General features: G+C 31.9%; 19 protein-coding genes and 1 long non-coding RNA gene across 37 annotated transcripts; 8 read left to right on the top strand and 12 right to left on the bottom strand.

The window, feature by feature from the left end:
* Positions 1–12,750: 12,750 nt before the first annotated feature.
* LOC118074227 (uncharacterized) lies at positions 12,751–34,987 on the bottom strand. 2 transcript variants are annotated; one of them, XR_004691199.1, is made up of 6 exons: positions 34,810–34,987; positions 34,111–34,434; positions 33,906–34,026; positions 33,664–33,825; positions 32,954–33,238; positions 12,751–13,004 (listed from the first exon to the last, which is right to left on the bottom strand). It is a non-coding gene; the product is annotated as an uncharacterized lncRNA (long non-coding RNA). The 2 variants fall into 2 exon arrangements; XR_004691198.1 differs by having other exon boundaries at positions 33,664–34,026.
* Positions 34,988–35,278: 291 nt separating this feature from the next.
* On the top strand, positions 35,279–37,771 carry Galk (N-acetylgalactosamine kinase). The gene is made up of 8 exons (XM_035095304.1): positions 35,279–35,524; positions 35,630–35,786; positions 35,880–36,059; positions 36,139–36,343; positions 36,422–36,530; positions 36,615–36,935; positions 37,049–37,244; positions 37,356–37,771. The coding sequence occupies exons 2-8, from the start codon at positions 35,665–35,667 to the stop codon at positions 37,522–37,524; spliced, it is 1,302 nt and encodes a 433-aa protein (XP_034951195.1). The 5' UTR covers positions 35,279–35,524; positions 35,630–35,664; the 3' UTR covers positions 37,525–37,771.
* On the bottom strand, positions 37,762–72,615 carry Ets65A (DNA-binding protein D-ETS-3). Of its 2 annotated transcripts, XM_035095305.1 has the most exons (11): positions 72,492–72,615; positions 64,937–65,091; positions 64,311–64,414; positions 63,832–64,197; positions 63,618–63,726; positions 62,268–62,359; positions 61,847–62,148; positions 48,615–48,674; positions 43,694–43,753; positions 41,978–42,215; positions 37,762–41,178 (listed from the first exon to the last, which is right to left on the bottom strand). In XM_035095305.1, exons 6-11 carry the CDS (start codon positions 62,312–62,314, stop codon positions 40,845–40,847), a joined length of 1,041 nt encoding a protein of 346 aa, XP_034951196.1. In that variant the 5' UTR covers positions 62,315–62,359; positions 63,618–63,726; positions 63,832–64,197; positions 64,311–64,414; positions 64,937–65,091; positions 72,492–72,615; the 3' UTR covers positions 37,762–40,844. The 2 variants fall into 2 exon arrangements, with proteins under 2 accessions (XP_034951196.1, XP_034951197.1); XM_035095306.1 differs by lacking the exon at positions 62,268–62,359.
* LOC118074235 (protein SCAI) lies at positions 67,665–72,767 on the top strand. Its single transcript, XM_035095303.1, has 4 exons — positions 67,665–68,215; positions 69,331–70,178; positions 70,317–70,730; positions 71,407–72,767. Exons 1-4 carry the CDS (start codon positions 68,022–68,024, stop codon positions 71,646–71,648), a joined length of 1,698 nt encoding a protein of 565 aa, XP_034951194.1. The 5' UTR covers positions 67,665–68,021; the 3' UTR covers positions 71,649–72,767.
* Positions 72,660–78,979, top strand: LOC118074234 (titin). The gene is made up of 3 exons (XM_035095302.1): positions 72,660–72,985; positions 73,612–73,963; positions 74,574–78,979. Exons 1-3 carry the CDS (start codon positions 72,696–72,698, stop codon positions 78,711–78,713), a joined length of 4,782 nt encoding a protein of 1,593 aa, XP_034951193.1. The 5' UTR covers positions 72,660–72,695; the 3' UTR covers positions 78,714–78,979.
* On the bottom strand, positions 73,541–80,119 carry Nelf-E (negative elongation factor E). Its single transcript, XM_035095307.1, has 4 exons — positions 79,959–80,119; positions 79,338–79,837; positions 78,997–79,281; positions 73,541–73,981 (listed from the first exon to the last, which is right to left on the bottom strand). The coding sequence occupies exons 1-3, from the start codon at positions 80,037–80,039 to the stop codon at positions 79,038–79,040; spliced, it is 825 nt and encodes a 274-aa protein (XP_034951198.1). The 5' UTR covers positions 80,040–80,119; the 3' UTR covers positions 73,541–73,981; positions 78,997–79,037.
* Positions 80,120–80,559: 440 nt separating this feature from the next.
* Positions 80,560–92,980, bottom strand: LOC118074214 (mitogen-activated protein kinase kinase kinase 11-like). Of its 3 annotated transcripts, XM_035095265.1 has the most exons (14): positions 92,889–92,905; positions 91,853–92,118; positions 91,320–91,772; positions 90,637–90,977; positions 90,343–90,523; positions 90,131–90,279; positions 89,875–90,047; positions 89,381–89,627; positions 89,178–89,297; positions 88,220–88,420; positions 86,855–86,884; positions 84,335–84,743; positions 83,932–84,261; positions 80,560–83,873 (listed from the first exon to the last, which is right to left on the bottom strand). In XM_035095265.1, the coding sequence occupies exons 2-14, from the start codon at positions 92,038–92,040 to the stop codon at positions 83,153–83,155; spliced, it is 3,543 nt and encodes a 1,180-aa protein (XP_034951156.1). In that variant the 5' UTR covers positions 92,041–92,118; positions 92,889–92,905; the 3' UTR covers positions 80,560–83,152. The 3 variants fall into 3 exon arrangements, with proteins under 3 accessions (XP_034951156.1, XP_034951155.1, XP_034951157.1); XM_035095264.1 differs by having other exon boundaries at positions 91,853–92,980; XM_035095266.1 differs by lacking the exon at positions 86,855–86,884 and having other exon boundaries at positions 91,853–92,980.
* Positions 92,981–93,203: 223 nt separating this feature from the next.
* On the bottom strand, positions 93,204–94,454 carry Rpn12 (regulatory particle non-ATPase 12). Its single transcript, XM_035095268.1, has 3 exons — positions 94,263–94,454; positions 93,991–94,063; positions 93,204–93,913 (listed from the first exon to the last, which is right to left on the bottom strand). Exons 1-3 carry the CDS (start codon positions 94,368–94,370, stop codon positions 93,294–93,296), a joined length of 801 nt encoding a protein of 266 aa, XP_034951159.1. The 5' UTR covers positions 94,371–94,454; the 3' UTR covers positions 93,204–93,293.
* Positions 94,455–94,535: 81 nt separating this feature from the next.
* On the top strand, positions 94,536–97,249 carry eEF1gamma (elongation factor 1-gamma). Its single transcript, XM_035095267.1, has 7 exons — positions 94,536–94,814; positions 94,941–95,090; positions 95,326–95,389; positions 95,744–95,886; positions 96,104–96,409; positions 96,494–96,946; positions 97,026–97,249. Exons 1-7 carry the CDS (start codon positions 94,803–94,805, stop codon positions 97,179–97,181), a joined length of 1,284 nt encoding a protein of 427 aa, XP_034951158.1. The 5' UTR covers positions 94,536–94,802; the 3' UTR covers positions 97,182–97,249.
* A 104-nt stretch (positions 97,250–97,353) lies between these two features.
* Positions 97,354–98,653, bottom strand: mRpL49 (mitochondrial ribosomal protein L49). The gene is made up of 3 exons (XM_035095270.1): positions 98,448–98,653; positions 97,761–97,944; positions 97,354–97,682 (listed from the first exon to the last, which is right to left on the bottom strand). Exons 1-3 carry the CDS (start codon positions 98,619–98,621, stop codon positions 97,408–97,410), a joined length of 633 nt encoding a protein of 210 aa, XP_034951161.1. The 5' UTR covers positions 98,622–98,653; the 3' UTR covers positions 97,354–97,407.
* A 143-nt stretch (positions 98,654–98,796) lies between these two features.
* Positions 98,797–107,207, top strand: east (enhanced adult sensory threshold). Of its 3 annotated transcripts, XM_035095262.1 has the most exons (7): positions 98,797–98,932; positions 99,014–99,188; positions 99,906–103,304; positions 103,643–103,730; positions 104,086–104,345; positions 104,468–104,623; positions 104,735–107,207. In XM_035095262.1, exons 3-7 carry the CDS (start codon positions 99,930–99,932, stop codon positions 106,646–106,648), a joined length of 5,793 nt encoding a protein of 1,930 aa, XP_034951153.1. In that variant the 5' UTR covers positions 98,797–98,932; positions 99,014–99,188; positions 99,906–99,929; the 3' UTR covers positions 106,649–107,207. The 3 variants fall into 3 exon arrangements, with proteins under 3 accessions (XP_034951153.1, XP_034951154.1, XP_034951152.1); XM_035095263.1 differs by lacking the exon at positions 98,797–98,932 and having other exon boundaries at positions 98,942–99,188; positions 103,643–103,676; XM_035095261.1 differs by lacking the exon at positions 98,797–98,932 and having other exon boundaries at positions 98,942–99,188; positions 99,888–103,304.
* Positions 107,208–110,722: 3,515 nt separating this feature from the next.
* On the bottom strand, positions 110,723–148,324 carry LOC118074250 (uncharacterized). 2 transcript variants are annotated; one of them, XM_035095332.1, is made up of 3 exons: positions 147,477–148,324; positions 113,409–113,733; positions 110,723–113,321 (listed from the first exon to the last, which is right to left on the bottom strand). In XM_035095332.1, exons 1-3 carry the CDS (start codon positions 147,550–147,552, stop codon positions 112,805–112,807), a joined length of 918 nt encoding a protein of 305 aa, XP_034951223.1. In that variant the 5' UTR covers positions 147,553–148,324; the 3' UTR covers positions 110,723–112,804. The 2 variants fall into 2 exon arrangements, with proteins under 2 accessions (XP_034951223.1, XP_034951224.1); XM_035095333.1 differs by lacking the exon at positions 147,477–148,324 and adding an exon at positions 125,287–125,786.
* An 8,500-nt stretch (positions 148,325–156,824) lies between these two features.
* LOC118074233 (fatty acyl-CoA reductase wat-like) lies at positions 156,825–163,602 on the bottom strand. 2 transcript variants are annotated; one of them, XM_035095299.1, is made up of 6 exons: positions 163,509–163,602; positions 163,266–163,420; positions 159,902–160,218; positions 158,242–158,490; positions 158,001–158,146; positions 156,825–157,911 (listed from the first exon to the last, which is right to left on the bottom strand). In XM_035095299.1, exons 3-6 carry the CDS (start codon positions 160,205–160,207, stop codon positions 157,017–157,019), a joined length of 1,596 nt encoding a protein of 531 aa, XP_034951190.1. In that variant the 5' UTR covers positions 160,208–160,218; positions 163,266–163,420; positions 163,509–163,602; the 3' UTR covers positions 156,825–157,016. The 2 variants fall into 2 exon arrangements, with proteins under 2 accessions (XP_034951190.1, XP_034951192.1); XM_035095301.1 differs by lacking the exons at positions 163,266–163,420; positions 163,509–163,602 and adding an exon at positions 163,092–163,218.
* Positions 163,603–163,888: 286 nt separating this feature from the next.
* Snapin (SNAP associated protein) lies at positions 163,889–164,836 on the top strand. Its single transcript, XM_035095297.1, has 2 exons — positions 163,889–164,304; positions 164,452–164,836. The coding sequence occupies exons 1-2, from the start codon at positions 164,153–164,155 to the stop codon at positions 164,798–164,800; spliced, it is 501 nt and encodes a 166-aa protein (XP_034951188.1). The 5' UTR covers positions 163,889–164,152; the 3' UTR covers positions 164,801–164,836.
* Positions 164,832–165,543, top strand: HemK2 (HemK methyltransferase 2). The gene has a single exon (XM_035095296.1). It carries the CDS (start codon positions 164,863–164,865, stop codon positions 165,496–165,498), a length of 636 nt encoding a protein of 211 aa, XP_034951187.1. The 5' UTR covers positions 164,832–164,862; the 3' UTR covers positions 165,499–165,543.
* A 148-nt stretch (positions 165,544–165,691) lies between these two features.
* Positions 165,692–172,931, bottom strand: LOC118074229 (uncharacterized). Its single transcript, XM_035095295.1, has 8 exons — positions 172,810–172,931; positions 168,972–169,069; positions 168,565–168,666; positions 167,607–168,389; positions 167,358–167,542; positions 166,864–167,292; positions 166,524–166,775; positions 165,692–166,441 (listed from the first exon to the last, which is right to left on the bottom strand). The coding sequence occupies exons 2-8, from the start codon at positions 169,060–169,062 to the stop codon at positions 166,094–166,096; spliced, it is 2,190 nt and encodes a 729-aa protein (XP_034951186.1). The 5' UTR covers positions 169,063–169,069; positions 172,810–172,931; the 3' UTR covers positions 165,692–166,093.
* A 3,065-nt stretch (positions 172,932–175,996) lies between these two features.
* LOC118074232 (uncharacterized) lies at positions 175,997–186,512 on the top strand. Its single transcript, XM_035095298.1, has 8 exons — positions 175,997–176,552; positions 182,323–182,559; positions 182,672–182,784; positions 183,045–183,154; positions 183,384–183,602; positions 184,129–184,275; positions 184,962–185,184; positions 185,992–186,512. Exons 1-8 carry the CDS (start codon positions 176,457–176,459, stop codon positions 186,194–186,196), a joined length of 1,350 nt encoding a protein of 449 aa, XP_034951189.1. The 5' UTR covers positions 175,997–176,456; the 3' UTR covers positions 186,197–186,512.
* A 482-nt stretch (positions 186,513–186,994) lies between these two features.
* On the bottom strand, positions 186,995–193,603 carry ca (claret). The gene is made up of 4 exons (XM_035095271.1): positions 193,408–193,603; positions 193,014–193,086; positions 192,476–192,906; positions 186,995–192,414 (listed from the first exon to the last, which is right to left on the bottom strand). Exons 3-4 carry the CDS (start codon positions 192,895–192,897, stop codon positions 187,323–187,325), a joined length of 5,514 nt encoding a protein of 1,837 aa, XP_034951162.1. The 5' UTR covers positions 192,898–192,906; positions 193,014–193,086; positions 193,408–193,603; the 3' UTR covers positions 186,995–187,322.
* A 907-nt stretch (positions 193,604–194,510) lies between these two features.
* dia (diaphanous related formin 1) lies at positions 194,511–207,285 on the bottom strand. 8 transcript variants are annotated; one of them, XM_035095324.1, is made up of 10 exons: positions 206,931–207,285; positions 206,222–206,286; positions 200,190–200,372; positions 199,802–200,100; positions 199,642–199,662; positions 197,305–199,243; positions 196,757–197,176; positions 196,443–196,686; positions 194,955–195,036; positions 194,511–194,781 (listed from the first exon to the last, which is right to left on the bottom strand). In XM_035095324.1, exons 2-10 carry the CDS (start codon positions 206,240–206,242, stop codon positions 194,760–194,762), a joined length of 3,231 nt encoding a protein of 1,076 aa, XP_034951215.1. In that variant the 5' UTR covers positions 206,243–206,286; positions 206,931–207,285; the 3' UTR covers positions 194,511–194,759. The 8 variants fall into 8 exon arrangements, with proteins under 8 accessions (XP_034951215.1, XP_034951217.1, XP_034951218.1 ...); XM_035095326.1 differs by lacking the exon at positions 206,931–207,285 and adding an exon at positions 206,756–206,867; XM_035095327.1 differs by lacking the exon at positions 206,931–207,285 and adding an exon at positions 206,698–206,741.
* Positions 207,286–207,741: 456 nt separating this feature from the next.
* On the bottom strand, positions 207,742–212,504 carry rad50 (DNA repair protein rad50). 3 transcript variants are annotated; one of them, XM_035095320.1, is made up of 4 exons: positions 212,380–212,504; positions 211,825–212,052; positions 211,578–211,733; positions 207,742–211,515 (listed from the first exon to the last, which is right to left on the bottom strand). In XM_035095320.1, exons 2-4 carry the CDS (start codon positions 212,047–212,049, stop codon positions 207,775–207,777), a joined length of 4,122 nt encoding a protein of 1,373 aa, XP_034951211.1. In that variant the 5' UTR covers positions 212,050–212,052; positions 212,380–212,504; the 3' UTR covers positions 207,742–207,774. The 3 variants fall into 3 exon arrangements, with proteins under 3 accessions (XP_034951211.1, XP_034951212.1, XP_034951210.1); XM_035095321.1 differs by having other exon boundaries at positions 212,402–212,489; XM_035095319.1 differs by lacking the exon at positions 212,380–212,504 and adding an exon at positions 212,204–212,344.
* Positions 212,505–243,793: the final 31,289 nt, after the last annotated feature.

The following is a 243,793-nucleotide window of genomic DNA, read 5'->3' as shown; positions in this document are numbered from 1 at the left end:
TGCGTTAGATGGTCAGTAATAGAAGGGAAACGGAAGTGACCGCACAGTTGCCGAGGGAATGAGATCCCGTAGGGTGTTGTGTCTACAATGAATACACACCTCATAGCAATATGTATATTCGCCTGTCATCCGTCTTCTGTAGAGATGTATTTTCCTTTTTTGTTCCCACTGGAACATTATCATTATAAATTTATAGTCTATTTTATATAAATAACCTGAATAAATAAAACGCATTCTCCAGGAAAACACTTATGGAAATAGGAAAATATTTTCCAAAGGAATATTTAAAATTTATTTTTAAAAAACCGCCACCATTTCTTTTTTGCCTTCTAATAAATATTAATTGCTTTCTGTATAAATAGATAATATAAAAATAATGTTTTTATACCTCGGTAATTATTATTAATCATATTTAAATGAGATCATTTTAATAACATCTGACTCAAAGGAATAATTGATAAAAATAGATTGCTCTATTATTCTCTAAACTTATTATTACAGTATACAATGTTACCCTTAGGGGTGAAGTAAGCAAAACACTTGTCGCCAAAGATTCACGACTACTGGGTCCTGAGAGAGCATTAATTTCATTGCGAAAAGTTGTCGCTTGAATAATTAAAACACGTTGAATACATGGACGTTTTTTTATTCACCAAAAATTCCTAAAAAAAATATTGTTGAAAAGACTATCAAGTATTATTATTATTTCCACGACCGTTAAGAATTTTTTTTATTACGATAAATTTATTTTTATATGTGTAATACAACAGGAAGTGAGGTAATTAATTATTATCAAAGCCATAATCTTCGATCATTTATTTTCCTTTACTGTTGGATAAGTCCATATAAATTTCTCAAAATCTCTTTTTTTTTACTATTCATTCATTGGACGCGAGAATGCTAGAACGAGATTGGTGATGTGGTAGATGAGTTTTGACATTTTTATTTTATCCCTGCAGGCAGCATCACTAAGACTCAATCTTATTTATGGCTACATTAATCCTTAAATAGTATCTAATGTCACATCACAGCTTATATATATAGAAGGGGACCCCGAATGCGCTTCAGTGCATACAAACATTTCTATTGTCGTATGGGTTATTCATACTTGTGTTTTCGTGAACGGTTGACCTGGCCAACCATATCCACGTACAAACGACGGTGTCGAGTTACCGGATGGTACACCGCGGGGTGTCTCTGACTTATATCCTATATGCTCGCGTCGGCTGAATTGTATGTCCCTCGTGTGAGTCTTTTGCCGCGTGCGGGGAACCAAACACATTTTGCAACACATTTATATTTCTTTATACATCCACGTCCACTGTTATTCCTAATCGTTATTGTCTGTTCTCTTAAATTGTCATCCTACATCTTGGTAATAGGTCAGAAGTTTTTATCATTAGTCACTCATCAGCTGTTCATGTTTAATGTCAAACTTTTAGGAGCAGAGAATGCTAATAAAATTTATATTCGATTATATTCGGAGGGTGTACAATCCTGATATAGATCATCATGCGTTATATTTTTTTTTAAGCTAAGCTTTAGAAGAAAAAATAAAATGACAATATTTTTTCAGCATGCTTTGTACAAAAAAATTAATAAATAATTGTCTTTATTTTTTTAATTTAAAATTGATAAAAATAATAATAAAATTATGGCAGCTGTGAATTTGATATGACTGAATAAATTCATTCTGCTTAACCCTTTTCTTTCATTTATGTTTTAAATTTATTTGTTGTCTTAAATTTTATTTGCAATAATGAAAGATATTATTAAAATTTTAATTCTATAAAATGACTTTCTGCAAGTTCATCGAAAGTAACTAGACCCTATTCTTTCAGTTAAACTGATCCGGAAATTCAAAAGACCACACATAGAAGTCGAGGAAATTGCTAATATTGTGGTGTGACAAGCAAAGTATCAACAACGTGTGAACCAACCGAACCATACCTAATGAATAGCCTCTTCCCCTTTTATCTCTTGTCCATGAAAAATTATTGTGTTGTGCATTTAAGCCCTAACTAGTCGGTTGCAAAAGATCTCGAAGAGCGCAACCACCAGCACTCAGTGATGTCCCGCAGTGAAGCCAGCTGTTCTCACTGGATACTATGTTGCTATACAATATTGTCATATATATATACATCCACTTAGATACCGTTATTAACGAAAGAAAGCTGAATAATACACAGGTAAATTTGTTCTTAAATGTGTTAAGAAAGCTGCTATGATACCTTCCAATTTATATAAAGATGTAAGTAATGCTGCATTAATAAAAAAAATGACTATACAATCTTTACTGAATGCTGCTGCATGACACGTGTCTTTATCAAAATAAATCTTTGTAACGCAAATTGAAGACTGCCAGCACTTCCGGTGTATGTTTTAAGCAAAAAGATAATCAATTTTAAAGAATAAAGGATATGAGAAAATTAAAAATAATGATGCGTTGAATAATTTTTTATATTGAAGATATTCTGCTAGGAATGGTGGATTGATGGAACAGCTTGGAGACTATGAGAGTGGAAAAAAGTGTATAAATATATTGAATTGGAAGTAGAATAAAATAAAGCCCTGTATTCATTTTACTGGTAGGAAAACATATACGGAAAAAGGGTTTTGCGAGTAAATCATGTATTTGAATACTCTGTAATCAAATAAAGGGGGAACAATGTTAGCAAATGAAGCGAGTCAGCTAGAAATCCAGAATCCGCCCGTTTCTTGTCGTAGACACACCCCTACCGTAACCAGTGGAACACGGTTAGATATCTATACGTATTTTACTGCATCTTTATCTCTTTTATTCTCTCTGTTTCAATTGAATTCATATATTGATGCTATTGTTCAAGGTTAGACTTAGTCATGAGATATTTATCTTGAAGAGCAAAGACACACCTACTATACATCGTTGGTATAATATGTGGCTGAGACAAACACTATCAAGTCGAGTAGAAGAAGACTGAAAAGCATATGAAAGAGGAAGATAAAAAGACTGAAGAAGAGCTAAAAGACTAAATTGAAGGTCCAATTCACTGACCGCTCGTCTCGTTGACAAATGTCCAGCGCATCCCCTGGGCATCTACAGCACTCGTGAGTTCACCATCATCCCTCTAACTCTCTATGCCATAGTATCACCGTACTTTGCCCTTCAACGTAATCCCGAGATGCTGGCAAGTCTCTCTTCGACATAACACCATGAAGGTATTCAATTACGTCTTGACTGATGCCAGTAACCTCTTCTTTTGCCTTAGATACCTTCACTTTTCTCAACTTCCTTTATTTTTTGTCTCTTATCTGATTTCTCTGTTTCGACATTTCGTTATTTATTTAGTTCAAAAAATGTATATTTTATCGAAAATTCCTACGGCATAAAGTGATGGAAGATTTTTGTATTAGAGTTTAGAGGAAAAGAGAGAAATAATGAACGACCAAAGTAAAATTATGCCCAGAGTCAAGTGTTTGAGTTAAAGTTGGTAAACTCAGTGGAATCCACAAGGACTATTTCCATTTATGTAAATAAAAGCGGCACTGAGTCGGAGTAGTAACATCTTCGCAACTTTGACAACGAGAGCGAGCGTTCGCGACTACCTTTCTTGGAATTCATCTTGTCGTGCAGTTGTCGCGTATTTCTGCATCTACAACTGCCGTAGGGAACGATTTTCTCCCCTTCTTTTCCCTTTTGTCTCTATGTCTTTTCTTACTTGATCTTTCACCAACATCAAGTGTATATATTTTTGTCAACTACACCAAGTGAAACCATTTATTTATAGTTGACAAAGTTTATCGACTGATAATAAACGTTACCATTTAAATAGACTCAAATAATTTATTATCAATGTTTTATTAATCTCTTTATCGATGAAGTCAAGATAAATTTACCTCGAAGGAGATTAATTTTTGTCTTAATTAAAATATTGAAAATATTTAAAAGGATAAATATCGAATATTCATTTACGTTAATCAATTATTAGGTGTTTTTAAAATTTATTACTTTATGATATTGAATGGCTCATTAAGTTAAATTTTATTACTAATAATGGAAAATTTATAAATTAAAGTCGAGTTAATTCTACATAAATAACTTACTTCAAATAAAAATAAATTTTTTCTCGATATTCTGATTCAAAAAAAAGTAAAAAGTTTTTTTTATTATAATACCGTAATTGCATACTGTAAATGAATTCTTTGGCATAAAAATCAATTTTTAAAGACTGATGAGCGATGGAAATAATTTTCCACGCATACATTCATCTTTGAATATATCATCTTTTTTCTCCATTATATCGATAGACAAATCAGGCGTGGCCTCCATCTGGCGGCTACTATTAATTAATTGACGATAGAGATGAAACTAACTGCAAATTAATAAGCAAATTGCCACGCAATAAAGTTTGCGTCCGTTTGAAAGAGGGAGTAAAAGGGGTCTGACTATATACCCATATCAAGTTAACGCACCCTTATACACTCGCTCTTGCTTTCTAAAAGGCCACAGATGCAGTTTGGCATATTATTCTGACTCATTTCTTAATTCACTCAACATTCCATGTATATTCTTTGTTCCCTTATCTTATATTCATAAATATTTATACACTTGAAATATCTTTAATTTAATTTATTTAAGTGTCGTGATCATTAACCACCATTTTCAATTATTTCTAGAAGTTTTTATTCATCATCATATTGATTCCATAATCATTCCAAGTATGAAGGAAATTTTTAAATATAAATAATATGTCGTAAAAATGTCCACTAAACATTTTTTGTTATTCATAATATCCATGATTAATTATTTCCTCCATTTACCGATTTATTATTAAGAATACTAACGGTTTAGTCCAGGATATTTTAATCATCATTAAAAGAATATTTTTAGATACAATTCACTCTTATATCACTATCAAAATAGAGTCCAATTAATTCCATCGTTGATTCGGATAATTAAATTGAATAAAGAGAAAGTATTAAACGTCTAACAATTACTGGAATACTCGATTCAGAAATAAATCTGCTAAGGAAAAAAATAAAAAATCGAATGAATGTTGCAATATGAACGTATTCCATAGTCAATCGGATTTTGTGAACCCTCGAGAGGATCTCCACATCAAATATGTTATTGGATCTTTGTTTGATAAGTAAGGGTCGAATGAAAGAGGCCAGAGTTATTAAAATGGAGCAAACATATCTTTCTAACTTTGTTACGTTTCTAAAAGTAACAATAAGTTTGACTTGAGAAATTTTATGTATCTCTACTTGAGGATATCCAATCAGTGTAAACGAACTTTCTTGAGATAAGCCGGAAGACTATGGGAAAAGTATATTAAGAAAGGGATGACAGATATGAAAGAAAGGAGAAATAGAAAGCATGTCCTAGACACATAGTTTCAACACAGAGTTGTGTTGTCTTTTTACTCATACCAGGGACAGACTGCTACATTATTGAGCCCAAGGCGAAGTGGAGATCGCTGTAAGACGCTAAAATCACTGGACATCGTTGCCCTCAAAGATGACCTTTCCTTTGAATTTTCTTATATGTTTCGACGTGCAAGTAACTCATATGTATTTTCTCTATCTTAACACACCTGTTGAAGTATTATAGTTATAATGCTTTTAATCTCTTATTTATTTCACTTGTGGTGATTTTTTATGGCCTCTGAAACCGTATAATCTCTCATACAGATTAAGTATATATAAAAATAAACCACATCAAGAAATCAATTGTTTCATTTTAATTCTTCAAGGTATTTTTTGAATAATTCTTTGATTTTATGAGTAATTAATTTTTAATGAACTTTAAAATGTTTTTTCTCTTGTTAAAAAACACCACAAAGGTAACTAAAAAAGAGAATAAAACATATGTAAAGTAGGAAGATATTAAAAACATTTTATAATAACATTAATGTAAGTACAGTGCAGGAGCTAAGTGGATAAGTATCGTATTCAGTAGTCTTAGCACGTACGATGGTATATTTTTAAACGTGGACATATGGAATACACTCGCGTACTGGGATCGCGAGGTGACAAGCGGTTAATCTGACAGGACTAACAATGCATATGACAACCCTCTAGTAGCAGAGCCTAGTAAAGTGGGGTAGAAATGCTTGTGGACAGTGAGAGGAGCAACGAGGCTCACATGAACGACTTATTCTTTCTATGGCGAAGCTGTAAAGCAACTAAATCCGCGTCACCAGTCAGGAAAATGGGGAGAAGGGCAAGACCCCTTTCTGGATGAACTATAGTGGGCTCGACGTCGTCTAGTACAATGCACAAGCCTGGCCATTGTGATAATCTTTCGTCTTCTCTTTATTATTCTCTTTTTTTTCGAATCCGATTAGTGCATGCAGTAAAAAGAGCAAATGTCCAAATCGTATTTATATTGGCTATGTGAATGAGTTGCCAATATTTATGTTAGAAAAATGAGAAAGTATAGTTCACCAATCAATTCATTTGATGTTCGTATTTACAATCGGATTTTTCCAACTTCTACTAGGTCTCTTTCTCATTCTTTACAATCATCATCCTGTCACTCAATCACTTTATGTCAACTTTTACCAGAAATTCTAGGCTAAAACTTTTGTCATCTTCGTTGAGTATGTTTTTCAGGAAAAAATACTTTAGGTCATCACACTTGTCCAATATCCGGTGTTATAGAGTGTCAAAATGGTTGGAAAGTAAACCAAGTAAGCAAGTAGAACTCCCATTTTCATTTATGATTTTTCAAGATAGTTGGTATAGTACGGGTGCTATAGTGCAGGTAAAAGTCCAAAGTTTGTCGAGTGAATGATGAAAGAATCTGTGGAGAACTGTAAGAAATAAGCTGCAAATGAGTTTATAAAAGCGCAATATCTCATCACGTGAATGAGCTTTTGACTGTTCTACATAGAAGTAGTATATATACACAGATTATACTTTTATAACAGTACCGACGTTCCCTCTACTTGCTGTTACGTACTTTACACTTCCAACCGCCTTCGTTGAGTCGCTAATAATAAAGTTTTCTTCAGTGGTTCGACAACGGGTAGACAGATTTTAAAATTTCTCGTCACAAGCCGCGCCAACCCCTTTTTCCAAACTCTCACCCTTTCTTTCCATATTGCGTCCCCTTTCGGCAAGCTCATGCGCACTATTACTCTCTCTCTATCCTTTCACACCCCCGCGACAATATACTCTATACCTATAATAGCAAGACCGAGCTTCGTTCCCCCAAGACCGAGGGAAAAATTAATAAAGTTGAGGAACAAAGTAAGTTGGGTGGCGTAATGCTGTACAGTTATAAGAGCGAGAGAAGGGGGTCGCAGTAAGGGAGAGAAGATTTCCGTCAAGGGTGCGCAAGACTTTATTGTAACCAAGTGTAGAGTCACTTGTATGCTGTCTCCCGCTCTCTATCATACCCTTCAGTCATTACCATATCATAATATGTCGATACGTTATTTACACTAAATGCATGCAAAATAAGACTTCATTTTATCACTCGTTTTATTGTATACTAAGAGGGAATTTATTCCTACAGGAACACTATTTTGCAATAGAACTTTTTTTATTTGAGGTGATTTTTTCTTTTTTTTTTTATTACAAATTTTCATTTTAAAACATTTTTAAATATTAAAACTTTTAATTTCTATTTAAATTAAAATTTATTTTGGTAAAATTAATTTATCTCCAAAATATGTAACAATTTATTGTAATTCACAAATAGTTTGGTAAGTGTCATTAAATTTTTTTTCAGCCTTAGAATTATTAAAATAAATATTTAATTGTTATACTACCATAGTTTTATAACAATTATATAAAACTATATGCTTCAAAATTTTCGTAAATACAGTTTTATTAATAATAATCAAAGTTATTTAACAAAATTAATTTAAATAAAAAGGCCAAAAATATAAATAATAGACAAATGCAAGCGACGAATAGATAAAAAAAAAATATAAAAATGTTTTATTTATTATGCAATGTAATAATAAAACTAATTGAAATATTTATTTCTTACCACCATAAAGCCGTTAAAAGCAATTGGATGAAAAAGAATGGAATAATATATATGTACAAGTGTGGATGTATATGTATATAGTTTCACATTAGAGATCCAAATGAAATGGGTGAAAAGCAGAGAGCACGATGCGACGTCTCGTTATTGTTCTCTCTGCTCTCAACTGTTGGCATGGATTGGCGTTCATCACGTACATACGAATGCACCAGTCTGTGGGGCACACCGGTGATGGACAGCGGCGCCAATTTGACGGTCGGAGGCATTGGCCACGTGAGCTTTTTTGATTTTTTTTCATTCGCTTGCCTCTCCTCCTCCTACCTCACCCTCTTGACGCTCGCGTAGATCCTGACGATCTCTATATCGTTACGCTGAGAGGCGGTGAATATTGCACCGGCCGTTTGAAAGGTACGAGTAATAGAGGTAGAGAGTAGGCAAGGGGGTGTGGAGCATCAGCACACTGTGCAAAAGGTGAAAAAAGTATATATACTCTGTGGGTATGTGTGCGTGTGACACCATCAGCGAGTGCTTGCATTCTCCTCTGTCTCTGCTGCATATCACACGTCGGTCAAACGCCACTGCGTCTGCAATGAAATCGCTATACATATATACATATACACCAGCCAGATAGTCCAAGCAAAGTTGGCTGCAGCTTCAGTAAACCCGTCGCTTTTTCACCCTGATATCCCCTCATTTCCAATCCTGCAACCACTCACTTCGTCCATGCCACTTGCAAATTATTTATTCCAACGGACGTGCTCTTATTGTCCAGCCGATCAGTTCGTAGTCTGAGTGTATTAGTTTGCCGTTCGTTTTTGCAATTTTCACTTTTGATCACAGCCAACGTTACGTGTTCTCATCGCGTACATATACTTTGTCATGAAAAAAGAGTATTATCTTTTATTTACACGATACGCCAATTCAATGACCAAATGAAAGCCATCACTGTTTTACGTATAAGACTCTAATCAAGTTGGATTAAAATTGGTAATCATAGAAATACAAGTCACGTAGCAATATCTAATGAAGACATTAGGACAACACGTGTCTCTATACTACCTATTCGTAGAGTTATGATTAGACTAGTAGACATTTGACCTTTTGCACTCCTACGGGAGATATCTAATGTATATCCCCTGCGTCTTCTTGATTTAATTATACTTCCTGAATACACTCAACGTGACAATATCACTGACGACTAACAAGTCTCTACAAGAGCACATTAAACACTGGTAAATGTTCTCACGTACTATTTGAATTACTCGAGAACATAATCAATAAGTAGACAAGTACAAATCACCTTACATTTATACTCCCCATTGACTAATTATATTATATCAAATTATTTTTATATCTGATTGAGTCTTTTTTTTCTTTTTTTTTTTCTTAAAAAGTAAAAATTATTTAAAATATCTTGTGAATTTTTTATCTCACCTGAAGCAGTTATTGTGACTGATCATAGTCAAACAAATAAAAATAATGTAACTTAATCTTTGTACAATAATTAATCCATAGTAAACAGTAAGTAGCACGAAGATTCTTCCAAACATCAAACATATTAAATGCTCATACTCATCCACAAATATCCCTATGTTTAACTTTCATTAGCAGAATAAAAGTATAGCTCAATATCAATGTTTGAGGTTTGTATCAATGAGTTATAGAGCCATGGATGAAATATCCTAGTCACGATTGAGTTAAAAAAGTCTGTGATATTTCGTAAATGAAATTTTTTATTAGTTATTTGTTTCAATTAGTGACACTATACAGTTGGCCATTGAGTATTCTCTGATAATTACAAAAATAAAATGATTAATGAAGCTAGAGGAAAAAAGTATCGGTTACCAATTTAAAAATGAAAAATTGTCACTTGGTTGATGGTTTAGGTATATTCGAGAACGATTTGACAGTAGTCGTATTATGTAGATGTTCATAGAGAAGAAGTATAGATAAGTAAAGGAACGCCAAGGCTTAAAATAGTCGGGGCACTACTAATTCGGACTGACGTAATTGGGGGTGCTTGTTACCTGGATACTTTCGTACGAATGCGTACAAGATCGTATAACGAAGAAGAACATGAAAAACCTTTTCGGTTGATTCTAGAACTCGATAGTTGTGATGTTATCGCATCTAGACAGCGTATTGTACCCAGAAACGCGTCTTTCCACATTTTATCTTATTTTCAAAACCGTCTCATTTCATCACTGTTGGACACAGTGTTTTTTTCCAATTATCTGAAAATTTAAACTTCAAAAATCATGTCAGTTTCACTGGTTTAGACCCAAAGACTTACATCGTCAAACAAATTTGTCTGCACGTATTTCTCTTACACTGCAGCAATACTGTATGTTGTTGTTGGAATGTCTGAAAATAGTTTGACTGAAGTAGGGATCGTGTCTTGGTAAAATACTCAACGGTTGTGACGCTTTTTAAAGAGCTTAGTTTCCGGCAGAGTTCACGAGAACTTACATGGATCATCAGTTTAAAGATCAGATGTATTTTCTGCCATCTAGATCAAAGTGTATGACTCCAATTAACGTTGCTATATAGTTGCTCGTTATACATTCATTATACTTGGAAAATTTATTGTAAGGATTATTTCGTATTAACTCAACATCTAACTGTCGTACAAAGATGGTCACAATGATGATCATGATGGTGATGATGATGATGATGATGAAAAAGTCATTAAAAGATATAACCTAAACCTTTGTGCTGATATTCATCTTTTAATGCATCAGCTCAAGTTGAAGTTTATCAGTGTGACAAGGATTAAAGACCAGGTGACTGATACTTAATTTAATTCTAGATATCTACAGTACACTTATATTAGACAAAATATCTCTTTCTCCGTTACTCTTTCTCTGGTAGCTTGATAGGAAATCCCAAGAGATAAATTGACTACGAGATCACTCGGCGAATCATTCAAGACTATAATAGTCACTCTGATAGCAACATTCGAAACTCGTGTTTCTTTTTTTTATCGTACGATTATACCTTGATGAAATTCAAGAGTATAGACTAAGCATCGAGAATTTATTATCTAAAAGATAAAGTGTTGAGTTGTTCGTTGAGTTGAGATACAGTAACCAGATGCTGCAGCAATCATTTTAATACTCTGTGTGACATTATAGCCATTCAATTAAAAACAATGAAAAAATATTTTTAACCGACAAATTGATAAAAAATATCATACGAGAACTCTTTTATCTTTAACAGTAGTTATCATATCCGTATAAAGATAATTATTTTTTCGAGTAATCAATAATCGTATTCTTGTACCATCAACAATTGCATCAGTTATTTTAATCCCTCTACAAACATATCTATTTACGCACATGATGAAAATATCCTACATAGCTGTCATTATCAGTATTGCTCGTGGATAATTTATAATACGAGAATCAATAAGGCTTGTATGAAAATTTCCCTATTAATGCAAATACATGAAAGATGTAAAGGTGAATGTGCATTTGGTTGATATTCAATTATCAGTAAATTCAATTGTCGAATCGTTATTACCAATTGGTATGGTAAATTTATAAATTAAGTGCAGTTATATACGTGTCTTGTTCAGATTATAATGCACAAACCTGTTTTCGTTCCCGACCTTGTTCATATGTATACTGTAGTTTGAACGACGATATATGAATGAAATGTGCTTTGAATGAATGGACACTCTTCTGACTAAGCTTTTAATTTTATTATTATCATCGTTTGCTTCCAAAGGCTGGCTTGTTAAAGCTATACGACGAGAAAACACATGCATACTTGATAAGATGAGATGTCGACTCGAGTATAGAGCAATCATTTATGTGGTTTCTCAAGAAACCAGTGATAATATGAACAAGTATTTTGAAGAAATGATGCTGATATAAATAACAAGGTATTTATAATTGAATTACTCAGCAGAAAATTCATTATTTAGATGTGAAGAAAATGGAGTAATTCAGATTCATTTCTATTTTTTTTACTCCAAATATCTTTATAAATACCGAATTCTCCAAAATATTATACTTTTAATCAAAAACATTCTTTCAGTCATTTAGAAAGATGTTACAGCTCATAAAAGTATAATTACTACAATATGAATTGATACCCATTTATAAAATGACATAAAAGAAGAACAATAATTTTTCTGTTAGTATAAATGAATAATAAAAATAAAAAACAAACATACACAATTATTACGATAATATTTTAAGAGTAAATTTGTTATCTATTACAAGAAGGCACATAAAAAAATTTTATAGGTAAAAATTCCATCAAGTAAAAATGAAAAAATAATTCATAGAATACTTGAGGTTTACGCTTATAAAACATTTTATGGTTTTCTTTAAAGATAAAAAAAATGTTTTCCGTTGCTGTATGATTATCAGAGCCATGACATGTCTTGTTAGAGGCTTTAGAAGACCCGTGACTATTCCATGACGAATCAAATTATACCCATGCTAGTTTTTCTTTCAAATATTCGACCAACTTAATAGAGCCATTATTCTTCCTACTTGTCCTTTCCTTATAAGTGATATAATAATAGCAGAGTGTACTGGTTTGTCATCAACGCCACTACATTACAGGAATGACTAATTGAATTGGTCGACTCATCTAACAGGCGTTTCCTAAACCGCAATGAGCACGCACCCACAGAAACTCTGGCCGGCTGATGCTCGTGAAATCCACCACTCGAACAGTGGTAGACGTTAATTAAGTTCCATTAAGAGTTTTCTCAAAGCCATTGCTACGTTACGTACCTTTATCTCATTCCCTCGTGTACGTCTGTACGACTTTCTCGCCACTTTCCTCTCTCGATCTTCTTGATTCAGCCCACCGCTAACGTCGAGTACAGAAGGGCTACTGCTACTCGTTTCCACAGTTCAGTCTTTCCTCATTCCGTCCGTGGTCCCGAGAATTGTTACGAAAGGATTTTCACTAATCTCCAATCTAATTTGCATGCTGATGGTAATGGATGTGTATATCTTTCGCTTGCGTCCGTTTTCTATTCACTCATACGAATATCTATATTCTGAAAATTCATATATCTCGTTAGTACAATCATTTTCTCTCATTTTCATCAGATAATTAAAAAATTATAATTGAAAAATAAAATTATTTTAATTAAAATAGTGGATAAATATCGTGATTCGTAGTTAATTTAAAAATTAAAACAGAGTAAAACACCTTACTACACAGAAAAAATCTTCTCTTCATTTTCTAGTCATAATTAAATTTCTTCAAGAAAAAATTTCTCAAAAATATCTTCAAAGCATGCTCCACTAAGTTTAAAACAGAAATTGAAAAGACAAATTAATGTATAAAATATTTATTAACCAATGGAATAAGTCATGATTATGATTTGAAATCGGTAATTCGGAATGACCTTAATCAAATTCAAAACATCTGGAAAACTGGAACCACCATGAACATAATTATGCCATATAGGAATATGAGTTATCTTTGAACATGAAATCTGGCTTTCTAATAGGTATGAAAGCCAGGAGAGGAAGCAAGAGAGGGAGGACGGAAGGAGTACAGGAGAAGCTGGGTGGCGATCGAATTTAAAGAGGTCGGTGGAGCGTCATGATAGACCAACAAGTGGCGTCGGTCGCTTCAAAGAAGCATTCATTCCTTCCAGACTTCTTTGGTCTCCTCCTGCCTCTTCCACTCACTTCGATGTAGTCGTTGTTTTCGTGTGGCAATCGAAGTATCTTCTAAAATACCTTTTGCCTTCAACCATTGTCTCTTGCAGCAGATCAGATATGTTTCGTGTGGAATGGCGAAATATGTGATAAAAAAAAAACCTTAATCCTGACTCTTTATAGGCTGAAGAACATAGAAAGTGCGAGGAAGACGAAGAAAAAGAATAATAACGTCGGATCGAAACTTAAGAGATACAGACATTCGGTTTAATGATGTGTCACGGGCGGCAATTCGATTATAGTTTATGATCTCGTGAGACTTTTACTGGTGAGTGATAGAGCTTTAATTCTTTTTTTATTATCACTTAGAGCTATACCTTATATCTACAGGTTTGTATGCATAATAAACAAACATTTATGCCAACAAATAATTGATTCTTCCATTATTACCATCATTATTATATACAAACATCACATGAATATTCCATTTTGCTCCTAGGGTGATTCAGAATGTGGACTTTATATAAATTAATATTGATTAATAGCCAATTGATAAATAATCAAGCTGGCATTTGGACGTAATCGTAAATTGTTAGGTGCTATTAGTTAGTCGTATTTTGTGATAATATATCAAGTGTAAAAGATATTTACGAACGTATAATACGTCGGTACTGAGCATTCGTACGTCTACATCTGTTGGCCCCATATAAACGTTTATGCGGGCGTGTGCCAGCTGATGCTGCCATATACTCAACTTGTATGCAAATTATATTCATGCAATAGGATCTCTCGTACGATTACGTTTCAACGTACAGAGCCAAGTTTACAGCAGCAACACGCGTACGTACCAAATAGATAAGTGTACTAGTCATCAGGACAGTGTTTAACACTTTACATGCATCAACTGTACATCTCCAAATACACATTTTCTCTACTTCTATGTCAAACTAACGCCGTTTTACATTTCTAAGTTTTTAACCCGGTGTTAGAGTTTTTTTTAACACACTACAATAACTTAGTTATTAATTTCAATGACAAAGCAGTAACTTTGTGTAATGCTACCCTTGGATATTATTATTTTTACATAGGGTGAAGATAAAATAACCTCATGTGGGGAATTTTTTCGTTGAAACTGGATAAAACTATTCTCAATTTTTCTGATGAAATACTGGAGTTTGTTTTTTTTTTCTTAATAGATAAGTTTCTGTAGTGTTGAGAAAATTCTTCATGAAATATTACAAATGTTGATACTAATTTTAAATTGATTTTTGTCCAAGTAAAAAAGTAATCTAGAATAAAGTCGAGTAATCTTCTTATCGTGCTAATCATTTATTTTTTATCTTACTCTTCAGTCTTTTATTTCTCCGAAAATGAGATTTTTTAATGAATGAAATTATAAATTTACCACAGATGATATTTATTAATTGTAAATGTTCAATTCTTCAACTGAGATCATTTTTAAAACAATAGAAATTCACAGTCAAGTTGAATGAAAAAATTGATTATCATGATAAATTTAATAATTTTTATAAAAACAAAGGATGTTTTTGAATTAATTCATAAAGCACGTAAAGATAATTTCTTCATTTTCATAGAAAAAAATCTGAAACACGAGAACAAGAAAGGAAAAAGTAGCAAAATAATTCATAGATATATTGGTTGAGCATGTCTTTTTCCAGGAGATATCTTCACGAAGCTAATTACAGTTGCAGCCACGAAGGATAATGGATATTAATGAAGCTGGCGTTACTTTGCAAGGCAGTAAACATCTTCCCGGTCCAACCAATCCCTCTTTGTTAGTCCCTTGGAAAAAAGCTCTTCCCCTTACACTTATATAAGTATAATAAGTACCAGGAAGCTTTGGAGTTGCTGCACACCAACAGTAAAATGTCGCAAAAGAAAACTACGTTTTACCTTGAGACGTAGACGCCAGTTGTCGAGTCGCTTATTGCATCACCATCTCGACGGGACTGTGCTTGCTATTCGTCTCATAATCCATCTAAATTTTAAGAGCGGATCAGCAGATTCCGGAAAACTTTGCCATGGAGCTGCCGCAGTAATCCATTTAAATAATTCCCGTCGCGCCGGTAGAAGAAACTTGAAGCGAGGGTACTTATTTCACGTCAGGCTTCTACTCTTCCTGGGTTACATTGAAAAGTACCCGACTTTTCCTGTTTTCATCTTGACGATTATTTGTGTTGGAAAAACTCAAGTTTGATAGCAATAAGTATAATAAAAAATGAATAAACGTGTGTTGTATATAGAGAGTTAAAGATAAGTGTTAGAAACGAAAAGTCACGTCTCATTGCATTAATGTAAAAAAAGTTCCCCGCCGCTGCCAGTTGAACTCTTTCTATTCAGGGATACTATTCCAAGTGGAATTAACTCGGACGATCTTCAAGTAAGAATTGTATCGATGATTTGTTGGCTGGGCGTTCTCTACACGGCATACCTCACATGCTCAATCTACGTTCTACATACGTACATATATGCCTGTTTCTTATTCACGACTCAAAAAACTCACAAAGCCTCATGCTCTAAGCTTCATTTTATTTATTTTCAATGCTTTTAGTATACTACTGCAAGTGGAGACGGAAGCTTGACGTGCAGAAACATCGTCTGGGCGTGTCGAAAGTGCGAGAAAATAATCACCAAGAGAAACATTCTCCTCGTGTCGTTCACATTTTGTCAAAATCAACCCGACAAACTTCTGCAATTGTTCTTAACCCACATGAAACTACTGAATGTAGAGTTAAAAAAAATTTTTTGCATGCAATTTTATTTGAACAAAAAAAATTTTATACTGATCAAAAATTAAAATTATTACTGGACTGAAAAAATCTACAGACGTAGAAATAATACTGTATCTCTGAGGTTAACTAGCGAGATAGTTATAGTAGCTATCTAGATAATTATGATATGCTAGTCTAAATATAAGTATTTTTTAAAATCCTTTGAAATCATTTTTGACATTGTCAAAGTCCGTTTTAAGACACAAAATAATTAATCAATAATATTGAACAAGTATTAAATTGAAACCAAAAAAATTTACATTTTTTATAATTAAAACTATTCAAATAATTAGAGCAGGCATAAAAATTGCTGTAATAGCAGTCTACATTTTTAATATGATGGATATAATGGATGAATGAAATTGATATAAATTCATGTTAACGATTGGCAAAAATATTCTAAATAATAGTGTAATTAAAAGTCAATCAATTTATTAGGATTTGTTAACAATCCAGACTTATGGTTTTTTGATTAAAAAAAGGATGGAACATAAGATAAATTTCTGACAATAATATAACAATTAATCATACCTTAATTGCTGTGAAATTGACTTGCTTTTGTTAAGGAGAAGAAGAAAAAGAAAATAAGGGTGACGTTTTAAAGTCACATAGGCAGTAGTAGTCTATATAGTTATATTATAATTCACTCATTTTCCATTTCGCCCCAATGATTTTCAAGAGCGTATAGGAAAAGGTATGAGTAGGGCGACACCAAATTGTCCCCATTCGAAGATGAACCGCCGCGGCGGGTCTTTGAAAAGGATCACAGCTCGTGCTTATAAATCTCTCGCGGCGTGGATGGTGAGAGCGAAAGCGAGAACAGAAGAAGGAGAAAAAGAGAAAAAAAACAAAAAAAATATATATAGAATCAAGAGTACCGAAGAAGTGAGAAGATGAGGAGGAGGACGACTCTCACAAAATCTAACTTATTCCTTTTATTTCCATGCTTTGACTCCCCCTCGTTTTGGATCGTTGCAATTTTTTTTTTAATTTTACTCACTTTTTTGTTATTTAAAGCGAAAAAAAACTCGAAAACAACCTCGACCTTCTACAGCCTCACGATTTGTAATTCTACGAAACTGTCGGAGAATTCTCGAAAAATCCACTGAGATCAATGTGAACTCGGTTTTAGGGTCTATTCCCAGGTATATGAGGGAACTCCACGTGCGAGAAGCAGCCAGTAAAGAGAAAATGACTTCTTGAAAACAATTTTCTAATTTTTAGATTCGTGATACGATAATTGTGATGAACTGGAAATTAATGCTACATTGGAATGTAATTAAGTTACTTAATTAGACATCTACACAGATGAAATTTATCGAGATAATTGATGGTAATTATTGAACTAATTAAATGGATTTTATATTTTTTTGTTTTCACAAATAACTTTTTTAATTCCGATAAAAACACAAATAAAAAACTAAGTAGCAGTATTTATTATTCCAACATTATTTTATAAATTACAAAAAAACGTAACTCAATTGAATAATAAATATCGATATTTCTTATTATTATTATTCAATTAATATTCGTTTAGTAAAAAAAAAAGGTGCTCTTTAAAATTCCATTTCTTGGTAAATGAAGTTTTAGTCAAGTTAAACTAAATAGTTTGTAGAGGAAAATAAAATCGGGTAAGAATAACCAGTAATTTTTGTGAATGGACTATAAAATGGTGAAAGAGTGTGTGGGAATAAGAAAGAAATAAACTGAAGAAATATAATACTTATACGTGTTGGAAGTAGTGTAATAACCAACTGATGATTTAAATGGTGTGACGTCGTGAGACCTCGTTAACTACAATCTTGGCACGGCGACGAGATGCCCACTCTGATATCGTGACGCACTGCACCGTTGTTCCCTATCCGGTATTCCTTTCGGAACCTTCGACACAAGCATATCCTTAGGCAAGTTAAGATCCCTACTGGCAACCTCGTACCAAGCTTTTTACACCCTTGTTGTCGGATTGTCCAATTATCATACTTTTTCTTACTTATTATTATTCTCTGGTCCTATTGTCATGTTGTTTCTTCCAATATTTCTGACTGGTTGCAGCATATTCAATTAATATAATTTGCCGGGCTCAAAACGCGGAAAGTGGTGTACGGGTAAGATAACAGGAAAGTAGGCTGTGAGTAATAGGTGGTAGGTTCGCGTTGGCGCAGAGAACATACGCTTCATTAACGGATCATCTCGTGTTAATATCTACTTTATCCCAGGCTGACCGTATCAGCAGTGGCCAGACACGTTCCCGGATGGTCGAATATACAGGCCCTGCAGGCATTTCAGCTAACCTGCAATCTATTCTATCTCTATCTCCGTACCGCGGGTTTGCCGTACTACTGGTTTGTATGTACTCTTGTCATCTTCTACCCTTCTTCTGCCCTCGCGTCTTCCTCATCTATTTATACCCCCAATATTATTCAATTATGGATACTATGTACCACCTACTGACAAGTCGTTTTAAACCTTCATTTTATTTTTTACTAATTTTAACCATTTTTTTTCCTAGATTATTGCTTTTACTTTTTTTTTCATAATAAAAATTTTAAAAAAATAATTAAGTGTTGAAAATGAAATTTTTTAAAAAGCTCAAATTTAATATAATACTGTTGCAAATGTGTTTTTTTCATAAAAATGTGTGCATTAAAACTTTTATTTTAGATATCACTTTTTAAAATTAATTCCCAACATAATTAAAATTTACTTAAAACTGTATAAATATTCATTCATGCATAAAAATGCATTTTTAATAACTGCCTTAGAAAAAACTTATTCTCAATTCTAAAAAATGTTTTTCTGCAATCTAAAACTTGTCCATCATCTAGGTTGTAGCCATTCGCTATTGATCCACTCATACCCTCATTGATAATATATTTTCCGGAATATATGTAGATAAAAAATGTAAAATGAGTATAGCAAACAGTTAGAGCATATGTTGTGAAGTATGATTCGTCATTCTCGTATGTAGATCTGTATGTGTACCAATGTAGTAGGTATGTGAGATACGTCGAAGAACGAGACCTCAGGCCAGACCGATGCCTTTTGAGGCTAGGAGGGTTGACTACACGCTTTTCTACTTAGTGCCAGCGGCATCCCGAGGGGGTTGGAGCCAGATTCCCACACCCTAATTGCGTCCGAGAGACTGGACAAAGCAGAACCTGTGTATGTGTGTGCAGGGAGGTATGTCCGGCCCCAGCATTCAGTTCCGGTACTACCTCGATCCAACCCGCGTTAACCAGAGTATGAAGTCGAGTCTCTGTGCCTGAGACTCGATCCGCTCTCTTTGTGTATCTCGCTTTTATTTCCTTTTTACTCTGTTCTACCAAGGCTCTCGACATGCTGCACTACTGCGAGTTTGCTAGACTGAATAAACTTTGTGGCCACTCCATTACAACTTTACGAAATAAAAGAATCGTTAAAACAAGAAAAAATAGTTTCTCAAATCCTACTGTTTTTTCTGTCAATCACTCATCCACTCATTAAAATTTCATCAAAATTATTGTATCTCAAATGCCACCATAATTATCGAGCCACGTTATTTTTCGGCTCTTTGAATTTTCAATTTTTTGCTTTCATTTGTGTATCTTGGAACAATAATTAGAGATGATTGGCGAGGAATGAAGACTGATTGTGAGTAAGATTAACTGGTGAGTGATACACACGTATATCCATTGATGGAGAGTAGGGTGAGCGGTGTTGAGGGGCGGAGTTCGAGGTGCGGCTTCGCTTGCTCCTCCTTCTGTTATCGGTTAGGGAGCTTGAAACACGCGACTCCACCGACGGCGCCTATGGATCTTAAAAGCTTCATGACGTGCACCGTGGCGCGATCTTATGAGAAAACGTAAAATTGACCGGGCAAACATCCCGTTGTCATCTCGATTGTATTTCGTCTGATCAACATCTTTTTCTACTTGTTTTTTTTTCTCAACATCAAGTTTATTTTTTTCACCTTATTATATGCACCATAAATATCACTCTATAACAAAGACTTTCTCTCTATTTATAATGAAAATAAAAAACAAAATTAATAAAAAAAATGTAAAGTATTTTTTCGGTTTTTGTATCCACCAACTTTCTCTCTTCTGATGCTTTATACTCAGATCAATCATTTAAAAAAAACTAAGAGGTATACTCGTGTAATAAGACTAGAATATAATTAGCTCCAAGTATAATAAATGAATAAAAATGATGGTAAACTTTTGATGGATTGAAATAAAGAACATAGCCATAGTAGTATATGAGCAGTGAATGATCACGTGATTAGATTACATGAGCTCTTTACTGGTGATGGGCGTTTCTCTGACATGCCAACATCACGTTGACGAAAACTACGGGGCTTCCTAAATGGAAACGTCTTAGGGCTATGTAAGTGGCTTGTCTAACATTTTGATTAACACGTCTCGGCGGGATTCGAGCGGTTGGTGCATGCAGAGAGTGAGAGGATAAGAGAGAGAGTGAGAAGATAACGATGGGATATGGGCAGCCGTGCGTGCATATATTGCATATATATATACACAGTCTGTGCCGACGATGTAAGCATCGTAGCAGTTTGAGAAACTCGAAAGGTGCTTATCCATGCTGTTAGGTGATGGTCTGATGGGTATTAACGTGTCGGAGGCGCGTCCAGACCAACTTCAAGATTGTCCATCACTCACCCGTTCGACCGAGACTATAAAGGCCAAAAAAAATCAACTCAAAACCCCAAAAGATCCGAGAATCAGACCTACACACCACTAGTGTCTACATTCGTGAGAAATTCGTGTGGTTTTATCCAAGCACAATAATTAGTTTCTCTGTTAAATAACTTGGAAATTATTTTTTCCAAGACATTTATTCAAAATAGATATCCAATTTTAATGTTTGGTGGTCAAAAAATTGGTGAAAAAGTTTAATTAAAGTTTGAAACTCGTTTATTTCTCAGTATGAAATTCCCCTTTCACAGTTACCTTAATTAAGATAAAATAGTCAATAATACTCCAATCATCAAAAATAAACTTATGTTTGAGCAGTACTTGGTGTATTGCTGAGGGGAATGAAAATAAATATGTAATTTGAAGTTGAAATAAAATTGTCAAGTCCAAAAAATATATGCAAAGAAGGCAGTAGGTACTCGCTTTTGATTATGATGCGACAAATTGTTTGATATTTCACTATTCGTTGAGGCAAATAAGCGTAGGACTTTAGTGTCGAGGGTCGAGAGCCTGTGTTACTTATGCTCAACGTAGAGCACACAAGGGACGAAAATGCTGCTGGAGCAAAAGAGAGATGAGAGAAGGGGGTATATGCCAACCAAATTCATGCTCATGGAGTACACCCCTTGGAATAAGGGTCGCTAGCCCTATATTACTTTACGTATCTCCTCTTTCTTCCTTTCCTAGTTTACATTAAGCCGGCTTTAATACTCTTCTCGCGGAAAGGTCTTCTTGGATATGGGTGGGGTACGTATACACTCACTCTATTCGCTCTCCTCTCATACCATATATAGGGGTGAGCTCTTAAATTGCCCATCGTTTAGAACTCATTCTCGCCTGTAAGCTGGCTAGTCTACATAAATACATAAATTGTATATGTGTGTTCACCACATCAATATTCTTTAATAACATATATAATATTATTTAACTTGAAGTAAACAGTTTTTATTAGATCCACTAACATTGATGGAAAATATTATTTAATAAATTTATCATTTTATGACTTTCATTGCTGTATCTATGCTTGCTCTAATGCAATAAAACCAAACTTAAACAAGCAATATACCAATCATAAAATTATCTTGAAATACTTTATTACATTCCACTTGCTCTGGAAAGAAAGTTGCTGTATTGTTTGCTAATTTTACGTTCAGATATCATCTAATAAATGTCTCTAATATATATATATATATATATAAAAAGAAAAAAAAATTAATTAATATAGCAATTTAAAAATTCTTACAACATTTTCTATAATTTTTCTTATTAGCCTTTGTAATATCTTAAATTTCTACGCATAAAACTGTAAAATATATCTAAATTAATATTACTTAAATGCACTCAATTAATTTATTAGTCATAAGAAAATTGAATAGCATGTAAATATCAGTATCAGCTGAAACATTTGCCTAAAATAGCTGATGATCATGAATAATGGCTCCATGTCCACGAGTCTTATTTATAATAAGCTTTCACGTTCGGCAAGGCTATTTATGTCAAAATGTGTTAATGGTTGGTAGATTGTTACGGAACATCGATGCAAATAGTAAGTATTGCTGTGCGGAAATTGCGTGGGTGGAAAATTGGCCGCAGTTTATCAGAGTGCAAGCACTGCGGTAGTGGTCAGAGGATAGAAAATGCGCGTGCGCTTGAATCCAACGTTCTCCTTGTCTCTCTCATCGCATCCTATATATTGAATTCATCGTACAACGTTGCAAACAATAGTAATCATGACACGCTGGACTACCCGGCATTGACAATACAATTGACGTTATATCGATTGCGTTCAAATAACACCGTATAATTGTATTACAGCAACGCGAACTTGATGCAAAACACCACTGGATTTATCTGAGTGTATCCATTGCTTCTGAATATAAATATTTCATACGATGTTGATAGAGAATCATTCAAGATCTGCCAATAATAATTATCTTAAACAGGCAGAGATAAATTTGCCGAAATAATTTACTGTTTGTCTTGCATGGGCGGACGTATGTAAGTAGACATATATACAAGCGTGTTACAGACCAAGTGAGGATTAGACGTTGTATAGAGCGTGAGAACAGGTGGTGCCTATTATAGAGACCAAGAGATTTGTAGTTTCATTAGGCAACGGCTGCTGTTTATGGGGGCCAGCCGTGCATGTCTACAACCACTTACATTGATACTTATGTATATGTACTATGTACTTTATAATATTCAAGCAACGTCATCTTCTAATTTGCACTGTTCTCAATGTCTTCTAAATTAACCCAACATCTTCCCTGAATTTATCCAATACAGAAAAGTTCATCTATTAGGAAACGTGTTAAAATTAATTTATACTTTTTTTAAATTTATTACAAATAAATTTCTCTCTTCGTTCTGTTACACATCTTACATTTTAGAACATAGTCGATATGAATTTTCGAAATTCTCTAGAAATCTCTTAAAAAATTGTCTACTGAAAAGTCGTATTTTCCTGAAGGAATATTCTTAGAGCAGAGAACCATAAAAATTTTGATCTCACGTTTTGACTAAAAAGTTTTGATACTTCTGTTATTCAGAATACATTTGGCATTCATGCATTCACACGGTGATGCAGATGGTACGATGAGCTAGCAATGTATGGTTCTAAAGAGAGTAAGAGAAATTGTTTAGCATTATCTTGGCAGTTTTGCTCCTTGAGACGAGGAGAATTGAGGTTACTTACTCGCTCACATAACAGTACACTAGTGCTTGCTTATAGGTTCAACTATGACATGATTGTAGGTCGTAGCAGCTGCAAGCTCCAGCAGCTTTGCACTTGGTCGTTCGCATCATACATAATAATACATTATAATGCCTGTATTACAGATCATCTATGTTACGTCAACTAAGCTTTATTAGTTTCACATAATACGTGAGCAGTTGATGCAGTATGAGTTTAGGGAAAAATTGAATTAATGGATTTTTCTGATGTTTTATAGTGAAAAAACCTTCAAACTATGTTGACTCAATAAATATTAACGTGTGTATATTATTGATTTATTATTCGATTATACATAAGAGTGAATGTTTTTTCTACACATAATGTAACTATTAAGGAAGCCTATACAGCTGTGGAATATTTTTATTATATAACAATACATCCCTCAATGCTTTTCTTTGAACTCCGAAACCTCGTACGTGACGAGATAACTTACTTGCGGATTTGTCATATGACATAACCACAAAAGTCAGCACGTGCACAATATGTTTTTTCAAGTTTCAAGAGGATTAGATGAGTCTACATATTAAAAAAATAACACTTGGATCAGTAATTATTATTTGCTCGATATTATTTGAGAATATCAAGAAAAAAAATATTTATACAGTTATAGAAACTGCTTTCTTAGCATGAATCAGAAGAAAGTCTGTTAGCTAGAAATATTCGACATTTTAATATCAACTCAAGATCTGGTTTTAAAAAAATATTTATTTTCTAAAAATTAAATGAAACTTGTTTTAAAATAATTTGATATTGTAATAAAAAAATTCGCATTATTTTATAATATTTACTGGTATTCAGTTGAATTGCTGAATAAATTTTCATCAATAAATGAATCAATCGATTGAACTTGTGATAATTAATTATTTAAATGAGTAAATTTTAGTTAATTAATATTTTTATCAAGATAATCATTTTTTGTTATAGTAAATTCTTTTATAATCAGTGATAAAGAATAATTATTATCAAGACTAATGAATTTTTTTCTCAAGTAAAAAGATATTAGCCAAGTAAAACAGAAGAAAAAAATATTTATACAGTTACGTAGAGTAGGTTGAATAATGAGAAAAGTTGTCTCTTTTGTCTGTGGAATATCGACCACGATGAGTGTATACAGGAATGTGTGCGAGTGTCTTTGTGATCGTTCCTTATAATACTCCTGCAAAAGTAGATTATTCTCTTTCTCTTCAACAGATCCTCTTTATCATCTACAATGCAACGCCTCAAGGAGCAAACGATCACATTCACAAGGGATGAAGTAGAGGCATGTGCTATTTTTAGGTTGACTCGCAAGCCCAAGAAGAGAAGAGACGCCAAGAGATGAGCGCCGGTTAATTTCATAGCTGATCACCCCGAGTAATCCGGCCAGGAGTGATGGCGCTCATGCGGAAAACAAAGCTGCGCGGGGTAGCCAGGATTTAGCTTCGAAATCCAGCCCTACTAGCTACCTCTTACTTCACCATCCCCCTTCATCTCGTGGCCAACGACTGAGTCGTCGTACGTCATAAGTGCTTCCGCGCTAGATTCATCATCTTAGTTGGTCGGCTTTCACCCGAGTTATCTGCTTTTTCCGCTCGTGTCACCATCACACAATATGTGTATACACATGTAGAAATGATGATTTACTATTTAGTATCCATACGTTTTAAGTCCTTTCTTGTTAATACTAAGACTCCATTTTTTCTCTAATACCTTAGGGTAGAGATGGGCCAAAAGAAGATGGATGGAAATATCTTAGGAAATTAATAAACTCATTTCCTATCTTTCAACAATTGTAATTGTCTTTCATCGATGAATTCACAAGAAAACCATTTTTTTTTTATACTTCTAAATTTTTTGAAGATATAATAAAAATCGAGACTGATGCAAAGGGTAATTAAAAAGGTTGAAAGAATGGTTGAAGGTGATAGAGCAGGGTTGAGTTAAAAAATAGGAGTACAAGGGTACATGATTTATTCATATAATTAGAGACGATATGTAAATGTATTTTTGGACAATAATTCAAAAGTCTAGGTCATAAGCAGAATTCATGTAGGCAACTTGTATATCCCATTTGTGTTCGTTGCAGCTATTCACTGTCCATGTCATTTTTATCCATTGTTTTTTTATTGTTGTTTTTATTGTCTTTATTTTTGTTTTACTGCACTGGCACATGAAAAAGTGCGAAGCATCGCAGCGTGGTTTACCAGAAGCCAGAGACCATTGAGCAATACGCGTACAGCTCGTGCTAGCTCGTTTGTTAAAACTCTTTATTGCTGTCGTCGAGGACTATATTCATTGCAAAACTCGAATGTTTCGTGGCAAGTGTGAACGCTTCAGTTTTATGATGCATCTAACACTCTTCGTCATACTGCCCTTTTGTCTATTTTGTTATATTTTTTTTTTCCATATATTACACTAATAAAACTAGGAAATTGGAAAAAAAATATAATAAAGTCCATCGTATAGCAAAATGATAGCTACTTACGAGTTGATTTATTTTCTAGAGTGCTAGCGGACATCAAGACGAATGAATTCTCTCCCTTGAATCAACGATACGGCTGTGGATTAGTATTTGGGAAGGGAAAAAGAGATCCACCCCAGCACTTATTCGGTCTTTCTCATGTGTATACATATATTTCTTGCCAAACAAGACTAGGGCCGCGCAAATCTCAATTCGAGTGACAACCCCAATGGCTTTTCTTATGCGAATTACTATCAATAATCAGCAAATAAATACAAAAGGTATTCCATCATATTTAACTAAGGATTCTACATAATCACTTGCTCGACTGAATATTAATTTTGGTCATTATCGTGGGAAAATTAACTACAACTATTCTCATCAAGTTTATTATTTAACCATACTATTTATGAATATTTATTTCACTTGGGATATATTAATTATAATTTTATCCATTTCAAAATCTAATACTGTAATGATTTTTAATTTAAAACATCATTCCAAACATTTTTTATGCTGAAAATATTTTTTGTTTAAATTAAATTGAAGTAGTGACAAATACATTCTATAATGTATTGTCAAAACAAAACAGCAAATACTCGAGATACTTGGTTGATCATTGAGTTAATTCACATCGCCAAAATCATCAAGCATTGAAACAGTCGATTACTAGATTAACAATGGTATACCCGTTTGTAGCACAAATGCATACAATGCTCGCGCAACGCACACTTCTGTGTGCAAAGTACCGTGACGCAGCAATGTGATCGATGCAATTGCTAAACGGCAAAATGAACACAGTTAACAGCCAATTTGCTTCTCCAATTTGTTTGGCTGTTGAATGACGATCATTTTCACTTACTATTCGTAAAACGTTTTGAACAAAATTCATTTAATCGATATACATCATTGACTTTGTGTCTGTATATATTATAGATTACTGAATGTATTTTTTTTATTTGATAATCATGCACGGTAAGAGACTAAATAGAAGTGTACTTAAACGTATAGTCATTTTGAAGATTCAATCCCCTAGTTTTTTTGCTTTCTTGTTCCTTCTCTCTCTTACTACGACCCCTTGAAGCAATGAATACGAATAGGTTTCGAGATAAGATCATGATCCTGGGGTTAAATTAAATGATTTGCATAAGTAGGTGGGTGTCGACGCACTTGCAAACATTAACAAACGCGTAATGCCCCTACAGCATCCCAAGGATACACGTATATCAACCGTACACATTTAAAAAGTAAAATCAGTCGCTTTTATCAACGGTGTTGACGTCAACTGATTATTTTGATGACAAATTAAATAAACAATCACCAAGATTTTTATCTAAAAAATTGATAATCATATTAGAAAAAAAATTAAAGTTACTTAAATAGATAAAATTGTTCTTAACAATCAATATTAAAAGCTCAAAACATAATAATTGGCAATAATGTCTCAATTTATTGGGTGGTTTGGAATAAATTCTATTTGACAGGTCAATGATTAAACTCTTAAAATGTTTATCGTAGATTCTATAGTAAAACTAAAATTTGAAAAGTACCACGGATGATCTTAAGAGCATGACACGTGTCTGGAAGGCTGCAGAATGACTGATATCACCAATTGTACTATCTGTTTATATACAACTATAAAAAGCTATCCACAAGGAATAGTTGGATGCTGTCAAATTTTAAAGCACTTGCCACGTGCCAGTATGATTAGTTCGATCCCATTGTAAAAACATTATAATGTGATTTTGAATTAATTAAGAATAAAATAGCTGGATGAGTGACTGTGTGTGAGTGTTGTGGGGTTGATGATGTCTTGGAGATTTACTTTGAGGTGCTACTGACATTATTATAAGAGCAACCCTTATACGAATGTTTGTCGTTGTTGCGACAGTCCCCTCACGTGTCGATTGGCATTATTGCTATTTACAGAGACCCAGACGTCAATCGATAAGAAGGGATATTTGGTCGTGTGAAAATGAGAAAGAAAAAAAATAAGAAGGGATGAAAGATGACATTCTCTTCTTATATTATACTCTGCGTGGGAAAAGCTAACACAAACAAAATAAAATAGAGATAGATAAAGTGACGAGGATCGTTGGCTTGGGGGATTACTTGTCCACGCGTGACGCGAGAGTAACCCCAATACATGCGCCAGTTCTTAATCCCGGATTGACTCGTGTCACTTATTAATATTTTATGCAAACATGCTTCCAGTAGTGCGCACTTTGCAAGATAATGCAGTTATAAATCCGATTATCACTCGCTGTTGGTGAAACCCTTGCGTAATCATATTTTATATATCAATCCCAATTTGAAATTTTAACAACGCATTACAAAAATATATCTATTACTATTACGTAAATAAATTATTTCGTTCTCTTTCTCTCTCTACTCTCTGCCCTTTATCTTCAGATCCAATTTACAGTCATTGTCGTCGTGGTTTACCGATTGCGCGAGCGTGGAAAAACCCTTGATACCTCCACTAACTCCTCTATTCTTTTTCTTCGCTTGATCCAGCTGCTCCCCAGCATGCTTTGGTGCTTTGCAGAATCACTTTAAATTGCAAATAAACTGATGAGCATCTTTATATCAGTTACATTAAGTAGATTGAAATATCTCGTGTTAAAAAAAATTTTGCGTACCAAATTCGTGGAGCTACATGAAGAAAAAAATCAAATAAATTCTATTGAGAGAAAGTCATACCAAAAAAAAAAAAATCATCAAAACATTAATTAAAGTTGAAAAACAATATTTAAAAAATTTCTTTTTGATAAAAAAAAGAAATTAATTTAATTATTTTAGTTAATGCTTGTAATTTTTTTTTTTTTATTATCGATAGAAATAATAACGTTTCTTCAAATCATATTATTTGAGTTAAATCTGTGTTCCTCATCACTGCTATTCCCCGAATAACTACTACGGTTGACGAACTCGTCTCAATATATTCCATACATTTCCTTCCTTTCTACTGAGTGCTCACCGGTCATATATTCGATAAAAGGAATCAGCTCAACAATAGTCCACATCATATGTCAGTTTGTTAAACATTTCTTCGAATTAAAATTTTCCCTCGGCCATTCATCCACAGCAGTTGGAAATAAATAAATAAATTATTTATTATTTCAATTAAAATTTTGATTGTATGATATTAAATGATGATTTAATTAAAAATTATTATATTCATCAATGTTATAGAGCATTCAGCGAATATATTTATATATATATCTATAGAATGACTAATTTTTGAGGACAGATGACGAAATTGATTTGCGGTTTCAACGATGCGAGTAATCCCAAGTCAGTGAGATGCACGACATCCGTTTGACACGTATTCTGTTAAAGTACACTACATAGTAGTACGAATCATCTGGTAGCAAATGCATGCCTCCCTACAAATCTCCAAGTATAAACCCAAAGGCACTCGGTGTGATTGACATATTTTTTTGTGGTAGCTCCATTCAACTCCTCAGGGCCACTTTGCGCTCAGCGGATCAATGCTTTTATCTCGCTTACTCTTATACACTTTCCATCTCTTATTCTATCCTCCCTCTCTTTCAATTCACAATGCATTTTCCCTCTGTTTCATACAAAGCTTGTAGATCTACTTATCCAATTTTCTGCACCAATTGTTCTATTCGGTCTATGTGACAACAATATTACTACAATACCCCGGCTCAATATACATATAACAATTGGTCAACGTTCGTCGAAACGACTTCTGCTACTGTACTTAATCGTCAATAATAATTAATATTTTATTATAATAAAAATTAATCAAATAATGTTATTCAATGAAAAAATTAAAGAAGAAAGGTCGAACGTTAATATTATTTCTATCCAGTCATCTTCTAACACACGGAAGTGCTGATTGAACGTAACTAGTAATAAAGTATTTCACGTATTATATTGGTAATTGAGATGAAGGATTTGATGGAGAAGTGGTTAGAGGGTTTAAATTTGAACTACAACCGGTTAACGCAGTGGTTCAAACGCGTCTGCAGTCATCACTTAATGACCACAGTTTATTGTAGAAAAAAAATATATGGGCGTACCTTTCTGTACATCACCCATAATTATTTGCATCATCGTAAAACGATCACTTGACCCGTGGCAAAGGCGGCTGATAAACCGTCGGTGGTTTTAAAACATAATAATGTACCTAATACTTATATTATTATGTATAAGATTGAAAAGGATAGAGCATGTAATGGATATAGCGGTCAAACTACCGCGCAGCTTGTATGCCCAAAGGTGTAAAACGGTATTTTGATCTCATATGAATTTCAATAAATTCTGGATTGACTCGTATAACATACGTATGTATGTACATTTGTCATAAATATTAGTGTATGTATCAAGATGAATGGATCCACACCTGACAATGCTACAAATATGATAGTAGATGGCTATATATGCCAACTATATAACCAGAAATATATAAATACAGCATCCACCTTTACAAAATTGTTAAAAAACACCCGCGGGAATCCTCATTACTCGAACGGAAGTATTCAATATACGGGCTCTCGCCTTATTATTGAGGATTGGAAGAAAAAATCCACGATAGTGGAGAACAGGTGCAGCAGAGCATCTGCCTGATACACGCATGTGAAATCGAATAAAAAATCATTTTTTCTCTAATAAAAATAATCTGATGAAATAAAATTCGACATATTCCTAAAATCTAGAGCTGTTTTGTTTATTTTGTGTTTTATTACGAGACACAAAATATAAAGCTCAGCGTACTAGAAAATAGCTTGGAGATAGATTGCCATACCGTGTGGAAAATGCTCACTGAATAAGCTTTATATATCAGCCTGCTATGATGTAATAAAAATAATTATCCGTAACAATGATGCAAAGAAATTGTGGTATATCGCAGACGCAGTGATTGGTGCGCAGTCCCTCGCTCATATTGATGTTTACAATGAAACAAACCGCGCCGTCGCAGCTTTTCAAATCTTTTATGATGCTCTATACTGCGGTTCAGAGCAGTAAATGATTCATTTGTCCGGAGGATAAATTACTCGAAACAAATAATATCCTGAAAACGTTTGTTATGAATCAAGTGATATAATTAAGAATAGAGATGCTGCATTTGATGTAAATAAACATTAAATATATCATCATAATGAACTGGATGGGATGAAAAAATCTCATTAAGTCAAACGTCAGAATAATTGTAATTATAGGAAAAAGACTGAGGAGAAACAGACTATTTGAGAAAAAAGACTCTTTTTTCACAAAGTAATTGGAGAATGGAAATAAAATGAATTTCGACTCTGAATAACGGTTCGTAATCGTCTTGTATTTTTCAGCTAATGAATTTTAAAAATTATTCTGCTATCAATTTTGTAAATGACATATTCACTTAATCTTTTTATACATCATTTTACTCCAAAATATGTCATTTATTCGTAGAAGAATATTATTATTATGTTATTTATTATCGTTAAGGGTCTGTTTTATACTCAAATAAATAATTGAAGAAAGTTCCTCGTCACTTAATGTTCTTTTATTAATATTTTATGAATAATCTTCAGGAGTGACATGAGCATTGATGGCTTACGTAAGTAAACTTTTTTTCTCAGGATATATCTGCTATTGCTTTACTCTGTTGTACACATCATATGGTAAATTGTATGTATGTACCGTTCTCGACATACGCAAGCAAACAGAACGTCGAGGGTGCGCGTGAACGTCTCATAATGCAAGAGAGAATGTAAAGAGGCAATACCCGAGAGGAAAGCAGGATGCAGCTACCGCGTCTAATGCGTATTTCGTGTCAACAGAGACACGCAAACGCCTCCTATACTCCTATGTCCGGAAAAAGGAATTGGTCCCAATTTTTCTCTTTCTCTTGTTGCTTTTTTTTTACCATATTCCTATTCTGTAGTGCTTTACATTTACTATTACATTGGTAGAACGCATCATGCTACAGGAAAAACGAATATAACGAGACAGCGAAATGTTTGTCATCAACATGACACATGTTTCCTAAAATCTTTTACACGAAAATGTTTTTGCTAACAAAATGACTGCAAGAAATATCGATAAATACATTCTGTTTCATTTTTATGTCTATATTATGAGATCATTTCCTTGTTATCATACTTTAATGAACATACAAAAGAAAGTAAGAATAAAAGTGAACTACTCTAAAAGTAGAATGAGTTAAAAGCTATTCCAAGTTAACCATTTTTGATGAATCTAAACTATTTCATTGTCATTAAAAGTGAGAATATTTTTTAAATTAATATTCTAATCTGAAAGATTAATTTAAGATAATTGTAGAATAAATTTTTTTTTTCAATAGAAATAATGTAGCTAAAGAAAACTAGTAGACAAAATAAAGGAAGTTTAGGACACGCGTGTTTCCCTTGTATTATTTCTAGCGATGATTAAATGAACGATACGGTCTAATGAAAAGGAGACTCGAACAAAGGTACGTTAAGTTTTGAACAACTCTTAAGTTTTCAACATTGTTATGGTCACGTGTGCTCTTCTCATCTCTAAATTGATAAGACTCTCTACCCGATCTCTCGTTCGTTCGTCGTAGTAACGGTAATTAATTATTATTCGTGAGAATCTGCGTATGTTTCGACTGAGCAATGTTGAATTTGCTCTTTCCAGAAGTATATAAATAGATTAGAAGCCATAGCGCGAAAGAAATACATACCTAAAGTGTAGTAGTATGGACATGGACGACGTGCGCTGATACGACAACGGTGTGTCCAACGCTTCTCCGGGGAACGATCAATGATAGGCCGAGGGGACGAGTCACGTGACCTTGCCGCGGGGAGTTCGCGCAATGCATCACCAACCAGCCACCCTGACTAACCTCCCTCGATACCACGTAGCACACCATTTGCCAGCCGATAGCTTCATTTCACGTATCGTACTTCTCTTTGTACCTTCTTTACATCTATAGTCCTACTTTCGTTCGTTCACCTCTGATTTTTCTCTGGAAAAAAAGAAAAAAAAACGTCTTAAAAATATTCCAAAGAATTTTTACTATTCTAAAAGACCATTTTCAGATAGTTCTAAATGTGTTTGAGACATTGATTAATAATAGACTGATCAAGATCAAGACTAGACACTGATTAAATTGACTTTAATAATGTTTCATATAATTTTAATTTTATTATCAATTTCTCCACTAATCTTATTCTTAAATATTCATCATCTTTTTCAAGAACTTAATACTTTCTTGTATTATCTTGCCTCTATTTCTATCAGCAAATATTACCAATAACATTAATCATCCTTCTGAAAATGTTTTAATTTAATTTAAAATTTAAACTATTTACTGCATGAGTTCTTTTATAACTTATTTTGAAATTCATCTTTAATAAAAAAATTTCTGAATATTATTTTAAAGTAACTTACTCAAATTCATATCGATGCCTTGATCCTATCACTTCTACTCAAATATCGTTATTATAGCAAAGATTGATGACTTTCATGTTCAAACGTTTGATAACATTACTGAAGAGTTATTGGCATTTTCCGTTATATAATGGTTGTCTGTAAGTTGCTGCAACGCCTTTCCTACGAGGGTTCATAGACAATTTAAAGGGCGTGCGAAGCATTTTATACGACGGATGTGGTGGACCCGATTCAATTTATACCTTCTCCCTACGATTTCCGCTGCGACAGAGCACTCTACGTTACATCTTTGCGTGGTATTTCCACTTGTTTCCGGAGTTTCTTGTCGTGAAATATAGACGATTTCACGACGCGAAATGCAGACTGGAAATAAAAAAAAATTGGTTATCGTTGCACTTAAGTGATTAATCGAGATACCATAAAAAATAATTTTTTTAGGATACGTACACATTATCTAAATTCTGACTTTACTATGTAAAACTTTAGCTATCAGACAAGAGCAAAATACAATCGTTAAGAAGAAAAATCCGATTGTGTTAACGTAGAAAAAGAAGAGCGATCAAACAAGCGGCCTGGAAAATGTGCGGATCAACATGAGAAACATACGATGTTCAGCAAAAACTTTATCTCCAACATGGATATGCGCTCTTCTTTCCTTTACTTTAGTTCTATGTATTGTCTTTTAGTACTATATACATTATGTATTGTTCAAAAAGATAAAATACAGATCTTTGTAATTATGTAGTCCATTTAATTTGTAGAAAAAAGTATCTGAAAAAAGTAAATGAATTGGCTTAATTTATTTGTTCAGTTCCTGTTACTTAACACGTATTCTAACCATGAAATGTCATAAATTCATGTAAAATTGAACTATCATTAAAAAAATTTTATCATTGCTCATAAATTAAATTAAAGGAATTACGACTTATAAGTTCTATTTTTGTACTATCAAAAAGTGAAGGTAACATTTCTTTTAGGATTGTATTTATAGTAATTACAATCAACCAGTGAAGCTTAATGATGCATTTCAATCATCTCGACTACAGTGTATTTTAACGAGGAAGAATGTCGTCTATTTATAAAGTTATTCCTGAAATGACTCATTTATAAGGATATTTTGTCTAAAACTACTCCAAAAAATTTTACCTCGAGCAATCCTTCTTCCAGTATACATTTATAATAATTTGATAAAGTAGATATTGAAAAGTTATATCAGTGATGTTAAACTCTTGAACATTTTCATTTTAAACTAATCCATTTTACTTTAAGACTTATTTTTCATGCTATTTCGTGTTCCATCATAACTTTACGGAGTCATAATGTATTTTTAGCAAAACGACGCGCAGTAAATATCATTAATACAGACGCCATCTTGCAGTATAATTCGAGGTTTGACCACTTGCGTCGTTGCTAATCTGTTTTTGGTAAAATTTACTCGTGAATCTTCTTCTTTACCATCCGTGCATACAACGAATAAACTGTTACCGACAGTTAGATTAATTCCATCAGTTGGTAAGACTAGATTTCTGTATTATCAATAAGACAAAGAGATATGTTTCAACACGGAACCACTTCCACTTCAATGACCAGTGGTTCAATACGCGCATGACACAGACTTTGCGCAGTCGTATTTTTACGGAGCAGCCAATATTATTCGTGTTGTGCCGGAAAGCGTACGATAAGATATCGGTGGATTCAGTGAAGGATATGTTTATATAGTTATTATAAAAAAGCAATTAGTGATAATGTTTTATTATTGTAATTATTCCTTGAGTTGACTTCGATTACGAATGTATTAATCAGTATTGTGATTTGTTTTTATATTAGCGCGTACGTTTTTCGAAGTCATATCACTTTATTGGTAAGTTTTTATTGAAAAATATTTGTCAACGTGTCAATAAAGATTCACTTGACGTTTAGTCGGATTTACTAACAGTTATTTAAACGGTTGTACGATATTTTTCAGGTGACAAAAAAAAAATTATCAAAAAATTATACGAAATGGATACGGTACCAGTTTTGCAAGTAGATGAATTGTTAAAGAAAAGATTTGAAAAATTAATTAATCATTTTGAATCACGGTTTCATTATAAACCTGATTTTTTTACCAGAGTACCAGGACGGTATGTACCAACTTTTAAATTATATTAAATTAAACTGCACTTTACTGATGGTTGGAGTTAATAGCCGGTTATTGTACTCACTTACACATACAGGGTGAATCTAATCGGTGACCATGTCGACTATTCTGGATATTCTGTTTGCCCTATGGCTATCGAGCATGATGTGCTTTTAGCTGTTGGTAAACCTCATAGCTCATCTTCAGGATTACATCTTACGAATGTAGAAAGTCATAAGTATCCTGACTACATCTGCGACAATTTTTTAAGCTGCAGGTATCCTATAAATAAAACGTAAATATTTAATGGAGAATAGGTAACATATTATTCTAAATTCATTAAATATCATTTACAGGGAAGAGTTAATCAACAATAAACAGCCACATTGGTATAAATATTTTATTTGTGGAGTTGTAGGTGCTATGGAAGAGATTCCAAAAAAAAAATTCAAAACTCGTTTGGATGTAGCCGTCTGGGGTAATATTCCACCAGCAGCTGGCCTATCAAGTTCTAGTGCACTGGTATCGTCAGCAGTTCTGGCAGTTTCCTACGCTTTTGAGGTAAGACGATGAAATCTAGCTCTCAGTCGATCGTCAGAATTCTTTATGATACTTGAATGTTTAAATTGCATGTTATAGTATCCGATGTCGAAAAATGATCTTGCGTTGCTTAGCTCACAAGCAGAGAGACATATTGGTACTCAAGGAGGCGCAATGGATCAAGCGATAGCTTTTCTTGCTAAAGCAGGTATCTAGTTCACATTTAAACGTGTTTCTAAAAAATAACTCCGCTCTGTACCAACTGTGAGATACTAATTTTATTCATTTGTAGGTGCTGCGAAGTTGATAGAATTTAATCCATTAAGAACAATTGATGTTAAGCTACCTGATGAAGCTGTATTTGTTATTGCAAATAGCATGGTAGAATTCAACAAAGCTGCTACCACTGAATTCAATACTCGAGTTCATGAATGTAAATCTGCGGCGAATTTGATTGCTAAACAGAAATTAGATCATTGGGAAGATGTCAAGACTATTGGAGAACTTCAAAAGTGCCTTGGGACCAATTTTGACGAAACGTTAAAAATTGCCGAGCAAATTTTATCAGTTGAACATCCTGTTTTTATGAAACGATGTCAACATGTTTTGCAAGGTGATAAAACACAAGTTTGTAGTCATAATTGATTGATATTTTTGCTGTTTGATATTAATAATGAATTAATTCTGACGGTTTAAAAATAATTCATAATCTTTTTTATAATGCAGAGGCCGCAAGAGTTTTGGAGTTTCAACGGGTGTGTCAGAGTTCAAACGTTAATCAATTAAATCATTTGGGTGAATTAATGAATCTGAGCCATGAAAGTTTACGTTATCTTTACGAGTGTAGTCATGAGTCAGTAGATTTACTTGTTGAAATGGCTTTAAAGTTAGGAGCATTGGGAGCACGACTCACAGGAGCTGGGTAAATTTGACCTTAAGATACCATTTATTCTAAACATTCATCGTTATCTTTCATTATCGTAAATTTCATGAAAATAATCATTTAACATATTCTCGGAAATATATTCTTCAGGTGGGGTGGTTGTGTCGTGATTTTAACAACCAAAGATAAAGTTGATCAATTGATCAACGATCTTAAACAAATAATAAGGAATTTGCATGGATTATCTGAGGAAGATCAACTAGACAAGATAATATTTACAACAGAACCTCATCAAGGTGCAGCTATATATGAATCTTAGATTTAATGTTGGAAGGAAAAAAGTAAAAGAAAATTTGTATTAGATATCGATTTTTATGAGCTTTTATGAATAGTATTAACATTATATATCTTTTGTTAAAAAAAAGAAATTCAGTATGTAAACAAAATTATTTTTATATAATTATATTTCATTAATTATAACGTTTAAAATATAAGTAATAACGAAAGGATATGATTTTGAAAGGATCTAATTGAGGATAAAATAATAATAGCACAGTATCGTCATTGAATTTTTATTGTCCGCCAAGGGTTTTATGTCGATATTTTTTTTCATAAACAGCTTATTGCACTTTTATTAAATCTTGAAACCACATTCGTAACCCTGACTATTGGATTCCGCGCAGCAGTTTTCCAAAAAATTTATCGCACACATATCTCGCATTGTTCATTATAGATGATCACATAATAATGAATTAATACTTCATACAATGGATAAAAGTCGTTATAATATTAATTAATATATACAACAAGTTTCGTGTTACCATTTCTATTATATAAGAAAACAGAAAATAAGATAAAATAAAGACTGGAATAATTCTTGTTCTCATTACCTCGGCGTAGGTGCATTGGTAAACGTTCGTATCTACTATCTCATACACTTGCACACTGGGTGAAAAGCTTTTACTGTGGTTTGAGGAGGAGAGGAAGAGTGAGAGCGGAAGAAACGACATGCGAGTCCTGATTGGTAGCAGAATCGATTAGCCAGGCGGATGCGGCGAGGAGAAGAGGGCCAAGTTCTCTCACTCGAACCAACGTTCGGTGCCGCGAATTTCCCGATGGGGGTTTCCCGTTGGTCCCGCCCCTACCGCGAGGCAACAAGCTCCACCACCCCCGCAGAACCTACTCGGTGGCACAGCTTCTCCATGGCAACCCAACCAATTCGCCAACCGCCGACGAGTCTGACCCAACTCTTCGCCTCTCATCCTCTCTCCACTGTATCACACTCTCCTATTTTTTCCAACATTCTTCCACTAGTGCAAGTGAGATAGAAACTGAGTACATATAGACACACGAAATGCCAGTGAAATACATTGATTTCGCTCACGACTGATACAACTCCGTCGCTCCATTTAATTGGAACATGGCGACTTAATACAAACCACCGACAACAAGAACAACAACGTTTTCTGTCTCTTTCTCTTCAACGTCATTATTTCTTTCTTTTACTCTCTCACTCTTTCTTGCAACTTGTAATTTTTCGTTTTTAGCGTGAGTCGAGGGGTTGTCTATCTAGTTTAAACTATCGCCATAGCTTATTCTCCATTTGGAGTCAGACGTACCCTCATTCATCATCATCACTATCATCATCCTTCGGCATCTGTGTTACTAATTTATCGTGTTCATCTTCAGTTAATTCACATGATAAAGAGTCATACATAACTAGTTTTTATTCTGCGGCTGTTTTCGTTTGTGTCTGAGGTTCATACAGTACTCCACATTTCACACATCATCCACTGCTGTTGATTGCTATAAGACTAGATGCCCACTACTTATCTAAACTACACATAAAAACACCCTATCTACATTATTTAAGCCTCGAGAATTCAGAATTGCAAGTCTGGGAGTCAATTAGCAAATTTTTGTTCTTTAAAAATTTAGCTAATTAATTTACTTCTGAATCTGAACTCTTTTAGCTATGACGATTATTGATTCTATTATATAATACCCTTAAATTTTAAAAAGATTTTCAATAATTGTTTTTACCATCACTCCTACATTTTTCACTTGGTATTATACATTTTATATGACGTTATATTTCGTTCTATGACATATAGGTACAGGTTTAGTTTTATTTAGATTTGGAAACAAGGATATTTTCTTTGGTTTTTCAAAGACGATCATTTTAGTATTTACAAAACGTCTTTGATCTTATGTATGTCAGTCCAATCAATCTAGACTCCTTATTATAATAAATAAAATTTAACGTTTAAATAATTAATAAAACAATTTTTTTTGCGATAACTCAAGATATCACTCTCACTGTTTACAATGAGAAAAAAAATTATTTCTAGAAGGAAAAGAAGAGTACTTCCATGTCAATGCAAATCTAATTTTTAACCAAGTTTCCTTTTAAATAAAAATGTTATGTTATTATAATTCTTCATCACCAGACTTTTGAATTTAAAAAATTTTCAAGGAAGTAATTTTTTTCTCCTTCTCCAACACAATTCTTCTTTATTACATTGGACAAAAATCACTCACACGTGAGCACACGATTTTTAAAATATTGCATGTCCTCATATAAGTGCATTAATAATTTATTACATTCATAACAAATAATTTAAAAGTAATTTTATAATACACGTATTATTTATAGCCGAGCTTGATCACATTCTTTCGGCAAAACTCTAGGCCGTCGGTAGACTGCAGAGAGTTTAAAAGTGTTCTGAATGTCAATTTATGACTTATTTCTTATTCTTTTAAAATCATGTATCTGAAGAGTGATGGTTGGATAAAAGAGTTAATTGATATATTTAAAATAACGTACTTCGTAATTTCTTCTGATATACTTGAACTCTCTCGCCAAACCAACTTGCCTTAATCATCAGTCCAATATGTACATACATTGTTCTTACATAACCATAATGACAACATTTTTTTTAAAGACTATCTGCAATCACTGAATCGAAAGACAATGACATGCGAGCACTGAAATTAATGTTTCAAGTCGATTGTCTTTATTATCCTAATCTATATCCGATTCAGAGAATAAGATTGTCCTTAGTGTGCTTCATGATGATCATCGGATAATTTAAAAATGAACACAAAATGAATGTAACTCTGCACATTTAACAAGTTAAAAGAGTTTATGATACACGAATTATTTATACGTTAATGGAGTCATTTCCGATGAGTCGAAACACTTTAACCTCGAATTTCGAGCTATTAATTTTTCGTTTGTTATGTTCGGGAAACACGAAAAAAGAGCAAATAACAATGAAACTGACATATGTATATACAAATATTATCTCCAAAGTCTCGTAAAAATAGCGAGATATGGCACGAATTATATGGCACAATGAAAATGAAATAAAATAAAAGATTTTTCGTGTTTCCAAATATCGTTGCACTTGAAGAATTGTTTGTTTTTGTTTTTTTTTTTAATATTTTTCTAATTACTGACAAATGTCAATAAATTTACTGAAATATATATTACATTATTCAAATGGAGCTGATTAAGTAGCTCATGATCAAGGGAAAAGTATTTCAGTAACTCCGGAGAACCTTTTAAAATAGTTTCCGCTGGCACTTGGCACCTTAACGTGGTGTACCTAGTGCACCCCAATGCTCTGGGGTGGGTCATGCGTAATGAGGATAAGTGCCAAGATGCGGGGGCACGTGTCCTGAAGCAGTATGGTGTCCCGCGTAGAGATTAGCACCAGGGCTGGACCAGTAACTTGATGCTGACTGAAAAAGACCACCTGGGACTGACACTGAAACCGATGCTGCTGGTGGTGGCATCAGATTCAATTTAGCATGACCATATCCTGACATAAACAGTTCACTTTGGTACTTGTATGCCGCTGGATCAGCAGCTGCTGGTTGTGTTGCTGCAGCTAATCCCTGAAAGTCAAACTTGTAGGCGTACCTTTTTCCGTGCACCTTAGTCATGATATTTTTATCGTAGTAGTACCTGTAAAGGTAAATATTTCAGCAACTTTGCTCTCTGCTAATTATTGTTAAGTATTTTAAGATAGTAATAAATCCAAGTGCTTAGAGGATAAAAAATTAAGAAAAAAGTAAACCTACTACATTGGAAATTAGTAGTGAATTTTTGCCAACAGTCTTAGATAGATTCAGGTTAAACAAATTACTTAATAGGAAAGAAGTGCAAAAAAAGGTTCATGGCAATTTAAGGAAGACTAAATTATTGATTTGTCAATTGAAGTGCGAGAAAATAAAAATTGTATTACATCATAAATCAACAGCAGCGTTGATGGTGGCGTGGGATCGAGCAATTATCGTAAAGCCATCGGAAAAGCGAGAAATGTATAGAAATAGTATGCAGAGCAAGGGGAATACAAAGCGGAAGCATGTCGCAAGGTTGCTAAAAAGAGACGGCAAACAAACAGACAGATAGCAGAAGAGAGAGTGAAAACTCAACGGGTGGGTAATCCAATCGGGGAAACTGATCGAAAAATAATAGTCGCCTCCGCCCGGTCGAGGTATTTGCAGACATAGACGATTCATTTTGGCAAGGTATTGGTGCAACTATTCACCGTACAGTGATTGAAATTTGTCCCCTAGTAGTCCAAGTTATCTTTCACTCTCTCTCTCTCTCTCTCTTGTACCACGTAACAAAACATTTATAACATAAAATCAACTGAAGGGAAAAGGATCTTTAATTCTATTTCAAAATATTGTTTATGATTAATTCCATTACTAGACATCAGTTTGACATCAATTGAAAAACAAAAATATAATTGACTGACCTTAGGGCTCTTGATAGTTTATCGTAATTCATATTAGGCTTGGATTTTCTTTCTCCCCAACGTCTTGCTACTTCATCAGGATCTGTAAGCTTGAATTCACCATTTGTTCCTTCCCATGTGATACAAGCAGCATTGCTGGAGTCAGACAAAAGCTCTAGTAAAAATTGCCACAGTTGAATTTGTCCAGAACCAGAACTCGCAAGTCGACTGCTCGTTGCACCAAACATCTGATATGGATCTGAGTGAAAATAGAAAAAAATAATAATTAATGATGAAACATCGGTACTTGAACCACTTGGCAGGTCAATTGGTATCTATTAATCAATTTAAAACTTAAATAAAATCTGGGTGGTGCTCAATTATTAGGATTTGCTTTTAACCACATATCCTCTGGAATACCTATTTATTACACGCTGCTTTCACCGCTCAACTACCACCCTAGTCGTTTCAGTATCTGTTGTTCTCTCTTTAGCCATGGCTCTCGGTCGAGAGCTTTACAATGCGTCATCAGCGTCGCTTACTACCGCCCGTCCATGGAGGACCCTACAGTCGTACAAAGGATATAATCGCAACCCCACAATGGAATAGAGAAGTTCGTTTGGATCATAATAATTTCAATTGAAAAAGAGAAAAAGAAAGATTGTACGCTAATGTGCCACATATCTTCCAATCAAAGATTCTTTTTTCTTTACATCAAGACATTTCCAGACTTGTTAAAGTTCTTGAATTTTTCACTGAGGGTCGTTTTAACGAGAGATTGAATAATACCAACTATTTTAGTCATTCAAAACATAAAAACTGTACTTTAAAAAACATCACTCGTAGGACATAAATTTTTTAATTTATTTTTACTTTGACATTCGGAGAAGTTATTTGAAATTTCAACGGCTTAATAGTGATATAATGTATTAATAAATAGCCTGCAAATCTAATCTCCAGTCTCTACTGAATTTCGACTGAACATTATTGAAATTTTACTAACAGTTTTTGGAAGAACTTGTTCATAAATATAGTAATAACACGTGAATAATTTCGTAGAAAAAATGTCAATTTAAGGGAGTTGAAAATTACGTCGATCACGAGAGCTAAGTATTAACTTATGTTTTATCTAAAATCTAAGAAAAACGAGCAAGGTAGATAGAAAAAAGAGAGACAAAATAGTCAGTCAATTTGCTCGCTTGGAAGCACGAGACTATGATTGCTGAACATAAAAAAATGTAACAACGAGGGGAAAAAATGTGAGAGAACACAAGAGGGCGAAAATCCGAGTGGCCGAACCTCAAAGGTCGTTTCAATGGATGAATCCCGTGAATTTCACAGAACGATCAGCTTTCGATCGAACGGTAATTCATTTACGAGTTAATAATGCCAACAGGGGTTGAGGCACACCCATTTATCTGTACAAACGAGGGGTACAACCATTAGTCGTTGTTCTACCAAAAAGTTTACTAAAGATCTAACAATATTGTCAGTTACAAAACTGATTTATGAACTTCAATATAGATTTAACTATAACTTAAAAAAATCAATGTTATTTTTTTACTGAATCATAAAAATAATTCTTCGGGCGTGGTTTGCCATTAGAAAAAAGAAGTATGAGGTAGAAAAGCTAGTGGTCAACGATCAATGTAATCGCGTGGGTAGTTTAGAGTTGAACAAGCTATTGCGAATTTTTTTTTTCCTTATTATAATATAAAGTGCACGTAATTTACTCACCAGGTTGCCGGAGATGTGAATGAGTATCAAGTGCAGACTTGGACAAGCCGCTTCCGTAACCTGAAATCCAAACAGGAATCATTTTATTTTTTTTTAAGCAAATAAATAAATAAAAAGAAAAAAAATCCATAGACATCCGTGAATGTTTCTTTACTGACTTGATGAGAGGTCAAACAAGCATCGACCATTCGTTAAGAGATTGAAAATCGCATTTTATAGAAAGATGAAAAAGGAATAGATCAAGTGAAAGGTTTTATACATAGACATGTAGAGACAAAAAGGGATTGAATGACGGGTGAGATAAACTAGTAAGAGCGTTCGAGCGTTAGAATTGGTTAGAGAGGATTTTCGTGTAGGCAAACACGACCTAGCGAGTACTTTTCGTATACGTTTCTCCCTACTTTAAGTTCTTACAGAGTCGAATAAAGTTCATTTCGTTTTTGAAAAAACTAACCAGTCAACTTTGATCTATTTTTTTTTAAGAAAAGGAATTTCAAAGTAGTGTCTATCATTAATAGTCTACCTCAGTACCTATCTTCTAACATTATCTTTCGCTATTCTTTGTTTCCTTATTGGAGAAAATAAAAGTTCCAAAAATAGTTTATTAAGAATAATATTCAAATCTATGTTATCAGTACTATCGAACAATAATAGTCACGTATTTTAACACGAGACTGATAAACTTCAGTACAATGGCCCTTAATTTAAGCTTATTGTACTTCCAAAAGAACATTATCCAACTCTGCTAGTTGACTAAACTAGGTTTGGAATGAAATCGGTGATTGTAGATAATCATTGACTAATGTCAATCATAATTTCAGTTATTCAGCTCTTTCATATGCTCTCAATTATATAACAATTGTCAATCATTTGTAACACTTATTCTGATTATGTTTTAATGATGACATCAGTATGGTGAGATTGATTCTATCCCTTGAACAGCAAGAAAAACATCCTAAAGCTATAGTCACAGATGCTCTCTAACTAGCAGTTGTGTCCTACAAGATAAGCAATTGGATTGTCCTTGTTGATTGGCAGAACATCAGGTCTGAGAGTCGAGAAATCTATCAGGGTCCACCACAATCATTATGGCCTCGAGCCAACATCATCTCCATCAAATTAAATAACTCTTTGAAACGAAAAGTCTTGTATTGCAGTTACCAACATTGTTGTAGAAAACACACCAACATTAACATTGAGCTTTGACATATTCCAGCGTTGCTTGCAACTTGAAGCAGTTTCTCTCTTCAGCCTATTGTGGACCTATCTGCGCATTCACAAGCAATTACGTCGGGCGGGGTAATCCCGTTAGGTAGCACGTCGAACTCAACATCCATGAACACACGGCACACCCTCTTTGCTTTTCCCGTGTTTTACACATACATGCATCAAGACAAGGAGGATCAAAGGAACCAACCATTCCACGCTGTCGCACTCCTCTTTAGCCGTTTCAGACGCTTTCACAATGCTGCTACTCTGACAAGTGAAGACGAAAAAAAAGAATACAGAAAGGAGGAAAGTCTGAGCTAAGTATGCTGGATAAAAGGGATAAATTTGCTACACTTGGAACCCTCTACACTCGTCTTGCTTTGCAAAGATTTTCCATGCGTCACATGTCCCATTTAACTGAAGCTAACAATTCTCTTGAGAACAAATTAGAATCTATAATTATTTTGCTATATCAGACTGTAATGTTTAATTTTATATAACTCTAGAGTGATTTATTTATATGATAAAATCATTAGTATATCCGAACTGGCAATCACAATAGCATTTTTAACAAATTTTATTAGAATAAGTAGATAGAGGGCAAATGTAAGTCACGCACTTTGAGCCCTCTGCTCTCAATCGCTTGATTTCTGTTCTCTGTCGGTGTATGCACGCGAGGCTCCGCTTACCCTTATGCAAAACGCTGCGCTCGAGTGAGGTCAGCTAGTGGTCAGGTGATAGCGACTATAGCGTGATTGTTTCGGTCGGGTAACTCTGATTTTATGGTAAATTTTGTGTATTTGAATCTATTTTTTCATGAATCATTTTCTCTTTTCTTTTATCTACCACTTAATAACTTTGAACATGACTTAATCAAAAAGTTCAAAACTAATCAATAAACTTATTTCAATAATCATTATTTTTTTCTTCAAATACCTCTTTACTTAACTGATTCATCTCGGCGATTATTTCGAGAATAAAAAATTTGTGAAAGAATATTCAGTATATGTATATCATCAACTAATCGTTGTTTTACACAACAATCTACTGAAGAAAAAATTTAAAGAATTAAAACTGATTTTGACAATGGCAAAAATGATCTAGAAGGACTTAAACAAGTACCTATATTTAAACTCAAGCAATGAAAAATGATTTCCGGTAAACATTGGCAAATATTTTATTTACTTTTAGATCTAAAATCATCACTCGTATAGAAAAAAATCAAAATCAACGGTGTTTATCGATCCTTAAGCTAACTTGGTTTAGCTCCAACGGTCAATCAAGCAATAGTAGAATGAAAGAGCAGCGGTGTCAAAGTAGCGAAAGAATAAGAATCGACTCGACGACTTTCAAAGTGGAAATACAATCCCTGTTCCAGTCAAAACTCACCCTTGTTCTCGAGGCAGTAGCTATCCCCCCAACGTCCACGAAAAAGGAAACAGAGTGAATGTGAAACGATACGGGGAGTCGAAACCGACCCGACCATGCGTGAACGTGTCACGCATAGGCACGTGACCATGTATGTACTACCGAAGACATAATATCGGTGACGATAGACCCCCGCGGCGTGTTCTTCTCTATCACTCTTGCTCACTGGAACATTAACAGTCTGCACCCCATACCAATATGCTACATGCTCCTCAAATCCCCATTTTACGTTGTTTTCTCTTCACAGTCACAATGAATTTTCTCAACACGATTTGTGACGACAAGTAGATAAGACTTTTTAATATACTCCTTTGTATTATTTAGTTACTAGACTACCAATGCTATAACACTAGTAAAACAATTTATTCTCAATCATAAAACTTTTCAAGACAATAATTGAAAAAATTTAAAAAAGCAAACAGTTTGATTTCAATTTGATTGCTTAATTGTTATGAAAAAAAAAAGATTTATATCTCATTTTATTGTTATCCTTTTCACCTTATAAATAACTTATGAAGAATTTAATACGACAATCTAAAAAAAATCCAAGTAATGAGTAATCATTTTTTTTCTCGAAATCTTTCATCAAATCCATTAATGAATAAATCTGTTGTAAATGAACCAAGTACATGTTACTCATAAAGTTTTTTATCTTGATAATCGAAAGTAACTGAGTACGATGTTAAGAAAAATAATAGCCTTCTATTTTGATTATTTTTCATAATGCATTATTTGACCTTAATCATAATTCGGGGTTCATTTCTCACGATGACACGTCAAAAGTCAACAGCTGTTTGGCCATTATACCAAATCATTCAAATCAAAATAATGCACGTGAAAAAAAATAAAAATAAGCTCAGTCCAATTAGTTACTTTTTTATGAATGTACACAAGGGTAAGTGGTTGGCCGTGAGTTATACCTCCACGTTATGTTTGGAGTAGTTATTAGCGGGGGTGTCAAGGTGAGGTGAATTTTGATCGTACGATCAGGTCTATAGTTACTAGAAAGATAGTCACGCGATGGCAAACGCCAGGTTTCGAGTGAGTGGATAGTAACTTAGGCACGCGCTGTTGCTATAAAAAAGTGCACGGTAATTATCATGGTAAGGCTCCTACACAGTCTGAAGAAAGTTGAGAGAAGTGAATAAGTCAGTGTAGGATCGAACCATCACGCGAGAATTTTTTGTTTATGCTCTTTTCTACTTTTGTAACAAATATTATGAAGATGGAATTTCATAACATCTGATCACTTCATTCAAATTCAATTTACTATTTATGAAGAATATATTTCTAAAAGATGATAAAGTAGAAATAGAAAACAAATGTATGATGTATTATTTTAGAATTATACTCTGATGACGAGTAAAGAAATTGCTTCTGATTTCTGAGCCAATCTTCTCAGCTTCGTATTTATTTAAATACCTTTCATGTCGGAACGATAAGTTTTTTATTCTCGTCTTTAGGTAAAATCTAATTTAGTCCCTGTTGTCATATCCTTTTGACACCTTGATGATAGTCCAGATTCCCTCGGGTCAAAATTTACGAAAGCTTCACTCATACGTAAATGTACTCTATATGATCTTGAGCTTAATGTCTTGCAGTACGAGACTGAAGGGAAATGAAGAGGGAACGGTAGAAGCCGTTTATAACAAACTGCTCGCGGGCAAAGCTCTGATCTTCACAATGATTGTTCCTGGATGGTTGTAGGAAAGGGGATTGACGGGGTGCGAGGTGATTTCTGGCTTCCTCGCGTACATCTTTACACTCCCTGGGGGTATACTACGACAAAGGGGCCGCGGTTCAACGCGCCACAAAGCACTGGGATGTCCACGCCCTGTATGTGCGCTTAGACTTCCAATCCACCTACCAACCTCTCTAACCTCTCTTGCCCCTCTAGTATTCTCGCGATTCTCGTGCCACGATGCGTGAACTTGCAACAACCTATTCTTCCAATCTCTCTAGCTCTTTTACTTTTTTACATGCTCACAAGAGTGCTCTTGCTCTGTAGTGCGAGATAAAAATGCAAGAGTTTGTGGAGGAAGAGATGAAAGAGTGAAAGTACTTGAAACGCAAAATGCTGATAAGTCCTGGTACAACAGGACGCTCAAAAAGCAATTGTTATCGCTACAGACATTCGTCTTGCTTGCTGTTTGCATGTTTTCACTCTTGAAAAGCATGGAATTTTTACCTCTTTCACAAAAAGCTTATTTTTTTCAAGCACCATTTCCTCTTTTCTCTCTATTTTACATTATTTTTTCTAGTTTTTTGGCAGTAAAAAACTTACCCTGTCCAGGAGCAGGCGAGGTGGCGTGGCTCCAACCTCCTTTGTATGAACTGCTGGCATCTACAATCAAAGTTTTTTAATTTTAATATGTTTTGCATTTTTATTACTTTCATATTGTCAATGTATTCGAAATGTTGTCTGGACAAATAAATTTATAAAATAAAACGTAAATAAACTAGAAATAAAATACCTTGAACAATTAAAATCATGGTATAATAAAGCTCATAAAAAACATTTCCATGGCAATGTTAAATGATTGAATACAGCAATTCACCTAATTTCGCATCTACACCCTCAATTCCCAAATGATCAATTTCCCCCGCCAGTGCTATCAAAAAATGTAGAGTTCAATTTCGCCAGTGGTTTGTTTGTGGACAGCTATATTTTCATTTGGCAGTTATTGGCGCGAATACGACGGGGTCAGAGATTGGTACGAGGGTGGCTGAGATTCTGTTGTGTACATACGTGACCTATGACGCGGGGTGAGGAAAAGGGATACTTGGCTACCATACATTTTCTCCTCGGCAAACAAATCATTTCCCAAATGCCAAACTTTACTTTTTCTCTTATTTCTCCCTTTTGATTTGATCGCTGTCTCCATTAACAGAGCCTCGAGTTTCTTTCATAATGCAACTGGAGATGTGCTATTAAATACTCTAGCCAATAATCGAGCAATGAGTCTCTACAAATGTTTATTCATCTTCTTATCCCAATTTTGTACCATGTGATACCAGAGTTTATTAACGTTACTACTGATTCAATTATTTGATAATTTATCAGAATAAAAAAAAATAGAATAAAAGATAAAGCATGATATAAAAAATCAATCACAGAAAAAATATGCGGACGTTATGAAAAATAATCATTTTCACTGGATATTCACAAGTTTTATAAAACACATACCAGCAAAAAGCATAGATAAATTGGTGAAAGCCGTTGTTCTGGGTAGCTCAGCAGCAGTTGTGCCGCTGCTCTTGAGGTCTAGCATCTCGCCAACGGCGGATGACACCTCCACTGCCCCCAGATGGCTCTCTGTAAGTGTTTCACGTAAGAAATCACTCACAAAAGCGGAACTTTGCCCAATTTTCAACAGATTCAACACAATGTCAATTTTTTATTTTTTAAAATTGATCAACTTTAATGACAATCAGGTAATTTCGCGTCATGTCGAGATCAAAATCAGCCCAATTGACTTGTTTCTTGATCTTTTCTTACACTCGGTGAGGCGATCATTGTCGTTTACCGAGCCGAGCAATACTGGTGAAAAAGACGGTAGGAAGAGCCGCTGTTACATTTCGTCCCGCCCCCACAGCAAGTCTTGAACAGGGGTGAGACAAACCCTGGCCACACGGAGGTGGTTGTCCCTGGTGGTTGTTCACAGAGGCGGGCTCTTCCGCCACGAGTCTGCGCATCATGTTTGCGCTGTATTAATGAGGATAGCGCCATCTCAGGCAGGAGCTTTTTGTGAAATCGAGGTTGAGAGAGAGTTGATGCTGTAGACACTGGAACTATCTCCTGCTCTTTCGACTCCTTATCCAGCCGCTGATAAAGACAGAGACAGATAAACTAGAAGGCAACTCGGTTGCTAGGTAGCCACGATCAAAACCTACCTATACGTATTTACTATTACGACAGGTGGTGGTTGGCTTTGTCCCTGCAGACACCAACTCAGAAAAGAGGATCTCTCCCGTTTGCTCGATTTCTTCCGGATCTTGGTGCCAACGCTGTTCATGAAGCTGGTAATAGTGAGTTTGCGAAGATAGAGAGAGGTAATACTTGCTACACCAGCTTATTGAGAAATACAACGAGAAAATGTTCAACTTCTTAGTAGTCTATAGAGAAGATCTTTATTGAAATACGTCAAATGGGTGGAATAGTCTACTGAAATTGTGATAGAATTTTCATGTAGGAAAGTTGAGAGTATAATAACAACTTAAGAACAAAAGCTTTTTTATCACTTTTATATTGAAAACATTTTTTTCCTTTTTCGACAAAATAATTTGTTTCATTTTTTAAATTGATTTTTCTTTAAATTGAAAAGCTGTTATAAATTAGTCCAGTTTCAAGAAGGGTTGGATATTGAAAATCATTCGTTATTTATTCCCCAGTGGAAATTTTTCAGCAGCTGGTGGAATAAATTTGAATACTATCTGATAAAAAATAATTTATTTCGATATTCAGAGTTCAGGAAAGAAAAAGTTTTATTTAAATATTAATAGGTAGATTTACTGAAAATGTAGTGTCTGCACTTCATTATTAATTATTACATACAAGTTACTAAATTGTCTACAAGAAAAAAATTAAATAATAAAAAACATTAACAGAGAATTCTTATTTACCACTTACAGCTAAGACGTTTCACTTAAATTTACCACGAAAACCTTAATATTCTGAGTGTCAAATAATAATAATTTAAGGCATTCCTTTATTTTAGAAAAAGATAATAAACAATTGTTCAATACAGCTCAACTTAATGACTCAATTGCATCAACTCTCAAAAAAACATATGCCTGCAAACGGTTCAGCCCCAAGTGGATGTAAACGTGGTTAAGCTCAGCAGAACTAAAGGATTGGTAACACATCATAGGTCATCATAGTTCACAAATTCTCTAGAGTCTATTATAATACTTTACACGGTTAGAAGTCTTAAAATATATAAGTTCGGTACAACAGTTTGAACAGTCCCGTCCCGTTTACGTCCGGACATACGTCTATCCATATCGCTTGGAATAGTAGCATAGAGTTGTACATATATACATGGGACCCCTACTAAAAAGACACGCGTACGGCACGCGACCGCGTACGCCCGGCGGCGCATTTAACGCGCGATCGCTCTCGAGTGTCCGCGTGTGTCAGCGTTGGATGAGGGGAAAGAGGAGCGGAGCAAAAATGCAACAGAGAAAGAGTATGCAAACCTTTTCCGGTAGTAATATATAACATAAAAACATAAATTTCTAGATCAATTGACTATGATTGGAGCAAAAAATACTAAAGTATATCAAGATGGAGAGAATAAAATTTATAAAATGAAAGCGAAAAGTGTAGAAAAAGAGCTTAAAATAAAAGCACCACCTTCTTCACTGATAAAAGCTACGAATAATAAGTGGTTTGGATGCTGCTTCGTGTCGCAATTTAATTGGAAAACTCTCAGAGAAGAGAACGGAAAGAAAAGAAAAATGGAAGTAGTTGTAATAAGTAGAAAGTGCCTTAATCGAAGTCTCTCTCACACAAAAAATCACAGTAACCCTCAACTGCTGCTACTGCACATGCTGCCGTGATTTGCGAACATTATCTTGAGATACAGCTCCAGCATTATAGTGCTACTCTGGCCAAGTAGGCAAGTCGAAGTGCAAGAGGGTGAGGATATCATTGTACAGCATGAAACATGACAGGGCGGACTATTGTATAACAAGACGCATAGCTGAGATGTACGGCTGCTGAGTGAGCAAGAGAGTTAGATAGAAGGAAATTCCCTAAAAGGGGAGCAAAGAGGAGAGCACAGAGTACCAGCCCTAAACCACTGTTATACCACTGGTACACACATCCACTCATATACGACGACCACGCCAATACCCATAACACGATAAGAACCAGTACCACTTTGTTAACTCTCAGGGGTCGCTTAAGTGCGCGGTGATACATATCTTCCCCAGCCAGATAATATTTCGTATTCAATTTGGACAATATGCTTGATCCAGTTCGATTTGCCCACGCCCCGTCACTTCTACTAGATAAACCAACAATTGTCATGCTCGTTATAGCTTGTAGTGGATATATTTCACTTTAGGAAACATCTGATAACTTATTCTGATTTTAAGGCTTCAAGTTAATTATAATGTTTTTATGTGTGATGTTGATGGAAAATATTTTTCACTTGAGGATAAATGTATTATTGAAGAACGATTGAAAAAACCAATCTGAATCGTTATATAAAATATTTTTGTAAATTATCAATCAATGAACTTATAGAAAAATTATTTAACAGTAAAATATAAAATTAAATTAACATCCAACAAATATATAGACACTTGACTAGATGTTCAATATGAATAATCCAATCAATAACCAAACTTTACTTTCCTTCAAAAAATTTTCTTGTACAAATGAAAATAGCCCCTAAAAAGTATTTTTGAGTTTTTTGTAGTCTTTGCATAGCATTTTAAAGTGAACATTTGCAAACATGTTCCAGTGACATGTTTACTGGGTGTGTGCGCGGCAGTAATACAAAGGTTCAGTTAACACCATCCGGGCCGAATTCGATTGATTCATGTTAGTATAAATTATACAAGCTGTTGAAAGTAAATCTCCAATCTATTGGTTATATTTGAAATTGATAAACTTATCTATCTACCAAATGATAGGCACTAAAGTATCGGGAATAATAAGTGAATGTCAATAAATAACGACAAACATTTATTCCAGAGTAGTATAAGTCAGTAGTACAAATCAAACGGTCTGTTAGTGTAGGAAGAGTTGAATTGAACTTCTGAAGGAAGGAGAGAGATTTTGGGGACAACGCCAACTCGTCTGGCCATCAATTACGTCACGGAAGAATGCATTCGTTGCCTCAAACAAAAGCTTCTCGTGAAGGATATAGTGAGAAACTCTTCTTTACCCTTCTCTCCCCCTCATTCTCTTGCTATTCCTCTAGACCCTATGAGTAAGTTAACTTTTGATTCATACACGGCTGTGCCTAATTATAGTGCATTTGCATATTCTCTATAGCAAAATAGTTTCGTAGTTTAATAGACCATAAGAAAAGTATCTTTTTTGTATTCAGAAGTAGACTTCTATAATTAAAAAGCTCATGAATCTTCTTCAATATTTTATTTAAAATAATAACAAATATTAAATGATAAAAAAAAAAAGCTAACAAAAATTTTTAATAAAGCTCTTGATTGTTGAGTTTAGAATGAGACATTATGTATTGTTGACAATGATTGGTTATTTTTTAAAAAGAGATGAAGGAGCAAAATATAACGCGAAAGTAAATAAGATGGTGAGAAGAAGAAGAATAAGCGGAAACAACGACGAATTTGCTCTGAAAAATAATTACCGGTTCGTCGTCATTGTGTCTCCGACGTGACGCGATTTCGTTGTTTCCTAAAGTCCATCCCTTCAGCTAAACACAAAAACGTCAGAAAAAAAATAAATAAATGAATAAAAGGAAGATAGAAACGGATGAGAGACGAGAGACGAAGAAAAATGAGGCGCGAGCTTGGAACGTTGAGCAAAAAGAGGTGAAAAAGAGGTTGGATTGAGGGAGAAATTGATGAAGAAAAATTAAGAGAAAGAGGATTGCACTGTGTGAGGCAAGAAGCGAGAATATGAGTGAAAAAAGGAGAAAGAGCACAAGCATAGCAGAGAGTAGAGGCATCCGCGCGCTCATTTCCGTTCTAGAGTCGTCTACTGGGATGAGAAAGAGACACGAGGGGTGACTTACGAGAGACGGGGGTGCTAACTCGCGAGATATTAATTCCGTGTTAGCGCTAGGAGGGTGCCAGGCCGAAAACTACGTGCTGAATGCGGGAGGGAAGAGCGAGAAAGCAGTCGTCACTTGTCTAGGGGATGAGGGAGAGAACATAGAGGGTGAGAAGGAGGCGTTACAAATCAGAGATTAGCCATAGTTAACTCGACTTGCGCACTCAAACAGTTAATCAATAAGTGATTATTTACATCGTTCCGTCGACAAGTCCACTGAGAATTCAAAGGGGTCTGTTGAGCTTCATTAAGTCTAGTCACCCTTATGAAAAAATTTATTCTATTGTGTATCTAATGTTCATTTTGAAATAAATTTTCTTCGCTCATTAATTAGAATACAAATTCATTTTGTATTCAGAGAAACATTTTTAACACTTGATAAACTTAGACTATAAATGCTATTATTTCGAAATAAATTATTTTTTATTATTAATTTAAAAAATCTAATATTTTACTTAGGACAGTTGTTATTATTTTTTTTTATTATAATTATATAATGATCTCAAAAAAATAATGAGCTTTTATTTTTTTGAATAGTCATTGAAGAATAAATTGAACCAATCAATAAAAATCTCATTCATTGTTAACCAATACTTTTTCAGACGATTATTAAAAATAACTAAACTTTTCCGGCATTATTAAACATTGAATATTGAATTTTTTGTTGACAATCGTTCATTTTTTTCACTAAAAGCGAATATCCGTTGTTCAATTACAAATTTCCTTCGCCGGAAGAGAACGTTTCTCCCGACGTGAAGTCGTCCAAGGAAGGAAGGAAATATGTAGGAAGATCGTGGTCGACTTGCACCACCGAAGAGCCAGCATATAATAAGTGAGATATCAAGCTAAGCTGAATCAACTTGTTTGACATCATGTATGAGAAGTGGAGTTGGTGCACAAAGTCGAGCCTCAAGGCCCAAGTGTTTCAGTCATTTGAGATAGAAGGTGACGAAGGTTGCCCGGGTGGTTTTGGTAACACTTGGAGATGGGGGTAGTAGTTGGATGACTGGCGGTGAAAGCGTCGTCATGGAGACACATCGATCAGCTCGACGGTTGCGCCGCACTCTACTGAATACCGAAACACCAGTTTCTTCCCCTCTGTTTCCACACCCAGACTCTGCTAACCCAACTGATCATCTGGTATTGGTGGTCAGCAATAAGCTGCTACCTCTAGACGTAATCTCTAGCGAAAACCTTATAACTTAATCATCGTCCGAGTCTTCAAGAAATTATATCAAATCTCATCAAATAATTTATGATCATCAAAGCTTACTTACAGTTGATATTTCAAGATCAAACTGGACCTGATAGTGAAGCTTTACTTGGAGTCAATCGATTCCCAGGCAAAGTTGACGTCCCGCGTAGTAACTCACCCTCAACCTCTAAAGCTGAATACCACTGATTGTCCTCTCTATCTCTTTCTCATCGAGTCTTCTTCAGTATAAGGTTACCATTCTTCTCACTCCCTGTACTGCTTCTTCTTCAGCATTTATCTTTTTCTTTCACACTTGAATCACTGGTGCTCTCAACGTTTTCAAATCCCGTCCCTCTTTCCCACTCCACGATAATGATGGCAATCAGCCCCTCAGAAAGGATTTCAGGAAATTCTCTCGCCTTTTTGTCGGCGGTCGGAGCGGCAGCGGACGCCACAAACACCGGTCTCCCTCTTCACCCTTCATCTTTCACCCTCTTTCCTATATATGATGCTAAGAGAGACGAAGCTTTTCAATGACTAGCTCTCTCTCGTCCTCTTTTCAACGACCTCTTGTTCCCTCTACGAAACCTACTGGCTCTTTTTTATTGTATCTCTTTTTTTAACGAAACATTGTGACCGATACCCATTGTAGCTTTCCTATCATATTCAGCTTATGTCTATATGAGTGAAAATAAAGTTATTTATACCTTTGATACTTTTTTCAAGCAAAAAAGTCTAGTTGTGTTTGATTTTTCTTCTTTTTTTTTTCATTTAATAGTTGTATTAATTCTATCAACGTTTCAAAGAAAAATTCTTGATCCAGATAAAATAATTCCTAGTTTTAATAAAGTTTAAAATCAACCAACTCTGAGAGGAAAAGGAGAAGAATTTTAATTAGAATTCTATGTAAATACTGGTTGAATTTTCGTATCCATCTAACGCAATTCTATTCATCACAGACTGAATTAACATCTCGATACTAGCAACAGTTTCCTCATTCGCTCGACAATTAATTTCCTGCGCTTTGAACGCCCACACTCTAGAACACAAATCCATCCTTAACCTAATCAGTAGACTCCTGAGTCAACCAATTTGATCTATCGATATTTCTCAAGTATCAGAGAATACAAATCAGACAAGCTATCAAGGCGTGACTGGAATTTTTTTACCCTCGATGATCTGTTGCACACCGACAATATTGACAACGAGCCAAGAAAACGAACTCAAGTTTTATCCATCCCCTTCTTTTTATACCATATACTTGTATCTCGGTTCGCTCACTCCCCCATCGAGTCACTTCTTCATTGACGCAACATTGAGCACACACGATAACGCATGATTAACCGGGTAATGACTTTCTCCTGCACTCCAACCCTCTTCTTATATTCTTTGCCTCCCTCGCGACAACAATCGACAATTATAACCAAAAAAGCTACATGTCCAAAAGACTTTTGTCGAGTCACTTTTCATGCTACGTCACCGGAGATTCACCAACTAATTGTCCGATTAATCAGAATGACTCGACTTCTTAATCATTTTTGTTCTTCTTCTAATAATTAATAGACCAAGAAAAATCTGGAAAAATTTATCTCAAGTTTTCAATTAAGAAAACGATTCTGAAACATATAATATAAATATTAAGCAGTTTTGGTATTAAACAAAATTCTTCAAGTTAAGAAGAGATTGTAAAAGTTTAAATGATAAAAGTTAGAGAATTAGAATAAAATACTACAAGGGTTTACTGGACTGCCATCTATTTTCTACGTCCCAAAGCATCAAGGGGATGCTCTACCCCCTTCTTCAGCTCATTGGGGTTATTGATCGTCGGAGTTGTTTATTACAGGGACGAAATATCGCTCGCTCATATTCATCGTGGTCTTCTTAACCGATAAATGTTAACATCCCTCTAATGATCATCTTCATAATTTTTACGTTGACAAAAATTTTTAAAAAAATATATAAACCATCTTTTTTTATCATCATGAGTATTAATACGACTGATCATAATATTTACAAGTTAAATAAATAAATAATGACTACCTATGATAAATGATGTGTCGGAAGTATTAGAAAATAGTATCTACGTTCTCACTTCAATATTCTGCCAAGTCATCTAATGTTAAGAACTCGATTTACCCTCAAAGCTTCGAAACTGATGTAACAACATACAATAATAACTTTAGACAATTTCGTTATTTCTAACATTATAAAATTCTTGATAAAAACTTTATAAAGAAGGAAAATAATAATAAAAACTAGTGAAACCTGAAGAAAAATGATTCTCGCAGTAGATAATGTCTGGTTTCGTCAGACATCCCTTCACTGTCGCGTGTGCCTTTGTGCGACGCGTAATAATTGCGCGGGAGGGTGCAGATCGAATTGCGCGAGGGGATTGACGGGGTGGAGTGGATGATAGTGGCAGGGATAGAAGAGAGAACACGCGCCGGAAACGGAACTGAGAGTCGTGTGTCCCTGCCGTTCCTGAGCGGAACTATCATGATTAGTCACGGGGCTTGCAATGAGCCACGTTCTCTTAAGGGTGGACTTAAAGCAAGCATACTTGTCACTTCAATAATAGTTACTTAAAACTTGAATACTAGTTATCGATATATCTAATAGAACATCAGCTTATATCTTATCGCCACTTCATGTTCAATTGTTATTTAATTATAACTAAAAGTACTATGAAAGACTGTTCAAGTACTATTTTATGAATATTGACCTACAGTAGCTTGTATTTAAATAGAAATGTTTTTAAAAATTTATTGTTAAAGAATTATTCTCAATTACTTTAATTATTTTTCGATTATCGTGAAGTTATTGAAGTGTCTCGGGAATAATGTATGTTAAATGAAGAGTTTAAAAAAAAATAAAATAAAATTACACTGCAAATTTCAAAGTGTTGTGTGTCAATACACTTGATGTATTCTAAAATGACGTCACTCATTCGATTAATATTGCAGTCACTTTTTAAATACCTTCAAGTGCTTTATCAATTTATTTCAGAAAACTTTATTAAACTAATCTTTATTTTTAGATACAAGAATCCAAAAACTGACACTGTTTATAAAACGTACCAATTTTAAACCTTTACCACATCAATTAAATTACGTTATTAATTTAGTCATAATATGTTTCCGATTGCCAATTTGTTCTTTGGATTAAATTAAACTATTCTTTAATATTCTGTTGAACAGTAAAATGTTTTTTCTAATTAAAAATTCTTCTTAAAGATTGGGTTTATCATCAGGGGGAAAAAAAATAATGTGTCCACATGTAGCTTGGTATGCGATAGGGAGTTAAATAATATCAAATTTGTATTTTTCATAAATATTTTAAATATCTTTTATAATTGATCATTTGTTTATTATATAAATAATATTAATATTAATTTCGAAATTGCTAAAAAATTACATTTCAATGAAAAGTTTGAAGCGTCGTAAGGAAGAAATATTTCTAGACATGATAATATGTATCTCTGAAGGCAGATTTACCACCAGTACGTATCATCTCGCAATTTTCAACCATGAACGAAGGGAAGGATGGTTCCGGTGCGTTTACCATCATCGTAGTTGCTTTGAAAGTATGATGCCGGAAGTGAAGGGGCGCGCGAGAAAGTCCGTCAGTCGCGAGAAAGAGAATAGAACCCTCAGCACCCAAGGTCTAAGGGTTTTTGACAAGGGCGCACATCTCCGTAACCCCCGGGTTAACCGATACCGGCAATTATCAACGCGTTGTGGTCACCCTCTATTATACTTCCACTATATTTCTTGTCATATACCAAAGTTGACTGTCTTACCAACTTTGCAGTCCATTATTTTTTTTTCTCCCAGTGTCTATTATTTTTTTTCACGACTTATTTGTTTTAGGCAATTTAGTTTCAATTTTATATAAAAAAATGTTTGATTTTACGTAAGCAGATTGTATTTCATAATGAACGGAAAAAGCCTTTACGTATCGTCAAACATCAATTACTGGTGTCAACACCGTGGGACGAGGGACCTCTGATACTTATATCCAAGCAAACAATAATTGCGAGAATTAAATTTGAAATAGTTTGACACAAAGCGTTCTAATAAAAAACACCTAGTTGTTGTTTACAACCAGAAATAAAAGTTTCATTTGATCGTAGAATTGCCGTTATAAACCATCACTATCTTGTCTACAAATAAGAGATGATAGTTTAAAGGCTAACTGATGGTGAGTTTGATGACTCTCTGACCTCTCATCTAACGAGTAATTTAATCCAATTATGCGTTAGGTGTTTAAAAGCCACATAGATACGCCCACTGTCCAAGCACACAATTTGTAGTTGTAAATCAAGCCAAAACAAAGAATTTATTTTATCATTTCGTAGCCGAGGAATTTAACCACTTTCTCCATACCAGACTGACCTACTTTTAAATGCAGTTATACGTCTTCAATTACATGTAGAATTGTTGGAAAGTATCTAATAACACTTCTTACACTCTTTCTCCTTTCCTTACAGTTATTATATCACATTGCTAGAGCTCTACACCTTTTTTACAGCAGCAATAAAATAAAAATACATTCAGGACTTATATAAAAGCTATACTGCTGAAATTCATATGTCTTAAAGTCGCAAGTGGAGATAGTTGTCGTAACGTTTAAGATAAGAACATCTCCATGTGGTTGAGGGAGATGAAATGAGGACACAAGAGAGATGGTGTGAGAGGGTTGGATCGGTAAGCGAGAGATGGTGAAGGGAACATCCGGGATCCTAGAGGGTAGTGCTGCGGGGCGGTCGGTTGTCATGGATACCAAAGCGGCTAACCCCTGTAACCACTCCCCTCTCCCTTATCATCCCCTTGTGAAAAGCTTCTACACCGGCGCAACGGCCGCCATCATCGACCCACCATCTTGCCATAATCGCGGAGGCTGCACGAATTTTGCGGACGTGTCGACCGATATGTGCATGACGAGCGACTATACTATCCGATTATTGTCATGCCAAGTGAGGGGTGAGGGAACCTAGCGAGCCAGCGATGACGTTTCATGAGATATCGTACTTGTTTCTGCATTCGGATTACAGATTTGATTAATTCCATAGATAAACGGCTTTCTGGTGTTCTTGAATTTTAATCAAATGTTTCAATTACAATACATGCCGATCAATATAATTCAGGGCCTTCAACGCAACGTCGTATCATTAGATTAATCACAGTAATTTATTTTTTATTCGCTACCTTTTTATTTCAATATTAATCGTTTCAGTATAATTAAAACAATAGAGCTCAGTATTTCTATTATTAATATGATGATAAACATTCTTTTAATAATAGGAGAAAAATAATGAATAAAATTATATTATATTGATTCAATTCACGGTTTTTTTTTGATACAATAAAAGACATTACTAATATTAATAAAATATTCTATTAAATAATCAAAATTAATGTTTTAATTTATTTAATGAATAATTTATTAATTTTTTATTCAATCCCTAAACAGTAGATAATTCTGTACATATCTAAATAAAAATAAGCATTTTAAATAACTATTTATAATTTTATTAAATTCATAAAGTATCCTTTGAGTTAATTAGATTCATTGTGACTATCTGATAAAATATATCACTATATTATTAATATTAATAACTTTTTGTAATGGAATAAAACAATGGCAATTTTGCAATATATTTTTTTCGATTCCTAAAGCTTGAAAATTTTAAATTAAAATAAATTTTAAACTATACTTTAGATTGTATTGTTTTTGGATTATTTATTTTTTATTAAATAATTTAAAATCTGATAATAAATTAAAATATAAACAAAGCACCACGATTGGAGACTACTGAAGCCTGTGAAAATATAGATTATAGGTTTTGTTTTTTAGTAAAAATAATTTTCAAAGCATTGACGTGTTCCAAACGCATAACCATAAACCGCGAATTTAAATGTCTGTTTTCAACGGCGCATAAATAAAACTTGGCTTTCTCTTCCCCCAGGAGTCGTTGACGCAGCGGTACGGTCACAGTGGACTGGCCGCGAATTCGACGAAGCAAGACAAACTTTTCGGAGTCATCGATAAATTTTGTCAGAGAGTAGGTAGACAGGATATTGGCGCGGGTTAAGGTTGCCGGTTGGTCGTTGCCAATGTACGAGGTGTATTCTACATCGCGCTTTTACATATATACTCTACACTAACGTCCCTACAAAGCTCTCTTACTCAATACCTGTGCCAGTCCTGTCGGCCAGATAACGTGATTTACGTCGTCAGGATAATTAATGTCTCTCTAGTTCCCTTTTCCCCACTCAAGTGTGAGTTAATGGGAGAAGGTTTCACGGCTGTTTTCAAAAAACAATCGGAAATCGACGACCGGTTGCCGCCAAGTGCGACAGTTTTCCTGGTACTCTCGTTATCACCATGTTCAATCATTTAACAACAGTGACAAATTATCTTAAATCTTTTTTTTCAACTCTCTCAACATATATTTGCATCTATCGACCGTTTTAAATTCATTTTTTTCTCAATAACAGTTTGTGAAAAATGAAACGGAAATTTATGATAACAACTTGACCAGGAAACCACTTACCTGTGATGGAGACTGCAGTGCTTGGTGAAATAGCGGAAGGATTAGCACGTGGTGGTGGTGAAAAAGCTCCAGCAAGATATCCACCACGATCTGCTAGTGCCTGTTTAGCTTTTTCCACGCTCTGTTTCAGTTGTTGAAAGGTGCTACCACACGCAAGACCTCGATATGGCCAATTCTCTTGTTTCACACCAGTCGATGAGATTCCTGAGGTAGTAGTTGTACCAGTAGTTCCTGAGGCTCCCTTCAAGTCGAGCGCCCCCGAGTACGAACAGCTAGTGCTGTCGTACATCACCAAAATGCCCCTGTGAATAATCACAAGTCCATCAATCTCTTAATGCTATTAATTCAACTTTAATCATTAATATACTATTTTATTTTGACTTTAGTGACTTTGATCAATTGATCTTTTGTTCATCATTACCGTCTTCTCTGAGAAGAACCAACATAATCTTCACTTTTTAACTTCATCAGCCCTAAAACTTCATCCTCACTCAAGAACACAATCTGTAACCACTAAGAAAACTGTTACACAACGCCTTAAACGTTAGAAAAATTCACTTTAGTCTTATTTCTGATATAACATGAATGGAACAATAAGAAAATTGAGCAATGAATAATGATTACACCAATATAGTTTACAGTATTATCACAGATAAAATTTTCCAAATTTCCCAAAGCTAATAACAAACGTCGTTGCTTTTAGATCCAGACTGGAAGAAGAAGGTAGAAGCAGGCAGGTTGTCTCGCGCAACTACAGCCGTCGTGGCCAGCAAATTGCCTGCTTCCGGGCCTCATTACATCACTCTGTTACTCTGTTAACGCTCGCCGGAAGCCCCTCTGCCTACCTCATCTAAGCTCACACGCGTACGTATACGACAAGAGAACTGAGAAGTCATAGGCTCATGTGTTAGTGTGACACATCAGGTTAGACTGTGCACCCATTACATGTAAACATCACCGAACGATATGCTTCGTGTATAACGATATACGTTGGAGAATGACATGCGAGCAACTAACTGACTGAGCAGGAAAGAAGATAACATTAGGAAGATTTATTCGAACCTGTGCCTGGGTGCTGGCCATTAGAAGTCTACTTTTTTATTTGTTATTTAAATGTTTCTGTTCAAAGTTGAAACATTAATATGCTATTTTCTAGTTGTAAAAAAATTATCATCAATCAGATGGATACGTTATCTACTGATTATAGTATTTATTTATAATACTGGTAGTTAATTAGTTAAATGAAAAATAAAACAAGTAGAGAGAATTGCCGTCGGTATACAAAACCAATTCTATGCTAGAAGCGACTAAGCATACACGTGTTTGCGTGCTACATGGTTACTTAAAATTTTTTTTACATTACTCATACGCGTTCATTGCAACGGTACTTGACCCCCGGGGACAATGATATTTTTTTTATGCATGAGAAACACAATCAACCCCCTTGCTAGCTGACCATTTCCCGACTTTGACCCTCGCCCACATACATAAAAGTTTTCTGAATTATTTTCACCCAGCCCTTGGCCCATGAAAAACCGGATGTGCGAGCAATTTGACCGATTCTCAATTCAATCTTTGTTCGTTTTTTCTGATCAATTCTTTGCTATGTCGCAGTCGTAACTATAAAGAAGCTATACGATGATACATAGAACAAATAAAGACATTAGAATTTATGTATTATAAAAACTGACATTTAGTAATTCTGACAGAAAAAAAATAAATAATTCAAATTTTAAGATTATGCATATCATCAGTATTTTTTAACACTCACCGTCAGTACGGGGTGTCGCTGTAACGGATCCAGACCGCTTCTCAGAACTAGGCTTTCTCCTTAAAAAAAAAACAATTTTCCTCCACTATCTTCACACCATTGAACGTCTCTGTATCATTTGATAATGGATCAAAATATTATCTTGATTGAAATCCAAGTTAATTAAATCACCAAAAAAATGACTGTCACGCCACGAATTTATTAAAAAACCAACCAGAACTGAGACTGTCACCATTCACTCCTGGACAATCTCCAAAAGCTCTGTCTTGAGATAGATGTCAGAAGGACGTTGCGATCCTGGATGTAATGGTGTGATCCTTTCAAGTCTCTCTATAAAATCGGGGTGAGATGATGATGTTAGCGCGTGGACCGGCCGCGACGACGGACGCACATTTGGCAGCGTCGTTATCAGTCGCGGTCCGCCGATTGGCTGTATTGGAGCCTGCGCTCCAGAAACATGTTCTCCTTCCCTCTCTCGAAAGTTTAGCATTCCTCTTGCCTCCCCGTATTTCTCCCATGGTTTTGAAGGCTCCTTAGAGGCGGGATCACTCACTGGGGTAGATTTTGTTACTTCTGAATCCTGTTGGAATGTACGAAAATAGATCAAAAAGACAGTAAGGCAAAAAGTCCAATTTAATTAGCAACACATTAAACGATTTCAAGATCTTTAATTATTTCAGCTTTTTTACTTACTTTCAATCTTTGTAGAAATTTTTGTTTCGAATTGAAAATTTTATCTTCTATATTTGTCATTATTTGTCGTTGAATTTTCAGAAAATATTTAACACCATCTGGAACTAAATAATTTTTATGAATAAGAATTAACTCACATTGTAAATAAGAATTTCTTTTATCAGATATAATGTTTGATTGCGAAAAGAATTAAAGTAGTAAAAGGAAACTACTTTATTTTATACTTGAATTTTAGATTTTAAAGAGAAAGTTTGTATAAGTAGTTGTATTCCAATAATCTGTACTCAAGAAAAAAAATTAATCATGAATTTACTCTAACCCGGAAGTAAAAAGTCATCAAGAAGAGTGTCGAGGTTGCTGAGAAATAATGTAAACCTGAATTGCATGTAGAATTGTTCTAAAAAAAATTCCTGGATGCTCTTACGATTTCTTACGCTCCATTACCATCGAACAATAGATTAAATGTAGCTAGGGATCATGCAACTCCACAGAAAATCCAAACAAAGCCAATAATTTTATACATAAACTTCTCAACAGAATTAAAATATACACAAATAATAATGAATCTAAAAAAACATATATACAAAAGCAATAAAAATTTTTTTATCAAAAAAAGATATATATACCTTTAAGTAACTATATCTTGCTTTGATCTGCATACAAAAAGAAGTGCACAGTATCTATTCCATACATGAAATAAAATTTCAATTTTTTTTATAGATGTTGTCTATTACATATTGAATATTTAATCTTCTCTCGTAGTTCCACCATTTGTGTGTATCTGTAACAATTTTTTTGTCTTTTTAAGGTTATAGAATTTTTTTATCATGTAAGACAGATCGATAAAATGCAAACTCTCAGTGTACAGGAGGTTAACGTTAATGGCAGGGACTTGGGGATCGTGGGTGTAGGATAGTTGGCTTGATGCCGGGTGAGTTAGAACTTCCTGAGCCCTTCTTCCAAGTCCTTCTCTCTAGCAGCTACCCTCTACACTTTTGGTCTGACTCTTGCTGTGCTGCTTCTACTTATCGCCAGCAGGAAACATTCTGGTTTTTTTTTTTTAATTTTTTGAGTTTTATTACTAAACACTTTTACTACTTATTAAATTTTTCAAAGAAGACTTTGTATTTTCACTTCTTATTCCCTATCGCTTTTCATAATAAAAGATGTTTAATTAAAAATTAATTGATATCTAAACGATTCTTTTTTCCCGTAAAAAAATTTTCAAAACGTTCTGAATCATTGTAGTAGGTTAAATATTGAATCATTTATTTAATTTCAGCAATTGAATAATAATGAAGTTAACTGAAATACGTAGGAATATGCTTGGTGGCATTTACATTGCTACGAAGCAAAATAGATCGTTATAGGTAGTCTATTCGCGGGGGTTGATTTGCAAATAAATTTGAACGAGTTTAAAAAGAACGGTAAAATCGAGCCAAGTGGGCAACAAATGCAATCACTGCTTGTCACGAACAGAAAACGTTCAACAGGTTACTGCTATGTTATGAGAGTTTATTCGCGTGCCACAACCAAGTCTATTTATTCGGGTGACACATTTCTCTACGAAAGGAAACTGAGAAACACTTGGCAAGCCTCTAACATCTCGAATTTTTTATAGATTCAACACCTTATTGTATTTATTTTTCCCAGCCCCTCCCTGAGAAGACAGATTGTTCTGGTTATGCGCTCATTAAAGCAAGTTACAACTCACTGATTTTCTATTTAATAGCTTCCATTAGCAATTATGCTGATAAATTTTTTTAAAGGTAATACATGATTGATTCAGTAGATAAGTATCGAAAATATTCATCCCCTTTTGTAAACGTATCGACGTCGCGTGATTTAATTTGTTACAATTAGGGCGCGTAGAAAATCATCGAACGATTCTCGTCGTCCCTTCAATCCTCCTCGTCACTTCTCTTCATTTCATTCGTCATAGGGCACGGGTGCGGTATTGGACGAAGTACATATACCACCGCGCCCTACTATTAATATCAGTTAACAAGCCGATATGATCGCTCAACTCGCTCACCCTGTTATGGAGTGTGTACGGTTGACTATCAGGTCTTTTCTACTGCCACCAAAGACCAGCAAGATCCCCTTAGCATTTGTTACGCTGACTCACTTTCGATATAGCTCAAATAAATGAATAAAATTTAGTGTCTAATATGCTCTTATAAATTTTAACTGTGGACAATAAGTTTGGAACAAAAGAGTACTAATTGGAATTTAAAAATATTTATCAGGCAAGTTGCTAATTACTAAACAATCTAACACATTTCAATATAACTTCCTGAATAAAATTTTATAAAAACCAAATATTAATGTTTCATTCTAAACTGGAACTTGGATGCAATGGAATTAGTAAATTATTCAGAGAAAATAGAACTTTCAATACTTGCTATCGCATCCTATCTTGAGTTTATTTCTGTCGAAACTATCGTGCTGTTGGTGATTTCCATAAGCATTCATATATGCATACGTTTCGGCCACATTATACTTGCATACTCAAACGTTGTCCGAGAGCGAAGGCAGTTAGATACAAGCACTTGCAGAGGGTGGATTGCATTTCGGTTGAAGGGGTGGTACAGCTGGCTACGACTCACGAGCCTACAACACGCGAGAAACTCGATTGACTTGTAGATGAGGCGACAGTCGATACCGAGACGGCGAGAACACACCTCTTTTGCACTTGCTATCATTCAAGCTATTCTTTACAGAGGAGTAAGTATGTACTGCATCATCTGCTCTCTCTCTCTCCATCTATCTCTCTCTCTACCCTTCCCCTCTTTATCATGTACATAACTACGTCGTTTATCTAGCTAATTAATCTCGATAGTTGGTGACTATCAAGTAGCAAATGGAATGGGTGGAAGATTACAAACTCTCTGCCAACCTTGTTGATAATTATTATCTGTAAGTTGGTTTCAATAAATATTCAAAATGTTCCAAAGATGTAATTTACTAGTTTCCTAAATATTTGTAATAATATTAATACATTTGATTGTACATGAGGATATTATCGTGATAGTCTTTAAACAAGAAACACCTTCGAGAGCTTTTGAGAAAGCACTGAGTCCATCTAACATTGATCCCACGAAATATAGATTAAAATAAAACGGAAAAGCTTTCTTTATCAACATATGTTGATTTTCCCTCAATGCATTTGACTTCTCTACCGACTCACCCTCAACAAACTACCCTTTATTGATTAATTCTACTTTACCAAAACACTCTGGGTTGCATCCAACTGATGTCGTTGGTGCCTACACCCTAAGCGCTATCTTCTGGGTTTTTTCATCAACATGGGACTTTATTGATTGGTGTTAGAGTCGTGTGGCAAGTGTAAAACTGTCAGACAAACGTCGAGAGAATGAATCGCCGCGAATCCCCGAAGCAGTCATACGTTGAGAAGTCCAAGTACAGACAGGAGTTGAGCAAACAAAGTGGACGTGAGCTGTGATATTAAATCTTTACGTTAAAAATTCGTGATATATTAACGTGAAGAATAAAATACTAGTGATACAACAAAAATAAACTCATAACGAGAACAAAGCTCAAGAAGTGGTGGAAAAAACGGGACAGCAACGACGACCACGGAGCATCACGGTGGGCCGAGACGCTGGAACGGACTACAGGAGGCAACGCGCAGCGGTGGCGAACCGCTGACAGCAGCAGCCTGTCGGCCGTCCTACGTACGACGAAAAAATGGTCATGATGGCTGGCATGGACGAACACGAGAGAAAAGTAGTTATGGAATTTTGTCATCTGCTCGAAAAGAGCAAGCAGCTGTTCAACGGGCTGCGTGACCTACCCCAGTATGGCCATAAGCAGTGGCAAGCTTATTTTGGCAGGACCTTCGACATCTACACTAAGCTCTGGAAGTTCCAGCAACAGCATAGGTGAGAATAAATGGTCCCTAATAAAGAAATAACATACATTTATGAATCAATTGTCCTTTTTTTTTATATGATTTCGTGACTCATGTATGTGTTCACCTGCAACTTTAGCCCCACCTTCCCCTTCTCAATTGTCCCTCATGTCTCTGGCTGTCGTATCTGCCCCCTTATGCGCGCCACCACTACATACGCCCTACTTTTACAAACTAGCGCCGTCCTTGTGCTTGCTACACGCGTGTCTCTGTCTTTCCTTTTTCCCCAACACCCCTTGAGCCGCCTCGCGCTTTGTCTAACTCCAGCAAGTTCTGACGAGTAGCCTCTGAGTGAATGGAATGAGGTTCGATCGACTGACGTGGATTTGCGAGGCTTTTGTTTCATGACGCGATGAGGACTCTTCGTTATTTTTTCTGTTAGGTTGACGCCTGCACAAGAGAGAGTAGACGGGATGAAATGAAAGAGAACAAGGGTGGGAGAGCTGATGATTCGTGGAATGCAATTGAGTATGCACGAGACGTTTTGAGGGAATCCCTGGTGTTCGTGATATGCTGGTTCACTCAGCTATTTTATGCAATTGATATTCGTAGCATGCAGTACATGGTATAGTCGCTTGACATTTTTTAGAACACTTATAATTCTCCAAAATATTGTTGGATATATCCCAAAGGATTAGATAAACGTCCTTGCTCTGATTCTATCATCCAATGAATAATCCCCTACTGATTTGGATGTTCACCAATAAACATAACTTGCTAACTTTTTATTTCACCATAACGGAAATAATGAAAACCATTAACTACCGCTAATTCATCAAACAGACAAATTTTAAAAACTTCTTCATGATAGTACAGTACAAAAAAAAAATTAATAAAAAGAGGAAATATACATTGAAACTTTTTTTAAGTTCCATCTAAATACCTATCTACCTTTGGATCAATAAGTAAGCCAAGTCATAAGAAGAAAAAAAAATGTAAATGGTCATATTCCTTTCCCTCCAAATTCCACACGTGTTAATAATCCTCCTCTATTTTCTCTTTCCGGGTATTCACTTTTATAATTATATTATTGTCTTAAGCAAATATTATTACTGGTAAATTAATGACAATATGTATTTTTAACAGGGCAATACTGGATACAAAATATGGTTTAAAAAGATGGCAAATTGGTGAAATAGCAAGTAAAATTGGTCAACTATATTATCACTATTATCTTCGGACTAGTGAAACATCTTATCTTCATGAAGCATACTCTTTTTATGCTGCTATAAGAGGCCGTGCGTATTACAGTCGTGCTGCCAAGGAGGATCGTAGCGATTTGATGGTGAAAAAACTACGTTATTATGCTCGTTTTATCGTTGTCTGTTTACTTTTAAATAAAATGAAGCTCGTGCGTGAGTTGGTTCAAGAATTAGATGCTCAGATAGCTGATTACGCTAGCACGTATGAACCTGAGGATCAGGTCGAATGGAACCTAGTTCTCGACGAGATTAAAAGTTTTGTAAAAGCTGAATCTGCTGTTGGTGTACTTTATGCCGACTCAAATCCAGTTATCTTAACTCATCGCCTTGGTCCACTCACATCACCGCCGATCGAGCGATCGTCACCCATGTGCCTCACTCTTCAGGAGATTCTCATTGTCGGAAATTGTGCTGATCAGGTTAAATTCAGTGAACTATCGGTCGATATGTTTAGGATGATACAAACCCTTGAGCGAGAGCCACGCGATGATCCTACGCACATACACGATGCATCGCCTGCTGGAAGATTACCATTTAGACCTGGACCTTATCCACCTGAAAATGGTATGCCTCGACGCGATAATCCACACAAGTACCTGCTTTACAAGCCGACCTACAGCCAGGTTCAGGTATTCCTGGCAAGTGGATTCAAAGAACTACCTGCCAATGGCGCGCTACTTCTCTATCTATCAGCTGATGGATGTTTTTCAACTGTCAAACATCCAGAAGAGAGTAAGTATAAATTATCGATCAAGTTATTTAAGGATAAGTAATTAACATAAGTAAATAAGACTATCTATAGCAATAAAAAGTATAAAGAATCACAAGTTCCCATCGGATGTTTCTTTATTCTTTTCATTTCAAAAAAAGTGGGTTACGACTTGGGAGGTGTGTCAACGAGCAGCAAACGCGATCCAGAGCACGGAAAGAGGCCTAGCGGTGGTAAAGAACCCCACTGTCTCTATCCAGGCGATCTTTACCCTTTCACCAGGAAGCCTCTCTTCGTGGTCGTCGATTCGGACAATAGCTACGTGTTCCAGCAAATACCGAGATACTTCGGTCAACCTCTTATGGTGCTCATGTCACCTCAGGAGACACCGCCAAACCTCAGGGACCTGCGTCATGGCGGAAGCCTCTTTACTCTCTTTCTCCACTCCCCACTTGCCGCCTTTTGCCTTATATGCAACATCGGTAGCCTTGCCGTGCATCATTGGGAACGCTGCCAAAGCTACGTGGAACGATTCCTCATCGAGGCAAGCCGTCTTGTCATTCGTTCCAGATGTGGTGAGCAACATTTCACTTCTATCTTTCTTATGTTACCTATATTTTTTTCCTCACTCCTTTCTTTCAACACACACTCAGTCGACCTATTTCTGCAGATAACTTTTTATTGGCCTGTAAAAATTTATTCCCAACTTTTCAAATTAAGCACAATTAGTTTTTGTACATAGAGCAATTATTATTGTCTAAAAACAATGAAACTTGGAAATTTTTTCAGTTCAAGGTAATTCTTCTATTGATAGAGTAATATAAATAAAGTTCAACTTCTTAATTATATCATTCTAAGAATTGATGAAATACTATTAAATAGTTTCGTTAATAATAGCTAATGATGAAGATTATATTTTTAACATGAAAAAAAAAAATAATAAATATTTCTATAAAAGTGTTGAGTCTATTGAAAATAGTAATCTATAGATCTTAAAGGTTTCATTCTTCAGCTTTTCTAAAATTCAAATTAAAATGAAAAACAAAAAATAGAATAGACTCCATTTTAAAGAAATAAAATTTTACTAATACCATTGATAAAAAAAATGAAAAATAATTCAAAATGAATGAAGAAATTCATTATTATTATTAGACTACATTCTCGATCTAAAATTATCACTAACTAATTTCTTTTTTATCTTTTCTTAATAATAGAAATTCTAATTATTCAATTTAAATTAATTATTTTCAGAAAGCAGCATTCTTCAATTTTTTGGCGACGACTTTTTGCGGTTACTCGTCGTACGCTATGTGTTCTGCGACGTAGTGCTACATCTGCATCGTTCATTTCGTGGTCGGCATCAACGACCATGCTGCCATCCACCTTTACCAGAGGCAGAAGTTCTTCAGCATCCAACCCTACACCACATCGTGCTCGATCTTGCAGCGTGCATAGACGCACGTGATCACTTTTTGGACAACGAGCTCGCCTGACCCTGGCATCCATCTCGGCTGGATCGTGAATGCGATACAACATCTCCGTTGTTCACTTATCACAATTACGACTACGATTACGACAATTACAATTACAATAAAACCGTTACATTGAGACCTCATTAAACCGCGTCTCGCACTTGTTTATCTGTATGAAAAAACTCTAAATCTTTCTTTTTTCACTCTTACTATACTTGTTACAACTTTTATTGTCTTATTTCCTTCCACATGTTCTTCAGATACTCTCAAAGAAAAAGTTTTTATACTTGAATACACGTTGATAGAATAATAGGATAAAACGATGACTATTTTTCGAAGAGTATCGCTTGGTATTTATTGAAAAACTAATTTATTAAAAACTTCAAATTGAAAATAATACAATGAAACAGTCGATCGATGCTAACAGTCCTAGAAGAAATTACCTTAATATCCAACTACCTTTTTGGTATCCTTTAAAAAAAACTCTGCTTTCAAACATTCTCTCACTCTTTAGTTGCCCCTTTCTACCCTGTTTTATCTCTTGATTTAATTTACTTTTTACATTAAGCGAATAGCCTAAGAAATAAGCGACTATCATGAGATGGCTTGGTACGTCGACCTTAGTTCAGGAATCTGTCGAATCAAAAGTTGGCTCTGCTGGCATTAGCGCAAGAATTGCTGTTGAATTGCGTCGGTCGATGCACGAGTTAGAGAAAGGTAGAATGAGTAAAAAAAGGAATTAGGAAGAGAAAGATGCTGCATGCAGACAGGAACGTCGAGATGCGCCAGCGCACTCACCTCCACTAACAAAGCATCATTGCATTGAATTCGTATAGCAAAGTGAACCTGAGCAAGATTACTTACCTATAAATAATCACACACGGATGCTGGTGTGAATCAAAGTGCCAAAGAGTAGGTAATAGAAGCCAAAAAATAAGGAGGGTGGGAGCAGGGTAGTAGAAGCGGTGAAGAGTGTGGTATAAGGTCCAAGGAGTTGAGTCTTCGAGCTGGGTGGTAGCTTCTTGAGCTCTCCTCTCCGAGTCTTCGGAGGTGGAGGGCATTTTTCGGATGGTAAACAGTTGTCTGGAAATAGGGTTAATCAGTTTAAAAGACGAAAAAAGAAAGAAGAAGAAAAAAAAAGAAGAAATTTCTTACGGGGGTGGCCGTTTAGTGGGGACGATGGACCACGAGCGAGGTCGTACGTCCCGTGCTTCATCAACTTCCAGCCTTGGTAGAGAAGTTCGGTGTGCTTGTCAATACTTTCAAAGTGACTCTCTATTACCTGAGAGGCGTGCTATGATGTTATCCCGGCCTTCATCGAGGAATGAGCAAAAACCTACTGTTACATCTGGCATTTGGTGAGTGTGCTAAAAGATCCAAGGAGATTGATCACTCTCAGTATTAATAATTCGTAAATTTTGGGTAGGTCAAGATGATATTTTGGATTATAATTTACTTCTGGAGCTTGTCATTCGTATATATTTAAAGATCATGAGTAAAGAAATGACGTAGAAGATTTCGTAATAATCATCTTACCATTAGTGTGTGTATCTATGTGGGTAGTTTGAGTTACATCGTCCCAGCATCAACTAATACCCGTAGCTATTTAAGGTTCGCCCGGGTTGCTATAGTTAGAACAGTAACGGTCAGCTCTCTCCCCTGTTTCCGCGTCCAGTCGCGGCTGACTACCATGCCGAGTGTCCCCTTTTCTGTTTCTTCGGATTAATCAACGATCCGCGACTCAACGAACCCAAAACTATTGGCAGTTCCGCGTTACAAAAACCCATGTACACGATACAGACCTTGAGAAATCTTTAAAGTTTTATTTTAAATTACACTATAAATTGATCACATTTTCCATGATTAAAAAAATTCGTGTACTAGTAAAAAATAATTTTTAAAACATTCTAGAAACGTTTTTAAACTTCTCTATAATAAAAACAAAGTGTATTTACATCAATTAGAAAATGTATTCTATACACAGTGAGCACGAGTACGAGCCAGTGGGTGCAGGAAGATCGCCAAAGACTACAGGCTCAGCGCCAGTCGTCAGGATCATTGACACAGACGTAGCACCCGTCGCTGATAGCGATGATAGCATCGACATACGAAGCAAATTCACACTAGGACCACGTCTCGATGGTGACGATGTTATCTTGCCCCTCGATGGTCGAATCGAGGACAGTGCGATGGAAGGCAGAGAGTTGGGCAGTGGTGATCTCTCTGAAGAGGTTGAAACAGCGCAACAATTCCAGGACAGACTTGAAGAGCGATTTCTAACTGCGGCCACCCCCTGCACTGAATCCAGAACTGATGGCGAAGTTAATACAAGTCAGGTAAATGTTCATTTTCTCCTGTAAAAATTCATCCTACTCTTAGAACATAAACAATCATACTTATTATTTATATCTTATTTATATTTATTTAGTTATGTGCTATTTAGTGTTCTTGCCAATTAACATCCATTAGTCTATTTAGTCGATGATCTCAAGCACGAAAAACTATTGCGGAACGTTAAGTCACTAGAATTAACTTGACGCCAGTGATTTAGAATGTACTCTTGTACGCATTCCTTGAGTGCACGTGCCATAGTAATAATTAGTTGCACTTGAAGACCAACTCAAAGATTTGAACATTAAACATACGGATATTATTACCTTGACACTATATTATGAGTATTAAACAATTACACTTGTTAATTTAATCTTTTAACTCTCCTAACTAAATGACGATGCCATGGTAGGGATAATATTAGAAAATATATATTATTATTATATAAATATAAAACAATGTCAGCTCCAAAAATATTATCATATAATTTAGATCAAAAAATCCGAAAATCACTAATAACATTTACTCATGTATTTTATATCAATGATATGAACTACATAATGTTTTAATGCTTTTATTATTTTATATTTTACTAATTAAAGTATTGTTTTTCAGGTGGACTCATCAGCAATGGAGGAGCTACCGCTCCGTCGCGGAGCACGGGGTTTACCGCAAAAAATTCGCTCTCAAGCTGGCAAACTACGTTCTCGTTTAAAAAATATCCAACGACCCAACTTTAATTTTCCAATCGATCGACATAGATCTCCCAAAGACAAATCACCCGAAAAATCCAAATCTCGATCATCAGATAAATCATCAGAAAAATCACGAACATCAGAGAAACTAAAAAAAACTACTGACAAACGAAGTAGGATGGAAAGAATTCGTGCTTCATTACCTGAGCGGCCTAAATTTTCATTTCCTGATAGACCGAAATTTAATTTACCTGATAGACCAAAATTCAATTTCCCGCAAAAATCAAAATTTCATCTTCCAGAACGTGCTAAAATAAATTTACCAAAGATGCCTACAAGAGCTAGTTTTCGATTTCCAAATCTTCCAGGTAGACGGAAAACACCGTCTCTAAGTGAGCAACAACGTCAATATTCCAATGAATCAACAGCTGGTTCTAGAAAAAATATATTTGATTTTTCAACAGTTCCACGACTTTTTGATAAAAAATCTAAAGGCCACAGTGATTATGCAACATCTTCACCAAAAGACTCTCGAGCTCAATCATCTGCAGAAAGTGCTACATTACCTAGAACGAAAAAACCAAGAGCCACTTTTGGAAGTCGATGGACTCAGCGATTTACGGATATTAAATTTGCTGATGATGATGAAGGACCAGCTGCTATTGAAACAGAAAAGCCCTGGAAACATCCAGGCTTTGAAAAGCCTCGACTTTCTTTACGAGGCCAAGAATCTCTTGAAGAATCAGAGGCTTTACCTTGGGAAGAATCTGATGAACGTCGAAGAAGCCTTCAAGTTGAAGAGCTTCCTTACGATGAAGATGTGAAAAATGATGAAATTACGCAACGTGATATTTTATCTCGACAACCTAAAATTTTTCATGGTGATTCAGAAGATTCTTATGAACTTCCTCAAATTGATCCAAGATTGTATGGAGACCAGGATATAGAAATTGAAGACTCCGAAAAAGATCGAGAAATGTATAGAGTTGCTTTTGAACCGATAGACTCTCGAGACTATAAAAAACATATGACAACTCGAGACAAGGAAGAAAATAAAGAAGAAGATATGGAAGAAGACGAGGAGGGAGAAGAACCAATAGAAGATGAAGAGCACATGTCTAGCGAGCTTGAAGAGGATACGTCAGCTCGTTCTGATCGAGAGCAACAAGCCTCAAGTGGAAGCTCATGTGATCGTAGAAGACGTGGTGTTATCGAGGAAATTGATTCTGATGAATTTTTTTTAAGACAAAAAGGTATTAGTCAAGATGATATGCATGTTGGAAAGTATTTAACAAGTGAAATACGAGACGCATTAAGAACTCCTATCAATGCTTTAGCACATGAAGTAATTATGGTTACACCAAAGCCTCCTCAACGACCACCAAGAACTAGATCATTCAGAAAACGAAAAGAATCTTTAGAATCTTTTGATACTGCTCCACCAATTCGACCAAAACGTCTTTTTCGTCGGAGTGAAGAGTCTGATTATGATCCAAATTTACAAGACAATGATGACAGTATTTCCGAGTCAAGACACAAAATTGTTTATCATGCAGAATCAACTGCTCTAGACTTAGATCGTCAAGAACCCTTGGATGACATTGTTATTGTAAAACCACTTCGGAGAAAATCGAAGACTTCATTGAGAAGTTCGTCTTTAGTACCCTCAGAAATTATTAAAGAATCATCACCTGAACCTATACAATCACTACCACCACCAGTAGTACCAATGAGAAGAAAACGACGAGACCAAACAATGAAATTTCAAGATAGAAATATTCGAATGAATGGAGTCGAATCGTGTAATGGTCATTATTCTCCAGAGGAACGTAAAGAAATGCCACGACCAAAGTCTGAACCCCCAATGAAACCGAAAGTAGATGATGACTATATTGAATCTGCTCCTATACCTCCCAAGAGACTCTCAAGATCTAGAACGACATCAATAATTCAAGATGATGACAGAACGTCTCGAGGAGCTGAGTCAATACCCGATATGGGATATGTTGAAGATGAGGAAATTCCAGACTATAATTCTAAATTAGATTTTTCGGGTTATGCAGTAATAGAGAAACGAGAGAAACCACCAAGACCACCACCCCCTCGAAAAAGAAAAAATCATAAATTTGCTACAACGCCCAGGCCTAGTCCCCCAAGAAGACCAACAAGAAATTACAGTACATTGAGGCCAAGATCTTTACCCGTAGAAAATGGATTTAGAATTCCTCAGGATAATGAAGTAACTTCTTACGTTGAAATAGAATCTGAAGAAGAAGAAGAAGAAGAAGATCATAAGAATTTAGTAAGTGGTGAAGTTTTGAGTAAAATGGTAGGAAGACCTTTGCCAGCTCCACCCCGTCCACCGAGATCTCGTAAAGATCGAAAATCCATCCAACCTAACAACATAAAATCTGATTTAGATACCGACAATGCTCAAGAGTTTTCTGCAGGTATGGAAGTTTATGCATCTACTCAAACTGATCCTCTACCCGATGATTTAATAATAGAAGAAGAAATTACTCAAGCAAAGCTAGTGGTAACACCTTCAAGATCCGGTTCTCAAATTATGGTTTCTACAGAGAGAATTCCTACTCCACATTATTTTAAGTCTTCAAGCCCACAAGCCATATCCCATGAAAGGATTCCAAGTCCAACTCAAGACTTTTATTTACGAACATCAGCTAGATCTGAACCTGACATTCGAGGTTCACGAATTTCTGTTGAACGAGAAACGAGAATACCTGAAGTACCACCATTACCAACACAGGCTATTTATGTTGATGAAGTTCAAAGACCAAGACGTAAAAGTCCTTCTGTATCGCGTGAAGTAGAAGAACAGCCAGAGAGGCCATTATCTCGAATTGTAGGAATTGAAGAATTTGAAGAAAGATTATCAACATTTTTAACGAATGAAACACTTAAAATAGCAAGTCTTGAGGTTGGTGATCTTAAAGTTGATAAGTTGAGTGTTTCTAATCTTGAAGCTCATAAAATATCTGCATCAGAAATCGATGCAATTGTTGTATCTGCGACTGAATTTTCAGGTACAAAAGAAGAAGAAAGCGTGCCTATTATTCCTCCATCATTACTTGAAGAACTTATAGCAATCAGAACTCAATTAGAACTTGTATCTCAAGCACAGGATTCACATACATATTCAGAATCACCCATCAAAATTATTGATGATTCGACAACAGAATCAACTCTAATAGAAGGAAAATCTGAAATAAAACGATCTTCTAAAGTTTCAACCGAAGAAACATCCCAGTCTACTCGTTTACAACTGGAACCAGCCTCTAAAGCCTCTGAAAGTCGAGAATTATTCTCTACTCAAAGTTTTTCATCTCAAGAGCAACAGAAAATTCTATCAAGTGAACCAGTTATTGAACGATCGAAAGAAAATATAAAAGAAAAATCTTCTGAAATAAAAAGAGAAGACAAAACGGATACTAAACCCTCGTCACGTTCAGGATCTCCAATACGGTCTGGATTACGGCAAACAGCTTCGCCAGTGAGATCTCTACCTCCTGTAATTTCTGTCACACCTGATACGCCGGATGCAATGCATACGTTTTCAGAAACGACTGAAATAAAGCCTCAACGTGCTATCATTACTTATTCATCAGATATAGAATCATCAGAGAGACCGCCGTCGCCTTCATCCCGTCCATCTACACCATTGTCACGACCAATTTCACCTCCTCTTCAGAATCAACAATTTATCGCATTTTCAGCATCTCAAATTCCATCTCAATTCTTCACTTTGTCATCATTGCAACGAAATTCGCATCAAATAACTGATGAGCCAAGTATAATCGATATGACACAACAACTCATTCGAGCTTTAAGATTGGCTGGGAAACGAGCGATGAGACATTTTGTTAATTATGTGGTCTCGAGAGTCAGTCAGGAAGAGTCTGAAGCAAAAATCAAAGAGATTGAGCTTGCAATTTGTGCTCTTTTATTGATTATTGCCGGGCTCATTATTGTCTGTTTTGGAGCACCAAAAACAATTACTCATCATCATCACTGGGATTACTTTAATCCTCCACGATTATGAGTTATAATTTTGATAATATTAACACAAGAATTCACACGATTGCATTTGAAATTTTTTGCTACAAGCCTTTTTATGCAATCGTATTTTATAATTTTTAAATAGCTTCATATTTATAGCTAAAGACTTGGATGTTTTGTTGTAATGAAGAAAATATGAATTAATTCTTTTTTAATACCTTCGATATATACCAGTTTGTACCATAATAATAATGAAATCACATGAAATATATTTCTACGCCTATTAAGTAAATATGATGTAATTGCAAATAACTGTTGTTACTTACGTTTTAATAAAGTGTAAATTGTGTACTCTTAACTTTAAAAACTATTGGAAGAGATCCTCTTCATAAATTTTCATGTCTCGTCCATCTTTATGTGCACTCTTTTGAGAATAATTTGCTGCTATTGACGACCACATTGAGCTTGAAGTAGTATCGTTTATTGGATCAATTATCGGTTGTCGTCGAGCGAGAGAAACTTTGAGTTGAATTGAGGACACCATACTTCCATCCATCTCACTTATTGCTCTTTCAGCTGCTTCTGGTTTATCAAAGGTGACAAAACCACGGCTAAAAATAGAAGAAAATTATTTTTCCTCTACAAAGTATATTATTGATTTACTTACTTTTTTTCAGCTTCCATAGAAATATTTAAAATATTTCCAAACGACTGAAAATGCTTTTTCAAAAAATCTTCAGATATTTTATAACCCGATACGAATATCGTGTTTCCTGCTCTCGGTCTAGATTCAGTTTTTAACGTAGTTTGTTTATCAGAAACTGTTCCTCTATCATCTTTGGACTGCGCGCTGACAAAAGAATCATAAAGATCTTTTACTCTAGGTCTTGCAGTTGTATCGCTTTCTTCTTCTTCTGGTTGTGTCGCTGAAAATGGCTGGTAAGAACATACAGTTTTTTCTGTTGTATTTAATTTCCTCTCTAATCCTCGTGGTCTTTTAAATGATTGTTCAGGCCTTTTAGGTGTTTTTGGAGCTGTAATTACTCCAGATTTAATTAGTTTCTTAGCAACTTCTCGAGCATCTCTAGCCTCTGTAGGACGTTTGGGAGCTTGAGGCATTCGCTCTGGTTCAGGTTTTGGTGTTTTAAGATCTTGCAGAGCTTTTTTCTAAATTAAAAAAATGAATAAATACTCATATGTAAATCAATACAAATTCTATAAAATTCATGTTTACATTTAGAATTTATAAAACATAACCATTAAGGGAATAATTATTTTCAATACTTGCCTTTCGTTTTAACTTGTTGTACTTTGTTTGGAGCATCAATTCTTCTTCAGTGAGATTCGAGGGAAAGTGCAAATAAACCATTTTTGCAATTTTAAATGCAATAATTATAAAAATTATAAGGATTCAAGACATAAATATAAACACACGGCGTATACGCAATTAGGTATAGTATGGTTTCAGAAAAATCACTGTCGGGTATCTTCGGATATTTCCGTAAACAATTGAGTAAATTCGTAGAAAAACCCAATATATACTTTTGGTGAAAATTGATTATCTATAGTAGGTAACAAGTATTTGTAAAGCCCGCGTGAATATAAAATAACTTTTAATTAAAATATTGGAATAAGTATAAAAAAAATAAAATTTATGAAAAATAACTACGAAATTATTCGAAATGGTTTATTAATTATTAATTCATCACTTACACCTTGTCACGGTAATGTTACATTAATAAGTAATAATTAATAATATTAATTAATACTTATACTTAAATTAAATATTATTTATAATTTTTATAAGTAATATTTATATTATAATGTACAATACTTGAAAAAATACATGAATTTCTAGTGCAAGTCTAGACAGCATAATAAAACGATCATTTAATTAAATATTTTATGTTTTTTTGATAAGAAGAAAATCAGATTTTTTATCATGCTGCCTTTTTCAGTTTTTATACTAAAAATTATAAAAAAAATAACTTGTAAAAAATCCGTCGTGTCACATTCTATTGCTCGTTTGAGGAAATGAAAATTGTAATCAGTACTTATTGTTGTGAGTGATCGTGATTATTCTTTTTTTCTTTCATTGCCTTAAAGTATTGATTAGTTTTTATAAATTTATTTATACATATAATCTTTAAGGCGCGTACCAAAGCAGTCATTATATACGATTTTTATAATGTAATTTTTGTTTTTCGTATGTGGAACACATTGCACTTAGCGGCTTAACAATTAAATCCTTATAATCTAGGCAGTTATAAATTTATTATAATTTAATCTTTATCGCAATGATTTTGTCAAATACGAATATAAGAATTGCCACAAGATTTATATGAATTCCATTTCTTTATTTTAATTACTTCTTTTAATTTCATTTAAATCTATTATAATATTTTCTCTCTCATGCATTACAAAAAAAATATTTCAACGATCACACATTCTTCGAGCTTTAGTATTATAGTTAAATATTACTTCATCTGCGAACACGACGCATCTCTATTAATTCTTCTTTTTTATCGACATGTTTTCTTTTCTTACTGAAATATAATATTTATGATTACACTTTTCAATAATTATAGTTTTCTTGGTCAAGTTAATATTATGTACGAATTAATCTATTTTCAAAATTGTTGACTAAACCCAAAGAGCCTAAATTAAAGAATTAATTTACACGCTTTATCAAAATGATATACACAGTTTTTCTTTTTTTTTATCGTAAATCTATGAGAAAGAAAGTTGACAACATAATTTTCGCATGAATAAGAATAAAAAAAAATAATAGAGTGACGCTTTATGATGAGGCTTTTTCAACATTTTTCACGTTACTATTATCGGCACATTCACACTTTCATTTAATTTATTAGTATTTATACAAATAAAATTTAATAAGTCTCTTTGAGTATTAAAAATGAAAATTATATGATTACATATTTTAAATAAACTATTCAAACTCTTATTTGAATAGATTTTTATAATGTAAAAAAAATAATAAATATATGTAACTTAGACTAGCACTTTTGGTGTAGATACACCAGTACACAACAATCTTACATTGTTAACTGCTGTATATTGAATTATTATAAGTATGATTTCATTAAAATTGTTAGCACTATACCGATTAATGATTAGAATAATAAGATTTTTTTATTAAATCTTTCTTCATTTTATCTTCTATCTTCCATTTGACTCAAACAGTTAGTTTAATTGTGGAAGAATTTTTTATACTTTTAAATGATTTCTCCTACTTTTCCCCATTTACATTATTTATTAAATTTAAGTACATGATACTAGCACCGCAAAAAATCTTTGTACAGCACAGAAGGGCAATTATCGTCAAAAAAATTCCTATGGTCTTTTGTATACTACTTTCATCAATGAAAAGAAAAAAAAACGTATAAAGCTCAGTAATAAACTTTACAGTTGTGCTAATTGTTTCTATAGCATTTAATTATTTTTATAAACTCATTTTTCAATATCAAATGCAAAAACCCCCCTTCAAGACTATAGTAATGTTATTCTTCATTGAATATGTATTATTTACACTCCATGTATTTTTGTTTTAAATACTGACAAGTGATTCTGACAAATCTATATTTTTCTTACTTAAACTTTACATTGCAGAGAATATACAATATTTATTTTTGATTACAAGAAATATTCAAGGTTCATCATACTGATAATATCATTAACAATTGATAATAAAAATTCTTATCCAGAAACTTACGGGAATGTTATAATTTTTTCTCTTACTTATAATTATACAAAGATTAATACAAAATTGATATTCGCGAAATAAAATGCATCTTAGAGAATGTTAAGACACATGGAATGTTTTATGTTAATTACGTAAGCCTGAAAGTCTATAATTAATTTGAAATAACTAATGATATTGTCTGACTTCATAATAAAAAATATAAAAATCGTGATAAAGTAGAATTGATCAATGATTTTTTTTTCATTATTAAAAAGTGAGATGTACGGTTGACATATTTCATACCGTATGAAATATTAGAATAAAAAGAAATGATATTTTACACGAATTTCAAGGTTGCTTTACGTAGATTTTTCTGATAGAATCGTTCAACAAAGTGTACAATAAAAAGATATATGACTACCAGCAGTTAAAAAAAATTCGATAACTCTAAATCCAATCAATTATTAGAAACAACTTGATATATTTGCACAACCCTACCTCTTTCAAGTATGTGGAATGTAAATTTCTTATCATTTAGATTTTCAAACTTATTTTCTCCTACTATACTTCCTTTAACAGGCATTGCTAATGACACTAAAGCATGAGGCAGTGATTAAGAATTTAATACCCTTTCTAAAGTCAATTTTTCACTTTTTTTGTATTTCCCATTCTTATCTTCACTTACAGCTTTCATAAGTTAATTCTTTGTTCACTTTTCTTTTTCACTGCTTTCAATCACACATGTGTCATAATCATTTTATTTTTTAAATAAGCCAGTGCTATGATAAAAACTCCCTATCAAGCTCAGATACACTCGATTTCCTGTTCCTATTTAATCGTCGCGTCGATTGCAATGGTGACGTTATTGTTTCTTGGGCTTGAGGATGAACGTCAAGAAGAGTGTCTCGATGTTCTCGAGACAAACTTTCACGATCAAAAGTCACTGGTGAAAAGCGTACTCTGCTGATAGATATCTGACTATCTTTAGCCGATACATAACTAGAATCTTCTGATGTTAGAGAATCCGGTGGAGTTGGATTTGTCGGTGTACCTGATCCTGAATTATTTTTACTTGTACTTTTTGGAGAATTATAAGAGTAATTAGATCGCTTTAAGCTCGATCGTAGTCGCGTAACAACTTCAAGATTACTTGGTCGATCGTTAGAGTTTGGATTAGAATCATGCGAATTTTGACGAGTCAGGTACTGAGGAGAACTATAATCATGATTGATGGTTGAGCCATAGGTTCCAATATTGCTGATGAGATTCGGAGATCTTTGATAATAATGAGTCGGTGAATAAACAGCATAATCACTGTCGTCGTCGAGTCGAAATGAAGGGTTCACATTACTTTGACTTGAGGTACTTGTATTCGATACATTCGAAGATGTACGATGATGAGTGTAAGATGGAAGCCTTTGTGAAGGTCTTACTAAACTGTTTACATTACTGGGATTGTCATACGCATGAAGAAAGTCTGGACATTCTAGCATCCGATCGCTGTTATAAAACAATTTTATTATTTTATTGTGAAATTATTTGAAAACAAAATACTTACTGATAGTCTTGTGTTAAAACATATCCAGATTCATGAGGTCTATAATATTCTGGAGGCATCATGGTGTAAAGAGGTGGCCCGTAATCGTAAGGAGGTACGTTACCCATGTAGATTGTAGGAACTCTTTCTATTCGCTCTAATCGTGAGGTCTCAGGTGAATAAGCATCTTCATTACTTGTACTTGAACTTTTCCGTCGTGGACTCGGTGTAGGTACATTAGAACCAGGATTTGCGGTATAATGTTGAGGGGAATCAGTAAATCTAAGAGGTTTGTCTATTACATTTAATGGAAGACCTGGGGCTATGCCTCCCATGCTACTCAAAAATGGCCTACAAAAAAAAAAAAATTAATTCACTAATAATTATAATTAAAACTAAATTTTTGTTGAGCTATAAAATTTACCTATAATGTCTTGCTGGACCGTGGTAGGTATTGTGAGGATATCCACTGGGAGAACTAAACTCGTAATCAGTGCCGAGATATCCAGAATTACGATTGGAACCTGTATCCGTCTGAAACCACCATCTTGGGGGTTCTTCTTCTCCATCGATACCTCTTGGATAGAGTCGTGGATGAATTGGTGATACGTTGGACATTCTCACGTCATATCCAATTGCAACACCAGCCAGCATTGCCGCAATATTATACAGTGCTAATTCAATAATTCCCGGCTTTGGTTTTTTGGCTTCTCCATTGTAAAGTGTTGGCATTGGTACAGGCATTGGCATAATATAAGGACCAGTTAATCCTGGTTTTATCGAATATTCTGTTATCCAGTCTGATGGCACATCCACAGGAAGTGTTGGATAATCTAAAAAATGATTTACTTTAGTTCTCTTTCATTTGTTTTCAGTTTTAAAATAATTTTATAAAATAAAAAACAATGCAAAGTTCTCTGTTATTTGATTGTGGTCCAAGCGTATGCTTTTGTTATTTTCTTCCGCAGTAATTCTCTTACCTTTCTTGCATCTTTTTATAAAAAATAACAGTTTATAATTTGATTTATTTATGAATTTTTTGATTAATATATTTATTGATTTATGCATACCGTTAAATGCAAAGCATTGCGAAAAAGTCATCAACATGCATAACTCATAAAGTTTTTAATTAAATAGAAATAGAAAAAAATATATATCGATTATTTCATGCATAAAAAATTACTCTAAGCTATCACATTAGTTGGTTACCTAATAATTTATTTAAAAATAAATCAATGGAAATAAATAAAAGATAGTTTATACTTTTTACAGCGTATGTTCTTCTTCCATGGCACACCATCTCTCTATATTATTATAAATTAGATTGTTTCAACTATTAAGTAAATGGATTCTACTTTGGTATATATTTTCAATCAGGAATTTATTCTGAAATTTAATAGGAAATTAGCAACCATTCCAAGTTAGCAGTTAGGATCACCTTTGGATTTCATGCAAAGGATTTTTTACGCTCGGCTTTCAGTAAAAAAAGCGATTATTTAGTGAATTAAATTATTTTTATATTATTGGTTTATTATTATTATTATGAATAAATTTTTCTGAAATAATAGTTAATCAAATTTGCGACTCTAAATTTCTAAAAACTAGTGAATATTTAAATAAAGAATGTAATAAAAAAATTAAGCTCTGTGCCGAGCGTAAAATCAGAAAGAAAAAAACTAAAACAAAATTCAACGTGTCCAACTGAAAAGCTTTTATTGAAAAAATTTCTATTTCTAAAATACAAGTGTGCGTGTATTTTTTGTCTACTAAAAGAATATTTTCAATGTGTGCTTATGTTTTATCTCTTTGTTTTTTTTTGTCTATTTTGAATAAAATAATTTATAGGAAAATGAATTAATTTAATTTCAATTTATGTTAATATTTCGTACAATTATGTTTGATTTAAAATTTCCCTTTGAAGATTTTTATCAAATTTAACTGAAAATTGAAAATTTTATTAATAATCTAAAATATACGAACAGATTAAAAAATGGACAGATAATTAACTATTTTCCTTAATGGGGATTTTTTAAAAAGCTCACAATTCGCAAGTTTAGCGGTCAGTTAGTTTTTTTTTATTTTTTTATTTTTTTGCTTTTTTGTTAGACTGTTATTATGAACTCTGAGTAAAAAAACAAAAGAGAACCAACACCAAATAGATATTTAAATTGTAAATTTCGGGTTCTGATGAACATTATCTAATTGTTTTTAATTCAATTACTTGCCAACAATTACTAACACGTGTATTTGAAAAATTGAAAATATAACAACGGATTTTTCATCATTCATAACTGAATTTGTTAAATATTTGTCTATTTACTGAACAAGTATTTAATCATCCTAACATAATTCCAAATTTCTTTTATTTTCTAGTAATTATTATAACAATTAAAATTCGTTTCATGTCATTTTTTATTTGTTGAATTAACAACGAAATTGGCATTTTTCTTAAAATAAACTTAATTTTTTAAAACTGGTCCCTCACCAAATTTTTTTTTTGCGTAAATGTATTTTGTCTCTAAATAATCAACAATGAATACGTGAATAATTGAGTTATAAAAAATTAATATGAGTGGCACATATGTATAAATAAATGTCCAATGGATATTCTATTTTGACTAAATATGTAAGTGAAAGTCTTATGATAGCTTGATAGAATAAAATAAAATGATAATGGCGATTAAAAGAAAAAAAAGTAGTAATAACTATAATAATAACTATGATAACTGTAATAATAATAATAAAATTCATGCATTAAATGCTATCGTCGTATATTAAAATATGTTTCACGAAAGAAACAAGAAACATCTGTGTATTTAACAAAAGAATTTTAATCCATAACACAGAGAATATATTTTAATTTAACTTCTCTATTAAACAAAAACTACGATGAAAAATGGAAATTTTTTATACTAAAATTGTGATATAGAAATAGAAAACTTACGAGTAGAGTGGATGTTTTCCTCAGAAAGGCCTGCGATAAGACAATTTGTTAACTCATTTAGATAAATAAGTTGAATAATGAAAAAAATTGAACAAAAATTGGAAGTTATGAAACAAAAGAATTTAATCACTTTGTAGTCGATGAGTTATCCTTTAATAATAATTAACAACGACGTTAATCTAGTAAAATGAATGATTCAATTACTTTCAGATTCTTTTCGCGAACGAGAAACTTTCTGAAGAGATTCACTAAGCCGTGCGTTAAAATTATCATTAAAATTTGATCGCTTTCGGGGATCGAAATCTCTCAAATATTCACTGCTTTTAGATTTTTCGTTAATAGAATCATTGATGTCATATTCATGATCAGAAAAACGTTCACTGTGTTTAGAAGCTATGCTAGATTTACTTCTGGTACTATCTAAAGAAGATCTAGGTCCATTTGGTTCAAGCTCCTCAAGAAATCTCAATGAATTTTTTGACTTAGAACTGTCATTTGAATGTTCTGAATCAAGATTACAAAGATCAGCTTCAAGACTTTCAAAATCAATTCCTTCCCGAGAGTTGGCAGTTAAAAATCTTGGGATTTCAGAACTAAAATTAGGTTCTGGTTCTAGCTTAGGAATTGAAATAGTATTTTCTGATGCATTATATTCAACTTTAACAGGTGATTTAGAATCTAGGGTATCACGACTTCCCCAAGCACGTATTTTATTAAAAACACGTAAAGGAGATTTGGAGCTACGAGATTTATGGCGTACTGGTTTAATTATCGAATTCTCAGGACTAGATTCAACGCCATCACCAGTGCTGATCTTCACACCTACTTGAGAGTTCTTTTTATCGGCCAGAGAACTTTTGCGAGAACTTGAAGGTGATCTAAAGAAGTCAGCTAAAGACGTAAGTCTTGATTCAGAACTATCACGACGTTTGAATTCCTTAGATTTACTACGATCACGTTTCTTATTTCTCACACGTTTAGCTGTTCCTACAAGTGTAGACGCGACATTTTGTACAAAATTGGTCGAGGTTAATGAATAATCAACAAATTCATTTGCTTTGCCACTAGGTTTTCCACCAGATGAAGGAGTTCTTTGGGTGTCCGAGACGACGGTCGACGACGACGATGCTTTGTAGTAATGAGTCTTTTGATTAATCTTGTCACGATGAACTGAATCTTTTATCGTGTCGTTCGTCGTCTCGTACGAATCCGTAAAACTCGTGTCTTTAACATGGACCTCTTTAAGCCTTGAACTAGATCGGCTATTATTTGTTATCCTCGACATCTCGTAGTCTGTCGCGTTACGTTCCTGATCGTCGATCAGATTATTTGCTGAGGAGTACAACTTTCGGGATGTTGGGTTACCTATTTCTTGAAGAAGTGGTGGCCGTTGGGCGCTCGCCAGACGTGCCGTACGTAGCGGAGTCTTTTCAAGATCTGGAGCCGAGCGCGACCAACGTTTACCACCAGGTGATGCAGGATTCGGTGGCTGGATAATTGCACCACGCTCGCGTTGATGTAGTGTTGAAGGGCCCCATGTTTTACCCTTAACTCCATCAGCCGGTACTAGACAGGCAGAACAAAAACAAAAACAAAAATTCTACTCACTACTTGTTCTAACTACAATCATTGCGCATCAGTTGTTTGTTATTTTGAAAAATATATAAATTATTATTTAATGCAACTCAATTTAACTGAATAATTAATCAGTGAAAGAACTGTTTCAATCTAATTAATTCATTATCATTTAAATAAAAAAATTGATCATTGAAATCAATACAATAATTCAAAATATTAATACTTTTCTTTTTTTAAGTTCTTTAATGATAATATCGATCTCAATAAATGAAATTTATCCAAATGATTGTTTTACCAAACATTTGAGATTTACAAGAGAACCGTGCGCAATGGATTAACTGTAATAAATAAAAATGAAAATAAATAAATGAATATAAAAAAAGAAAAATAATAATTTAATTTCAATCAAAGCAAACATTCATTATTTAATGGAAAAAATACGTATGTAAGGCAGTGATCACGACAAAAGTTTATATTATTCACTCCATGCTACAAATTTTTTTTTATAATTTTACAAATTTATCAAGTGATAGGAGATTAAAAATTTATCAGAAATCAGATCTCAATCAAAACGAATCTACTGAAGCGCAAACTTTATAAATATTCAATAAATCAATACATCAGACGATTTAACAGTGACTTCATTATCGAAATGGAATTTAAAATCAATCTATAAATCAGTCCGATTACTTTTATCTAATGTTGATCAAGTGAAAATTAAAGATAATGAGTTAAAATAGCTTACAAGCAATTGCTCGGAGACGCGGAATACTTGGAGAACCTGGAGGACTATTTGGTCTTGATGTATTTCGATTTTTTCCTCGATCCAAAGCCGTATGTTGAACAGTTATAGTATGTCGAAAATCTATGACAATTTTTTAATAAGTACGTGTCTAGAAATTCATACTTTTTTTCGTCCAGAAAAACTTTATTTATTGATTTATTTACCCGAAGGAGCACTGATATTACTTCCTGGTTCTTTCTTGTTAAGTTTTAATCTAGATTTCTTGAACTTTCCTCGCCTTTTATTAGGTGTAGGTGTACCCTGCTGTTCGATTATCATCACAGTAAGTTCTCGCTCTAACAAATCAATCTCACGTGCTGCTAACTCCTGTTCTCGCTGCCGAAGATTTTCTTCTTGTTGTCTTTGTTGTACTTGAGCTTTTGTCAGTTCTTCTTCTCTGCAGCGCAATTCCTAGAAATTATTTTTATAATATAATTTAATGTTTGCATTATGAAACGAATTAATTCTTTAATTCTTAACCATCGATTCCTTAGTGTTTGAATTGGCTTACCTCTTCAAGAGACCGACATGCCTTTTAGCGAAGCATTGACAAATATGTATGTATATATATATATTTTTTTTTTTAATAAATGAGTTGATTTTAGTAGTTTAATCAGAATTGTTATCATGAATTTTAAATAAAATATTTATAATTTACCTTTTCCTTCATGCGCAATCCATGAAGAACTTCTTCAATTTCAAGTCTCCAATCTTCTTGCATTGTATGAAATGATTCATGAGGTGTTGCTGCAAATGCACTTCTTACTTCATCTAGAGCGATGAGGATATCGGAAAAACCAGGACGTTCATGACTATCGGCAGCCCAACATGCTGTAGAAATAAAATAAAAATATCAGCATTCATTTCGCGGAAACTAAATAAGAAATGATAATATTTTTAACACTTCAACACACCTTCCATAAGATATCTCCAAGGTTGTGGACATGTTGAGGGGATTGGCAACGTAAGTTTATTGACTGCTACGCCATATGCAACAGCCAACGCGTCAATACCCTTGTAAGGAGTCTCACCTGTCAAGAGTTCCCACAAGAGTACTCCATAACTACAAATAAATCGTTTATTCAATCGATTATCATCTAAAATCATTGTTAAAAATAAATCTTACCTCCATACGTCACTGGCTTTACTAAAAGTACTTTGTTTAATTACTTCTGGAGCCATCCACGCATACGTTCCGGCTGCGGACATTCGAGTTGTTTTGTAGACCTCTCTGGCTAACCCAAAGTCAGTAATCTTCAAAGTTTTACACTGGAGATCGTCATTTTCAATCGGTTCACTCAGCAAAACTAATCAACAAAATGTATTCTTTTACTAACAATGATTTAAAGAATATATCTTTTAATGATTCTTTTTCCTTAAAAAAAATTTGTGCACTTCTTAAATATCTAAAAAACTTTACCATTTGAGCTCTTGAGATCTCTATGAATGAGCCTTATTAAAGCTTTGTTATGAAGGTAATCCATTCCTCGAGCTATTTGAATAGCCCAATCGACAAGGACGTCGGGCCGAATTTTTCTGCCACTTAAAACCCTGTTCAAACTTCCTCCACGAGCATACTCCATCACCAGGCACATATTTGGCATCTTCAAACAAACTCCTTCTAACTTTACAATGTTTTCATGTTCAAGAAGCCAAAAGAGCTTTGCTTCTTGGAGAACATTTTCCATTATTACACTAGGCTCTTCATCAGGATCTTGTCGAGCTGCTTTCACTGCTACTTCATGCTTTTGCCAGTATCCTCTGAAAAAACATATCATTATTTAGTACTTAACATTTTATCTATTGATTTACATTCATGTTGTTATATTTAATAAATTAATGTATATTTTGTTTATCTAATTATATTTAAAAAAAAAAATTAAACACGTTTTATGTAAAAAACGTCTCAAGAAAATTAAACAATAAAAAAGAAAAAAAAGAAAAATATTGTAAGCATAATAATATACGAGTGTTGAACATTCAGCATGAATTCAATACTCAACTTTCGATCACGACAACTTTAATGAAAAAAACCCTTTTATCATGACGTTAATCAAATGACACAATTTGAAATGATTATAAGGTTTTCAATGACATTCCTACCTGTACACTTTACCAAAACCTCCAACTCCTATTACTTCTTCCAATTGCAGTTCATTGAAATCAATCTCGACAGGTTGAACTTGATCGATCACCGACGATACCCGGTCAATGCATTCAGCCTCGGCAACAAAGTTAGCAGGAAAAATACCGACTTTACCACGGATTTTCCCCGTCCACCAACCTTCATCTCCAGAAATCTTGGAATCTTTCGATAATACCTCCACTGTTTCACCTCTTTGTAATGACAATTCGTCCTCGCATGTTGCATTATAGTCATATAATGCTGTGAAAATCGTTGCGCTGTTGTCTTGCCTAGAGTGGGACGACGAGTGGGTCGCATGAGATGGACTGGTCTGTTGAGAGACAGTCCTGGCGGTTCCACCACTGTGAGTGTCCGAGACACTGCTGTCAGACATGTTGTTACTTGATGTCCGCCCGTAGGGATATCCGTAGCTAAAAAAGTATTTTATCAATTAAATCAATGATAGAAATTGATTAAAAGGTTGAACTAATAACCTTGTTTTGATAAATACCTTTGAAAGTTGTTTTCTCTTGGTGTGTTGTGATATCTTGGCGACGAAGCAGCTGTACTTGGTGTATGAGGCTGAGAGGAGCCATTCTCTGAATATAATAAAAATCGCTCGCTCCGATGACGAGCATCGGATTGTCCGTGGTCCATCAATGAAATCAAACCTCTTGCCGATAGCCCGGCTGGCGGCATATGGCTCTACACTTTCTGTATTTATATTATTCCAGTGTCATTATAGCCTAGTCTTCTTAATGTCTTTCATCATAAACACTGTATTTAGATAAACAATTATCCTAAAACTTCCTTAAAATCTAAATTATTCTGTCTTCATCAATACAAATATTTCAAGTCTATTTATTGTCATATACAATTAAAGGAAATTTTATAAATATCATTTATAATCATAGCAAGTGTGATCAAGACAATATTTTCACTTGCTTACTCTATTTATCAATTCATAACAAGTTCAACTATGAAAAAAAAATATTCGATTATATTGTCATTAATTAAAAAAAAAACATTTTTTATGCTTGTTTATTTTTGTTAGTACACTAAATACAAGTTAATGAGTATGATTAATATTTGATGCTTTTAAATTGCACTATTTTTCATTTCATTGACACAATGTAATGTGCAAAGCAGGGTGAAATGAAGAATTTCGTTACCCCGTGTATAAAAACAATTAGTAAGCAAATCTATCATTTTCAAAGAATAAATTAAAAATAAATGTCTATGGGTATTGATTTCAAATGGTTGATGATTTGATAGATATAAATAAAGATAAATCAGTGTATTAGTATGACTACACTGGCACTAAAATCGCAGTAAAATCGTCAAATTTTCTCGCGTCAGGGTGTGTATATCAAGACACTGTTTACACGACCATTCGCACGTTTATCACTGGAACTAAGCGCCACGAGGATGGCTTGCACGGGATTCAGAGGGGCATGGACGCCTCCCCGAAGACGAGGTGCTCCGCGTCAGCCCGCAGTATCCCCGAAAATTCCGCATAAACGGCTTTAAACACGGACAGAACTCACGGTGATAACCTAGCAGACGCCATGTTCGATGTTACCAGATTTGACGGGCCCCACCGTCGTTGACGTGCTGGGTGTTCGACGATTCGTATGTTCCTCCCTCACTCCACCTGCAGATTGTGGCCGACGACTTCCATTTTATGACCTCGTTTTCATGAAATCTGTTTTATTGACTGGTTGCGATACTTTACGCGGTTGAATTCAAATTGCTATGATTAATAAAAAACTACTTTATACAGAATACTCTAAGTGAGATGAAGATGTATACCTCAAACAAATAAGTTGTTCATGAATTAAAATAAATGAAATTCACACAGATAGTTTTGAATTAGTTTGTATATTACACGAAAAATATATGAAATAATTGAAAGGAATACTTAAAAAAATTTAGTACTATTATAAATATGTTTAAACAATCATTTCCAGTTCTCTAGCATAATCGATTGCAAGGGTAACAAGATCAGCACTTGGTATAGGTTCTTCTGCCTTCTTTTCATGAGATGTACTGAAATTAAAATATCCATCTTTACCCAATTTCCAATTTTTCTTGTTCGCAAATGCAATAGTGTCCTTTTCAGAGCTAAGATTTAACATTTTTGATGCATCTTTGAGTGAAATTTTATCATATGCACTTTCCATACATGCTCCAATTTCATCTCGTACAGTATTTAATAGGATATCAATAAAAAAAGTATAAGATGCAGCAGGTACATTGCCCTTTGCTAAAAATATCTTATTGTATGAACCTTCCATAAGACATTGCTCTAAACTAAGTGGATGGCGAATGTAAACATTAGACTGAATTTGATCAGATGGAAGGAGTTCTAATTCTGTATGAAACTCAGCAACTCTATTTTGTGATAACAAAAATAAAAGGTTCAGTCCTAAGAGCTGATATTTATACGCTGATTCAGGAAGTGCTGATTTATAATCAAAATAATAACACTTCAGTTGAGCCATGTAACGTTCGAACGATGGAATATTTTCTGCTGCAATACTCCATTGTGCTCCGATTTCAAGAATATCACCTTAAAAAATTTTGAAATATTAGAGTTAATATTTATCTCAATATCTTACAATTTAGAGTGAAGAAAAAAACACTTACGAGCGATGAGCAATTCTTTTTGTGAAGCTTTTGTGTTTGAAGTTGGTAAAAACATTAAATGTGTTAATCCAACCTAAAAAAATTTTATAATAGCCTTTTAGATAATTCATTTCATTAATACTTGTATTTTTATAAACAGGTATTATTTTATTAAATTTTTATCATCAATTATAGAAAGAAACAATGATGACAATCGTTTTTGACAGTTTAAAAGGTTAGGTATATTTATAACCTTATAGGTAAGTCAATATATAATGAAGAATTATACTAACTTTTAATTCGTTGAGCAGTTCGCCGCATTTACTTAAATTACATGGAGTTTTAGTCCATTCTTGCTTTAAATTTTGGTAAAGAGCAACTATTTCTTTAAATGCAGCCATTTCTTATTTTTTTATATAAAAAATTTGCTATACAAATGATGTTCCGTTCTAGATGTTGATTTCCAATAATGCAGCTTTGAGTTCAGTTTTCATGTGAGAGCGACAAAACTTAGTGACATCCGGATTGGCCAATGAAAGAGCGTCCTGAACCAATAAAAGGTAGGGCAAGGTAGGGGATGTTGAAGATGATCGAAGTTAGGAGAAACTGCCACGCGTTATTGATCAAAAATAACCAAAGTTACAGCAATAACGTGCATGTAATGAAGTAACGGGATTTACTTTAGTTATTGTAAGCGTCATAGGTGAATAATTTAACATTGAATAAACGAAGAAACGGACTATTCACTATTAATCTGAATGTGCATTTGAATGGTGGTCATATTTGTGTCATTCTTGCCGGTTTTTAACTTCCTCTTTCCGTAACACGATACAATGGCGTCCGGAGTAAGTTTCACATGCGAGATTTTCAGCCTTCAGCATCGACTCGATTATGGGTTGAAAATGATGTGTGGTACAGTTTTAATTAAGCTTAAAGCATGTTTTATTTAATTACACTATGATTTTTTGCAGACTCTTTACACGTATCCTGAAAATTTTCGAGCTTATAAAGCTCTGATCGCAGCTCAATATTCTGGGGCTCAGTTGAAGGTTGCAGAAGATTTCGTGTTTGGTGAAACCAATAAAACTGAGAAATTTTTGAAGAAATTTCCTCTTGGAAAAGTAAGTGATAACTTATATTCAATAATTTTTCAGTATTCGATCACAGATAACAGAAAGTAAATATTTTTAGAAAAGTCAGTGATGAATTTATTTAAATGATGATGACATATGCTATCATACAAATCATCTTGACATTTTATTAAGTTAATTTTAAATAAAGTAAATTCAATTATTTTCTGATTCTATTTCTGATCTGCTTTCAAACTGAATAATATTGGCAATGATTTATTTTTAGGTCCCAGCATTCGAGTCAAAAGATGGCAAGTACCTTACTGAAAGTAATGCTATCGCATATTATGGTGAGTAATGATATTTACAAAATTATTTTATAGAACAATTAAGAAAATATTTAATTTACTTGAAAATTGATATTAAAAATATTAAATTCAAATAGTTAAATTTAACGATGTCTTGGGTAAAACACAGTTGTCTGCTCCCCCCAGTCATGGCTCACATTATTTTAAATGTAAAAAATTTCACTAGTTCTTTTGAATTATGTAAGTGATTCAAATGGACAAAATGGATTTTTTTTATACTTTAAAATAAGGAAATACCTTATGAGACCTATGAGTTTACGTTTTACTCTACATAAATACTATAATTATTAGAATGAATAAACTAGAAAAATTATTATTTTTACAAATATTTTATAGTGGCCAATGAACAACTTAGAGGTAAAACTGACGAAGAGAAAGCAGAAATTATCCAATGGTTGAGTTTTGCTGATTCAGAAATTCTTCCCTCAAGCTGCGCTTGGGTATTTCCACTTCTAGGAATCATGCCATACAACAAGCAGGTTAGAATTATTGCATATTAAAAGATTTTCTCCTTCCAAAGGCGATTTGGATTTATTTAATGGTCCAACTCGTAACACAAGGAGACATAATAAAGAACATTAATGCAGAACTCTATGGAATTGTTATTATCCTAGAATGATTTGATTAATGTTTACAAAATCATTGTTTATGACATCAATTCCATCAACTGATAGTTTATTGATTATTATTTTTCAGACTGTTGAACATGCAAAGGAAGATTTGGCTAAAGCGTTAACCGCTCTCAATACTCACCTTCTTTATAAAACATATTTAGTAGGAGAACGTATCACTCTTGCTGATATTAGTGTAGCAATGACTCTTCTACATCTATATCAATACGTTCTTGAACCTAAGGTTCGTGAACCTTATCAGAACGTGAATAGGTGGTTTCAGACAATTGTTAACCAACCACAAGCAATTGCTGTTCTTGGTAACTTCAAATTGGCTGATAAAGCTTTAGAATATGATCCTAAAAAGTATGCTCAGACTCAAGGTGGAAAGGTAAATATTATTATTATTATTTTTTTTTCATATTTATATTTTTTCACGAAAAAATACTGATGCAATAATTGATAAATTTGGTAGTCAAAGAAGGAGAAGGAACCTAAGGAAAAAAAAGAACATTCGAAGAAAGAAAAAGAGCAACATAAAAAAGAAGAACCTGCTGAGGAACTTGATGCTGCTGATGCAGCTCTTGCTGCTGAACCTAAGTCTTCAAATCCTTTCGATGCCATGCCTAAAGGAACCTTTGACATGGATGATTTCAAACGAGTTTACTCAAATGAAGATGAATCCGTTTCTGTTCCTTACTTTTGGCAAAAGTTTGACCCTGAACATTACAGCATTTGGCTTGGTGAATATAAATATAATCAAGAATTAGCTAAAGTTTTTATGTCCTGCAATCTCATCAGTGGAATGTACCAACGGCTTGATAAGATGCGTAAACAAGCTTTCGGTAGTTTCTGCCTCTATGGTACTGACAATGACAGTTCCATTAGTGGTGTGTTTATTTGGCGAGGCCAAGATCTTGCATTTACGGTAAATATCAATTTTAACATTCTAGTAATAATGTCTTAGATGGAAAATTTGGTAAGAATTATTTTTTTGTATTTTTTAGCTAAGTCCCGACTGGCAAGTAGACTATGAGTCATATACCTGGACCAAACTGGATCCAAAAGATGAAAAAACAAAGGAAATAGTTAATAAATATTTAACTTGGACTGGCGAGGACAAAGAAGGACGTAAATTTAATCAAGGAAAGATTTTTAAATAAACTCCGTCGTACGCTTACAATAAGAAAATACTTATTGACATGAAATAAAAAATAAAAATTCATTTATAGCTTTTTACTTTTATGTTGAGGACCTTTATCCATTGACATACTTAAATGATAATTTTAAAATAAATTTCTTTAAGTTCATTACTAAGGAAAATTATGATCGTCATGGTTTTTAAATTCATTTATTAAACAATTTTATTACAAATATAAATAATGTACATTAAAATCCTTTACTTATTAACCATTCTTTAACTCTTGAGACATGATCTCCACGAAATTTAATCACTCCTCCAGGTTCACTGATTTGGCATCCAATCTCTTTTGCTGCTAATTTTTCAAGATGTGGTTTCAATTCTGCTTCCAAACGAAGAATATCACCTTCGATTTTTTTAATAATTGTTAATCTTCTTAATCCTCGATTCTTTCGAACTAAATAAACAGGTAACATGAAATTCTTAGATCTCTGAACAAAATAAGGAAGTTTTTTTGCACCTTCTACGGAATTAAAAAATTTTTTATTAAAAATATTGAACAATTAAATAAGCTGATAGTAACATTTAGAATTTAGCAAACCTTTTGGTGGTACCCATCCAGAGGGCAAATTTTCTTCGTTTTTAGGTTTTGGTATAAAATGAGATTTTAAATACCATTCTACATATGGCCATTCTTTAGGATTTTCTACTTTTTCAAAATCAGTGTATATTGTATTAGGATCATACTTAGGTGGTTTAAAAAAGCTTATCCATCTTTCATTAATCTTTAAAAAGAAAAAAAAAATTCATACAATTTGATTATTGATATCCTAATAATATTTGAATGACAAAAGTAACTTTATTTTTAGGTTATTATATATATGTTTAAGTTAATTTAGACTAATCATGAGATTAAACAAAATTAAATTACAATTAAATATATAATGATATAAGCTTATTACCTGAATGAATTTATTTCAAGTAATAAATAGACAACATTTACATATTTGAACTATTAGTTTAATCTGAAGAAGTTTATATAAAAACTATATTTTCTTTAAAAATTTATTCTTCAATAAACATAATAGAGCATTCTTATGGAGAGTGAAATATCTGAAGGGTAGCCAAAAAATGTGAAAGCTAAAAATATACTTAAAATTGAGTGTAAAATGATAAGGGTTTACTGTTAGGCCCTTTACTACACAATCCGGCATGATTAATGATTAAAATTCATGGGAAAAACATTAGTGGCAGGGTTATGTTAATATGACAATTTATTGCAACATACCTGAACAATTGGTAAAATGCTATGAATATTAGTCACATTGATTCTATGCAATTCTTTGTTTGCGGAAATCACAGTACGTGCGAAAATTCGAAGGGCCGCCATTTTGAGTAAATCGAAGGGTTCGGGTGTCCGCCATTGATGCGCACGGGCGCGTCTTCCTTCACGTTCTCGCATGCATTTACAACTTTTCCGTGACGTGATCCGTTTTTCTGGTTAGTCCTCATGTTCGGTGGTGAATTGGCGTCGTGGAAAAAGCTTTACCAGTACTAATGTAAAAGAATCATTCCGTCAAACTCCTCAAATTCATGGAAAAAGTGATTGAAAGTTATCGTGAATATAACGTAGGAACCTCGAACGGGAAAAGTGCCGCGTTGTTCCGTCGTGTTAACGAGGCCCTTGAATTTGCCATTAGGAATCAGGTTAAATAGTATCAGAGAGTTTATAAAAGTCATCAAAAAGCAATTGCATATTGGATAACTATTATTGTAGGTTATGTTACTGAAATTGTACAACAGGTTCAGGGGTTGATTTTGACTAAATAGTTTCGTCATTCGTGTCCTCATTAGCACGAATAGAATATGGACACGGGAGACGTACTTTCCACGACCATCAGATGGCAATAGTGTGAAAACAGTAGGACAGCACATAGACACCCTGCAACGGTACTGTTTTTCACGGGAATATAATTCCCGTTTTCCAACAAAATACATCCATCTTCTGGGAACATTTTTGGCCTCAGAGGTAAGTTAAGCATGAATAAAAACTTTTCGTGTCGTGATTTTATATTACAATTAGCTATAAAGCATGAAACTATACGCCAAAAGTTAGCGACTCAACGTTTCGACCTTTTGTTTATTCGTGGCGATTTTTCCGCGAGCTTTGTCTGAGTATTTTCCAAGTGATTCCATTGTAATAGCATCGAAATTTTTCTTTGATTAGTGAAATAGCTTAATGAGTTAAATACTGAAACGATAATTTGGCATCGAGATTATTAGAAAGTCATGAAAATCACACAAAATATTCTGAATGGCGCTCCATTGCGACCCATTGGTGAGTCGCATACCGTATACATCCGTGTAAATGCAAACTTTGTCACGTAATTTTTTCTCTACAACCAGGGCCGCATCCTGCAGCCCCACCACCCGTCTTCAATCGCACTCCTTACAAGACACGCGTCTCGTCTGACTTAAAACTCATTCTCCTTCATTCTTGCTGATGCCATATAATTCTCACGAATGTTTCTCGTCATCTTAAAGTAAGAATAAAATAAAAATGGAGGCGTTTTATCACTTTCTCGATAAGAAACTCTTGAAAAAATAAAAAAACAAACTTATTTATATTATATTATAAAATTCTTAAATAATTTTATTTAAATTAATTTTAATTTTATTACTTTGTACATAAATCAATTTTGAACATTTGATTTTAATATGACAATAGTTTAAAATGTTATTACAGGAGCCCAATGTGGGTTGAAGTGAAATGGCATCCAGGGAAAAGAAACCCTTAGCGTCTTCAAAATCAAAGCAGAAGGCGAACAATGACTCTGGTTTGTCATCATCACCAAACAAGAGTAAAAAAGGCAAGACACTTCCAGCGTACATATTGGAAGCGGTAGCAACAGGTAGTACCAAACTATCATCCAAGTTAGAGCCAACCCTGCCACGAAAAAAGCTCACTGCGAGCTTGAAATGTAAAAAGAAGTTAAAAGCAGCTAAAGCTAATCTCATCCAAGTAAAATCAACGAATAACGTTCCAGTAAAAAATTTAAAGAGACTTACGACACCTGCAAGTGGTAAAAGCACTAAGGGTAATCTTAATAGGACCAAAAAAACCAAGCCTGTAGCCAAGGCTGTTGGTGAACAAGAAGAGTGTGTGCCTTCGATTGATAAAAACACAGAATCCCTTATTAGTCATATTAAAAATAGTCCAAAGCCAATGAAAACATTTCTATATCGAGGTGGATTTAAAATTATTACTCAAGTACCGACTAAAAGAAGTGCCAAAGCAACTAAACTGCCTGGAGGAAAAAAAACTGTGGGTAAAGAGAGTCTTGAAGGAGACTTAACGTACCTGAAGAATCGTAAGACAAGTCCCTCCAGTGAGGTTAAATGGTTAAGAGCTAAAAACTCTGTTGACAGTACGATAGACGACGTTCTCGCCATGCTTGGTGATAGTGAACTTGTTGAATTTTCGGGAGACACCGAAAAACTTGAAGGAAAGGTCACTAGAAGTAAGAAAGTATTAATGGACGAGAACGAGATAAAAAAGGAAGTAACCGAAGTTGAAGAAGAAAAGTCTGATGAGGAGAGTGTAGATACTTCATCAGAGAGTCAAGGCTCAAATTCAGTGAAAAAGAGAACAAGTCAGAGAAGTTTGAGAAATGGAAAATTACGTCAACTAGAGTCTGCCGGTGAAGGTGAGAAAAAAAATCGACGGTTGAATGCTGAGGATACTGTGAGTGAAACTATAGATGATGAGGAACTTTGTGAGTCTTCTTCAAGTGAACAGTCATTAAATATGAAAGATGAGAGTGGGGAAAACTTGGATGTTGCTATGGAGATTACTGTAGAGTCCGAGAAAAATAACAATAGCGAACAAGCAGACAAAAGTGTTGACAGAGGTGAAGATGCTGGTCCAAATCTACGTTCAAAGGCAAAAGCTAAAAGCACTGACACTCAAATTAAAATTGAGGACAATGAGCTCGAAGATACTACTAAAGTTGCGGTGGTAAAAAATCTTGAAGAACCAAAAAAATCTTCAAGTCTAGATCATATGAGAAAAGATAGCTTGTTAGCTAAATTAACAAGTGATAAACAACCAATTAAACGGCGAAGCAGTTTAAATATTGATGTTAAAAAAACCATGGGCTCATTGTATGGTAATGAAAAAACTGATGGAACAGCACCTAAATCACAGATTGATCAAATGATAGAAAGTATTAAGCTAACGATTGCAAAATCAATTGAAAGTAAAATTTTTGGGCCAGGAAAATCCTTAACACTTGGAAAAAGTTATGATATTCCAGAAATAGAAGAAATAGTAGCACCTTTAAGTACAGAAACTCAAAAAATCAGTTTAGAAGAGAATGAAAAAGATGAACCTAATGTATCTAAAAATGAATCAACCTCTTCGAACACTAGCTCTGAAAATTCTGTGCCTAAAGTTGCAGATACTGCCAAAGAGATCGAGAAGCTAGTCATGGGTGAGATAGAATTGGAAACAAAGAACGCTGAGTCAACCGACACTTCTAAAGATGAAGTAAGTAATAAAAAAGAGACAGCAAACATAACTAATGAAAAAATTTCTCCATCCGAGGCTGATGCTGAAAAATTATTAAACTGTACTTCATCAAAAGAAATGTGTATTGATGAGGAAAAAGATTATTTTAATGAAAAAGAAAATACTTCAGACGAACCATTTAATTTACTCGCAAGTCTTGATGAGTCTGAGACATTAGAAACAATTTCTAAAGAAGTAGAAAGACTTGTTGCTGAACCAGACAATACTGTTAATAAAAATGATAAGGCTGAAGAAGAAGATAATGAAATTCAATCTTCAAACTCTCAAAATAAAGAAATAAATAATTTTGATTCTACGTTTGAAAATTCAAGTGATATAAAGGAAGATTTAAATAACGATAAAAAATCACGAAATTCGCCTGAAAGCATCTCAGATGAAAATTTGAAAAAAATTGATAAAGTTGAAGATACGAAAATTGAAAAAGTTAACAAAAGCGATTTAACAGATCATCCAGAAAGTTCATCCATTGAAAAATCTGACAAAACTTCCCCTAAAAAAATAAATCAGGAAGAAGAAATTAAACCAACTGACGAAAAAAAGAATAATGGTGAAGAAAGTAAAAGCCCTAATGAAGAAAGTAAAAGAGTTTTAAGGACGAGAGATAAACAGAAAAAAGCTGAAAAAGTTTCAAAAACAATTGAATTAAATGATGGCGTTAATAAAGTGGAAGAAAATAATTCTAAAGCTGATAATATTGAAGATACTACAGAAATAAAAGAAACAAAGTCTAATAAGGATGAATCAGATTCCGTAGTCGTTAAAATAGAAGAGCCTGAGCCACAAACAAGAACCCGAAGAAGTAGGGAAGTTAAAAAGCGTAAAGAAGAAACTTCACCGTCTCAGACGAGTTTAAAGTCGAAAAGAAATCGTCGAGATACTAGAAAATCAGATCAGCAAAAGGAAGAAACTTTATTGGATAATGAAGTTGCTACAATTAATGAAAAAAAAAGATCTTTTTCTGTTGATAAATTATCTAAACGTTTAGATAGCACAAAAAGCCTACGAGCTTTCTCTCCTGGAAATGTAAACAACAAAGACAATCGTTCAAAATCCGAAAATGACATTGAAAGTTCACAAGGGAAGACTGATAGACTTTCTAGAGATCAATGTGGAAGTGATAAGCCAAAGGAATCGGAAAATCCTGAGACTCATTCTGATGCTGAGAGTAAATCAAACAACAAAATATCAGAAAACTTTTTGAAAGATTCTGATGAAGCTTCCACGTCAGGAGAATCTACCAGTAGTGTCTCTCTTAAAATTTTAGAAACTCCTGAAGATAAGGAAAGAAAAGAATCAATTCTTCGATTACTTGGTTTGGAGTCATTAGAAAAAGCTGCTGAAAGATTGCATTATCAAAAAATCAAACGTGAACAATATACTGGTACTTTGAAGACCATTATTAGAGTCAATAAAGATAAGGACAAGGAGAAGGAGAAAGAAAAGGATAAAGACAGAGACAAGAAACAATCAAGATCACCTTTGAAGATGGTTCTCAAACAAGGTCGTAGTGACGGCGATGGAGACTCACCCGAGTTCTATACCATCCAGAAAGAGGTGATTATTTTTTTTAATTTCCGAACTATGTGAGTGATTGTTTGCCAAAAAAATAATTTTTTATATACTTCAAGAAAAGTCAGTTAAAGATAATATTTATATTAAATAGAATATAAAAAATTAATGTATTTTACAGTTGCTGAATGAAGTTAGTTTTATATTATTTTATATCATCAATACTATCATTAAATTTTAACAGAAAATGACAAAAAATATGTATATTTCTAAAAAAATTTATAATATAGTAAAAATTATTTTTAATTAAATGATCACTACGTAAATATAAAATAATATCATAAGATAATTTATTAATCTTTATTTATAATTTTTTTTTACAGTTAGGGACCAGTGGCTCGGGAGATAGCAGTTCTGGTGCGACTCTTAAGTTTTCTACTAACCCAAGACATCCTTATTTTATGATATTCGGTAATCCTGGTTGCGGGCATAACTAAATTATTAATCATACCTTACTTGCTTTTATCCACTTTCAAAAAAATCACAAAATTTTATTAATACATAAGCAAGCTTATTAATTATTTTATTTAAAATAAAAAATACTAACATTTCCTATATACATATATATTTGTATATATGTATCACTCTTCATTTGCTTTTCTTTAACTTAATCTATAAAATAACTGCAAAAGTTAATTTTTGTTTTTTATCTTATTTAAAGTTAGTTTTATCATAAATTACCAAAAATTATTATTTATAATATTTATTAATGTTTTTTTAGTGATTATATTGCTAAGAGAATTGTAAAAGAATGTTTCAATTACAGATGAACTTCAAACTCAACTAGAGATGAATCGACCACGTTTAATAATTCCTGAGAAATCTTCATCCTTTTCTATTCATCCAGGAAGACTCTGTGCAGATGTTTGTTGCTATTGCTTTGGTAAATTTGGTTCTTTAGACACACCAATGCATTTAGCACAATTGAAGTCTGATGAAAGACGAAGAAAGATCTTAAACATTGAACGACATCTCACTAAAGATTCTTGTCTTTGCGATGCATGTTATCGCCACGTAGACAGAAAGGTACAATACCTATAATTATATTAAACAATGAATAAAATTTTATTTTTCATATAAAGAAATTAAATTATTAATCAAATATTTTTAAAAATATTTACAATAGTCAATGTTTTTTTCAATTTTAGGCAAATATGAGCCCTACTAATTCTGGATCAAAACCACAAAGAGTTCATCGACAACTTTTGGTATCCAAATGTTATGTTAAGAATTGTCGAGGTCCCGCAAGACATCTCGTGAAAAGACGCTGGCTCCATAAAATTAAACCTTGTATTCAAAATCGGGTAAGTTTAATTTTTTATATTATAAAAATAGTGTATCAAAAATAATAATATAATTTGATTCAGAAAATATTTTCGAATAATTAAAATTTAATTATATAAACTAATTTTCAGGTAAACATTGATATTAACTGGGAACCCAGCCAACACACGTCCATGTCTTTCTGTGTCGATCACTATGCTATAATTGAAAGATTCCTAACATGTTCACTATGTACACGACGTTTGGCTAGGAATGCAACGCATCAATTACCAGCTGCAGAGACTGAACAGCTCAATCATTTACTTGAACAGCAAGGGATACCGATCCCTCTTGAAGGTGGAACTTTCGTTTGTAAACTTTGTAGATACTTTACTCAAATTCAATTGAGGTATAGAAACATTGAAAATATGAACACTAATCACAAAGTATTTACTAAAAGTTATCGAAAACGTATTTTACATTACAATGACATCGAAGTATCGGGAGATGAAGACGATGAAGAGTCCCAGAGTATATCAAATAAAGACAAACGTAAAAAGTCGAAAGGTAGTGAATCTAAAAATAAAAGTAGCTCTTCTAAATCACCAGATGAAAATTCAACTTCAGAAAAATCTACTCCAGAACCTATGAAGCTAGAATCTGTGATGTCCGGTGCTGAAACTGAAACTCGTGAACTTCCAAAAACTTCTGTAACAAATGAAGAAAATACTTCGACGGAACCGCAAATACTAGATTTAGAGAGTACTGTCGAAAAGTTAAAGAAACGAAAAGCACTTGATCAGCATTTGTATTCTACAGATTCTCCTGTGTTCTCTGATAATGGTGGAGATGTTGTAGAAATATTAGCAATGGATAAAGAAGTTACTTTAACAAGATTACCAAAACGACCGAGGTTAAATAATGATATAACACCGGTAGTACAAAGACTTGGAGCAAATCCATCTATCAGCGTACGTACTTTATTTCCAGGTGAGGAAGAAATGGGTCTTCATGCGAATATTGAATTTTCAAATGTTCGAGAAGTAACTCCTCAGGGATGGGAAAAATGTGCGACCATAATTCAGTATGATCGTGATACCAAGCTTCTTTGGCAAGAGCTACAAAGGCCGTATGGTAATCAGAGTTCTTTTCTACGTCATCTAATACTCTTAGAGAAATATTATCGATCTGGTGATTTAGTACTGGCTCCTAATGCATCTCGAAATGCAATTAATTATTCTACATCAGTCCAGAATCGATTAATATCTTACGAAGGTCCTGAAAAGATGGATGAACCCATCACTGAACCTTTATCTACGGAGTACAGCAATTCCCGACGATTAAGTGGAGGTTTTGTCATGGAAAGAGACAGGCTTTCTACTCCTAGCACAAGTACATTAATAACGACATCGCCGGTCACTGCTACTCAAACAAAATCTACAGGAAATCAGCTCAATACCAAACAAAACCCCCCTAAGGTTCTTAAAATTAATTCCGGAGTTTCCATTATTAAGAAGCCACCTCCTAATCTTCAAAGACTTAATTTACCATCGAGTAGTGGCAATGTCACTGCTACAAATGGTAGTGCTAAACGAAAAGATGGATTTCCAAGTAAAATCACTTCTACTGGAAATACATCAGGAGGAAAGGTTTTTCAATTAACTGAGCCTGATTTTCAAAGGCTCAAAAATCTCAAGAAGCAAAAAATGTTAAATGAAAAAATAACTTCATCGACTGTGACTAATTCCACGGCTGTGACTAATATGAATACGACTTTTCAGTATCAAAAAGCACAATTATCACAAACTCAATTTCAAAAACATTTGAGGATGCAACAGGAAATGTTGAATCGTCAAAGTCGAGGAGATTTTGAACCTCTTATTTGTGATGTTCGATCACTCGTCAATGAAAATACTCCAGCACAAAATCTTCTCAATAATTTGAATCTCCCTAAATCAATTCAAGTTACAACTAAACCCTCTACCCTTCCCATACCAATTTTACCAAAAATTCCAAAATCCTTGACAGTGATACCACAAACTGTTTCTAGGCCTGTTGATAAGTGACACAGACCACGGAGACCAAAAATAATGAAGAAATCCAAATGACAAAGAGCTATTGATTGTGTAATTGTACAGATTGAGACAATTGATAATTTAATGTTGCAGATCAAAACAGATATTCTACGTTAAGGAGGAAATCGAATGTAAGTAAACATACAACCTCCTGTCTCATCATTTTTACTATTTAATGTGTATCAACATTTGATATTCTATTCTTAATGCACGATTATTGGACTCGTGATCAACATAATGATAATTATTATTTAAAAAAAATGACTGAGCAACTGTGACGGGAATGATTTATAAAATTGTGAAGCTTTGAATCGAATTAATTAATTATTGAACATGAGAAGTGCCTAATCGTCACAAGAATAATAAAGAAAATGACGAGAAGATAAATTCGTCAATGATTAATAGTTTTTAATAATCTATTAATATTATTAATTAATTATCAATAGTTATTCTATTTGCGAATTTTTTTTTTGTGAAATGACTTATTTAAATACATAGGCGATGAATGTGTAGGTGCATGGAAATTCAAAACACCAGTCATCGTAATTAAACTATTAAGATTTTATTTAGCTACTAGAATTTAACTCAGTTCTGAATCATGAATTTTTTTTTGCTTTTGCCGGAGATGCCGTTTTTCTAATGAATTTGACTTGGAATCATATTTTATTACCCTTTCTTTCCACGTCTCTTGTAATTATCATCGAATTTATTCGATAATTTTTTATTTTTATTCCTCGAATGATACAATTCAATATAATCATTATTGTGAGTCTCCATGGACTTCACAATGATAAATTTTTACGCAGAAATCAATAGAATTAAAATAAAAACCGTAAAAATACAAAGTCTAGACATTACGTATAAAGATACTTTAGAATTTAGATTTCAATGCGTTGAGCTTATTTATTATGTTTATTATTATTTTTATTCTCTAATCGCACTGTAAATAGATAAAGCGACATTTTAGTTGACAATCGATTAAATAACATTTAATATAACTATTGTTCCATTGTGGTCGTGAAACCTTGTTATCATTCGTATTCAATCTTATCTTTTCATATCGAATTGAAACTATATCTGAATAACGTAACGTTCAAGATTGAGGATGAATTGTTTACGTAAGCATTGAAATGACGAAGATAAAACGCTTAATTGATGATTAAATAATAAATTTATCTAAATGAAATGATGAAAAAAAAATAATTGAATAAAAAAATACAAAAGCGAAAATAAGTGAATGAATGATGACATAAAATGGCTGTTTCGTAAGTGATAGAGTGTATGTAAATATTTAAAAAATAAATTAAGAAAGTAGTAAAAGGGACTGATACTACGGAGAGAATATGCCTGATGATGAAAATAATTTTTTAATAAAAAAAATATATCAAATAATAACTGCCCGAAAAGAACACAAAGAAAAAAGTAGTTATATTTAAATCTTATTTAGAATTTATCTGTCGAATTTGAGGATATTTTTTCATCAAGTTATAATTTTAAAAAAGCTCAAGAAAAGTTTAAAAAACTCGCCAATATATTCAAGTATCGTTGATAAAAGTAAGGAAATTGACGAAATGTTGAAGCGGCTTTCTCTCCGGTTATTGTAAGGAAAAAGCAAGTCGCAATTTATATAAATATACATTACGTATTTGCGAGTGGACTATGATGGAAATAGTACTCGAATCGGTACACAATATATAAATATATTATATATAAAATGCTCTATTTTACTAAGGATATTTTTGATATATCTATATATAAATATATGTATATCGAATTTAAAAAGTGAGTATTGCTGTCGCTTAATCATTTAAGAAACAAAACAATCGTTGTTACGCTCGATGTCCTATGAGCTTTATGGTGGCCTCTTGCTGATTTTTAATAACGATTCAATAATTGCTCATCTTAATATTACTGTTATTAATATTAATAATATTATTTTTAATTATTATTATTATTGATCATTAATAGTTATTATTTTCATTATCATTATTATTATTACTATTATTATGAATATTATTTTAGAATATAAGATACAAGTAATGAATTAATTTAATATTTTATAAATTGGAGAATCGTTAGTAAAAATCCTCCATGGGTCGCAATAAATTTAAATAATTTAGATGACGTTATGTCGACAAGTGTGTGTGGGAGATGTGAGTTTAAGTTTTAAGAATTCTATTTTTCTGGTGGCAAAGGGTATAAATATTTGTGAAAAAAATAAAATCAGAGTTGATAATAACTGAAATTTAAATTTTAAATGGAAATAAGTTTTTCAAGGCATATATAGTATATAGAACTCAAGAAATCTGTGTATATGTTTAATAAGGAAAAAAAGAAAGCATGAAGAAAAAACAATATGAGCAAAGAAAAAAATCATAAATAATTTTTAAATATAATTTATTAATAATAAAAAGAATAACTCCAGAGCCAAAATGTACTTGGCCTGACATGAATTTTGTAATGATATATAAAAACAAAAAATTTCAAAAACTCCGATTGTAACAAAGAGTATACATAAAACTTTTTGACATAAGAGTTAATAAATTCATTATTATCGCTTAATTAAAGATATTTTTCAAGCAATAATTACAAATTTTTTATTTTCAATATTTCATTTGAATCATTTAATAAACTATTTGAAATGATTGATTAATTATTAGTTAATAATTAATTAAATGCAATCTGTAAACGAATGAGATTGCTGGTGAGATATTAACAATAATTATCAAATAACAAATTCTGATCCATTTTTCTAGCAGAAAATACAAATAAAACATCGCTACGTATAAATGTGCGATGAAAGTGAATGCAACATAAATTACAGTTCAATGACTCTGTGAAATAACTTCATAGCTTTTAATTAATAAGAGACATGTGGTTATTTCATGCAGCCATAGAGGTTTCATTAATTAATTAATTAATATTATGTTATTTAAATTAATATTAATATGTTATCACTATTATAACAAGCCTTTGTTTATTTAGTTATACTATGTAATAGCTATTTAGGTTCTTCATCCTTTGTATATATTCGCAACACTCAATAAAAATACAAAAAAAATATGAGAGCTTGATGATCGTTATACATATAAGAAGTTAAATTTCTGTGAGTGAGAGTATAGGGAAGGAAATAATGATATGATTAAATTAATATCATTTATTTGAATTAAACGGACCAAATTGTAAATTATAACGAATATGTTATAGATTAATGTTTATTATTTTATTATCTAAAATAGAAACAAGTGGTTTGTTGATTTTTTTATCTTTTATCTTCTCTCCTCACTCACTGTTAATGCGTATATGAGTGCACTGGCTGAATGATACCTTCTCTTTCTTTTTCCTTTTCAAAGTGCTTGACTGATAATATGACAAGAAAGCAAAATAGTGAAACTTGGCGTCCTTACTTTATGAATCTTGCTAGTGCATGTCGCCACTCTACATTTTACCTTTTCATTTCATCCTTATTTCCGAACTGCACGGTGGACTCATTTAACTGTAATTATAGATATTTTACTTTAAAATATATACATACATTTACTTACCATTCGCTTACTGAGTAGATTATAATAAAAAGTAATAATAATATAAGATTCTTTGAAGCATTTTGAATAATTTTTTAGAAGAGATTATGGATATCTTTTAATTAAATAAAATAAAATAATTTATAAATAAGGTTGTAAATTATTTTCGTAGTTTAATCTAATTTTCTTTATAACAATAAATTTATTTAGAATTTTTTTTCAATAAATATAATGAAAAATAATTACAGTTTTTTAAAGTGATATAAAAAATTAAAATGTAGACAATTAATATAAATTTTTATCTAAGTTTATAAAATTCTTCTGAATATTTTAACTTTGGGTACATTTTAAGGTGAAAATATTTTTTATTCTTAAACAATAATAACATTTCATCATAGAAATTGAAATGATTAATGATTTTTCATTACAAAATGAATTGTGTAGTAAAATGCTTCAGAGGTTGATTAGGTAGATGTAGAAAATAATAAACAGAAGATGACATTTTTGAATATTTTTTTTCATTTGTTTATTTGCAATTTTCGAATAATTGGTAACTGATTTTGGATATCTAGTATACTAAAAATCTAAACAATGTACGAAACTTTATACATAGCTATTTTTTATTTATTCTATTTTTTTGTTATTTCAAAGGAATTACGTAGCTATATACAAACATCTTGAACCATCCTCGCAGTCGTTATTATTTCTTTTCTGACGAATCGAGGATGATCCGGGCACTCTACGGAAGATTAGATTTTTCTGTGTATTTTTTAACCCGCGCAATATCAACTTGGATTTTAGTGATAACCAGGCTGTTTATTGACAATAATTTATAGCTATGTAATTATTAATTGATTTTTGTATTTTAATTCCATAAGTTAATTATCACATTTCTTTATTCGATTAAAAATATTTCAATTCATTTATTATAAAATTTTGTATTCAACAATTGTTCATACAACTCGTTTATTTTGTCATTTGTTTGCAACCTGGATATTCACTCATTGTTCTAGATATGGCCCCTGAATTTAAATCAAAAATTAAATAAAAGAACAGTATTAATGAATTATTTTAATTGTTCGATTTACTGCTAATTGTCACAGTCTTGTAGTGGTTTTGTAAGTTAAACCAGAACAGAAATATTAAGAACAATAATAATTATCTAAACAAATTGAATCAAATTTTTGATTCAATCATTGTAATTGAAATGAAGATTAAAAGTGTCTTTATGGAAATTAATTATTAAAATAATTAAATATATAGAATCAGTTCCGTTGAAAAATTGACGCGGGGACAAAGCTATAGTATGATTTAAATTCTATTTAGCTACGCGTTTGTATGTGATCATCATCATCATCATCATTTAAAAAATAATGGAACATCATAATACAAATAACAAAAATGATTAAAAACGAAAATTAACTAAGGCCCTGTCGTGATACGACACCAATAATAAATTCTTGATTAATTCCATATGTCATTTTCGATACGTTTGTTGCATCTACTCTTGACTGTTTAATTTTTTTTAACTTTTTATTTTATTATAATTATTTATTTAATTTTATTTACACGCGCGTGTTGTCTCAGCGATTATAGTTTTTCTATGGAGGTTAAAATTTTCTTTTATATTTATTTCAATATTATTTAAAGAAAAATCTTTCATCAGAAAATCTCTCACAAAGAAAATCTAAAAATTACTCGCGAGACAATTACGCTCTTAAAATATTCTATATATATACAAACGTGTATACAGTATAATAATCATGTATAATAAAGATTCGTAACGACCGACGGCTCATCCGTTCATATTTTATTTTTTAAACTTTTTTTTTTTTAAATATCTCTCTTTTTATTAAAGTGTTGCAAAAGTTTTCCATTCACATATCTAATACATAAATTATTGTACAACCTTTGTAGATTCAGCTTGAAATCATCAAAAGTCCAGTTATTTGACGTTGTTGTATTTTTATTTTTTTTTATTTTTTTGTTTTAAATGACATTTATGAAAACTTTCATAAATTTTAACAACAAAATTATAATTTATTCCAAAAATTTTCTTATTTTTAAAATATAAATCTATCCTTTTGATGTTTCCAAGCATATTTAAAAAACGATTTTCGGGTAATAAATGACCATGTTGTATCGTATAGAATATTTGGTTCAAAAATTGAATAAAAACATCTCATAGAAATAGCTATAATATTATATGAGATTAATAGTTATAAAATGAGTGGCAAAAAAACTTGAGCAACAACTTAATAAATGGTTAGAAACACTTGATAAATCAAGGTAAACGTCGGCTGCCGAAGTTTACGAATTAGCTAGACGGATTCGAACTGCGGACGGTCGATGAACGACGTTTTATCCGTGTGATCCGATTAAGGCAGTCTCTCCTCCACTTGGACGATTTAGTGTTCATGGTCCTCTCTAACATCCCAATACTTAAAGGATGAACTCTCTGACGTCGTTTTGACCTGGTCCGACTCATATTATCCAGTCTCGTATTCCGATAGAGCAGTCTCTCACTTCTGGGTTGTGAGTAAGATGTCGGAGTATAATCAGACGCATTTAAAATTTAGAGTCGCGTCTGCGCCTCCGACGAAACTTTAGATTTTATCCTCCTCTAGGTTTCAAGACCAGGGACAAGACTATGGAAAGTCTGAATGTCGTGGAAAGCTCGGCCACAGCTTTGATTGTTATTTCTCTCGATTTTAGAAAGATCAAAGTGTTCATCTAATGATTGCAACTCTACCAGTCTCTCTTCTAGTGTCTTTGCAGAGTCAGCAAACCTTGCAAAGTCACAGATCCGATCGCTGTCACATCCTACATCCGTTACGTCCATCAGGTTCAAGTCTGTCGGTCGACCAATTGACAACTGTGAGGTGTCCACTATGTCTGGGCTAAAAAGACTGCTAGGTGTTGTAGAACGAGTATCGCTGGTTGATCCTAGTCGGTTATCGTGGTAATTTTGTAGGGAATGTTCTGTTTGTGGTTCGGGTAGATCATCTATATGTGAAAGAAGTCTTGGAGTGGGAGGCAAGATATAAAAGTCACTGAATACGTCATCTTGAAGATCCAAATCATCATGCCTTTGGCGTTTAGGGCTCAAACTCTCACTTCCTCTTAAGTCTTCACCCAGTCTAAAAATAAATAAAACAAAAATTAGACAATCCATCCAAATGTTTCTAGTTAAAAACATCAAAAACTTGTAAGTTTTTTTTATTTACCTCTTCTTTGATGAGTCCGATTCTGATCCAACGATGAGATTTCCACTAACATCGTTTTCTTTAGACGAATCATCGAGATAGCTGACAATAGGTAATCCATAATTTCTCGTCTTATCATCTCTATTTTCACGTTGAAGTCGTCTCACAGCATTATTTATTAAGACAGATCTGCAAAGACTTGCTTCCGGATCTTCGATACGTTTAAGTTTTCCAGCGGATATTTTCAACAAGCGTCGACGCTCTTCTCTAGCTCGATACTTGGCAGAAATCATGGTCGGTCGACTTCTGCGGATAACCAAGTCTTCTTCAAGTCTCATTTTGGCGTCTAAAATTAGAAAAAAACATAATTGATGAGTTTAATTTACTTGTAGCAAATTTGTCTTTCTAAGAGTAAATTTTTGAAATTTTGATTTTTCCTATCATGAATAATAAATTATGAGAGCACCTTTAATAAGCATGTCCGGCAAAGCGCTCGAGATTTTTGAGTAACGGTAAAGTGGAAAGAACGCAATACTCGTCGACGAGTTAGCGGTACATATAAGTAACAAATACAGTGAACAACTCGATCATGAGAGCGAGGACTTGACACGCGGGCATGAAGAGAGATGGAAACAGGAGGGGCTTTTCCCCCGCACCTTTACGTTGCTGTGCGGTGACCCACATATAGACTTTCCGTACATTCGATCCGCTATAAGATTCCATGCTCGAGAGCAAAAGATTCTCTTCAATTCCTACTTCTCCCTTCTTCAAGAGTAAAACTCTTGGGTTTTTAAATTATCACTCCTATTGTCAGGCTTCTTGTTCTTTACTTTCAACTCTCGAGCCTCCTAAAGCATGTCGACTAAAAAAATTAGGAATTCTCGGAACGTAAAAAAAATTAAAAAATGTCAGGGATAAGTACATATTTATAGAGCAAGTTGTACAGGAAGTGGAGAAGTGACGAAGGACGTAGTGGTCTCGTTGAAATATTTGGAGAGTCAGAAGATGAGTCGAAATGGAGTAAGAAGTTGAGGGGAGAGAAAAACACTTGGAATACTTGTAAGTCCTCTTTTCTGCTCCCTCGAGTCGTTGAAAAATTGCAAGATACATTTTTCATTAAGATATTTACATAGATTCGACATGATATTAGTTACGGACAAAAAAAAAACAAAACCTTTTATTAAAAACCTTCACCAAGTTGGAAGTTTATTTCCACATAATGCAACAGATGTAATATACAATGTTCAAGTTTTTTTCCAATCCAACCACTTTTTTTGTCTTATTCAGTGAATAATTAATTTTATCAAATATTATTCATGAAAAAAAGATCAAATAAATATTTAATATTAAATAAATATTCAATAAAATTCCTACTGATACACAAAAGAATCAGAGTCAATGCCAAACATAAATTATCAAAGAATAAAAAGAAGAAATGAGTAAGAAAGTGGCAATAATGATTATTTACTTAAGGGTTGATAAGATTAGGGAATTATCATGGATTTTATCTGCTGTTATGAAATGGGTTTATATGGCAATTGAATTGCATTGTCTATTGAGTGCGATCATTAGATCCCAGATGGCGTGTCGAACACTTTTGAGGGCACTCGGAGAAAGATCAAGATGTCGCGCGCTTGATTCTCAGTCTCACGAACGACACTTGTTGCTAAAACAATCATTCGTAGATTAACGACGTAAATTTAATCTCTTGTTAGTCACATCAACCGTGAACAAACAATAAATCTATGCAATTGACCATAAATTTATGCACTTTATATTAAATTGTCAGCATATCGTTGATTTATCAATACAAGAAACTATTTAGTAGGTTAGTAACCTCAAAAGTATTCCGAGTGATGAGATAAAAGTATAAAAATAGAGGCAATAGTATTGACAATATAACTTTTATCATTTTAACTGTAATAAACTTCGTCTGTATTACTTAAAAGGTAATCAAAACAAAAAAATAGTAAATAAACCTCAATTTCATGCTTTTAGCATGACATTTACAGTAAAAATTATGTTGAACAATAAACGGAGCAATTAAAGACTAAAAGATATATATACTAATGAGAAAAATATAAAAATCCTTTTACGATTATTATTTGATAATTTTTATTTCAAAAATTCATTTCTCAACAAAAAATTGGAGGATATAAAATTTATTTGCTTTGATACTTATAAATAGCTATTTCTAACTCTTAAAATCAAAAGACAAATAAATTTGAAAAAAAATATGTGATTTAAAATAAAATACTATATCTCTGAAATCAATAAGAAGAAAAAGTAATTCTAATGAAAATACATAAAAGATATGTACTTTTATAATTATTCAACAACAGCTGCAAGTATGAATACAACTTCTCCATGAGATACATGAAATGTAAGAAACGTAAACATACGATAAACTCGCTCATTTGACCTTAAATTTATTGAGTATTCATTTTGATACGTATAATTGTTTTTAAAATTTCGATTAACCAACAAATGGAATGGTCAAATGGCGTAACAACGTTTGAAACTCTATTTCGTAATAGAAAAAGGTGTGAGGAAATAGAAGAAATAACCTTTAAAACACTTTCGATTGTGTTTTATAAATAAATTAGTAATCTAACTATGACGATAATCGTATGTTTGCTTACATTAACGTATTGATACTATTTTTTATTCAACACATATTGGTTCAGGTTCTAACATATCAAATGTATATTTAATTAATCAAAATGATTAACAAAAGACTGAATGAATAAAATAAAATTTATTATATGAATCAATTAATAATAAAAAGTATCAAGAAGAATACAAGCATTACTGTCACTTTTGGTATTTTAACGTATTCAGTGATGATAAATTGTTAATTTACATAATGACCTTATAATTCCGATGGGTAAATCAAAATTGTCATCAGAAAACTTGGGTTAATCAACAGAGAATATGATTGTACGGGTTAATAACCTCGAAAATATGCCAAAGTGATAAAAAACGAGTGTAGAAATAGAAACAATAGTGTTTAAATTCTTGATCATTTTAAGACGACGTGAAATGCAGCAAAAGAGAAGGGAAGATAAGCCATTGGATTGTACGGTTGACGTGAGCAAACTTTCTCTGCGGGGGAAGGGCAGGAAAAAAGAGTCGCTGTGGATCTGTTAAGTTACCTAACTCTATTTCGAGATCGCATAAACTTGCTGACATGAAGGTAAGAATGAAAAAAATTCATTTTCTAATAAGTTCACTAAATGATTTTATTATCAATCCATATGTACATGTACATTTATTAGTATTTATTTCCTTTGTTGTCGACTCTCTATTCATATGTTTTTTGCTGTTTACTCTACCGATACATATTATTACTATGCTCACGAATCATGTTAATATGATGCTTTGAAAATAAGTACGTTAGCCAATGGCATCGAGTCATCGTCGCCATATTGGATCAGTAGAAATAGAAAGTCTTCACAGATAGAAACAGACATTGGACGGAATTGCATATGGACTGAACAAAATAACCGAATGGGTTGAGAAATTATAAATAGACTACAGAGTCGTCAAAAATAACACATCATCATCCTCCTACTCGTCATGTTATAAGATTTAATCTCGTTACATTAAGTCGATAAGTTTAAGTAATTATATTAATTTCCCTCATCATTTATCTCACGCAAAATCGCAATACTTTAATTGATACATTTAAATATTATCATTGTAATAAAAATTATTGTCATTTTTTTTTAATTTTATATTTTAAAAAAATGATACCACATTATTCTTGTTAATCACTAAAGGTAATTTTTGCCTTCTTTAATTATCCGTAGCGCGGAATTGCCTGCGGCAAGGACACTCACCGCAAGGTCACGTATTCGCACACGAGAAAGCTTTGACTTTACAGTCGCACTCTGACGTGTGACACATTTTTCCATGCGTTATATCTTCCCTTTTCTGTCTACAAAATTTGATCAAAATTAGTTTCATATTATATTTAATTATCATTACTCTTTTTATTATATTATTATTATTCTCATAAAAAGAGCTCCAAAATTACTAAGTAATCATGTCTTTGTTAGCATCACATTCAACCCGAAGTTTTTTCTTAATTAATGAAAAATAAAAATTACTCCTCTCCATTTTTTGATTTTTTTTTTTTTATTAATTCACACGACAGAATGATCGAGCAGTCTTGTGGATAAAATTAATAATATTATCATTCTTTATCTTAGAAGAGAGTATATTAATTACTGCGGCATCTACGCATTAAATAAACGTCATTAAATTGATGAAACATGGATTATTAAATGGATTATTTATTTGAATGCGTGTCGTTGAAGAATTAAAACGACGTTTATGTTTTTGATTTCTATTTCTTTATTGAAATTTTTGACGCACACTTGAGCAATGACGTCAGATGCTGGCGTAATGTGTGACCGGTACACGCACTATGCTGATATTTACTCTTATTTTATGTATTACGAATGTCTTTTAAATTATATACCGGCTTATATTATATTATTTAATTTGTCGAAAAATAGGGGAAAAAGACGAATGTTATAGTCATGTAGAAGAAGAAAGAGAGATACGCTTCAAAAGACTTGATTTCATGTGGGACACGATCCCGTTTTCTTGGTCCGTTATGATATTTTTGCCGTTGTTTTGATGTATTCTTGTCATTCGTCACTTGGACAAATTCGTGGGTGATTAAATGTTTAATTTTTCAATACAATAATATTTTCTCTTCCCATGTTTGTGTAAATATGCTTACTTTTGTTATTTCATTCATTTTGTATGTGTCTGTTGGTTGAGTCGTTTCAATGTTATCTCTTTGTTGTGATAATTTTTATCAAATTCAAGACATTCACTGGCTACATTTATTTGCTCTTTAAAGAGCAAAAATTTTCATGTTTTCATTATGAATGAATGATTAGAGTTTTCTATTAATTCAAGAAATAGATTAAATATAAAATGGACGTTACATAGTGTTCTACGATGTCCGATGGTATAGTTAAATAGGCCGTGACCATTCAGACAACTTTCTCCTCAGAGTTGTAATCAGTCAAAGAATTTTATTTAAACCACAATTTTACATTTGGAGAAGGTAACGAAGAATAAATAACAATAACATTGAATATTTATTCATTTATTTTGTTTCTACAATTTTTTCTCTTTTTAATCAATACTTAAAGCTGTCCCATCAAAAACGAAAAAATTAATGGTTGCATCTCACGTTTTCTTAATTAATTCAATTGATTTCTTCTAGAAATAATTAGAACATTGAATCGTTTTAATTAATTCTTTGGCTATTCATTATTATTATTATGTTTTTCCGATAAATAGTCACTCGAAACAAAGACTCTAATAATAAATTATCACGTAGAGTATTTTCAATTACAAAAGTAGATTTTTTACAACAAAATTCGGTAAATAATTTAGGTAATGATAAATAATTAATTTTCGAAATAATTAAAGTTTCCATTTTTATTCGTGTAATTATAAATGTTTGTTTTTTTTGCTCCCTTTACGACAAAAAGTATATTTGAACATTGGAGACAGTTTAACTGATGCTTTTTTCCTTTTAATTGTAAAAAATAGTAGAAACTTTTACAAATATTCACTTTTCCACGCTTTCATTTCTTTTCTATTATTTTCTTTCCTCGAGTTAAATTTTTTTTCGGTCGAATATCTTATAGATAGAAATTAATTCATAATTTCATCATTAACTCCCATCGGAGTAGTATATTCTGAATGAATTCAAGATAGAATATAAGATTAGTGTCATCTATATTATCTGTTTCTGATCATACATTAATTATATTGGTAAGATAAGACTAATCAAAAAGTCAACAGAAAGTTTTAAACCAAGTGTGTAAAAAAAATTTCATCAGTATATAATTTTAAAGTTCTCTTCTCTATCTAATAGAGTCAACTGGTCGGAAACGCTTGACGAGAAATTTATACTAGTGTAAGAGAGAAGACAAAAAAAACCCCACCGAGAGAGAGAGAAAGACAAGAGAGTGGAGTTAGGTAAGCGCAGGTGCGAGACTTGCGCGCACGTGCAATGGCAAAGACACGTATATGTCTAACTCTGTGCACGGTCATGCTTTGTGGGCGCTTGCTCTTGGGGTTCAAAGGACGATGATATAAAAAAGTTTGATCCAAAAACATATCACCATCATCATGTACATAAACAACGATTTTTTGCATTTTTCTTCATTAGCTAGATTTTTTTTCTTTTTCAAGTATTAAAAAAAACAAACAAACAAATTAATAAATAATTACAATATCAATGAATTATTTAAACGAAATATTAATAAATGAAATAAAGAAAGAGCTTTGCAAGCTTTGATTTAAGTCCGCATTTCTGGTGATTGTGCACTTTTGATGACAGGTTTCGATTGTAACATGCTCTCTTTTGAATTTTTATGTTGAGCAGATGAATGAGATGACGGAAAAAATAATGAATAATAAGAAAAAAGCATGATGATGATCACGTAGCCCAAATTCAGATGTCTCACTTGCGCGCGCGCTTGCCATAAAGCCACATCAATACACAGCAATCATGCTAAGAGCAGATGTTATCCCTACCCTTGGTATCGTGTGGCTCTTTCGGAAGCGCGCGCCCAATCTCTTGGTGGGGGTGGACCGAGAACTCGGCTTACGTCGCGAGACTTCGGTTCGTCCACCGTCTGTCGGCCGTTACACCGCTACCAAGTGCATGATATGATGATTACTTATATCTCCTCTCTATTTCTTTTTTATTTGCACGGCTTATAAAACACCCATATGCTTATTTTACTCCAATTCCATATCTAACGTAATCTTTGTTTGCTTAAGTTTAACAATCCATTAACTTTTCATTCAAGATCGGCTTCTTAAGATGTGTTTGGTACAAATTTGTGTGGATTAGTTGACTTGGAAATCATATTTCTATGTCTTTCCATTCATAAAAAATTATGAAGAAAAATTTACGAAACAAATCCGTAGATTTTAACGAGGTCATGGGAATATCAGAAAAAGAAAACCGGTCGATTGTGATTCGCTGGTCGCTCAAGTAAAAAGAGAAAGAGAGAGAGAGAGAGAAGAAAGAGGTTGGATACTTGGATATGCCTTTGTCTACCGCCACCTGTCCACGCCATACTGCTCGCACCGTCGAATGCATTAATTCTACATCCCCTTCTCCATCAGCCCTATATGTATTACGCTATTCGCTAAAGGGAGATGATTTATTTTGGCATGTTCACATACTTCCGGATAAATATTCTATCAAGTCACAGATTGAAATTATTGTTGGTCGCAAAGTTCTGCACTTTAACCAACTGTGTATATCTATTTTGAGAAGATGAATCGAAAGTCAACTCAAATTCATTATCAGCCATAATTATTTTGTATTAATGTTTACTTTTATGTTTCTTTTTCATAATAAAAGTATTGATATCATTTAATTTTAATTAAGAATATGACCTCATAGTGTTTTCTAGGTTATTATAAATAAGGTGTTGTATGTAATTAACAATAAAGTAATTATTGGAAAAACCTCATTGATGAACTCATAGTAATAAATAAATGTTCACTCATTACCTGTTTATTTTATCATATATGATGATAGAATTGATTTATTTGATAAAATCTACAGGATTTACAATAAATAACTATTATGATTGTATAAGCAAAATTGAAGCTTATAAACATGGGATGAGCTTTTAACAATCTAGCTGAAAGATTATCATTAATTTTCATCACAATAGAGGTATATGACTTTGAAAAGAATTGATTAATTAACAAATGGCTTCATCATGACTGAAATTTTGATGGCCTAGAAATGTCTACATCTGGAGCAAAATAATCTTGAAAAAATAGTTTCCATTAATTTCTACAGTGTTATTTCGTTGCATCGTAAAACTTAATGGAGTAAAAAAGATTACCTTTTCTAGGGATGATATTATTATACAAGCAGTACACAGTACAAATGGTCAATTAAATTCATACATATATCAATGTGTATAGTGAATCTTATGCGACCGACATGTCTATTTTTGCGTAAGCATTCAAGTCAGGAATGAGATCAGTTTGCTAATTTTACTGCCTGAATAAGAGAAACTTTTCAATAATTTTTCCCATTTTTTCTTTAACCTTAACGCCCTCGTCTTTTGTATCTGTATATAACAGACTTTGATGCATTATTCTATGCTTCCTGCGTACCAGAAACTCCCTCACTCATTTGTGATATTTAACTATACATAAATGATGTGTCACGCATGCTTGCATGATGTAGAAAGAACTACAGTCAAATGCACACGTCTCTATATTAATTTTCATCAAATTACAGCTCTTTATTTTCTCGTAGATCTGGAACTTAATTTTTTTCCGTTTCTGTTTTTTTTTATTCGAATTTACGACTATATATTTCTAAAGCATAAAAGTAAGGGAGTGTACAAAATAACTTTCTACCGGAAAGTTTTATGAAGCTTTTCTTGCAACCATTAACGACTTTAAGTGCGCTAAGTCTTAGAGAAGCTTATTTTTATCTTTATTTCCATCGGTATTTTCTATTGTTAATTTATGCAATCGTATTTCTTTACTTTGAACTTTAAGTCGTGACAAATAATCAATTGTAATTAATTCTGATCATAACAATATTTTTTCCTTATTTCATTATTGTGTTATTGCTGCGTGAGTCTACCATTTATTTGATATATTAATTCACTTTAGTTATTTATTACCATCTTTGTGCTGCTCCAAATCAATACTGCTCCAAAATCATATTTTATTATACTTTCTCTATCAAATAGTATTTCAACTGTAATCACCAATATCGTTCGAGCCAAATCATTCTACTGAATATTTCAATAATTTAGGATTAACAATTTTGCATTATTTACCGAATTAGAAGATTTTTATTTGTTGATCGAAATTCCTCAATCGTATTTAGCAATTACTGTATCGCTGAGAGAAAGCGTTTAGAAAGAAAAAAGCTGGCAAGATTCCAAGTGCCCGCAATCCGCGCTAACGACACTTTACAGAAACGAGCTGTATACTCTCAGTGTTGACGAGGCGCCAGGATTAACCGCAGCAGAAAGAATTAGGATGAAACTTAGCGCGAGAGAATATACAAAAAAAAAGTGAAAGAATCTTTAGATTTCCGATCTTGAAATGTTTCGAATTCCAAAAAGGCTTTCAATATCTTCAAGTGATTACAGAGCTAAATTATCATCATGGTAGATCAATTAATGAAACTAATTATTGTTTTAAAAAGTAAACAGGAAGGATATATATATATAAAAGATTGAATCCGTCACACAAAACTCGTCTTCTAGCTCGAAAAACTTTTCATACGGCCTACTTTCTTTACTTTCACACTCCCCGTTGCTGCAGTTGGTTTCCCATGCGCGTGTATTTAGTTTTTTAACGTGTGTGTAAATTCTTAGTTCACCATAGTATTTGTGGGTAGAATATACTACACTTGCATTTCCGTGCGGCAACAGTAAACGAACGTAGTAGTACTAGAACCAGCAGAAGCAGTAGCTTGGCCCCGATTAATTTCTAACGGGTTTGCGTTTACCGCAGAGCCCATGGAACTTGGTATTCTTGTTACGTGCTAAAGACTCATCAGATCAGCAAAAAATATGAAATCACAATAAATTAAAAATATTTTCAAGTATTAAAAGGTTACTACTACTACAGTCCTGCATAAACTCAACCATGAAAATTTAACTCATGACAGAATCTTATTCGTTTTTAGTATAAAATATTTTATTCATGATCAATTCATCATTTTTATCATTAAAATTCTATTTACACTTGTAACTGAAAACAAATGCAAGTGTATGATAAATTTTCAGTTCAGTTTATTTATTTTACATTTTGTACAGTCTCTTTCTTTGATGAAACCGATAAACTTTTAAATCGATTGATAATCTAAACTAGTTTGTACGAGACAATATAATGATTTCAAAATAGAAATTAATTCTTCAAATGAATAGACTGGTTGATCGTAGGGATTTTATTGTAATTGGAATATAGAAAGAAATATTTCGTCTCTGAACCTTTGTGATGATTTTTTGCTGGAGGTAATTTACAATATAATTTGCCTTAATATGATAATTTGAAAGTCAGGACAAGTTCATGATGAATTCATCGTAGAATTTTTATCGATGATTCATGATTCCAAACAAATACATAACTGCATAATTCATAAAAACACTTAAATAATAATTTCACAGTCAGATATCATTTTATGAAGGCCATAGGAACCTATTCTGCCTTTTGCATTTATCGTAAATCTGTTATGGATGTCGCGTATGTGTCTGGCAAAGTGATTTCAAAAATCATCGTAAAATCCCATCGTCAAAAATAAATCATATATTCAAACTCTTGTTAAATATAACAAATACATTGCGACGGATTGATTATAACCTGATGATGAATAAAATTTGTTTGGGTTGAATGTACACATGTGTGGTAGATATGAATTCATTCATTTCTGTGAATTAAATTTTACCTTTTTCGATGAGGATAAAAGTGAATGGTGTAGAAGCAAGATTACGTCTTTTGTTGTCAATATGTATCACCTAGAAGTATGTGTATATAAAGCTGGACTAATAGTCGATTGATACCAAGAAGTAAAGTAGGTTTCTCCGTTGTCTATTTCATTGAATTTCTCACCCTCCATCGTCACTATGACGACAGCTTAACTCCCACCCTTTTTACCAGCATCTAGTGTGTTTAAAGCACGGTCAACTAATTGTCGTGTTGAATTTATCAAGTGTTTCCTTAGTAGAAACGTAGTAGAATCAACAATGCTCTGCTGACCAACTCTGTTATTACAGATCGCTTGGCCGTTGTATCTCCACTTATGACGTTATCGAGAATTATCGGTTATAACTAGAGACTCGAGAATGCGATGGAGAGGGAAATAATGTAAGTGTGGAAATATTATGTCGACTCTTTTCTGAAGAAGAAAATTGCTTAACTTAACGTTACAGTTGACGCGATGGAACTCGCTTACAGCTATTCGTCATCGTCGTCAAGAAGGATCAGAAGGAAAAGTAGGGGAGGGAGAAGGAAGAGATGTAAAAGAGAGTATAACATCTCTTTGTCCTCTTTCCTCGTTGTGAAATAACTTTCGCTTTAGAATACCTGAGTGTCGATGCCAGTAAGGAAACACTCGATTAACACGTCATAATTGCACAAGTAAGGAAACGCGCGTTTGGGGTAGGGGAAAAGATAAAGAACGGTGATGATTTTGTAGTTAGACATCATCATCAACATGACGTCTGACGTCAGAAAAATTACTAGAGCTTGAGTAAATATATCGATTAGTAGTTAGTTATTCTTCATTTTGAACAAAAAAAAAAATATTAGAATTGAAAGTTTTATCTTTGATGGTCAGAAAAATATGAGGTCATGTTGACAATTAAGAAAAGATAAAGACGTAATGGGTTTATTTTCGATGGAATATTGATACTACTATACATCTGAGACGGTAATTGGAACTGTTTAAAATCCTTAAGACTTGGTTTAAAATAATCAATGTGTATGCACTTGTATCAATAATGAATGCAAAAAAGATAATCCGCAAAAGTACAAGCGTTAAGCTTGTATTTTTTTATTCTATTTTATTTCTCAGACTCTGTGGCCCCCCACTACCTGTGACTAAAGCACGCTGCTTCTTCTTTGTTCTTCTTTAACCTCCTCTCCGTCTCCCCTGACCTGCGGTGGGGGTGAACAGGGCTCCGTGTCCGCGCGAGTTATCACGAACGAGTTGGGATAACGGAACGGCTCTATATAACCCTGGTAATCGCACAGTATAATTCATGTCAATGACGTTGGGTTCTTTACATCTTCCCTTTATGCCAATTAATAATTAATCACTAATGTGTTTAATAAGTATATGAATAAAAATTCATCTAACCTGTTAATTGATAAACAATTGAAGAATCCAGATGCTGTAATAACAAATTTTTCCCAAACTGGTTAAATTGATATGATAATATAAATAGTCTGATTTTCCTTTCAATACAAATGTCTTATACGAATTTTTGGAAACGAAAGAAAAAAGAATGACGCATACACTAGAACCTCCGTCACTAACACACAGAATCACCACGTAAGTAACACTACACTTCCACTAGCGGCAAAATTTATTGAGAGACTTAGATACGACGGAGGTCCATTCGTACTCCGTCGAGGACAGTGGACGACTGAGTAGTCTGTCGTGCTACTACTACCGCGCGCCGTAGCGAAGGCTACAACAACGCCAGCGCCTGGCGAACGTTTTGAGGGGTAGTGGGGAAGGGCAACAGGCATCGACGGCCCGTGCCTCGAACCGGCGATGTGCCACTCGGAGAGAGAAAGACGAAGATATCGCAAATTGTACGACTTGCAAGTTCACCGTCTGTTAAGCAAGTGAGATGAGAATGCTTTGCCTTCTCCTTCCTCTTTGCCCCTTACTTCTCCTGCGACCCCTACCTCTTCAGGCTTGCTTTCATATCATCTCTTTTGCTCTCAATCATCCGTCTCATTCTTGAGTCTTCCCTTAGGCATTCTATCCGATGTGCTCCTGTCGCTTCTCCTGTCTATCCTTCTCCCTTGCACTTATACTTCTGTCGTCCATGCACCTTCTCCTCAAATGCTGCCCTCCCTTCTTCCTCGTCACGTCGACCCAACCACGGACACCGCGCTGCTGCTGTTACCCCGCCAACGCCACTTCCAACACTATCAAATCTACTCCATGCACTACGAACCACTACTATTATTACTACTGTATAAGCTGCTATGCTTTTGCCGATGCTCACCCTCCATCCTATATGCTAGTGGAGAATACTTTCACCCTCTCACTCTATTGCTACGTGTGAGACCATTTTTTCTCCTCGTCGGGGGAACGACCAACCTTGTGGCCGAGAGTGGAACGACCGAATTTCAAGTGCCGGATTGCCCCTCTTATTCTAAATTTTCTTTTTTCTTTTTTATCTTTTAAATTTTTTCTTTCATTTTGAGGTTTGAGCAATGATATCGAGGGATGTTTTACGGCAAGATACAACTTTATATACACAACAAAGAATTTGATCAAAAATATTATCTCCTTTTTTTTCATTCTGTTGATTAATTTATTTCCATTACAGGTTTATCTATTTCATCAATTTATCATTTATAAAAGAATTTTAATAACTAATTCCATTTTTATTCAAATATTTAAATTGATAAAATATATGAATAAAAAAAAGTATTTTCTTCAATTCTAATGAAAAAAAAAATAATAATTTTCTCCAATTGATGCACTTTTTTAATTAATCAATTAATTATTTATTGATAATATGTTTTCATCAGTAATGTAAAATAAATGAAATGATTTTTTTATTTCACTTTAAAATATAAAAAAATACATCATTTTTTAATAATAAAATAAAATATTCAATTGCACATCTATAAATCTATTTTCTTTTTGTAATATTTTTTTTGCACAGAAGAATACGGTAAAAGGTGAAATTGAAATTCAGCGGAAATGCGATGATTGTTTTATAGTCAGATTAAGTAGAATAGAGAATAACGTAAAGTAGAATTAACATGGATTGATTATGAGTTCGGATAGTAAGCTGCGATTTCTCAGTACTTCTGATATGAATTGAGGACAGTAGCTAACGATTTTCCACCTACGAGAAAGATATCTCTCCCTTCCCCCCTCGTTGTACCGCCGTTATACAGAGTCAAGGGAAGTAAGAGGATCTTGTCTATAAGCAAGTGAAGCATAAATTTTTCCAGATAGACTACAAACTTTTCCAATGAATCTCTTTATAAGGAAAAAATTGTTAAAACTTTTGTCGAAGGAGATACATAAATCCGATTGAAATATAAATTTTTAAGGAGCAAATTAAAATAAAAAGTCATTAAGAGTTTATTATTTCGATTATTGAATTACAATTATATGTATTTTCGAATAACAAAGACTTGGAGAACACACAATCCATTTTCTCTTACTCTTTTCTTCAGCCCTTCTGTTCTTCAATCACCCCTACCCTTTATTTCTTCCCTTGCCATCTATAACACAATATTTCCCGTCCTTCCTACCGACTCTACCGCCATTTTTCACAGCAACAAGGGCACGTAGAAGCTAGAGAAAGATTGAGCTGAGGCCAAGGGAAATAAGGACACACGCGATAGTGATTTCGTTCGTGTCAAGCGTCGCACTTGTATGAACAGTTTCCTCTTTCCTTCTCTCTTCTTGCTTACTCCCAACTCTTTGCATCTTCAACATTTCTTCCATAAATAACTGCACATTTTTTCAATAATAACTGCAGCAGTATGAATTTTTTTCTTTTCCTTTCATTCATTTTTATCTCAGACGATTTTTAATCCCATCTACAGCTTTATAGATTTATTGAAAATTTCTTTAAAATATTTATTTTCAATTCTATTAAATTACACTTAATAGAGTTGACTAATTGAGTAATCATTTTTCTATGTCATTAACTTTCTATCAATTTGATTGAAACATTTTAATATTTTACGCAATGCTTCATTTAATCTATAAACAATGAGAGTTGAGTTGTAAAAATATAATTCAAAAAATAAAAAGTCATTGAAAGTATTTTTTCCTTTTTTTTTTCTTTCTAAAGATGGATTTAGTTTGAAAATGCTGTTTAAGTTCAAAAAGAAACTTTTCATTATTAATTATCTAGAATGTTAACATTTAGCTACACAACTGCAGTTTGTTGATAAAAATAAAATATTCATTACTTTGAACGTTGGTAAAAATATATGTAAAAGAGTTTAAAAGTCTAGTCTTTTATTTTTAATTGCTGTCCACTTGAATACTTTTTTAATTCTATCCAACAACCACATCCGGACGTCCGTGTAAGAGAGAAAGTGGTGATAAATAAATTTTCTCATAGAAAATTACAACTCACATTTTCAATCTTTAATTTCTTTTCTGTCTTGCCGATACTATTTAATTGTATTCATTTATTATTTCTTATATTATTTGATTAGATGAATGTTGGAATAAATGTTTTAACATTAGAGTGTGGCATCATGCAATGATAGAGTGATGTAGAAAGTATATTTAGATGATTCTCAATGTTATCCTGTATCTATTACGTACGCAGAGTGAGTAAAATACATATAAAAGGCTAAGAGGGGATTTACAAAGTAAGGGGAAGTGAGGGAGAAAACGCCATCTCCGTTTAACGAAGTAGTCATGACATCTGTCTTTCTCGCGTTCACGAAGCTTTTGTTCTGGTTCGTCTACCGACCTCACACGCACTTTTCTCTCTTCTTTTTTCCGCTTGTATACTCCAATCTCGTTGGAATCGCTCTCTCACTTATATGTGCACGTTGAGCACTGCTGGAAGAGAGTGTGTGGAGACGCAGACACGTGCTTCTGGAACGGCTCGACAATTCGTAGACACTCCGTTAACAGGGACGAGTAGAGTGAGACCGAGCGAGAGGTAGGCTAAGAGTGTGAGAGGATAAAGAACGATCGATGCTCATCGAGTTTCAAGGGTATTGGACGCTAGGAAAAATATATTACATGAAGAGTTGCATGCAGATGTAAATCCTTCGAATGAGTTTTACAATCCCCCATCCACCCACTCTTACCCTACTACGTTTACTCCTTCTCTTTTTACCCTTTTTGATATTATTTATTTTCTCGTTTTTTTTTCACGTCAACTTTTATCAATATAATCAATAATATCCTGCTTCAATTACCTACTCGAAAATCGAAGCAGGTTGAAAAATTGAAGCAGCAATTTTCAAAGATTCTCTTTTTTATTTTTCAGTATTAAAAAACCATTTCAAACATTCTTTAGTTATAATTAAAGCCTATATGTTTGTATCAACATTAAAAATCTATTAACAATAATAATACCATTATTTAATATTATTACTTATTAAAAGTATTTCATGCTCAAACACCTTCCGTCAAGTATTCAAAATACTCCCCAGTAGGTCTAGACTTAAATATACTTTTCGTATTAAAATTTTAAGTAGTCAATTACGTAGTGGATTAGAGATTTAATGAGGTATTTAAAATCATAGCAATTGAATTATGAAATCGATTATCGTTTGAAAATCAAACGCAGATATTGTGTTTAGTGGGTTATAGATGTTGAGTAAATATTGAGGAGAGTCGTCATCTCCCCCATCTGGTTTATGAGGGCATTACCCGCCGACTCCGTCCCCTAAATCGTTCGACTGCTGCCCCCAAAGTCTAGTCTCTCTTTCAACTAAAACCTCTTTCATGGGGCTCGAAGACTCATGGATGCAGAGAGAATCATGGGTCGACACCCGCCCTCATCTTTCTTGTTCTTTTTATTTTACAAAATCGAAACCATTTCCGTTCAACCGTCACCCTTGTTAATTTTATCAGTCTACACCATCATGGAATAAATAATAAGCAATAACAGTATTGATTATGTGATGAAAATTCATTAAAAAAAAATTATTCTAAGTAAATAGGTAGTGTTGAAGTAAAAATGCATTGCCAAGTATCGATTCTGGCTGGGTAATTACGCTAAGAGCTTCTCGTTTCCGTTTGTGGATAAGCCGCAGATTCGAGGGCTTCATACTTTGTATCTAAGAGCAATTCATTCGTCTCCCTTTTATTTTTCTCTTCATTGTTATCCATCGCTTATTTTTTACAGTCTCCGCTCTCCCTCCTTTACATATTTTATTGCATATTTTTTCTATTCAAATATCAACATTAACTAAATATTATCAAGCACGACCAGTACATAATCTTTCATTTGGTTTTTAATTAAAACAAATGACTCTCAATAACTCGTCAAAATTAAATATATTAATAGTTTTTTTTTTTTTTTAATAGTGATGAAAATAATGCACTGTGTACTAGAGAATTTGAAAAATTTAAAACAGTAGCGTATTTAGCATTGTATTTCAGTGATTCAAAGTAATTTCAACTATTTTGGATTCAGTGAGCATACAGTGAGTTCCCTATGAATTTTATTTTCAGATTACTTTAGTGAAAAAATTCAAATTAAATTGATTCTTTTTTTTTTTGCAGTTTACTTTATTAGTTAAATTAATTTTTATTAATTGTTAAATATCTGTTTCAAGCTTTTTATCAAAAGTAGTTATTTGAATACTAAATAAAAAATAAACATTTTAATTTTTTAGGTATTAAAAATACACTTTTTAAAGCTATTGTTCTAATTGATGAAAAAAACTCTTTCAATATAGTTGGAATAAATTAATCATTGATTGTGTAAAAAAAAGTGAAACAAAAATCGAGTATAAATCCTCGAAATTTGTTAAAATGGGATCCAACGATTTTTCGGTTGACGTAGATACTAAATTGAGGCTTAAATATAAATTTATTTATTATTATTTATATTGTGAGAAGAGTTATTGGTTTTAAAGATGATTCAGAGTAAAAAGAGGCAAGGAATTGCTTGTCGACTGGAATTCGTCTTTATTTTCAGTGGCGGAGAAGCTCCCCAACACTATTCTTAGGTCGGTTCGGTCACCCTCACAAGCGTTAACTCACATCTGAGTGTGATACACAAAGTCTACGACTAGAAACAGGCCCAGATGGTCAGAGGAATGCCCTCAGATACATGATAGTCTTTTATTCTTCACAAATCTCCTGCAAAAAATATTTTTCTATTCAATATTTTATTTCGCTTTCTTTAATGACACTCCGTTCATATAATTCTTCATCAATTCTTTGTCAATTGAGGATTGTTTAATAAATGACATTATGTAAATACATATATTAAATATTCATTTATAATTACATTCTTTTATCAGGTTTAAAATCTTCTTGATGATGCTTTTTTAATGACATTTTTACTATAATCGAAAGAAGGAAATTTTTTTTTTTCTAATGACAATTCACGTTTATAATTTTATTTTTAATGATAAGAAAATCAATTTATGAATATCATAAAAATATTGATTATTAAATAAATGAACAATCATCAAATAAATGATTTTTTTTTGTTTGAATAATAATGATATTGTAATATAGATGCATATGATCTTGTGTTGATTTATGAATCGTATAAATTTTTAATAAAAAAAAAATAACTGTAACGTTGGCATATTAGTCATCAATAAAATAAATTTTGCAGTGTAAAATGAAATGGAATATGTCTATCTAGTTGGAGTGTATATTACATTTTAATTTCTCCAGCGGCAATTTAAATAGCACAACTCGTAACTCTCACTGCCTAATTCGAATTGCGACATAAAAAGAAGACAGAAAAAGTGTAATGAAAGAAAAAGAAATCGTTAAATTGAAAGTTTAAATGAGAAAAAAGTATGATGGTTATGCATACATAATTCCATTTTAAGATACTGTACTGGGCGGCGAAGTCGATGGTACTAGAGACGTGCAGGACAATGAAAATAATGTAAGGATGAGTAATCCCTTGGTAGGTAAACGTCACAAGCAATACAGAAACAGAGTAAAAGATAGTAGAGTGCATAGTGTGTAAGTTTTAAGTAGCACTAGCGTAAGCAAGAGAGTTCGAATGAAAGATAGAAACGATGCCTACTCTCTTAGTCACAGGCATACCAACCTACTCTGGGAATCTGAGGCCAAGTATGGCCACACTTTACGTGCAAGACAATACAGAAGAGCTCAGGTAAAAGAGCAGACGCCTTTATTACAATCCTCTTGATGACAATAATTTATGAGTTTACTAATAATTTCAACTTTAACACAAAAGTTTGGCCATCGACCTTCTTTAATCTCCAAACAATTGGAAAAATTTCCTATTTTTCACGTTCTTTCTTTTGAATAAATTCCTCTGACGATGCTGGTATCATTTTGTATTTCCCATGAAGTTGAATATTGATTTCATTTTATTTTAACTCATCGGTATTTTTAATACAAGATTTTATATATTTTGTTGTTCGATTGATGTTTAATAATATTTCTATCTCTTTAACTGCATCGAAAAAACTGGGTTATTTTATTGTCAAGTTGGAATATTATCCATTACAAAAATCAATTATTATATAGTCATTTATTATTTTAACCAACAGAATAAAAAGTCACGTTTAATTATATTTTTATTAAATTGTTGATGTTGCATAAAATTTCCATTAATTTCAATTAGATTTGTTTTAATTAAAAAAAATTTTTATCATTAAAGTACGATACTCAAACAAAACTATAGAAATAATATTTTTTACTATTTTGCACAGTTCGCAAACGTTGTAATTATCAGAAGTTGGTAATGTTATAAGATGTTGCATGTGATAAGCATAATAAAATGATGATTTCTAAGGTGTCTGTAATATATTTCAGGCTTATGCAGCATAGAGTTTATTGGCCTAATTGGTGAGTTGATTTCGAAATGTAGGAATACAAATGACAAAGTGTAATAGCGATAATCGAAACGCCTGGATTGTATGTTATAAACACCGCTAGTGGGGTCATGCAGTGCGTGGCGGGTCGATCCTCTGGCGAAATATGGTGCTCTCTCCCTGGTCGAATAACCAACCCCAGACTCTTCTGTAGTTCTCGTTTATACGTACATGTATATACCATACATAGATAGATACATATTCGAATATATCCATATATATTTAGGTATAAAGTATAGGTCTAATATACACATAGATAGAGAGACTCACAGTCACCATCTCACAGCAGAAGAGCGTCCCTGAGAGTTCACACAACCGAGAGTCCTTCGGTTGCAGAGAATTTTCCAACACACCAGCTCGAATATACTTTGGAAAGCTGTGGTAGTGTTACACCAACGAGTATCTGGCAATTTCAATCCGGGCGAGTGCGGACGCGCGAGGAGAGAAGATATTGGATGTGTCGGTGGGCTCTAAAGCCAACTCGTTTCGCGTTTGAAAGAGTAGAAAGAGAGGGAAAGACAAAAAGAGAGAAAGATGAATAAACTTTGCTTCAAGTCTGCAGGTTTAACGCCATGTATCTCAATTTTACTTAGATCCAACAACGACCTCTTCTTTATCCTTCCACACCAAAAATCATTACACAATTAATAAACTTATACACTATTGGTGAGACAAAATAAGTCGAGTAATACGGTTATACTTTGAGAAAAATTACATTGTCCACCTGTCCAATTGCAGAAGTCTCGCGTACAAGACATCTTATGGCACCTGCGTGACGTCACGCGAGGAAACAGCTGGTCGTTCTTTTCTTATACCTGTCCTCAAAACTTTGTTAGGGTATCCCCCATATCCTAATAAGACTTCAGATGTGGGCACTCGTTCCGACTCATCACTCCCCCACAACTCATACAACTCTATAATGTATTCACTAACACTTTTACACATCGCTGTGACTCTGATCATCTTTAACCTCTGGTCTTGAAATAATTCTTTTGATTTTAACTTAATTACTGTTTTCCTTAAGCTTTAGTCTCTGAACTTAGCATCATATTTGCGTGAAATAATATCGTTTTAATTACCTGTTTTTAACATTCTCTTTCAATATCGTCTTTTAAATATATTTTTATTTACTGTATTCATGATTTTGCTTATTAATTCATCAAAATAATATTTAAATAAGCTTTTTAAATATTTCATTTAATTAATTTTTGTACAGAATAGAAAAAAGAAAATTTTTGTATCTGATTCCCAGTTGTATCTTTTTATTGACCTAAAAAGAAGACTCTTTTCGTGACAAATCCGAATAAATTTTCCTTCCTCTACTATTACTGTCTATCATGATATTCATCATGGATTAAAAGAAGCCTTTATGATGAACTTATGATAAATTCCTACCATTACTGATAATATCGTGTTAATTTATAAAATGATCATTAAATAATTATCTTTTTGAATTTATCATAAAATCTTCATCGATTGTTAAAAAATATTACTGAATTATTTGAAGAAGTTTATTGATTCATTTACTTGAGTTTCAATTGTTTGAAGCAATGAAATCCAACTGGTTTTAAAATGACGGTTACATGTTTGAATACCCCAGTCATAATATCCTTCAACATTCCCAGGTATAGTATCCTACCACCAACAGCTTATCACGTAAGACTACTATGTGAAAAATATTTCACTATGCAAAGTAAAATTTACAAATAGTAATACATTTTGATTAAAATATATTTTAATCATCAAAACCAATTTTTTCTTACCACTATATGTAATTGATATAAAATAGTAGTGGAATTCTATCAAATCAATATTATTCTAGTTTGAAAGAATTTTTGAATTATTATTTTTTTTTTTCTTCCTCGATAAATATATGATTGAGAATAATTTTTTTCATGGAAAATTCATGATCACTGATAAAGGTCAATGATAAGAGCACATTACAATAGATTCTTTTGATATAACGATTGAAAAATTGTGCAGAGTTCATTACAAATTCATCAAAAAGTGGTGTTTAATTCATGACATGATGTCACAGTGTCCAAATTGATGAAAGATTTCTAGTGAATAAAAAATTGTCTATCGACCATCAAGTATTTATTAAGGTATCATAAGTAACACAAATTCTTGAAAATATCGACAATTCTTCACAGTTGAAGAACAATCCAAACCAATTGATGTCGAAACAGAGTCAAAACGCTAGACACGAATATTTGCCGGAGGTAAATGTGAACGAATCAGGAGAGTGAGTTGAAGTGAATGCTGACGGAAACAGCTGCAGGCGTGGTGCACCGGCCTGAGTTTTAATGTTTCAGGGGTCAAAGAATAATTACGCGTACTGCACGTGTACAATCACAAAGAGTCATCAAGACTCAGAAGTTCAGACAGAATCGCAAAAAATGAATTATTTGAAATGAAATAAAATAAAAAGTAAATTTTTGATTCATTTCGCTTTTGTGTTGATCAAGTTTGGAGTTTTATAGTGATAAATGAAAAAATAGGGAAATGTTTAAAGGGTAGTATCTATATTACTCTGCGTTGTAGAATTACTTATCTCAAAATGTACCACGTGTTATTCAACATGCTCTGCTCTTTATCTCCTTATGTTATCTCTACTGTTTCAAGATCATTTCTCTTTTTCTTTTTACCTTAAACCTTAATCTCATGTGTGTCGCTTCTTCACGTAACACGCATAAAGTTCATTCTCAGAAAAGAAGGAAAAGGCTTTACTTCCAAAAATACAACGGATTCTTTCTACTTATGTATTTCCGCTGTGTTATTAAAGATTTTCAACTCCGAGATAGGAATTCAGTTTTTCCCAAAATATTTTAACTTAAAACGTATTAGCTTAATCTCCGTATCGGGCCCAAACAGTGAGTGAGTCAATTAGGTCTTTGTCCTTGGGGGTAATTTTGCCGGACCTTAAAATTGTCTTTTCAAGCCAGTTTGTACTAAACATCCTGTATTTGGGCATATTTATTTGCTGATGCTCACTTAAAACGACCTAGTATGTATTGTAGCAAGTCGTACACAATAGAAGATTTAACACTCAGGTATTGTGACGTCATCTTGAAAACTTAAAATTATCCTAAATTATTGCAGTCATTGACGGCACCACATTTTTTCTCTTGAGAAATTTTTATTGAGTAAAATAAATTATATTTATATCTTAAAAAATTTTACAATAAGCACACATACACTTAAAATTAAAATTATTATACTATATAGTTTATATGTATATTGAATTGATGGCTAAAAATAAATTTTACTCATCGTAAAATTTAATGAACTAAAAATTTATTAGAATTATTTTAAGTATTTATTTTTTCAGTGAAAACTGCGTTTGTGAAGATCAAATTTTCACAATTATTTACACTATTAATAAATTAATGGAAACTGTAGTCATTTAAAAAATAGATAATTTTGATATTGAAAAATTATAATCATTTATTAATAGTTATTTTTTGAGCAACTTTAACTTTTCATCTTTATTTTCTAATCATTAATAACTGAAATTTTTCATTTCCATTACATGGCCCACATCTCATCATAAAAAATTATAGTTTGCATAAAATATACATTTGTATCAAGTGCAATTATTTTTATTGGACTAAACTTTGGTTAAAATAATGACAATAAACTGTTGCAAAAAAAAGTCGTAAAAAAAATGGCAAGGAAAAAATAATTTATATAATGATAATTATATACAAATGCAAATTTTGATGTTATTTTAATTACAACTAAATATTTGAATACGCCCAAAAAAATAATGATATGTATAATAAAATTGAAACCTTTGACCTTTTAGAGATAGTTTATGCTGAAATTGAAAATCGTTACAATGTGTACATATTTTGTTGCTTCCTTGAGACTCTACTTGCCACTTGGCCATTCTCCCTCCTCTAGAATCCCGTTGGCTAAGCATCTCCCTCTCACTCTTCTTTCTCACTCTCTGTCTCTCTTTTCCTCATGTCGCAGAAATCGAGGTTTCACTCGTGCATATACCACAACGCAAAGGTGTACGTTCTACGTGGCTGCATTTGCCTTTACTTATGTTTTGCAGTACAGTTCATATCATGAGTAAACTACAGTTAATTTTCTCGAAGACAACCGAACAAATCCGAGGATGAAAAATGTCTATGCTAAATATACTATTCTCTGAGCAATTAAGTAGTTTTTTAATACTACGTATATTACCTTATATGAATACATAAACAAAAATGCATTTCGTTTCTGGATGATTACAATAACTGATTAATGCTATATATCTCTCTGCTATATATTTATTATTCAAAGAAGTCAATCGACTATGCAAGCTTCATTTTACGTAATGAAACGGGTGCGCTCGTTTGCTTCCGCGACTTAGATTGTCTTCGACGATTACGTCAAGGACAGAAAGTAGAAGAAGAAGGGACTTGGAGAGTAGCAATTGGGTAATGTCTGGCGTCATCTATGCGTCCCACGTCGCGCTATAATTACAATCTGTCGTTTAGTTTGAATTGTATTTAATGCTCCGATTTTATAGTGAATACAACGAAATATTTGTCCTCAACTTGTTACCAATTGTTCGTCAATGTGACTTACGGTGTAAGAAAATTGTCATAAAAAACAATTGTTTTTCGTGTTGTTTACCAACCAACTTGATGGGTTTTACAGTCGTATTTTTCTTCAGTTTCTTTTCTGAATGTATTTTTTTATTATTAAATCCTAATTAAATGAAGAGATTCAAAAATATAATCATTCTAAACAATACGTCGAATTTGAGTTGAGATTGTCTTGATAATTGTAATTAGAAAATTTAATTCATCACTTCCGCGAAGAAAATTAATGTTTTAATAGAACCAAGTTGATTTCATTATGTTGACTTTAACTATTTAATTGGAGCTTTTTATTTAAGATTTAATTGATTTAATATCTTCATAATTATTTATTTAAGCTTTAATGTATTCATTGATTTTTTTCGGGATGATTATTTATCAATATTGTTGATAATCATTAGATACTTGTCTATTAAATTCGGTTTGTATGTATGAACATATACATATATGCATACATAGCAAATAAATCAATACCTACATTATAGTTCCAATAGTATGTAATGGATTTTAGTTATTATTGAATATAATATCGAAACCATCACAATAATCATTTTGTATCAACAAGAAAAAGTCAAACTATTGATGACTTTGAAGTAATTTAAAAATTAACTCAACGATTTCCAATGACCAATAAGCTTAAACAATTTGTTGTAGTTTCACTAAATCTAAGTTATCACTTTAATGAGGTTTTCATCGATCGACAATGTTTTATTAATAACATTAAGGTTTTCATATGATATAACTAAATATTGATTAAAATAAAATCCTCCATGATACTGATGATAAACAAAAAAATTGTTTTTTTTTTTGGAGCAAAAGTTATTTAATTAATTAAAATCCAGATCTATTATCTATATTTTATAAATATAGAAGAAAACTGTATTAGAGAGAGAAAAAAATAACTTTATCGGTGACGAAGCATGAAATTTTCGTTCAAGGTTACAAAATGAGAAGTGTGATAATTATTGAACAAAATCAAAACACGAAAAAAAAAAAAAAAAATGTTGATACGTAACAAACTTTAGTGATGTAGTGATTAAATAAACATGTCAACACCATGGTGTACGATGTATAGTTAGTTCTGTGGATATAAAATGTGTAGAGATATGTATTGAACACTAGGAAAAATACATAGAATATAGAAGCATTCTTATCCGGGAGTTATTCATGCATTTCTGTCCCCTTCTCATTCCATCATGCCGCCAGCTTGTCGGTATCCTCCATAGTGTAGTTTCCCAAGGTTATGGTTGGTTAGCCCGACCCCGTTAACGACCCTCTCTCATCACAGTGTCTACGAAAATATTATACTACTTTATACAATATTCACTGTAAGAACAGTATATAGAAACCGACTAGGTAACTAACACACTTTAGCTGTAATCTACTGTAATGAGTACTGATTATTTTACAAGATTATCTTACATTTTATATTTCTCATATATATTCTCTATGTAGTAACGCAACTGTATTATTAATGTCTTTATCATACATGTCTTTCTATTGCAAGAGTGTCCAAGTGCGCCGTCTCCTTTCTATCTCCCCACGATACACGATGACAAGCAACGTCGACCCTACTTTTCGCTGGCTGACCTACAAACCTACTTTCATTCGTATTAAAAGCGAAATCAACGAGTTACCTCATTCCCGCTCCTAATTTTCCGATCTAAACCGTGCGTAGACTGATGACTCTATTCGATTGTTTCATTTTTGTTGTTTTCAATTCTTCTCATATGAGGTCAACATTACACTGTAAATCTCATGTCCTCTTCTATCATAATCATAACAAAGGTGAAATTATGACAACAAAATTGATTCTTTCCAATGTGACTTATTGGTAGATACACGTTATGTACATAGTATCGGCAAGATAATGTTTTTTCTCTATTTCATCAGTCTCTTGATAAAGTCAATCAATGAAATAAAATTTTGTTTCGAAAAATTAATTTTTTATTATTTTTATTATAATTTTAATTAATTGAACAAATTAATTATTGAGTTTAAAATTTTTTTGAGTATTATTATAACTTTTGGACAGTTGATAATATTATGAAAAAAAGGTTTTTAATTGTGATTATTTAGAAGTAATTAGAATGACAACAATTAAAAATAAAATAAAAAATTTCAAATAATAAAGTTTTTAAGTTTGTTTTTAAGAGTTTATAACGATTAAATGTTGGATTGAATAATAATGTTGGTAAAAATAAGAGAAAAAATAAATGGAGTAACAAACTTTAATAATTGTAAATATATGTATACAACATATAAAGTTGAACGGTGTATTTGATAATCACAGACAACTTAGGTCACTATATGGCCACTTGTGGAAGGAAAGAAGGGAAAGATATCGATTGCTGGCTTCCGCTTGGCCGCAAAGCGGACAAAACGTCGCGCCGAATTATCCTTTAGTCACTTGGCTCAAATTTCTATTGACAGTTCGATCTTTTATTGAAAAAGAATTTCATATTTTTCGGTCAAAAAAATCTTTGTTTGTTTATTTATTTATTTTTTTTATTCAACTATTTATCAATTATTTATTTAAAGTGATTCTATTGTTTGTAAAAATCCACATGAATGACTGTTTTGTGATGCGTAATTGATCAAAGTACTAAAAAAAAAATTTTGAGATAATGGAAAAGCAGAAGAAAAATGAGAAGTGATTATGCGATGAGAAGGTGATGCGAAGTAGGGGAATCCCTCGGCAGTAGTCGATCTATCGTTGAGAACACGACGATCGCCGAAGCTGTACGAGTAGTTACGAATGTAGGATCGATGAGTGAGAGAGGATGGTGGGCCATGTCGACGCTCTTGGTCCGTTTAGAGCATTAACGCTAGGCGGCCCCACCAACCGATTATATCGTTTTTCGCATCGCACACAACACAGTCATGATTACATGACTCGGTATGTTACTTTATTATGTTATGACCTTCATTGAGTTTAACTGGTGATAATTTTCTATTAAGGATTATTTTTGCGCATGTTTTAAAACCGTTCCTAAGAAGCAGAGTTCTAATTAGAATATTTAATTGCAAATCTATCAATTATTGCCGATAATTTTAAGGTAATTTCATCCTTACAATATGGCTGGCTTGTGTACGCATGTCGGCTCATTGATTGTCCACAATGTTTGCGTGTACATATCCCGTAAATTGAGTTGGCATAATCACTCAAAAAAACTCGAGATAACGAGAAATTGATATTAAATTTAATTAAATATATAAATTATACCCATTTCTCCGATTTGTTTATTAAAATGAAACAACTTTCAAAATATTTTATTCAGTATTTCTTTTAAATTGATAATAACATTTTTCAATCATTCAGTTACTACCACTTCTTTTAGTTTAATTCTTCATTTACGATCTGTCTTATTGATTTATTCTAAGGGAAGTTTTCTAATAATTCTAATTGCTCATAATATGTGAGCTAATTACTCTAAAATCTTTTGAAAAGCTTCTTAAAAATTTACAAGTTCAAAGTTCCTCTCTAAATTTTAATTGAAAATTATTCAATTATTTAATGTAAATAAAACAAATTAGTATTACCTAAATGGAAAGTAAACTTAGCATATCTGAGTCTTCATTCAATTCTATGTTGGAAAGCTCTTTTAGTTGATGAACATTTGAAATCAATAGATTATTATTATCGTCGATTGCTTAGTTAATTTGTTGTAAATATAAGTGTCACAGGTTGTATTAGTGTATTATTATCGCAGAATGAAAAAAGAGTCGAGAACAAAAATAAAAGAGGGGAAAGAGTCAAAGCTACGAGTCTTATCAGTTGGGCGAAACGATGCGGTGATTAAATGGCGCGAACTCGACGAAAGAGAGTGGGAAAAAAAATGGTCATGAAATGTAACAAAAGAAAAGAACATCCATGAATCGAATTTAAATTTCATTGAATTTCAATGCTCCGTTTGTGGGAATAGATTCTATCTATACTATATGTATACTTTTGAAGACAAGACAATAAATAAAATAAGGGTCGATTGAATTAGATTAAAAAAAAAATGTAAATGAAGTCAAACAACGGTATCATGATGATAGTGGACATGGATTTATCTTCACAAGACCATCTCAAGCGGAAAACTTACTTAACCTATTTTTACACGACTTTTTTTTCATTTAAATAACTTTAAAAATATTTTATAATTCTAAGATACAAGATAAACTGTCATATTATATAACTTCTTGTTATTTCATCATTTATTTATTACACATCAATTTGCTATAGTTTGTTCAAAATTCATTTCATTCTTTACTTGTAAACAATAAGATTTTTTTAGGTATGTAAATTAGTTACATTGTCAATTACTTTGTATTGTTAACACGTAATTAGTGTTTAATATCGATAAGAGGTTTTTAAACATGTCGAAAATATTTTATATTGTCTTCAAATTTACATTAACCTATTTTTATATTTGTCTGATAAAGTATTTATTGTAATGTATTATAATCGTTATTTTCTACTCAATTTGTTAAAGTAAATTTACTCGTTAAGAAAAATGTCTATTCTATCAAAATAATTTTCAACGTTTGTCTGTATAATTGTTGTAGTTTTTTGTGTCTTCTGCAATTTTTTTTTCACCAACGTCGCACTTCTTTACATCCACGTACATACACAAAGTTTCGTAAGTTCAATCGAGAGCGTTCCGGATGCATACACACGCGACAGTCTTGTGAGGCTCTATGTCTCCATGTCGCGAAGTTCCGGTATTTTGAAATTCATTTGTTCTCACTTTTACTCAATTAAAAAAATTTTAATATTCAAATAAGAAAGGTTACTGCTTAGAACAGAATAATTTACTATTTAAAGTAATGACAAACATTTTTTTGTTACGTGTTTTAAAACTTTCTATTATATTTGAACTGTCTAATTGTTACTTCCTTTTTTGGCTTGTTCTTAAACAATTTTATTCTTCTAAGTACACAATGTTAGGCAATATACATTATAATTATTGATTATTCTACCAGATTTCATAATCAATACTATATTAAATAAGACTAAAACCAAGACAGATAAATACTCAACTGTGATTGTATAAAATTGTGTTTATTACATAAAGACTTATACTTTGCTTTCAAAGTTTTATTTTTTATGATTAAAATTCATTGTTTTATTAAGTCAATCAGAATGTTTTTTACACAAATCACAGCTCCATTAATTCTCAAAAATTTATTGAATTCTATTTTTACTCTTGAACAATAAATAAATGTTAAAAAATTCAGTCAAGAATTGATAAAGTAAATTTTCGCTTGAATTTCATTATGTATTACAATGACATTGACTTTATAGTTGCTCAATTCTTCAATTACTAATCATTATATAAAAATAAATCATGTAATGATGCATAATAACCAAAATATTTTACAGTGGCATTTATATATTTTTTTTTTGAAGAGAAATGTCAAAAATGAATGTACAATTTTTTTCATTAATTTCATGAACCAAGTATGATAAAGATAATCTGAGTGATATTTGAAGTGTATGTGTGAAGGTGAAAAAATATATTGATATTATTTAAAATAAATAATGAACCAAAGTGAATATACAAGTGAGACAGCTCCATACTATACATACTTTAAGTATGTTTTGCTTTGTGGAGGTGGCAAGCAGCCTTGTCGGGCTCTACTTTCTATTACGTCAGGGTCTGCTATGAGGATGAGGCCTTCGTAGGACGGCAATGGCGGCTACGTAGCATATTCCAACGTTCGCGTAAATTGTTTGTTACGAAAACAACTGTAAGTCCCTTCTATTTCGAAATAAATCGACAAGTCCCTCTATTTTCTTTGTCTACTTTACAATAGGCTGATTCGAAAATAAAGAAAAAAAAATCTTTAAAAAATGCCTTGCTCTCACTTTCTCCTCCTTTCAATCTTATTCCAATATAATTCTTTCTGGGTTAATGATTTCAATTATCTTATGCTCTTGTATTACACTATTACATTGACTAAGTATAGTATTAAAGTGCTTTGCAATAAAATAATATAATAAGGAATGCTTAATAAATTAGCTATTCCTTGTAAACTTTTAAATATAAAGCAATGCAAATATGTTGGACTATTTCTCGCGTGATATGACGATGATAGGACTTTAATAAAACCTACTTTTCTCCCGTCATACTTCTATATACTTTCTCGTATCCTAGAGAGAGAGAGAGAGAGAGAGAGAGAAGGAGATAGAAAAAAGAAAGAGAGACAGAGATAAACTCGTCGAGAGACCGAGTTTTCGTTGCGAAGGCAAACGTAATGATCATGCAGATAGAAAATTGTATAGTCTATAGATGCTGGAGAGTCTGAAGGAATATTTACAATGAATATTTGATCATTATCATTACAGAAAAAAATTACTTAATTACACTTGGAAATATATTATTACTTGAAAAAAATAAATAAATTATGTTTTACATTACAGTATAAATTAATTTAAATAAATAATTGTGAAAATCTGTTAAAAATTTAACGTATATTGTAGTCAATAATCATATACAAGTATAATTTGAAAATTTATAAGCTGTGACAAACATTAGCTTATCAGATTCGATCATTTTATTGGGAGTAAAAAGAAAGATAAGAGCATGTGTATAATCAATATCAGTTCAATGATAATAATGATAAGTCGTTAATAATTATTAAAAAATATTATTTTTAAGCATATTATAAATTCAATGATACTCTGATTACCTATTCATTCTATCAGTGGTTTATTTCTCTATTATATGTATTCTGAGCTATTTTTAAATAAAAAATCGCCCAAATTATCTAATATTAATCTTACAGATATTTTTGATGTATGATAATATTTTTTCAAAACGAATTTTCATGCTTGATATTTCTCTAATTTGTGGGTTTATTTATGAATTCTATTATTAAGAAAATACCCTTGACCTATTAAGTTAATGTTCGAAAATGCTATTGATATATTTTTCATGTTAAAATCAATATCACTACTGTTTTAATGATATTGAATTATTTCTATAGACAAATAAAATTATTATTTTTGGTTTCGTTGTTGAGAATTATATTATTTGATTCACACTCGTATATTTCTGATTACCTAATTCATAAATCCTTTCTCTAGATAAAAAATTCTTTAAATCTCAATCACTTTCTCCTTTTTGTCACTGACCAAATAATTTACAGGTTTTACTGTTAGAAGTATTTCCGTTGCGTTACAAAAAAATTCTTTGAATATATTTAATCTCAAATGACGTTCTATTCTTAAAATCGACGTAGCACTTAAAAGATTAAAAATAGTACTCTACGTTATAATCATTATCATTGAAAAAAAAACTTCCGGACATTTTTATTAAGAGTTTGATTAGTTATCGATTATTAATGCAGATAATTGGTTAATTTGTATTTTTATAACCATCGAAAAAATTCTTTTTAAGACACTGAAAATTCTCCAGATGGTCGGTATAAGTGAGTTTTTTTCTTCTTAGAATCAATCTCGAGCACGCGGTGAACGGCGCGACAGCGAAAGCGCCAGGTGAGATAAAACTGTTGAGACCTGCAGCCAAGGAAGAAAGAACACTGTAAACGTTGTGGTTAGCAGGTGTGTCTCTTGTCTATCGCTTCACTTTTCAACCCTTTTGTATTAATCTTTGATATTTACATAAATAGGCTTAAATTTAAAAAATATGCAATCTAATATAAAAGATATTCAACGGTATTGAAATGTCTATTGCAAGAAACTGCATTAATTCAATTGGAAACTAACTTTCCGAATTAATAAGATAAAAGTAGTGAAAATAAAAATATTGTTTCTATCATATTTATTTAACCACAAGTGATGAGTTAAAATATTTAAATGAGAAATTTTCTTTTTAAAAGATATACATCACTATCCCGTAAATGTTAATTGTTTTGTATTCGTAATAAGTAATAAAGCACGGAGTCAATTTATCTATCTTTGTTCAATCCTCTGTCTCTCTTTCTTTACTGACATGTTGGTGCGCACGAGCGCATCGCCAAGTCGACGCACAGAGTGAACAAGTTGGAGATAAGGATCGAGTAAAACGCGTGATCATCGACTTCGAGGGACACTCTCGACTTCTCCGACCTTCGCTTGCGGCGCCAAAGAATGAAAGACTCGTTTTCATGCTTCTTTGTCTCTATTATTTACAGAAATTTTAAATTTCAATATAAAAAAAAGACAGTATTAAGCACCTTTAAAGTACAGAATTCAAAATTGAATGCTCAATTGAAGTGAATCATAGAAAATTCCTCTTTAATTTTCGTTTATGTATTCAGCGAAAGGTGTATAACCTTTATATACTTTTAACACTATTTCTACTCTTTGTTTTCATTATTCATGAGTATGTTTTTCCGTAAATTCGTCATCAAATATTGAAAACCAAGTTCATTACCAAGAAATCACGTTTTCTTCAGAATTATTATTTTTGTTTTACATATAATTGTTTATTTTTTCTCAAATATTCTGAATAATTATAATGGAATTTATATAAAAGTATTTAGTTGCATGAAAATCTTTCTTTAATTTATATTAAAAACTTTTTAATGTTTCTTAAAAGTATAAATCATTTGAAATGATGTGTAGATTAAAGGTAAACAAAGATGGATAGTATGTTGAAGATAAAAAAATTATTTATAAATTATTAATGAGTTTAAACTATATTTTTTCCTATAAAAACTATATCTTTTAATCTATCAAAAAAAAAAAATACTATAATAAATTAAATTTGATTATCTTATTTTTAATTAATTGACAAATTTGTTCATCTTCATTTATATTGTGTATTGATTGTGATTTTGAGTTCAATAATCCATCCTACATCGTACTTAAATGGATAAGATAGTTTTTATTATGACGTTATAATTTTTTTATTCGTTCTGACTTGACAAATAGAGAGACAATAGGTCATACGGTTCGTTGGGCGTCTAGTCCTCGCGAAAGAATAACGCGTAAACGTCAACAAAATTCAACAGGTTGTAGAAGCGACCTCGAGATGGATATTTATGTAAGTTATTTTTTATTATCTGATAATTTTACTGCATATTTAATATATTTATTTATCTATATCTTATACTATTACCAACATTTATTAGCTATTTCCTTTATTCAAGCACCTTAAAATCAATAGTCTAAATATCTGTTTAAAGAATGCTATGATGATTGATAAGACACTCTAGACTATTTAAAAACTCTAAATAATCGGTACGTCACCGATTTAAAAAATAAATCTGTAAATATCTCAGAAATATTCATGAGTATTAATTTTTTTTTTTTTAATTTCAATATTTCGGTCATTCCAAAAAATACCACGTGAAATTGAATGAACGATAACGTAATATATAATCTTGGAAAATGCTTGTAGCATACTTAATGAACTTCCGGTATAACAAAATTTAATATGACTCCATTTTAAAATATTTATTGAATTAAATTTTATCCCATTACAATTCTTTTTCCTCCATAATGATGTTATTTTTCTAATAATATTATTTTATTCACTTTATTCCAAGATATAATTATAATTCTAATTAATTAACAATTAATTTTATCAATGAGTCAACTCAATGATTAAATCTACAAAGACATGAAGGACGTAAAGAAATAAAAAAAAACCATAATATTATTTCAAACGTTTATTATATCCTTATAAAAATTTAATTGATAAACAAGATAGAGTATAATAATAATAATTATTTTTCATAAAAACCTTACTTATACTTTTATTAAATTTTTTTTTTTATAAATTTACTAATTGTAGTGTCGCGATTTCTCTTGTTTTCACTTTCCCCTTTTGCGAGAAACTTTATCTGAGGTCAGTGCGTCCCTAAAGTCGATTAAAAAAAAGGTATCTTTTTTTTTGCTGTCTCTTTCAGACGATCTAAACGAGATTGCTCTAGACCGTCTACATATATTGTAGTCAATCTCTCTACACCTTAAATATGTATAAAACTTTATATATATATATAGGATGGAGTGCGTCCAAAGGTCGCACAAAATCCCAAAGGTCAAGCCCTTTCAACTCAGAAAGAACACGCGGAGGTGAATGTGGGATTTGATTATCATTATAATAACAATAATGGTAAAATAAAGTTTATAAAAAAACAGTTTCGTGGGCGAGAAAAAACCACACGCAATACGCAGGAGAAAAAAAAGATGAAAGAAAAGATGAAAAAATAGCGAAGGTCGTGTGCTCACCCTCAAGCAGGTGCCAGTCTTCGTCGAGCGAGGCCAATGCCTGTGCCTGATTGGCCTGCTGTTCAAAGTCGAGCATTCCGTCTGGTGTATGATGATCTTTAATTGTCTTTACTACGCTTTGAAATTATATTTGCTTCCACTAATTTCACTAATAAATTAGTTTATGAATTTTCAATTCGCTGCAATGAGTTGTAGTGATTAACAGTAATATTGATCTTAATTATCGAATAAAGTTGTAATTAAATCAATATCTTGTATTAATTTAAGAGTTCTGTAATCACAAAAACTAATGATACAATATTGAGTTGAAATATCAATGCACCCAGTGACCGACTTGTTTGTTTTTTTTTTTTTTCGTTCTCCTTTCTATCAAGAAACCCGTCCGCAGATATATAAGTTGAATTTATTTCACGCGCGGCTAAAGTCTATTCAATCCGTCGCGGCGACGGGCTCGACAATAACAACAACCGTTACAGCTAACAAGTTTTAGTCTACTCCTTCTTCACAGTGGTTCAGCCCCACTACCAGTCCGTTATCCTCCTTCTCTAGACACCTGTGCACATTCGAACTTGACAAGAGAAACAATAAGTCAATGTCCATGAGTTTATTTTTAATTTCACAACTTTTTTTTTCCTTTTAAATATACAACTAAACTTTTACTCGAGATGAACCTTTCATTCCAAAATAACTTATCCGATTAACGGCTACTTATTAATACAGTTCTTCAGTAATCAACTACAAATGCAATCTAATGGACAAATCAAAATCATCTGGCGCGAGAGTTGTAGTCGATTAACCGGGTATCCGCGACAAAGGTCGTTACAATTCTTCGCGCTACTCTACAATACGTTGTCCTGAGTCTCTCTCGTGTTTTGCCCCCTCTCATCATTGGTAACCGCGCCGTCGCGAAGCCTCTCTCTGTCTGCTACACAACCTCGAGTTTCCCCGCTATTCCACCTCACTAATATACTCCCCCTCTTGCTCCCCACCACTCATCATAGCTTGGCGTGTGCCAACTACGTCACGGGTCTGAGTTTTCCCCGATGACGTAACTTATGACGCGGGAAAAAACGTCATTGACAGCTTGTTGTATCAAGCGAATCTTGAAAAATTTTCTTATTAAATTTTCAATCCTTATTTATATTATTTTCATCGCAATTTATTCGCTGAGTGTCGACATGATTTGCAAGTGATTTTGCCTATCTAATAAGTTACTGAATGCTTCTCCTTCTCCTCTGCTGACCTCCATGCCCTCTCCAGTCGAATCAGAGTCACTCCGTGTTATTCCCTGCGCTCTTGCTTTCTCCCTCTTTTCAACGTTGCTTTTTCTCACTCTACTTGTCTGTCTTTCTTAGATTTATTGTCTCCATTAGTTTCTACATTTTTTTTTTTTGGTCTTTAATACGCTATAGATACACACAATATATTGTAATACTACATATAATGTATTATACCATTTTGTTTGTATCTAATTATACCCAAAAATAATCTGATTTTATTTCTAGGTGGAATGATAAGCTATGATTTCCAATTAATGCATAAATTTATTTTTCATCAATAATGTAGTAGTTTATTTGTCACAACAAGTCTCTCCATGACTGTCTTTTTTCACTTATAAGCGTTAAGTTTATGCTGTCTACCTCGATTTTCTCTACAACTAGTTATTTTTCTATTTTAAATATTTTACAAATACGTATACTATATATCATATCATTTCTACTACATTGCACACAACCTGACTTTCTGTCTTTAGTTATCCAAATGTTTTTACCCATCTGTCTGCCCGTTTTTTCCACTTACTCGTCTTTTTACTATTCATCTTTGTCTGCTGCATTGTCGGTCCCTTTTATCTTAAATACTGTACATAATACTCTACAGTTTTCATTCCATTGTTTTTTTTCCATCTTTTTGTCTTTAATTATCAGACTATTTTTATTCATCTGTTCTATTAAAATTTTTAGAGTAAATCATGACTACACTCACCGTCTATTTTCCATATTTTATCTGTCTGTTTCAACTTTTTCCAACGTTAGCCTGTCTTTTTAAACTAGTCTCTTTCTACATGTCTACGCATCTTGCTCTCAACCATATGAACCTATTGCAATCTGGTGCATCTCTCTTTTCCTTCTGATTGCACGCGCGACCTCTTGTTTCTTCTTGCGCGATTATTTGCAGCATAGCAGATATCCAGCAAACGTTATAATGCAACGTTGCTTTGGTTGGCTTGGTCACATCGCCACGCGCGAGTCACCGACAACGTGCAGAGTGTGTGGCCTCTTGCTTATTCCACTTCTTTCTTTATCTCACTGCGTTTTGTTTTCTCTTTGTCTTTCTCTTGCTCAAAGAACGTGCTACTAGTCTGTCTCCCGCTTTTTGTCCCTACACCCCCTGCCAGTACTCGCACCGTCCTTTCTCTCGCCAGAGTTTCACGGTCTCGTGCTTGCTCTTTTCTCTCCTCCTCCATCACCTGTATTCCACTGTTCTCTATCGGTCTTTGTTTTTCGATTATTTGTCTTTATCGCTCTCACATTCACCTCCTAACTCTCGCTGTGGTTAATAAGTAGCTTCCTTTTACCATCGCAATCTTTAACAACTGCATCTTATTCTTTACGTTATAAATTAAAATCGTCATACTTGTAAATACATTTCAACTACTTTCATCTAATCTTCTTCATTTTCATTCTTATAATACTTTGTTATAAGACTTGAGGTATGTGATAGTACTGCATTGTTTGATTTTAACGTCTTTTAAGATATTTCTTATTTAAATCATTATATTATACATATATTGGAATTTTTTATGTGTTTAGTCATGATTAGTTATTAGATAATTACCGCATGTTTGTGTTCGATTTGTCATACTATCTCCTACTGATTTTTGGTGAAATATTAAATAATATTCTGTTATAATTTAAGAAATACTTGAGCCACATTTTTTCTTATAATACTTAAATACTAATTGCTTAATGTCTTATCTAATTCGATAACCTTCCCGAGTAATTATATTTAATCATATGTATAATATTAAATATTAATTTATTTTATTCTATAAATTAATGAGAGATGAATATTTTACATATTTAAAATATCCTCAATAATTCTCACATTTTTCATCATTAGAATTTATTCAAATCAATTTGAAATGTACATTATAATATTGCTTTTAATAATTTACTATGAAATAATATAAATTTATCCAATGTTTTCCAAAAGAAGTTCGGATACGTTATAGTTAACGATCTATAAAAAAATATATAACAGTACATATTTGTGTTGCTGACTGTAGAGAAAATATTTTCTTCTTAATCGTAACTTTTTCATACCAATAGAAAACGAATTAATAAAAATAATATTAAATAAGACAAAAATTTAATAAAAAATTGATAGTCCATGTAATAAACATAATAAAATTTCGATAGAAAATGAAGCTGCAGTCCTTCATTTTTTTATTCAATGGTAAACATTATTTTACATTATTTAAAAAATAGATTTGCTGTCGCTGTGTCTTATATTCAATTCCATTCTCTAACCAGGTCATTAAATAAGTCTAATTTATAAGTAATTATTTATTAAATGATTTCAAATATCGTCTACGAATTTGTGATCAATATTTTTAAAAGTAGTGAAAATTAAAACTATTTTTCAAAGCATTTAATTATAATATTAAAAATTAGTATAAGCATGTAATTTTAAAATAAATTATTTTCCATATAAATCTAAATTACCAAAAGCTACTTAAATATTATTTATTTATTCTAATATATTATTCGATCACAAAAAAATTCCTATGAAAATAAAAAATTGAATATTCACCTGTAGGCTTTATTATTGTTTACTTGGAATTCATGGAACCAATGTAAATATCATTTTTATTGATGTGCCACTATTAATTGGTCAGCACAGACTGACAGACAGACAGACAGACATCAATCGATAGGGTAAATAAATCTGATCATTCACTCGAATATCTTCACTAATGAAAATTCTAGCGAGTAATTAATATTTAATATAATTTTTTCAAACATTACAAGAATAAATTATCAAAATTTATATATTTATTACTAAAAATTTTTTTAGCTTCGGATATCAATATTCTAGAATATATGTATATGTTCATTATTTCTACTACACCATAATAATCCAACATCAAAATATCAACCTTCAGAAGTAATAATTTCGGTTGTTCATAAAGTCGATCAATAGCAATTCATTTGGCCCAAAATATAGATGTATAATCATTTGTAAAAATAGTTTTTATTGATTATTTAAAAAATTTTTGAATCTATATTTAACTTTTGTCGTATACGACCTGTCAATTAAACAAGAGACAATGAGCGTTTTTAACGCGTTTGTTATAATTGAACAACTTTTTTTGTTGCTATTGATAATTTTTAGTCACTAGTTATTTTTCTAGTATCAAAATAATTGAATCGTAACAAAATAATAGATTAATAAAAAATCAATCGTAACTCTTTCTTTAAACATGACATACTCAAATAAACAAAAAGAATTTGAAAAAGTTAATTTTTAATTTAAAATTTTTTTCCTCAATAATTTTTGAAAATAATTTTATAGTCAGCTAATTAATATCTAATGTTAGAAATAATTAATATTTTAGACAGAAACAATTAAATGTGAGAAAGCATAACAAAGTTTTCGAAAAGCATCCAAAAATATCCATCATATATCGAATAAATATATTGCTACTAAAAAGCACATTGAGTTGCGTGTGCGAGTGGGAGTCAAGGAAGAACGCAAGAAGCTACGTCGCGTGCTATCCTCTTTGGTATCTGCCCCTCCTACTCTATCTTACTCGGCCCTGATGGCTCGCGCACATCGTTGTTTATCCTCTTGCCCCTCAGCTCCTCATATACTCTCGGCATCCAACCCTCTGCCACCGCCACCCGCGCGACACCGCCTTGCGGCATCCCTCTTTTGCTCTTGGCGCGTGCTCCTGCCCCTCTCAGTCATTCGGCCATCGCTCCTTCTCACTTCATTGTTTCTCTCTTGCTCTTGTACATTGGAACACTCTTTTACTCTTTATCTTCCTCACTGGACTTGTCGGCAGGCAGTATATGTACTTGTTCCTCTCTTCCTCCTCAGCAGCCGCGCGCGCATACCATCCCAGATGCTCTGTTCTGTTCATCTCTCCTACTTTTCTGTGGATCCGTATGCGTACCTAAGAATCCATCCACAAAACACGTTCGTGTCCCTCGTAACAAGTCCCTTTAGTCTGGATCATTGGTCAAGACTCTAAAATTTTCGATTAATTAAACGAAAATAATTATTTAGCTTTCTTCAAATTTAATATAAAATCCTCTTCGAAACTTTATTTAAAATTTTTTTCAATCTTTATTAAAAAAAAAAAAAAAAACTATGCCAATATGTCTATAGTGTTATTTTAACTTTTCCAAAATAAGAGAAATGATTTCATTTAAATTATTGATCGACATCCGAGGCTGGTCTGGTTCTAGATGTCCATCAGAAAAATTAGGTTTATTTTTAGAAAATAATGCATCTCTCAAGAAATTTTATATATGCATATAGTTTTTATAAAAAAAATATTTGTGATTATATTGGATGCATAAATATAAATATAAAGAAAAAACTTTACTAAATTATTGAACTGAATTTCAATATACTTTTGATGCATGCGACAAAAAAAATATCAAAGCTGTAAATAATGCACATAAAAAAAAAAATTGATACACAAAGCATTTATAATATTTTTATAAAAATATTTATTTTTATTTATCCTTTATTCAAAAAAAATCAATAGGTGATTATAACAAAATATTTTCTCGTCATGAAATGTTTTATATTGAGCCAATGACTAGCGTAGCTCAAGGCCCTAAAAAAATAACAGCTATTAATCCCACTATACTAATAGTTACATTATTATTAGAGATGTTTAAATTTTTAGACTTCAAAAAAAACTTTTTTAAATATCTGAGACCTTGGACTTTCAAAATTACGCATTACGGCCTCCACTAACTAACTACTGCACTTTCAATTTTGTATATTTTATAAGATTTCTTCAATATTTTAAATTATTCATAAGCTCTAGAAGATAGAAACGTTCAAAGTGTTTTTTCAATAATAATTTATCATTCAATCGATATTATCAAGTAATCAATGATAGTCGTTTGCACGTGTGCAATGTATTTCGTGATGCTACAAGTTCAAAAAAAAACAAAAAAAACATGAGCATGAGAGTGCGAGAGAGAAAAAAAGATGTATTGGATAATGTGAGTAGATCACTGTACAGTTGCATCAACTCTACTTCTCTCTATACCAACTCTAAAGAACGGACGATAATGAGAAGTTAGTCCGGTAAATATTACTAGTTTGCATTTCCGGGAGTCAGTGAGGTTGGGTCAGCGTTGCCTGCCTACTTGATTTTACATCGCACTGCTCCCGAGTCCATTTTCGTTCTTCGATAATTAGTCAGCCTGCAGGTTACTTTGGAAATACTCTAATTGAAAGATAATTAAGTAAAAGAAAATCAACCATTTTATTGTTCAAAGAGAACTTTATTTTCAACTTTAAACTCCATTAAAACATTTTTTTCACCAAGTTATTGTGTTAATAAAGTAACTATTAGACGTTATAAATTTAATCGATACTTTTAGACAATTTATATCCAATAGAAAATTTATTTACTTTATATTTGTTAATAGAGAATTAATTTACTATTAACAATAATAAATATCATTATAAGATACAATTAATATTTTTAAATAATACTTCTAACATAATTTTATGAAATAACGTCGTTTTTATTGTTGTCAGTTGCCAGATGTGATATCACGGGTATTTAAATAGTGCTTGTTGCGCCATCAAAGTGTAGAATCTTTGTAAACAAATCGTGTCATTACTTATAAGCTTCTGAGATAAAATGTAAACATGCTCTTCTCGGTATCTCACTCGTCGTCGTAAAAGTAGTAAAGTGTCGATACACAATTCTTTCATTCAATGAATTTCTAGTATTATTAGTTAAGTGCATTACTGCGTGGTGGCAGCACTTGCTTGAATCAGCTGATCCATTCGTTGATTTTCATTCAATTTTCACTTTCCGACATGGGCTTTTAAACGAGCGCCTAACCTATCTCAACACGCTTCTCGTTTCCTATGAAGCTCATAGTAAACAAAGTACATTTCATTTTTTCAATTATCTTAAATATTTAATTCTGTGGAAAATTTAACCGATAAAATGCAGTATTGTTCATACATTTTCATGCAAAAATTTTACGTAAAGAGAAAACAAACTTTTCATATGATGAATTAAAAATAATTTTTGAAACATCTAACTTATTTGAAAATAATGTATCAAAGTAAAAGTAAAAAAAAATATATTATTAAATTGATTCATTTACAACGTAGAAATGCAACATTTTATCTATTTACGAAAAATACATCATTTTGTCACTGGAACAAATTTTTAAAATGCGTATTTCTATTAACTTTCTCTATTTCAAAACGACCCGTATATAGAAATATTGTGTACATGGTTTTTTTGGTAATAATTATAATTTCTAATGATCTTAATGCTCATATTATGCTATAGCCATTGATTTTTTTCATTTTTACAATAGTTTATCATTTAAATAATCCACAATATCTCTAGTATTAATCATTTTTACATAATCAATTCCGTATTACATTTTTGTATAATAAAATTATCCTAATTCATTTAATTTACTCTGTAACCGTTATAGAATAATATAAAATTAAAGTTAGAGCATCAACCATTTTAAATATCCTCATTAATTTTCAAACAGATTTCGACGTCTTTTTATTCGCAAATCCTCTCTACTTTCTCTTCCAGTTAATTTGTTAGGATTTGGCTAACCATAATTGATTCAAACCTCAAATGTTTTTTCCAGTGAACCTCAAGATGGAGTAATTATACACAATTTTACATTATATAGAATTAGCTTTAACTTGATGAGTTTATTTTTTAATCGTTCAAAAAAATACTCTACATTAAGTTAAGACGAAAAAAATAAATTACAGTCAAATAATAAAATAAATTAAAGACACGTGGTTAAGTGAAAGTATTTACAAAAAATATGCTCATACGAATATTTCATAAAGGATTAGAAGGTGTTGATTAAAATATACATTGTTTTGATGAATTACTATTCCATTTTTCATTGAATAATTAAATTGTCAGATATTTCTAGAATAAATATTGAAAATTCTTGATTGATTTAAAAAAAATTCCTCACTTTACACATTGACAAACAGTCGAGTGAAATATTTGTCTGATCAGTATAAAAATGTAAACAAGAATATCGTTGTTTATTTCTTAAGTGGAATTTCTTTTATGTTCCAAAACAATTATCACTTTTAGATTAAGAATATTAAAAAGTATTCAGGAATAATTAGTGAAGAAAATTTCATAAAAATTACACTTGTAAGTTGGTTAGAGATTTACATTCTATTGACATATGGTCATTGTTCACTTTAAGAATTTTTCACTGAACCTCCTTGACCTGTTTGAAGTTGAACAAATATTTATAGTGATTCAGCTAAAATTATTATTTTAAATATATTTTTGTTCATTTATGGATAAATATTAATATTTGCAGAAAGTACTTAAAACTTATTCAAACTGTCTGAAAATCAACGATTTACAAGTGATTTCATCAATTAATATTAGCTATGAGAATATTCAAAAATTCTTTATTAAATAAAAAACAATTGATTTGAGTCAATAAATAATATCAATGTAAAGCCAGAGTGAAGTTCAAATACGAGTTTCTATGCTTTAAAAAAATACTCTCTTCTAGACACAAAAAACTAACTGACCTTCCAGTGTAGAATAAGTTATTCAAACATTAAATAATAGAATTGCAATAATTACTTAATACTTTAAACCTTGATATTGACTTAAAAAATAGTTGATTCTTCTCTCATGTGTTTTTCTCATATATGTATTTTTCTTTTTCTCTCCCTCTTTTATTATTATTCAATTTTTTTTCATCATTGTTAATAACATCAGTAATTTGTAATAAATAATCTGTAGAATGAATCATTAATCACAACATCTATCAGGGCTAGTTAATGTTGTGTTCCATCATTGTGATTCATTAAACAAGCTTCAGATTAAAACAAACTTTATTAATCAATAATTCGTAGAAATTAGTTAAACAGAATTTTTGAATTTTTTACAAAATTTATTTAATATATAAATAGAGAAATGTACAAAAAACTTTACAACAAATGTTATACTTTTTTTTTAAGTATTTAAAATCTTATTAAAAATATAAGAAATAACAAAATTTTTATAATAAAGATATTAACATATACTCTATTTTGCTAATTATAAAGTAGAGGTATATATGTCAAGCATTCATTTAATTCGTCAGACCTTTAAATAATAATTATCTTTTTTACAAAATCCGTAATATGCAATTATTTTTATTGCTAGAAATGTTTATGTTCATCAATTCATATTCTGCTATAATTTTCTTATTTTTCATGATTAAAATAATACATCATACTTATCAGCTTTGAGATGAATTTACTCATTTATTATATCATAATAATTGATAATATTCCCCACACAATTTTTAATACTAGATAAGCAAGAAGTAATTTAACTACTTGATGAATCCAATACATTCGTCGCCATTTAATTCTCGCTTCTGGCAAAGTCTCCAGTGGATCCTTAATTAAATAGACTCGTATGCCACGTAGATATGTTTTAAAATACAAGTCCCAAACAAGACTTTTGATGTCACAGAAAAATAACGTTTTATCCCTCGGATCTCTCTTGTCAACGAGTGAATTCATTCGATCATTGCCAAATTTCCATTCTTGGGTAGAAAAATAGTTGAGAACATCCATAAATCGATGAATTTTTTTATATACTTTGAGCAATCGAGCACGTTTACCCATACATAGTGTTGCAGCATCAATAAAGAGAGCCGGAAGAAGATGGAAAAAATAAACAAAAAAGAGATGAACGATTCTGTATTTATTATTTCTGAAGCTATAATACCAAATAGCTCTGGTGGTGGGATAATTAAGTCCATACTTTTGAGACATAACTTTCAAATCTTCATAAGTGATAGGATTATCTTGAGAAACATAATTATAAACAGGGATTTCTTTTTTGCTACGATGAACTTGAGCAATGTCCCATGCAGAACTCAATAAAGCATTCACAACCATGTCCCCAGGTACTACATTGGCATGAATAGATCCATCGCAATGGAGAGTGCGTAATAGACCCGCTCCTGCTGCAGCAGCTACTCCAGTTGGTCCATAAAAGTTATCTATCCATCCTTTTATGGGCTCTTGATATGTTGAAATAACGATTGCTGGTCTGAAAATTCCAATTGGCATGTCTACTGCTTCCTTCTCTACTACATTTTCCGCGATAGCTTTTGTATAAGCGTATGTGTTTGGCCATTTACCTAGAAGACTGTAAAATTGAAAGTATTTATTTATTTTTTCAGTGCTAAATATAATAGAAAACTGAACATTAACTATCTTTTTTCTTTTAATACTTACTATGGTGTCATTTCTTCTGCAAGATTATCATCAACACAGTTCATCAGCGTAACTAATTTTTCTGCATTAATTGGAGGAGCATAAAGTTTCTCTTCGATTGTTTGTTCTGTACAGTAAGCATAAGCCGTAGAAACATGAACAAAGGACTGAAAGAAAAATTATTTTTATATCAACAACGAGAAAATATATTATCAATAGAATAAAATGGAAGAGATTGATAAATTAAATAAAATTGAATTACCTTCAACTTGGACATTCGTTTACTCATACTGATCATATCTCTTAGGCTCTGAACATTAATAGAAACAGCTAGTTTAATTTTTTCATCAAAACTCAGAGTTGCAGCAACGTGAAAGACGATAGAAACTTCATTAATTAACATACTTCGGTCAGTTTCTGAGATTCCAAGGTTTGGAGAGCTGCAATCACCTTCAATTGCTACAATCTTGTGACGAAACTTCGGATGCTCTTCTTTTAACTTTGAAAATAACTGAAATCATTTATTTATCATTAACAAAAATCATGAGTCATAGTCTTATAATTAAAACAATTATTTAACATAATTCTCGTTAATTCACAACTATCTAGGATATTTTCTAATAAGGTGTTTTTAGCACAGAAATGCGATAAACACTGTCTTGCTATTCATGATGATACCTATCATCTTGCGTATAGCTTTTATTTTCATATAATTATCTTTACTCCATTCAAGTCAATAGAAAGTAATTTATTATTGATAATAATGACCTCAATTGACTATTAAAAAATAATTATTATTGAAAATTAATCAGATATGATTAAATAATGCATAAAAATAATAGTGAAAAGAATGGATAATATTATTTATATGCCAATGCAATGGATTCAATAGTTGACATTCAAATCGATAAAGAGCCTTGAATTGAAATATTTTGGTAGACATTCAGTCTGTCAAAAAGCAAGGAAACTTTGTTTTATTATGATTCACAAAAAGTAATCAAAAGCTCATAAAACAGGTATACTATTGTTATTTTTCAAGTTATTGTTGTTTTGGAGTTATAACAAAGAATAATAAAGTGTTAATTTCTTCAAATTTATCAGCAGTTCCTAAATGAATTAGAATTGCTATAATTATCGACCGTTTTTTGCTAAGTGTGTCGACAATTGTACCGGTAGGCGTCAACACCTGACGGTTATTATTGATTCAATCAGAAGGGGAAGGGAGCTCATTAATCAATCATTTTAATCAGTAAGTAATTGTGCTATATTCGTTACAGGTTTTTATCAATAATTATGTGATATTATATGACACAAGAGTAATTTTGATTTGTAAAAATTACTCTAGAATGCACGTCTTTTTTTATTACAAATGTCGAGAGTAAAAATGTTTATTACATACAGATTCCGATTTCACTTTTATCTTTTCATAGGAACTATCAAAGGCTGCTTTATGACTTGGGAGTGGAGTAACAAAATTATTCATGCCCCTATTTGTGAATTATACTGTTTGATTTTTTAGTTGTATAAAACTAATGATTTGAAAAAAAAAAAAAAATTATTTTTTTGTCATATTTTAAATATTATCTACACCAAGTTCTATTCTATTTTACGAGTACAATAATAATTTTAAAATAATTATTGATTAATATAATTACAGATAACGTACAGTCTATTCAATAAGATATACCATTATGTTTTCATGTTCATTTTTTCTGTTACATAAAACTTAAGTGGATAATTTTTTAATTATTTCTTGAGTAAATAAAACGTGTATAAATTCCATTGTTTTTTTAATAAAAAAAAAAAAACGGTTTCAGTTTTGATTTTAATAAATAAAGATGACTATGTTTTTATGTTTTGTTCAATGCAACTTGAGTAACTAAAAACTGAATAAATATAAATTTCGTTAAAAAACTAATTACCGGATCATCAAAAAGCTCCTCTGTTCTCTGATGAGTGTCTTTTCCTTTTTTTGGACGAACCAAAAGGTAAATGACTGACAGATTTGAGCAACTTCTGAGTAATTTTTCGATAATTAATTTCCCAAGAAAACCGGTCCCGCCAGTTATGAAAATACTTTGACCTGCATAAAACTCTTGTATTGGTGTTAAATTCATATCAATAATCGGAGTAATTCTTGGTGCACATTCTGTTGGTGTTCCGGCTCTAGATCCACTGTCAGCAATAGCAACATCTTGGCCTCCTGACTCCAGGAGTGCTTCGACCATTTTGCAAAAATCTGTAATTCAATAGGAATTAATCAGTACATTGCTTTTGTGAGTCTGCGTATGAGCATAAGGAAAAGCTTGTTAGTATTCTTTTCATGATCACTACAAGGATATTTCTATCCTGATCATGGAATTTGTTGAGTGAGTGTGACTTAAAATTTAAAATAGTCTGTATCAGTATATTAACAACAAAAAATCCTAGCATACAAGATGATGCCTATCAATTACTTTAAACCAATTTGTTTAAACGTTATGTTAAAATGAATCACGAGGTTTGAATTAACTTGAAATGATTTTCATTTCAAGTGCCCTGCTAAGGCATATTGCAATTCTTAAATAAACATCTGTGGCTTTCTCTACTTCATGTTGATGAGGTAATATACCAAGGTGTGTTAGAACAAGCATCAAGTATCAATCTTTCTTCAATTATCAACGTAAAAAAATGCATGTCTTCCAAAGAGAAAAAAAAAGCAAAAAAAAAAACGATGAAAATAGAGACTTTCACTTGTGAAATGTGTGAACGAAAGTAAGACTTTTATATTTATATATTATGCATATTAACACGAAACTTTAGAATTCATAAAACTCTATTATTCATTGATAGAACCAACAACAAAAGTTTCTGTGATTTACTAATTAATATGAAAAATACTATGAAAGCACATGATTCAATGAATTTGTCCTTGCCAAGGTTTGATGAAAGCGGAAAAATATTATCTCCAAGTAGTATCGCCTATGACGCAAGAATTAAAATACTCTGGTACACCTTTCGATGTTACGTTCACTGATCGTCAAGTAAAATCCCCGCCTGAGAGCTCAGCTCATTACGATCCAACAAACACGGAAGAAACTATACCCTGTTACGCAAACGACAGCAGAAAGAGAGCAAGAAAGGACCCACTTCCACAGTTTCAGGTTGTTGCATGCAACTCGTCACGTCAGTTTTATCATTTATTTATTTTAGTTTTTACTCTAACAAGTCATGGAGGATGCTTCTTATTAAACTAATCATCATTTATCTTTTTTCATTTTTCTACTAATGCTTACATTAGTAAGAGAAACATCTTCAAATTATTTTTATTTGATGATTAATGGAATACGTAATAGACATTTATGATAAACCCAACAAAAGAAAAAGCCACACAGGCTTGATATTTGATATCTTGTGCCTCTTTTAGTAATTAAATTGCATGTGGTGTAGTCTTTTATGCATAATAACCTTTAGTTGAAAATGAACAATTTATAATGAATACCATTTGCTATTTATTTTGCATAATTATTATTACATTAAGTATTATTTCTAAAAAGTGGTGTTGCTCTTTTGATCTCAGTTTATTTAATGAAAAAAGTTTCATTAATATGTAAGAAGAAAAATTATTTTAATTGGAATTGGAATTGTTTTTTTCTTACCAAAGTGTAGTATTAATTTCTTAGAAAATATTATATTTCTTGTCTTGAAATACTATTGCCGATTATTTATTGAAAATTCGTACATAAATATTAATCAATTAAATATGAGTATGACGCAAGCATATAATTACAGACGAGGGTTGTCAAGGGTGCTGACGATCAACCGGAATAAATAAAATATGCAAAGACGTGCATCAATACATCAACGATTCTATCTTGCTACCGTAAACGTATCTCCATTGACTTCAAAGGAGTATTTAATTATTTACACATCTCCTCAGGAAATTACTATGACTAAACCGAAAACAAAGTTTTTTCAACCGACTGTCCTTGAAAATAATATTGAATAACTTAGACATTTTTTTAAAAAAGTATCTAATCCATTCTATGAATAAATTTCATATCAAATGGACCCTTTACCTGCTGATAGTAAAATCCATGTGAAGGTGATGATCAACACATTAAAATTTCTAAGAATTTTTCCAGTAAAATTTAAAAAAGGAAGTATAATAATAAACCGGTACCAAAATTCGTTGAATAATCAAATCAACTTGTTCTATTCATATTCGAAGAAAAATTATATTTGCTGAGTGTCGTGTTTAAGGAACAAATACTTGACTCGTTTTATTCACTTACGTCTTTGTCTTTTGGCTAATTAAACCAACGAGAAATATGCATAGTCCACACTGTGTCTATTTTTTATGCGTAAAAACATTTTTCTTTGACCAAGGACGAAGAAATCCATGTAATTTTTTTTTTTGCGTAATAAATAATTACATTAGACAGAATTTAAAGAAAAATATAATATATTATTCGATGGAATACGAGAAACGTTATAATCAACTTAAATGATTAAATTTTTTTCTAAATAGATAAAAAATTAATTTATTTTATAGATACTTTTAAACTTGGAATAATTGTTTAGTTAAAAATATTATTTCAATTGATGACTATCAAAATTGATCTATTCTCGTTTTTTATGTTGCTATAAAAAATTTGTTCAAAACATTAAAACATCTTAAAATATTGCTAACTTGATAAATAATGCAGTTAGTGTGATCACGCAAATATCTTACAGTTGAGCAATAGATAGTCAAACAAGATGTCATTAAATAGCGGTATAAAAAATGAAATAGACATTTAAATGATAAAATAGCTGTTCATTATTGCTAAAGGAAGAAAAAAAAATTTAATAATATCTTCAAAAAAATGATAAAAAGGTAATAGGTTTTTATTATTAATAATTAACATTGGCATTAATAGAAAAAGTAGAAGAACTATAATTAAAAATTTTAAAGTTTAATTATAAATATTTAAAAAGTACTAATGAATCATGACTATTGAATAAAATTAAAAATGTTTAGTTTCTATTACACTTAGTAGGTGAATTATAATAATTCAATTGTTTTTGTAACTGGATAGATTTGTTTGGTTATTCAAATACATTTGGACAATATTTTGCCATAAAACTCACCTCTAGAATTCTTGGAGGAATGTTAAAACTCGAGAGAAAAAATGATTTTTTATAGAAAGAAAATTAGAAATAGAATGTAAAAATGAATTAACAATTGATTGTCACGAGTGTACTGACGACGTTGACGTTTTACAGGTCGAATATATTCGCGTCTCTCGATTAGGTTTCACTTACCTTATTCGTTTCGTGCCAAAACTAAAGCCGTGATTCCTCGACGCACTTTCTCCAAGGTCTCCTGTCACTTGCTTTTGATTATTCGTTGATAAAACTTGTCGAAGTATAGCACCGACTTTTAAAAATAAATTTCACTTTTCTTCTCATAAGCTATTCTTTATTTTAAAAAAAAATTTGGAAAATTATAAAATATCAGTAGATTTATAAGATTGCTTAATAGTGATGTAAAAAAAGTCTTGTTACTTTTTAAATACGACTCCAGTATATATAATATAAACGGTTTTAGTATCGAGACAAATGAGAAAAAGCTATCTTTATGACGAAGGGGTAAATCGCGGTATGTTTAGAATTTCTCTTCTTCTTCTCTTTTAAGCTGATTGCCCCTTCACAATGTTCGAACTGCTATCGAGAAGGGAGCGGAAAAAAATTCCCTACCAACGACATCTAAAGTTATTGATATAAATTTATAATAGGTAAGAAAAATAACTACACTATCACGGATTAATAAAAAGTTTTGATCTGTTGTATCGACCGCAGAAAATAATCAAAACTAATTTAAACATCTATACATATATTTGTGTTCTTTACTCCAAACGCTCCAAACGGACTTTTTGACAGTATGCATGAGTGTCGCAATGATCATTGATGGCGACAAATTTGATGTAAATTGAACCATTTTGCGGTTGTTTAATTTTAATTGAAAAAAAATTATATTTGTTACGACATCAGTTTCATTTAGGATCTTTTGTTTAAACTGATGGAACCGGGTTAATAGGAATGAACTCTGATTCAACCTATACATAAGCATGAAGTATTTGTAGAAGAATTGATTTTTTAAATAATCCACATTTCATACGGGTGTGGACGGTAGAAACAGTGTACAAAAAATGGATATTGATACTGCTAGTGATAATACTTCAATAGATGACAAAACTGAAGATTTTTGTGAGAATCCAACTAGAGATGCTTTGACAGAAGGACTTATGAGTTTATTAAAGCCTACTGTTGATCAGCTGGATGAGAGAATTCGTGCTACAAGGTAACCATATTTTTTTTTATTGATCATTTAAATATTAATCGGTCAACACTCATACTATTTATCCATTTTAAGTACAATTTGATTTAAATTATAAATTATCAATGTTAATAATATTGATAAGTCAATAAACAGAAATATTGATTACAGAATTAGTCAAATTGAATTAAAACAACAGATTGAATCACTTACTGAGGAGTTGGTAAAAATTTCTGATTACCTTCAATGTCCTTTTGAATTGGATAGCTACGTGAAAAAATTAGTAAATGCCAAACAAAGAGTGACAGTAGTGAGTAACATATTACAAACAACTCAAGAACGATTAAATAAAGTTCATGATGCAGTAGAAAAAGATACTGCAAAGAGAAAAGCATTATTGGACCACAGTCCGGCTTATAATGTTCCTGAGGTGAGTCAGGAAGAAAATAACACTAAAAGAGAAACTACAGATCCATCCAACGAGCAAGAAACCCTCGAGAGTCAAGCCACTCCGAAGTAAGAATTTAACCTAAAGGTGATATTTTTTCGAATAAATCTTTTTCAAGTATAATATTTATTACAATGGAAACTCCTATAGTTAAATTAACTAAAGATGATTTAGAGAAGGTCTATGAACCTTCAGAAGATTCTTTTTTGCTGATAGACAGTCTAGAAGCTGATTTGAATAATTTAAAGGCATTGAAGCCCATGATGTGTATGGAAATCGGTAGTGGATCAGGTATTGTGATAACTGCTCTGGCATTAGCATCACAGAAAGAGTGGTTTTCACATTTTATTGCTATTGATGTGAATCCAGATGCTTGTAGAGTAACGAAAAATACCAGTGTAATCAATCGAACGAGTATTGATATTATTCAAATGGATTTAACATCTGCTTTTCAATCACGACATATCTTTGACTTAATAATATTCAATCCACCTTACGTCATCACAGAAACAATTGAAATCGAAGATAAAAATTTAATTACTAAGTCGTGGGCTGGTGGAAAAAATGGTCGAGAAGTGATGGACAGAGTTATTCCACTAATTCCTGAATTGTTGTCTAAAAATGGTATTTTTTATTTAGTAGCTATTAAAGAGAATAATATTGAAAACATAATAAAAATTTTGGAGCATTTAAATATGACAGGGAAAGTAATAGGTGAACGGAAGGTTCGTGGTGAACATTTATATGTTATTAAATTTGTTAAAAAATAAAGTACTTGATTTATAAATCAATAAATCATTTTTAGTGTTAAAAAATTGAAGATTACTAGAGTTCATTTTGATCTTACATTTATTGTACATAAAAATGTTGATTTAATAACGATAAGGTCTGTTAATTACTAAAAAAAAATGCATAATTATGTAAGAATTATTTATGATGATTGATAAATATTAAGATGATTCATGATTTTTGTTTTTCCTAATTAGTTACCAATTAAAATTAATTAATATATAATAATATTCAATTTTTGATAGTAGAAGTTTGAAGGTGCATGTCAAATTTTATCCAATTATTTACGGGTGTTATCAATATTAAAATAATCATGATGACCCCTATAAGAAATATCATCATATCTTTCAATACAGTAATAATTAATGGAAATAAAATTAATATGTAATGTAATATCATTTGTTATTTTGTACATCAAACTAGAATAAAATACTGTATGAAATAGAAAAAATTATCTATCAAGATATCTATAACTCGTTACTCAGGCACAGTATAAAAATCGTACAATTTTAATTAATATCAAGTGTAAATAAATTCTTTGTTCTATCAAAAATTATTATAAAATTGTTTTATGTATTAAGTTCCTTTAGGTAAATCATAAGATTTGTCTCTTTTAATTCTTTGGATTTTCATATAAAATGTACCAGCACTCATTGTAGAGGCAACAATAATACCTAACATTAGTGTGAAAGATGTGTAAAATCCTTCATAACTCATACAAATATTTTTAACAATACTTATTTCTTGAATTGCATTATTCTCTAAGTTTTCTAGCGACTGAGTGGATGCTAAACTCAAATCATCTGGCATTATTACTCTGAAACCACGTTTCATACGTACTGGTTCTGATAGAGCACCATAATAAGATGTGTTACTTGGTATCCACGATATTTCTCTTCTTCTTCTCCTACCAGGTTCAATTTGCTGTAAAATATTTTTTAATTAGTGTAAAATGTATTTAAATTTTTATTCAAATTGTCGATGATCAGATGGCAAATATTTTTACCTGATTTTCATCAGGACAAGCTTCACAATTCGTCTTACAGAGCTCTACATTGCATTCAATGAAAAGATCCATCACATCAGGAAATTTGAAAGCCTGGAAGAAAGCGTAAGCTATTATTGAAGCACCAGTGTTTCCAGTGTCATTTGTTTTCTGGAAAGCACCGAAGAGCTTAGGCTTCAAGATACATCCACGTTCATCAGTAAGTTGAACGACATTCGTAGATGATTCATCTCGAGCAATACAATCTCGAACCTAAAGAATAATTTTTTCAAGTTATGAGATGTTTTTATAGAAAGATTATTATAATATTATAATATTATTTATATTTCATAATTCTTACTTGAAGATCGAACCCAGGGTCACCTTCAACAGACACAACAAGAGTCATTGGCTCTCCAATTTTAACAAGACCTGTAGCAGCTGGAGCAAATGGACCTTTTCCTACTTGAATATCAAGTTTGGCTGTGGCAGTGTCACCACTGAATGTTACAATTTCTTGATTCAACATATCTACTGACAGGCTCACTGTTAGAGGTTTTTTAATATTTCCTTCCCAAAGGCACCTAACTCTTCTGACTGTATCCCATACTTCCTGAATTCCAGGCTCGTTTTGAAGTACTAAAACATTTTCTAAGTAAGCCTGACCTGCTTCTCCTTCAAAATCATTGATAAATTCAGTTCCACAAGAGTCTAAACTCACTGTGAATGAATATTTAGTTTGACCAGAGTTTTCATTAACGTATCTACATTCTGGCATCATATAGAAGCCCTGTAAAAATGATTCGCATGAATTTTTTCTGGCTATATAGTTAAATACTAAAAAAAAAAAATTACCTTAGAGTAAATAACACCATCGAATGGTCGATTAAATTCGATATCAATAGTCATCATTGTTTTACTACATTGGACTTGCAGTTCATGAATATGAGGAGGATGTTTAAGGTCATCATCAGCTGTAGTATCACCTCCTGGACCACTACCAGGTGCAGTTGTTCCCGTATTACCACCTCCAGTAGGTCCTGAGGATGTACATTTATTGTGAAATAGAAAAATTTATAATTTTTAAAATTTTAATTAATCTACCTGATGGTCCTGTTGGTCCAGTAGGACCGCCAGTTGTTGGACCTCCTCCTGGTGTACCACCAGTTGTTGGACGTCCTCCTGGTGTACCACCAGTTGTTGGACGTCCTCCTGGAGTGCCACCAGCTGTTGGACGTCCTCCTGGAGTGCCACCAGCTGTTGGACGTCCTCCTAAAGTTCCACCAGTTGTTGGACCTCCACCGGAAGCAGATCCTCCAGGAGTTGAAGGACGACCTGTTGGAGTGGGAAAGCCGGGAGTTGGAGTTTGGGAAGGATATCCATAGGAATTTGTGGGTGATGACGGATATCCTCCAGAAGATGGATATCCTCCAGAAGATGGATATCCTCCAGATGATGGATATCCACCAGTAGGTGTTTGAAAAGTGGGAGATGGTGTTGGAAAGCCGGGTGTCGGTGATGGTGGTGTTGGATAACCTCCGTAAGTTGGCTGTCCTGAAGATGGTCTAGACTGGCCAGATGGATATCCATAAGTTGCTGAAGGTGGAACATATGTTGTGGATGATCCAGGAAAATTAGATGAACTAAAAGTTCCAGTAAAAGGTCTCGGAGTCGTCGTACTACCGAAATTGGGTGTGGGACTTTGAGGAATGTAAGTTGGCCTTGGAGTAGTACCATAAGTAGGACTAGATGGTTGATAGTTGGTTACTTCATTAAGACTTGGAGATGGAGATTGGGCTGGTGTTGAAGCTGGTTGAAAAGGTCTTGGTCTTTCCAATGGCCCTCGACCTCCGAACGGTGGTAAATATCCATTACTCTCTTGTCTCGCTATTCAACAGGGAATGTGATGATTAACGAAACATACAATTACTTTCGCTCAAGATTAAACATTAACGAATTAGTCAAATATTCTAGTAGACTTTCATGTGTCATTTAATGTTTTAAGATCAATTGACAAGATTTAAACTCATTATTCTCATCTTTTGGAAGGATGTCAACCTACTTCTACGTACTCCTTGTCGATAAATGCCTTGAATCCATTCTAGAAGATTCCTTGCCATTACATCTGCTGAACTTTCTGTGTCTCTTGTATGCCGCGTGAGTTCTAAACAAAAATAATTCATTTAAAACCACACAATGCACATAAAACATCGAGTTTATGAAAACAAATTAATCTTAAATTCAAGAAATGATAATTAATTCATCATTATGTTTTTTCTTCATTTCTTTTATAACATTTAACATGTTTTTATTATTAATTATATATTAATATAAATAAAAATATATACTAAGTATTTAATTAATCTTATCTCATGATCATCATCAAAGTTTCATTTTTGTTTGCATCAAGCCAATAATACATGTGAGACAGTATGAATTACATTAATAATAATTACAAGTGGATCTTACCAGAGAATGATGTGAATTTACCATTGTAATGATTCTCCTCTGCAGACACCAAAACTAGCAGAGCAGACAGTAGCGCTGCTAGGTACCTCATGACGTTCCTGGGAAGTAAAGAAAAGGTAAGACATTATAATCGTAGTGCGTTGTCACGGAGATTACACAATATTTTTGTAGCGACTATCGATCATCGCAGAGATCATTTGTGAGAAAGTAGAAAGCGAATATCAGATATTATGAAATGTGAAGCCTTGAACAGCAAATTTCAAAGGTAGTATAGGAAGAGAAAAAAGTCTATTATAACATACTAATAAAACTTTAAAGTGGTAGACGGAGTTAACATTTATTAGAGATTTGCAATTGCCATCTGGTGACGACGTGGAATACATCAGTATGAAGAAAAACAAAAATAAAAGTGCAAAAGAAAATAAAGATGATGTCGCCGATAACTTTCACTGTCAAAGGGTATAACTTTCGTTTCATGACCTTGATGTACTGTTTATCCCGGTTAAAACAGCTTTTCTCTTGAGTTAACTATTATTCAATCGCTTTGCTGCTGAAGATCTGTACTTCATGTGGATTTACGAGCATCCGCAAACTCCCACGAGTCGCTGTTGTGTCGAAGTTAGTAAAGGAGGAAGAAGAAACGCTATGGGTTCGAAGAGTCAAGCAAGGAATCGTGCGAGCGTCGTACGAGGTGAAAGGTGAAAGTCGCATCGAGTAGACTCATCTCAGCACGATCTTCTAATGTCTGTGGTCGTGAAAATCCAACTAGCGTGATGCATATCCTGACTATAAAGCGGACAAGTCTAAGAAAAAGATTAATTTTACATTTTAAGTTGTTTCCATCCAGTGAAATATTTACAGAGTCATGAAATTTTTTGCAGTCACACGTGTTTCACTATATATACATGTACATACAATATGTCCATGTAGGAAGCTAGTTTATGTCTTCCACTGTTTGTAGCTCCTGAAGGTATCATTGTAAAATGTTTTTATTGCTAACTAAGTCATTTGAAAGTAGGTCTTTCGAGCCAATAATTCAATTCAAGTATTGTTTTATATTGGCTGGAAAATTTAAATTGGAAATAGTTTTCTCTAAATACTGGTAATATAAATCTGAAAGTCTAGTAGGTAATTTAACTGTGTATAGTCTATTTGCCAATTAACACTCGAGAAGCTCTGATGAAGTCAATTTGCGCAACTGAGAAAAGGGTTATCATCTTGAGTTAATAATCGTATCATTGTACCGTGGGCGTACGCTACAGCAACGTAATTATCGTGCGAATTCGTGATACTTGCTACCGACACTACGGGAACGGGTTGATGCTTTGTGGTATGTCGTCTATCTCATGGCTGCTTGGTAATATTTGATGTGGTAAGCCATGGAGGGATTCAAGTGTGTATACCGTGACTGTACCAAGAAGATGATGCTCGACAAACTCGAAAGCAGTCCCTGTAATCATTTCCACGTTTCGCTCATTTGTTTTTAATGTCTTTCATAACGTCAACGCGGTCAGGATGCAAGTAGATTACTTTGTTTCTGTGTGTTAATTTTATTTTATTTCAAATATAAAACTTTAAATAGCTAAATTTACAATGAATGAATTACAATTCAATTGTGGTTAAATAAATCTTATTGAGATCAAATAAATTGTTTAATGGATAGCAATCATCTTTTCTTCTTTTTTTCTCTGTTACAGATGGGTGTTATATATTCTTGAACCAGTTGCATAATTTATTTAACACTAATTAATGTTAATTTATTCCAATGGAAAAATTGTAAGAAAGTATTATGATTTTATGGAGCATTTATTTAATTCTTCTTTTCTGTTCAGTATCTGAATGCTGAATCTTCAAAAAATTTCTACAAGACATGTCAAGTGTTTCTCAGACATTTCTATTACAAAAAAACATCTTTGTGAAATGTAAGATACGTCACAGTGCTACATAATACTGTAATCATGACGATAAACTTGAAAAATGCTTAAAGTTAAATGCTTGAAAGTTATCTCTATGAAGATGATGCAGTTAAAACTGTGTAATAAATGGCCGTGGCACAATTTGTTTGTGAATCTTCGGAGGGGAAAAGATAAGAGTTCTTACCACCATTGGGTATCCGCAGATTGGCATTGAAGATGATGAAGATGAAAACACGATTTACTACTGATAACTACAGGCGTTGTCACGCCGAACAAACCACAATCATTCAGAGTAGAGTAAAGTTTCAGAAGTTTAGCATGAAATAGAGAAAGGACAGATAAGGTCGTCTTATTTTTTTTCTCTCTTTTTTTAATTTTACTAAATTACTGAAACTATTCTGTAACTACTTCCGGACTAACGACAGCTCGTTGTTGTCAGTTAATTATTCATGCTCTCGAACTTTACAGGAAATTTCATCATACCTTTGCGAATGAGGAGTAAAAAAAATAGAAATTTTATTTAATAAATTCATTCATCTTCTATTCAACTAAATTATTTAATGAGCTGGTAATAGATGAGATCGACAACATTGAGAAAAAATTTCTACTTCATATGGCTTCAACAAAAGAACTTTCATGATTATATCTATTCTTTAAACAAACAAATATACTTATATATTTCAGATAAATAATTATTATTATTGAGTATCTGTATTTGGTAGTTGCTACAACGACATGATATTTTCTTCAGCTTCAAATGAAATCTCTTTAAAGAAGACCATTTTTTATACTCAAGAAAGTGAAGAAGATCGACGTTTGGTCAGACATCGAAGATTAACATAGAAAATCAGCTTGAGGAATGAAGCCTTGATAAATAATTTCTTTAAGACTTTCCTTCAACAGGTGTCCTATTGACCGTTTTGACCAGCGATCGATGTCAATTCAATTGAGTGAGATTTCTTATATGCAACAAATGTAATAAGAAACGAAAGTCTTGTGAGTTCTTGCGAAGATGCTACATCTGATTATATATAGCGATGAAACATTCCACATATGAGATATACACCATATTAAAAACATTGATGATCCTCATCATCATCAAGATAGCTTGACCTTTTGAATTTAGCAACCGAGTTAGCAAATACTCAACTAATTGTCATAGCAATTGATTTTTTACTCGGACCATTCGTAAATAAAAATCAAGTGTTCACGAATGCAGATCGAGAATAATTGAATAGTGTTTACAATTAACCTTTTCTCAACGAGGTTTTCTACTTGGACTTCTCTCGAACGTGTCAGAAGTGATTTTCGTCAGTCTAACAAAATACATGTGCCCATGTAATCGTGAGAATTACGTCTGTGAATCATTACAACATCTTGCAATATTTGTTCATAAAAAATTGATTTCATACACACGGCATTGTCATTACTTATGTATTATTACTTATTTGCTATTTATACTCATTTTAACAAGGTTTTGTAATATACAAGTTTGATAAAAACTAAATTTAGTAAGAAAATGTAATAATACTTAATATCAATGAATAGTAATGACAAAATTGGAAAAACACTTTTGAAAATTAATAGTAATTTAAAAGTACATAAAAATATTGACACGTCAAATAGAATATTTATTTTTATTTTATGTTATTTTTACTGCAATGAATTAATGGATAATATATATATATATGAGAGAAGATTAAAAAGAAGATCCTTTAAAAAGGTAGTAAAATTATTCGAAAATAACTTTCAGTTTAATTACAAAAATAAAATATACAACAAGGAAACAGAAAAATGAATTATATTGAAATTGATATGATTTCTAAATGGTGCAAAAAATGTAAGTAGTAAAAAATGATGTTTTCAAGCATGAAAAATGAAGATTGATTGATGCAATTAAAAAGAAATTGAAACCAACTTACGTGAATAATTTAACTAATGTTAAATAAGGATGAGTTGTGGTAAATAAGATCCAGGATATTCAGAAATCCTTGTAAATCGCGTAACGAGAGCAATGACTGACTTGCTTATTGTGAGAAAGGTGAGAGTGAATAGCTGAGAGCATCTTCATTCGAGCTTTATATAGGTATTGTATCCCCTTACTTCTAGTCTGGCTGTAGAAAGAGGACCATCGCCACCACTTTGACGGTCTTCTTCGTCGACATTGGCGGCATTTTAAATACACCAGGAGATTCGGCTTAATATTTAACACTACCAACATCTGCAAGTATATATTATTTTCTATCTGTTCTCAGATTAAAACGATCTGATAATGAGACATGAATTGCAAAACTCAATTACCATTTGTTCTGATTTTTTTCTTATATTTTTATCATCATAACAATAATTGATATGGGTAATTTAATTTTGCAAATGAGATTAATCTCGAGTAAGTGCGAATTGTATAATAGAGAATAGACGTTTATGGATTGACTTGTAAAAAAGTAATTATGATAATCTGCAAATCTTAATGCGAATAATGTTTATGTGTTTACCGCCTTTCCACATCTTTATTCCACTAAGAGTATAGCCTTCAATTATAATTTTTCAACCTCAAAAGAAACATAAAAAGACAGAATATTTTAGTTTTTGTGATTTACAACTAATTTTTCGCATTTTAATGCTATAAAATTATATGATAGACTTATGACTTTTTCATGAGTTAAGTTACAATATTTTAAATAAGTTTTTTTTCTCTCATAATATTAAAAGAAAAATTCCCAAACCGTAACGTTTCAATTAAATATAGATAATATTTGTAAAATTATTCTTTTGCTTGTCAATGAGTACTCATTCGATTGCTAATTCATTTGAAATTATTTCTGAATGAGTAGTTGCAGGCATAATATTCAATTTCACTGATCGTTGATATTTTAATGAAGCTACATTGTATTAAACTAATAAAAAAGTAAATGAAGAATTGGACATGTAAAAAATTTTCTATGCAGTGTAATTATTCTACCAATCATATATGCTTTAAGCCTTAAGCAATATTACTCTCTTGGGGCCTTATATGCTCATCGTATTCCATTTCTTTTGTAATAATTTTCACTGTCCTGCTTTCTAAAATTGTATTGTGGTATCGACGAAGAAAAATTTTTGGCACTCATTTAAAGGATCCAAAACCGGAAATTAAATTTTTAAAAATAATTTATTATTATCAAAGGATAAAAATAATCTTGTTGTCTCTCGATAAATACTCATAAGTGTCATAAGCAAGTGGCGTTTGAAAGCGTATTGCATCATAATTTTTTCAGAATAGTGTTCAAAGCCCTCTAGGCTCAATAGGAATTATCTTCATCAATTTATTACAGCTAAGGAGAAAGGTATAATGGCTTAAATGATCAAATTTTTAAAATATTCAAATTGTCAACGTTTATACTCGTTAACAGGATACTTTACCAGATAATTGATAAAAAATTGAAATTGAAAAAAAAAAAATTAATCACTGTTATTCAAATAATGTACTCAAATTGTGCTTTTTAAACTTCATCCCAATGATAGTAACCAATTTTGGGCTAAAAATAAAGTATAATAATTTCATGATAATAAAATAATATTATATCATAGTAACTCGAAATATTTCTTTTTTCTAAAGCATCATATATGTATATTGAGTATCTGTATGTTTTATTATTTTAAACCGAAATATCCTTATATATTTTTATTATTTCCACCTTTTAGACTGGACAAGTGACTTTCACCAGACCAGATTATTCTGATACCTCTAATTAACACATATCTACACTAATTTGAAATACATATTCTGGGAGCCGACTGTCTATTTCTATTTAAAAGAAATGATATAGTCTCTTTGACGTATTACATAATTTTACGTAGGTTCATCCAGGTATACCACAATAATTCTTGTATAATATTTAAAAATCTTCTTGTGTGTATACTTACAATCATATTAAGATGATATGGTAATACTTTTGTGTTCTCACGATGACGAAATTCACAAACAATAATTTTATTACGTCATCATTCATCACTATTAAATCTTTAAGTGTTCAAGAAAATGTTGATCTTCACAGATAAGTCTAAATCAATAGTCTACTTCCATTTTAAACTACTCAGGTACAATTTGCATTTCTACTCACACGGAAGTGATCTCTTCTTTTCTGTACTAATTCTCTCTTGAACAAATAACTTACTCCTAGGCAAATTATATTAGCACAGATTTTCTACTTCTCTTTTGCTCAATTATTTGCTAGATAAACCCTTCAACAGAAAAAAATAATATTATGTAATTAAATAAGAACATATAAATAGTTTTATTTATTCTAGTTAAAAAAAATTAAAAAAATAGAAATTTATCATTCCTGTTGATTAACAAATTCTATTTAATTAGTCTAAATAGGTTTATGATAATTTTCACCTATTGATGACAATTCTTTTTTTATTGTGCTATCTAAATAGTTGGGTAATAAATCAACTATAGACACATCTATAGATTTTCTTTTACATAAAATTATTTAATTGACTTGAGTAATATCTTTTTATTAAATTTTTTTTTTTTTTATAATAAAAATTAATCAAACAGTTGATGGACCAATAAACACTCATTTTCGTACTTCAAATAATGCTTAAACAAATTTTCTCCATATATAGCACAGTAATAATTAAAATTATTATTTGTCTATCATTTTGAAATAAATTAATCATTAGTAGTCATTTGTCAAGAATTTCTCTACATAAAATTATATCATTATTATTTAATTAAATGATATTAAATATTACTGAAACTAAATAATTATTATCTATAAGATAATATTATTTTCATTAAAGAAACCACAATCAACTAAGATAATCCAAAGACCTTGATTTAGATTTTAAATCTTAGTTATGAAATTCATAGGTAAGTAGACTCTTTTTATCCAGATATTATGAATTACAATATAATATATTAATGAATAATAACTTTTTGTTTTAGGATTTTAAACTCAACGTGGAAAAATTCTTCTTTATCCAGGATCAACTCTTTATTGAAATCCTGAATGACTTGACATCATGAAGATGGCGACAGGTATCTCGTTGAAATCACCAACTGGTAGAGTCTCAAATTCTTCAGTGGAAATAATGTTGGAATTCTTGCCACCAGAATGGGCCTTACGTAGTGGTCCCAACTGGTAGTATATCCCCTCTACTGGATGAAGTACGAGGCCGAACAAACGAAGTGGAGCCAAGTGGAAACCAGTGGAAACCTTCGAGTGCCTTCGACTCATCCAGAGCGATTCCACTCTCTCACCTGTGCAGTAGTAACGGATAATCCAACATAGTAATTCCAAAACTCATTTCATTCCTGAAATTTTATTTAAAATTTCCCGACAGTAAATTCATTTTTACTTTACGAGGAAACATTGATTTGAGTTTCATGTGAAAGAATTTAATACGATATGACGATTCCGAGGAATAACGATGGAAATGTGACGTGAAAGTCAAGTTTTTGGTGTTGAATATTATCTAACTGGATTGTTGAAGGTCAGAAAGTATTAGATAATACATAGTTTAAAGTGCTGCAAGGACAAAAAAGATTATAAAAAAAAATATATATATTTTAATAAGAATGATGAGATTAAGGATGTCAGTGTTACAAGTAAGACAATTTAGTTGCATTTTACTCAACATGTGGTTGCTGTTTGTTGTCTTAGGACTTGCTCAGGTAATGTATTGCGGGGAATTATCTTGATTTTAATTATAGAATAACAAAAAGTGTAATATATATTCAGGATTACTCATTTTCGAACTGACGTCAGACATTCTTAGAGTTTTTTAACTAAGGAGTATCTTTCTTCGTTAATAATTTATACTTTTTATTAACTTATCAATACTTAAAAAATGAAAAGAAAAGTATTTACGAAAATGAAAAATATGTGTATATAATAATAATATATAATATTTATAAATAATTGAATAGTCATTTGTAATCGTTTATTATTATCTGCCTCATATTAGTCATGTAATGAATAATTGAAGATGCTGAAGTTTCTTTTACCATCAACAAACATTTCTTAATCACTAATAATTATTCAAAATCAACATAGTTGTAGACTATATGCTTTTATAATTAAATAAATTTCAGTTGAAGAATTTTGAAAATAAGTTTATGTTTTGAAAAATCTTTATTCTGTACATATTTCATATGGATACATATATGGACTTCTACAGAAGTTGAAAAACGTCAAGGATTGTAAGAAAGATAACTCACGAAGGTCTAGTAGACTCGTGCGCACGTGGTACTTAGCTCCAATACAAATCTTAGCCTTTATGAATATATAGTCAAGGCTCACGATTCCAAAGAAATCACCAGACCAATCCTTGACTATTTAAATGATTGGATAACTCAACCTACACGTCTGCCCACGATTTCATTTTTTTCATTCATAATTTTTATTCTTGATTATTTTGAAATATTTACCTTTTATTATTTATCATCGTTCTTTTTTGGAGACAAAGCATTATATTTGTCCAACCGGCTTCTAAGGGATTCAGAGGTCGGCTATGCCGTTCTCCTTGAGATGCGACAGCTTTGCATGTAAAAAAATTCAGCAAGGATTTAGAACGCGAGAGATTCGTGACGATGTGGTGACTCCTTATTATGCTTGTATTTTTCATGCTATCATTACCACCATAATAATAATCATCATCGTCATCATCATTGCTGTTAACCCATTGCATAACGTTATAGCTTTTAAAACACAGAAAGAGCTCGAGGTTAATGCCCGAATTTATTTATCAGAGGTTAAAGAGAATATTATAAAATAGCAATTTATAATGATGAATCAAAATTTAAGAGGCAACTAACAGAAACATTTATTACTCTATAAATATAAACAATCGTGGAAATTATCTTTTTATGGTGAGAAAAAGACTCTTTTTCCGATATAATATATTTAAACGATTAATTGCATCTAAAAGTAAGAAATATTGATAAATCATAGTCGGATAAATATTTTTTATCTTACTTTGGAGAAGCTACTTTTTACGAGCGATTAAAATCCAGATTTATTGACGTACTTATTTATTTATCAGACGAAGTAAGATATGATCAAGAAGTAAGGACAATTACTCGAGCGTAGGAGAGTCGTCGCATATCCATTGCAGTCGACAAATCGAAGTTGTTGGCGAAGCTAAGGCAAATTTATAACTCGTTTAGTTTGGTGAGCTTGTAGAAGAGAAAGAACAAAGAAGAGTGAATAGAATGCAATATTGCACGAGTACTATATGACTACGAGAAAGCCTAAGTCGTAAACGCAACGTCTCCCCACCCAACTTCAATCTCTTCAAGACCTCTCTTGTATCTCGATACCATCTTCCTCTTTTCCTTCTATTTTTACGTTCTCCTTTTACTTTGGCTCTTTACGGCACCTCAAATCAAACAAATCACCTGCCAAGATATCTTCTAAGGATAATACAAGAGAATTCGACTGCTTCAGCCATTTGGAGTCTAATGATTTGCAACATTCAAGTGGGTTCTTCCTTTTATGGATACACAGGGTCTCTATCTCCAAAACCAGTTTTACTCTCTCACTCGTACAATGAGACTTTCGCTCTCCTCAAGACACAAGCGTCTGCACTTTGGTTAAGGTGCAATGACTCTTCAGAACGCACAGCTCTTTACTGAGAATACCTTCCTAAAATCATCTTAATAAATTTCGAGTATGTTTGAGAATTGATTGCTATTAATGCCTTTCTTAAAGCAAACCATTTAACAAGTCAAACTCACTATTTACTCAAGAATGTGGATAAAGAGAAATTTTTGTATTTTCTTTTCTGCCAAATTGTTAGTAATTTTGTCAATTAGTGCTTTTCTATCGGCTTTTCTTAATTCCATATCATCATACGGGTGAATTTCTAATTCTAAAAATTCTATTTTGACCAGATGCACCAATAATTAATTCAGTGTAACTAATAATTAACAATTTAAATTCAATACTGACCCACCACAGTAAGAATAATCATTACAAATAGATAGGAATTTAAGATAATATTTTTAATTGTAAATATATGCGAATATTAATGTATTAATTACCGATAAATAATTCAATACACTTTCATATAATCAGAGTTTTATATATATGTATATGTTTTTGAGAGTTCTTTTTAGAGTGTAATTAATTTTTTTTTATACTACAAAAAAAGAAAGTTTGAATTAATTACTTTCATTGAATTAAACAAAAACTTTTAATTTTCTTAGAAAGTTACTAAAATTCAAAAAATATTCATCTTTTATTTAAACCTCTTTATAGATCATTTATTTAAAACCAAAACATTAATCATGTTTAAGTCATTCTCTTCACTGATATATTACTATTTATTTTGCAATTAAGCCTCTAGATACTCTTTTTAGTGTAGTTATTCAACATCAATAAAAAATGTTCCCTTTGAGTTAAAAATATCTCTACTTACACTTAAAAGTATGAAAACAAAAACAGAATTAAGCTTTAGTTAAGGTAGCATTTATGTGAAAGAAACGTGTATTTAGGTGATATAAAAAATTTTTTATTCAGATAATTTTCACCTTCTCAAATATATCCTCAGGTACAAAATGTCAGTTTTTAGGCTGATGGGTTTGCATTGAGACAAGAATCTTTGCGCTTCGTATGCTGCTCTCATGATCGTAGTAATTTAATGTAATTCACTTTCACCTCGTCGATAACACATGAGCACGTGTGCTCACTATCAAACTTGACGTGTTGGTGTCAACAAAAAAATAATTAAATAAAATTGAACCAACAAGATTTATAATAAATGAATAAAAAGAGATAGAAATTGCAATGAGCTCGTTCCACTTTCTGTATATTTTTACACACTCACGCTCTCGCTTTTTTATATACCGGCATAAATATTTTTCGATGAATGAACTCACAAGGATGACGACGACGACGATGAATAGTTCAAACATGCTAGGATTAATCTCACAAATAGACGGAAGTTTGCATCATTGCAAGAGAAAGTTGAAAATGCATTTAATTATAAAAAATAAAGAAATTTTTTTATTTAAATAATATTGACATTTCATTCGAGTGAACATGAACAGCTCTGAAAACATGCTTGCAAAAATAGATATGTTATCATTGGCAACTTACCAGTTTGTTGATTGAGAAAAAATTTATTGATAACTACTTAGTGGTTCGTAACAGTATAAGAGATATTTTAAACAGATTGCTATTAAACTAGTTCATATAACTGTGAAATATTTTTGTCAAGATTATTAGACAGATTTATCCATAAATGAACTTGCAACCGAAAGAATAAATAAAAAGCTGTTATTGAATGTTATTACAGCTATTCAGTTACCATCAATCTATTCAATGAAACCGCAATGTAGACATAATATAATGCTTGAAAACTATAATAAACGATAAAAAATTTAGCACAAAAAGAAAGCACAATACAATTACTCAAGAAAATTCATGAAAAGAATTTTAATTTTAACGATTTTCTACATCTCGTTGGAAAAATTTTTCTCTCGAGTCCGCTATTTTCATGCGCGGGAACCGGAACGTATCCTTCGTTTGCCCACATCTTTTATCCACGCAGATGATTATCTTGGTAAAAATTTCAATCCGTTATTGAAAACTACTGAAGAAATTAAACGGCATAAGTTACCATCATAACCACGCCTTTGTACATATCATTGAAGGGTAAATCACAATATCAAAGACATTATACGGAGGATAAGAAGTGGGTTGTTTGACTATCGAGTCGACTGAAATTGAAAGTTGGCGTGGGTTAACGGACGTAGGTTGGTCGGCATGCCATGAGCGACGAGTTGCGAACCAGTCCAAGCCTAGTTAAGTATAAAAAGATGGTAACGGTCAGCAGTTCTCGCTAAAGAAACCAGTCTAGATGATTAACAAATCTCCTAAATGATGTTAACTACTAAATGGATGAATTCCAACTTATCCGAACCAGTTATTATCTTACATTTATCAGAATTATGTATTCATTTTTAAATAGACTATTTTTTTCTTATTTCTCATGTGGTGAAAAGTAAAAATAACAAATTGCTTAAATAAATTAATAAAAATATTATAAATTACAAATATTAGAATAAAGGTCAATGTGTTGGTTTTAATTAACGAATCTTTTTAAATTCTTGAATATAATATTTATTGAATTTTTTATTTTATGATACAGCACAGTGAATCCAAAACTGGTCCAACTAATTTAAATAGCAAATTAAACTTTCGACTTGTCAATTGAATTTCGCGAAAATAATCGATTAAAGAGAATGGTGTCTCAGTAGAGAGTTCTTTCTGGCACAAAAATTGTGATATTTCTATGAATGGATGTTGTTCTGCAAAATTTGTCAAGATGTTATATCGTAGTTTGTAATGATAAGTGGAATAGTTGTTAAGTTATGGTACTCTATTTAGAAAAGATAGGTGGTCAAGTTAAGTTTCAGCATTGAATGATACTTTTTATGTATGTAAAGTTGGTAGTTACTAATGTCTAAAGTCATATTCTAAAATCAGGAGTTCATTAGGTATAATGATGAGAAACATATTTCACTTGTACAGGAGAAATTTAAATAGAATGCTTAGCTTTTTTTATCATTGAAATAAAATTTGCGAATTTTTTTTATTTCAACATACGTTTAAAAAATTCGTAAATCATATTTTATGATACTCAATAATATTAGTCTTTGAAAAAAAAATAAAGATGGAAAGAAATTTTGATGTTTAATAGTCTAGACGAAAAATGTACGTGTAGCTTCACCATCTACAGTGGAATTGTAAGGCTAATTTTAAGTGGCTATAAAGTATGAACAAACTATTGGAAAAAAATGAACTACAGCTTAAAATGTGTTGGAGTATATATCTCGTTGATCGTATATTTTGACAGATTCTTTTACGAACAATTTATCGGCTAAATGAATATTGTTTGGCAGCATGAATATCCCAGTTAAGATCCAAAGAATTTACGTTACACTGAAGCAATTATTTAAATAATTGTAATTTATTTTTTAGTCATTAAAAAATTAACATTAATTTATTAAATTAAAAATATAAAAGTAATGAACCAACTACTATTTTTCTATTTCATGTTGGAACGTAATAATTAACTGATACTTTTCTATCAGATGTGATACTGATATCCATATTAGTTCAATAATTCTTTCCGGAAATGGTTCCTTTTTCACGATAAATTTTTTTATTGCGGAAATAGTTTAATATCTTGCTTCAAGCATGTAAAATTATTCAAGATTTATTTTACAAATGACTGAACAATTTTCTTCGGTTCATTATCGCTTATTTCCTTCATGAAATCATTGAATACTTAAGCTACCTCTCTTAAAGTTGTTAAATAAAATTTCCAAAAGCAGGAAAATAATCTGGAAACAATGTAACATCACATGCGGTAGTGAATTAATCAAATCTTTTTCATAAAAACTTCATTGTCTGATTAATTTATTATGGTTCCAGGTCAGTGGGCAACTACTGGATACGGAGTTTCAACCAACAGTGACAGCAACATGTAAAGCAGGCTATATGACAATCAGATTGAACCTAAATGACAGCTTCGTTGGAGCTATGCATGCAAGAGATTACAGAACACCACAATGTATGGTGGCTGGGAATGGATCCAAGCAGGCCACTCTTGGAATTAATCTTTTAGCTCCACATGGTGCTCCAGACTACTGTGGTGTCCTTGTTAATAATGTCAGTTTTTATATTATGCCTTTCATTCATTCTATATCCATCTCATATCCTCTTATATTATTATCTTTTACTCAACTTATTTTCATATAAATCAATTTTATGGTAATTCCAGAGTACAGAGGAAAGATCACTTCCTATCGCTGTTAGAATACATAAGACCCTAGAACTTGCAGATGATAAGTTTTATGTGATCACATGCGGCAAGGCAGGATTTAAAAATGCCAAGTGAGTACTATGAGTCAATTACAACTTTTATAATTATCATTATTTATTTACTTTTTTATATTTATTTCTTAAAACCGTGCCTCCAAGCTATTTCAAAACTATTAAAAATTTTTTTTTTTTCTCAAGTAATTGACTAGTAACAAATAAAAATCACTATATATAAAAATTTTTAAATCGATCGTTAGGAAGTAATAAATAGTTGAGAAAAAGGGAACCGTTAAAAGGAGCAAATAAATATATAGAAAAAATTTTTCTTGCAGAAACGAAACATCTTTAGTGTCGCTGCGTCTTCTTGACGGTGGTCGTCGCGTGCAGGAGGCAATCTACGGTCACAACTATACACTCCGGGCGGAAATATCGCGGCCCGATGGTTCGTATTTTTATTTACTATTATCATCATAATCCTAACAACGTTTGCTCGTTCCACGGGAATGCGTCTATAGCATCCGGATATGTTAGTAAGAAAGAAAAAGGTGAAAGAGAGGAAAAGAAAAAGAAAGGAAAAAAGATAAGAGAGCGAGAAACAAATAAATAAATATATAAAAATACTAGATATTTATCCATTGTATAATCAATTCGTCTTTACGTGATCACCACAGGAATGTACGGGATCAAGGTGAAGTCATGCTTTGCATTCAACAAGCGAAACAGCAGTGTTCAACTGATCGATGATCGAGGATGCCCAGTAAAAACAAGAGTTATTACTAAATTTATTTATGATCTTAACACCGGAACTGCTGATGCAACTTTGTTCTCAATGTTTCGCTTTCCGGAGAGTCCTCAAGTACATTTTCAATGTGATATTGCAGTTTGTAGAGGTATATATATATATATATATTCATTAATTATGATGTTTACGATATAAAAAAAAATAACCTGGTTTTTCTATTACGTAATTTTGTTATTTTTCATTGAGCTATCACAAGAATGTATAATTCTATTTTTTATTATTATTATAATGATAAAATTCATGAAGAGTATAGCGTACAGTTGTTGGCATATTAAAAACATTTATTGGCACCTATTCCTGCTAACTCTGACTCATCGATTTATTTAAGATGTCAATAATGAAACCTCTGCCAACAACGGTTTTGTGTTCTCATATTTGAAGAAAAATATTTTTATTTCTTAGCTATTTTCTGTTATCTGCTCTTAACGTGTAAAATCACTTTATTCCGTTTTAATTTAAAATGAAGATGCTATAATTTTATTATGTTATAACTCATCATATTTTGATAATTGAAACAAGTTAAATATAGAAAAGAGAAAATCCATCTTATAAACGAATATGATAAAATGATCGGAAAAAAAAGGATAAATGATGAAGAATTTTATTACAAACAGGAAGTTGTGGAGTACCAGTTTGTGAAGGTGATGAAGACTTGGGTCTTAAAACTGGTTCCGGCTCGGGAGGACAAAGCGTGACTGGTGAAGAAGGAGTTTTGCTAGCTGGAAATAGCGTTTTTGTTCTAAATCCTGGAGAAACACCTGGTAATTTCTTAACTTAATATTATTTTTAAAAATATTACAAACTAACTTTACATGTTGGACATGAAGGTAAATATTTTTTTATTGGAGAAAATGGATAACGAGCTATTGTGTATTGCATCTTTTTTCAACGTTTGCCTTGTTGTCTAATATGTATAGAACAAACATTACAAACACATAATAAGATAACATTCCTGACGACTCTTTATGTTTGTTATATTGACTACTAACTACGTAAAGTCTTACACGTAAATCAGATCAGATGCATGTATTTTATCTGTGGTTTGAATACTAATGAACTACTCTACTGTCCTACCTGACCTCAAATTAGTCCAGTTATTTAACTGAAATATTGTGAAAACATTAAAAATAAAATTGAAATAGTTCATCGGCTACTTTTTATAGAAAAAAATTGATAGGAAATATTAAGAAAACTTTTTAAAATTTTTTTAAAGTATTTAATTAATGATAAAACAATAACCCTGTCAAGTTTATTCATTTCTACATCTTCGAACCGGTAAGGGCGTGGTAGCCGCTGGGGAAGTTTGAAACTTCCTCCTCTTTAACAAATGTACTATTTGAATAACACAATCTCCATTGCAGTCAAATGAGATAACTCAGCTACTGAATATAAAATTGTGGAATTATAATGATAATATTCTAAACGAAAAAAAATCCTTTGTTTCCAGTTGTTCAAACGTTGTATGATGATGGCGCGGTGCATCCTCAGTGGCTGTTGTGGTTAGCAGTTGCATTTGGAATTCTCTTCCTCATCATGCTGATCATCAACATATTCTTATGTTCAGCAATGACATGTAGTTGTGCACGGACAGAAATAATTGAAAAAGAGCCATCGATTATTGAAGATTATGATCCCTATAGAAGCTGGCCAGGATCACAGTATGGCTCGAGGTACGGTTATTTTCTTCTTTTATTTACATTCTAACACTCTTATGCAAATAAAGTTGATTATACATTTTTTTGCTGTAAAGGTCTGAAGTTTGAGGCTTTTGAAAGACTGTAATTTTCATGACTAATCGGATTTAAATTTTCAGAAGGTGTAATTTTAACCCACCAAGTTAATTGTTCATTTTTTTTTTATACTGATTCTGTAAAATAGGAAAAAATTCAAAAAGATAAATTACTTTAAAAAATGGCTAAAATAATTTTCTATTCAAGTAAAATAGTTAGCTATAAATATATTTTTTCTTAAATTATTGAGTTAAGAAAAATTGAATCTGATACTTTAGCTCAGTGATATAAATGCGGAAATGGTGAAACAGTTAATTAATTGTACGCGATGCAATCTAAGAGACAGATTCTAACTATTTGTGGGTAACAAGTATTGGATAAAGTGACGGTGCAGATGTATAATTCATAGCTGGACACGCAAGGCGAGGTGTATCGTAGCTTGATACAGAGCAAAAGGGTTGCTATATTCTTACATACATACCATAACGGTTTGCCGATCCGGTGAATTATAACAGGCACGCGTTGGAAAAGCTGTGTGTGACGTTTTACAATCAATATAATTAAATAGTATTTTATATTTTTTATTCTGTAGTATCATAAACTTTGTATGCATTGTTACGAATTGATTCACACATAGATTCAGATCCTGATTGACAATGGAACGAGTTAAATTCAAATGAAATTTCTTGCTTGAGTATCAGACAAGAAAACCAACCGTCTCCGAATGATAGTTTATGATTCTTTCAGATACTCATTGAACGGTAAACCAGGCTATCCATCTGGAGGATCGACTATGAACTCAACAAGATCGATATCAACAAATAGCGACCATTATGCAATCGTTCAGTCACGCCCTGGAAGCAGATACTCTGGACCCGGACATAAGCATCATCATCATCATCATCACAGAGGACCGCCATCAAATATTGGCTCTCATTACTCTGCCAAGTAATATGCTTGAGGCTTTCTAGAGTGATTTATAATATACAAGTAACTGAAGTAAGAAGAAATGTTGAAGACAATGTTAACAGTTATTGCATTGATAAAAAACTAATAACTAGCAGTTAATGATAATATTATTAATAATTTCATAAGTAATAAATTAGTATACGTAATTTTAAGTTATTTCTAGTTAAGATTGTTTAATACATTTGTACATAAATTAACAGATAACTTTTGATAAATTAATTTTTTCATTACATATCTCATAAGAAAGAACATGAGTTAAATAAATTGATTGGATTATAGACGACTTAAAAAATCATTTTATTTTATTTTTTTATAATTATTTAAGATTTTTTTTTAATGTTGAATCTTAATTAAACAATGTATAATTTATTCAATTAAATTGCAAATATTTCATAGTTTGTTATTGTTGATACGTCATTGACTAGTAAATATTAGTAATACCTATTGAGCGTGATTGCATAATAAAAATTATTCAATTGAAGTATTAAAAAAAAAATCATAATAATAAATGTACTATTTGTTAATAATTTTTTGAAAATACAATTTCATTAACTCAATATTTATAATAATTGCATATATCGCACAGGTAAATTTTTATTTTTGACGATTTTTCTTTTGTCTAAAACAACTAATTATTATATGATGTATAATCTTCTTCATCTTTTATATAATCACTATCATTTTGAGATATATTATTAAGAAATTTGTGTGACTATAATGTGCGTTTTTTTCTTTGAAAGTTACTTTACATAAATTTTTAAATATTATTTACTTTTGAAAAGAGAAAAAAATTAGCAATTAAATATAAGTCACACTATTTTGTAATCATTTGAAATTTAAGTATTAATGACTTTCATCTACCAAAAAATTCTATATTCAGTCAAAACTCTTTTCATTTGATATTTTACATAAAATTTTATATTAATTTATCATTGGAACATATATATTTATATATTTATATATATATATGTATACTTTAGTGACTAAGTCACGCTATAATTATAATCACTTTTGAAAATTTAACACAAAAAAATTGATTTCAATTTCGTCGAGAGTAAAGAAGGAATTCTTTACTTATTAATTTTTAAACCAAACTTATATAAACACTTCTACCTATCCATGAGATTCTTAGCAACTGTCTGAATTGCTTGTGGGACGCATCGCGGGCACATAATCTCTATTTTATTATTGCACACTTGACTCAACATGTTTCCCAGTGTTTGTGCAGTACATGGAAGTGACATTTGTTGCGACATAAGTAGCTCAGCTTCCATATTAGGTATAATTTCTGATTGATAAACTGAAAGTGGAAAATGATGACCACAGGTAAAAACAACTGTATCTTCATTATTTTCTAAAAAATTCGAAACTTTTTCTGGATCTTTTATATGAATATAAGGACGAGGATCACTTGCTTTTGACGATATTACTCCAATAATTCCTTCCATCATTTGTTCCGCACTTTTGTTTTCTTTGAATCCATAATTAATTAGAGAAGATCCATAATTTTTTGCAGTAAGCATTGAAAATAGCTCTATATACTCTAGTGCAGGCTTTTTCTCACCAATATGATCAAGTAGTAAACTACAGACTTGAAGACAAAATTTTGTAGACAAGTGATCAATAATAGTATAATTTTTACTTTCTATACCATTTTTATTTGGGTCTGTTTTATCATTTACTTGGTTTTGACAAAAAATAAGCAAACCTAGAGGATAGTAAAGTTTATTAATATTCTCTGTTAATAACTGCTCCAAGACATCCATAGGAAAATGATTTTTAATCCAAAAATCGAAGATTGTTTGTAAAATTTGTCGTAAAACTTTTTGCATACTTTCCTCAATTTCATTGATGTAAAATTTAATAATTTTAGAGGCATCAACGATAATAGCTTTCATTTCATTTGAAGATTCTTCTTGTTCGTTATGTTCTTGGCAATTCATTTGCATAGTTCGATTGTTATTGTTAATATTTTTATCTTCATTATTTAAATCATTATTAAATGACTCTTTGTTCGATAAAAGAACTGGTAAATCATTATCATTATCTAAAGTATCTTCAGTGAGATCAAAAGAAATATCATAACTCTTTGTGTCTTCACAAAGTTCTTCCGAGCCTCCTTGACAATCAAATGTATGTAATTCTTGTTCTAAAATATTAATACTGTCCAAGGACTTACTAATCGACATTTTAATCTTTTTCTTCGATTCATTCTCTTCTAGTGTATCAACTAAATTTTTTTCTACTTGCTTATCAAATAATTCCGTATTTTCTTTTAATTTCTCACACGATTTCTTTATCGTCTCATTACTTTCACGCGCGGAAGACATTAAAACAGTCTTGTAGTTCTCAGGATTGAGAGTTTTCAGTTGATAAGCCAAAGAAATTGAAAAGTTTTGTTCGAGTAAAGCAAGTTTTGCTCTTGCTTGATAATTTCCAAGTTCATCACATTTTTCCATTATTTTGCCGGCATCGTAAAGTCCATTATATTGTTCCAATACATAATGAAGAGTTAATTCACCTGCAGATTTTTCAATTAGGCTTAAAGGATGAATCTTGCGTGCTAATGGAGTAACGTCATAACTTTGATATGTGATGATTGGCGTAGGGATACTTGGAACTTGAGTAGGTGTGTCCTGAACCACGTGTGTTCCATGCGGAAGTCTTACTACTCGTTTAGATGATTTAATAAAACCAAGTTTCTCTGTAACATTTCCTGATTCTTTGGTAGGTGGTCGACCTAGTTGAGCGATACTTGAAGATCCCCAGGCTAAAACGGTTCCACCGGGTTGAATGGCAACTGTAAACTCACATCCACAGCAAACGCGAACCGCCTTGATGACTCTGTTGATCTGATCTCGTTTTCCATTAGAATTATCATCACTTGAATTGATAATTAATTTTTTTTCCGAGTTTTCTGCGCCTCCAGCTGATTGTCCACTTCTAGGAGGAATCTGAGCAAGCAAAGAAACTGGATTATAAGTTAAGGGAGTTGGAATAGTAATATCTTTTCTTGATCCATTACCAATCTGACCATCTACATTTCTTCCCCAGCAATAAACAGTACCGTCCTTGGTTAAAAGAGCAGAATGATGACATCCAGTTGATATTTGAACGATTCTGCCTTGTACCAAACTTGTATCAATACAAATTGGTCTTAAATGAGTTTGAGCTTCTTCTAAAAATCCTAAATTTATATCTCGAAGACTAACACTTATTGGAACATTGGGACAAGTCAGCTTTCTCTCATTTACTGTTTTAATTGCAAGCTTTTCTATTGAAGATAATTTATCATTACAATCTACATCATCTGAATCAAGTATGTCTTTAGCGTTCTCTACTTCAGATTCCAGTTCTTCAAGGCTTTCAGCATGTTTCTCGGCAGCAGCTTGGAATTCTGCCAATTTATTCTTTTTTTGTGTAAGAGTTTGAAGCCGGAGGACTTGAGGACTGGATCCCCAAGTGTACAATTTATTTGATGAGCTCACAGCAAGATTATGAAAATATCCAGTTGCTATATCAGTGATGGGTTCAGGTATTAAAGAAATAGCTTGAGGAATTGAAGATTTAATATTATTTCCGGTTCCTAATTGTCCAAAAATATTGCAGCCAAATGAATAAACAACTCCTTCAACTGATAAAGCTAATGTATGGGCATGTCCAGCAGCAATTCCACGTATAATAACTCCTAAAAGTGCTGTTACAAGTGTAGGAACATTTTTTCTTTGAGTATTTCCATGTCCAAGTTGTCCATGAATACCCCAACCCCATGTAAAAATTCTTCCATCTATTGACAAGGCTACTGAGTGATACTGACCAGCTACTGCATCAACAATAATTTCCTGAGCTAGAGAAGTAATTAATTCTGGGTGTGGACTTTGTAAAACTCGTCCAAGTCCCAATTGTCCATATTGACTGCCACCCCAAGCATAAACTCCATTGTTAGTAACAGCCAAAGTATGACAGCGACCACAGGAAACACTTAAAACTTCCATTTCTAAATTTTTAAAAATATTAATAGCTGTTGGAAGTCCATATCTCAATATAGTTGGACCTGTACCAAGACATCCTTGTACTGAATTACCCCAGGTATAGACATTACCATTTCTAATTAAAGCTACATGACCATAACCAGCTGCTAAAAGTCTTCTTTTAAAATCTACATTTGGTAGTACATCAGTAAACTTCCTTTCAATATCTGGAAGATGTAATTTTTCAACTAACATAGGATTGTGTTTCAACACTGGCGATCTCTTGTTAATTAAAGTCAGTAAAATCATTATAAATGTTTCAAATATTTCTTCAACGAGACAGCCATTTTCTTCTAGCATATCTGAAGAATCTAGAGAATCGCACTGACTTGATTGTGAACTATGTGACGTGGTACGACGTCGTGAACAATATCTAACGAGTAATGGTCTAAAAGCTGGATTTGTAGGATCATAAAGAGTTACAAGACGTTGAAGCACAAAAGTTTGAAAGTCGGAAAGATTAGAGAGAACAAATGTCATATGACTTCGAGCTAAAAAAGGTGTTGATAACATTGCTTGTAAGAGACCTGGCTCACTAATACAGATTAAAAGTCCATATTTAGTGTGAAGAGGGGAAATTGAGCAACTTGGAGTATTGTAGGGTTGAATAGTTTTGATGAGAGTCTCGAGCACTTGTGCATAAAGCCCTCTCTGAGTGGCTAAATGATGAAGCACTTTCCAGAGACATGTTTGCCCAACAACATCAACAACCCACCGTTCGTCGTAAAAAGTATTTTTAGATAAAAACATTAAGAAATCTTTATGTAATGTATTGGCTTCTTGGGGCGATGCGCGAAGAATCAATTCACTGAATGCAAAGACTGTGAGATTAGATAAGTGAATTCTGGTAGTTGTTGTGAGTTCAATGACTGCTGGTGGTGATAAACAATAATTTAAACATCTTAATAATTTAGCAGTATGACCATTCGCCGCCGTCTTCAATACGCCTTTCAGCAGTCTACATTTTGATAGTTTATATAACATTGCCGCTTCGTGAAATTTGCTATTCGTTAAATGAATATCACCAGCTGCCTCAAATAATTGAGGAACATTTAATCCGAAAACAACACCTATACGTGCTGCTCTTTCAATATTGCTCTTATTACTTAAAGCTAATTCTATAAAAACATTCAATAAAGGCCTTCTTAAAACAATTTTATAAATCCCATAATTCGTTACTATTAAACAAGTATCAAATAAAGGTAATTCAATATTTATATCTTCAATTTTCGTTGGTAAAATCTTTATTTCTTCTTTGGAATTTTCTTCAGACTCCTTGTATTCTGTTGTACGATAGATATTTATAATAATTTCGTGTGAATCTTCAAATTCGAAACGCCCTATCATTGCTTCTGGATTAAATTCAGATTCATCACTAATTTTGGTTTCAGATAATGGGCAGGAAATAATTGAGAGAGATCGTCTATTTGATCCAGTAATAAAAAAAAATCGTTGAGTAAGTAAAATGTCTTTACAGACATGTGGCATTTTATACATATGGAAGGGAACTATAGAAATATCTGTGCCATGGATTGTGATATGATTTGTGCTAACGCAATAGGCTGTATAAAGATGTTGACCTTGTCTAGTATATTGTGGAGATAAAAGAATGTCTTCTAAAAGAGGTTCCAATATAAGTGAATCTTTGCCCTTAGATGATAATTTTGGAGATGATTCTGACAATATTTCTTCATTTCCACTGCTACTACTACTGTCTCGACGTGGTTGAGAATTTATTGCATTTTTAGTTCGACTTTCGGCCAACTTTTTTCTCAAAATTGTTAATTTTTCTACAGACAGTTGTTTAAGACCTTGAAGACGTGACCGTGTCTGTGGCAAAGATTTTGTATCATCATTGAATCGATCAAATTGTGAAGGAAGAAATGACGAACATGCTCTTTCGTTGTTTGAAGAAAAAATACAACCATTCGAACGTTGTTCTAAAATTATTCTCCATTGTTGTTGAGTTTTACTTGTTATTAAAAGAGAAACTATTTCTAAACTATTATCTTGGCAGATATGAAGACTCGATATACTGCCATTAACACGAGTAGAATCGATCCACTGACCATTTTCTAAATTTATAAAAATGATCTCACCTTCTTCTGTTCCTATTATTCCTATGTGACTGCATTGAGTTACTCCTTGCCACCAAGTTAATGCACGAGGTCTGAAAACATGTGTTTCATTTTTAATAATATTTTTGTATAAATATTATTTCTTTAACTTACCGAGAAAAGGAAGACTGATGATCAATGATAGATAAAGGAGTAATATCATTCGTAGACCATTTGTGATCTGTTACATGTTGATCATCTAATAATGCTAAAACTGGAATAATATATAGAGATCCATCTATACAGGCTGTTAAAAGCCATGAACCAGTTAGATCAAAACAGAGAGCAGAAATAGCTTGGTTTGGAGCACGAAACCATGGTATCCGCTTAATAAACGGTAAATGATTAGAATCAGGTTGATAAAAAAGACCTATATCTGAATGTCGAGTGGTGAACGCTAACAATTGTCGTTTTCCAATTTCGCAGCGAGCAGAGAGAAGAATTTCTGTTGCTTTGATTAGGCATTTCAACTCGAATAAATTATCATCCTCCAAATTTATCACAGGCTTAGTATCATTTTCTATTTTCTCGGCCATCACTTGTTGCTGTCAAATTAATTGTAAAAATGGCTTGTTAATAATTTTGTATTCAATTAATTGAAAATTTTTAATTCTGATTGATAAATTTATTAGTTTTATGGAAAATTACTTACTAGTTAATATCGATAATTTCAGAAAATTATTAATACCCTTTGTGCCCATATTTTCCGTTGCACTGAATCACTTCTGTAAAATAAATCAGATAAATAAATATTATTATCATTACACTATTTGAAGCTGCAATTATTTTTTCATTACAATGATAAGAATAAAAGAATCAAATGAAGAGTCGAATCTTACGTTATTTTATACCATTGTAATTTCATTATTTATAATTTATCAATATAAAATCTTGTATGTGTTTATAAATATTCAGGTTATTTTTATGTTTACTGTGTACATATATACATTATTATTACTGACACTAAATATAATTATTAAGTTTCAATAAGTGAAAAAGTTATTTTCATCTTCAGTACGTATATTTACACTTAAAAATTTTCTAACCTCGTCTTTGTTGAATAATCACTTTCCATTATTTTAAATACAAAAAAATACTGTATCTAAAGATAAATTGATATGTTGACTCATTAGAATGAAAGTTAATTATTTTTTTCTATTAAATAAACAAGTTTAATGATCAAAAATTTTATCCAACATCTTTATTTTTTTTTAATCATTTTCCGAGATCCGTTTTAATCAGTAGTTGGTACGAACACAAGAAGGTGGCGATGGTCAAAATTTCTACGCATGCGTAAAACGATAAATATTTATAAAAACATTGATGCTCTAATTAGTGAAGATAATGAATGAAAAAATAGATTTGTAAGGTATATAGGCATCATTTATAAATAAAACAGAATATCATAGTTATTGAAAATGGTCGTATTTTATTTGTAAATATTTACAAAATTATTTCTTTAGATGTATTGGTGAAACAATACATTGTCAATTACAATTTTATTTTTTTTTTGTAGCAAAAATGTTTTATTTTCATTTGTAATTGGCACTAATTGTTAATATAATTGAACGATTACTGGATTTTTGTTGTAATAAATATGATTGAACAATTGCTTAATTTTTAAAATATTAAATGAGACTACGCCAATGGTTGAAAAATGAGTACAATTATTGAAATTTTTTATCAGATAAACGTATTTTTCTATATTTTAAATAAATTGTGTTATTATCATAACATTTATGAATGAATATGTTATTTTATTTCTTATTTATCTTAATATGTATTAACAAATTGCAATATGTACAATATTACTCTTCTCTGTAAAAATTCGAAAATTCTTAAAAGAATAGTAACTGTATAAAAGTTAAAATGAGCATTTATTATACTCACTAGGATAATTAATTACATTTTTTTACTGTTTATTAGGAAATAATCAACTAATTATCAATTGCGTTTTGTTGCTTTTCATAACTTTAAAAAGAATCTTCAAAAATTCAAATATACAGAAAGTAAATGTTTAATACAATTTAAAGTATAGAAAGATTCTCAATATATAAAAATAACAATTTACATGTTTAAATGTACAAAATAAAGTAAATGCAAGATGAAAAAATATAATAAATCATTTTGTACAATATAATAGGCCATAATTAATATAAATTGAAATAAGTACCTAATTCAGGTAAATCATATCAATTTTTATGATACAAGATCACTTTAATAATTATATTGAATAATATAAATCTGAATGATAATTTTTAAAAGTGTCTCTCTTAAAATCAATACAAGGAAGACATTGTCTGGCATTAAGTTATTTTGTTAATTATCATAATAAACCTTCTTGATTGTATAAAACATCACAGCTAATTGTTGAACGGAGACAAAGCCTTACTACATGCTACGCAGAGCCCAGAAGTTCCCTACAAAACAAACGAAGTCCTGTTAAAATTAATCAAAAAATTAAAATTAATGTTTTCGTTACAAAATTGAATTACAGAAAGATTGGAGCTAGAGCTGGTAGTTTAAATAGAGAAATTAAAAGTTTTCCAATAAAGTAATTACTTAATAGAGCATTTAAGTAATCATTACTTACGTAGATAATTCTCGTCCAATTAATCCAGTTCCTACAAGTCCTGTTCTCGATCGACTTCGATTAAGTTGAGCACGTCTTTCTGCTGTAATAGATAGATTATGATAAAAATTGATTTTAATATCATTTCATTTTAATAATTAATCATGATTACAATTAGATTAATTAGAATAGCAACAAAAATTAGGAGTGTCTAGAATTAAAAAAATCGATTTATAAATAATAGAGTAAAATTTATTAGCACAAAATGCATAAAAATAATGAAGTCTTTGATTTTTTTCTAATACAACAATTATCATGCAAAAATTATAAAAGCATTGTAAGAAAATTGAAAAAAAATCTCTTCGAAGTAGTTTGAATTAATGTCACTTAAACTCATCTGAATCACAATAGTAATAATTTTTTTTATTATTTCAAAGAACTCTTTACTTGTGATACAAGATTGCAAGATCATTGTCATCACCTTATAATTTATTATATTTTACAAGTGATACAGACGGTGAACCCTGAGTCTTTGACTTGTGCCAGAATTTCTATCGTCTCTTTTCGCTTGAAACATTAACCAAACGTTTAAAGTTTGATTCTTTGTTGGGAGATAAAAATTATATACGTTCTGAGTATTTAAGTGCTAAATTGACACGTTCTTTGTTAATCTCTGATGATTTATCATTTATTAAAAATTCATGATTATTATTTACTTGATAGGAACTTAAAAGTTCATTTGGTAATTGAAAATTTAAATGACCGTTATTTATTTTATGATTTTCATTGCGTATTAAAAATAAAAAATCATCACTTTTAAATAAGACTTTGTATTGATTTTGATCAGAAATTTTAGAAATATTTTTTTGGCGAATTTTTCGGTTGATTTTCTTCACGAGTTTTTATAGTTAATGAACTAACAACAGCATCGCATTTATCAAAAATTTGTTACATTGTTGTTTTGGTTGAGTTATCAATACGTCTTTTTTTAGGTATTGTACCGGTATAATTTGTAAGTAACGTGTTGTTATCAATCAATTGAACAGTAACCGTCGATTTATCTAAATAATAAATTTCATTATTAATAGTGTTCTGAAAATTTTTGAGTAATTATTTTGTTAATATCTCTTTTAAAAGTTGAATGAAGAAAAGGAGAAGAAGAATTTGAATAAACGTCAATATTTTTTAATCGAGTTTGAGTTTTTTTAAATGCGTCAACTCGTTCAACAATATTAACGCGTTTTGGTGCTTGGCAAGCAATATTTAATAATTGGTTTTTTAATTCTTCATGATTGTCTTCAGGTGTAGAAAAGCAGTAAGGTAGAGATTTTGACGCAAAAGCTGGTGATATTAATTGATCATTGTTATGAAGATAAGTTGTAGAGAAAGAATATAGTTGCTGAGGATTAGGTCGTGCTAATGATCCATCAAAAAGCTTAGGAAATTCAGTAGGATTCCACCAAATGACTTTAGTTGCCTTGCTTTTACTCCTCACAAGTTTAAACTTACCACCGGCGACTCGATTTTGGCGTTTTCGTCGTTGATCAGGTCGACTAAAGGCAGATCCAGTTTGTAATGCTTCCATCAAACTATCCATTACTCCTTCCTGCGTTTCGTGGGCATTCATGTCAACGAGCGCACGTTTTCGAGCTGCACGAGCCGCTCGTTCAGCCTCTGCTTTCTCTCGAGCTTCACGTGCTCTTCTTTGCTTCTCTTCACCTTCTCGCATCTTGAGAATCTCTTTTTGTGCTTGCTAAAAAATCAAAAAACGTTATTGGTCGTGAAGTTGTATGTTTCATTAATTGATTTTTTTTCTAACTTACCTGAAAATCATCTTTAAATTTTTTAATGTCTCCGAAAAATTCTTCTATTGTATATTTTTGCTTGTCAAAGGCGAAGAAGTCAGAAATATCACTATATAAGGTGTCCATATTTTTAAACATATTATGCATTACTTCGTAAGATTCTCGAGCCCTTTTAGCAAACGGAGTCATTATTTCATTGAATTTATCGTGATCACTTTGTGGAATTTTTGAATTGGATAAATCTTGTTCTAAGTTTCTTATGTTAGCATCCATTTGACGTAGAGTTCGTTGAATATTTTCTAATGACACTCGACTTGCTCGATCTACGTGGGATAATTCTTCTATAAAGTTAAGGCACTCGGGGAACTTTCTCTCAATCGTGTCTACTAAGTAATGCATGAGTGTTTCCTTGTTTTCCACGTCTTTTGTACTTGTTAACTACCAAAACATTGACAAGATAATATTTTTATTTTCAAATAAAATAGACAAATTTATTGAGAAACAAATAATAGTAAAAGTAGATGATAATTTATTTATTTTTTAAAAAATAATAACAAATAGCTTACCTTAGCAAGAAAACTAATTTCAAAGCCAAAAGCTTGTCCATTTCGTGATCCTGAATTCATATAATTTCCTAATAGAAGAATAAGCTCTAAAATTCTGGCGAATTTTTTACTATTTTTTACTTCTTCACAAGCAGCAGTGCCAGCTACAATATCCGGTTTGACATCTTGAACAAGTTCTTCATATTTTAACATAAAACTCAATGATCTAAGTCTAGGTAACAGTCTCTTAATAGTCGATATCGTAACACAAAACTGTTCGGCTTCAGTTAAATCATCAAAGCAGTCCTTATATTGCTGTAATTTATTTAATTGATCGGGTGGAGGTAGATATTGAATTAATCCTTGTAAAACATTATCGTCAATAACAGGACCCTCACATCTCAGTAAACAACTCTTGACTTCTTCATGAGTCATATGTTTTAAAGTTCCATTTAATAATATTAAAATATTTTGTGCAACTTTAGAATCCAATACTTTGAGATCTTTTACTTTTTTGGTTGACGAAGATTTATCAACAACATCGTCAATTTTTTTAGTAGGTGGCTTAGACGAGAATTTTTGTGCTAATCCATTTAAAATTTCAGGACTAGCAAGCTTATCTTCTTGAACTTTGACCCAAAAAGACTTTTCATTCAATTTATGAGGAAGAATTGCTTTCCAATTGGCTCTTTTTAAAGGTCCATCAACTTCCCACTTCTTCTTAGGTTTTAATCCATAAGGAAGAGTATCTAAATTATTTGCCATAGATAATTTAATTCCTCCTATTGGTGGAGGTGGTGGTCCCATACCTGGCATAGGTGGTGGTGGAGGTCCCATGCCTGGCATTGGTGGCGGAGGTGGTCCACTGATGCCTGGCATTGGAGGTGGTGGTGGGCCACCCATTCCAGGCATCGGTGGTGGTGGTGGACCTCTTGTACCTGGCATTGGAGGCGGAGGAGGTCCAGCCATGCCTGGAATTGGCGGTGGAGGAGGTGGTGATACTCCAGATAATTTCGATGAAATTCCAAGCTTTGCTCCTCCTGCTTCTAACTCTCTAATTTTATTTTCTGCATGTTGAAGCTTTGCTTCGGCTTCTTGTTTACTAGAAATTGCTTCTTCTAACTTTTGAGACATCTCTACTAATCGTCTTTCTTCTTCTGCTCGTGATTTTTCTACTAAAGTATCTATGAGTGGCTGTACATCAATCTGAAATCGTTTAGTAGCGCTAAAATCTGGATCACAACCCGATCTGTGTAAAACTATTTGGGAAACACACTCTTCAATGAGCTTATAATATGCAGGCCTGACTAGTGCATCATCTCGAATGAAAAGAAGGTGCTGGAGTATTGATAAAAAATATGGTTCAGCCATGGTGTCCATCACCATGTTTTTCACTACTTCAAAGCAGTCATTTACGTCATCTAATTCAAGTCTTACATTATCAAAACGTTGAACAAATTCTTCATAATCTTCTTCTTTATAATCATTAAAAATTTTCAAATGCCTCGCTAAATCTTCAGATTCATCATTTTCTAAAGTTTCCAAAATATTTGATAACCCTACTCTCATGACTTCATTTCGCAAGTGTAATCGGAAATCTAAATCTTCAGCAGATGATATAATTGAATTGATTAATTGTAAACAAACGACTCTTAAATTCTCATTTTGCTTATTCATCAATCCTTGAACAATTGGTTGAAATCTCTCGCGTCCCTTAAATTCTCCATTCATGGTTATTGCATCAAGTACTTTCTTGTGACTGTCGCTTGAAATGAGACAAACAGCACCGAGAAGTTTCACTGCCTCATACATGACTGACGGCTTACTAGGTTCCAATGAGCGTGCGACAATCGTCAGTGCTTCGTGATGTGCCAGCATCTCTTTTATTCCGACCGTATTGTTCATTATTGCCTTCAGACAACGAATACATTCATACTGTATTCGTTCGTATCGATTGTCACTAAATAAAAAAATATCGATATATATATGTATATATATATAACATGAAGTATCTACTGAATTTTGTAATTTAAGTCTAAAAAAAATAGCCGTGCAAATTCAATAGCATAATAACACAAGAAGAAAAAAATTACTATCAATAAGGTATTTTTTTTTTTTTTGAAAGCAAATTTTACATATTGTATTCGAATGTAAATAAAATTTTTAATAAAAAAAAGTGAAATAGCAAATTTTCTATATATAGCATTATTAAATTATAATTTTTTTCTTTTAGTATAATAAGAATAATTGATATACTAATTAGATTAAAGCAATAATTAATGCTGAAAACTGGTTGACAAAAGGCTATTTTACGTTATTTTAAGCTCAACTATGTTTTTATATTTATTCATTATTTACCTATCAAAATGTATAGATGCACTGCCAAGTAAATTGAATATAAAAAACATTACTATTAGAATAAATATCATGAGCTTTTTTTCATCATCTTAAATATAAGTTATTATACCGAGAACAATAAATTACATTTATGTTTTTTTTTTCAAAAAAAAAAACTTACTTTCGATAGCATTCATTGAGAGTTGCGAGAACTTGTTTAAGTCCTACGGTTCCAAACTCCTGGACCCAACTCAGGGGGTTATTTGTAAGAGCGATTCTCAATGATTCAACACAGCTATAAATTTTATTAACGCTGAGATCAGGCTGAGCAAGATATTGAATGTAATCAGCAGGTTTATCGAACTTGGATCGATTTTCTTGGATGCTACCCTTATAATGGAGTACCAGCATCTCTTTTTTCTTTGTTTCTGGCTGCTGTCTCAAGGGTTCTTTTTTCTCTTCCGTTAGATTCATATTTGCCTAAATTTAAAAGTATTATTAGTTAATTTACGTTTATAACAATTAGCTATTTTACTCGTAATAAGAGTTCTTTTACATTAAAAACTTACCAGCATCTTTTCAAATCTATCGTTCACCGTCTCCTCATCCATTCTTTCGATAATCGACCTCTGTTGTTCAATTTCATCAAAATCATCGCCAGAGTGAGGTCGGGGAATGGTGTTGAAGCCAGATCCAGTTCTTACACCGCCCCCACGACCAGACTTTTTTGGCCGGCCGAACCATGTGTCTAACTGAAAATATAAAAGACACGTTATTTATTTATTTAATAACTTTTTTAACTTACAGATGATTCACATCTAAAAGTGTTTAGATTTTTATCCATTTATTTTTAAAAAGGGAAGCAAAGTGAAAAGAGCTCAAAAGAAAGAAATTTTTTTCTATAATCTCATTCATACAATTGTTTATGAATCCGTTGACAACCAATTGTGTAACTTACTGTCGTGAAATTTTTACACTCAGTAAAGATCACTCAGGACACTCACAAGTCAGTCATTGAGCAATGGAAATTCTTTGAATGTTCAGAATACAATACAGTTTAAACTTTCATATATGCACCCTCCTCTCTTTATATCGTTAAAAATTATTACACATCACTTGAAAGGTATTGTAAATATCCGGAAATAAAGTAAAAATCAATATTTTATAAACATTAATTAATATCAAAAACAAGTTAATTTATCATAATATATACACTTCAAATTATAGCCAATGATTAACTGCATTAAAAAATTCTAAACATTCAGAAATAATAAAAAAATCCATTAAAAGTAATTTATAAACACAAAGAGTTAATATGCAATATACTTCCAACTAAGTTGATAAATATTAAACAATAAATGTCATTTGAAGGATGATGTTTGTTTTAAAGACCACATGAAGTATCATGACTGCAAAAGAATTTTAAATAAGAAAAAATATGGTTAAAAATGACTTTGGGGTATTGATGTAAGGTATCATATAATAAATTATAGTGAAATAGTCATTAGTAATTCAGCGAGAGATTTAAACCGACACTTGACTTATTGGGAAGACAATAGGTAAAATCGTGATACAATACACTGGTCTATTTATCTTTTAATATCGGTACGCCGTCGATCATACGCATGATAATTTTGATTGAGCAATAAACAAACAATTATTGTAAAAGATACATTGAAAGTAACGCTGGCGCCACAAATTAATTCTTTAATAAAATACTTAGAGATTAATTAGATGTTCTGAATGCGAATGTGTTCTTTTTGCTCACAACATTGAAAAAAATTCCTTGTGAATCAGATGGCCTTGTGCTACAATCGTTTTATTTTATATATTGTCGTCAATGAATTAAAAATAATTTTCTAAATAAATAATACGTCACGGCTGCATTTATCTTCTTGCCAAATTTATTCTCATATGTTAAAAGTTACTTAATGTTGTAATATATGTAATAAAAATGATTTTTTTAATTCAATTATTAAAATCTCACCCATTCTGTAATCATGATGATAATATGTTAATAATACACTGTACACTTATTAATATGAAAGTCTTATAAAACATTGAAAATTTTGAAAAAAAACTTTTTATCCTATTTTTGCACTCGATTAATTGTCATTAATTTTTATAAAAATTTTGCAGAATAATGCATATTTTTTATTATTTTAACTGTTTTTTATGAAACCAATATTATTTCTAAAGTATGTTATCACTTTGGTTATTATTATTGAACTGTCATACTGCTTTATCATTAAAGAAACACAATTCTTCATAAAATTATTTATATCATTAAAATTCATGGTTTATATGAAATAAATGAAAATATTTTTGTAATTTCTAATGATGTCTTCTGACCATGTCTTATCACTAAAATTATTATTTTTATCTAATTGTCACAATTTTCAGCCTAAATTTTATTAAAAATATGATCATTATTCATCATTATTACGATGATGGTTCGGTTATTTTTAACAATGACTGCATGGTTGTTTGCACGCAACGCGGATACATTTCCGTATCAATAATAATCGTATTAAACGATAATTAATTATCCAAAATCACTTATTAATCTCCATGCAACACTCTTGTAAAACTAACACAATTATACTCGTGACATTCCATTTATTTAAATTTCAAATTCGTACAGAATAAATACTCTTCATGTTTAATTAATTAAAAAAGCAATTAATTTGCTTGATTTTTGAATTTTTATCACAGTAATATTAATGAAATATTTTTTTAAAAATTATATTTTATTGGAGAAAAATTTCAATCAGTGAATTAATTGGAATTGAAATACTCCTTTAAAGAAATGTTAAAACTTCAAGCGGGGTCAGTTCCGCATACACGAAAGGTCCAAGAGAGACTGGTTGATCGTTGAAGCTTGGTTGGTGGCAAGCGCAAAACGCTTCCTCTCTCTGTTTTTCTTTCAATATCGTGTAGGAGTCGAGTCTCGTCAACAAGTCGCTGTCAAGACTCTACTCTCAATCTACACACTACAATAAGTACGTCTGCAAAATCGTGCAACAATCGTACGATAATGATAACCACAGTCAATGTCCGACAATCGGCCGATCCTTTTTCTTCACAATCCGCGGCATAAAGATAGTTTGATTGAGAACAGATATAAAGAACTTCTGAAACTCATCAGAATAAAATAAAGCAAATAAAATCTCCACAAGTTTCCTGAATACTCCTAAACTCCATTCTTTCATCTCTACAGTACCTCCTCCTCTTTCATTTTCAGTCTTCACGAGAATGAAGCAAACACCGTTTTCTTCGGCACGCTGCTTATCAGGAACGAGTTCAGCCGGCCTTAAACTCATGTGAATACCTGATGCTGTGGAATTTGCAACGGTTGGCTGTTGATAGTCGACATTACGAGGTCACATTGTATCATTGAATTCAATAAATATCCGGAAATCATTAGATATAAATTATAAGCAAGAATAAACTTGTTATGGAGCTCATAAAAAAGTACATGAACCTGTCAATTTTCATGTTACAAAAATATTAAGGCTCGTGGAAGAAATTAATGATGTTCTCTTCATTTAATTGTAGAAGACAAGAAGTTTGAAACGCTTGCTTGCTTTCATCCTCTCAAAATTCAATGTTTTCTCTTAGCAGTCAACGATGTGCAACCAATTGTTGATCATAATGTGGAACGAAGAGCCACAAGCCACCTGTTGTATGTTACGTATTGTTTAGAATTAGTTTAATCATTTCAAATCTATGAGAAGAATAGAAAGCATACGATTAAGTAGCTAATGCTGTACAAGCATACCTTGGTCCATGTAAGTTGAACTGAGAGTAAAGTCAACTAGAGAGAAGACTCCAAACGATAAAGGTCGATGAGGTAATCACTGATTGGCGTCATCGTACGGTTAACTCGGCACGCCTCTGTTGCAATGACTTTTTTGCTTGAACCGACTATCGAGAGTGTTTTTCACACCACACCCTCTTCTTCTATATCCATACCTAAATATTGCTCGTCTTGAATTCATTCACCATTTATCATTTTCATTATTTTCTTGCTTCTTCTTACTTCCTACTCGTTGGCTATTTTGTTTTTTATCATTTTCACTTTTCTTTTCTTTCTCTTTTTAATGATCTCTCGATATCTCTAGTAAAACTATATCTGTATCGCAAGATACAGCACGGCTAGATATTAATTTACACCAACGTCTTGAAGAGTGAAACTCATATTGCTTGAGAGAATTGATATATGTTGCATACTAGTAATACAATTAGATAATCTTGTTTTAAAGGTATTTTTTTTCATAATCCTGCAGGAATAACGTTGTAAATAGTATGATTAATGTCATTATTTACAAGATTTATTAGATCGTGTTGTATTACATTACAGTTATCGTGTTGTGATCATATATATTCGTATAATGTTTATCTTTTAATCACAAGACCGTTAACTAATTAGAATTTTTGACACTTTGTTTTACTGTACAGTAAAAATGTATAGTTTTCTTTTCCACTTCATGTAAATATACAACGAAAAATAGTAAATAATGATAGTTGTATTTCTGGAAAATTTTTGTTATTAAACTTTTCTCACTACAAAAGTAACTATTAAATATTGGAAATTTTTTGAACAGCTGTAAATTATTGTGTTATTGAGCAATAAATATTAATAACGTATTTATTGTAATAATTCAATTCTTATTATTACTACTTGAACATTGATTAAGTAAAATAATTGTGCAAAATATACTCATACGTCCTTGAAATAAAATGTAGAAGGACCGGTTTTTTTTGAGCTCATGTGACAAATATGGACATGGATGAACACTGACGTCAATTTTACACAAAGTAATCGGGATTGTTTTATCCATTTATTTTTATTTTCTTATTCAAATTTGTTTATAGATTAGTCAAGGCTATAATGAGCTCTTTTACTGATGTGATATCACAAAATACTCACTTTTTCGGATTTATACCAACTTTGACGTCTTTTAATCGACATTCCAGAATGCACTCAACGATTTTATATGTTAAAAGACCTTAGTTTGTTACTAAATGGTACGACGATAAATAACTGGAGCTCGTGTTACAATGTTAATGCGTACCAGCAACACTACCACGTGAGACAGTACAGAAACCTATTCGATATGTACACAAGGGCACACATTTGCACTTAATGCATTACATACAATGATAGAAACGAGTGCACCATGACGAATAGTACCGCTGTCTGTCGAACAGGTGGTCACCTGTAGATTCTATTTACTCATGCTATCATCCTAATCAATAGACCCTAATCATAACGTACTGAGATTAAATTCTTTTTGTTTATAATAATGAGTCCAATCTTTTGAAAATAAGTTCAGATAGTGGCTTTTCTTTGACTTTGAGCAGAATTTAATTCAATAAAATTATAAAAATATAATTGCTCAAGAAAAAAGTTAGATAATAAAGGAAAAGTTTTTTCCTCAGAAATTTTTCTTCCCTTTGTCGTCACTTATGTAAAGAAAAATGAATTATTACACTTTTATGAATGAACAAAATGATTTACTTGAAGTACTGTCTGATACTCTGGCTATCAGACTAAAGTGAAATGAAAATAGTTGAATAAAAAAAATCGAAATTTAGGTCTGTGATATAAATAGGCGAGATTGCAACCTTGGTATGGCGACCAAATCTCATTGTCGGCTTTACCGGAAATAAATTATATTTTTAAATTTTTGTACAAATTCATTAATTAAGAATTATATGTTGATAATTATGAGTTTAATGAGATAATTTTATTTCACTTTTAAATCCAACAAATTTCTAAAGAATTCAATGGGAATTCCAATAACTAGTTGTAGAAAGTGATAATGATACTACATAAAACCACATTATTTGATATGTGTAATAATAACAAATAACTTCTCTCAAATTCTCCACTATACGTTGTAAAATTTTTTTAGAATGAAGCAATTAATTATCTTATCAGAAAGATAAATAATCTGAAGAATTGTAACAATTTTTCTATCGATGTGGGTTATAAAATATTGATCTTAGTAGTAAGAATGGATAAATGAAGAACTGAATGAGAACAACGGCGATATAGATGATAAGAAAATGTGACTTGAATGTTGATACTTTTGTTAAATAAAATAAAATATATTAGTCATACATAATACTGTGAAGTCAATTGTACTAGAGAATAATACAAATAAATGAACTCGGACGAGTACGAAAAATGAAACTAGAAAAAGTGAAGAAAGAATACAAGTTCTTAAAGAAGAAGGTCAAGGATACTTGGAAGAGGTAAAGACCGAAGTTCCATACAAAAGTATTTCAATATCTTGCTTGAGGCTGCCTAAAACGTTCAACTATTACTATCAAATAATATTCATATACTCTAAATCAAAGAATTAAAGCTGCAAAGAAATTAGTACTAGAATCTTAGACGGTGATATTATCTATCTATCTATTTTAACTAATTTGATTAAAATGAACTTCTTTAAATTTCTTATCAAAAATGAGTAGAAATAAAGTGAAAAAACGAAGTAGATAGGTCAATGATCAAAGTGAGAACGGAGTTTATATAATGACAATATACGTAATAATATATTATAGAAATTATTTATGTGTGGAGACTCACAAAGCCAGTTTTATTTGCCATCTTCTACTTCTGCTATGGTTATCACCTTATAATCATGGCTTTTCCTGTAACCAAAGATACATAATTTGAGATAAAAATGATTTGTTTTCAATTGTTCTTCACTACTTGCATAATTTATAAGTAATTTTTATCAATATCATGCAATTTATAAACAAATTTTTTTGTAACAATTATTTGAAAATAATTTTCAACAGTTAAATTAAGATAAACCTTCATCTCGACTTGTTCCATTGATAAACTTGCGAATTTATATGAATATTCATTGAATCAAATTACCGTTAACAATACCATAAAATATTTTCTATTGTTTAGGTTTATTTGAGAAAGGTATTATATTTACATAACCTTAAAATCCAGTTATGTTCATCATTTACAATAAATAAAATTGAATTAAATAAAAATAATTATTCTTTGTTATAGGTTAGAATGATTAATATTGCATAATAATTATTTACTTTATAGTGGAAATTTTGGTAGTAGTTAAAATTATAGTCTCTAGCGCACTTCTTTTACCTGCGTTGATGAGTAAAAATATAAATTTCAGGTTATTTAATGGATTAAATAAATTATATTTCTAGTTTTCTAGAAAACTCATAGATACGTTAAAATGATGAACAATAAATTTTGAATGTTATGACATCATGTTTTCATTTAAGAATGACGCTATCTACTTTATTCATTTGCTTACCACTTTGAATTACATAAATGCTCTAACACTTATAACAGTTGTAATTCATTATTAATCCTATGAATGATTATTGTTTGGTAGTAATTACAAATTGATAAACACAAAATTTTTCAAAAACTGACAGATAAAACTTAAATACAATTCCCGGTTGTTCAGAATAGATGTGAAAATGACAGTTAAAATTGCACTATAAAAACTATGACTGGATTGTTTAGATGACTAAATAAATTATATGCAATGATAATAATAGCAGAGAAAACTTTTTAATTTATTGAATTATTGATGAATAATACTAATCTACAACAATACACAAATTCAATCAAACAATTCTATGGAAATGCTTGTTGCAATAGTGCAATATATAAATTTCACTAACGAGTGACAATCATAGAAATTGCTTTCAAAAGAATGTAGTACCAACATGACTACTTCTAATGTCTAGAGTCCCTCAAGAGAGAGTCTAGCAAGACGACGCCATATTGTTCGATTCCTGCCTAAAGTCCCATGAGAACTTAAGGGACTTTACTCTTGCCTGACCCTATCTTGCCAGACTCTACTAATGTCTGTCGTACGACGCCATCTATTCTTTTTTTGTGATATTTTTTAGCGCCTCTTATCAATTAAATTTCAATGAACTATAAATAACTTTGTGGTTTGAAACTTTGTTATGTTTACATTCAAGTTAAAAAAAGTGTAATTAGCTAATAAATGAGTACTTTCACTGCACATATGGATAAATATTTAAAACCATAAGTAAAAAATTATATTTTTATAATAACTTTATTAATAACCAAAAATATTATATATCGAGGTAGTACAGAATGTAACTTATTTATTTTTAATCTTATAATTTAAATGTAAAAGGTTTTTTAGAACTACTCTGCGAAGTAGATGGAGAAATTGTCCTTTTTTTACTTGAATTGCTATTTGGAATACTACTCGGTTTATTCGGAGCTTTAATAGCATTATTAACCTGGCTTTCTTCATCACTTACATCATCGTCGAGCCGGCGACGTCGTTGATTTTCAGCATCAATTGAAAGATATTGAATAGAAGTTAAACCTTCATTATTACGATACAATTCATAAAAACCACCATTTTTATTCAACTGACTCAATTTATGAATAAAATTTGCATCGTGAGTAATTATTATAAGTTGAAAATTCTTCTGGTCAGCAGCTCGTAAGCTTACATATTGATATAGTGTATCAGCAAGTTTGGCAGCATTATGAGAGTCAAGATTTGTAGTTGGTTCATCAAGTGCTAACATACCGCATTGATCATAAAATGTCTCAGCTAATGCTAATCTAATTACAATCGATGCGAGAACACGTTGACCTGCACTACATCGACCTTTCATATCCATTTCGACACCATGCTTTATTTGGACAAGTTTATAATTGAATTGACGACGTGCTTTACCTTCAACTGTTGCATCAGTTCGAATTTGAATAGAAGTCGTATCTGTACCTGTGTAAATGAGATTCCATAGATTTTTCATGGATTTATTAACACTATTCATACGTTCTTCATGGTGATTAGTTACGGCTAAATCTAAGGCTTTAACATAAATTTGAAGATCAGAAATTACATTTTCTGTAACTGCTTTTTCTAACCATTTACTCCGGTATTTATTTCTTGAAGTGCAGTACTCTTCTTTTTGAAGCTCATCCTCCAATTGTGATATATTGTGCTGCAATTCTTTTTCACTTCCCATAGCGATATTTATTTCTTTTTCAAGTTTCTCTGCTTTTCGCTTTAAAAATTCCAAGTTTTTCTTTGAATTTTCAATATCTAGTTCTTGAATTTGGCCACTTAATTGTTTAATAAGTTCTTTTATTTCTACCACTTTTGAATTAAACTGACGATATTTAGAATTGTCATTTAAATTTCGTTTTCGGAGTTCGTACGATGAAATATCTTCCTTGTATTCTAGTAGTCGTTGTTTAAATTGAGTAGCCTTTAATTTAATGTCTTCCAAAATTTTCTCATTTTCAGTCATTTCGTTTTTTGTTTCTTCTAAACGAATTTCAATTTTCTTAGCTTGTAGTGAAACAACTTCGAGATGTAGTGAATTTAATTTATCTATTTGCTTTGAATATTCTGACAGTTTTTTCCTTTCTTTATCTAATTGTTCTCTATGGTTTGATTTTAAATTTTCCAACTCTTGAAGTCCATTATCTAGTTTATTTTGAGCTGTCGTTAATTGCTGTTGTAAACTTTGAATTGTATCTATTAATTCTGCTTCTTTTTTAAGAAGTTGCGTTAAAGATTCTCTCCACTGTTTAAGGTTTTGAACTTCATTATGAATACTTAATTGCTCTTCCAAAACCTTTGATCTTAAATCCTTTGCTTTTTTGATTTCTTCATTTTGTGAATCTAGTTTTTTACGGAGAGATGCTATTTCGTCTTGAATTTCTTTTTTTTTTTGTTTCAATTCTTCTCGTTCGTTTTGAACTTCTTCGATTGTTCGATCATCACGGAAGTTTGAATCATCCATATCTAACAAGATTTCGTTATAATTAGTTTCCAATTGTTCAATATCATTTAAATTTTGATCCCATACAGCTAGATATCCGGAGAGATTATTACACATCTGAATTTTTTTTTCTAACCCAGATATCATTACATGCATGTCTTCAATACTTTTTTTTGAAGCTTCTAGTATTGTCCGATTTTCATCAATTTTTTTTCTCAATTCATCTTTTTCAACTTCTTCAAATTTAAAAATTTTTTCCACAGTTGTTTTTAAAGCTAGTAAGGCTTCATGATCAGTCTTTATTTTATTAAGTTCTTCTTCACAGCTTTTTAATCTGTCAGGATGATTTTTTATTTCTTCCTTCAACTTATCTGCAACTTTGAGGGCATCAGAAGACTTTGAAAAATCTCTGTCACACAAAGGACAACATGGATTAGGTTCTGATAATTTTTTAACATATTCAGAATAAGCCATACCTTGAAAAGCAAACATTCCTCTTTGATTTTGAAGTTTTCTAAGTTTGGCGCTTAAAGTTAATATTGTACTATCATAATTTTTATAATCACCACAATGAGTAGTGATTTTATGTTTATCACATTGAGTTTCTGCTAATTTTGCACGAAATTCTTTTCGTAGATGTTCAATTGTTGTCTCTAGAGTTGTTGCTTTCTTTTGCTCTTGAACAACTTGTTGACGCAATTTATTCAAACGCTCATTTAAAGTTTGCTGAAATTTATTTACGGTGTTTTTTAAGTCCTTTTTTGGAACTTCATTCTTTCCCAATAAATCTTCAAGCTGTTGTCCATATTTTTTTTTGAATTCTTCATTATTCTGATTTTTTCTTGCTAATTCAAATTCCAAATTCTCCATCTTTGATTTTGTAGTATGTTGATTCTGTAATAAGATCATCAATTCATCTGTTTTATTAACTTTTTCTTCAACATTCTCTAATGATTTCATTGATTGGTCGATTAATTTTGAATAACTTTGGGCAACTATTTCATTGGAAAGTTTTTGAATTAATTTATTAGATTCTTCTAATTTTTTATCAACAGAATTTGATTTTTTTTCAATATCATCAGCTTTCAAAATTTTGTTTTTAGTATCTCGTATAGAATTTTTAACGTCTAAAATTTCCTTTTCGCAACGTTTGAGTTCAACATCAATTTTCATCCGATGATTTCTTAAACTTTCTACTTTTTTCTCAGCTTCATTCTCCTCTTTATCGAATTTTATTTGGGTATCATTTAATGATTTTTCTAAGGACTGATAGTTTACATCAACTTCTTCAATCGTATTACGAATAAAACCTTCCGATGTTTGAGAATCTATAGGATCCATATTCCATTCCGCAAGTATTTCATTGAGTAAATTGTTTCTTTCTCCGGTTTTTCTTTTTTGCTCTTCTATTTGTAATTCAAATGATCCAATTCTTTGATGTTGTTCTTTTAAACTTTTTGAAATTTTACTTTCTTTATCAGTTAAATCTGATATACTAGATTGAATCTCATCAATTTTTTCCATTTTCTTTTCAAGATCATCATCGTAAGACTTCAGGGCAGCTGCTAACTCTTTATCTGAACCAATAAAAAATTCTTTAATTGATGATTCTAAAGTTCTCAATTCTTGTTCTGCTAAATAAACTTCAACCTCTTTTTGTTTCTTCTCTGAAGTCAACTCGATATATTTTTTTTCTGAATTATTAATCTCATTGATTTGTTTTTTTACAGGTTCTAATTTTTTAGCTGTTTCCTCAATATCATATGCAGATTTTAAACGTCGATCTTGATATTCTTTCAACTTCAATTCTTTAGCTCTAACTTCATCGACAATCACTGATAAAGCATTTAATTCAATAGTTAACATACGAACTGTTTGATTTTTTTCTTTTATAAGTTTACGAATTTGTTCGAGTGCTTTATTATATTTCGATGTGTCGAAAATTTCATCAAAACGTTCTTTTAATTTTTTGCCATCATCAGTCGTAGGCCAATTTGCATCATCTTGATGACAAAATATAACATAATTTAAAATTGCCGGTGATAGACCTAATGATTCTTTCATTTCTCTGTCTACATCGGCACAACGATGACTTATTGAATATTCCTTAAATAAATGAAGATACATCAATTATAAATATATAAAAAATATATTATTTACAAATTTACCTCTCCAGTTTTTTTATTAACTTTAGAAATAGAATTATCGACAGTTTTGAATTTAATTTGAGATTCAGTTCTCGTTGCTTCCATCGCTCTTGTAACTTTTGTTACTATTCCGGACTTGTCGACGAATTCTGTTTTAACTTCCCCTCGCACAGTTGTCTGAAATAATGAAAGTTTTAATATATCATTCATTATTTTATAATAAAATGTTAACAATAATTCAACTTTTTTCATGGAATAAATTATTTACCTGCGATTTTTTTAACGTAGGGTCATGGATAAATCCTTTTCCTCTATCAGATCCAGGTGGAAATTCTCCTGTTGATGCGTATCGAAGTGCTTCGATGATTGTTGTTTTTCCAACACCATTATCACCAATTATCAAAGTTAATGGTCTTGTAAATCGAATCTCTTCTTCTTTTTCATCACCAAAATTCCTGATCCCTATTATTGATAATCGTCGTACTCGTGACATTTTCTATAATTCATAAAAAACAAAAAGAAAAGTAATAAAACAGTAAATAAACCACTATTAAAAAAATTTAAGGTTAAGTATTAATACAGCATTGAATAATAACTAGTACAATAAAATTAAAACATGGATATAAATAAAATAAAATTTTAAATACATTTAAGTTGTATGCAGAAATTCTCAAGTAACAAATCACTTATGAAGATTGGACAATTTTAGAAAAATTCTGATAATTATCCAGAATGTAAAAGAATATAATATGAATATAAAATTAATAATACGAATACATCCAATGTCACATAACAATAAATGTTATTATAAAAATATACAAACATTGATAAATAAATACACTAACTAAAAATTTCAATTCATTATTATCTTGTAAAAAGAAATATACACAAAGTAAAAGGCGCTAAAATTTAGAGTCGACAAGTTGCCTCGATGATAGGAAAATTTTTAAACCGGCATCAAAGAATACTGTCTTACCCATAGAGATATCTCGATATAGGTAAGACAGTATTCTTTGCCTGCATGATTATCAATCGGCAACAAATGTTTCTGATGACAAAAAAGTCCTACAAATCGACTATAGATGTCCCTACTTGTATTATTCTATGTTATACAATAATTTTATAGATATAATATTGTTTTATTTCATATGCTGCACAAATTTGAGATAAAAAAAATTTTTTATTTACTTATTTCATATACCAATAAATTTTAAAATAATTTATTATTCCATGTATCTATTTAAGGAATGACGTTATCTGCCATATCTATGGCGCCAGAATCACTTCTAATTACAATGATCGGAGGTTTCTACGAAGGTATACAAGATTTCAAAGTGACTATCATCTCTTGCCTTCAGGTATAGGGAAAGTGAGGTTTTAGATCACTGGGTTTTCGGTTTGTATTTAATTAAAAATAAAATGTTTTATGAAGTATTGAAATTAAATATTATAAACGAAAAATGAAATACTTTTAATTGTTATTATTCTAAATGAGTTCTTATAACAAAGATATAACAGCTAATAATTTTCTACGAATTTTCTAACGACATGTTAGTTTACTAATTCCAATCGAAGTGATACTGAACTGAATTAATTTTTAAGACCTCATACGAATTTCTGAACTACTGAAAATACTAATTTATTTATGCTGAATGGCTTTTTTATACCTGCTAGGATAATTATTTGCCATATTATTTTGATATTCCAAAAAAGGAAAAAGAATGTTCACTATAAAGCCCTTAGGACTCTTCTCCATCTAGACATGATCCACCCACAAGAGTTCTAAAATTTCAATATTTTTTAAATCTATGTTTTGTTCATTCCGCAGATTATGGGAATGCTCTCAAGAGTTTGCCAGAGTTAAAACGTCCCTTCTGGTGTTGTAGTTATAGATCGGTTGAAATTTTTGTTTTAAATTTTGATTATTTCAATTTTCAATGCCTTTCAACGTTTTTTTTTTACATTTGTATTTATTCACCCCAATGTATTTTATGAGTAATAAATGTTTTTATTAAGAAATATACTTGCAATTGAAACGTTCGATGAAAAATACACAAGAGAGTTGTAATATGATAGATTGGAAAATTAATAGTAGAATCAAGAGATCCAGTTATATAGTTAGATTCACTGCCATTACAAATCGCATTTAAATGAGAACAGGGATGCATAAACGTTCTTGGAAAGGTATTCTCCAAACTACAGATCATAATAATCATTTGAATCAGGTCCACTTAGCGTGCGTGTAATTTGTCCGAAACGTTTCGGTCATCTTGACTTAAATCCGCGATAGACGACGAATGAGAATTTCGTAGTGAAAATGCAAAATCTCTTTAACCTCTACCCTAAAAGACATAATCACCGTGATGCCGAATTAAAATTAGTTGAAACGCATATAATTTACTCGTGTCTACGATCCTCTCATTTTTTATGTTTTTTTTTCTCTTTTTCCCGTTTAGACAGCCATATATACATATATATAGAGAACCTTTAACTTATTTGTCCTGCAGCGTAAATTTTTTACAGATGCACGAGAGAAAGAAAAGAAACCGTGAAAAAAATTTCCATAGACTTTCGTGACATGCAAACTCTTCCGTGACAAAATACTCGTCTCATTTTAAGATAAAATTATATACTGCTCAGAACTTTCTCGAGAATTATAGGTATTTGCACTAAATATTTATATGATTAGCTGGCATGATGTTCTTTTATTAATATTCTATCGATAAATATTTTGAAGAATAAATACTTAAACATCTCTTGAACTTACAAAGTTCAACATATTTATTCAATAATAAAACACTTACAATTAATTATTTTCTTTAGCAATAAGGGTCTAATTTATTATATAAATATTATTTAATAAAATGCATCATAATGCATTTTTTTATTTTAATAATATTTTTAAACTTTTGTTTTTTAAGTAGAAATTTTTACATTTTATTGACAACTTTACCTTATATAATTAATACGATATTTATGATTAATTGGCTTAAGATTTTTTAGTACAAGAATATTTTCTTAGCAACTTGAATAAAAAAATACAATTCGCCTTGGTACATTACAGCGAATAGAACTGTATGTTATGAGACTAGCGATTAGCCGCGGTTTCATGTTCATATAAAATTTGTTTATTGAGTATCATTATTTTTCCAAAAGCTCATAATAAACATTCTCCAATAGAAAATGTGAATTTTAAAACAGTAGAAATATTATAACCGTACAATTTTACCAGACACTGTACAATGTGTATTTTCTATTGATGAATCGATGCGAAGCTACAAAGTATCAGTTGCCGTCCATCATTACGACGCCTAATTCGAAAACCGAAACAAGCAGGTTTGCGGTGTAATTCATAATGTGCGATCACAGTCATCGTGTATATGAAGGTAGAAAGAATTAGAGAAAAAGAGGGGAGAAAGTGGAGACTAGCTCATAACTCTTTGTAATAGCTAATATCTCACAACAGTCGTATAAATGTGAATCGGTTACTAGTTACCGCTTACATGTTAGAAAGATTTATCGTCATGGGTGTATCGTCGAGATAGAGTGAAGATGAGAGAGTAGAGGAACGAATTTACAATAAAAAAAAGTCAACAAAAAATAAATAAACGTGTAGAAAGGGAATATTTTTAAATATACATATTTAAACTATGCTTTACATCAATTTCTTACTTTTTAACTCATATATATTAAATTGAGAAAAAAATTTTGTCTGTTGAGTTGATTTATATAATTAATTAAATTTTTATTTATTCTCAGTAAACATTGATTTTATTAATTATCTTGATGGTTACTTTGAGTTAATTTATTATAAGTTAATGTTGTACATAAACTCACTTAAAAATTTTTTTATAGTTAATAAATCTTTGTTAGTGTTGATAAATAATCTCAAGTATAAATCTCGATTTTTATTTATTTATTTATTGATATTGGTTTTAAAAAAATAAAAAATGATTTTTTTTGTCAAAATTATTTTTACTATTGAAAATTTATTAAATTAAAACAAAAAAAAACAATTAAACAAATGGAAAAAACTATTTTTATTTATAAAAACTCCATGATCGGTACTTGAAAATATTTATATTATTTAAATACTTTAATAATTAAAAAAACATTAATCATCATGATGAGGTTCAACAATGATTATTAAAATATCTTGTGAAGAACATTTTTTACTGTCAGTGTAAAATATTCGAAACAGTAACAATTATAATAATGTTAGTGGATAATACCAGGTAAAATATATTGTTTTCTGTGAGTGACAGAATACTTGGTAAGAATTGAAAGAACGAAGACTGAAAGATGTTACTGAGTCCTAATAACCACCCTCACATTGCCTAAGGAATCACTGGCGAACAGCAATCATAGCATAGACAACTCTCGAAGCGACTCGATCATTATCGCGGCCAATAATCACTGGGATGTATTCTTCTAAGTGCTCCTTATGGAGTGAAAGAGTGAGACAATGAAATTTGTAAGATAAAGATAAAAAATGAAGAAGAGCTGCTCTGTTTTTTTCGTACTCTCTGATTTTCTTTCCTCTTGTCTGTCCACTCGAGTGTAGAGAGATAATCAAAGAGTTGCGAGTTCATGGTCCAAATAGAACTGACGTCTCTAATTTCGAACGATTACTCAAGACGATTAAAAGAGATTTAATTGTTATAGAGAGGGTGGCCTAAAGGCTCAAAAAAATACAGTTTTTTTTGTGTCAAACATCACTATGGATGAAATTATAAAGAGCACTACAGTCTCTACTAAAAAATATTAATTTAGTTTTTTTCACAAAAAAAAAAAATATTTAAGTGAAGAGCAAGTGGTGTGATGAAAGGGTACGTAGTGAAAAGAATTAATTGTGTTAAAATTTTTTTATCGTCATCCAAGTGTTTATTAGTTTAATGAAAATGTTACAACACAGTTATTTGTAAAATATAAGTTAATCAATTTTTTATAGAATTCTTTTTTAATAAACAGAGGTATCGCAAACGAGAGATTGTTGAGTGATTTCCCTACACAATCTTCCTACCGTGATTTTTTGTTAATAATTATGTGCATGTAATAAATTTATTTAGGAAAGAAATGAAGAAGCAACAGGTGTATCAACATGATTAAAACAGTGATAAAAGGAAGGAATGAAAAGTTTAAGGGAGAATTCTCAGAGGAGCGATGCTCCATTAACGACAATTTGATGCAAAGTTAAATCCTCCCCCTATCGCTTACTCACAGACTTGAAACATAAATGTAGAAAGAGGAGAAAAATAAAATAAAAGATTGAAGAAGAGGGGTTATAAAGCCACTTGGAAACGACGTAGTCGTTGGTTGAATCGTGCGACCGGTTTTTCGCTCGTTCAACAGCCGATCTTAACGATCGAATCCAGCGACTTTTATCGATACTACGAGCGTACATTTACGACTATGAGAAGTCGATCGGTAATGGTATGATCAACAACTGAAGAATCTTCATAGTATTTTACAGTATCCAGTAGCTAATTCTTAACAACATATAAGTTTATGAGAAGTATCTTAATGGCATGATTTCGGACACTAGAAAAAGACTGACGTGATCACAATTCCAGTAGCTGATCGAGTTGAAGCATCAACCGGTCATTGAGTACTCGATATCTCGATACTGTAAGTGTATCTATACTGGATCCGGTCGTTTCGAATGGCTCGATGACAAGTGAAGAATGAAAGAGGTGGAAGGACGCCCAGCGTCTCTTTATTTTACTTTCCCGCCGATTTAATAGCGATCCAGTAGAATAAAGAAGAAGACAAGAGATTTATACACATTCACAGTATCTTACCTGGCGCCACAGAATCGTTTTTTCCTCAAGCTATCCAGTAATCTCGAGATCAGTATGCACACATTTATGGATATTTTTTCTACCGCCAAGAAGTAATGCTGATGATGAGGACATTGCAGACAACGGCTGCTGGATATCTACGACGTAGAATTATCGTTTTCATGCATCAATGTCGTGATTTTTGACCCCTCATGTTTTGAGTACAGGTGCCATATGCTGTAACAAACTAGTCATGAATAATACTTTTTTTCAGGTGATTTCGTCATGATCAACGTGTTTGTCATGTTTACTAACTTTTATTATTTTTTCTACTTAATTTATTAAACTATTTTTTATTTTTAAATAGATCTGTGCTGAATACTTGAATGACTCACAAACATATCAATAGTACAGAAGAAATATATTTATCAAGTATACTTATTGAATTTATTAATGGATTTGAAGGATATAGCAGATATAAAAGAATTTTTTAATTTCAATGTTTAGAGCACAGATGTTTTATTATGTGCTTTAGCAAACTTGTCATGGATAGCTACAGTGATTTATCAACAAGAGTCATGTCGATCATAGGATTATTTATTTCAGAATGGTGAAATCACTGAGTCAAGAGGAATAGTATAGAAGAATATGAAGACAAATCAACATAATCCATCTCCTCAAGAAATTTATTAAATGAATAATTTAAACGAAATCGTATAGAATAAATAATTAAAAAATATTTTTTGTAATTTCGTCTTCAGCTAGTAGGTATCCGGTATCATTGATGATAAAGTACCAGCTAGCTTACCTAATGTCTGCACAATGGCGACAACAGTGTTCTTGTTCTCTCCTTCTCCCACTGGACTCTCCCTCTTCACTTTCTCACCATTCATAAATCTCCGAACAAGGGGATATGCCGCGTTATCTCACCTCGTATCTTCAGTGCTCGCCAGAGTTAAATATGTTATAAATCCTCAGATGAAATATTAGAGAATGTTTTGAATGCAACTAATGTCTCGGTTTTGCCAGTTATACACCCTCTCTTTTCAGATGCTTCTGAATACTCGATTGAATTAAAAAGAAATAAATTTCAAAAATACATACATTTATGACGAGGAATGCTTCTTTTTTTAAAATTATCATAATAGAAACCGAGAAGAGAGATCAATTGTAAGGCAAGACTATTGTTGCACTTGAAAAAAAATTATTAAAAAAATACATATACATTTTTTTAATCATATTTTAACTTAATGTCAGTTATTTAATGTCAAGAAATTTATTTAAGTGGATATTTAATTAAAAAAAAAATTTTGTTTCAAAGTAATAAACCAATTAATTATGATAGTAACTATATTTATTGCAATTTTTTCCGTACAATTCATCTATACGTATGTATTTCAATTATTAGTTCTATTATTTAAGCTTCAACTTATTTTGTATTAATAATTGGCTGAGGTAATTTTTTGACTGATTAATTTTTTAAAAGAAAATATGTAAGTGTAAAAAAATATTCCAAGCTTACGTGCTTTTCCCTTTTTCTCTTTTCCAACTTGCAACTCTTTGGAATTTTATGAACAGTTTCATAATAATTAAATAATAAAGTTAATAAATGGTAAAAAATAATTTGGAATACATGTCGATGTAGTGAAAAGTGATTAGTATGATGTCGCTTATAGCAAAATTCCGGGTATAATAAGGCAAATTTTAATCCAATTAAGAGTTACTCTATTTATAAAAGTAATCTAGTATTTGGATATACATATAACGAGACATTCGGATAAAGCGACGGTCCCTTCACCGCCGCTATATAAGCAAAATCAACAGTGCAATTATAAGAACAAGTCTTTGGTGAAAAAAAAATTTTCTACTCTATAAATTATTTTATTATGCTTTCACTATTTTTTTGTTTCTATGACAATTAATTACATATTTTTCGTCACTAAAATGTCAAATGGTACATTTTAATATGAAATATCAGATATAAGTAGAATAAAGATATTGGAATCTTTTATTTGACACGGTTATAAAATGTTTTTTACCAACTACGGCTTAAAGTTGACATCCCATATACGATCTTAATAATCAATGAATTATGTACATTAGTAAGCTTAAGAGTCTTTATTAATATTCACACAAATGTATTTTTATTTCGATGGATTATTAATTTACCGTAAATAATCTTGTGTTTATTTTATTTTTTAAATTTATTCCACGGAAGTACAACTATCCAATGCCCATCAAATTACTAAATATTTATCTTATTAATAAAATTTATCAAACAGCTAATTTAGTTTTGACTTTTCTTTAAGAAAAAAAATATATACATTATTTAGATTTTCTTACCAATTAGTGAGTCAATGTATTAATTAGCAATTCTGTCGCTCAATTTTTTCCATTTCGTTTACTCTAAAATACAGAAAGTGTTTTTGTGATCGACAGCTAATCGAAAGGTTATTAAGAAAGTCTGAACATCTTTTAAAAGTGGTCAATTAAACCTCTTAATTAAATTAACAATTTTTAATCGATGTCTTTTTTATGGACACTTATTCAAATATTCTGCTCTAAAAGAAAGAAATCATCTAAAGATACTTCCACTGCTCCTCATTCTTTTCGTAGATATTCCGGGTCACCATAAATTGAATTTCTAGACATATTTGATTTTCCTCGCGTCATGATTAGACATTATTCTGCCACCAGAGTTACGCGGCCTGAAGGGCAAGTCTACACGTTCATCCATCGAGAGATACGCTCTGCAATTATACACAGACGATTGCGCCATCATAAATATTCATGTGCATCTCTCATGACGGTGTCTGTATGCCCTGTAGCATCTTCTCTCTTCCAACTAGATCAAGCAAGATATAAACATTTATGTTTCATTCTCTTTTGTCGAATAAAAAAATTGTTTCCAATCGAAAAAAGAAAAAAAACAAAACAAGAAAGTTGGTTTTCTTAAATTAATTAACTCTCTTAATATATTTTCTATAAATACTAATGTGTATCGTAATCGAAATAGGTCGGTTTTTTATGTATACAACGATCTCACGACTTTCAAAGGCGGCTTAACGATTCAATTCGTTTTAATTATAATGCAACAGTGATTGCTCTAGGTTAAACGATTCTTTTAATACACATATGAATAAAATTTCATCAATGTATGTATGTAGATAAATGTACGTATGAGGCATCCTTGCGTGCTTCTGTTATTGGAACCACTTAAGAGACCACAAGACATGCGTGGGTGTTCCATTCCTCATGGATCCTTTGCGGTTGAGATAAATGAAATTCTGCTGTCATTGTACAACCATTTTGAAACGTCATGCTTGAAAACTCATTCAAAAATACATATTTCTGTTTGAAACATTTTTTTTATAAAAATAAAATATTATTAATCATAACTGCATTTAAATGAGCCTGGGAATTTTGAAACTTAAAGTTGAGTCATTTGGTATTAAATAAATTTAATAAAATAATTTTAGAGAGTATGTTTGATGAGTCCAACCCGCACTTAATTAGAGTGTGTTTTCATTAATAAAACTGAAAAGTTCAAGAGCTAGATCTTTAGGATTATTATCAAGTTGAATAATCACTTATTTTAGTAATTGTCCGATTTAATAGAGCAATTACGTGTGGCTTTTCCAAGTTCAGTAGAATTTAAATAGTCAATTACTAGAAGTATTTACACAGCAGGTGGTCTCCACATACCATAAATATATATCATCGGATTAAAAAATGGTGTGTAAAGCATTATATAAACGATTGGTGGCATATCGGATTTTCATTTGATACAGTTGTTAAGTTGGTGCATATCCATTTTATATCACCAAGTGAAAAATGTAAGTAGTAAGTGATGTAAATAAATTGATAAAGCAAATGTTCGGCCAATGGAGGAGAACGAAAGTAGTCTTCCGAGAAAAGAGAAGAAGAATTTAGAGTAACAACCGCTTTGTACGTACTTAATTGACGGCTTCAAGAAAGATTAACAAAAGGAAGAAATTAAAGCCAATGTTTACCAGAGATGGAAGTGCATAAGGAAGTACTTTGCAAGGAATGCAAAGTACCGTGAAACTTGATACTTAAAGATCAGAAAGAAAGAGAGAGAAATAAAGTATAAAAAAAAAGGGAGAAAAGAGAGAATCATACAAGTAATCACGAAAATCTCTAGGCATGCAGTGAATCTGCTCGCGTAGTTCCTCACGTTCTTTATATCAAGTGGGGTCAATTGAATGCCTCGACATGATGGCTCCCACACTTCGCCGAATTTATCTGACACAAAGATCGATGCCAAGGATCCCCATCTATCATTTTTAATTGCATAAAAAACAATTATAATTGTCATCAGTATATTTTAAACTTTGTTTTTATCAGCAATATAACCACAAAATGATCAATTATTATGATTTTATTATCAACTTGAATCAGTATTAAAAAATATGTAAAATTTAACAAATCAAGATAATGAAATAATTAGCCATAAAAATATTATCTTAGCATTAGTCACTTCTTTACAAATAATTGTCTTTTTTTTATCAACATAATGAATATTGTTTGTATATTAAAATAAGTACAGTTATGAATGAAAGCAATAATTCACTGCAAATAATTTAAATGTTTTAGAAAAAAAGATAATTGATTGAGTTCCCAGGTAAATTCAGGTATAAAAAGAGTTTTTTTTTTCTCCCACAAAAGATTATGGATTTTTTGTAGACTTTAACAGAAACTAAACTGCTAGTATATATAAAATAGTGTCTAAAACATGAACGTAGGTGATGTGTACCGCCCACGCTATCTATTCATGGAGACTCTTAATGTTCTTTATGCCAAGTGAATGCGAAATATGCCTTTGTAGAATTATAGTGTTAACTGTTGTATCTATCTAAAAACGTTCTCTCACATACTCGAGAAATCTTCAATGAACAAAACACTCAATTAGGTTACTGATTAAATATTAGTATACTTTAATTCTATTTACATATAAACATTACATTTATAAATAAAATATAATATCGGACTTGAATTTATTCTTTTCTTTCATAACAATAATTTATGTCGAGTAAACATATAGTACTTTGTTTTTAGAGTTACTTAAAATTTTTAATTTAATTATTTGAAAATTGAAATGAATGAATTGGAGATCGTCAAATGTTAACACAATAAATATATTTAATGTTTACGGTTGAAAAAAAAAATTGGTTTATTTAGGAGCTCAATGAGAAACATATTAACTAAAGTAGAGAATTCCATAAGGAGATTGACATCAAAGATCGTCAAAAAATATAGCGGTTATCTCTTCGGTGGTCTCAAGAAAACTGACAGAGTGCGAGAGAACAAAAAAACTGTTAACAACCTGACGTTATAAATTATTAATGCGTATCCAAATTGTAAGCACACAACGTTTTATGGTCCAGTCAACGGGAGTACAACATTGTCTGTCTTTTCGACCTTCTCATGAGTTTGGTCCACTTTTTTGCTCTTCATCTTTGTATTCTTGTCTTTCTACATTACTCCTTCATGTTTGTTTAATGTCATTGACGCTTTATCGGCATCCCTTTTTAATGTTTTTCCTTTCTTTACGGCTGAGTGATTGCCCAACGATCGTTAAGTATCGCGCATTCGTTTCTTCCAATTTTTTTCCATATTTATTGCTTGTTAACTCTCTTCAGTAAAAAATCATACAATAATTATATTTTTTTGGAGTTACTTGCTCCAAAAAAAATACAACACCTTTAATTACTTGATTGGAAGAAAAAATTATATAAAAATATGTTATTTTGAAATTGTAATAAATTTTTATTGCTTTTTAATCGATACAATATATTTTAAAATTATTTTTTTAATTTACTACAGCTTTGACAAATTATTTTTCACACTTTTTAAATAAATTTTCAAGATAAAATCAAATAAATTGCAGTAAGATATTGAATATGAATTTATAATAAAAATCCTGATGGGGTAAAGATTAAAATTTTTTGAAAATTTTATCTATTTCTTCATTTTAATAACCCTTTTAAAACATAATAATAATTCTAATTTTATACTCTCCAGTCATTGAGATTCTTTTTATATTAGATTTTATGCATATTATATGAATGGGTTAAAGCGGCGGAAGTGACAAGCCAAAGTAATGAATTAATCTCAAACTATCGCTTATTCAAATCATAGGCATACTCGTTTTTCCGTTGTAAAACATCTTCTCTTATCGTAACAGGAACTGAAGATTCATCTGATACTACACCAACGACAGTGTAGTTTACATATCATATTTTTCAAGTATAATTGCTGACTTTAAATGCCTCTCACTGTATTATTTAATGCATTTTATGAGTAAAAATATTATTCCATTCACTTAAAAGATAAAAAATAAAAAAGTAATAAATACATTATCAAGTTGTACGTTCACTATTTTTAATTAATGTTAATCATGCACTCACGTCTGATTGACTTTCGATAATTATCAGTTTCGACGGCTCAAACAAGCGAAAGTCCGTTGAGATTATACGACAAGCCTTCTTAACTTCCCTCTTTACTTTCATTCATGATACCATTTCAATTATACTACCTTTATATCTATGATCATAAAATTATTAATAATCAATCAATATAGTGATCATTTTGTTTTTGGTTTAACTATTATATGAATTTAAATTTTAACAAAATTTATCTGCATTTGAATTAAAAAATTAATGCTTGTAATAATAATATTTTTATTAATCAACTGTTGATAATAAATTAAATTTTTCTTTATCTCCCACGTAAGGATAGTCTTTTTTTTTTTCATTTTCGTTGAGGTAAAAAATTAAAAAAATGCACAAAATTACAGAGATTTTAATCATCAAAATAAAAAAGCGTTTTAATTAAAATAAAAAACTATAAAAATTGTCCAGGATGTAATGTAGAAATCAAAAGAAATAAAGAGAAAGGAAAGATGATCGTCAGGTGAGCCAAGGCACCCGGAGCGCCGCTGATCACTTTGACCTACGACCCCATCAATCATCGCCAAATCATACACTGCTTACCTCCTTCACCGTGGAGTACACGCAACTGGCGCGCGTTTCACGTATTATAGCGATAGGTGCAACTCCACCTTCTCCACCTTTTCTTCCTTCTCTTCAATCTTTCCACTATATATACCTATCATATGTTTTTTTATTTTTTCGTTTCCATCCACTCCCTCGCATCAAACTTACGGAAGGGATTGTACGTAATTGCTGAGGAGCGAAAATACACGCCTCCACACTCGACTCTTCTTCGTCTTTTGACTTCCTGAGAAATCTTGAATGAACTTGAAGATCTTGAGATGATCGGTAATTCATTCTTTTTCTTTCATTCATCTTTCCTTTGATGTTCACACAAAACTCTTCTTTAAGTGCGGTGAATTATCATGACCCGTTAGAAACGTATTTTCTAATGTTATTGTACAATAATCATCATCAAATTATCAAGCTTCAGGTCAACATAATAAATTCAGTAAGTGTCAAGAGATACAAATAAAATCCAGTTTCAATAAATAAAAAAATAAAATGATTAGAGCAATTTCATAGGGTGAAAATGATTGAAATAATTGCACATGATTTGATTCGTGTCGTTATGATTCTCGGTTCATGTCTGATGACGAAAAGATCTGTCATTTTTACATACTTATATCAATAAATTTCTCTATATATGTATTATTCAATTTTTATCATTGCCATTATTATTTCTTTCCAATTTTTTTTTTTTCATTCACTTGTTCCTTTATACATTCACTCAATCTTTCACCAGGATACACACCCCACTTTTGCATGTGAATGTCAATTTGCATGTGAATACGAGGCGCCAACAGATGTTTCTTCAATCTGATCTCTCAAATTGCACTTTCAAGGCTTCATCTCTTTATTTTTTCGATTGTCAAGGCCATCCATTAAAAACTCTAATGTTTTTTTTTTTTTGTTACAATCATTTATTGATTCAAGTAATTTCAACTTACACGTTAATATAAAGTAATTCATTAATTAAATTTATTAGATTTTTTTTTATACGATCTTTGCAATGATCAGCAGAATGTGCTCGAATATATTTGCCATGTTGATTGGAATTTCACTGCATAAAATCATTCGTGCTATTCAATTTCACTCATATTTCACCTTTAACCTTGTTTACATTTTTATTTATATTATGTCGAAGATTATTTTTTCAGTATGTAAGAATGAATGTATCTAGTAACTTTCTGCAAGAATGACGTAGGGAAAATGGTAGAAGGTATGAGATATGTTGGAAGGGTGATTGAACTGATGGAACGAAAACGAAGAGATAATCTTTTGTCATTCCGATGTCAAATTATTTTTTATTGTTAATATGAAAAATCACTAGATATTCAGCTTTCTCTTTCGTTTTATTTCGATAAATAAAAAAATAAAATAATGAATGTTAAAATGAATTGAAAATTACATAGAATAAAGATGAATAAAATATTGGCGGCTTAAATCTATAATTAACTCATTCATAAATATATATTAATTGCTCTTGAGTGTTAAATCTTCCGAACTTCCTGTCGGGGAAAAAAATTTCTTCATCATCACACGTCACTGAAGCACTTGAAAACGTCAGGTTTCAAACGCGTCTGGCATTCAACAGGTGGAGAAGGAGAAAGACAGAACGACATCGGTCAAATGGAAAAGAAGAAGATGATGATGAAAAAGCGAAGGAGGAGGATAAGTGGCCAAGACACGCCGTTATTCTGGTACCATTTCGGCATCGTGGTTATATGGGACCATGTAGAATTTCCGCATTGCGTTCCCATGATATTCTTTGTCTCCAAAATTGTCGAATGTTACATTAGACACATTTCAAGATGTTTTGCACACAGCAAATGTAATGAGGAATTTTAATTTAACCAATATCGATTATAAATATTACATACTTTTTCATCATAAAAAAATTTTTCAATTAAAAATAATTATTAAAAAATTCATGAATTCTAAAAAATACATTTTTACTGTAATTTTTTATGGCCAAATGATGAAAAATGATTATTCATTCTTCAGCCGTTTGTCTAAATAATACGGTTGATCTTTGTAGCTATCGGCAGATTCGACGACCTCCCGCGTAATTTTAATATTCATCACAGCTGAAAGTAAAAAAGCTCAGAGGCACATGGTGATGGCATCGATTGATCTTGCTTAAAGTAACGAGAGTCATTCGTCAACTACCATGTGAATATCATGAGCCGGAAGATGATGGACCTAAACATATTATTTATCGCCAATTATTCCACCCTATCTTTACTTTTTTCTCCCTCAATAATAATCCATCAATTATACAATTTCTCTCAAGTTATTATTCATCGATCGCTTCTTGAATTAATTTTTATTCTTCATAATTTCTCTTCGAACGATTAATCGATTTTTTTAAATTTACATAAAAGCGTCTGATTAAGTTGATAGATTTTGACTCATCTACTACCTCTAATACTAACCATTTTAATGAAAAAATTATTTTTAACTTAAAGAGTGTTTTTATTAAAATTAAACAATTATTGAAACTAATTCATTAATTTGAGCAATATAAATTTGAAATAAATTGTTTCTTTCAAATTTGTCTGTTAGAAGTATAATTTATCTGAACATCAAGCTTTGACGATACACCCAATATACCTACATATTATTCATCAAAATCTATCATACTAGTCTAAAGAGATAAATTCATGATGAATTATTTTTTTTCTTGATATTAAAAATTGCTTTTTTTTGTAAGAATTAGTATCCAGCCTTCATGTGTGTATATTAAATTACAGAAAAAATTTATCAACTTAATTAATACGAAAACAAACTGACTCTACTTAACTTTATATTTAGTTCAATAATAAATTTTTCTCCTTCGAAAAGAATAAACTGATGTAAGTCATAAAAAAAATACATTTGAAAAAAAAATTTAAACAATAAAATTGCATTGATTTTAATAGAAAATATTTTTCTGGCTCTCATTCAATGTTTCAGTATCTTCTTCCTCCCTTGTCCATTAAATTGGCAAAGTTTCAAAATAGTTCGAACGAGAGAAATAGTGAACGAGAGATTTATATGTAGTTTCTTAAACTGTACCGAGTATCGCCACTCTTCTTCACCTCAAGAACTTCCTCTATAGTCTATCTATTTTATTACCACCTAATCCACTTCAGAGTTGAAGAAAATGTTGAGCGATGGATCTCCTTGACTAGTGACATCATCTTACAATACTTTGGTATGCGAAGGATCTAATCTACTATACCTCTTTATTGATGTAGTCACTCCACTGGGTTTTATCGATCAGACACTAGGAGACCAAGATTAAGATCGATGAGGCATTTTGGTAGCTTATTTCCACATGACTCCTATTACAATTTATAGATCACATTTTACAACAATCTTCTTTAACTTTAAAAAATAATTGTTTATAAAATATCTGAAATAAAAATTTTTTCACTACGCCATTTGCTTGATCATCTAGAAAAATTCAACAAAATGAATTTGTTTGAAAATATTAAGTGCTAAAGTCCTTGTGAAAGGATATATAAAGAGGATAATAAATGAAAATGTATTATTTTTAATTGAAAATTATTTTGATCATTAAATGATGAAAAAATGATGACTTTAATTTCAAGGAATTTACGGGGTCGACAGTTTTGTAATTTAGACTGCATTATGGGACACGAAGAGTTACCAGGGAGAATTATAGCGGGCGAGGCGTAAGAAAGAGGATAAATTCATCGGAACACGGAACGGCTCATGGCGTAGCCGATTGTCCATGCCAATTAGGTTAGATCTGAATAGCGTAACAACTTTGGCTCAGTGCCTAATAATCGTGTTATTAACGAGCTTTGCCGTCAAACACTCTCAGTTTGATTAGTGTAAGTAAAGTACGCCCGCGTTTCAATGTTTCTAGTGAGACGAGAGAATACGTTTAACATTAACTGGCACCTTCCAATGTACATTCAATCACTCTGATGGAGAAGGTTCAGTTACGTAAATTGTATAATTATTCACTCTAATGGGTGATGAATAATATAATCGGGGTGATAATTGTCTGAACACTGTGAGAAGTATTTTAAATAGTTGATGCTATTCAAGTAAGGGATTTTTTTATTGAAAATTCTCGATTAACACTTAAATATTACTTTTCTACAAATATTTATTATGTGAAGTGAAATTTGGATATTTAATTTCAGTGAAATAAATTGTGCAAACGTTTTTATTTTTTATTGACCAAATAAAAAAAAAAGTAAAATATTAATTCTCCCTCTCCCCTCCCTCTCCACCCTCCTCCTATTTGATAGAATTAAAATTAAATAAAATTCTACACAAGCTTTTTAATCGTGAAGAAGTCTAGAATATGTGCAATGTCCACAAGACTCTGACGTTGCCGAGGCACGATACTAATTAGCTACGACAGATCAAAGGCCCTCAAGCCCGAGCTGAAGATTTTACCCTGAGATAAAGGAGACCTTTTTGGCAATGAAAAAATTCAAATAAACCAAAAGTGAGTGCAACAGAAAAAGAAGAGGAAAGATAAGCAATAATAAAATATAAAGAGATAAAAAAATACATTTGTTCGATAGCACAACGAGTTTTATCATTTTTTTCGTGTCCAATTTTTTATTCAAATACTACTTTCAATTTTTTTACTGAAATCTCAAACGTGCGGGCGTTGGACAAAGATTTGAGTTCCTTGATGCGCTTTGCACGTGCATCTTAAGATCTTTAGTTATTTGAAATGCTTTAAAGATTCGATCGGTTCAAATTTGACGGATTCAATAAGAGATAACCGAATCATAAAATTCGCAAGTTATTTTTTTAATCTTCCCAGAACACCCACATTACCGTAAAAATCTCATTAAATTAATTATTCAAGAATTATAAATATTTCTTTAATCTTAAAATAATCCTCTTGGTTAGATTGAAGCGACAAGTCGAACATTTCATTTTCACTTTTCAATGAATACGATATGACAACAACAAAAATGCAAAAAAAATGGAATGTCGTCGGATCGATTTCAAGAAGTGTCTGGTTGTCCTCACGGAGGTCTTCTGTGGGCTCGAGATATCACCAAGTTCAGGGGGATTCGATAGTGGGTGCACCGACAACGTGGTCATCGTCCGTTCATGATGATGGCTTGCCGCTGGAAGATAAGGAAAAAAATAAATAAGAAAGAGACACCAGATTAAGACGTTATGTGTTACCACATGGAAAAAATATAAATAAAAAACACTAACCACGAAAGTACCAAGTCATCGTGATCAAATTTAATCAGGTCCTGGAACTTGAAATTTAGTATGAGCCCTAGTAAATTAAGACACCAGAATCTTTATTTAATTCTTATTCTATCATTTAGAAATATATTTGACAAGTATCCAATGTAATGATGATGAATCATTAACTGACATTATTCAGTATGATAGAACATAATATTGTCAATAATAAAAGCAGGTTTATTACGAAATATAGTTTCGGAGCAGGAATTGTGCAATTTCAAAGTATGGTTCAACGTAAAAGTAGTTTTTTTAAGAAAAAAGAAGGAAAGAAAGAAGTAGTTTAAAAGTAGCAAGAAAAATATGCGCTAATATTATATAAGTTGGACAGGGTAACCCCGCGGAGCTTGTAACGCTGGTCAAAACATGTGTTTCCCATCATTTTATTGTCGCGGCTCCAAATACCTGTACGAAATATATGCAACGTATTTTTTTACATTTGTTGTTCATTTATTACTAATTGTTTCTTGATTGAAATAGAATTTAATTAATAAATGATCTACTTTATTAAATGGTTGATCCAATTTCAATGATAAGTTAAAAAAAATGAAATCACATTATTTGAGTTATCGCTGCATTTAATTAGAGTTGTCAAAGCCATTTCTAACTACATTAGTATAAATGATAATTATTAAGTAATTATAAATTTAATTTTTTCTATAACAGCAAGTGAGGATACATTTAACTCGGTATTTTTCACAATAACGATTTTTAATTTGTGATTTTCTATGGCAGAATCTAAATATGGACTAATAAATATTCATGAATAATTGAAGAGCATGAAAGATAAGTATTCTCACCGTCGCGCTGCACGTATAGATGATTACCTCGACGCTTCTTAATTTCACTTGCACAGTAGTCGTGAATAGTATGGTTGCAGGTACGGAGCAAAGAAGAGAAAGCCAAGATGAAGACGAAGAAGCAAAAGCAGACGAAGATGAAGCAGGACTAAGGAGAGGTTTGGTATCGCGTGAGACTGGTAATCATCGGTATACACGAGGTGGATACTGAGTACTGAGCGATATAACCCACGCTGGATGGACCTGCATTGAAGAGAACATGCAAGACTTTTAAGATAGACTATATATATATATATATATATATATGATATGATATATATACATGATAGCACATAAGACCAAAGAGGAAGGAAGAAAAAGAACGTTAGTGATTATCCACAATCCAACGGTGGCTTCTTTGCAAGAAGAAACGGGCCTAATGTCAGGGCGATTTTGAAGAACGTGACGCGCGTGTCTGAACGGAATGCGCGTGGTGTGCATCTGATATAATGATGTACTTCTTCTTTTACTCTTTGATTTTATAAAAAGGATAAGGACTTTTACGACAGGAAGATCCTTACCAGCCTGTCATTTTCTATACCTGCTTGTATCCTTTTAAAAGAATATTCTAATAATTAAACCTTTAATTACCATGTACGACAAGCTTGTTTCTACCTTTTTTTATCGACGAAACAAAATCATCAACATTAATGGATGACTAAATTTTTAGCTGAAATGGTATCACTAAATAAAAAAAACTGCTGATTATTTATTTTGAAGAGGGAAAAGAATAAAGAAATGTGAAAGAAAAAAATGAAGAAAGTAAGGCGTGGAGAAATTACCAAGAAAAAAATTACTGGCTAAGACCGAAAGAGCTTGAGGGCGAGTTTATAAGAAAGAAATAAATAAAGGAAGAAAGCTTACGCCGATAAACACGTGTAGCTTTTAGCAAGGCATTCTAAAGATCTTATCACGCTGGTAAAATATACCTGCGGGGGACAATATTAACTGCTTCGTTGCTCCCTGGCATTCGTGGACATTTCGGTTCCTCCCACCCTCAATACGCCTTTTCGCTACTTCACCCTAATGAACCCCCAACATAATCCAAGTGGATTCTCCTTCCAAGAATTTATCTTAAGATCCTGAGAAACAACTAATAGTCGTCATATTACTTTTGAGTATTTATGTTTACATGTTTCGTTTGGTCGTTTTTTTTCTTTTTCTATTTTATTTTGCATAATAAAAAGTTGCGAGTTTATAAGCTTAAAATATTTTGATGAAAAACGAAATTCCTTGAAGCAAAAAATCCTCTTAGCATTTACGGAAATACTTGTCGCAGATTTTATATACTGGTACCAAAAGGAGATGGAGCCATCGGAGAGCCGACAGAAGGATCTCATGGGTCGTCACTGTATGTCCAAGATGGCGGTGAGAGGGTGAGCATAAGAAAGAAAACGCAAAGAGATAAAGATGAAGAAGAAGAAGAAGAAGAAGAAGAAGAGGGAATAATATTGACACTACATCTTACTGAGAATGTCAGGTGTGTTTCAATGACGAACGGACCCGGTCTTCTTTACTGATGTCGTTGTAAGTCGGCGCCATAAGTATCCCTCCTTTTCGCTCATTTTTTTCCTTCTTCTGGTTATATCTTGCTCGAGAATGTGACTCGATTATCGAGATTCGGGAAAGCAGTCTTCTGGGGATATACGAACTACAACTGACGATAATCTCATTGAGGAAAGAGTGAAAACCTATAAGACTCGATCTAAGGAAGAAGATCAACGTTAAATTACTTTTAAAAAAAAAAAAAAATGAGTAAATTCTTCAAACGAGTTTCTCGTCTAAACTCTTGAGCAATTTGACGCACAAATTATATTCATTGCTCTACAAGTAGTGACACTAATTTTAACGGTCTTTAATTTACTGAAAATCTCATCTAATTTTTTTTTTTCAATATCTTTCATGGAACTGGATAATAATTGGACTGTCAACTCTTTATTGTTTAATATTTTAAAGCTTGGACAGTCTAAAAATGGTAGTTTTCACTTATTTACTTAAATTTATGCAAAATACTACAATAATTATATTTATTAAGAGGGTAAATTTAAATTAATTAAATAGAGTGTAAGCTATTTATATTTAAAAATATGTATTTAATTATTTCTTTAAGTTTCATTTGTGACAGAAATATATTTTAATAGAAGCATTAAAATTTATTGAGAAATTCTTTCCTTCACATAAACTGAAAATAAAAGTTTTGAAATGTATTTTTAAATATAAAAGATCTTAGCAAAAGCATTAAACAGCACTATACTGCAACTCCCAGGATTTCACAAACGTGTTAAAATAACACGCGTAAAGTGTATTCAATGTAAAATACCCATCAAGAAAATATGCATGATTTGTAGACACTCTTTACACATTTCGTAGTGTGTGAAAAATCGATAGTTTGTTTATGAAATTTAACATTGAAGAGGTTCAGTGTTTTAAAAGTATGTCTACAACTTGGATTTGCAGTGTAGTTGAGTTTTTTTTATGTTATATCGTTAAAACAGACAGCAATGATGATTAGCAACAGGTGGAGGCGTAAATATTTATTTCTGTCCTTGTTTATGGTTTATACATGGATTAATACTCCACATTTGTGATCTGTACGTGCACAGGAAACGAGAAACTTGTGTGATGATCGTAGTTGCTGTAGTATAACTATGAAGATGAGGGCAATGATGATGACTGAGCATACTCGACATGAGTTTGCTTCTTTTAGATACTCTTTCATTATTGAGATAATCTTTTTATACTGAGTACTTGTAATTTCGAGTACCATGAGCTTACATTAAACATCTTTTGTGTTATTTTTTTTTACAAATCCGATCTTTACTTATATTTATCATTATTTTGTGTATTATTTTTTCAATAAAAAACCTAGAATAATTATTTTGATTTCCACACTTAGGTATTTACCTCTTTCCAAGGTATTACAAGATGAAGCTTTAAAAACACAAGCATGTGTTATAGCGGAAAGTCTTGCCATCTGTCAAGCAGTAGATTTACTATAAAATTATTTTAAAAAATTCTAATCAATTTTAAATTTGTCTACGCTTTTTTGAAAAATTAATAGTTTGATATAAAAACTAACATAGAATTAATTTAATTAAATGGATGAAAATCTGCTGATATAGAAGTTTTTTCAATTATATTTTTAATTTTTACAAGTTCAACTAGGTTTAAAACTAGATACGTCATGTAAACCATTAGCGATATCAAGAGAAATTTCTTCTTGGATACAATGAAACTTGACAACAGTTGTTATCCGGTAAAAGTTTACAAAGCTTTAATAGCCTATTCTCCTAAAAAATATTAGCTTTGATAAGCTCTGAATTATATTGTTTTATTAAATTTTGCACATGCTGAATATTTCATTTAATCGCAGAACTGAAATTGCTTTCTTCTAATAAAAAAAAATTTCACTCCAAAGTTTGAAAGCAGGGATATTATATTTTAATTTTATCAATTAATTGAATTAATTATATCAGAATTTAATTTTAATTTTATCCAAACACGTGTCAATAACACCTGACAATGATTATTAATATAAACTGATAAAATTTAAGCCATTTGTTGCACAATATGTATAAGTAAACTGTCTTGTTAAAATAATTTAATTAGAATAAAATAACAAAATAATTATGAATTAAAATTTTAAAGATTCAAAATTTTAGTGAGCTTCCACTGTAATTTATTTTACATTGGTTCCAAGACGAATAAAAAATAAATCTCGTTTTTATCTGAATCTCATTGTTTAACTATCTGAATCTATCACCCTCTCTCAGTACAATAGGAGCGTCAAAGAGGGCGGCGAGAAATAAAATCAGACAGTATCACAACTCTTCTACCACCGACAAAGCTTACTCTCAGTGTATATTACTGTATTTCACTGGCTTGAGAAACCATGAAGCAGAGAAAAAACAAAGAGAATGGAAAATACATAGTTCAAAAGAAGCCTCAAGCATATATATATATATATATATATATATATATATCTACATCTTGAGCAGTGAATCAGTTAAGAGTTAAAATCAATCACATTAAACATCTAAATGTATCTTAAAACAGTATCAACGTGACGAATAGCCACTTAAGAGTATTTCAAGTAAAAGGAGAAAGTTAAGGAAACAGAAAATGGATAAATAATTGCGGTGGACTTTAATCACTTTCGATGGCTACTCTTATCCATCGCTTTGTTCTTTATTCTTTCATGATATAGGTGTACTCTGTGGTTCGTAAGGAAGGCTGCCGAGCTGAAGCAGCTGCCTCAGGGAGTGAGAAAGAACACGTAAGTGCTCCTGTATGTGCAACCGTACAGAGGCTCTCAATTTCAATCTGTATCATCATAGTCTTCAGTGCTTGTAGCTAGTAAACAAATCATTACCGAGTAAATTATTTCAAGTACACTTTTTGAGGAATATTATTTTTGTTTAAGAAAAAATAAAGAAAAATATATCCAACTAAATTACACATTTCTTTTAGTACATCTGTAATTTAAACATTTGCAAAATTTATTATTTCAGAAATTTTCAGATAAAATTTCTTAAAAGGATTGAGAAAAGGAATACCTTTTTGAATATTTATTCGATAATTATTGGGACCTTTCTGAAACTGAAAAGACTGCTTTCGACAGAAGAGAGTCAAGACAAAACATTGAAGAAGAGAACAACAATGATTGGAGCCAATTACAGGTGGCGAGGGCGACATTATTGGACGTTCTTGTGTCTCTGAAGCAGACGATTGCATTTATCCTTAACCGCACCTATTGTCTTTTTCTCTTTCTTGCAGAAGCTTTGCGTGTTCTTGGCAGGTGTATACACGTATCGGTTAAACCTTCAACTCCTTCCCTCAACTCTTCCACTTAAACTTTAACCGCGTCCTCCTCCTTTACCGCCCGCACCAAGAAAATTAAACCCCACTTAACTCACTGATTATTGGTGTCACGTACGACCACCATTCTCTCCTCTCGTTGCCGTTTCCTTTAGCTAGTAGGCGTTCTGGAGGCGAGACGATAACAGCAGTGTATAAATGAAAACCAGCCAAGGAGTCAGACTGGGCGTGGAGTATCGTTTGATGTCGTTGCAAGTGGTGGTATTATTTATTATGAAATTTTGGATAATGATAAGACTTACATTTCCTTCTTTACTTCATACCAACACTTGTTAATACCTCGGTGATGAGTTGAATATCCAAAATGTTTCACCCTTAAAAATAATCACCAGTTATTTTGACCAACATCTAGTCACTTCGATCTGTACTTTGGAGTGTTTATGAGCTAGCCTGGACCATTGCTGAAGGCTATACACTTTCAGATTGACGTGTGGTTGATTAAAGGAAGAATAGTGGACTCCTTGGGTCATGCCGAGCAGGTTGGTTTTCTTTCGCGTCTGGATAGACTCTTTGCCTTCAAGAGTTAGTACGCTATCATTAGAAAAGAGGGATGAGGTAGGAGGACGGATGGACGGCTCGGTAGCTCATCTCATGCCTTTGGCAATTTTAACATATACATATGGGTATAATACACATATAAACTAGTATTTTCTTCTCTTCTTGTTCAAAAAAAAGTCATACAAAAATTTTTCTGTAGAATGATTTATTCATTATTGAATTTTTTTCACTTTCAAATTATATTCAAGGGTGCCCAGACTCTCTTGGTAGTCTAAACTTTCAAATATTTCCATTTTATGTATTCATTTAAAAACATTATTCAAATGACTTGTTTTCATTAAATGATTTATTGTTTATGAAATTTTTATTTTTGCTCTAATGGTGAATCAAAATTTTTTCTAAACTTGATATCATTTAGGGCTATCTTGATGGTTAAATGTAAAAAACTATTGAAGAATTTTGAATTGAAGAATATCAACAATTAAAGTTTAAAAAAGAAGAGAAATTTTCTGTAGCAAAAATTTGTTAATAATTCATGAAACAATTCCAGACACAACGTGGTACTCGAGGAAACCGTAGAAGGATAAGAAAGCAGGGCGGAGAAGTTTAAAGATCCGTTGGTTCTGTGTGTAACATCAAGAATAAAAAGAAGAATAAGAAAAGAAGTATACAGAAGTTTGTAAGAAGAAGTTCATCTTTGAACTGAGTTGATGCCCTGAAGGGCTGTTTGCTTGGAATTTTTTGCTGTGTAAGAAAGCCGATGTTCAAGAGAACCCACCTGTATACTGTTGCAAAGTTAGGTAGGCGATGTGAATGAGCTCTAATATACTAATGAACAACTCGAATTTCCAAAAACGCACTCACGAAAGTTAAAATTATTTGTGCCATGAAAAAACTCTAAAAGAGAAGGTAAATATCCCGTTTTAAGATGGTCGTTTGCATATAGCTCAAGGGAAAAGGATAAAAACGATCGATCCGTGCTGAGAATTACAGGAGATGGAGAATCAATTCCCTCACGGCAAGAACTCGACTTCATTCAAGTTATTCAAGTTGTTTCATTCATAAAAGCATTGGAATCAGTTGGTAATATCTAGTTGTCTGAGAATCATTTTCATATAAATATATCACCACATTTCACTTCATATTTTGCATTTTATTTTTATCACAATAATTTTTTTCAATATCAGAAGCTGAATGATTCACTCTTTTACAATTATTTTAACATATTCGATCAAAATGGTACTTCAAATATTTTCATGATCATCCAAAGTTACAAAACAATCAAAACACTCTAAGAAAATTCCTTTGATTACAATCAAGTGATACAATAATTAAGAATAATTGAGGAAATAATAGTATTTAAAGGCACCAACGATTTACTATTTAACAATAGTACTTTAGTCTGGTTAACGATGCCTGCAGAATAAGAGAAAAAAGAAATATAGTTGATGTTATGGCAACTATAATAAGGCTATGATATGAATGAAGAATGAGCACAAGAGCGAAACTTAGTACTCGTGAAGATTGTACATCATGTAGACTTATTTACCACCTTGAGGAATTTCCAGTGTAGAATACTTGTGACAATTTTTAGGACGTATGTATAAGAAAGACGATAGAAAGGGTGAGAAAGAGCTGAAAATATATAGAACATGAGTGTCACCAAGCACTAGAACACCGGTAATTAAGAATAATGGCTGCACTCATGCTTTTAACGAAGCGAACAATGAGCAGGTGTTAAAGAGCATGCGAAAATTTCGCTAACCCGACACTTTCTGTCCACTTCTCATCATTCTTCTTAGTCTCGTCTGTGACAACCTTTCGTTTTTTTCTGACAGCAGTAAGTATTTTTTAATTTTAATTTTGTCATGTTATTTGTCTGCTTCAAAATTTAGTAGATATTTTTTTAAATATTTCTTTTATTTCTAATCAATTTTTTTTTTTTTTTTTACTAAAAATAAAGAATATTTATTTACAAAATAATTATTTAAAATTTTTATTAATGTAATATCACACACTAAAAGAATCTAAAGAGCTGTGAATGAATAAAACCGGTCGATAGCTTGATTGCTTTTATCTCTTTTTAGAGAAAAAATTTTTTTCTTCATATCTATCTAATAGGTGTGTACATAAAACTCATTTATAAGTAGCAAATCTTTCCGCTGAGTATCTACGAATATTATACATTTTATTTTTATTATTAAAAAGTTTATGTATCATATATATTTCTATCTCTCTCGTGTGTCTTTTCGCTCCTATCCATATGTTGGTATGGAGTATTAAATATATGCTCCAATCACTGTCTTCATATTTTATTTATTTTTACATTTATTTATTATCATTATTCTATCTTTTTTTTTTTTTTACTTATTTCACACAACTCTTGGTCCACCATCAAAGATACCGCCACGATAACAACTCTTCGCACTACCGCTATTTGCCCGAAGATTATTAAATGAAATGCGAATAATCAAACTGCAGATCCAGTCGAGTTATGACTCGAGAAAGGTCGTGTCAAGTTATAAATACCTATACTACGACTGTTGATGCAATCAAACAAAATTAATTAAGTTAATAAAACTATTTATTTATTTATTTTTCCATTATTCAACACGTCTTTATATAATTTTATCTACAAATTATTGATTTATTTTAATTGGATAAAAAAAATTTATTCACTTAATTATCAATTATAAGCGTAAAATTATAAAATTATTGAAATAATTATTCTTAGTTATTTGAACGATGCATAACTCTTTATTTTTCTAAATGATAGTCTATATGGCTTGTAAATATTTATTAATTGACATCAAGTAGGTTATATTGATGTAAAATTCTGAATAAAAATTTTCTCTTTTAATGGAGACACTAAAACTGACAGCAATGATATCCGTATAAAATTTATTTATTAAAAATAAACTTTTTAAGTCTGTCGTCAATGGAATCTTATAATAATATCTTTATTATATAAACTTCATTAAAAATTTTTTTCTTTATTCTCTACTACTCAGTTACTGATAAAATTTTGCTGTTGATTGAAAACTTATTGCAAAATGAAAAAAGCAAGTTTATTGTATCACTTAAATGAATCTTAATATCTCGAAGAATTAATTATTAACGGATTTTTATAATACCATTATATTTACACGAGAATAATTTTAAATATAAAGTAAGTTAAGTATATTTAATATCTAATCAATTATATCTTGGATTATCCAATCCAACCTTATTGATTATTACCTCGAAATGCTTTGGATAAATGATAATTTTGCAATCATAGTTTCTGTCACATGTAGTGTATATCAGGAGCAAAGGAAACAAATCAAGATGTTGATGATAATCAATGTTGAATGTATTTACAAACGTCGTACAAACGTTTTTACCATGAACTTGGAACTCTTAGTTATAATAATTAATTGATTAATTGTTGATATGAATGGTTTGATGAAAGTGGGGATATAAAATGAAGGGAAGAGATAAGCAATATCCAATAAGACTAGAAATATCGTTGTTAAACTTGCTCTCAATCGATTGGAGCGGTGCACAAACTGCGATCGTCCGAGCGTGTCTCTCTTACGGGTAATGTAATCGCACGATAAATCGACAATTTTCAAGCTAAATGATACATCGAAACGAACGAGTGGAAAACGAGTTCAAAGTCTTGTCTTATATTTATTTTTTGGATTTTTATTATTATTATTTTTTTTTATCATCATCGTTCTCGTCGTCATTATGTTTGTGTTCTTTCACTTTTCATTTTGTCTGCCCACGTATTTCCGTGTTCTTCCATCGACAACTAATCAACACTCAAAGATTACACGTATCGATAATAAGTCATTAAAATATGGAAAATATACCTATGATTAAATTTAAAAACATCGCAATAAAATAAACTAATTTTTGGAGTATGCTCGGATGGTAATGAATTGATGAGACTAATTTTTAATTCACCAATTTGTGATGTAATCAAAGCAATAAAGTTATATTACACACATTGTAGTGTCTTGTGGGCGTATGAGTAATGGTGTATTTTAGAGAACTATTTTCGCTTTACGCCCGCATCGACCTGTCGTCTATCTAATAATAACACTTTGCTTTGATGTCCGGACATCCTTCAACGTTCGACGAATTCATGCAACGACGAGTCTTTCTGTATGTACTTTAATTCTCGGTTTTCAAAAGATCCAACATTATTGTTGTTCATCTCTATTATGTGTATCAATTAGTAATAAAATATCAAAACAACAAAACCTGGATGCATAGAATAATGATAGCGTGATAAATAAATTAATAGACAAATGCCGCCTAGAAGACAAATTCCAATTAATTAATTTGTTCATTAAAAAGTCTATTCTACAAGCGGCAAAAAATAAAAGACATCTCTATTCCGGAATGTTAATTCAATAAGATGTAATTGTAAACTTGACACACGTTCACGGTAATTAACAATTTTTTTTAGAAACTTGTTGATTACAAGAATGAGGATGGAATAAAAATAAAATGATAGTATCACGTATTTAATTTATGACAAGTATAATCTAGTCTGTATATGACAGCGTCGCGACGAAGCTTTCAAAATTTTCTTCTTCTCCCCCTCGAGTAAAAGAAAAAGTACGGATGCGCCTCATTGTCCGTTCGTAAGTCAAGAGATGCAAGTGCATAATTTATTACGTGCGCGACTTGACGCTTTCTGGTTGCTGACAAGACGTCGTGTTTGTGACGGCGCTGACGACGTTCTTCCTTATATTCGAGATAGTGGTACCCGAGTAACGACGATGTTGAGGCGCTGAAGAATTGGAAATAGAATTAGTTATGTTACAAGAATGGCAACAGTTGTAGAAAGCATAAATGTAATTAATAGCCCAACGACAACGTGAGAGGGACCCAAACGACGTCGTGTCGACCTTGTCTCGAGACCACAGTCAAAACGAAAAATCATGTGCAGTGGAGCATGTTGTCTTTTGTACATTGTTATAATTTATGATTGGCAAGATTTAACATATGTCACAAACAACAACTGATTTCTTGTCTGACATCGAGTCTTTTCCGCATTCGTGTCCCGGCGCATTTATCAAAGAGGAGGTGTATCAACAGTCGTAAAAAATCATGTACTCTATATTACAACAATGAATTTCAACTCGACTAATAAGTCATAAATTCATTTCATTGTCAAGCCTTTCAAATAAGTTATTTGTAATAATTAATTAATGAAAGCCAGATTAAACATCATAGGTATAGGTTTTATTTTTTAATGAAAATAAATAATCAATTAATTGAAACAATAAATATTAATTTAAACATTTTTCCTCAATGAATAAAATACTTTACAGAATTTTCATTAATAGAAAAAAACATTATAAATTGAAATTTACATTCAACTTGTAATTGAAAATCATTAAGTGTTATAGGATGGTTGATATCAGTTACCAATTGAAAATCGATTACCATCAACTTCAGAAGCTAATAAAGGTAGTGGTGAAAATGATGATGAAGAGCCACTGGTCAAGAGCATGACCTTATTAATAACATGGAAATGTCGCGGTAGTCTGGAAGATGATTTCTCATAATATAACATGTGTTAGGCGTTTGGCAAGTAAAGCAAGTGAGAGAAGATAAGGGGGCGGGAACTGGTCGTCTGGCTGTCAAGTCTGGTTTTGTTGGGGGTGGTCTGAAGGTATAATAATAGCGAAGAGGTGGATAATACCAGTCACGTATCAACTCTTTGTCTTTTATTTTAGTTTTTGTCTGTATATTAGCCATGAAGAATTACATATATATACACACACTGTGTTCACTGATTTATCCAGCGACGTCAAGGAATCTCTCATCTATTTCGTTGTCCCGGTAAGACATTCGTAACGCGCCACCGGTTATTACAGTGAATTTATTCCACGCGTTTCACAAAATAATTATATCCCTCACGCCCGCCGAGTACGTCGATCAATCGGTCTTACCTGATGTACACAATTAAAATGGCCTTATCAATCACTCGTTAATCAGTATTTTCATGACTTCTCACGGATCAAAATTCCAAACATCTTCAAAAATTATGAAACTTATCATTAAACAAATTGTTATCATTATCCTCATATTTTATTCATTTAAATGATTCAAAGTATTTCATTTTAAAATGTTTCAATATGATGTCATCTATTTTATTAAAATTAATATCACTTTATAAACACTTTCAAGTGCATTAACAATATTTATAAATTAAGTGACGTTATATTGAAACACTTTAAATGCATCGAAATGAAATACAACAATTCGCAGTATTTTTTAATGAAAATAATAATGAGATAAATAAATTTTTTATTTTTACAAAGCATTTTTTTTATTGAAAATAGTATATTAAATTTTTTTGAACATTATTTAATAAATCTGATAAAATATTTTTCTTATAAATACAAAAAAATGTTGCTCACGTCCGCATTTGTAGACTCCGGAAAGTCAACGATTCTTTAACACGTGTTTAATTTTTTTCTTTACTGTCTACGCATTTGAAGCGAAAAAGCTCATTCCTTTCATCTCCTGTTTTCTAAAATTTATTACCACCCAAAACAAGATCCGTTTATCAATAAAAGAAAATAACAACAAATTAATGAGTTTATTTGGGAAAATGATAATTTCTTGGTTATTCATCATAATATGAAGTTTGGCAATTCATGTGAAGTCTAAGTTTACTTCTGAAGTACACCAGCCAACACTTAGGTATTTATTAGCTTCATGCTACAATTATATATCTCAACTTTACTGTTTTCACTGTCGTCCACGCCGTCTGCAACTAAATGTCATTTAGGAATGCATTTTGCCACACTTTTACAATTGTCAATTTCTGACGGACAACCGTGAAATATTAGTGTTTAATATTCTTTTTGTAAATGAAGTATGAGCAGTAAAGTCACATGTAGAAATTATGTAACTCATCTTGAAGAAAGTTTTTTTATTTCTAAAACTATATATATATATATATATAACTATGATTTAAGTAAACAATTTTCAAATGGATTTTTTCTGTTAAAAATTTGACTGACAAGATGAAGAAGAAAAGAAAGAATTCTTACAAAGAATTAGAAGAATTGATGAAAGTGTATCCTCAATTATTAAATCATTTTGACAAACTTTTAAAAAATACTGTATTTATGTAGCGAATGAATGATCTAAGTTACTCTATAATTTCTTATAGACGAAATAACATTTCCAAGGATATTAAGACAATTAGGGAATGTGATAATAGTAAATTTGATTCAACAGATGATGTAAAAGGTGGTAGGATAATGGAGGAATCAAGAAATGACCTGAAATTATGCAGATGAGTGGAGAGAGTTGAAAAAAAAGTGACAAATGATTGTAAAGCAACCTTATATATCAGTACTGACCATTTAAAAGGACATTTAGATGAGCTAGAAATTACATGAAAATAATTGTAATTACAGAATTATATGCTAACTTAAAGACTGAGGTAAGTGGAGTTTTGAGAGAATAATTTTGGATAACAAATTGCTGTTAAACGACTGGACGTTAAAACCACATTTAATCCAGTATATTCTTAAATTTAGAGGCGAAATTTGAGTAATAAATTCAGTAAATTATTAATGTAATAAAATGAGAAGAAGAAGAAGAAGAAGAAGAAGCAGAAGTTGAAAATTTTAGAAATACTATGGTTTTACTTGCATTCATATTAACACCTTGTTTTGTGAACAAACGAGAACGAAAACGCTTATTAAACATCACTCAACACTTGACACTATGCAAGCAAGTGAGAACAAACGAGCCTTTATGTCAACACGATTTGCAAGCATTTTAAACGACTCATGCATTCATGAATGGACTAATTTTCTACATTTGTTAACGCATATTATATCTAATGATTTATTTGTTTGTCAAGTGATTAGTAAAAATAATATAATTACTCTTTTTTCTCATTCAAAATTCGTATTCAATTAGTTTATTCAACAATCTAATTAATTGAATGATAACTA

Source organism: Chelonus insularis, unplaced genomic scaffold, assembly GCF_013357705.1.
Source record: "Chelonus insularis isolate UGA/USDA-ARS -01 unplaced genomic scaffold, ASM1335770v1 contig_133_pilon, whole genome shotgun sequence".
Taxonomy (NCBI): Eukaryota; Metazoa; Arthropoda; class Insecta; order Hymenoptera; family Braconidae; genus Chelonus; species Chelonus insularis.
This window is presented reverse-complemented; position numbering and strand designations above follow the sequence as displayed.

What these genes read in the sequence shown, in the direction of transcription:
- Galk (XM_035095304.1), top strand. Translation starts at nt 35,665, where the DNA reads ATGGATACGGTACCAGTTTTGCAAGTAGATGAATTGTTAAAGAAAAGA. An exon ending in CAGTTTCCTACGCTTTTGAG is followed by an intron (nt 36,344 to 36,421) that starts GTAAGACGATGA and finishes TGCATGTTATAG; the next exon opens with TATCCGATGTCGAAAAATGA. An exon ending in GCACGACTCACAGGAGCTGG is followed by an intron (nt 37,245 to 37,355) that starts GTAAATTTGACC and finishes TATATTCTTCAG; the next exon opens with GTGGGGTGGTTGTGTCGTGA.
- Ets65A (XM_035095305.1), bottom strand. Translation starts at nt 62,314, where the DNA reads ATGAAGTTAAAAAGTGAAGATTATGTTGGTTCTTCTCAGAGAAGACG. An exon ending in GGTTCTTCTCAGAGAAGACG is followed by an intron (nt 62,149 to 62,267) that starts GTAATGATGAAC and finishes GATTATTCACAG; the next exon opens with GGGCATTTTGGTGATGTACG. An exon ending in TTCACATCTCCGGCAACCTG is followed by an intron (nt 42,216 to 43,693) that starts GTGAGTAAATTA and finishes ATTTTCACTCAG; the next exon opens with ATCCATATCAGATGTTTGGT.
- LOC118074235 (XM_035095303.1), top strand. Translation starts at nt 68,022, where the DNA reads ATGGTCATGATGGCTGGCATGGACGAACACGAGAGAAAAGTAGTTATG. An exon ending in TGTCAAACATCCAGAAGAGA is followed by an intron (nt 70,179 to 70,316) that starts GTAAGTATAAAT and finishes TTTCAAAAAAAG; the next exon opens with TGGGTTACGACTTGGGAGGT. An exon ending in TGTCATTCGTTCCAGATGTG is followed by an intron (nt 70,731 to 71,406) that starts GTGAGCAACATT and finishes AATTATTTTCAG; the next exon opens with AAAGCAGCATTCTTCAATTT.
- LOC118074234 (XM_035095302.1), top strand. Translation starts at nt 72,696, where the DNA reads ATGGTAAACAGTTGTCTGGAAATAGGGTTAATCAGTTTAAAAGACGAA. An exon ending in ACTGTTACATCTGGCATTTG is followed by an intron (nt 72,986 to 73,611) that starts GTGAGTGTGCTA and finishes TTCTATACACAG; the next exon opens with TGAGCACGAGTACGAGCCAG. An exon ending in GCGAAGTTAATACAAGTCAG is followed by an intron (nt 73,964 to 74,573) that starts GTAAATGTTCAT and finishes ATTGTTTTTCAG; the next exon opens with GTGGACTCATCAGCAATGGA.
- Nelf-E (XM_035095307.1), bottom strand. Translation starts at nt 80,039, where the DNA reads ATGGTTTATTTGCACTTTCCCTCGAATCTCACTGAAGAAGAATTGATG. An exon ending in ACAACAAGTTAAAACGAAAG is followed by an intron (nt 79,838 to 79,958) that starts GCAAGTATTGAA and finishes TTTTTAATTTAG; the next exon opens with AAAAAAGCTCTGCAAGATCT. An exon ending in TCTATGGAAGCTGAAAAAAA is followed by an intron (nt 79,282 to 79,337) that starts GTAAGTAAATCA and finishes TTCTATTTTTAG; the next exon opens with CCGTGGTTTTGTCACCTTTG.
- LOC118074214 (XM_035095264.1), bottom strand. Translation starts at nt 92,040, where the DNA reads ATGCCGCCAGCCGGGCTATCGGCAAGAGGTTTGATTTCATTGATGGAC. An exon ending in GATTGCGCATGAAGGAAAAG is followed by an intron (nt 89,628 to 89,874) that starts GTAAATTATAAA and finishes AATAATTTCTAG; the next exon opens with GAATTGCGCTGCAGAGAAGA. An exon ending in GCGTCTCCGAGCAATTGCTT is followed by an intron (nt 88,421 to 89,177) that starts GTAAGCTATTTT and finishes CTGCCTGTCTAG; the next exon opens with TACCGGCTGATGGAGTTAAG.
- Rpn12 (XM_035095268.1), bottom strand. Translation starts at nt 94,370, where the DNA reads ATGGCTGCATTTAAAGAAATAGTTGCTCTTTACCAAAATTTAAAGCAA. An exon ending in AACTGCTCAACGAATTAAAA is followed by an intron (nt 94,064 to 94,262) that starts GTTAGTATAATT and finishes AAATTTTTTTAG; the next exon opens with GTTGGATTAACACATTTAAT. An exon ending in AAAAGAATTGCTCATCGCTC is followed by an intron (nt 93,914 to 93,990) that starts GTAAGTGTTTTT and finishes AAATTTTTTAAG; the next exon opens with GTGATATTCTTGAAATCGGA.
- eEF1gamma (XM_035095267.1), top strand. An exon ending in AGAAATTTCCTCTTGGAAAA is followed by an intron (nt 95,091 to 95,325) that starts GTAAGTGATAAC and finishes ATTTATTTTTAG; the next exon opens with GTCCCAGCATTCGAGTCAAA. An exon ending in CTCAGACTCAAGGTGGAAAG is followed by an intron (nt 96,410 to 96,493) that starts GTAAATATTATT and finishes TAAATTTGGTAG; the next exon opens with TCAAAGAAGGAGAAGGAACC.
- mRpL49 (XM_035095270.1), bottom strand. Translation starts at nt 98,621, where the DNA reads ATGCGAGAACGTGAAGGAAGACGCGCCCGTGCGCATCAATGGCGGACA. An exon ending in GCATTTTACCAATTGTTCAG is followed by an intron (nt 97,945 to 98,447) that starts GTATGTTGCAAT and finishes TTCTTTTTAAAG; the next exon opens with ATTAATGAAAGATGGATAAG. An exon ending in TGGATGGGTACCACCAAAAG is followed by an intron (nt 97,683 to 97,760) that starts GTTTGCTAAATT and finishes TTAATTCCGTAG; the next exon opens with AAGGTGCAAAAAAACTTCCT.
- east (XM_035095262.1), top strand. Translation starts at nt 99,930, where the DNA reads ATGGCATCCAGGGAAAAGAAACCCTTAGCGTCTTCAAAATCAAAGCAG. An exon ending in TCCTTATTTTATGATATTCG is followed by an intron (nt 103,731 to 104,085) that starts GTAATCCTGGTT and finishes TTTCAATTACAG; the next exon opens with ATGAACTTCAAACTCAACTA. An exon ending in ATCGCCACGTAGACAGAAAG is followed by an intron (nt 104,346 to 104,467) that starts GTACAATACCTA and finishes TTTCAATTTTAG; the next exon opens with GCAAATATGAGCCCTACTAA.
- LOC118074250 (XM_035095332.1), bottom strand. Translation starts at nt 147,552, where the DNA reads ATGCTCGACTTTGAACAGCAGGCCAATCAGGCACAGGCATTGGCCTCG. An exon ending in AGACTGGCACCTGCTTGAGG is followed by an intron (nt 113,734 to 147,476) that starts GTGAGCACACGA and finishes TTCTAATTTTAG; the next exon opens with ACGCCAAAATGAGACTTGAA. An exon ending in TCGGACTCATCAAAGAAGAG is followed by an intron (nt 113,322 to 113,408) that starts GTAAATAAAAAA and finishes ATTTATTTTTAG; the next exon opens with ACTGGGTGAAGACTTAAGAG.
- LOC118074233 (XM_035095299.1), bottom strand. Translation starts at nt 160,207, where the DNA reads ATGGTCGAAGCACTCCTGGAGTCAGGAGGCCAAGATGTTGCTATTGCT. An exon ending in AACGAATGTCCAAGTTGAAG is followed by an intron (nt 158,147 to 158,241) that starts GTAATTCAATTT and finishes TTTTTCTTTCAG; the next exon opens with TCCTTTGTTCATGTTTCTAC. An exon ending in GCAGAAGAAATGACACCATA is followed by an intron (nt 157,912 to 158,000) that starts GTAAGTATTAAA and finishes TCAATTTTACAG; the next exon opens with TCTTCTAGGTAAATGGCCAA.
- Snapin (XM_035095297.1), top strand. Translation starts at nt 164,153, where the DNA reads ATGGATATTGATACTGCTAGTGATAATACTTCAATAGATGACAAAACT. An exon ending in GAGAGAATTCGTGCTACAAG is followed by an intron (nt 164,305 to 164,451) that starts GTAACCATATTT and finishes TATTGATTACAG; the next exon opens with AATTAGTCAAATTGAATTAA.
- HemK2 (XM_035095296.1), top strand. Translation starts at nt 164,863, where the DNA reads ATGGAAACTCCTATAGTTAAATTAACTAAAGATGATTTAGAGAAGGTC.
- LOC118074229 (XM_035095295.1), bottom strand. Translation starts at nt 169,062, where the DNA reads ATGAGGTACCTAGCAGCGCTACTGTCTGCTCTGCTAGTTTTGGTGTCT. An exon ending in TCGACAAGGAGTACGTAGAA is followed by an intron (nt 168,390 to 168,564) that starts GTAGGTTGACAT and finishes CCTGTTGAATAG; the next exon opens with CGAGACAAGAGAGTAATGGA. An exon ending in CTTGTCCTGATGAAAATCAG is followed by an intron (nt 166,442 to 166,523) that starts GTAAAAATATTT and finishes AATATTTTACAG; the next exon opens with CAAATTGAACCTGGTAGGAG.
- LOC118074232 (XM_035095298.1), top strand. Translation starts at nt 176,457, where the DNA reads ATGATGAGATTAAGGATGTCAGTGTTACAAGTAAGACAATTTAGTTGC. An exon ending in GCAGGATTTAAAAATGCCAA is followed by an intron (nt 182,785 to 183,044) that starts GTGAGTACTATG and finishes TTTTTCTTGCAG; the next exon opens with AAACGAAACATCTTTAGTGT. An exon ending in AAATCCTGGAGAAACACCTG is followed by an intron (nt 184,276 to 184,961) that starts GTAATTTCTTAA and finishes CTTTGTTTCCAG; the next exon opens with TTGTTCAAACGTTGTATGAT.
- ca (XM_035095271.1), bottom strand. Translation starts at nt 192,897, where the DNA reads ATGGCCGAGAAAATAGAAAATGATACTAAGCCTGTGATAAATTTGGAG. An exon ending in CATCAGTCTTCCTTTTCTCG is followed by an intron (nt 192,415 to 192,475) that starts GTAAGTTAAAGA and finishes ACATGTTTTCAG; the next exon opens with ACCTCGTGCATTAACTTGGT.
- dia (XM_035095322.1), bottom strand. Translation starts at nt 204,595, where the DNA reads ATGTCGATTAAAAGACGTCAAAGTTGGTATAAATCCGAAAAA. An exon ending in ATAGATTTGAAAAGATGCTG is followed by an intron (nt 200,101 to 200,189) that starts GTAAGTTTTTAA and finishes TTTTAAATTTAG; the next exon opens with GCAAATATGAATCTAACGGA. An exon ending in CTCAATGAATGCTATCGAAA is followed by an intron (nt 199,663 to 199,801) that starts GTAAGTTTTTTT and finishes TTTACTTGGCAG; the next exon opens with TGCATCTATACATTTTGATA.
- rad50 (XM_035095320.1), bottom strand. Translation starts at nt 212,049, where the DNA reads ATGTCACGAGTACGACGATTATCAATAATAGGGATCAGGAATTTTGGT. An exon ending in CTACGTTAAAAAAATCGCAG is followed by an intron (nt 211,734 to 211,824) that starts GTAAATAATTTA and finishes TCATTATTTCAG; the next exon opens with ACAACTGTGCGAGGGGAAGT. An exon ending in TTAATAAAAAAACTGGAGAG is followed by an intron (nt 211,516 to 211,577) that starts GTAAATTTGTAA and finishes CATTTATTTAAG; the next exon opens with GAATATTCAATAAGTCATCG.